The 288,358-nt window shown below is 39.2% G+C and overlaps 5 protein-coding genes across 9 annotated transcripts; 4 read left to right on the plus strand and 1 right to left on the minus strand.

Moving 5' to 3' along the window:
- The first annotated feature begins 65,703 nt into the window (after positions 1–65,703).
- Positions 65,704–67,077, plus strand: SMIM15 (small integral membrane protein 15). The gene is made up of 2 exons (XM_066569353.1): positions 65,704–65,856; positions 66,562–67,077. The coding sequence occupies exon 2, from the start codon at positions 66,589–66,591 to the stop codon at positions 66,811–66,813; it is 225 nt and encodes a 74-aa protein (XP_066425450.1). The 5' UTR covers positions 65,704–65,856; positions 66,562–66,588; the 3' UTR covers positions 66,814–67,077.
- A 2,004-nt stretch (positions 67,078–69,081) lies between these two features.
- Positions 69,082–127,214, minus strand: NDUFAF2 (NADH:ubiquinone oxidoreductase complex assembly factor 2). The gene is made up of 4 exons (XM_066569352.1): positions 126,985–127,214; positions 91,840–91,929; positions 82,779–82,819; positions 69,082–69,434 (listed from the first exon to the last, which is right to left on the minus strand). The coding sequence occupies exons 1-4, from the start codon at positions 127,109–127,111 to the stop codon at positions 69,177–69,179; spliced, it is 516 nt and encodes a 171-aa protein (XP_066425449.1). The 5' UTR covers positions 127,112–127,214; the 3' UTR covers positions 69,082–69,176.
- A 144-nt stretch (positions 127,215–127,358) lies between these two features.
- ERCC8 (ERCC excision repair 8, CSA ubiquitin ligase complex subunit) lies at positions 127,359–172,400 on the plus strand. Of its 3 annotated transcripts, XR_010785329.1 has the most exons (14): positions 127,359–127,459; positions 129,347–129,442; positions 129,589–129,690; positions 138,241–138,364; positions 139,928–140,009; positions 140,667–140,735; positions 143,159–143,225; positions 144,501–144,604; positions 145,639–145,763; positions 148,202–148,399; positions 154,782–154,868; positions 156,549–156,716; positions 158,265–158,345; positions 171,328–172,400. XR_010785329.1 is itself a non-coding variant. In XM_066569635.1 (13 exons), the coding sequence occupies exons 2-13, from the start codon at positions 128,973–128,975 to the stop codon at positions 156,615–156,617; spliced, it is 1,146 nt and encodes a 381-aa protein (XP_066425732.1). In that variant the 5' UTR covers positions 127,410–127,459; positions 128,930–128,972; the 3' UTR covers positions 156,618–156,909. The 3 variants fall into 3 exon arrangements, 2 of the variants coding, with proteins under 2 accessions (XP_066425731.1, XP_066425732.1); XM_066569635.1 differs by lacking the exons at positions 158,265–158,345; positions 171,328–172,400 and adding an exon at positions 128,930–128,995 and having other exon boundaries at positions 127,410–127,459; positions 156,549–156,909; XM_066569634.1 differs by lacking the exons at positions 158,265–158,345; positions 171,328–172,400 and having other exon boundaries at positions 156,549–156,909.
- Positions 172,401–178,814: 6,414 nt separating this feature from the next.
- ELOVL7 (ELOVL fatty acid elongase 7) lies at positions 178,815–210,658 on the plus strand. 2 transcript variants are annotated; one of them, XM_066569095.1, is made up of 8 exons: positions 178,815–178,848; positions 198,303–198,391; positions 200,339–200,529; positions 202,755–202,835; positions 203,337–203,393; positions 205,072–205,177; positions 208,120–208,256; positions 209,526–210,658. In XM_066569095.1, exons 2-8 carry the CDS (start codon positions 198,328–198,330, stop codon positions 209,727–209,729), a joined length of 840 nt encoding a protein of 279 aa, XP_066425192.1. In that variant the 5' UTR covers positions 178,815–178,848; positions 198,303–198,327; the 3' UTR covers positions 209,730–210,658. The 2 variants fall into 2 exon arrangements, with proteins under 2 accessions (XP_066425192.1, XP_066425191.1); XM_066569094.1 differs by having other exon boundaries at positions 178,836–178,955.
- A 3,059-nt stretch (positions 210,659–213,717) lies between these two features.
- On the plus strand, positions 213,718–230,668 carry DEPDC1B (DEP domain containing 1B). Of its 2 annotated transcripts, XM_066569408.1 has the most exons (11): positions 213,718–213,765; positions 214,208–214,473; positions 218,316–218,451; positions 220,527–220,654; positions 223,376–223,506; positions 224,543–224,590; positions 225,038–225,178; positions 227,341–227,507; positions 229,006–229,182; positions 229,860–230,045; positions 230,361–230,668. In XM_066569408.1, exons 1-11 carry the CDS (start codon positions 213,718–213,720, stop codon positions 230,520–230,522), a joined length of 1,590 nt encoding a protein of 529 aa, XP_066425505.1. In that variant the 3' UTR covers positions 230,523–230,668. The 2 variants fall into 2 exon arrangements, with proteins under 2 accessions (XP_066425505.1, XP_066425506.1); XM_066569409.1 differs by lacking the exon at positions 229,860–230,045.
- The last annotated feature ends 57,690 nt before the right edge of the window (positions 230,669–288,358 follow it).

Below are 288,358 nucleotides of genomic sequence, written 5' to 3' on the forward strand. Positions count from 1 at the left end.
ACTGACACAGGAGGTTTCAAAGTACAACATTATAAGATTATAACTTAGTATCTCACACCTCCATGCTGAATTTTGCCTTCTCCTACTAGAGTCTTACATCTCAGATGCTATTCTTTGTGTTGCAACAAGGTCACAAGGAGAAGCTTTGCAACGCAGCACAGCATTTGCTGGTCTATTCACAACTGCATTTGACCATCATATCTTCCTTTTTCATGGGTATCAAAAGAAAAAATGTTTTATCTATGGTTTGGGGGAAAGGAGGGAAAGCCTCTTCTATCCTCCTTTCTCCAGTTCTACTTTCTGCCTTTAGATTGAAGGAGGTTTGTTTTTTGATAGAGCCCTAGTTTGTTTAACTTGAGATGAGATTTTCCTGGGATATACACCAGACCTATATCAAAATGCTGTGATAACAGGTGTTTGTAGTAGAAGCCTAACTGTTCTTCCAGGCTGAAAGTATTCCTGGCTGAGGTACTCTTGAAGTCTGTTTCTACTCCATAGATAAAATCTTGTTCCTGCTACAAAATGGTGAGTCTAATCTGCACTTTAAATTACAATTAAATCCACAAGTTGTCAAGCATTCTCCAGACTATCACGCCTTTCTTTTAACATATGGAGTGACTGACACAATCGGATCAAATGCTTTTCCAGACTTTTTTGCTATATCCATTAGGCAGCATTTCTCATTTAATATCCCTGTAGTGAGTCTGTATCTCCAGTGATAATTTAGATTCTCATCTGATGTAAATTATGATAGTTCCAGTAGACTTCAGTGGATTTGATGATTTATGCCATCTGAGGTTCTGCATCTGAAAACTTCATAACAAAAAGCAGCTGCTACTGCTGCTTTTTAACTGATTTGAAAAATTATAAGTAACTGTCTGTGTCTAGCTATCTTAATACATGTTACTCAACTGCCAGCACACCCCTACATACAGGAGATTTAAAGTGCTTTACCTTGCATCTGAGTAAGTGGGATTCTGTCCATTATGTTGACAAGAACAAAAGTTGGACAGAGACTGCCATAGTCTTTGACAGCAGCTTTTTCAGGAAGACCCAAAAGCCCCTACTCTATCAGCAAAGCATGTGAATTTGGCTCTGCTAGAAGCTAAACATGCCTTTAGCGATGACCATGAACTTTACATGTATTACATATATGCAGTTTTTAGACAGCTGAGCTTTTCACTTCAATAGTTTTAGTTTTGGTTTCTATGTTCATCTTCAAGCCATATGAATATTACTAAAAGTTTAGTCTCAGTTTGAACTTATGAAGAATATGAGATTGCATGGGTGTAAACTATTTCCATCAAGATTATGATAAGACTTTGTAGTGTTTCACAGAAAACATGGTCTGGGACCTATTCAGAGGAATAGATCTCTGAATTTGAATAGAATAGAATTGGAATAGATCTCTGCTTTGTTCAACTTTAAGGAAGAAGGTATGCCATCCAGAGGGACCTGGACAAGCTTGGAAAGTGAGCCCATGTGAATATCATGAGGTCCAACAAGGCCAAGTGCAAGGTGCTGCACCTGGGATGGGGCAATCCCCAATATCAACAGTGTGCGGGGGGATAACGGGATTGAGAGCAGCCCTGCCGCTGGCAAGAACTTAGCGGGTGCCATGGTTGAGAGGCTGGACATGACCCAGCCATGGCACTCACAGCCCAGAGAGCCACACGTGTCCTGGGCTGCATCCAGAGCAGTGTGGGCAGCAGGGGAGGGAGGGGATTCTGGCCCTCTGCTGTGCTCTGGTTGAGATTCCAGCTGGAGTGCTGCATCCAGCTCTGGAGTCCCTAGCACCAAATTCTTCTGGACAAAATATCCAGCCCACTGCTGGACAAACACATCATGCAACAGGTGAACAGCTGGCTCATGGCTTAAGCACAAAGGGTTACAGTTAATGGGGTGACATCAGACTGGGGACCTGGTGGGGTTCCACAGGGCTCCATCCTCAGCCCTGAGCTCTTCAACAGTCTCATAATGACTTGGGTGACTCGAAGGGATGACATAATGACTTGCAGAATTGTAAGGATGCTACGCAAGTTTGCAGATGTTACAAAACTGGGAGGAGCTGTTGACTCCCTCAAGGGCTGGAAGGCCCTGCAGAGAGACCTTGACAAATCAGAGGGCTGGGCAGTCACCAACCATATGAAGTTCAAGAGTAAGGGAAGGTGCCACGTTATGCACCTGGGATGCGACACCACTGAATGTACAGACAGACTGGGAATGAGAGGCTGGAGAGCAGTGCCATGGAAAGGAGCCCTGGGCAAGCTGATGTCAAGCTGAACATGAGCCAGCAGTGCCCTGGCAGCCAGGAGGGCCACCCGTGTCCTGTGGGGCATCAGGGACAGCATCACCAGCCAGGCAAGGGAGGGGATTGTCCTGCTCTGCTCTGCATTGGGGCAGCTTCACCTCCAGTGCTGGGGGCACTTCTGGGTGCTCCAGTGTAAGATACTAAACTATTAGAGTCCAAAGGAGAGTTACAAAGATGGTGAAGGGCACTGAGGGGAAGCCATATGTGGAGCAGCTGAGGTCACTTGGTCTGTTCAGCCTGGAGGAGACTGTGGGGATACACCATTGCAGCTACAACTTCCTCCTGAGGGGAAGAGGAGGGGCAGGCACTGATCTCTTCTCTATTGTAACCATTGACAGGACTGAGGGAATGGCCTGAAGTTGTGTCAGGGGAGGTTTAGGTTGGATTTTAAGAAAATGTTCATCCAGAGGGTGGATGGAAGGCTCCCCAGGGAAGTGGTCACAGCAGCCTGATGGAGTTCAAGAAGTATTTGAACAGCGCTTTCAAACACATGATGCAACTTTTGGGTTGGTGCTGTGCAGGGCCAGGAGTTGAACTTGATGATCTTTGTGAGTCCCTTCCAACTTAGTTTAGCCTGTCGTTTTGTGACCTGTTGGATTGGGGCTAGAGGAGAGCCACAAAGAGGATCTGAAGGATGGAGCACCTCTCTTATGAGGAGGGGCTGAGAAAGTTGATGTTGCTCAGCATGGAGGAGAAAAGGCTCCAGAAAGACCTTACAGCACTTTCTGGTGCCTAAAGGGGGCTACAGGAGTGCCAGAGAGATTCTTTTTACAAAGGTAGATAGTGATAGGGCAATGGGGAATGGGTTTAAGCTACAAATAGAAAGGTTTTGTTGTGATTTAATGCCAGCCAGCAACTATGGCCCACCAGTGAGACTGGGGAGAGAATAATGAAGGTAAAATCTGGAAAACTTGTGGGTTGAGGTTCAGACCATTTAACAGGGAAAGTAAAAGCCACATATACAAGCAAAGCAAAACAAAACAAAATAAGCAATGAATTCACTGCTTCCCATGGGCAGGCGGGTGTTCAGCCATCTCCAGGGGCGCACAGCCCTATTACACACAGCAGTGACTTGGGAAGACAAACTCCATGACTCCAAATGTCCCCCCCTTCCTCCTTCTTCCTCTCATTTTATATACTGAGCATGATGCCACATTGTCTGGAATATCTGCTTCGTCATCTGACAAGGGCTCACCTGTCCTGGCTGTGTCTCCTCCCAACCTCCCAGGCACCCCCAGCCCCCTCACCAGTGTGGCAGTACAAGAAGCAGAAAAGGCCTTGGCTCTGTGTAAGCCCTGCTCAGCAATAACAAAAACATCTCTATATTATGAACTCTGTGTTCAGCACAATTCCAAAACACAGCCTCATACCAGTCAGTGTGAAGAAAATTAACCCTACCCCAGATAAAACTGCACAGATTTGTATTAAATGTTACAAAGAGAGTCTTCACAGTAAGGGTGGTGAGGCATTGAAAGAAGTTGCCTCACCACCCTTACTGTGGTGACCAGCAAGGATACCCACACAGCAAGGATAAACACCATAGTGGCTGAGGAGAAAGTACCTGGGCTCCAGGGGAATCTTCAGAGATGGGGATGGGAGTCAGCCTCTCCCAGAAAGCTAGTTTTGCAGATTGTTGTCCTGTTATAAATGCCTCGTTACTGGAAGTGTTCAGGGCTGGGTTGGATGGGACTTAGAGCAACCTGATCTAGTGGGCCACATCCCTGCCCACAGCAAGGGGGTTGGAACTATAAGATCTTTAATGTCCCTTACAATGCAATCCACTCTATCACTCTGTGATTCTATTCCATAATGAGACACTGTAAATAAAGTTTGAAGAAAAGGTGTCCTTTTATTTACCATTTTTTAACTGTCCACACAGAACAAATCACCATTTTTATATGCCTAGAGTATGTCATGCAGTGTTGCCTATAAAGAACTCTTTGTGCCATAAAGTATCAAATTTCCCCCCTTACTTTTAAATTTATATGCAGTATTGGTTTTTTTTCTTTTAGTAGCAATAAACACCATCTCTACTGTAAATCAGATTTGGTTCTGGCTCAGGCATACTCCCTGTCTGATACTCCGTGGGGTACTTTTACTGAACAACAGAAGTTTCTGTCCCTGCTCTAAACTCATCCTTAACAGATCAGCAAGAAAAGAAAATAAAACTTATTCCAGCTTATTCCTCAGAAATCACTTTTCTGCTTCTCTTTTTGTCTCTTTTTATTCTCTTTTTGTTTTTACATTCATCTAGACTTTTAAAGTATCTTTTCTTGTTAAGCATGAGGTAGAAGCATTGATAAATAACAAAATGCTGTCATTAAGATTTTTTTTCCTGCTATCCAAAGGTCATCTTTTATGTCTATAGGGCTGGTTGTTTTGTATTTGCTCTGCATCATCCCCTTTGTTTAATACACTACCACATACTTTATTCTAGCCAGTACTAAAACCCAAACCCTCTAAGAATGGTGGTGATGCTGAGTGGAGGTGAGAAGAAGCATTTTTTCTTTTTCCTCTGTTCTCAAATTTTCCTAGAAATGTGTAAACAAGAATGAGTAGGAAGAGTGAAGGAAATCAAAGGTGCTTGAAACCACAGACTGGGACAGATATTAGGGAAATATGTGTCAAGTTCTACTGCAGTCATGGGACTTGTTAAGGGGATCCTGGGGTGGTTGTTTTGGAGAAGAGCTGCAGCTGCATCACCCAGCAGAACCAAATATATGTGAAAGGAACACATTCTCCCTTCAGAAGGCTTTTGGAGGTACAAACAGAAACATGATGAAATTACCCAGCTGAGCCAAGGTGAAAAAAACACCATGAAGTTCATCCAAAGTGTCTCTATTTTGATGGCAAAACTTAAGTCAGGATGTCACCAAACTTCTCCTGTCCTTTCCTTTCTTGCCCTCCCCATATCCTTACTGTCACTGCTATTGTCACCCAAACTGTCCACGTTTGGTCACTCTGTCATACTACAGAGAGATGAGGTCCTCTGCCCTTCCTGAATTGCAGCTGTTTTCCAGCTCTGCCATCTTGTTCCCATGTGGTGGCCAAGTGTATAAAGTAATCACCGAGGGTGAGAGAAAGCACAACAAAGAAAAATAAATGTGTTGAGATCATCGTTTCAGTGCCCCTGCAGGAAGCCTGAGGTGTGGTTGAACTAGTCTGGTACTGTTCTGCCCTTTGGCATTCTTTTATGTGTACTCAGGGGAAATAATCCACAGTATAGTACTTTCTTACATTTAGAGCATACAGATAATTTGTGAGCATAATATATATTTTGTTTATGCAGCACATGTTTGAATACAGTTTTACCTGCTTATGAGAAATGACTATTTCACACGTGCTTCAAAATATTCTACTTTTTACAATGCTACTATGGATAGATAAATAATGTATGTTGTGTGTTGAACACAAATATGGCAACACTTTGTGTTGTTTTACACGATGACAAATTGATTTGAATTTCTTTGCAGCTAACCGAAGCACCATATCCAAAGCCTTATATAAAGTACGGATTTTCAGTTTGGCATTTGCTAAAAAAAATAGACCACATCTATTGCCAGAGGTGAGTTTGGATGACAAAATATGGAAAGAGGTGAAGAACCTGAAACTACTCCTCAAAGGACAAAGGATACCCCAGCCATGAAGTAATCAGTTGGCTCCAGAACCCACACAGCAAGGACAAACACCGTAGTGGCTGAGGAGAAAGTACCTGGACTCCAGGCGAATCTTCAGAGATGGGGATGGGAGTCAGCCTCTCCCAGAAAGCTAGTTTTGCAGACTGTTGTCCTGTTTTTTATGTAATTAATTCCTTCTTGTTTTGCTAGTCTCATCAACAGTCTTTTGAAAAGTTAACCCAAAACATTTCCTTAAGCTGAACTGATAGAACTTCCCTTTCAGCTGTGAGAGAGACTGTTCTTGTTCAAGGCCTTATTCAGGCCAGTAATGGAAACGCAAAAACTTGGAAGGGGTTCCAGGCCCAAGACCAGGATGCCAGGGAGGGTCTTTGGTTAACTACAGCCTACATGGAAAGGACAGATCCCATGTCCATTTTACTACCTTTCTTCTCCTTTTCAGATTAGTTTCATATCATGTGTTTCTTCATGTCATCTGATTTATTAGATCTTGTTATTCTACCTAGAAAAATAATTTTCTGTAAGAAAACAATTTGCCTCTAGGAAAATTGTTATGCTTGTATAGCAGTAACACAGGGTGTACTGCATTCAGGGTGCATGGTACATCTACCCCTGTCTAGAATCAAACCCAGCGCAGACAAGTGCTGACAATCTCCTCTAAGTGAAATGCATTCATCAGATGTACCAGCTTTGGTACACAGTGGAACTTTGGAAGTTTATACACAATGAGAACATCCACAGCTTCCTTTATATATGGGTGTGAATGCATTCATCATTCCTAAAGTTTAACCTTCGTAGAAATCCTGCTAATACAACAGAGCTTTTTGCTCCCATTCATCTTGTGGAAGTGAACTCCAACTGTGAACACCCTGCTTTTATGTGGAAGCCATTTCCCTTGATGAGTTTTCTCATATCTCTTTGATATTATCTTGATTTCACAATGAGTCTTCTCCTTCTTGTATTCTGAAATAATAAATGAAATCCATCAGTTACTTCTTTATGTTTTCTGCACCGTACACAAATTTATATCATCTCTCAGGTCTGTCTCCCTCCAAATGTTGAATTGTTGTGTCTTCATACCCAGGCTTTTTTTGTTAGGGTTTTGGTTTTGGTTTTGGTTTTGTTTGGTTTTTTTTGGGTAGCTATTGGATTTTAAAATTTTTTTCTTTCTTAATCTTAAATGAGGACATTCCTTGACAGAAAAAAAAGCATGAAAAGCCTCCACATAATATCTGATCAGTATGTACTGGTAGCCCTTATCTAAATAGCTTTTTTCTAAAGATCCATCTCTAACTTCAAGAATTAAATGTTACAGAAATCAAACTGAATTTACCCATACACCTTTTAAAAAGCAATTTTAAAGTAGTTGTAGTATTCCTTGCTAACATATAGAAATGCATGTACATCCATCTGAATTGGTATAATAACTGATTTTGAAATAGTAATAATAACAACAGCACATTTAAAAAACATTTCATAAACATTTAAAAGAGGTAACAGTGTTTCATTTGAATTTAAGTGTCTTGTTTTAAATAAGTAGTTATGGAGCGAAATCAGTTGGCTTAACAACAAAGGGCAGTATGCTGATGAATTATGTATGTTATCTTCATTTTCTGCATGCTTATAATTGACAGGTATCTCGGCACCTTCTACTTACTTACTGTAATTATATGCCACATATCAAACACTGACTTGTGTGTAATGGTCCTCCCCACACACACATACACACAAAATGGTTTTATGTTTTATTTAAAGCTTACAGCATTTTTAAATTTTCAATTTCACTCACTCTGTTTTGCAAGCTGCTTTGTCACTCAGCCCATGTCAACAAATTTAAATTAATAAGATTTCTTCAGTTTGGCAGAGTCACTCATTCAAGCGATGGCTCCATCCTTTTGTTTGTTTTGTTTTTTATATAAATTGGCTAGGCTAAGCCAGTACTGAAGAAAATTTACCTGCTGTTTGGACATGTGTAGTAAAACAGGTTTTTCAGCCTTTCACATAAAGTTTGTGCCTTTACTAACAGATATATTTTCATCCTTATGTAATAAGTTTAGGTAGTATTAGGTTAAAAAAACTAGTGTCTTAACAGAGCTGATTAAATGGCTAGTTCCTTAGTGCTAGTTTGCATTTAATTTAGACTAACTCCACCATAACAAGGGTACATTAATTGAGTAGCTCTACAACTGGGCTCATTAGATGCAATGCTTACTGATTAAATTTAACCACTACTCAGTATCTTAGCACATGATTCAGAATTGCTTTTCATTCAGTGTTTTGTTTCTTGGAAGGAAATTAATTTTGCTGATAATTATTTTAATAAAAATGTGATAATAAAGTAAATCTCCAATTAAAATGAAGTATTAGTTACCTTAATGGTCTTTTTACTTATATTGCCTAAATGTCCAAATTAATATTTTAATCTAAAAACCTACATGAAGTAAATCATATGCCTGGTATTTGTAAAAAAGCACTACTAGTATTTATTGAGGAAGAGTTCCTTGCTATCCTTGCATCCTCAACAATATTCACTACAAGAGAATGCAGGCCTCAAACAAAGACCCAGAAATTACAGAAAGTAATTGTGCAGAAAGAAAATTAGATTATATAATTTGTTCCTTTTAATTCCAACTTGATTTGTCAGCTTATTTAGAAACCTAAGTTTATATCCTTTCCCTATATCATTGATTAAGTTGGTTTAAGGCTCATACCTTAGTGAAATAAGTGATCTGATATACTGTTTCTCACTGAATTAGAATAAACTGTTAAATATCTTTATAAAGCCCCTTTCATCAGCTGCCAGTGATGGCAAAGGAATGGAATGTACTAACACCAGCAAGTAACACCCGTGCTCTGTACTGAACTGAAATAGAAAATTTCAAAAAAGAAAAAATGCTCAACCAATTTTTTTCTCTAGGACATGTTTTTGGCAGAAGTATCTGTATGTAACACCTCTCTGGCTTGAGAGTGCTAAACATCTGACTGCAAATAAACCAGGTAAAAAGCAGACTGCAGGGCTTTCACCAGTCATTGTAAAATGCTTATATTAACAACTGTTACTGAGTATACATAAATCCAGTTTTCAAAACTGAGCATTCAACTGAAGTAACTACAAAATTCATGGGAGATGCAGAAGACACTCTGTGTTGAGCTGAGTACTAACTTCTCTATTTCTCTCTATTTCTATCTCTCTGTTGAGCACCTATAGCTTATTGTATAGCAAAAAAATATGCTTGAACTTTTTGAACATCCCTTCTGACAGAAAGTTATGAGTAGCTGCAACCATGATTTAAATAGAAATCATCATGCTCCCTCTTTTACTTTTATCTTGTATTACCACCAGTGCACCTAAACTTCTGAAGAAACTTCTTGTTTTCTAGCTGATGCTTATCCAGTTTAGGCTGAAGGAGTACAGATGTCTCCAAAAGCCTGTCAGGTTCTGTGCAGAGGCTTTCCAGATGATCTCAGTTGTATCTGCACCACAGGAGTGTCTTGGGAAAGCAAGCAGACTGTGGGGTTGTGCTCTAGAAGCAGTGTTCCAGGGATGTACAGTAGCCATTCTTCAGAAAGAAAATGGCTAATCAAAGACATTTTCATAAACTGGCTTATTCTGCCTGCTGAAATGAAAGTTAGCACAGGGTGGGATTACTTTGAACAAAAATTAATGTGAATATCTTTCATTCTGTACCCCTATCTTTCATTCTGTACCCCAAACAAATTTTCAAACCAAATCTGTGATCTCTTTTCATCTTTTAAAGGTCTCCTCACCTACCAATCTCCTTAGCATATTCTAATTTGTTTAGGGCTAAATAATATACCACATTCTTCACAAGAGTGGTATGTATTTAGCAAGTAAACTTGTAAAGTTAACAGGATTACTCCTTCAGTTAAGGTTAAGACCTTGGTACAGACCTTTTTTAATCTGTGAACATTCCCATTATAAGTGCTTACATAAGGTCTTACTATGGTAGAGCAGCAGTTATGATGTTATCTAATCTTTAGTGGTAATGAGCAGCATTACTTCCTGTTGGGGCACTTACAGACTCTTGCTCCACAACTTTCATAGATCCATTAGTGTTGGAAAAGACTTCCAAGATAATTAAGCCCAACCTTCGACCAAACACCACCCTTTCAAGTAAACCATAGGACTAAGTGGCATGTCAAGTCATTTCGTGAACACTGCTGAGTGTGGCGACCACCACTTCTCCAGGCAGCTCATGCCAGTCCTTGACAGCCCCTTCCATGGAGAAATGTTTCCTGATGTTTAAGCTAAATGTTCCCCGATGCAGCTTGAGACTCTGTGTTCTTGTCCTGTCAGTGGTTACCTCAGAGAAGAGCCCAACCCCACCTGGCCACAGTCTCCTTTCAGGCAGCTGTATAGAGTGATAAGCCTGAGGCTCCTTTTCTCCAGGATAAACACCCCCAGCTCCCTCAGCTGCTCCTCACAGCACTTGTGCCCCAGACCCTGCCCCAGCTCCATTGCCCTTCTCTGGACTCTCTCCAGCCCCTCAGTGCCTTTCCTGCAGTGAGGGCCCAGAGCTGGACCCAGCACTGGAGGTGTGGCCTCAGCAGGGCCCAGCACAGGGGGACAATCCCTGCCCTGGCCCTGCTGGCCACAGCATTGCTGATCCAGGCCAGGATGCCATTGGCCTTCTTGGCCACCTGGGCACAGCCTGGCTCATGGGCAGCTTTCCAGCCACACTGTCCCAGCATTATAATGTGTTCAGAAGTGAAAGCATTACACACCCTCTTCCCACAGGCCATCATGGGTATGGAAAGGTGAATTCCCAAGCACCTAGTGGAGGAAGATGTGCCTAAAGTAAGCTTTCCCACTCAGATGAGCTGCAGGTGAAGAGAAGGACTGCCTGCTCCACAGACCCATGCATGGAGCTCCCATGCTGACCTCTCAGCTGCAAGGAGCTTCTGACAAAGCTTGCAGCTATATGATTTTGTGAGAAGGCCTTCAAAGGGTGAATTGAAAACACACTGCTCTGTACTTTCCCCTAGAGAATAAGCACATAATTTCTGCTTACTTTGGCACTTAGATCTACCAACAAAAAACTCCTACTGTGGCAAAATAGGCTGTCATTCTCATAGCAGGCTGACTTGATTAATATAGTTGCAAAGCTTGTTTTGCAATTCAAACCTTGTCAAACCAAATCCAAAATTATTTTCCTGGATAAATCCAATTAAATATAAATACTGAATCAGAACACATTTTCTGTAATTATGAAGCAATTCTGTGAAAAGACTATTAAAGCAGGCTAAATTGCCTCTCTTACCCTGCCAGCCCTTCCTGCTTTCCCAGGAGCACCTTTCTGAAGCAGTGCTGTGTTTGGCAGGGAGGCAGGGGATCAGCCTGCATCTGCAGAGCTTCCCATTTTGGGCTGGTTTGCAGGCAGCTGTGCTCCACTCAGCCCTAGTACTGCTCCAAACGGAGAGAGGATTCCTGACAAGACAGTGTCTAATGGAAATGGACACCTCTCCTATCCTCTTTTTTCATTTGAAGTCCTCTCCTAGTTGAATATGCTTCTGTCAGATTAGTCAAGGCATCAGCAAACTTCACTCTGTATTTGCACAAAGGCAGCAATATTTTAAATTATGATAGTCATTTGTCATATGCTTCTATTAAGATTTTTAAAAATTCTATAAAAATTTCCATGGGCAAGTGTCAGAAGTTTTCTCTTCCTGTAAAGCTGGCAGACATGTCATCAGCACTACTAATTCTGAGAAATCTGAAGAAATAATGCCAATTTTTAAAAAACTGGTTTTTTTTTCATTAGCTGGCCACCTTGATGTCTGTAGTAGCTTTGTGTTTGTAGGATCTGATTTCTGAGTGGCAGCTTAAATGTCTCAAGAATTCATAGCAGTCCCCTCAGTTTTGTGCTACTATTTTCCCCAATTAAAATCATGGGGCATCAGGCCAGGATGAGGGTTTCATAAAAACCAACTGCTATGAAAAATCCTTCTGAAGAAACACGTTGTGTACCGGAGTGAGTACGTGCTCAGTACAGCAGGTAGAAGCATTTTTGAGGAAAAGTTTTTTCCATCGAAATGCCAGTTGGTTAAACTGAATATTTTCCAGGAATGGCATGGTTTTGACAACAGCAACAAGAACACAGATGTGAAGAACCTGGGTCAGGGCAATTTTGTGGGATGAGAGGAAGGGTAGTACCCACACCAGTCAGATTCCTTGGGAACAAAAGGGGTTTTCCCACTACCCTAGACAGTGACTCTGTCCTCACTTTTCTGCTGGAGATACTCCCCTTTGGAGAAATAGTCCCAAGTTGTCTGTGCTGGGCTGCAGGAGAGAGGCTGTGGCTGCCTGGCTGTGCTGGGCTGGGCTTGCAGGCAGGTGCTGGGGCCAATGCCCCGTGGGGCAGCTGATCCAGTTTCCCCATTCCTGGAAACACCTAGTGTTTCTGAAGTGCAGACCTAATTATTGAAGGATCATCTCTATGCTCTTTCCTGCTTTTATTGGAAAGTGCAATTTTGTGCTTAAATGTGAAATAAACTATCTGGTGAATATAGAAATAAAAGACATTGTGAATGTTTTCATAGACAAAATTCTTGTTTTCTAGCCAGACTCCAACACGACAAAAAACTGACAGGCTGTTGTCATGACTGAAGGCCTTCTGGAATTCTCAAAGTTGGAATTGGATCCCCACAGCATTTTTAGTGATGTATGTCATTTTAACCAAACAAAGAGAAAAAGAAAGAAGTTCTATCTCCAGAATGTTTCTACCCATGCCAATAAGCATCTTTGTACTGATGATGCTTAAACTAGGAATTTATATATACTTCAAAGATGCACTTAAAGGATTTACATGTTACAACTTCCAGAGCAATATGGACTGTACTTGTCCAGAGCTGTTTCTACAGTACATTTTTTCAACACACAATTACTCCATACTTGCCTCAAGATAATTTGTGGAAAATTTTATAAGAACTGCTTTTTTACAAGGTGGTATTAGACTCAAACCAAAAATTTATTATATAAATATACACTATCTCTATGCCAGTTTTGTATCCTACTGCTTCTATGCCATGCACAAGTTTCACAGTTCTGCTTCTTCAGTTGTCCCTCTCATTCATAAAACAGTAATCTTTAGACCCAGGAATTACATAAAAGTGTGGAAAGTAATGTTAAAATGCCTGTGACTTTCACATGAAAAATAGAGAAATAATTTTTTAAAACTATGAGAAGAAGATCATTAAAAGCATCAAATCAATTAGTGTATTTCCTTACTTTTGCACTACACAGTATCCCAGTTCTCTGGGGATACAGTGGAGGAACCTACTGTATCCCCAGAGGACACAGTAGGTTCTTGATGGACACATTTCAGGTTTGTTGTTATTTTTAATGGTAGAAAGGGTGAAAGGATGATGAGGTGAATCTAATAGTTATAATGATGAAAAAAATACTGCTGTTCTGGCAAGAATAATAATGATGTACTTATCAGTGAGAACGTGCAAGTGAAACTGGTCTGCTCTTACTATTCCAGTCAGACAGAGAAAGATGGGACAGAGCCGTGCATTTAGGAGCAGCAGCACAGCAAGTTCAACAACATTTTAGTATCGCTTTTAGAATACAGAAAACACAAAGCACAGTGTTAGTATTTAGAGTCTGCTCTAAATACTTAGCTGGAAGAAAGCCCAGCACTAGTCAAGGGCCCAAGTATAAATAGGCTAAACATAGTTTAGAGGGAAAAGTGTCAACTGCAACATAACCTGTCCCTGTTCCTGCAGTAGGGTGGGCACTGAGGAGAAACAAGCATGCAGGGGGAGAAAAGCATGAACAGGAATGCCCAGGGCAGTGTCACTTTGCACAAGCCATCCAGAGAAGGCAAAGACAGTCTGGATCCCACAGCCCAGCTGCCTGAGATAGAAATAATAGATCATATCCTAAATGTAGAACATCTGCAGGACAGGATAGGAGATGGCACTTTACTTTTTATTTTATGCAGCCAGTGACATTCAATTCTGATTTTGACCCACAGGTTCTGTTATAGCACAAAACACCACAGTGACATGGACAGGAGTTTGGCTTGTCTGGGGGCTGCAGGATGTAGCTGGTGTTCAAGCCTGACATTCTTACCTTTGCTATGGTCTCTAGGTATGAAAATATCTGCAAACTGGTTCAAAATAATCATCTTTATGCAATGTAAGTATGTTTCTTCTCATTTTGGTCAGAGGTTTTTAGAACAACACTTCTCCCAGAAAAAGATGGAATAATATATAATGTAAAACTAGTGCTGTAAAGGAAAAAAGTGTTTCTTTAGTAGTTAAAAATAACAACAACCACAACAACAATCCCATAATTTAAATTCTTCACAATTTCAGTACCCCCTGCTTTTACTAAGCAGGAGCATTTATTTGCTTTTACTAAGCAGGAGCATTTATTTGGATCAGGTATGTTTGGTTTACATGTCATAAGGACCATCTTTTAACAATATTGAAATTTAATTAGAGAAGCTAATATGCTGTGTTTCGAGTATATAAGAATTGTTTACTTATATCTGCATCACTGACATTATAAGACCCAGTCTAAATACTCCTTTAATAAATGTTTAAACATGGGTGTTCTGGCCTGATCACTTTAATATAGACAGACTCAGTTTTAGTGCATCATCTTACCAACATTTCAGCAGCAAGTTTTGGCCTAAATCATCAAATAATTTCCATTGTGAATCATCAATCAGTTTCATAATACTTAATGCATGAAAAATCTTCTTAAAGCTACAGATATAGATAGATATAGATATAGATATTTTTAGAGAGAGAGAGAGAGAGAGAGAAAATTCTTGATTTGGGATGTATATGGTAAGTCCTGAGAAAAGATCCAACAGACAATAGATAGAATTATTCTACTAAGGTTTGGGTCTTGCCACCTCCTTTTTCTCCTGACAGGAACAAAGAAGAGGAATCAGAATGATTCCCCTTTTCTTCTTTGCTCAGCTCAATTTGTTGGCAAGGAAACTGGAATTTTATAAATAAAATAAAGTAAAATAAATAAAGAAGATCATTGAGATGATTGTGCATAAAAACCTAGTTGAACTGATGCACAAGGTGGTAATGTTGGAAAAACTTTCAGTATCCTTGCTACCACCTATTGTCATTAAATAGGTTTCTTATTTAATAGGCAGATGGTAGCTGGTTTGTGCTAGAATCCAAGCCCATTTTATTCATTGGAATATTCTCACAATATTCTTTGGACTATTGAAATTATGTGGATATCAAGCCATGTAGATTATTCAATTCCTTACAGTGTTAGAATGTCTCAGTGTCTTTTGTCTTTCTTGCCTAGATAAATGCATTTTAAAAGCAGTTACTTGCTTCTTCTTTCAAATTTGAAGATCACTGGCATCCACAAACCTATGCAATCACTAAATTAAAAAACAAGATTGATCTGTTTTGTGTAGATAAGAAACAAGTGCATAATCCATTGGCCAAATGGAAGTATTTTAATACCACATACCTCACTGCATCACTTGGTGCTACCCTTCCGTAGTCCTGCTTTGCCAAATCCTTTTTGGGGATTCCACAGACCATCAATTTCTCCTAAAGATCAATAAGGCAAGCAGTTCATTGTGGAGAGACAGAAAACACCTCTCTGTGGTGGCAAACCACGGGACCGAGTTCACCAGCTTGGCTGGTCAGCCAGGGTGTGAAGGGTATCCGGCCACATCCCAGAAAACACTGTAATCAGTAGGGGACAACTAGATAGGGCATCCTTCTGTATTTTGCAGGGAATTCAAACGCTATTGTTGTATTTTTTAGGCTTCTGCAATCTGCATAATATGCAATTAGACTAAGCAGTTATCTTTTTTTCTTAATGACATGTTTGTCTGCATAAATAAATATCAGGTGCCATACATGTTTCGTCACTGATTTATATTTGTACAGTAATTGCCTAAGCTGATGTGCTGATTGCCTAATGCTTACTGTGCCTGAGTAAGCAGAAGGGGAATGGAAAGAGGATTCCTCACCAGGATTGTTGAGTTACAGTTTTCTTTTTGAGGATTAATGATTTATATTACCTGCATAATCCATTTTTATCCCTGTGTTTGCCTTAGAATGAATCTTGCTGACCCAAGAGCTCAACACTACACCATTTGGTGCAATCCATCTGCTGAGGTACCAACATCACTGCCTACATGGAAGCCACATCACTGGCTATGTGGAAGTCAAGAAGTAGCTGACTACCTCTATGACTGGAAGGACCAGCTCCTTCTGTTTTCATGCTCTGCATTCATCTCAATCTGTGCAAGGTGAATTCACAGCTTTCACCTCCCAGCACTTCATACAGGGAGCACAGCAGTAAAGAAACCACTGTGATTGCAATTTTTCAAGCAGAGTTTGGAAGGTGTCCTACATCAAGATCACATGGTCTTCTGATCACCTGTTATAGGGCAAAGAACAGAAGACTAGAGAAGAGAGATTGGAGCTAGGCAGAATTCTTCAATTATTTCACTGCCACTTGGTCATTGCTGAGTTTTGTAGTGGTAACAACAGGTGACAGGTGAATGTGTGTAACAATCCCAGAGGAAAACTACAGTCAGTGTGACATCTCTAAAAATACTTCCCACTAATTTTAACCCCAAAATTCATGCCACTCTAAGCCATCTTGTCCAACTCAAACTTAGTGCTGCCAATAATGGCAGCAATGCTCAAATCACATAAAAGAGGCCTTAAATGATGATTTAATATTTCCTCTTACAATGTTATCAAAATTATTTACAGCTACGTTTTACATATTTGAGTGCACTGTTTTACATATCTTTAGAGCTGCATCAATGAAGACATAAAGTTCTACATCTCCAAATGCCTCTGAGATGCTAAAAAAAAAAAATCACAAATAGTGGACTTATTATGTTCTCTTGTCACTAGTTCGCTCTCATTCCAGCCAGAATTAATTTCTGTTACTCTTGACACTGTTCTGTTAGGAGGCTTAAAGTGTGCCTGCTACTACACTGTGCAAGGATAGATGAAAAGGAGACTATGGGGAGGAAAAATAGCTCTGTAATGAAAATAAACCCAGCCTTTGATGCAGACAGAGCTAGGATTGGCAGATTTACACACAGTCACGCTGCAGAAAGCATTTTATGCATCTGGGCTCACAGTGAGACTTTTTGCACAAACAGCATCAAAGAATTCACAACTCTGCCTGAAGTTTTTCTCAGTTTTCACTTTTTTTGTTGCATTCAGCAATGAAACTTAAATGTGGACATTCGTGGTCCACAGGAGCTATGAGGTTGTCACAAGAACCAGGAAGTAACTAGGGCAGGTAGACAGGTGAGGGAAGCTGGAGAGATGTGGGAGGTAGTGGATCATTTCCAGAAGGAGCAATGAGAAAAACTCCAGCAGGGAAACCATAGCAAAGGAGATGGATGGGAAGTAATGACATGGAGAAGGAGGAGTAACATCAGGAAGGCAGATGTAGAAACCATTTGGTCTCAAATGTGCTCTGACACCTTCGCTAAGATAAGCAGAATGTTTAGGTGGCTGACAATGCCCAGGAACACCCAAGGTTTTCTCACCATATGGTACATACAGGCCTAATAAAAGCTTAGGGCAGTTTGTTATTAGCTTGCCTGTGCAAAACATACAAGACACACACCAAGAAATTAATACTGAACCCTGAATTTGTAGAATTTTATGACTTTTCATATTTGGTCTCTTCATTCCAATATTACTTTTCAATATTACTATTCATGTACTATATGTTCAAACACAAGGAAAGTTAAGCAAAACCACTACAACTTATTGAAAACTCATAATCTCAGGTTGTTATCAGAGTGCCATACTAGATATTTTACTTGTTCATAAAACTAGAAATGTGTTTACAATGCATTCAAACTTGATTAGATATGGTATTTCTTTTAAAGAACAAAGCCCAGATTGATGTGCTTAAATGAAAATACAAAATGTGATCTGTTTTTAATTTTTTTTGGTCATATCCTCTCGAATTTGTTTCAACTGGCATAGTTAGCAATCATCAATAGGCAGTGTGCTCTGTGGTAGCTTATTTTCCTTAAGCAAAACCAAAACCTAGGAGGGTTTTCTACAAAAGCAATTTTGGGGAATGAGGCTGCTCTTCCATTCCATGGTCTCCTGCACTCCCCCTGCTTTCCTGCTGGGAATATTTTTCCAAATAGTCAGTCCCTCTCTATTCAGTGTGTCATTTGTTATCCCATGTATCTCCATGAATAATGGGCAATGGAGTGTTATGTTCCTAGGGTGCAAAGTGACTCCTCTTCCTTTATTAGTTGCAGATGCAAGCAAGGAAACACAGTCTTCCATATCAAACCCTATACTTTCATTAGAGCCATTCCCACAAAACCTCCTCCCAGTCTCAGGCAAGAAGGTCAACTGTGAACCAGAAAACATCAGAACAAAGTCTACACATGAGAGAAATTCAGTTTCCCAATCCAGCCAGCTCAGCACAACTGTCTTTAGGAGGCATATCCACAAGCTCCGACCACCCTCCTTAGCAATCCTGAACAGATCCCATTCTTGGAAGCCACTTTCTGCGTATCTCCTCAGGTAAGAGGGTAAATATATCTCCTTTTCATGAGTTTAGCAGAAAAACTCTCTGATTAGCCACTAAAGCAAGACCAGGTAGCCAGGAACAGTCTTCTTCAGTTTTCTTCTGTAACTGGCTAGTTACAGATATAACTCTGTGCAGAGTGAATACCTCATGCATGGTGATAAAACTTCTACCCAGCCACCATCCTGATGGATCCCTCCAGCTGCTGCACCATGCAACCTAAAGCTGTAGTTAACACCAACAACCAAAGAAGGGAAAACCAGTCCTGACAGCTCATTAAATTATGTGGAGAAAAAAAAAATTATAGGCAAATAAAGTTTAATCAGGCGCATAATTGCCTCTGATACCTAAACTACAGCTCCAAAAAAAGTAATATATTAAGGTTAATGAAACAAGAAAGAAAAAACACAGAGATTGTATGGCCTCACCTTTAGGAACCTCTGACACCTTCAGCCATAGTCTCTTACCTACAGGAAGTCTTGTCACAGTCCCTATTGAGCTCCTCTCTGTGAGTAGTCACAGGACTGATGTACTGGATCCGCCTTTTGGATTATATTTGCTTTCAAGTCAGCTCAGTTGATTGCTCAACACAGTGCCTAAGCCTTCATTGTCTTCATGGACCTCACTAAGGAGCAGGTACACTCTCTGGGAATTATGCAGTCAATAACATGGACGTTCCAGCTCCTGGCTTGATTGTCTGGGAACTACATGATGGGTAGAGCACTTACAGCCCTCGCAAAAGAACTTTCTATCAAGTAGTCAGCAGAAAAACACAAACAAACAAAACAAAACCACAAACAAACAAAACAACAAACCCTAAGAGAGCTCAGAGCTCAGACCTGAACAAAAAATTGGGGCATTTTGTGATCCTCAGTGCCACTGAGCAGTCCTGCTTCCTCTGTATTGGTGCTCACTCTTCCAGGATGTGCTGAAGAACTTCTTCCCCTTTACTGGATGTTGCCATTCTCCTTCCATTTTTAAAATTGCTTACCTATACTTGTTAGTAGCTTTCAGCTGTCAGGCAAGACAGCTTCACTGGTTATTACTGTCATGGGAATATCTCAATTTCTCGGTCTGTTTTACTGACATTAAGTGGACAATTCAGGTTGCACCAAAAATTACTGGGAGTTTGTAGATGGAATGAATGCACACTGCAGGGTTCCCTGGCTCCCCAACAGCCCTGGCTCTCTTTGCAGCCCTGTGTTGCCTTGCCCAATATGTAACAAAGAAAAACTGCTTGAAGAACAATTATTTGGCAGCCAGTGTGTATCCTTTGTATCAATCAAGTTTGAGAAACATGAAGCTACGTCCACATAATTAGGGAAACATCACACATTCAGTCTTATTCTGGTCCTACATTTCATGTTTGCCTATTTTATCTCTTAAATACAATTATAACTACACTGGCATATTTGTTTTGTTTTCTCAAACCTGTTTTTCTTGTTATAATAGCATGTAATATATCAGCTTTTCATTGCAATAAAGAAAAAAAAAACAAATAGTAACACTGCAAGTAAGTAAGACTCTGCACACATTCCAAGGCTGTGATAACATCACAAGTCATGAGAGCTTTGCTTTTTGAGTGTACCTTCTTGCCAGAATAGCTGGGTGTGAATGCTTTTGGGGTAACAATTAGTTTTGTAGGGGTTTTCGGGCACAACTTTTGATTCCCTTGACTGTGTTTTTAAGATCGGAAGGATGCTTCCTAGTGCTAAATGCTGCATCTAAATGTAACTAATTACATCAGGGACAACCAGTGCTAGTGTTGGTAGGGAGAACAGTTATGAGAATGATCATTTCCAGGAACACCCCAGCATGTGCCTTTTGGCAGTCTGATGGTGTTTAAAATGACTTATTTTAGAAACTTTCTTTCCAAGGTTCCTCATTAGGTGACTTGAAGTGATTGTGCTTCCTTTGATTTAAGATCTACTGTTTGATTTCCAGAACAATTTGGGGCAAGGAAATTTGATCCAATCATGATGACCTCCAAGCTGCAGCTCTCATGACTTGTAGTACTGATGGATCTCCTAAATAACTGTATGTTCCTATCTCATTCTAAAATCTCTTGAATACCTGATAGATCATGAGCTATATTTCAGTGGTTTTATCTCTGCTGAAGGCCTTCAGGATAGCACCTCCATCGTAATTTCAAGGTCTAGCACTTTTTTGTCTAAACTGATGAGGCCTCATTTCAAGCACCACTTCAGTGTTTTTGTCTCCCTTCCTTCTTGGCTTTTCCATGCCAGGTATTTATGTCTTCTTTTCCTGCTGGCTATTGCATGCCAGCTAACTTATTGCTGTGGCACAGAATGTACCCCATGTGTCAGAAGCATTTTTTACAGAGTCTAAGCTGAATGTTGAATGAAGCCATGCTTTATGTGGAGGAGTTTTAATTATTCTTCCGTCTGTGGAAGTGGAAACTAAGGCCAGGATGAGGAGGACTTGGTTATCAGGAAGATAGCTGCAGGGAATCAGAATATATCATTACCTAAGGGAGTGGTATCCTCAGTCTTCATCTACTTTAATTCTCTCACCAGACACATCAAATGACAGTGCTGTAGGGCTTAAAAAAATTGGGGCGAAGCTGGGGCAGTGAATGGCTTATAATGACAGCCTGTCTAAATGTCTGAGTGGCAGACAAGTGGAGAGAAAAAGTTTGCAGTACAGGCTAGCTAAGATGGAGTGATAACATGTTTGGATTTTATATGCTTTCTTTCTCTAGCTAGGTTTGACAACTGGCTAAGCTGGCTATCTCTACGTGAGCTTCAGAATGCTGTCTGTTAAATTATTTGCTAAGAAAATTTAAATTTGGCAATCGTCATGGTTGTCCAGAACTAATCGTTACTTCATTGAACACAAGAACTAAGGACTTGAATGACTCTTGCTTATTGGCAGAAGTGAGAGGCAGTCACAGTCGGATTTCTTTCCACACCTCCTAAAAGGGACCCAAGTTAGGAGTCCAGTGCAGGTGGAATTAGTGCAAAGAAGGAGCTCTCCAGGAGGGAATGTAGCTGCAGTTCTGCCAGCTCTCTCTTTCCCATGAAAAAAACACACTTTTCCATTTCTGTATCACTGTTCACACATGAAAATCTATTTCCTATTCCCTAGGCAAATCTGGCTTGTGCTTCCCTAGCTCATCTAGCTCTTGTGGTACTGGTGGTACCTACACTTGACACTTGGTACATGTACTTGGCACAAGAGCCACAGGTAACCTGGGAATCCCTGCTGGTCCCACCAGCAGATGCTGGGCTCACCCAGCACAGCTAGGAGCCCTGGCACATCCCATGAATTCTCATGGGAGATGAGGTGTCTCACTAGCCCAGAACTTCTCTTCCCTGCCCAAACTTGATGGTTCCAATAACCTGACAAGTGAGGGACAGTATAATACTACCACACCACTTCAGAACAGGAGACCTAACAAGCTTTTCCATTTCCTGTGAAAGAGAAAAGATGGAAAAATGAGGAGTGCCCACATGGAAAGGTGGGGTTGCTTTTACTCAGCTGTGTTCAGCTGTGTGTGTTTAAAAGTTGGGCTTCTAGATGGGGTAGTCACAAGCCTCCACTAATAGACACAGGAGAGTAATAGGCACTTCCTGAGACACATTCATGCCATCTGAGACAAATATCCTAATGAGGCCAGCCCTGGCAGGTGATTCATCCCATCTAGCAATTTCTCCATAAACTAGACAGGGAGACTAAACCTTCAGGTAGCAAAAATTAAGTCAGATGATCTCAATATAGATAAAAATAAACATGGTAATACCATCCCCCAAGTGCTCTTCTAATGTTGATTATTTTTTCTTTTTAATGTTTACTGTTATCTGGAGCCAAACATTCATTTAGTAGTGAAATGGGTCAAACCAGCTACTATAGATTTCTCTCTCGATTAGCAGCAGTTCTGGTTACCACATAAGACAACTAATGCACCATTTCCATCCTGTGCCATGATAGCCTTTTAATCAAAGTCTATTCCAGATATCATAGCCCATGACATCCCAGGAGAAGACATAATGATTTTTCTCTTCCACTACCTGCTGTTTAAGCAGACAAGTAAGAATTGCTCAGACATTAATGTGGCTAGCCACATAAAAATATAGACTATGTAGTATTATAAATATGCAGTATGTAGTATATAGACTCTTTGAACTTACATACCACTCCAGATTTCCAAATTACTTACCTGTGATGGTGGTCAGCAAGTGTTGTCTTGCCAAGACACTGTTGGTGAAAAACTCACTACCAACAGTCTGAATTTCTGCTCTCCTGGTTACACATCAGCTGACACCGCATCTATTTCCTGAACAGATGCAAGAACACACACATAGCAAGATCTGCATTTCTTTCCTGGTCTAGGACCACAGTGAAATAATGTCATGCAAGACAAAAAAGGAAAACTAAGAACAAAATGACATATTCTCCTCTAAATGACCTACAGTCCTAATATTAAAAAAAAAAATATGATAAGCAGGCACAGAAGAGTATGGGAATAATGTCAGTAACACAAGTTATCTCTCAGTTGGGGTCCAGCAGCCTGGCTAATTCAGGCCTTTGAAAACATCATGGAAGAAAATAACTTGATGGAGACAAGCTGACATTCTACAGAGACTTGTAGACTTTTAGTGGGCTCCAGAGAACCAAGACAACATGGCAACCCAAGCCTGAGGTTCTCTACTCCTTCACAGAATAGATAATGCTCAGTAGAGTGATTAGAAAATGGCATCTTTTGTCCAGAGTAAACATGTCAATTCTCAGCAAAGGATGCAATTTAAAACATATCCTTATCCCCTTGGCAGCAGTATTGCTCAGCTTGGCAGCTCCTCACTCGGCTGCCTTCCACAAATCCCACTCCAAGATGCCAAATTTCCAGCATACCCATGGATCAGATTTGGGTGTTAGAAATACCACTAGGTGTCTACAACTGAGGAACTATGACTTTCAGCAGTATAATGTCCAAGTGTCTTTGGCTACAGACCAAAGATTCTGAAAGGCCTCATAGAAAGAGAAACAGGCTGTTCACGCATGTTTTAGCTAGCAATACCATATCTCTTCCTAGGCTGTCAGTTTCCAATATGCAGTGCACTTTTTGTTCAGTACAGCTCTTCCTAATGAAATAAAAAAGACTCCACTTTTAGAACAATATCCATAGGGCATGTGCTACATTAAGATTAAGAGCCAAAGGCACACAGAATTCAAACAAGCCAATCTGCTGGATGCAATGGATCCTGGAGAGTTCCCTGATCAGGAGTTCACTGCCAAACAGGGAGGCTTAGCTTTGTAGGGGAAAGGCACAGGAATTATCCTGGCTGTTTTTCATTGTCCCATACTTGCATGTTCAGAAGAAACTTTAGCTCATTACCCCTCCTCACTAGCCCCACCTGTTCAGCTCCTGTGCTCCATGGCCTCCTCCATGGTGGATCAGACTGGAGGAGTGGGAGAAAGATGCCAGTGGCTCATGAAGGGTTCATTTTCTTTTTTTACAGACTTTTACAGACTGCAGGGGCTTATTTGCTTCATATCTTGCTTAGTATTAAATCTTTGCAGTAAACAGAGAGCATGGGAATATTTGTTAGAAGCAAACAAAAAGGCCATAAACATCTCTTTCATATTTAAACAAATATTTGTACATCTACTCATTTCCTTTGCTCTGTCTTTAGGTGTGTATTTCCTAGCAGTAACATTAATCTGCGCTGGATTGATTTATTTATTTACATGCTAAGATTTACATTTCACGGGGGCCCATGTTGCTCATCTTTTCCAAGGCAAAAGCCAGGAAAACATGAGGTTGTGCTGAAAATACAACTTGTAAATCATCCAAATAGTTTGGTATAAGCTTTAGTGACCTGTGAGTGGCTGCTGGCACTGACTTTGTCTGATGGGGATTTCATCCTTCTGTCTCAACCTATCACCCCATAAAGGGGGTGCTTCATCTGCCTTGGCCTCCACAACAGCATGACCCAGGGCCACCATCCAAGAGCAGAATCTGAGGCTTCTTAACCTCAACTTCTGAGAGAAATCTACATTGCTAGTCCCTTCTGCCTTTTGTCTTTGCAGTGAAATGAAACACATACTCTAATAATTTTAAGAACACATTCTTATAGCATTCATATTTTTCACTCCACATTGCAGTGCCAAAATGTTCAGAACCAGCCCAGATGTTAAAAAATTATGTTAAAGACTTAGAAAAGCAAAATTGCCTGAAGCCATTGACCAAAGAGCTGATAGACCAAAGTCTGCAAGATGAAAACATCCTCAGGGCACATGTACTAACTTATTAAAGAATCAACAAATTCTGCTCTATGCCATTGTTCTTTGGTGTGCACAGAATAAACCTCCCAGACTGATACACATCATACACAGAGGCCCATTTCTGGCTTAGGGATCTAGGGACCAAATTGCCTTTTGTTTGGTCCTAGACCTGAAAACAAAATATTCCAATTAGAAATATTACTCATTTTCTGAGCAATAGTAAAACTGATCTGCACTCTAAATATGGCATTCAGCTGTGTCCTACTTCTTCTGAAGTGCAGCCACTCAGTCTTGTGCTGCTGTGTGCTCCTTTCTCATTTGTGCTGCACTAGAGTTTTCTGGGCTGCACTGCCAGCCAGGGCAGAGGACTGACATGGCTTAAATCCCTCTTGCTGCCATTCCTGTCAGAGCACACAGATCTGGGGCTAAGCTTCCTCACTTTCTGGAGGGTTTCAATGAAAGGACAATTCATTCACTGGCTGGCAGTCCTCAGCCCTGGGTTTGGTCATCCATTTGGGCCAGATTCTTCCTTTGGGCATGGTCTAACATCCTCCCACAATGTGTTCAGCGGCAATCCTGACCACTGAGGTAAGAGCACAATTTAGATGTTAAAGATGACACAAATCCTGATGCAAAGTCTTTCCTTTGTTCTTTGTTATCTCCAAAAGAATTTCAGTCTCCCTTGCAGCTGTTATTTTTCTCCAGTAAAAACAACACTTTTGTGGTCTTTACAAAGAAATAATAATTGTCGAAAGCCTCTGCTAAAAATAGCCCTGTGGCACATTTAAAGTGCCATTTCTCTTGCATTACTACTTTTAGGCATTATGCTCAACTCCATAGGATGCCTTTTTATGTGTTGTCTTAAGTAGTTGCATTTCCTGTTGCAGGGATGAAAGTAACACACACATTTTTTAAAAATACTCTCAAGCTGCCAGTGGACAAAACTATTTCTATTGAATCAGTATCTGCAGAGAAAGGCACCATTTGAAAATAGTGAAGATCCTGATATTTAACCCTTCATTACAGCAGTGGAACTGCAGCCATGTACAAAACCAAATTCATTGCCTACGATTGTGACTACAAAAAAAACCCTAAACAAATTAGCAAACAAACAGTAAACCCTCCCTCGTGGGTTACTTGCATGCTCTTACATTTAAATGGGCAACTAACTATATAAGAATTCTTGGATTAGTATTTTCCAGATACAGCATCTCTTATGTCTTTATTCCATAGAAATATTTAATTAATACTTAATTTAAAATATTATGCATAAATGAAAGTCTGTTGATATGCTCTGCTCTTCCAAGAGGGAAAATGGGAAGGGGAAAATGGGTCAAGAAGTCAGGGAAATGTTAAGTTTAAGCTGAGTTACTACCAGTTTCTGAAGATTTCACACACACACACACATATTTAGACTCACAATAATGCAGTTTGTCTTGTTCTAGGGTATCACTGTGTACACACAAACACACACAAACACAAAACCATTTAGACTCATGATAATGTAGAATATCTTGTTCCAGGGCATCATCACTTTGTATGCACACTCACACACATATTAGGCTCATGATAATGCAGCACATCTTGTTCTAGGCCATCACCAATATGTATTATCTGTGTCTTGTTGAAAGAACAGTTCTGTTGCTGATGATCTGTGCTGGCAATGAAGGGAGCTGGGAGATCAGTAATCTCATGTAATCCTAGAAACTCTCTGCAGGCTGTGCAGGACTCTCAGCTCCTTGCTGCTCACTCCTTGAGAGCATCACTGCAGCTGGTTCTGCACAGGAGCACACACTGTGGGCCAGGACAGCTAAGTAACAGGAGCAGAGGGAAAAAAGTCATACAGAAAAAAAGGAAGGCAAATGGACATTCTCACAGCATCTGCTGTTGGCTTGTATATCCATGAACAGCATGGGAAAAACTAGTCCAGTCACTGAATATATGCCTGAAATTGATAAGGAGTATCAGAAAACTTTTTTTTTTGTTCATAATTGTATGTCTCAGATTTTGAAGAAGTAGAGATTTTATATTCCACTCCATCTTTTCTGCATATAAAGTAATTCTGTAGAATACAGATGATCAGTTCTTAAATTTCAAAAGGGCTCTGGCACTACTAAAAAGCTTTTCTTCAAGTGCAAGTCAGGTTTCTTGTCCATCTTAATTGAAGGGACCAGAACTGCTAAGTGCATCCTGTATTTCAGGCAGTGAGGTTTTACTCAAGATGAGTAGAAAGGGTATTGGACAATGGAGATCATGGCAGTCCTTTGTTTTAGTAGTCAACCATTTGCCCTTTCTTGAAGATGTCCTTTTCATTCAAAGATGTTTCAGGGAAAGGAAAGATACTGACTTAATTTTTGATGATCAGGATGGCTACATGGGGGTTTTTTTCTATCTTGGAACTAGATTAAGCTTGTTTTACATAAATAGAGAACATGACATATTTCACTACAAAAGGACAGACAAAAACAGAAACACTTTTGCAAAAGTACTTCATAGACATAATAGAAAAACAAAGCTGTAATTGTCATAGGGAGTGGAAAGACAGAGATCAAATATCTTGACATTTTTTTAAAAAAGCACTTTATGTACACTTTTCGATTTCTAGATTTTAAATCTTCCCTGCCTCCTCTTTTTCTGCCACCTAGACTGTAACCAGTTCAAGACAAGAAAAACATGTATTATGACTCAGGATGAACCCCATTCCTACAAATCAACAATTAATCAAAAAGGAACCATTGAAGGAAGAGCATTCCTTAGCAAGATTTGTCTCTAGTAGGAACAGTACACTTCTTTTCAGGAGACCTTTTTTGCAGGGAAAGATAAGGCTTGAGAGCAAGGTTGGCATCTGGCACTAAATCTTCAGTGCAGAAGACAGGAGGATCTGTTCCTCAGAGCTCCATGGTGTGCAGTCTGGCTGAGCAGTACTTGCTGTGCAGATCAGGAAAGGATGGCAACAGCAGAGGCTGTATACTAATAACCCAAGTTTCAGCTGAGACTCTGCTATAACACAGGCAGAAATCCCTTCATCTCCCCCAGCTCTATAAAAACTAGGCATCCCATCCAAGTTAGTCATCTTGATTCTTTCCCTCTTGTCAACAGTGAGAAACAGACTCAGAGAGTTACTCTGAAAAGTAATTTATCCTTCTTCTCATAGGTACACGCCTTAGGATAACATCATTCATTCTGAAAGAAATCATGAACTGAGACAGGTTACAATGTTAACACCTTGCCTCTTTCAGAGATTTTAGCAGCTTCCAATTAAAAATGGCAGCACTGTCACAATGGTGGAAGAATCTGCGAAAATGCTGAAGGAAAACAACTTTTTTCTGCTGCTGAACCTACTTCAGGATGCTGCAGGTCATGGAATATAACAGACTCATAGACAATGTAATAATAATAGAATCACAGACTCACAGAACAAGGTGAGTTGGAAGGGATACATAAGGATCATCAAGTCCAGCTCCTGGCCTTGCACAGAACCAACCCAAAAATTATATTATGTGCTCAAGAGTATTATCCAAACACTTCTCAACTCTGGTCAGCTTGGTTTCCAACCCAAACCTTCCCTGACACAGCTTCAGACCTTTTCCTCAGGTCCCGTCACTGGTCACAAGAGTGAACACATCAGTGTCTGTCCCTCTGCTTTACCTCATGAGGAAGTTGTAGCTGCAGTGAGGTCTCTCCTGTTTCCTCTTCTCCAGCCTGAACAAACTGAGGGATCTCAGCCACTCCTCACATGGCTTCCCCTCCAGATCCTTTGCCATCTCCATGGCCCTCCTTTGGATGCTATCTAATAGCTTCACATCCTTGCAATACTGTGGGACCCAAAACTGCACACAATATTCAAGGAGAGGCTGCCCCAGTGCAGAGCAGAGCAGGACAATCCCCTCTCTTGCCTGGCTGGTGATGCTGTCCCTGATGCCCCATGGGACACAACTGGCCATCCTGGCTGCCAGGGCACTGCTGGCTCATGATAGTGCAAATGCCAGAATTTTTCAAAGCCTGATCAATATCCACGTTCCCTCTGTGAGTAGCAGAAGGGGAGCAGTGCTGGCAAGTAGGAACAACGAGCCATTTCTGCCATGCAGCATGAAAGGGTGGGATGACACTTCTCCAGCTAGTTCCATAAATTAACATTGTCCATTAACAGAGTGGACAACAATACAACAGACACAGCAGATTTCCCAAAGAATTAATTATAGTGGATTACTGTGGCGTGGACTGCACTGCCACATAGATCCTTTTGTTAGGTTTAAGCTGCACACCCCTATATGAGAGGTGTGATCAAATGTTTAATTGTTTTAAATATTCAGCTAAGAATGAAATTGCATACAGATGTAAATATTCCTTCCTTTTCCAAAAAATCATCTAACTCTTAACAGAAGGGACATATTGCCTCATCTGATCTCAGTATGTAGAAGTTGCATTGTAAGGGAATTTTGAGTGAGGTCTTTGTTGCATACACCAGACATATTTTCCTCTTAGATGTGTCTATTAACCTAGGTTTGCTCCACTCTTGAATGATTTCAAGTCAGTGAAATCATTCCAGCTTTTTACTGATGCAGAGCAGTCCAATGTGTGCTGGCTGCAACATTAGCCTTCAGATTGCCTGTTCAAGCAAGTCTCACACCATTAAGCAGGTTTTTTTGTACAGAACAAACTGCACCACAGCGAGAGTGGAGATGGCTATGCAGTTAAAGCTCCAGCACCAGATTAAGGCCTCTCCATACTGTTGTTTAGGAGAATTAAGGGATAAACAGCTATACAAAGCCTGTGGCTTGGATTACTTGGACTGGGAGACTCAGGAGCCCAAGGGTGGGCTTTATTGTCCCTTTTCTTACAAAGTGTGTGGGCAAGGAGGGAGCAATTCCCTGTGAGAACAGAGATCCATCTGCAATGTAACTGCTCACAAAACTCAGAGTTGCCCTGATTGAAGTGCACAGCTAGTGTCCAGACTACAAAACCCTCTCCAGAGAGTGGAATTCTGTTCTGCTGTGTAACCTACACCTGCAATATAGATGCAAAGCAAGCAGTTGAGTGCAATTGTGTATTTACATAAGGATATATATATATGGGTATGGTTCATTTTTAAATTACCATTGATATAATCACAATAAGAAGGAAAAGCTGGCATCTGGTGACCCCATAATTTCAGCAATGCTACAATCAGAACAAGAGAGGTCATTGGAGAGCTTCAAAGAATCTTTCCCATTCCAGAATCAGACCTCTTGCTGATATCTTAATTCCTCACCCAAATAATAATGCCCAAGCTCTATTAGTTAATCAATAAGACATGATACATGGTATGGTTATCATCAGCTAATCATATCCTGGAGCATTTTGAGGCATGAGCCTTATGCCTCCAATCCGATTGGGTGAGATTATCTTTTGATAACCACGCCCTTGGGGAATGGCTCATTTGTATTATGAGAAAATTCTATGGTTGGGGAAAATGTGCATTCCTGATTAGAGAAATGAAAATGGTACCTTAGAATTAGCAGCTATTTCTCTCAAGCTGAAAAAAACCAGATTTACTTTTGGAATGCTTCAGGGGAATTGCTCACTATCCATGCTATTTCAAGGCAAAAATAACTTTGAAGCAGGTGACATGTTTGGGTGTCACTTTTAGCCTACCATTTATATATAACATATATATATACACACTTCAAAGAAGCACGTGAAAATATAGTCAATTATAGACAGGTTTGCTGTAAGGCTGCAAAGCAAAGAAAGGCATCACCTTGTTTTCTTCAACGACAACAACAACAAACCAAACACCAAGAAAACCCCAAGAAAAAATAAAAAACAACCTAGGTGACTAGGTATTGTTTCTGATGTCATATATGCTACACATCTAATTGCTGTTTGTATACATTAGAAGGCTATCTACTTATTATGTGTCTACTATTATTTTTTGTCTACTGTTTACTAATGTGAAATTGTAATGTTGGAAAAAGTTTCATTTAAAGTAAAGAAAAGAGCACATTGCACTAAAACAGAAAATAACCTTTTTCAAATACAATGGTTAGAACTAGCAATTGCCCTTGGCTGTGTACATTGAAAATGTACTCATACACTCTGTTTTTATAAACAAATTCAGTGTGGACACTGACATATTTTGGAATTGTTTTCTATGAGTGTTTGTAAGAAACATTAATTAAAAAGGTCTAAAATTTGCTTTTAAACATGATTGCAAAATGCAATTTTTAGGTATTTATGAACATATAGCAATATGAAACATCTGTGCACTTAGTCAATTCATGGTCAGTATTCATGAGAGAATTCAATGATTTTGCTCAGTAAGGGTAAAAATTATAATAAAAGCTTAAATAATAATAAATTCAGGACTTCATACTTGAGCTAGTAGTTTTTAATGTTGGAGCTAGTCTCTGTGTTCCCTTCCACCCTGCTTCAACAGAGTGGGAAAGGAAGCCATAAAGACATGAAATGTTTAGCCCCAGCTCGTCCAAGATGTCCATTACAGAATAAAAAGCAGAATTATTGCCTAAATTTAGAGTAAATCTCTACAGTATGACCTAATATAGTCCTGAAGGGGCTCAGTCACTAACCTGAGCCCATGTCAGGGGGTGCAGTGACTGGGGCTGTATCTGGCTAGTGACCAGCCACCAGTGGTGTTCCTCAGGGTGCAGCTCAGCTCTGTTCCACATGTTTATCAGTGATCTGGATGAAGGACTGGAATGGCTGATGACTCCAAACGGGACGATGGTTGGCACTCTGGAGGGACCAGAGGCCTTGCAGAGGGATTGAGCTAGCTTAGAACATTGGGCAATCCTCAGTGGCATGACATCTAATGTCAGCAAGCCAGCAGGAAAGGAGTGGTTGTTGGGCAGCCCTGCAGGAAGGGCTCTGAGGGCGCTGCCTGACAGCGGCTCAGGGCGAGCCCACAGCGTGCCCTGGCAGCTCGGAGGGCAAACGGCATCCCGGGAGCCTGGAGGGTGGCACTGCCAGCCCAGGAGAGGGGACAGAGCCCGGAGGGCAAACGGCATCCCGGGAGCCTGGAGGGTGGCACTGCCAGCCCAGGAGAGGGGACAGAGCCCACAGGGTGCCCTGGCAGCCCGGAGGACAAACGGCATCCCGGGAGCCTGGAGGGTGGCACTGCCAGCCCAGGAGAGGGGACAGAGCCCACAGGGTGCCCTGGCAGCCCAGAGGGCAAACGGCATCCCGGGAGCCTGGAGGGTGGCACTGCCAGCCCCAGGAGAGGGGACAGAGCCCGGAGGGCAAACGGCATCCCGGGAGCCTCGAGTGTGACACTGCCAGCCCCAGGAGAAGGGATTGTCCCTGTGTTCAGGGCTGTGCAGCCTCACCTGAGTGCTCAGTGAAGTTCTGTGCCCCACAGTTTGAGAAGGTTGTGAAGGTCCCTTGAGTGCATCCAGAGGAGGGCAACAAAGCTGGTGAGAGGCTGGAAGGCATGTCCTGTGAGGAACTGCTGAGGACTCTGGGCTTCTCTACTTTGTAGAGAAGGAGCTGAGGGGTCCCCTGACTCCTCTGCAGTTTCTTTAGGAGGGGAAGTGAAGAGGCAAATGTTGCCCCTCCCTGGGATCCAGATATAGGACACATGGGATTGGTCCCATGGAGACATTCTTTCCATTGCATCCAAGAACTGTAATGTCTAACAAATTATGTATTATACTATCAATTAATAATAAACTGTCCATTGCATGTGAGGAGAGAACTGCAATACCTGGCAAGTTAATTATGACACAGAGGAGGTACAACAGGGGTTCCTCTCATCCTGAAGGAAGGCCAATATGCACATTGTCACACCATGTGAGTTCAGGCAGGAATATGGGTGACCCTGCTAAGATTCTTCCCACAGCTTTGTAGCTGATACGAGGGATCTGCTAGGGATCATGGTGCACAACTGCCCACAGACTGCTCACGGCCCAGCCTCCTGAGACTGCTTTGACTTCTCCACCTCAACATCCACACATTGGACTGCTCTGAAGCAGAAAATTGTTTAGACTTAGCCCACAGTGGCTCTGTCCTGGCAATATTCCAGAATTCCTGATATCCTGGCCAGTGGTGTTGTAAAGAGACAAAGCTGTAATGTAGCCAGACCCTGAGCCATGTATTGTCCAATTAGCTAAATAAATTTAAATTTTAAAGAGCAAATGTAGCAAGCAGATCTTTGACAAGAATGCTAACGTTGCACTAGTCATTTGTTAGTCCTGGGTCTATTGTTCTTCTTATATTCTTACAAAGAAAATCTAACTGTTAGAGTATTTATTTTTAATTCCTTGTTGATAATAATACCAGAAAAATTGAAATTAACTTGTGTTTGTTTGTCACATTGAGTATGCAGACATGGGATTTTTCACTGAAATAACGGAATGTACCTTAAAATTATTTATATCTATTATATATATTACACATGGAGTAAATGTCAACATGAGTGTTAAAGGCTAACATTTCTATGTAGACTCCACAAATATCTAAAACCACAAGGGATATGGGAAGAATTAAGAAAAATATAATCTTATAATTTTGTCCTTAAGTCTCTCTCTGAATTACATAGTATCAGCTTGTATGGGACGTTTCATACTTCTTACATGACAATTTCAGTCATACCTGACCCTCTTAAGTATAAATAATTTTTTTCACTAACAGCCACTCGCAAAGTGAAAGCAGATCCATGTCCCATGCTCAGTTAGGGTCAGCTGCAGCAGCTTGCCCAGAACCATGTCCAGCTGGATTTTGAGTATCTCCACAAATGGAAACTTCACAACATTTCTGAGAAACCTATTTCAGTGTTTGATGTAAAAAATGTTTTCTTGTGTTCAGATATATTTTCATGTGATTCAGTTTGTGCCCACTCTCTCTTGTGCCCTCACCGAGCACCCAAGAATAATCTCCTTCTTAATTCTCCCCCATCAGGTATTTAGGCACATTGTTGAGATATACCCTGATCCCCTCTGTTCACAGGGACATACTGAGCTAAGAAGAACATCCAGGATCAACCTCAGTAGAAAAGTAGTGCATGATCTATAACTGCTGCCTGCAAAACCATTTGATTAGAAAAGTCAATTTCTCCCTAGCAATTCCCCGAAATTAAAGAAATACAGCTTTCTTTAGGACTGCACTCTTCTACCAGCACTGTCCCAGATTTTTTGATTTAGAGGTGAAAGACTAGACAATTTCACTTTGAGTATGTAGTTTTCAAAATGTGTTTCTCAATTTTAAAAGCATTTTTGAAGTACAGGGGTCTGCCATAAACTGTATGTGAAGTTGAGAAGATTGGCTTGTCTCAAATCCAGCAGCCATTCTATACACCTGGTCAAGATGTGGCATGGGCTTCTGACACAGAAATACAAGTGTGTTAGCAACTGGAGCAGGCAAGCACTCTTTCATTTCATGGGCAAAGGCTGGGTAGAGGGGAGAATTTGTCAGCTGGTTTTCTATTGACAGACAAAACTGGTATTAAAGAGAAGATTCTGATCCAAGTGGATTTAAATGTCCAAAGGGATTTAAAAATATAAAATCACTAAGACTGAAATGGGACTAGAGAATAATTGTGACAGCTAAAAACTAAGGAAGTCAAAGCAAAATAGTCAGTACTGCTGTTTGACATCTGTGTCCCACACACTCCATAGCACACTGGCTGGACACATCTTGTTGGCTACTGAAAACATAAAGCATCTTAGAAATTTTCTCTTGAAGAGGCATTCTTTTGTGGTCTTTTTTGTGTGTTGTTTGGGATTTCTGTTTGTTTGTTCGTGTGATTGTTTAATTTTGTTTTGGATTTTTTGTTAAATAGTTTCCATGCAGGAGGGAAAAATTCATAAGAGTTAGATTCTCCAAAATAAGTAACTGGACTGGAATGCAGGGTGGTGGATAGTCTTATCCCCCAGAGAGGAGATCATGAGCAATGATATTTTCTTACCTTCCTACATTTTAATGAAGATTTTTTTGGTTTTGTTTAAATATCTCCCTTTTTCAGTGTTCACAAGATTTGTAAACACTTATCACAAAGTAACTACTAAGCCTTTTGGGTTCAGCTCTTGAATGAGAGAAGACCAGGCTGAAAACTTTGCTCACAATTCTTTCCAGTAGCCCTCCCCAGTGCATGAACCCCCAAGCTGCTGCAGTAAATGGCAAAGCTACACTGACTTGAATTGCCTGGATTTTGCTCAGTCACTCTTAAACACTGCGTGGCAGACATCCAATATCTTACTCTACAAGCACACTCTTTACAACTTGTTAACAACTTAATGTTTTTGTTCTCAGAGGAGCATATCATTAATCATTTCCCCAAGACCAGTAAAATCCCACATTATAATAATTCATTTTAAACCTGTAAAATACAGAATGCCTTTGTCCTAGTGAAATGGACACACAGCTAGTAACCCAAGAAATGCAAGGGAAAAAACGTGGTGGTTCTCCCTCTCTTGGCCCTCCTTGATCATTAATGTGTTTGCCATCTCCAGGACTGGTGTAATTATTTAGGAATCCAAAACAGCACCTGTTATTCTTCACTCTTTAATAGTGTGGTGTGTATTTTCCCCAAAATTAAAAATAAAACACCAAACCAGTAAAAAATTAGGAGATAACTATAACTCAGAATAAGGATGAGCTTCCAGTCCAGCCATGATCAGCAAAGATTTCATCTGCATTTCCAGCTGAATCTGCAGGGTTTAATCAGGCATTTTCACAGAAAGGAACTATTTCTTTGGCAGTAGGATTCAAGGCCCTGCACAGCTGTGAATACACTAACTGTGGCCCACAAAATGGTGAACAGAATGAAACCCCTCATCACTTACGGTTGACAGGAAGGATCTGAATTCACTGTCTGCAGATAGAAGAGCACTAAATTTTACTTCACTTTAAAAAACTGTTGTCCTATAAAGTATAATTTACTCAACTATGTTCATACTTTGAAGCCTCATTTAAAACCCAATCGGTTTCCCCAATGCTATTTTTAGATCACCAAACAAAGACTTCTTAGCATATTAGTAAAAGTATGGCACTCTAGTATGTGAAATGTCACTCCAAAAACCTCCCACCTGAGGCTGGTTATTCATGTACTTCACTTGACAATGAATTGAATATTTTTAATGAAATCATATGTCATACTTTGCAACTGAAAATTTGCTGGAAAGGCAAATACTTCCTTCTAAAAACTTCTTTCCTCTCCACTTTAAATTGTGAACTGTTGAAAGGCTAGGGATAAATTGTGTTCTGTTTGGGTGATACCCAGTTTCTCCTCATTCGACTAGCTCAGTGGACAGCCTGATGTCACATCAGTAGGTCTCAGTGGACCTACTGATGTTTTTATTTTTCCTCGATCTCCTTGGGCACCAAAACCAGAAACAGTAAATGTCTTGAAAGAAAGAATTAATTTGAGACTCATATAATGCATTAAATCCCTATCTTAGCCAAAGAGGCTGTTGAAGTAAGTGGGGAAATTTAAGCACTGAGACCTACATACACAAGATTTGATGAAGGAGAGTTTTGAGCAGAAAAGTTTGATCCAGAGAACACCCTTGATTCTGCTCTCATCTTTTCTGCCTGCTATCTCTTGCAGCCTTAGTTAGATGAATGTGAGCAAACAAAATGAGATACAGGCATGACTGAGGTGTTTTAAGTCCCTCTCTGTGATGACACCCTTCATTCACATAGTGTTAATTTTATAAGTTAGTCTCACAGCCTCTGGGCTCTAGAATCCCATAAGCACTACCTAAATCCCATCAGATCAGCCTACAGTGTCACCATGAGACCTAGAAATTCATGGAATGACACATAAGCCCTGCTCAGTAAATGTTCTCCAGGCACACCTAACTAGAGATGACAGAATGAGATCCTTCACTGAATGCAATTGCATTTGTTATCCTTTTCAGACTGCTCTGTTAATCCTTTTCTGATGCTGCTCCTAGTGGCACAGTGTTGTGGTTTGTTCTATGTTTGTTCAGTTTTCCCCCGTTGTTGTGTTAATGGTTCTGCCCGGAAGTTCCAGTACATGTCCGTCTCTGTACCCCTCCCACGTTGTCATGGTTCCCCCAATGTATCTTGTTTGTTCCCCTCCCCTGGACGCCTGCCTGTCACCCGGCACCCCTGCCTCTTTTTCCAGAAGCTTCTGGCTGGGGTGTTGGGTGATTGGTTCAGGGGCCAGGGCCCCACCCGCAACTGTCTCCCGTTGGTTGTATGCAGCTGTCAGTCTTCAATGTATCTTTTGTACCCCTCTTCTGATTTGTTGTTCCCAACCCCGCCTATTCCATATAAAACCTGAGGCTTTTCCCTGCCTCAGGGCTCAGACTTCAGCTCCCTGACCCATTACCACCCCTTCCAATAAAACCTCCTTTCCCCAAGAAGCTCTGAGTCGCCCGTTCTTCAGTGCCCTGCAGCCTTGGAGTTTCTACCCGCGGCCACTTGCCCTGAAGCATAACATCGCTTGAGCACAGGGCCTGGGTTTAGCGCCTGGGCAGTGCTCAACTGGCTGGAGGTTGGCTGGACACTGCTCCCCTAGCCTGGGCACTCTTTATCATCCGGCCACTGCTCCAGTTCTGGCGCCCAACGTGAGGCCCCTCTCTGGATAGCTCCTGACAGGTGTTGAGGGTCAGTAGAGCTTGGAAGACCATTGGTGCGCGGACCCCACGGGCAGGATTATAAAATCCCCTTGGATGCGGAACTACCCCGAGGTTGAGCAGACCTCACTCCTGAGGCAGCGCTCCCCGGGGACCCCGGACGGCAGCTCCAGCACCCGGAGTCGTCCCTGCTGCAGGACCTTCTCCGCCCAGGTTTTCCGTTTGTCACCCCCCGGACTGGTGAGTGTTCCGTCGCTCTGCCTGTCGCCTCTCTCTTCCCCCGGTGTTCCGTCACCTTCCCTTTAGTATCCAGACAGGGGCTGGTGGGTGGCACCCTTTTCGCCTTTTCGTTTTCCTTAGCTGGTGTGGAGAGGGCTTAGCTGCGGCTGCTGATTTATAACATCTCACAGAGCTATGGGTGCTAAGTTCTCAGCAGCCCAGAAAGGGCTCTATTTCCAAGTTGCAGGTGTCCTTGTTGGGGGGGGTGTTTCGTTTAATAAAAAAGAAGTTAAAAAATTAATTAAATGGATCTCCTCTGAGTTCCCCGAGGTCTCCCCTGCCTTGATCAAAGATCCTGCCTTTTGGTGGAGAGTCTCTAAGAGACTCTCGGAGTTGGTTAGGTCAGGGGATGCCTCGCTCTCCCAATTGGCATTTTAGCAACTCAAGTTAAAAACATTTTGAGAGCAAAAGGGGACTCAGAGAGACCAAGAGTTACGTTTAGTTGCCTCCCCGGTTCAAGTTCGGCTCCCTCTACCCCTAACCCTCCTCCCCGTCACCCTAAAAGCAAGTCTGGGATTCTGAAAGGTGCAGCTCGCCCTTCCAGCCAGGCGCAGGGGATCCAGTCGTCCCCTGGCCCCCTTCGGAATCCCCCGTCCCCCTGCCCTAGGAGTCCTGGCCAGACTCCTAGGGGCTCCTCACCTTCTCCTGCTTCCCCGGTTCCCGTCCCGAAGTCCCCAGTTTCTAAACCCCCTTGTTCGCAGTTCCCGGTTTCTAGATCCCCAAGTTCTTGCTCCCCAGTTGCTAAATCCCCAGTTTATCCCCGGTTGCCTCTAATGACTCAAAATGGCTCCCAGGGAGCCCAAGATGGAGGCGACCGCGTGGCTGAGTTGGCGGGAAAACCCCCTCCTTCTTCCCAGAACCCCTTCCTACAGAACCCCAACCCTTTCCTGCCACTCAGTCACACCCAATGTCCCGCCCTTTCATCCTGCCCCTTTTCCAGTCCCTCCTCCTTCCCAGACCCCTCCTCAGTACCTCCCACTTCTCCTCCCACTTACCCACCCATTTCTCCTCCCCCGTTTCCCACCGTAGCTCCTCCCCTGGTCCCTCCCAGACCACCTCCCATGGCTCCACCCCCTGTTGCTCCACCCTCTATCGATCATCGAGCCCTACCTTTTGACTCCGCCTCCTGGGAGGGTCCTTCAACATCGGACCTCCCTGCCCAGGTTCCCAGTCACGCCCCTGCCTCCCTCTCTTCCGGTTCCCACGCTCTTCCTTCCGGTTCCCACGGTCCGGGGTCCGGGGGGGGGTCGAGAACCGGGGACCGGGGTCTGCTGCCATACCATCCGCAGCCCCGGTCGTTTACCACCCTGAGGGGGATGGTGGGGTGCGTCGACAGTGGGTCCTCCTCAACCACTCCCAGATTAAAGAGCCGGTCAAGGCACAAAAAGAATACGGTCGGGACAGCGAGTATTTCCAGGGAGTGTTGCAGGCGACACTCTCTGAGGCCGATGTCACCCCCTATGACATCCGGCGCCTCTTCAAGTGCCTGCTCAATCCCAGCGAGCGGGCCTTGTGGGAGGCAGCCTGGAAGAGGGGAGTGACAGAGGCTCTCCCAGGCCTGTGGGGTCAGCCCCATACTGGGGTAGACCTCATGGGAAATGTCCTGGTTGTCGACCAGCTCTTGGGGACCGGGATCTGGGCAGATGGGTACTCGCAGGCGAGTACCATACCCCGGGAGGCACTCCAGGAGTCGGCCCGAGCGGCAGAAAAGGCCTTCCTGGCGCTGCCGGGGGCGGCCCCTCTTCTCCCTTTTGCTAGGATCTTCCAGGGTGCAGAGGAACCATTCCTCGATTTCATGGAAAAGCTGAGGAAAGCGGTCGAGCAGCAAGTGGAGGACGAAGTGGCCCGGGAGCACATAATCAAGGAGGTGGCGGCGTCCAATTGTAACAGCGTATGCCGAGACGCCATCCTCAGCCTCCCAGTGCACCCGCCCCCCTTGCTGCACGACCTGATCGAGGTCTGCGTCCGGAAGGTCCGAGCCATACCATCTAGGGAGGGAGAGAAGAGGAAAACACCACCGCCCCCAGTCAGCGCCGCCACGGAGCCAACGGAAGATGCCTTCGTCGGAGCCGCCGGACGTTCACCCACTCCTGGATCTTCCACCGCCAACGCACCATGCCATCTCTGTGGCAAACTCGAGCACTGGATGCCCGATTGCCCGCTGAGGCGGGAGTTTTATGAATTCAAGAGGTGGCAGGGACAAAAGGGGGCAGTCCCGCAAAAAAACTAACAGTGCAGCGCAGTTCCCTCCTGCGCAAGGACAAAAATAAGGCGGGACAAATAACATCTCGCAGGGAGGGGAGGAATCAGGGACCGCCGTCCGTCGATTGTGACACTTTAAAACCGAATTTGACTTCTACCTGTGTTCCTAAGCCAACGCCGACTCTAACCACCTTTTCTGCCTTTGGACCCTTCAGGTTGCAGCTGACGGAGCCTCTCCACCTTAAGGACTCCAATTTTCGACTCGTGTCAGTGGACCCGGAGTGCCCAGGTAACTACGTCGTTGTCGGGGACACAAAACACACACCACACGAGGTGAACGTAATCCCGGGTCTCCTACCATCGGACCCGGGACAGTTCGCCGTGGGGCTGCACTGTGTCCAACCCCCCATTTTCCTGCCCAAAGGACAGGTGATCGCGCAAGCAATCCCTGTCCCTGAGATGACTTGGGCCATTGGGCGCCCACCAGCGGAGATCGCCAATCCAACGGTCGCGTGGGCCCAAGTCCTGGGGCGGGAAAGACCCCATCTTAATTGCTACATCTCTAAGGGGGGAGAGGGCAAGCCTCTTCAGGGCTTATTGGACACCGGGGCAGATGTGACGATCATTCCCTCCTGGGAATGGCCGTCACATTGGGAATTGCAAAACGCGCCAGGGCACGTTCGTGGTGTAGGAGGCTTGCAATTGGCCAGACAATCAAAGAGCGTTGTACAAATTACGGGGCCGGATGGGCAATTGGCTTCAGTGCGCCCATTCATTTTGGACTATGCGGAACCCCTGTGGGGGAGAGACCTCTTGGCCCAATGGGGAGCCCGAATTGACCTCCCAGTGGCTCCTCAGGTTTTTTGGGCAGCGGCCACTGATGAGCGCCCTACCTGGAAACTGAATTGGAAATCAGATAAACCAGTACAGGTAGTGCAGTGGCCGCTCAACAAACAAAAATTGGCAGCGCTCAACGAGCTCGTTAAGGAGTAGCTACTCAAGGGCAACCTGGTGGAGACCACGTCTCCGTGGAACTCCCCAGTGTTTGTCATCAAAAAGCCCAACAAAGACAAGTGGCGGCTCCTTCACGACCTCCGCCAAATTAATAATATCATCGAAGATATGGGGCCTCTCCAGCCAGGGATGCCGTCCCCTACAATGCTCCCCAAAAATTGGAATTTGGCAGTCATTGATATAAAGGATTGTTTTTTCCAAATTCCTCTGCACCCGGACGATGCTCCGCGTTTCGCCTTCACGGTTCCCTCCATCAACCGTGAAGCCCCAAGTAAGCGCTACCATTGGCGGGTCCTTCCACAGGGCATGAAGAACAGCCCAGTGATCTGTCAATGGTATGTCGCTTCCTTGCTGTCCCCGATACGTGCAGCCACCAAAGACACAATTATATATCACTATATGGATGACATCTTGGTGTGTGCTCCGACTAGCGACCTACTTACCCATGCGCTTGACCTGACAATCGATGTATTGATTGGTGCAGGGTTCGAGCTTCAGCACGAAAAGATTCAACGGATGCCACCCTGGAAGTACCTGGGTCTTGAAATAACAAAGCGGACCGTTGTTCCGCAGAAATTGGCTATTAAAACCAACATCAAAAACCTGGCGGATGTCCACCAACTGTGTGGGTCCTTGAACTGGGTAAGGCCTTGGCTAGGCATTCCAACTGAAGATCTAGCCCCCCTTTTCAATTTATTGAAAGGGGGAGAGGAGCTTAGTTCTCCAAGGTCCCTTACCCCAGAGGCCCAGGCAGCGCTAGAGAAAATCCAAAATTCTATCTTGGCTAGGCAGGCCCACAGATGCCATCCGGGTCTGCCATTTAAATTCGTCATTCTGGGTAAACTGCCACACCTCCATGGGGTGATTTTTCAATGGGACCTGACCATCAAAGGCAAGGACCGGGGCTCAGGGGATCCCCTCTTAATCATAGAGTGGGTATTCCTCAGCCATCACAGGTCCAAGAGGATGACGCAGCCCGCCGAGCTGGTGGCAGAACTGATCCGAAAAGCCAGATCGCGGATCAGAGAGCTGGCAGGTGTGGACTTTGAGTGCATACACATTCCATTAAAATTTGATTCGGGCCATCTAAAAAGAAAAATGCTTGATCACCTCCTTGAGACCAACGAAATGCTCCAATTCGCTTTGGACAGCTACACCGGCCAAATTGCAGTTGATCGGCCGGCCCATAAATTGTTCAACCAGGAATTCACATTATCTATCAAGACGGTTCAAAGTAGGACCCCGTTGAAGGCTTTGACAGTTTTCACAGACGCGTCTGGAGCATCCCCCAAATCAGTCATGACTTGGAAGGATCCTCGGACTCAGCGGTGGGAGGCCGATATCACTGAGGTAGAAGGATCACCTCAGATTCCTGAGTTAGACGCAGTCATCAGAGCCTTTGAGAGGTTCTCTGAACCGTTCAATCTGGTCACAGATTCGGCTTATGTAGCAGGCGTAGTGTCCAGAGCTGAGAATGCCATCTTACAGGAGGTATCAAACATTCCTTTGTTTAATTTGCTCTCAAAGCTCGTGCATTTAGTCTCCCACCGAGAGCAACCATACTATGTGATGCACATCAGGTCTCACACCAATTTGCCTGGGTTTATTGCGGAGGGCAACAGGCGCGCTGACGCCCTTGCCGCTCCAGTTCAAGCTGCCCCTCTCCCTGATCTGTTCAGTCAGGCAAAGATCAGCCACCAGCGATTCCATCAAAACGCCCCTGGCCTTGTTCGTCAGTTTCATCTAACCCGCGAACAGGCCAAGGCGATCGTGGCTACATGTCCCCATTGCCAGTCCCACCAGCTCCCGTCTATACCCTTGGGAGCTAACCCCCGAGGTCTATCTAGTTGCGAGGTGTGGCAGATGGATGTCACCCACATTCCATCTTTTGGCCGGCTTCAGTTTGTTCATGTTTCTGTGGACACTTTCTCTGGCGCAGTCTATGCCTCTGCCCACACAGGGGAAAGGGCAGCGGATTGTGAGAAGCATCTGATTCAAGCGTTCGCTGTCCTGGGCATCCCCAAGGTTCTCAAAACAGACAATGGCCCAGCATACAAGTCCAGGGAGCTGCGAAGCTTCCTGCAGCAATGGGGAATAGAACATAAGACGGGCATCCCCTATTCCCCAACAGGCCAAGCCATGGTGGAAAGGACCCACCAGAGCCTCAAAAGAGTTTTAGAACAGCAATGAGTGGCCGTGAAGGTGGAGTCCCCCCATATCCGTCTCGCGAGGGCGCTTTATACTATCAACTTTTTAAATTGTTCTTATGAGAACCTGAACCCGCCCATAGTGCGACACTTCGGGCGACACGAGCAGCTGCAGCTCAGGGCCAGGCCTCCTGTCCTCATTAAGGATCCGGAGACCTGGAAAACAGAAGGGCCTTTCGATCTCATGACTTGGGGAAGGGGATACGCTTGTGTGTCCACCCCCTCAGGTCCGAGGTGGATCCCAGCCAAATGGGTCAAGCCCTTCCGCCCTGGGAAGACTCCAGGGGCAGAAAACGTGGGGCAGGTCACCGAGGCGTGTTGGCGGCGGCAGCGGAAACCCTAGGGGATGGAGCCACCCTTAACCTGAATCCCTCCCTGCCTTGGGCAGAACCAAGTTTAAGCTTTTTCTTACGTTTCTCCTTCTTGTTCGTTTTAGTTACTTTCATATCGGCATGGACCTGGCCCGCCATTTCATTACCCTGACAGCCATCCTCGTGGGGTCAATCATACCATCAGCAGACCCTTGGATCATCCCCCAGCCGAAGGCCAACGTGTGGCGAACCCTCGCAAACGCCCTCGGCCAAGAACACATATCCTCAACCTGGCATCAGCAGAGGACCCCATGTCGACCTGCCTCGTGGGGATCCCTCTCCTTCCCTTTCAGATTCCCTACCCTATTGGCCCTCCCCTTATTGCCCTAGCTACTAAACCCATCCCTTCTTCAGCTGACCCCAGGTTTGTGTGGAGAGATGCCATCAAGAACTTGGCTCCCCTGAACACCGAACCGTCCCAACTTGAGTTGCTCGGCTCCGCCAACGCCTCCTTTTGTTTTCAGTTCGTTTACTCCCCCTCCCCCGGGGACAAGCGTTTCGAACATATGAGGCAGTTCAAAGACGAATACACCGCCGGCTTGTGGTGCGACTCTGTCTTCCATATCTACAGCCCATCCACCTACGCCGGACAGCCGCTGTCTCTGCCCCGGGGGATCTTTTTCATTTGCGGGGACCGAGCGTAGGCAGGCATCCCCTCTCGCCTGGTCGGAGGCCCTTGTACCATTGGGCGGCTGACGCTGCTTACACCCAACAACATGCAAATTCAGGACTGGAAGATAAAGAGAGCGCAATCTAATTCGACCCGCATTAAAAGAGATCTCAAAGATCTCGACCCAGATTGTGACTCCGAAATTATTCATTGGTCTAAACCTAAAAGTGTGGCTGTCACCCTGTTTTTGCCATGGGTGTCAATTGCCAAGTCTCTAGGTGAATTGGCCCACCTGGAGTGTTGGGTTGCGAAGCAAGCAAACTTGACATCAGCTACGCTGTCGGACCTCCTAGCAGACGAGGAAACTACGAGGAAGGCGACCCTCCAAAATAGAGCAGCAATTGATTTCTTGCTGCTCTTGCATAACCATCATTGTGAGGAATTTGAGGGCCTCTGCTGCATGAACTTAACATCACGGGCCGAGGACGCGAGGGTGTCCATCGCCAAGATGAGAGGCCTTGTGCATGATATTAAGCACCAAACATCAGACTGGCTGGGGGACTTGTTCCAAAGATGGGGACTGTCGGGCTGGGCGGGCTCCATCTTGAAAACTGTTTTCACTATCCTTTTAGTCTTGTTTGTCGTTCTAATTGCCTGCTCTATTGTCTGGGGGCTGGTAAAGAAGCTTATTGCCCGAACCATCAGTGCTCCTGAAGTCCACCACATGGAAGTCCGAGAAAAGATGAGCGAAGACTGGGACTCCGCTTCCTCGGAGCATTCCGGCTCTGAGGACTTCTGCCCAGACCCCTGTGACGTAGAGCAGGCCCAGACCTCAGTTTAGTTGCCGTTCTTTTTCTTTTTAAACAAAAAAGGGGGAGATGTTGTGGTTTGTTCTATGTTTGTTCCGTTTTCCCCCCCGTTGTTGTGTTAATGGTTCTGCCCGGAAGTTCCAGTACATGTCCGTCTCTGTACCCCTCCCATGTTGTCATGGTTCCCCCAATGTATCTTGTTTGTTCCCCTCCCCTGGACGCCTGCCTGTCACCCGGCACCCCTGCCTCTTTTTCCAGAAGCTTCTGGCTGGGGTGTTGGGTGATTGGTTCAGGGGCCAGGGCCCCACCCGCAACTGTTTCCCGTTGGTTGTATGCAGCTGTCAGTCTTCAATGTATCTTTTGTACCCCTCTTCTGATTTGTTGTTCCCAACCCCGCCTATTCCCTATAAAACCTGAGGCTTTTCCCTGCCTCAGGGCTCAGACTTCAGCTCCCCGACCCATTACCACCCCTTCCAATAAAACCTCCTTTCCCCAAGAAGCTCTGAGTCGCCCGTTCTTCAGCGCCCTGCAGCCTTGGAGTTTCTACCCGCGGCCACTTGCCCTGAAGCATAACATCGCTTGAGCACAGGGCCTGGGTTTAGCGCCTGGGCAGTGCTCGACTGGCTGGAGGTTGGCTGGACACTGCTCCCCTAGCCTGGGCACTCTTTATCATCCGGCCACTGCTCCAGCACAGGTAACTCATGTACCCAGTCCCAGGACTAGAGCACTTATCTGAAATGAGAAAACCAAGTTCAGATAGTTATTAGCTACAGTGAGTCCACAAACCTACCTTCACAGAAGGCAGTATAAATGCCTGGGACACAGGTTAGGAAGCAAAAAAGCAAGTTATACTGGACAGCAGGGTAGCAAGTAAAGGGCATGATTTTGCAGTGGGTCACAGGTCTTCTCCCAGGAAAAATGTCAGAATTTACCTTGTGCTTCAGCTCCCACCACAAACTCCAAACACATTCGGAGAGGAAGGAGTGAAACAATCATACACACCGTGTTAATTTGAAGGCCTACAGTACTCACAATGTTCTCACTATGCTTCTTCATAAATATTATGCCTTTATCACCAAAGCATCCTAAATGCCTTCTGTATCAGAGAATTTCTAGCTAGCTGGCTAGCTTACTCCTCCTTTCAGTTTCTGGGATATGTGTCACATTCACAAACACAGGTCTGCCAGAAGATATACAAAAGCAATACACAGGGAATCTATAATGTTGTAAAGAGGGGTAAGAGTTAAAGGAGAGCCATGGCAGCAGTAAAAATGAGGGCTGCAGATGCTTTTGTTGTTATAGGAAAGTATATAGATGTTGTGCCAGGTCTAAAGATATTTGCCCTGATTTAGCAACACAGAACAGAAATTAAAAAACAGAGAGAGCATCTTTGGTAAGGAGCACAAGATGAGAGCTTCATGGAAGGATGACATTGTAGAGATGGATTTAATTGTAATAAAGAATACACTGGACATACCAAGGAAGAAACACAGGTAAGAAATATGGAAGTTACATTTTCCCCCCATATGTGTTCACCTGAGTGTAGCTGCTGCTAGCCAGAGTCAAGGGCAAACTGTCCTGGAAGACTGCAGGTACTGTGATGCCTTCAGTTTTAGCTTTCATGTTTCCCAGATTCTCTACTGCTTTAGTGTGTAACTCTGAACTTCATATAAAGTGTTACCAAGTTCTCTTCACAGTTTAGTTAGACAAAACAACCCTTTTAGCTGAGAACCATTGCAGCTTCAAGCCCAAAAAGTACAAACAGCAAATTGAGGAGAGCAATCTGGGAGGATGGGACTTCATAACCTGAAGCTGTAATTGGACAATTAACCCCAATATGTGAATGGACCAAAACTTATAAAAGTGTGAAAACTCATGACCATTGTCCATCTTGGGTCCATCTGGGGTCCAGCTTGGGAAGAGCCCTGGCCAGGCTCTTGTGCTGCCCAAGGTGTACCCTCAAAAGGCCTTTCAATAAATACCTACTCTATTCCTTTAACTCTGTCTAGCCTCTGTTCCAGGCAGCCTCTCTAGGCATCAACTGGGGAACATACAAAGGATAAAAGCTGGGAGACTTACAATAAGAAAATTATTGTGGTTTAATTAAACTCTTCTGAAGGCCATATTTTTAACCATTACGCTATTAATGTGTAGCAGGTGCAAATAGTTTTAGGAGCAAAATGAGTCACAAAGTATGTGGGAGATGGCCGGGTCTGGCATGAGCATTACTGCACAGGGAACATGGCTGAGAGGCAGGAGGCAGCAGATCTATTTCAGACTGTGCCACTGGCTTGTTTCTGAGTGAATCACAAAGATTCAAATACTCAAGAGCAGCTTCTAATTCCAGATGCTTTGCTTTAGACACGGAGTCTCTTTTCAAAAGCTCTGGACACCTGCAGTTCTCCCTATAATCAGATGGGATATTCTCTGGATGAAGTCATAAATATCTCAAGCCAAGTTCTGAACAGCTCAGAATGAGATTTCATGTTATGGCAAAAATGGTTGGCCAGTAGACTGCTGGATAAGAGCTGGCCTGCTCCCACCTCATACTCCCATGAGCTGCTTTTGCTTTTCTTGGGATAGGTCTGACAGCAGAGAGCCAGGGGCTAAACTGGCAGAAATACTCCCTTGTGGGGGTTTACATATCTTCTAGATCAGCTCCTTGAGTCATCCTCCTATGTGGCCTCACAAGCATTAGAGGGGTGCAGAAGATTCCCTCTGAGAAAGTCATGTTTTAAGGCTACTTTGAACATATATGTCTTATCCTCACCATTCATTTATTTCAATCTCACCTTTTGTAAAATTGAGATGAATACAGGTTATTTTAAGGCCACACTAATGGGAGTAAGAATGAGGAAGTACAAAGACTAAGAGCAACTCCATATGAATACAAATCGTAGGTACATTGTTCTTATTCTCATGTTTCTTCACAACTGTATCTGCTGAATTCCTTTCAGAGAATCACTTAAGTTCGAAAGGACTCCAAGATCACCAAGTCATTCTCACCTCTCTCCTTTTTAATGCTCTTAAACATATATATTTGTTTAGAATCAAATCTAGTTGAAATATGCTGGCTGTACAGTAGCTTCAATCAGCCTGTATGCTGAAACTGATCCTATCTCTTTTAGTTTAACTTAATCTGTGCTGCTGTTTCTTGTACCCTGAAACTCTTCAATCAGTGCCTCTTATCAGAGCTGACAGGAGGTGCTGGTTCCAATTCTGGGAGGAGTGGGCTTGCAGCAGGATCACCACTGGTCTGCCAATGCCTCTCCATAAGTCTGTCTTTGAGAGGCATTACTACTTCAAATACCCAATTAGTGAAATCTTGGCTCTGCTGATGAAGGCAGTGGGATCTTTGCCACTTGCATGTAGTGAAGCCAAGATTTCATCCACTCTATATGCAGTTGCAGTGCACTGAGGCTCAGGACTTTAGGCTCACCCATAAAAGGTTATTCTCTGCTTCTTAGACAACTCAGGATTTTTTTGCAGTTATGGACCACCAATTATTTCATTATGACAGCCCCCTCAGAAACAGATATGTCAGCATAGCCATGAGAAAAGGAAGGTAGATAATGAACATGAAATCATACTGAGAGATAACAGGTGTTGAAAGGTATGAAGGGGGGTTTTCCCACAAATTTCAGACTAAAAGAGTACCTGAAAAAAAGTACAGGAAGCACCAAGCCACATTTGTCAGCAACTAATAAAAAAATCCACATGAACTTAGCTTTTACTTTCCACATAAGCAGGTAGTTCCATTACGCAGCTCAGTGGTAACAGCAGTAGCAGTAACCAGTTCAGTCATACTCATTTTGATTCCTGTTGCAGCTATTTTATAAACTGACTTATTGACTGAAACTCAAAATATGACCAATAATTAAAAGTCAGTGATATGTGATTAAATTCTCATAACATCCAGTAACTTGTTAGTATGGAAAAAATACAGTGCCTACTCCAAAACATAGATCATTATCCACAAAATTATGCTTTATGATAATAGTACAATCACATTAGGGTTTCCTTAGGACCATCTAGCTGAAATCACAGCAATTATTTGTGTACTGAGTACAGTACATTCAGTAAGACCTTCACTGCAAATGGCCTGCAAGTAGCCTGCATCAGTAACACACATCGAGAATTAGTACTTACCAAAAAAAACAACAAAAAAACCCCAAACAAACAAACAAACAAACAAACAAAACCCACCAAAAAAGCTGAGAAATTAAATTGATAAGGTACTAGAACTGTGGGAACAAAAGAAGCAGTTTCCTATAGGCACAGAAACAGGGTAGCTTGAGCTGTGAAACATTATCCTACAAACAGAACTCTACACAGTACTCTAGAAAGCAAACAAGGGGGGGTAGAAAAAACTCTAAAAGGCTGTTTTCTTTTGTGCTTATTGTTGAATTCACAATTATATTTTTGTGCATGGAAAACACAATTTAAAAAGTATAACAGTCTCAGTGGGATTTTTTTATACTTCTTGTTCAGTATGACTTAAAAATAAAAGCCATAGAAAAAGGGTACAATACAGCATTTCTCTTAAAAACAACACTTCAGTGATGAAATAAAAACTACTTTCAACCTGTTGGACACACACAGTCTGTAGAAATTGGCATCATCCCTTTGGCTAAATTTCAAACAACTAATTTTGTAATTCCTTAGCCATTTACTCAACACTTGGAAATGTCATTCTGTGGACAAAGCAGATAATGCTCCATGTTAACTGCACTAAGCAAACAGCCATTCAAAGCAAATATTGACAGAACCTCACGTAATGCAGGAGAGAATGTCCATTTCCATTGCTTTATTTTCTTGAAAATTATGAAGTATTACACTTGTGAACACAGGAAGACATCTATATCCATGAATATACCCAAGCTTAAACCAGATTAGGTCCCAAAAAGGAGGTCCATATTGCCAGTTCATCCAGGCAGTAATTAATAGAAGTCCTTCCACTCACTTCTATGTGCACTGAATCATGCAGTTAGTCACCACTGCAGGAGTTTAAGTCAACCTATAGATGGGTAGTTTCTTCTTATAAATATATAGGCCCATAGTTTAGTCACTATTGTGAAGTCCTTTTACAAATTTTTCCTTATGCTCAACAGAGCAGAAATAGAGAATAGAAAATAGACAGAAAATAGAGATTCATCTTTCTAAAGGAAACATTTTGCATGTCCAAAAATATCTAAATTAGAAAAGTTTCTGAATGCATAAAGAAAGAGGTTACTCCTAAAGGCTTGTCATATACTTATTTCCGAGCTTTCTACTTCCATGTTGGGAAAGAGGACTGCAGTCAAGTTTCATGGATACAACACTAGATTTATTCTGGTAGAGAAAAATAGAAGGAAAGTCAATTAATTTCTTTTTTATTTTCTTATGAATAGTAAAGTACATTGGACAACAGAACAAAAATTGATCATGGTTTACAAACAAAGGTGAGAGCTGTCCATGAAATCCAAGGGTATCTTTTCCCAGGCAACATCCACTGCATTTTAAGTATTATCATACAAATACAAAATAAAGTGAAACAGAAAATAATTCCTTCTAAAGCCAAAAGAAAATATGTGCTTTTGATATGCAAGCATTTTATACACTAGGAACAAGAATAACTTACAGCAACATCTCCCTGGGCTACCTCAAGGATATTCTGAGGCAAGCTGCTGACTTCCAATAAGAAGAGGGCTTAGGCACCTACAGGAATACTTAAAAAGCGTAACATTATTTAGAGAAATACTTTCTTCATGTGTGCTGTAGCAGCTCCCATGGCCAGGTTCTGGACCTATGTGCTCCCATGGCATTGGACAAGAGGCTGAGTGAGAAGGTACAGGCTACAAGATTCCAGAGAGATTCTCAAAAACATTGTCAGTTTACACACAAAGGTACTTTTGGATGGTACAGTGCTTACAGCCTGCATAAAGTTTCACAAAAACCACACACACTTTCTGTGAAATAAACACGTGGACAGTGAGAGCAGGCCTGGGTGAGATGACCCCACGCACCCCAGTTTGCAGCACAGGGTCAGGCAGTGCTTTTGGGCTCTTCTGTGGCTCTCAGCAGCACCCACACCCTGCCCTGAGGAGGGAGGCTGTGAGAGGCCTGAGAACTGGTGTGGGACTTGGAAAGGTATCACACTGACAGGGAGAGAATAGTAAGATAAGGAAATGGACAGGCATCCTGATGTTCCTGTAGCTGGTGAAGTTCTATCCATGTGCATTTCTTTGTGGGTATGTATGAAAAAAATCCCACCTCCACATCATATGATTCCAAGGAGATTCTGTTGCCAGGGTGCTGCAGCATTTTTTCCCTACTTTTATTGTTATTTGACCAGACTACTCTCCCTTATGTGATGTGCAATAACTCATATTTATAGAGAGATTTATATGCACAATATTGGCATTAATAAAACTGGTTTTATTATAAGTGAAGTTTTATTTTTTTTTGTATATGATAGATTTTTCTTTCCTTATTGGTATTTTTTCCCTATGGACAAACAAGTTAACCGTGTATGCATGTTAAAAATTGATTCCCTAATTTCTGCCATATGATTTCAATACAAACACTTTTAATTTCCAGATGCAATGAAAAGAAATTCATGTGTATTTATAGAGGCTCTCCTGCATGTTTCTTTCTGGTTTACAAATATCTTTTAAAGCACTGTGGTCAATACCAAGTTGTTTATGCTAAAACAAACAGAGATAAGCACAGTATCATGCTGGAAAGGCAGGTAATGTGGTTTGACATTACTGTGAAACAAATTTAACAGCCAGCTGCTGCCAACACTGGCAATTCCTCCTCCCCTACTTACACTTCACGCCCTGGCACGTGGAAAAGTGTGTTGGAAAAACCTCGCTTGTGGGGGTGTGCCTTTTTCTATTATGGGTTTAAAGCACTTTGTTCTTTCCTGTTGTAAGTGAAAGTAGTTTGTTCTGGTTGCCCCCCACGCATGTTGGTTTGCCCCAGAGATATAACCCACAATTCTCCTGTCCACCGACCTAAAGATCGACCTCTTATTCCAGATCCTTCCCTGCCACTCAGGGAAACCCTGCCTTCCTCCCTGTCCATCACAGAAACCCCACCTTTATGTCTAGATACTTCTGTGTCCATCCTGTATCCCTCGAATTCCCATTGGTGTGCTTAGTCTACTCTCCTCCCCTGTTGTCCCCCATTGGTTGTGACGATGTGTACCCCATCGTGCTCCTCCCCAGCTTTCCTGCCATTGGGCAAAGTTTGTACCCTCCCCTTGCTCCCTCCCTCGTACTTAAACTGCTGTAAGCCTACATTTGCTGTTACTTGCTCCTCGATCTTTTCAAGGATTGAAGGGTGTTGGGAAGCCACACAAGTGCTTCCTCTCTCGTTCTGGATTTCTGTGCTCGGGATTCCGGCAGCAGCCGCACAGAGCAGCTTTGCTGCCTTTGGGAGTGAAGCAGCCCTGTTCCCCCGCCACCCACACCAGCCCGAGGGGAGAGGAGGGGGTGGCCAGTCCTGGCACTAATTCCTCCTTGGCACAGGCCGGGGGATGAGGCTGGCTGCACGCTTCTCCGAGCGGCGGCTGTGTCACTCGCTGGCTCCAGGAAGGAGAAGCAGCGGCGTGTGCGTGGGGAAATGCCAGCGCGTAGGTCCTGCCCTTCACCTGGGGCAGCATTTGTCAACAGAGCAGCAAAATGGGCTAGAAGGCTAGCCCATCGTAAAAGATGAGCTGATTTAAACGTTTGTCAGAGAGCTGAAAAGCCATGGCAGTTGCAAATTTCTTAGCGTCCAACACAAAACTGAGCTTTGCTGCCTTTAATTCACTTTGGAAGCAGAAAATGTAAAGTACCAACATGGATGTCTGCAAACAGACTGATTCTATAAAGCTTATCTGACTTTATTTTATACTAACAGTCACTATTAGATGACTTCCAAGTATCCAGCTATTTCGTTGGTAAATATCTGGTGGCAATCTAACCTAGAAAAGGAGATCTTTTAGCTTACACCAAGGATTTTACAGTAAAAATACTTATGATTCTTGGTTAGTAGTTAGATAGGGTCTTTCATATGGAGAATACACAGCTAATAAAAACATAAAAAGTAAAATTCCATATACTTCTTTAAAATTTATTTAAATAAAAACTGTCCCAAAATATACTTATCTCAATTCCTGCTTTAGGCAAAGTGTATTTGCCCTGAACTAATGTAATTGTTTCAGAAAAAGTCTCTGAAAAAAATGGAAATTCCAGGTTCTGATTATAACTCTTAGGAAAGGCTGCACGGTGTAAGAAATTCGACATTTCATTCAAGTCCACAAAGAAGACTGTGTCTGCCACAGTCTCTGCACACATCTTCAGTGTTGGACCAAAGTACAGGTCAAATACTTGGCCCTTTCCAGTGCGTCACGTGTTCTAGGAAGAATAAATCTCAGTCAAATAATAGGAAAAATCATGGTCTCTGTCAAATGGACACTTCATATTCTCACTTCTATTTCATTTAGAATTTTCTTCTTTCAAATATCTAAACAATGAAAGATGTATTTAATAAGCAGAAAACATTTTATTATATATACATTCTCTGTGAAGATGTAGTTCTGTTTGAGAAGTTTTCTTATCTTCAGAATTAGAAATGCTAAGCAATACTGAGAAAAAGGAATTACATATCCCTTATTTCCTTCTTTATATTCTTGCATGTTATCACTAGATATGTGTTACATAGATGTGGCCCAAAAGCCAAGCCCCAAGGTCTGACAGTTCCCAAACTACTTGGGAGTTCAGGAATAAGAGAGTATAAGAGAGTACTCCTCAAGTGAGTCCCTAAGCTCTGGGATCTGATTTCCTCTAGATTTAGGACCATTTCAGGCATGCTACACAATTCCTTTTGTCTTGATGTTCGAAGAGGATGAGGCCTGAGAGATGGAGGGGCTGGAAATACTGAAGAACAGCGTAGGTGGGGTTTCGTAACACTGGTCCCCAGAGTGCTTTTGTTTTTTGTGGGAGAATGTGCAAATAGTAGCACCAAGAACAGTAAATTCTGATGAACTGAATTCTGAATTATGCATTGAAGCCTCAAAAGCTTTCACCAGGATAGATGCTGACAGGTGCTTAGAGCTGTGGGGCACTGTACATCTTTGACTTGTTCCACAGTGAAGACAGAATGAAGAAACTATGCAGTATAATTGAACCAAATATACCAAATAAATACACTTGCTAAATAATACAGAAATATGCAAGATACAGCTAGAGGCATGCTGCTGCTCTGGCTGGTTTCTGTCAGCTTCTCTGAACTATTAGCACTACAAACACTAAACTGCGTAACTAAAAGGTCCATGAGTGATTTAGAGAGACACTAGTATATCCTTGTACGCTACAAAATGAAATTGGCGCTGCAGAAGTAAAATCAATAAATAAAAATGAATGTAGACTGTAAAAAGAAAGCAGCTCACTATGCTGTCCTTTTTTTTTTTAATGAGAAAAAGTTACATGCAATATTTGAGGGAATTGTGGTCAATTAGAATAACATTCTCAAATATCACAAATCATAACTGAGAAAAATTCAGACAATAATGTTAATGTAATACTGAAGTGGTCTGGAAGCTGAAGTGGTCTGAGCTGTATCTAGGTTCAGCAGCCTGTGAGGTAATTTAGTGCTTTGTATTTATATTCTAAATATTAACCAAACAAGTAATAAAAAATTATACACAGTTTCTCCTCCAAACCAAAATCAAAACAATAAAAACCTTTAACATAAATGCAGTAATACTAGCTACAAAGACAGATGTAGCCATATTTTGGCTCCTTTACATAATGCAAACAAAATACCAGGGTATTAAAGAAGATATAAATGCAGATAGGACTAATTCTTTCTTCAATAAGCGTTGGTCTAACTGAGAATTGTGCTTGTAGAATTAAATTTCCTCTTATTTTACTACTTTTTACATAGACAATAAATTAATTCCCTTTGGTGTTTGCATAGGATAATTCCAATTCCAATTCCAATTCTTTAAAATAGCAGTGGTAGACATTAGTATTAACTGGTTTTTTATATTGCATCATCATAGAATACATATCCCCAAATACAGTATGATAGAATACTCTTCTGTTTATATATATGTTTATATATATATATGTATACTATATATGAACATATATATATTTATATATTTGCCTGGTTTATTACAGACAACAGTGCAGTTCAGTTTTGTCTGTGGTATGCTACATCTTGGTATCTGAAGTTTTGGGATTATGCAATTCAATAGCCTATTAGGGTGTAAAAGTGCAAAATGACAGAAGGGATATCTCTGAAAATAAGTTTGACATTTCCTGCCTTGAATGTTACTAAAATTAGAGGTTTAATAACACACCAGCACATACCATTTTATAGCATTGTAGACATCCCCAGCTAGAAAAGAAGTGGGGCCATGGGAGAACTCCTGACTAAGATAGAGTCAAAGAAGTTTCTGTATAGAACACCAATTATATGAGAACTGCAGCCAAGATCAAAGTGCAACCTGCCTACAAGAAAACATCTCAGAGACGGTGAATGAAGTGATGCACTCTAATGCAGGAGGTAAATGTCAAAACGTCATGTGCTTTTGCATACTTACTGACCACAGTACCGAACTGGCCAACTTTTCAAAAAACAAAATGACAGATAATAAAAAAACTAGTTTCAAGTGAACACCCAACTTATACCATTTCATGAAATCACTGCCTTGTTACATTTGCACTTACTATGTTGCTTTCAATATATCTTTTTTTTTAACAGATTTTTTTTCAATAGACTTTTGCACAGCCTATAGCTGATTGAAAGTCATAGTCTTTTAAAAGTTGTTTCCAGTGAACATATTGGAATCAGGACTGAAGATTTCTGAAAAAAATCAGAATTGATTGTGTGTGATTTATCAGCACCTCTTAGGAAGGATTGCTGATTTCTCTCCAAAGAGCCAATATAAAGTAACTTCTTCAACCCCACATTCTGCCGCATGACAGCAAAATGGTGATATTTAACTTAGAAAATTTTTTTCTACCTGTGATTTATAGGACTATTAATATAGGCATTTCCTATTAGGAATCAACAAACCCACCACTGTGGCACCCCAATCCTCAGTTCCAAGCTGTTTTATGCTTTTCTGGCACCACCACAATGTTAAAGAAAGAAAATATTATCTGAGAACATATCCTCACTGGTCAGCCACTGCCAGCATTAAGGAATTTTACCTGAATGCCTGATACAGGGCATTGGGACACAACTTTCTTACACTTTTTGAGTAAAGCACTGTGCAAGGAAGAAGTCCTCCTAAATGTTTGACCTGTCTTGATTATGTGCGTCTGTTCTAATTTATTGCCTTCCTGAGGCACAGGCATTTTGTAAAGCACTTGCCCAACATGAAATTCAGCAATCATCTCTAAGCAATTCAGACAGCCCTCTCCTCTGCCTTCAACTTCTTTTTTTCTGCAGGTTCTCCAGTGGTGTAAAATGAAGATGCAGCTCCCAAAAAAGCCCAACAATTCAATACCTGCCTCTCCTAGACTGATGGGAAAAAATTATTTTATGAGTATATATTTTGCATCATGCTCCTCAATGTCGTCTTTGTGAGTTTGACTCTCATTCCAGTCAAGTCAGTAGGAGATACAACACTAACATGGGCCGGGCAGAATTAGACGAGGAGCCATGAATATCCTCCATGTGACCAAGGAGTCTGAGATCTCTGCTTGGAGCAGTTTGTGGGAACCACCAGAATTCACATATCTTTCTATTCTCTGTTCCAAAACAGAGAAAGAAAAATTTCCCATAGAAATGTTTTGGCAATTAAATAGACACAACAAGCATGGAGAAGTTAAAACTTCAGGACTAAGTATAAATATTCTTGATTGATTAAAAATATTTCAAGAATGAAAACAAGGGGCCATGCCCCTCCCTGCCTGGAAAAGGACTATGACTAATGTGAAAAATGCTTTTAAATCAGAGCAGGAAAAATTGTGCCTTCTGGTTTTTTGAATTTTTCCTTGATATTTTTGATGAAGTGAAAGTTCTCCTTGGAGAAAACACATTGCCTCCTATAACACATGCCTGATGGCAGCAGGGAAGAAAAGGCTTCCCTTTCAGAAGCAAACTGGAGGAAAAAGCATAAAATTTAAGGACAGAAATGAAGCAAAACTTGGAATGCAAAAGGAGTCCTAATCATGCAGGTGTTTCTTTGTTAATCAGTTTACTGGCAAGTCTCAGAATCAAGGACATTGTGTCCTTGATATTAGGCTGAGGGAGTCTTGAAATGTGAGAGCAGGTAATTCAGTATCCACATGACATAAAAGGCTGGGCTGAATCATAGCCCTCAAACACATTATGAAACACTTCCATAAAAAAAGGATGTCATAGCCCTTGGCTTTCTCCAGCAAACATTATATAATGTGTAAAATAACAGAACAAACAACCTGGAGAGGCGTGACACAGAGCATGAACACCTACCTCATCATTCAAGGTAGATGAAAGATAACATTGTTGGGAAATAAAGTGAATCAGACTCACAAAAGAGTCCTGGGGTTCATTACACAACATAATATTGAATAAGACTGTTTCAAAAGCAATAGTGATAAAATTATGGTTTTAATTGCAAATAAAAACTATGTATAGGAGACAAAATTTTTCTTCAGGTGCCACCATCAACAGGCATTGTTGCCACTAGGAGCAGTAGCTTCAATTTAACAGAATATTCACTAAACATGTAACAGATGAAGTCCCCTGTGGCCACCTAATCTATATGCTGTTTGATTCTGGCTACGGGCAGATCATTTCACCTTACCATGGCCAAAACCACAGCTGTGGATCCTAATTTCTCTCTCTAGGCATCAAAAGAAGGCAACAGAAATTATAATAGATCTCTATTGGATCTTGGAATATTGAGATTTATTAGGGCCCCAAATGCATCTCTTCTCCAGGAACCGTGGTCAAGCACTCTTCAAAGTTTTGTACACTTTAATATATGAAGAACACCAAACCATTAGAGTATGTCCAGAAAACTGGCCATGATGGTGAAAGATCCTGAAGACAAAACTTTGGAGCAGCAACTAAGCTCACTTGGCTTCTTTGGCTTGGAGAAGACAATGGTGAGGTGTGAGCTCCTGGCAGATTCCAACTTCCTCTAAGAGAGCAGAAGAGGGGGGAGTCCTGACCTCCTCTCTCTGGTCCCAGTGACAGGACCCAAGGAATTGGTACCAAGCTGCATTAAAGAAAGGTTCAGATGGGACACCAGGAAATGGTTTTTCACTGAGAGGGTGGCCAGTCACTTGAACAGATCTCCTCAGGGAAATGATCACAACACAAAGCCTACCAGAGTTCAAGGAGCACATGGATGCTGCTTTTAGTCATCATTAGGTTTAGTTTTAAGCAGTCCTGTGAGGAGCAGAGAGTTTTGCTTGATGATCCTGCAAGCTTCCTTCCAACTGGGAAACTCTGTGTTTCTCTGATTCTATGATTTAGCTGCCAAAGGCTCAAGCTCACCTCTGGCTTCATGCAGCTCTGTGAGCTTGAGTCAGAGGTGTGCCTAGAAAGGGTGGTTTGGGAAAAAGCTGTAGGTGGTGGGGTTCTGTCCACTTTTGCTGTACAGCAGCTTCTAAGCTCAGGCTCTTGCCCTCAGTCTCCATTTGTGCTTGGTCTTCCACCTTCCAGCCTCTTGGTTCTGATCCTGACCTGATCACTTCATATTCTGTCTTGGTCTTGGACTGTCTCGTTCCTACAGGCTTGCCTGGTGGTCTGGTCTGTGAGCAGAGCCTTGATGCCATCATCAGGCCTGCTCTGCTCTTCGTGCTCAGGCACGGTGGGGCTGCCCCCTTGGCAGTGCCTGCCCGCCTCACCCCGGCTCACCTGCTCTCAGAGTGGCCTGTCCTCACTGCTTCCTGCTCACTGAGGCTGGGATCCTTTGCAGGGTACAGAATCAGTCCCAGAGCTCTTGAAAACCACGAGTCCAGCAAGGAACACTTCTACCTTTAAAAGCATAGCTGACCTCTTACACAGAATTTCTGTTACCAAGAGAGTCAGATGAGCATTTGAATCTACTTCTCTTCTATATCTTAGAATGGAGAAACAATTGAGGGAAAAGCACCTGATTTTGTTCAGTTCTGTTCAGTTTTGTTTCAGTGAAACATCCTGACAGCAGCTTTTAGCTGTCTGAGCTTTGTAAACTACTCTGTTGAGCTAGTTCTAAACAAATCAGATATAAGCTACTGTATTTGGCAACAATCTAAGTTGTACACATTTAGTTGGTTGTTTTTTCTTAGTGATGTTATTTTAAAAGTATACTCTATATGTTTGAAACTTAGGAGTGGACCTGGCATTGACAAGGACAGACAAGCTGACACCTACTCAAAATGATAAGTGTGTCATGAACAATTCAATTTCAAGAACATACATTTTTATATATGCAAAACTGACCACCGTTACGATGAAGGTAAATTTACATCCATGAGATTTCTCAGCTGTGAAGGCTCTTGTAAGAACGTTATTCCCTATAATCTGAGGAAGAAATAAATGAGTACAAATTCCATAGTGGAATTATGTAGTAAGTATTATATGTAGTAGAATTACTTTTCTGCTTTTCTTTTGAGCATGCAGTACAATTTAAACATGTGGTCCTGAGGTTTGAGGTACTTGAGACAGCAAAATCAGCATGAAGACTGGCTGATGTTTAGATATTCTAATTGTGGTGATGCTTCTTTAGGTTTAATAATTCTTGTTTGCTAAGAATGAGCTGAAAAGCTTTTAGCTTTAGATATTTTAATTCTAGCATGAAAGCTAAGTAAAGGAACATATTAGAATTTTCTTTTTGTTTTGCTAAAGACTCCTTTGCTAACAAGCAGAAGGCAAGAGGGATGTACACATAATGCTACAGACTGTTAAAGCATTCCATTTCATAGAGCCAAGAATTCACACAAGGTACAGACTCCCAGTGCCACTGACAACAGCTTCTTGCCATCTAAGATAGAGCAGGAAGCAGCCAGCAATGCTGGCTGCCTTTCAGATCTGTGATTCATGCATACACTACTCTTCCAAAGTAAATTAATTTTGAAATGGGCCCTCATTATCAATACTGAAGATTTATACAGTGTCTTTCAGCAGCAGAGAGATCACAATACTTTATAAAAAGTTCAAACTTTATAAACACACATAAGCCAAAAAAAAAAAAAAAAAAAAAATTCTGCCATGTTCAGATGGAAAATGACAGCTGTAAAACATACAGGAAAAAAAAATTACCATAAGGTCTGTTTGCCCAAAAAGGAATAAGGAATTAGAATTAGGGTGCCTTACTATTACAGAAGTCCTGACTAATTTATAGTATGTCCTATGATAGAGTCTCCAAATTCACTTTTACACTGGAATACCTGGTGCCCTGAAAAAAGGAAATCAAAACCACTGGAGGTGTGAAAAGGAATTTTGTTGAGGAAAATGTATTATTTGAAGTTGAATTTAGCAAAGCCACAAGAAGAGCTGTGAGATGTACTCTATGTAATGAACGCCTCTAAGTACTGAAACAACAAACAGTACAATTATTATTATTACTGAAGTATCAGGAACTCATTCTTACGAAATACACAGATCATGATGATTCAAGAAAAGAGGTTGTTGCAGACACTACCCTGGGACATTTTTTCAACCCTAGTTAGGGACAGTGTGTCCTGCAGAAAGCAGCTGTAACACTCAGTGAATCAATATTGTTACTTCTTACTGCTCTTGGAAAGAAACGATGAAAAGAGTAACTGTGTTCGGCTTTCCCATGATGAAATGTGGTGGTTACACGGAAGTGTGGCCTCTTGTTCTCTGGTTCTCAGAACCTCCTTCTCTAGTTCTCAGAACATACAAAGGACTTATGTACACTCCAGGTGTTTTACCTCAGAGTGCACATCAGTCAAGTTAAAACAGGATGTCATTTAAGACTTAAATGTCAATTTCTCTTCTCAATTTTGTCTTGTCTGCTGAAGAAGCCACAAAAATTAACTCAGTTGTACACAGTTTTGAGATGTCTAGCTGCACACTAGAAATACCAACATCTATAAACAGGAATAGGGTAAAACACAAATATAAGAAGTTTTAGAAGTGAAACCCTACTCCCTGAGCTTGAAAAAATTGTATTTAAAACCCTTACTTGCACATAGCTTTGTAACAGACATAAGTTGCTTGTTAAATTCACGCTTCTACAAAATCAAGGAAAACCTGAATCCTAGAAGTTCAACTAATAGTCATGCTAACACTGCTTCTTTTATTCTAGAGCCTCAAAGTATTTTAAGAAGGTGAATAAATATTAGCACCTACTATACGTGGAGTTGATTCACTGGAAGATACACTGTTTGGTTTGTGTTTCTTGCACTTCAGTTTGGCATTTCACTGAGGTGTTTAATCCTTAGTCCTTAGGGCCCTCCATTGTCTGTGAGCATAAGCAGGCAGCTTCAGAGAATGACTTGCATTGTGGAGGGCCTGAATTACTGTTCAGACCTACCAATCTTTCTCCAGTGCTTTTCAACTTTGTTGAAATGGAGATGAGACTTTTGTGGAAATGGCTAAAATTTTCCAAATCAGCCCAGGCCTAATGTCACAGCTGCTGTATTTTCCTGTATTCCCATTTCTTATCCTCCCTGCTAGACTAAACTACTTCTGGGAAAAGATCCGAGGATTTATAAAGTTGTATCGATAATGATTTTTTCCCTCTTCTTCCCTTTAATATAAACCACAATTCAAGAAATCAGTTAATACCTGCATCAGTCATGACCATAACAGAACACAGAAATGATCCAGGAGATGAAAAGATCCCTACCATTTGAACAGCTCCTTTTTCTATCTTGGATAATTCTTTTTCCTTTTTGAACTACAGTAATACCTACAACAGGAACAACTGAAGGCTAAAGTAAGGCATGATACACTTGAGTTCTTCAGTTATATTTTTCATTACAACAGTAGTAAAAACAATGCCATTACATAAATAAGCCCACCTAGAGCACAGAAGCATTTGATCATTCTTCAATCAAATATTAGAGAAATGTACTTCTATGTTCTGTTACCCTCTTAAGATAAAAAAGCATGCAGCATATTAATCTTTGGGTCATGCATTGTCCCAACATGTCCTGTCCTTGAATATACATAGAACAATTTATAAGGGTTGTTTGAAGTTAATTTAGTACAGCAGCAGTATTAATCATGATTTTCACCATTTTCATCTTGGATACTCAGACCTAACTGTTGGGAATGATAGCCAAACTACAAATATTTGGGGTTGATCATGCAATTTACAGAATAAAGATAGACTGCAAATCCACTTCAACATGAAACACCAAAGTTCTTAAAGATTTACAGCAGAAAAAGAAACCTTAATCCCCAGTGCTGCTAAGGAGTTTTGTTGGCTTAAGTACAATTGTAAAAACCAGAATGTTTATTGGCTGGCACATACTGTGAATATCATACATGGTCAAAAAACTGCCAATAAAGCTTTCACAGCTTCGCTATTCAACAGGCTGGAGGAAAAAATAAACAGTCTTTTTACTTTACAAAACTCCTTAAAAACCCTACCATCATGCAGTGGTGCAAGAATTCCAATTAGCTCTTCTAGAAACAGATATTCAGCAAGTGGACTAAGCCATGCCCAGCACATTAGTAAGTACACATAAGGATTACTGGAGAATTCATGCTCTATGTAGGAAAAAAGCTAGCTTTAAGGAACTAGTTTATCCTCAGACTGTACAAATGAAAGAAGAGTACAAATGAGAGAAGGGTAGCTAGAGGTTACATTGAGGGAAATTTTTAGCAGCTTCCTTATACAGAAAGATTCTGGACTACTGATACATGTCAACACATCTGACTGAAATGAATACATTTACTCAAAGCTTGTACTTGAAGCTTGTACATGAAGTATATGGGTACTTCACCACATATAACTAAATACTTCACAGACCCTTCAGTCACTGCTGGTGTGAAAAAGGCTTTGCTTTCATGTAAGTAACTCTCCCATTTTCTATGCCTGTATTGCATTCCCAGCATTGTATCTTATTTTATTATTTCTGGATTTTTGGAGTGCTGTTTCCGTTTCCCTGCCCACTCCCTCATTGTGATCTTTGATCAGTGGATCCTTCCCCGAGAGATACAAAATTAATGACTGTCTTAAAATACACACAGGCACATACATAACTATAAATAACAGAACAAGGTCCTGTAAAGGAATTCTAGATTAGATGTAAAAGAAAGTGCAGATTTGCAAAGTAGCAATTCAGTGGCAAAACTATGGTTAACATGAAACATGCTTAATGTGGTCTTCTGAAGTTCCCTAATGGTGTACTAAGGGTTGTGAAGTTTTGTGCCAGTTGTACTTAATTCTGAAATTTCTGTTCTCTCTTTGACTACCTAAGGTACAACAGCTGATGAATTCAGAAAACCAAAAGAAGTATCCTGATTTACCACGGCCTCATGGTTGAATTGTTCTGAATTTGGTAAAGTGCAAGGCACAAATGAAGCCTCCTCATCTGATAGTATTCCCATAGTACCTCCTCATTCCTATTAAAGATGCACTGCAGCTTTCAGTCAAGGTGGTAGTCTGGGCTGGTTTTCACAGATCTTAAAAGAAGCAAAATTATTATGTACAAGACTTCTACTACTTTGCCAATATAACCAGTGAATAGCTTCACAAACTGTTAGGAGGAGAAGGACAGCAGGAAAAGTAATTAAGTAAGATCTGTTTTCTAGGAAAAGTGAGTTAAGAATACCTGCCTTTTTTTTCTTCCCTGACACAATAAATCAGGTACTTCTCCTTTTTAAAGCAATAAGGCACAGAAAATATTGAAAGGCAGACAGATCAGGCAATTTTTATTATGCAAAAGACTGGAACGAGAAATTAATTTTGCAGTGGTTATATTAAAAAGCTTGTATATAGCTGCTGACTAAGTCAGTGCTTATTTTGGAAGATGTATCTAAATTTGACATTCAGACATCAGAAATGTAACTGTGTCCCCTCTAGCCAAATACGCAGTTTTACCAGAAATAGGATATACTTACGTAATACCCACCTACTTTTAACTTAGCTATACAGCCTGCAAAACCTTCTTCTCATGATACCATTAGATACAACATCTCAGAAACAGAAACGAAGATCCAATAAATTTATATTGTTCTATTCTGCCAAGATTTACAAACTACAGACCAAACAGGGACCCATAATTTCTCTAGGAGTTTTAATGCTCGCATAAATGGCTGAGTAACCCAAGTACAGAGATACATGTACAGATAGCTCCGAAAGATCTTGGTGTCCTTGGGGGTCCTGGACTGAAAGTTAGCAAACATTATTTCAATTTGCAAAAAGGGCATGAGGGAAGATCCAGAAAGACCTGTTGGTACAATCTCATTACCTGGGAAAAATATGGAGAAGATCACACTGGCTGCAGTTGAAAGGCACTTGAAGAATAATGCAATCATCAGGCAGAGTCAACAAAGTTTCACAGAAGGAAAGTCCTGTTTGACAAGGTTACTGGCCTAGTGGTTGAAGGGAAGGACATGGATGCAGTTTTCCTAGATTTAGGAAGGATTAAGAATTCTTAAGTTTGGATTAAGCCCTTCTGATGCTGTCCCTGACAGCATGGGTTCATGATGTACTGGGTGAAGCCCTGGCTGAAGTGCAGAGCTCAGCAGGGTGCAGTCACTGGGGCTGTATCTGGCAGGTAACCAGCTACCAGCAGTGTTCCTCAGGTGCAGTTCTTAACAACGTGCTGCTGCTTTTGGTGAGCCCTGAAGCTGCCAGGCAGTCGTACCAGATAATAGTTATACCTTTCAAAAGAACTATCCTATCCTATCCTATCCTATCCTATCCTATCCTATCCTATCCTATCCTATCCTATCCTGTCCTGTCCTGTCCTGTCCTGTCCTGTCCTGTCCTGTCCTGTCCTGTCCTGTCGTCCTGTCCTGTCCTGTCCTGTCCTGTCCTGCCCTGTCCCATCCCATCCCGTCCTCAAAAGATACTATAAGAGGCTGAACACAACAGACATGTTTTTAATAAAAACACACAAATAATGCAATTTTCCGCATAGCAGAAAATTGCATTTGACATACTGAAACTGAAGCAATCTAGATTATTAGTCAGGTGTCTTGTCAATAACTCTTTAGCAAAACATTTTTATTTGGCTGTTTTCTTCCCTTGAAATAATATAAATCTTCAAGTAAAGAAAAGATGTATGGAAGCAGATTGCTGTGGTGGCATTTGCTGGTATTGTACAGATAACTGATCCTGAATTGCTCGATATAATTAGAGATTTTGCAAGATCCTCTCATGTATTAACCTAATATCCTAACCTACACTTTTCCTTGCACTGGAAATATAACCAAGCTGTTATTCACATGGGCATGTCTGTGCAAGGGGAGAAGGCTTGGTGCAACATACAAAGGCAAAACGTGATTATTTTTTTAAATTTATTTTTCAGTATGAACATATGGAAGGCTCAGAATACACGGCGATCAGCTGATTATTCTGGCTGAGGTCAGTCCAGGGGGGAGCAGCGCAATAGCCAGCGGCTCCTGCACGGCCATGTGGCCCGAGCAGGGCCACGCTGCGCCCACCCGAGCGGTTCAGCAGTCCCAAAAGGCCCGGGACACACAGCTGGCATCGTGCCGAGGCACCGGCCCGGCACCCGCGGGCTGCTCCCGATCGCTCCCCGCGCCGAGCGGCCCCAGCACGGGCGAGCGCACGGAGACACCCCGGGGCTCCCAGCTCCGGTGCGAGCCGCGTTCCCGCTTCCAGAGGCCATCCCACCACGCGAACGGCCCATCCGGGTACCTCGGGAACTCCTTGTCCCGGCTCACAGCTTTCGCTGCCGTTCCAGGCGCGGTCCCCGGCGGGCGGGGCCGCTCCAGCCCCGCGGCGGGCGGGCTCTGCTGGGGCGGGGCGGGCGCCTCCTTCCTGTTTCCGCTCGGGATCCCGGAGCGCGGCAGGGCCGCGGTACCGCGGGGCAGCGGCGGGCGGCCCCGGCAGCGCGGCTTGGGCGGGCGGCGGGATATCGCCGTCCCCTCACGGCGCCGTGTGTTCTGTCCGCAGGGAGCTCGGCTCGCCCTTCGCCGCTCGGCAGGCCCGGAGGTGCCCGGGGCCGCAGGTGAGGCGGTGCCGGCCGCGGCGGGGCGGGAGGCTCGCACAGAGGCGGTCGGGGCCGGGGCCGGGGCCGGCAGCGCTGCGGGGGTTTTGGGTGCCCCACGGCCGCCAGTTCAGTACCCAAAGCACTGCCGGGGCTCCCCCGCCTCCCTGGTGAAACCTGCAGAGAGAAACCAACCGGGATGGCTTTCCTTCACTTCCAGGAAGGAAGGTTCACAAACCGCACTTTCTCCATTTAGCAATACATTCTTAGTAGCGTTTGCAGCTCTGTTGGATTAAATACTAATTATTCTATAAACGCTGAACTTTAACATAGGGTCAGTGCTTGTATTACACTTTCACATAGTATGCGCTGCTTTAACTTCTAGCAAAAATGATCTTGCCCTTTAATAGCGAACAAGGACAAGTTATGGTACTTAGTATCGTAGAATCGGTAGGGTTGGAGGGGACCTCTGGGATCATCCAGTCCAACCCACTGTGAAGGCAGGGTCACCTAGAGCCGGTGACACAGGAACCTGTCGACCTCAGCTTTGCGTATCTCCAGAAGGAGACCCCATGACTTCCCTGGGTTGCCTATTTCCGTGATCAGCCACCCTCAATGTAAAGTTGTTCTTTCCCATGTGAAGGTGGAACTTCTTGTGTCTTGTTCTTTTGTATGTGTGCTTTTATTTTGCTGAGTACTAAGATTTTTTTTTTTTATATTCTACAGGGTTTCCTCAGTAGGAGAACAGAAAAGATGTTTGATATTAAGGCTTGGGCTGAGTACATTGTGGAGTGGGCTGCCAAGGACCCCTACGGCTTTCTCACCACCGTGATCTTGGCTCTGACGCCGCTGTTTGTCATCAGCGCGGCGCTGTCATGGAAGCTTGCAAAAATGATTGAGGCCCGGGAACGAGAGGTGAAGAAGAAACAGAAACGCCAGGAGAACATTGCAAAGGCCAAACGAACAAAGAAGGATTAAATGGGCAAAAATGGCCTTCCTTGTGCAAATAATCCACTTTTAAAATGAAATACTTGTACATTTTGTGTTGCAACTGTCCTTTGATACTTGATCCTGTTATTTCTTGAAGTATGAAATTTAATACTTCCAGTGTAATTTTTTCCTGCTGATTTGTGTTAAAATTTGCCCAAGTGACACTTGTTAGAGTAATTAAATTTACTACTTGTATTCTAGTGCAGGTTGCTTTTCTAAATTTGCATGTTAAATTAAAAAAATAACCTCTTGGATGGCTTTGGAGGTAGATTTTTTTTTCCTCTTAGCTGAGCTATGACTTAACAAGTGTCTTAAAATTATCAAGTGTAGGGGAAAATTGAATAATAAACTGGATTACAGAAATGCAATTTTTGGCATACCTTGAGCAGGGCTGTAGAGACAAGCTACCTGTAGCATTAGATAGCAGACATGACTGATTTCATTTAAGGTCACTGCATAGTTGCTGCTGCAGTGTCTTTGATGGTGCTGCTTGTCTGCAGAAATAATCTACCTTAGCTTTTCCTTTTTCCTGAACTACAAGCCATCAACAGACTTTAACTTCAGCCCAAGTTCTAGGAAACTGATTGCTTGTTCTTAGTAGCTTCATTTCTCTTAAGGCACTCATGTTCTATAAAATACAGTACTGTTGTTTGATCTTCCCTAACAATCATCTGAATGCTCCACCTGTAACTAATTTGGTTTTGCCTTCATGAATTCTTTTTGCCTCAAAGAATAGCCATAAGTTGGGTGAGACCAAAGACCCAGGTGGCCTAGTGTTCTGCTATAGCAGATGGCTGCGCAAGGGTGTTGCACGAGCTGGTGACAGTAACCACCTGGCTACCTTTCATCTAAGACTTGAGTTTAGGTAGGATTTTTGTTCTCATGGCCCTTGAAAAACTCTGCTGCCTTACAGGTTGCAAGATGCTGACATAGTCAAAAAAGTCAGATTTGTGTTGTAAATACATCAAAATGATTTAACCTTATTTCCAATTAATCTCTTCTTAATCGACTTGATTAATTTTTCAAAGCCTAATTTTTTAATAATAGTCTGTGGTGGCCTCTACATAGTCTAGTTCAGAAGAGCTTGTAGCAGTCATTAAGATTTTGCATTTTGCATCAGCACAGAGTTGTGCATTCTAGCAGCTACTCTTTGATCAGTTTTAAAAATAAAACCTTAAAATAATACCATTGTTCAAATGAAGAGACCTATAGAGCTGGCTGACACCAAGGGGGATCAGAAGTGGGGAGTCTAACTGAAATTACTTCTAAGTAAATTTGAAGTTGATCCCCTTTCAATTTTTTTGGTGAAAGCAAGCATTATTAAAATATGACATTTGGGCATTTTTTAAGTATGTGAGATTAAGTCTCCATGTTTTGTATGAAGTGTTGTCAAATATGTATGTGTTCTACCTTTGATACCTACATAGCTTGAAACACAGGGAGGAAAACTGATGAGGGATACACTCCATAAATAAATTTGATACTTTTTGAAAAAAAAATTCTGTGGTCTTCATTTTTATTTTAAGTTCTCAAACATCATCTCTAAGTAAATAATCTGCACATTTTATGTATCTAAACTATGGCCAAAATGATCTCATCATCTAGGGAAGTCCATGGATAGACAAGGAATAAAAACTAATTTTTTTTTGAATATTTATGACAGTCCCTTGTCTCAGACCTAGTGTTATTTTCCAGCAGCTTTATCAATTACTTCTAGCTTCTATTATAGCAGTTATATTTATTTTAACTGGTTTTACCCTGCACAAATTGCTGTCTGCAAATCAAACATTCAAATATGTTGACTGTTTTAAAATCAAACATTCAAATATGCTGATTGTTTTAAGTTACAAGAAAGTCTCTATGATGAGTACAGTGCATAATCAGTGTAGTGTCATAGTGATTCCTATTAATGAAATCAACTTTTCCGTCTGCTTGCCAGCAGAAAGCATGCTGGCACTGCCAAGGGATTTATTCTGAAGAGATGTCTTGGCCAAGGCTTGGGAAGATGCAAGTGTACAGACAACAATTCTTACATCAAGAACAGTTTTAAAACTAAATTAGTCTTCAAGGAAAAAAGCAATTTAGACTTAAAGAAAATTTAGATAGTCTTTTAAGAATGAATTCAAGAGTAACTGATGAGCAGCAACTGTCAAAACCAAACTTAGTAACACACTGTTTTTCACAAAACCTAAACACCTCAACAATACTTTGTCATGATCAAGCCTATTTGAATAGTTCTGCAAAAGGAACTCAAACTGGTTTTATACTACTTTATTGTACTCTTGTATATAACAGCTGTGTATGTCGTCTGTTAAAATATTAATCCATTAACAGTACCTGTCCATTAAAGCTTATTTATTTTGACTGCTACCACTGCCTGGTGGCATCCAGGCACCTGGCTGGAAGGTATTTGCAGTGCTTGTGGGGTCTTGTGAGGGCTCCTTCTTTCCATAGTAAGGGGCAGATGCGTGGCCTTTAACCTGAGTATGACTTGGTTCAGCAACAAGTCCTTCCTCATACTCCTTGGCCTGAAGCAGCTTATCCTTTTCAGATACATCCTTGACTTTCTGCTTCATTTCTTCTCTATAACTTTCATTCCTAAGAATCTCCTGAAAACACATTAGAAAGACAATTAGGTCAAAAGCAAATGCAATATACAGTGTTTCAATAAAGCATTTTAAACAGTCGTTTATTTTCTTAATTTTATAACCCACATTTGCAAGTATTAAAGTAAAATAAAATGTGTCAAAATTGTTGGTTTTCCACAACTGCAAATTCAACCCTAACTGTATTGTGTCCACTTCACCATTCTATTGGAGCAAAAAGAAGAAGTTAAGAAATTAAATACATCAACAAATGTGAAAGCACATTAAAACTAATTGCATTTTTTTCTATGTAGGAGTTGATACTTACAGATACTTGTCATTTGCATCTGTTCCTGTAATTTACTATGCCTGTGGTGTTAGGTTCCTGTGCCTCAGGGCATAGTTTTGGGAGAAACAGATGTGCAACCATTGGGGTCTTGCTTCTGCAAGACTACAAAAGAAATAACTAAAATCACAAAATCACGGATTGGTCAGGTTGGAAGATAGCGCAGTGGGTCATTTGGTCCAAGTTCATTCAACCTCCATGCTCCAGCAGGGTCATCCCAGAGCACATGGCACAGGATTGTATCCAGGTGCTGCTTGATTATTTCCAGTGAGGGAGACTCCTCAACCCCTCTAGTTAATCTGTTCCAGTGCTCAGTCAACCCCACAGTAACATATTCATATAAAGGTGGAACTTCCTGGGCATAGGTGTCTGCTCATTGCCTCTTGTTCTATTGCTTGGCACCGCTGAGCAGAGCCTGAATCCATCCTCCTGACACCCTCCCATCAGACACTGATAGACATTGATCATGTCCTCTCTCAGTCCTCTCTCCTCAGCTTTTCTGGGTAGGAGGTGTGCTCCAGTCCCCCAGTCAACTTCATTGCCCTCTGCTAGATCTGCTCCAGCAGTTCCATGTCTCTGCTGTCCTGAGGAGCCCAGAACTGGACACAGCACTCAGGTGGGGCCTCATCAGGGCTGAGTACAGGGGCAGGATCACCCCCCTCCACCTGCTGGCAATGCTCTTCCCAATGTCTCCCAGGATACCATTGGCCTTCTTGGCCACCAGGACACACTCTGGCTCATGGAAGCTTCTTGTCCATTGGGACCCCCAGGTCCTTCTCCACAGAGCTGCTCCCCAGCAGAGCAGCGCCAGCCTGTGCTGGTGCCTGGGGTTGTTCCTCCCCAGGTGCAGGACCCTGCACTTGCCCTTGCTGAATTTCAAAAGGTTCCTCTCTGCCCATCTCTCCAAGCTGTCAAGGTCCTCTGAAGGGCTGCACGGCCCTCTGGGGCATCAGCCATTGCTCCCAGCTCTGCATCCTCAGCAAACTTGCTCAGGAGGCATCTGTCCCTTCAGCCGAGTCACTGGTGAGTAACTTAGACAGTCCTGGGCCTGTACTGAACCCTGGGGAACAGCAGCAGTGACTGCATCCAGCCAGAGCCTGGGCCAGTGACTGCATCCAGCCAGGCCAGAGCCTGGGCCAGTGACTGCATCTGGCCAGAGCCTGGGCCAGTGATTACAACCCTCTGGGTTTGGCCATTCAGCCAGTTCTCAATCCACCTCACTGTCCACTCATCCAGTCCACAACTCTTGAGTTTTCCTACAAGGATGCTGTGAGAGACAGTATCAAGAGGTTCCACTGCTCTCCCTTCCACCATCCAGGTAGTTGTTTCATCATAAAAGTCAATCAGGTTGGTCAAGCATGATTTATCTGCAGTGAATCCATGGTGACTGACTATTCCTGATCACCTTCCAGCCATCCATGTGGATAGAGATGGCCTCCAGAATTAAGAAAAGGGCTGAATTCTTTTCTCTATACCAGTACACTCCTCTGTGAACAAGAGACCATTATATTATTTTAGGAATTTAGGTGCTAAAATACATGGGGTACTGCCAAGAGTGTAAATAGCAACTATGAACACCTAAGAATGCTTAAAAGAAAGTAATGAAAGAAAACTTTATGTAGGGGGTTGACCATGGCTGAATGCCAGATGCCCACCAGAGCTTGTCACTTCCCTCCTCAGCTGGATGCGGGGAGAAAATATAGTGAAGAGTTCACAAGTTAAGGACTATAAGATATCATGCCCCGAATGCCATCACAAGCATAACAGACTCAATCCTCTTGCAGGATGATGATAAATAAAATTAAATCTTAAAATCACCTCCCCCCTACCCTTCCCTCCTTTCCAGCTTTGTCTCCTCCCCGTAGCAAGTGCAGGGAGACAGGGAATGGGAGTTAGGGTCAGCTGGGACCTCCATGGCTGCAGGGCCACAGCTGCCTCACCATGGTCTGCACCAGGGGCTGCAGGGGGACCTCAGCTCTGGTGCCTGGAGCACCTCCTGTCCCTCCTTCTCCCCTGACCTGGGTGTCTGCAGGGCTGTTCCTCTCACATATTCTCAGCCTGCACAAAAACTCTACAAAAATGTTTTAAGTCTCATAAATATGTAATCAGAGAGGCATTACCACCATTTCTGACAGGCCCAGCCTTGACCAGAGGCATGTCCATCCTGCAACTGGCTGGGACTGTCTCTTCCAGACATGGAGGAAACTTCTGGCAGCTTCTCACAGAAGCCATCCCTGCAGCTGCCCTGCTACCAAAACCTGGCCTATACACCTTATCTTAGAGGTACCATGGAAAGCAACCCCTTTTCTTAGTTCTTAGTTGCTTCTGTATTTAAATTCACAAATACAGAGAGCAGAGGCAGAACCCTTTGCATACAAATAGAAATTGAATGGAAATACACAAGTAATACACAAATGACACAAACTGAGGAGGGATGAAAAATTTGACATGCTCAAATAGAAATATTGCCAAGCATTACAAGATCAAATTTTTAACAGTCAGTATAGCAAAACTTCTTTGTGGCATCTCTCAATTCTATTCTTGTTTACTACATGCCTATGTAAATCCACCACAACCTTACTGATTTCCACAGGATTACTCCTATGGTGCTTTTGATATACCCCTACTAAGAAACAAGTAAAGCAAACACCTTTGTGATAACTGAAGGCTCCATCATTGTCTCTGGTAAAATCATGGGAAGTGATTTATTAAAATACAAGCACAACCTACTTATTATGAACAGCTATTAATTTAAAATCTCTTCAAATGATTACTTCAACATAAAGTTATCCTAATCAGGTAAGAGCAGCTGTAACTAAACACCAAATGCTCCAAGTCCATTTTAAATGTTGATATATAATTGTTCTCTGGTTTTCAGACTCAAATAAGGCTCTTTTAATCAGCTTTCTGTGGACAAAGTATAATTGTGATAGAGTAAAATGAAAAACTGGATCTCAAAAAAACCCTTAAGAAATGATTCTTATTACCAATTGCAAAAAAACCCCAAACTGAAGTGACTTATTCAGAATTTTCTATACAATTTACTAGGATAAATTTTTTCTACTACAAAATGTACATATCCATTTTTGGCATTAAACTCATGCCACTAACACATACAATGAAATCACTGGGTTCCTGTGCTCAAGGTAAAGAAAATATGAATTAAAAATATTGGGTCAATTGGCACGTTAGAAAAACTGGGTCAAATACATTCTCACTTTGAGATTCCACTGCTAACCAATCCTTTACTGTCTGATTTGCTATAAAAAGTAACTGAGAGCTAAAAGTTAGTTTATTTGTGGTTTTTTTCTTTGTTTTTTTGTTTAAGTTACATTGTCAAGTTCAGAATACTTATATTCTGTCCTTCAAGATGAATCACAGTATTTTATAAGATGGCTATCTTTACTAAAAACTGCCCCCCAGTAAGTTTTCTGCTAATATAAGTACACAAACACATAATGTGCTCTGACCATTAAGCAAAGTACAAAATCTTTCTATCCAACCCAGAGAACACATAATCTATCAGATAGCTGCAGTTTTTAAAGGATTAGCTTGTTCTTCCAACACGCTCTTTTTGTACAAATAAATTATATAAGCTCTTTGAACCAGCAATTCTCAGGAAATACATGGCATCTCAAGACTACCAGAAATGTCCTTCACCAGTTTTACTAAAAGAAAATTCTAAGAACTGGGACTATGCTGCAAAACAAAAAACAAAAAATGCCTTAAGATATCAAGCCGCATTTTAAAGCAGTTGAACTCCCTACGTGCAGATGTTCACTTTGAAATGTATCAGCTCCCAGCATACAGAACAGGATACATATGATATGCCAAGAGCTACGTTCAACTACATGTTCTGCAGCTTATTTTTAGGTGGAAAGTAAAACAAGACATTTTATCACTGCAGGTTGTCCAGCTTTGGTGATTATTTTAAGTTGTATGAAATTTTTAACACTTCTAACGTTTGGAGCTGCATGTCTTTTCTCCTTAGGTGGACAGAGTTTAAGAAAGTGCTGTCTAAGGTTTCCTTGAAGAACATTATTATTAAGGAAATACCAAAGTGGCCCTTTGTGGAGTTTGAGGCAGCTGTTTTTCATCCACAAAACTGCTGACTTCTGCATAATCTGACATCTTAGTATTGGTAACAGCTGCATGATCAAAGAATGAAAGATAGCATGCTCCTAGGAGCAACACAAGCTCAAGACATGTTGCTGTCTTCCAAGGGTGTTTCTGCAAAATGCATTGGGCTGTATTTCCTGCCACCAGCATGAAATTTTCACTTCTGTTGCAAACTATATTTTTTGAAGCTCTGACATAACTCCAGCAACTGAGTTGTATCACAAAGTATCCTCTGTGGTGTGGAAACTGTATTCACCTCCACTCCATACAAGGAGAAAAATCTAGACAAAGAATTTTGGATGCATACCTTACTGTACTGGAAGAGCTGCTTTGTAGGGTAAATATTTGCCATGCAGTGTTTTTTTGCTCTTAAAGACTCCCATATTGTCACTTCTTTCCCCTTCCTGAATAAACAAGTAGCTTTACAGAATGAATAAAATGAGTTGCTCTTGGAAGGAAGATGTCATGAATACAAAAGAGGGTTCTCTAGACACACTCACTCTTTCAAGTGAAGTCTGCCTCAGTAGTGACCAGTCTTTGCTGAACACTTCTTGCTATTCTTCTCCACAGGTAGATGGTGGTACTGAACCCTTTCTGTCCTGCAGCACCTGCTGAACCCCAAACCCTGAGGAACCAGTTCTCCCCCCTCTCTGTGTGTCCCTCAGCCCTTAAGCTAGTCATAGTCACATCAGCACCTGCCTCCCACAAAGCATATTCCAACTCCTGGGCACAAAGTCTGAACAGAGCTCTAAGGATGCAGGTAAATGCAGATAGGCAGTACCAATGTACAATCTCTAAGGGCCAGGGTTTAAGGGGTATTTTAACAGCTTGGCACTTCCCAGAAGTTTTTTTAAACACCTAACCCTTTAATTACAAGGGTTTTATTTATTATTAATTTTGAGAAAAATGTTACTTCTTTATTCAGATGCGTTTGTATTTTAATTATATTAGAAATAAATAGTTTCTTTATGTTGTCTTAGAAACTATTTCTACTTCCCAAGTTACCATAAGTTGAAATACTCCTGATTTCTCTTGATTTGCATCTTGTTGGCTAGTTACTATTTGATGCCAGAACTGAGAAACAGCTGGACAGATTTTCTAAACTGTAGACAGTATTCATAGAATACTCACATTTTGTACCTAGTTTGAATATTTTATGTTTAATCATGAATTAACTTGAACTCAGAACTCTGCCTGTTAAAAATTCATACCTGTAGGTTGACAAAAATTTAAAAAATAACAAATGAGATGAAAAAATTGTTTTGGCAGAGTATTAAAGAAATTGATGTAAGACAATTTAACATGTCAGAATTTTTCTCCTTTATCAAATTAACTGAAACTCAGGCAAAATCCTAGAAGTTAAGCTGAATCACTATTTTTTAGAATATCACCAAACAATTAAGCTAAACTACATTTTCCAGTTTGACAAGTTAAGTGGCAAGATGAGATAATTGGCTATTACATCATATTTCAAGAGTACGAGGCAGAGAGACGACCTCATCTTTGGGAAGCACTGAATGTTCTGATCCAGGGCAGGTCTTGATATCTCAGCAACTGAACATGAGCCCAGCAGTACCAGCTTGGGAATGAGAAATAATGTGGTAAATGAAAAGCTGTCACTACATGGCAAAAACAGAGGAGCAGTTTGAAATAGAAAAGCTTATCTGGATTAGCCAAAATAGTTATTTAAATCAAACAGTGACTCAACTGACTGCTAATTTTGTAAAGAACATATACTAAATATCCTTGATCCGTCAACAAACAACATTATTCAAATCAATTTAAGATTTGTTTTATGCAGGTTCAGTTTTTGAGCAAATCTCTGATCAGTTACAATATTTAGTTTTACATGCAGAGCTAATACCACATTTACTACCATGCTAAGTCAGTTAAATATTAATCATAACTAGAGAATCTCTGGCATGAGCTGACAGTTTGTAGGGCACCACAGTGTAACACACTTGTGTTTGGCAAGAACATGTGGCAAGAGGTAAAAGGAAGAGACACTGGACTGTAAAGCATATCACCAACACATGGAGACAGTAGGGGTTTGTGCCTGAATTATTTTTACAGTTCTGCAAAAGTATTTGTCCAGAACTACACATATATTCAAGGTTACAGACGAGAGTTTGTAGGAGCAGCAAAAAACGCAAATTAGCCTAGCACCACTGCATTCTGCCCTGAATAAAGGACAACACATAGCTCTGATCTCCACAGAGCAAACAAGGAACTGTAGCTGTGACTCAGTCACAGTTTGGTCCTTGCTTTCCCTAGTCTACAAATGATGTAATTTGTACCAGCCCTTTTCCTGGTACGCTTCCCTTTGCCCTGCACCCCCACTCAGCTGTGCTGTCAGTGAATCAGGACACAGAGCCAGTGCTCCATGCACTCCTTCCCACATGGACAGGAGCAGAAAAGCAGCAGCAGCTCTTTCCTCTGCCGCATTGGAATCCACAGCATGGGCAATCTAGAAGCAATGGGACAAACTGGTGCCCCAATACTCCTCTGTGGAGGTTGGGCAAGCAGTTATATTTCAAACTTGAAGAGAAAGTAAAAATGAACAAGAGGTAAAAATCCAAAAGATGAAGGCTTCTGCAAATGCTCAATTTTTTTAAATTGACTTCTAAGACTATTCCCTTCTATTTAAGGTCTTCGTAGCTCAGTTCTTTGTATTGTCAAATTTTATTGCCTGTGGGAACTCAGCACGTCACTCCGGATGTCCAGAGTTACCGAGAGAACCCTTGGGGGGCTCGGAAATCCTGGGATGTTGCCAGGAGCGTCTGGTGACTTGACTTCGATCCCTCTAGGGATGTGCCACCTGTTTGAGGACATGAGAGTCACTTGGGAGTGAATGGTGCAGGAATGATGTATTTACAGGGCGAAATATAGATTTTAGGGTTTTGGTACAGGGGGGTTATGGAGACAAGATGGAGGGATCAGGGTGTGTCTTGTCCTTCTTCTTTCTTCTTCTTGTCATCCATTTTCTGTGGTGATGTTGGCACTTGGGGATTGGTCCATGGTGAAGGTGCACTGCTAATAAGGGTGAAACGTATTGAGAAATAAAGGTAAATATGATATACGTAGGTTTTAGTATAAAAAGACACGACCGCCCCGTGGGTGGTGAGAGTGCCCTTGGCTGCCTTGCAGGTCAGACCTCTGCTGGGCAGAAAGAAAATTCTGTAGATAAGAAATAATAAACAATCTGAAGATTGAAAAACTGAGGAGTCCAGACTCGTCCTTTGAAGCGCGGGCAGCCCTAGAACCACCCTATGCGTGTCTGGGCAGAGACAGACAGCTGACCGGACAATTGCCCTTTTACACCAAATAATAATCCTCTCTGGAATCATGCATAATTTACTATGCAAAACACTATTTAGTGCAACCTAAGTTACTGAATATGGCCCAAATCCTGGTTGTGATTCTGGACAACAATGGTGGGAAGTATTTTGCTCGGAGACATGTTTATCCCTGGCTTTTAAAATATTTTTTCCTTGAACCTGTTAATCATACTACAGCTTTTGGTGGCTTCAGAAGTAAATTACTCATGTGCTAAGCCCTAATCTCTATGTAAGAATGTACAATCTCCATATCAGTGTTCTCATTTTACAACTTCTCAACTGAAGCATCTGAAAGCAGACAGAGGTAAAACTATACCATGCAATCCCAACAGTGTCAAACAAAGCATTTGTCTAAACTGCATTCCATTCTCCTTAAAGAAATGTAAATTCTGTGTGAACTACTCTACATGAATGAACCTGCTTTTGATCTTACCATCTCTCAAATAAGTAATACTTAATATCAAACAAATGGGAAGAGTGGATATATTGTGGGAACTAAATAGAATTTAATTTCAATATAATTATTTGGGTGTTGAGAGGAAGAAACCTTATGCTTATTACAACTCACTGGAGTATGTTTTTTCTGCGCTTGACAAGGAGTTTGCCAAAATGGGTAATTATGGATACCCTAGAAATAGTTTGAAAGAATACAGTCATCATCACATTAGGTTTTTGTAGCATTTCACCTTCTATCCAACTGTGCAATTCAGAACTCACTGCATTTTATTACTGTGTAACGAGTACATACTGCATGAGAAAAGCTGCCGTTTATTGTGGTTTTCAATTTCAACCTATTTTCAGGATCTTGATGCTAATTGAAGGAACATGCAATTCTACTTTACTTCCCATTAAATACTAATGTAACACACACATACAGAGCAACAGAGAGGTTTCAGTTCAAACTGAGATTTGTGGCTGTGCAGCCCTGTGTGTGCTACAGAGGAAGCAGCTTCTATATCAACAGGGAAGTGTTATCTAGTACAAAGACTTGTGTACACAAAGATGTGTTACTATGGGTTCACACCTACCACTTTCAGGATACCATGCTGATGGGTTCAGAGATAAACCACATTTCCCTCCAGACCACTTTCTCTTGGCATTGCCATAATAGCAAGTTTCCTCATTAGTTTTCTTACACTGCAATGAAGTCTGTAACTTTATTTCTGTCTCCATTCTAGAGACATGGCCTTAAATAATGCCAGATTTCTCAGATATTCTTGAACTTCAGGACATTGTCAGAAGTAGTGTGTAACTAGAAGATCTGTTATGGGAGAAAATAAAGGTTAGATTTCTAAATATATATCTAAATATATCTTGTGTAATAGATGGCAGAATTCTTTAAAAGCCTCTGATGCCCTCTGAAATAAGAAAAAAAATCAAATAGAAGTTAGGCACAGAAAGGTCTGAAGAGACGTTTCCTCCTTGTCTTCATGAGCATCTTTTCATGCCTTTCCAAACAAGATGTGAAAAATCCAAAATATAAAGATGCCAGGTTTAAATTTCTGTAGCTGGAAGGAAAAGTGGGGGGTAGGGGAATATGCAAGACAGCACATTTACATTTAATTTGGAAATTTTTGGATGAGCTATACAGAAGGTGGACTATGGCTCAAAGAGTGGAAGGGAATAGCCTCTTAAAGAAATAATTTCTATGGATGGAACATCCTTTCTATAAAACAACTGCTATATTTCAAAACTACTTTTGTTAATAAATTCTAACAACATTAAAGCTGACCAGGTGAACTAATACACATGTAAAGTGATAAATTATTAAATCTGCTTCCACAAAATAGCATTTGATTAAAATTATTTTAATATTAGTAGCCTTTAAAACATTCTCATTAATTTAAAACTTTAAGGTCCTTAGACAGTGACATATCTCCTATTTGCCAAAACACTTACTACATACATCTAGTTTCCTATAAACATAATAAAGAAATGTATTAGTCAACTTAGTTATTAATAAATATTAATTATTTAATGATAAATAATTATAATTAAATTATATTTTAACCAGTTTAACTTAGTTAAACTAGTTAAAATATAATATAGAGCTGCACAGGAATCAAGGTAATAATTTTCCTCAGCCAACCATATATGATCATACTCAATACACATATAAAAGGACAGATGACAGGATGCTACAGTACTGCAAAAATATTTGTATTCAAGCTCAGATTCTCACTGTTATTAAGGAGTATATATACACATACTGTACACATGCTCAAACAGGACAAAGGTGTGATCCAGAATTCTATATCAAGACAGATTCCCTGATTACCATAGGAACAGAGTATGTTTAGGCAGAACATCACAAACAATATGATCTGCCATAATTCATCAAGTTATCACCCTTATCATAACTAAGCTGAGACTTGGCATATTTCAAGCTGTAAAAAAATCAAAAGGCAACCAACTGTTAACCAGTATCCCAGAAAATTATTTTAAAACCCAAGGCTTCCAGCATTAACGTTCCTTATGTAAGTGGCCAGGTTAGAAATAATGAAGGTGATGAGCAGCATTCATGAATTATGTCTAGCCAGACACAGAGGCCAAGTAACTTCCTTCAAAAATGGGGAAAAAGGGCTGGGCACAAAGGAGGAAAGAAACCATTAGGGATTTGGTATATTTGACACTGCACAAGATGACTTGGAGTATTCGTCCATAAAAAAAAACAAAACAACACAAACCAGGAGAGAGAAACTAAAGAGAGAGGTAAAGCAACTTCTTCTGAGCAAAAGTGAAAACTTTATAATGGAAACAAACAAACAAACAAACAAAAAAAATCAGGTGTTTGTGGAAAAAAGAACAGCTTAATTACAAAACATTATCAAGTCTCAAGAAAATCACCAGCAGACTTAGCTTGATGTCATGACCCAATTATTCTGACCACTGTCGGGGAGGAACAACTCACATATGTTCTCACTTAAATGACTAGCATGTCCTGATGATTATGAATGACATTTTGTTAGCCTACAGTATTTACCAAACCACTGGTTCCCAACATGGGGTCATCAGTGTGATCAGTAAGATCCAACTGGTTTGTGAAGCTGTAACTCTGCAATATTTTCAATTAAAAATTCATCATGAAACCTAGTAACCTGAGTAGTTGAGCACCCTCTATCATCAATAGCCAAGAGCTAATAAAAGATAAGACAAATAAAAGAACCCCCATATATATGATTCAAAAGGGGGATGATAGGCTAACAGAAGTGGAACAGAAATTGTAATAAGTTTAACATATGTCATTTGATATTAGAAAGAAAAAAAATGAAGGGCAAAGGACAGGAAAGAGAGCAAAACCATTCAAAAAAGTATTTTTACAGACTGCAAAGGTAGGAACATAGGCACAGCTCCAGAAACTTACGCTTTAGGATCTTTAGGGCTGTTACAATAAGATGATGACAGCAAAATGTCATTAAAGCAAAAACATAAAATTTGTGGGCTTTACATCCTTTTTCAGAAATAGTCTGGTCTCATGAGAAATACACAAAAGAACAAAGATTTGTTATACAGGATTTCAACATGGAATATGCCACAAATATTCCCTTGCTTCATAGCTGTCAAACAGCAGTTTATCATATCACCTTTACTGTCAAAAGGGGAATATAATGTGGAATAGCAGCCAGTAAGGTTTATGTAGCTAAAACACTAAATCAAATCAGCCCTACAAATAGGGACCAAACAATATGCTATGTGTACTTCTTTCACTATTATAATTATATTAAGATGTAAGGATTTGTGCCACTTTCAAATTAGGAGAAAAGTAGTTCATATCTAGCACCCCAAACTATACTCCATAATAGAGAAAAAATTAGGCTTTACTATCACATATTAAAAGTATGACTGGACCACTCTTTTCAAAATATTAGGAAGAATTTTTAACATATGTATATTTGAACTACTTTTTCTTACACAGGAAAAAAAAAATGTTTAGAGATTACTTGAAAAGTTAACTATTTTAAAATTCCTAGTTTATAATTTCTGCTCTGTGATACGGTCAATGCACAGCCCTGCAGGTGAAGTACCTAGCTGCTAAATTATTTCTCAGATCTATTACCCCATGAAACTAAAAATATAAGAAGTCCTGTAACTCTGAACGCACCATTAGTCACAGCCATCTTTCATTCTCCATATATTGCTTTTTTTGGAAGGTAAAATATTTAGAACACTATTGTTCCACAATTCTCTCACCTGTGGAGACTTCTTGCTCCCTATTTCAAAAATGAACCAACATCTCTAGCACCAGAAGGAGTTTTATTGCACCAAGTCCAGACCCAAGGCTGCCTGTCTTGGAGAAGATTTACCTCAGAGCAACTATCAGAGCAGCCTGGCTCACAGAAATGATAGAACAAAAGATACACAACACTTCCCATCTTCAAACATCACATAAGTGGTAATTTCAACAATAAAAGTTGTTTGCATACAGTTGGTATAAGCCAGAAGTAATTAAAATTAGGTCTGTCCAAACTTAGATGGAGCAACTGTTGTAGTATCAGTTCCATGGCTCTATATAAGTAACTAGATTGGGGAGGAAAGGGAAAAAAAATTAAAATTGAAAAAAAAACCAAAACACATTTACTACTTCCCTGAATAGGTTTAAGGAGAAATTTAACTTAAACTTCTTTCATTCATGGATGTATTATAGTCCTTACTGTCTCTATAGCCTCAGCAGCAAGTGTGAAAGAGGGGCAGAGAGAATTAGTTGAAAAGCTGTATGTTGTGTAGGAGCTTGTTTCAATGACAAGCTTCCCCAGGTCATCTTAACTCACAGGCAGTCAGGACAACTTTTCACAGGCCAGGATGTTCCAGAAGATCTAAGTGACCAAATGGCTGGATATGCCAACATATCTTCAGGGATCTGAACTTGACACAGTTACTCCTGATGCAAGTCAAGTATCTGCCTCCTTGGGTGTAATTTTGAATCTTCTGCAGCAAACTGTGTCTCCTCTCTCATTATTAGCTGGTGCTTAACAACTAATAACAGAAATGCTGGGCAAGTCATATACCTGTGAGCATGCATCTGCATACACAGATCAGCAGTCAAACTTGTTTCTGAACTCCTTACAAACTCATCAGCATAAAAGACACTAGGGGACATTTCTCTGCTTTCTGTTATGGAAAAAGACAGCCCCTTGTAGCATTAACACTGTAAAATGCTAGTGGAATTGGTTTTCCTGTTTTGATGACTCCACTGCCAGCTGGGATTGAAACCCACATTTTAGTATCAACTACCATGAAAAACACCTTACATTAATTAAAAACCCATAGCAGTAATTTAAGAATTTTTTTAATTGAAGAGACTCTTTAATGGTTATGATCATCTTAAAGAGCCTATGTATATCATCTTAAAAGGATTCATACAGAGAATGACTCAAGAATAATGGAGTTTACTTTACCTTTTGCTAAGTGTTAGATATCTAGTCAGTGTGCATTTTCATCAATTAGGCAAGGAACATACTAAATTCTCCCCCGTAAGTGGCAGATTACTGCACAGATGAGTCCACTATAAATCAATTCTGGTAGTTTCATTTCACCAATTGAAAATTGAAAGACATTTCATCTCACCTCAATTGTGGGTGGATCTTCTCTCTTTTTTCTTATCCATGCTGAAAAAAACAATAAAAATCAAATGGATTACTTTAAAGATCATAAACAGTATTAAAACTCAAAATTATTATTAATTTGTAACAGAAAGCAAGTATTTATGAAAAAATTACAATAGAATTCACCACAACCTGGCAAACCTGTAATTTCCCAAAATGTAGGCACAAGATGTTATTTCCTGTTTCAATGCTTGGTCTTCAGAGAAGGGAGAGGTGGGGGATGGTGTCACCGCTATGTGGAGACATTGGGCACAGTTTACATACCACCTTGGCTGTCAAAACAGGGCTTAAAAAGCAGGGCTTATGGCACAGGCTTATTGTTGAGCTTGCAATACAGAGTTGAGGTACACCCTAAGAAAATGACAATCTGATTGATGGAAAGAACAGCCTTAGACCACTTTGGTGAAAAAGGATTCCTGTACATGCTTCAGATATTCTTTAAGCTGAAAAATTTTTATGTTACTACCAGGTAGAATTCCTTTACAGGAGTGAAAGGTATAGCCCCAGACCTGACTGAGGGACTGCAGAGCCTGGACTGAACACATCATGTGGCTCTGTGGGATTGCTCACTGCCAGGAAGGGCGGGTACTGTGACTGGGGGAAAAATCCACTGGAAAAGACAGGAGAGGAATTGAGGAATGAAAGCAGTGGTGATGAAAGCTGTCCTGTGGCTCAGGTTTTCTGAATGAGATCCATGGATATTTGCCTACACCCATCACTATCACTGCTGTTAGCTGGGACTGTCAGGAGGCAACAATCCAGACACCAAATCACAGACGCTGACAGGTCTCACTTTGTCAATGAATTAAGAGAGAGAGCTCCAACTATTACAGACATTATTTAGAGGAATGACCTGACACCACTTTTTAGAAATACCACTACTGTAGCATTTTTTCATGGCTTTTTAATCTACACATTTGTCTTTTCTGCACATATTTTTCAAATTAATTAGTAGCAGAATGCAAGTAGCCAGTAATGAACAGAATTACAAACATAAGGAAAGCCACTTCCAAGTGCTGAGATGCAGAAAAATGTTATTTCATATGTTTGTTTAGGTAATTAAGATTTTTGTTACTATGCTTAAAATTAGAGCAAAAATAACATTTTGCTATAACACACTCAAGTTCCTGGCCTCACCTGTTACCATCTATAAAATACAGAAATGTTTTAAGAAGTAAATATTCCATATTTTAATTTTCTAATACCATCTGTGCTGTATTTTGAAGGGAACCAGGGAATGATTTAGACAAGCCTAAGACACTAAAACCTGCACAGTCATAACATCATCTCATTTCTGAAAATGCAATTACATAGAAGGTGAAACACTAACACCAGCAGCAGTATGCAACTGGTTTTAGGGAGAATAGGTTCCAATTAACATAAGAACAAAGGGAGATGAAATGGTAGAACAGCTTGGAATTTATCCAGGATGGCAAGGCCAACAGCCTTGGTTAATGGTAAAGTTTAATGGTAAAACACCTGCAATACTTTTGTTCTTGTCTATCAGATACCACTTCCTGAAGATATGTACTTTTAAATGTCTTTCTCAGACTACTTTTCTTAAAAGCAGTCCCTGTCATCTCTTCTCAGCATTCCTAACAAAAAATAGATCCAAATCTATTGTCATTGTGGAGAAGTGACAGAGCTATGAAGAGTTAGCATCACATTTCCTGCAAGTTTTATGTCAGTGGAAAGAAAAACAGCCCAATAATGTAATTCAAAATACAACTAAGTGACTGTCTATTAAAACTACAGAACTATAGAACTTTTTGCATGTACCTGTAGTAGCACTTACAAACATTTAAATTCTACTAGGATTTCAAACAAAATCTGGTAAGATGAAAGACTAAACTGAGACTGTCACTTCTCAGCTGGCAGCCTTGCATACATTCTGTAACAAAACCAACTATATGCTATTGAAGAAAATCTTATCACATAAGCATTTCCTCCTGAAGGAAGTTACCTTTGTCCATACTCAGCAACAGCTTCAGATTACTGAAATACTTGGCAACATCATTCAGAAAAAAGTAAAAAGCAGTAGAGATTTCAGATACAGCAAAGTGTGTATACTAGACACTAATCAATAAAAGATACAGCTGGAGAAAGGCAAAAATACTAGTTCAAAATGTCTCATAAAAAGTAAAGCATAAACCATCAAAACTTAACAGATTACTTTCAATGAAATATCATCTTCTACCTTGCCATGCCTTGCTTCTGACCTGTGGAAGGATAGTACCACTGTTTTCAATCCCACAGCTCTCAATATGTAACAATTGCTTTACTTTATTTGAAATTGCCAGTATTTTCTTAAAACACCAGCTGCATTTTAATTTCAGATCATTATAATAACTGATCACTAAATAAAAAATTTGAAATAAAAATTAAGCTGCAGCCAAAAAGTACTGCTGAAATATAAACAGTACAATAGATTTTCTTTCAAGACCACTTGTGACTTTTAGCAGTTTTTTGACTAATGATTTTCAGATGAATGGAATACTTCTAGCAAATGATTTCATAATTTAATTGTCTACCTCATTTTAAAAGCTGCAAACAAAACAGTGAAGGGTAACACAACCACATATGTCCTGTGAACAAAGTCCGTGAAATAAGGACCACTCTACAATACATTATCATTCATTAACTGAACTCAGTACCAACACTCAAAAGCAAAGAAGCAAACATTAATTTAGGAAGAGTTTTCGTATCAGACATTCCATAATACAACTGCATCTATTTAAATACATAAATAATGCACACAGTTTTAACACTGTGCTCTTTTTCTTTCCAGTTATAACAACACTTGAATACTTGGCTTTATTTGAGCTATTAACCTTTCTGTTCTCTAATAAATGTCAGGGGTACTAATCTTTTTCAGCTTAACGGTACATAAAACTTGTTGGCACAAATATTGATACTATTTTCTGAATTACTACAAGTAAATTAATTTTAATATCTCTCGTGAACTGCACAAGAAAGTCATTATCAAATGAAAGATTTCTTCACTGCCATGTAGCTGAGGGAGGAATATAGTATGAAAACTTACTAAAATCTTTGTAAATCCATAAGATGAAGTTAGTTAGACTTAACATTATCATACTCCTCTGTGCAAATCCACTTCTCAAATATTCTTCATAAAGCTCAAGAAGAAATATGAGCTTAAAAGCAAAGAAAACATCATCTGATTTCAGTATATTTTAGCACAATGCAGTTTAGCATACACTAGTTTTATCAGTCTTTCAAAAGAAACACATTTTATTAATAATTCACCTGACCACTTAATCTTTGGGGCTAAGAATGGGAGGACACTTAATTCTCACCAGTTTTTATGTAATTGTCTTTGAGACAGGAGAATTTTTAAAAGCCTTTCAAATCCTTGACTTTTAAGTTATCAATAAAATTTTGAGCACCCAACACACGGTTCAAAAAAAGCACCAACACCTCATAACTCAGGTGTAAGAGAAATTCATGGTAGCAAAGGGAGAATGAAGGTGTACAAAAATATAACCAATTTCCTACTGAGTTAGCACTATGTTTAACAAAATTCAAGTAAATAATATGTTGAAGTTTATATATTTTGCATTCTCTTTATATATCTGCATATATCCAGATACAAAATACATATATCTGTGTATACAGTTGAGTAAAGAAAAAGTTCTTGTACTTTTCTTTATGATCTGCATTAAACCTCAGTGAATACACTTTTAAATTACTCAACAGCTTTATACTATAGTCAAATATTTGTTCATGGAAACAAGGTAGGTAGGTAGGTGCTATATTACATTATATTTGAACAACATATGCACACATATATATACTTAATTAAAAGTTGAGAGTTATAGCTGGGAAAAAGTTTTTCATTACATTCCCATTCCCCAAGCTAACAAAACAAAATGCCTTCGCCATTGTCAGCCAAGATATTTTAAACCTGGCAGAGAAGATAACATGTATGTGCTGAGTGCAACCAAAACATCCCCCCTGCATACCAAAGCTTTGGCAAAATGAATCATTGCCCCCATTTAAAACTGCTGCTTCTAATTTTATTTGGATGTACTCATGTTAATTCCACCTTTGTCTAAAAGGAATTTTGCAAGTAAGCTGGACATTTCCTACCTTGAGACATTCGCATTCTTTCACCAGCACTCATTTGCATTCTTATTAGTATGCATGAAATTTTCATTGAACTTTAAGTCTCCTACTCGCAGATAACACACTGCAATGGCCATAAAAGTGAACATGCAAATTAAGACTCCCATTAATCACTAAATGTTACCAAGAAAAAGAAAAGAGAGATTAGGAGTAGATGGCAATAAAATGCTGTATGAAGCACACCTTCTTCTGAATCTCTGTGGTATGTAAAATTTCAGATGTCCCCTCATGAGCACTACTGACATGTCTTGAGGAGGTAAATTACACATACTTAAGTAGGTGAACATTCAGAACTAAAATACAGAAATGTTATCTGTTGTGTGCATCCATACTGCCTAAGGAAAAGTAGGCACTCATACTCTTAAGTAAAATATAAGAGGCTTCACTGAAACAAAACCAGGCAATATTTGTATTATTATTGTATACAAATATTTGTATATGGATTGCATTCTAAATTTAAAACTACAGCACAAGAGGAAATACACTTTTGGATTTTTAAAATTAAAATTCAAGGTGTACAAAGAGCTATCACTGAGGATAACACAAGGGATTCTGTTTTAGCTTTACAGAAGCCTTAATGGACACTACAGAACTTTTAATATTCAGAGGTCTGAGAATGTAGATAATTCAATCCTCCAGAGCACTGAAAACTAACATCTTTCGGATAAAATTTCCAGATGAGTCCTTCAGGAGTAAACCCTTGGCCTTGTATTCACTAAACTCCCAGGATCAGTACACAAACAACCTCTCCAGAGTCAAAGAAACAGCTTGCACAGGTTGAGTCTGTGATCTAGATGATGCTTTATAGCTTTCTACTTGGTCTCCTTTACTTTATTACACATTTAAAACTTGATAAACACAGTACCAGAATCAGTTCCTTATGTTACCAGTCCAAGTTGAATGTCTTAGGTACAGAATGAAATTTAACTTGTCCCCTCTTCCAATTTCTCTACAGCCTGTTCCCACTCCTTACACTAGCCTTTGTCCCTGGTTTCGTGTAAGTTCTCCTCAGACAAGTGATGCCTGTGAGTATTTCCAGGGACGGTACTTTCATTAATTTTTGTCATAAGAGGTTTCTTTTTCTAGTCATACAGTCAGCCATACAGTTGTGCAGGGTAACAAAGAAAGGGAAAGGGTGCTGGGATGACTGCTTTTAAATGAGGTGGCCATTTAGAACTGTCTACAAATAAAAAACCCTGAGTCCTGGCAGAACAAAGACAGTACAGGTAAAAGCAGCTCTCTACAGGTCCTAAGAAAAGGAGATTAAGGCAGCAGACTCTTCAGCACAGTCCTAAAAGTGAAAAGCCTGAGAGGAATAGGAAGGAAAGCCAGCCAAAACTTAAGCAGAGGCCATGGATGTCAAAGTACATACACAGGGTTTGGAGAGGAGGCACCTGGAGATGTAAGCATGTGCCCAGCAGAGTCCAAGAGCAAAGAGAAAACAAAATAGGAAATATTAAATAAGATTCTAACCTTATATTTATCTTTTACTGTTCAGAGGAAACAACAAGTATTTTAGAACTCCTTCAGCAAAGTCTCAGGCTATTTGCTGGAATGATCAGCATCCATAATAGCACGAATTATAATGTGAACACCCACAGAAAGAATGTACTGGGATATTTTCAAGCATCTGGACAGAAGAACACACAGTGAAAGTTCAGCACAGGTCCTGTGGGCCTGGGAAACTTCTTGACCAATGTTAAAGAAGAAAAAATTGGGACAGAAATGTAATGAGCATTTCAGCAAAGTGTCTAAAAATCTTGAATTAAACTTTTCTTACTAGATAACTGGCTTCTATAGTTGTATTTGAACTACTACTACACTTTCCATTCCTTCTCATTTTCAACTAATTCATAATTTCTTTTTTACAGCAGGCAAAAAAGAAATAGTGATAAATGGAAATTCAGAGCATCCTAAATCCCTTACACCCCACAATATGTAGCCAAGACATAATAGGTCTTTCAACAGCTTCTTTACCCACAGCAGAAGTACCAGTTTTGGCTTGTTAAATTTCTACATCCATAAAACCGTTTGCAAAAGTTAGACTAGCATTGGACAAAAAAAGTACAGGCTAGCCTTTTTTCTAGAATTCCCATCTTTATCTCTCAGAAGCATACACTACACACCCTTATGGTTAATAAACACACTGGGGAAAAAAACATGCATGTATCTCTTCTTTCTAGAGAAATTCAGTAGTGTTGTGGTTGAGGAATGGGACTCCCCAGTTTACTCCCCCACAAAAGTTCCCCAAACCACACTGCCAACTGCTTGCTCCCTCTCCCCTCCTCTTCCACCCTTCCCCACTGAGGGTGGCCAGGGAGGAGGATGGGAGGCACAAAAGGGAAAGATCATGGGGTGAGATAACAATTTACTGGAAGCAGCAGTGAGATAAGAAAACAAACATAAATTAATACTCATAATAAAAGCATACAAAAGAGAGGGTAATTTACATGCAAAATGCTCACCAAGGATGATCTCAGATGACCACAGCCATGTTTTTTCCCAATCAGAAACCACACCTTTTTTCTCAGAAGCCAGAGTCCCCTTCCCCTACTCCCAGCAATGACCTAAAGTAGTATTGTATAACATCTGGATTCTGGCCACAACCTGTTAGCCACACCCTCTCCTGGTGATTGCAAAAATTAACTCCATCCTTGACCAAAATCAGGACAAGTACTTAAGAGGAAAAGACTATTACTCAATCTGCAAACTGCAAATTTTCCTTTCCTCTGTGAATTCCTTGCTGACAGTGTATTTGTATTTGCTGACAGTATCACAAAGAGAAAACCCCACAGTTACGAAGATGAGGAAGTTAAGCAATAAAATCGTAAACATAGCTCATAACAACAGGACTGGCCAGGTAATAGCTTCTTCTCTAAAACAAATCTGAACAGGATGCCTTGATTTGAAAAGTGTGTCTCAGGTCTGCCAGCTGCAGCTTTTTAGACAAGGCCCATATACCCTTGAGGGCACATGGTATTTGACTTTAAGGTCTTGTCACATACAACATCCCAAAAATCTGCAATTTTCAAGACACCACACTGTCAAATCCCATGGATTTGTGCTAAATTTCTGAAGAGAGATATAGCAGAGGATTTTTAGTGCTACACTGATCCCAATAGCATGAAGCAATGGGTTTGTATAGCAATTTGTTTGAACACTGTAGTCTAACCCCATTTGGGAAAGGATGATTAGCCCACACCCGTCTGAGACAGTCTGACTGTCCGCGTTGTGTTCTTGAATTCCAGACAAGTGCAGACAGAGACTACCAAATTGTTCTGGATGAGAATTCCTTCACAGGAGAGCAGAGTTACCTGAAGCTTCATATATGCTCCTTGGTGTCTGTGGGGCAGTGTTTTTGCATGACAGTCACAGAGAACTAAGATGAGCTCTAACTGATAGCTAGAGAACTTCTGGATGAGGAAAACGACCTTCAGAAAGCTGGATGAATAGCATTCATCCATTCAAGCACCAGATGATTTAGTTAGGACAAGCCTATCAGGTTGCTGCTCTCCTTCAGCAGATGGCTCTCTTGGACTGACAAAGAAGCAGAAACAGCTAGAGCAAGACTTGCCAACCCCCTCTGGGTACTGCAGCAGTAGAAGACAGAAACTGTTGATACCATGGTTTCACCATAGCTGGCAAACACTGCCAATAGTGTTGAAACACTTTCAGAAGCTTTCTGCTCTTAATACTAGCCTCAGTTGATCACAACAAAAATCCTAGGAATTAGTGCAGTGACAATGATAAAAAACAAGGTAAGAATGTTTTCTATTTCTCTCCTGACTCCATTAAGGAATATAATGGGCCTGAAGTTTTCTTTTTGTTCAGTATCATCTCCCTCAAAGAAGAGCATCAAGCACAAAAGAAAGAGAATGAGGTAAAGCAAGTATAATAAGACATTTCCCAAATGTTGTAGACTCAATTCATTTGCAGCTCATCGACAAATTAAACCACAGTAATATCTGTGTATAAGAACAGTTTTTCTTCCACCAATACTTTTAACCTCTTACTAACTCATGCAAACTTCCAGCAAGTAGAATAGTCCATGACAAGGAATTCCAGAGCTAAATTACATACTGCTTAAAATCTGTTTGCTTTAAACCTAACAATTTCAGGGAGATGTCTAGGTATTTTACTCTCCCAAAAGCATGTTGAGTAATGGGTAGCCTCTACATAGTATTTCAGGGATTCCTTGCTTATACTGCAGAGTCCTAGATTTTAAGTCACATTTAACCCCACACTTGGCTCAAGCACCTAACAACTTCAAAGACCAACATATACTCCTCTTGTTTTTCTCTAAGAGCTGATCAGCTAATCCTAAGGAAATGTGCTAACTTCCTTGAAATGTTCATTACATCCCAAATTTTCAGACAAGAATTTAATCAGTAGCACTTGGACAAGACGGTTACTTATTAACAGGTTCTCCAACTCTCTACTAGACTGCGCAAGGGAGAGTATAGGAAACCAAATACACCATAAAAAAAGCAGCCCCATCACTGGTGACACCAATATGTACATCAACTGACTTACATATTAACACTGCAGTGAAGGAATAATAAGGAAGTTTTGTTTAATGCACTTCATGCTGGTTATTCAATCAGATCCTCCACAGGCATAAATATTTTCACATTTAATAGCAGTAAGTCATCTCCACATAGGCTTTACTTTCATTAAGTACTGACTTCTCAAACAAAATTTATCCTATTTTTAAAGAGGCTACTTTAAGAATTTATATTGTTATGCAATTAAATAAAAGCCTGCCTTTCCAAAAATTAAAAAAACAAATGACTTGTTCACATATCAGGCTTTCCATTAAAAATACAGAGCCTATATTCAATGGCAAAATTTTCTTGAAATAAAACCAAAATATTTACCTTCCCATTCTGCTGGAAAGTCACCGATTTGATACTGATATGCTTCACGATTTACTGCTTCTACAAATCTTCTTTCCGGTATAATCTGCCCTAAAGCAGAAAAAAAAGAATGAAAAATACATACATTTCTATTAAATATTTTCTATATAATCTTATAGTTATATATAAATATATTATATAAAATATTTAAATATACTTACATATTTTTATACAATAGGTATTTTGTATTATATATTTCTATATAAATTTATAATTGCTGATCACCTTATCATCTTGAAAGAATGTATTTATTCATGTGAGTGCAATGACATACAGGATGAAAATGAAAGATTAAAATACTGAGAAAATTATTACCATCTAGATGTCAATTTGAAATATTATATTTCAGTAACTTCAAGAAAAGCTTCCATGTTCTATTTTGAAGTTACTTGTATTATTGATTATGAAAAACAGGACTCAAAGATCACTGGTTAGGTTTGCAAAGCTATCAGGCCACATCATCTCCAACCACTGGCATCTGCCTTGTGCTTGTGAGACTTTTCACAACTGCCTATAAACTAAATATTTTCTTTGTTAAAAACCAAAAACCAGAAGGTGGGAATCCAACAGGGAACACTCCGTACATTGAAAGGGGAGACAGTGTGGGGAACCTAAGTCTACATCCCACATTCTGATTCTATTACTGCCAAAGAAGAATTAAAAACTTTGAACTGTAAGGTGATTGAACAGTCAGCAGATTGACTGTCAGATATTATGCTACTTTATGGAGAAAGAGTATTTTAAATTACTTTTTAAATTAGCAGGTACTGGAAATATATGCAAGGTTCCCATCCCTCATAGGGGAAAAACCCAACAGTACTCCCCTAGGCTCTTTCTACCAGCTTCTTCTCCTCCTGGGGTGCTGATATGCCGAAATTTGACATTTTGAGGAAATATTAAGTATATCTGCATGAAGTATTTTATTTCATAATGAAGTGATTAATGCAGTTCATTCCTTCAGTATGCTTTCAACAAGTATTTCAACTGAAGTTATTTTAAAACTGATACCAGTTGGGACTTAGAACCATTAGTAGCTAAACTTCACACTATTATTCATAATTAAGTATTTAATAGAATAAAATAAGAACTTTTATATAATGTGAAATTCCTTTTTCAAGATTTTTCTTTAGCTTTATATTTTTTTTAAGCAATGCAACATTTTTATTTTTTCAAGATATGCAATCAGGCAAAGAATATTGTGTAGAATGCCTTCATCTTCAAAATTAGATATTTTTAATCAATGTTGGAAGTTATACAATTGATACTTATTTGTTTTATAAGTATACAATTCCTATAAGTTTATGAAATTATAGTTCATACCTAGCTGTAACACAATTTTTTTTCAACAACGCCATGGATAATTTAATTTCTTACACTGTTCATCTACAACAGTGATGAACTGTTGTTCATCAACAAAAAAACAAAAACAAAAACTACAGAATTACTTTCTTCCCATGCAGAAGATTTCCAGAAAAGCTGAAGAGGTATCTAATTAGGGCTGATCCTATACAAGTCTCAGAAAAAACACTCTTCTCCAATCTTGTAAAGTTACTAGACTTTACTGTAAGAACAGCACCTTTACAAAAACTGTTCTTAATTTGAGTATTACACTATCTGAATAAAGCACCATTAGAAAGAGTAGTGAAGAACTGTTTTTTTCTAACTGCCACCACAACTTGTGACTGATATTCTTAAACAAAATATTCCAGTTCTTATTCTGCTGCAAGCTTTCATAAAACTCACATAAAAACTCATCCTCCAGATCCCACAGTCAAATCACGCTGTAGAGCCAAACTCAGAAATTATTTCCCAAATGTGTTGAGTACTGCTGGTGGCTTTTAAGCCTCTCTGCATTTCTGATGCACACACATGACACTAATTAACTTCAACAGTCTGATTTGCCTTATCCCCTAGGATTTTTTTGGCAGACCACCACTGACAAATAATTTACATAGGCTTTTGTAGGCAAGATCACACTGAGGCCTCTTTAGATGTAATTAAAACATTTTACAGTTTATGAAAGTGTTTTTCATACTAAAGATTGACTTTATTGAATGTTCTGCTTCCTATTAATTCATCCCTGTATTGTCAAACAAATACTTGGGTCTTTGCTACACCAATGCAAGAAACTTCACTTGTAAGAGCATACATATGAAACAATTAAAAATAGCACTATCAGAACAGTTTTAACTTTAAAATTAACCTCATTTTCATGTGACCACCGGACGTTAGAAACACTGAAGAACCATAAATGCATCAAGTTGGGATTATATACATAACACAATATATCCAATTGCATCTTAAAAAAATAGCAGGTCACTTCAGAAAGAATTTAGCAGATATACAGAACAGTAACAGAATATCAGATACAACATCATTTTACACTGAACGCCAAAGTAGCCAAGATTTGCAGGAGTTTTCAAGCCTGCAAAAGGGCCAAGAAGACTACGTAATTGACAGATGTTTCAGCAAGTGATACAGTATTTACATATGTTACACTTATATATTTTCTCACTTCTCATATTTTCTCAAAACCTTTCAGTCCCAATCTATTGAAAAACCAAGCTTCATGACTGAAGTGAATTTTTATAAAAGTCCCAAAACAAAAGTGTTTAGCAGAAGTTTGTGGCCTGCTGGCATAAGAAGGGGATAGTCAAATCCAGCAAAGGAAATACTCAGTGAAACATAAAGGGGTAGCCAATGTATAATGAAGCAGTTTCTAAATTTCTACAGCCTTCTCTATACATTAAGGAGACCAGAAACCAGGTTATATTTTCACAAAAAATCCCATGGTTAACAGCAGATAAGCACAGATGTTTTAAAATTAATATTTTAATTTTTCAGTAACTTCTAAGGAAGAGTCTTTCTATGGCAAAATATCCCAGTTAATCCACGACAGTCATTAAATATTATATATGTGTATTTACATTTAGAAAAAGCCTTGAAGAAAATTGAAGAACCTTTCAAATGAAAATAATGAATCCCAAAATTGTGGTGTTCTATGAACAAATTATTACTATTCTGACATCAATTTTGGGGGAAAAAATGTATACACACTAAAGATCTTCAGGAGCTCTAGCTTGATTTTCGCTGTTTACAAAAGCATTATTTGAAAAAGATTTCCTGTTAACCCTCAAACAAGTCTGTACAATGTGTACAGCTAAACAAACTATGGCACACATATTGAGTGAGAGCAGAAATGGAACCAGGAACAGGGAACTGGATGTTTCTGGCACCTGAACTGAGCTACCTGAACAAGAGCCCCTGCCAGATATAAAATATTGGCATGTTTTGCAGTCTGCAAATTGAAATAGGATCTCCCTCTCACACACTACTATGTGATAGTAACAATTCACATTCAAAATGAATGAACATCAGATGTTCATGAGAACTCAGAACCAGGACTCTTTTGGCTTGCTGATTTCAACATCTGCATGCTAAGAGTCCATGGAAGAAACACTCCACTAAGATGTTGGTTTTTTTTTAATGCACGGACTGAACTTGCAGCATTTGTGAGTTTAAGGCAAATGATTTTGCACAGCATCACTCTAAACTTCATGAAACATGCATTTCTAAAGCATATCTCTTTACTGAAGTGCTCTGTGATTTGAAGAGATTAAATTGTACTTCATTCACTAACAGCCTATTATTGTCAGCAGCCCAACATAAACTCCACTTACTCAAAACAAAGGTTTCTAAATTTTTTTCAGCAGTATCTTACAACACTCAAGTAACAGGTCACCCATTTATTTTCTGTTTGGTGACCACCAAATAAAATGTAGTTTTTGCTAAATGTGAAGTAGTACTTAAATTACCAAAGCACCTGAACTATGAGCAGTTCTTAATACCAAGCAAAGGAAGAACTACTTCTCTGAAAGTAACAAATGCATCTATAGGCTGCAGGAGCAGCTCATCAGTATGAGAACAGGATCAAGAGTTTTCATCTCCACTGAAGAATGGAAAAAAGTTTGTTATAAAAGACAACCCTTTTAAAGGTGAGTATTAGTTTGTGAAAGCCACTATCTTTTCTTTGCATAGATTTTTAGCTGAGTCTGTTCACTGATGACTGTGTTTATGTTACTTCGTAATCATATTTCTAGTGTTTCTGCAATAATTATCTTTACTTTAGGAGAGATATAAATATTTTAAAATAATATCTTTTTCCCAAAGAATTATGGGGTTTTCCAAATTTAGACTGCTGTGAGGTTAATTAACTTTTGCTTAGTGACAAATTAATAACTTCCAACAGTTCATTATATTCATTCATACAATAAATACAGTATCCTGAAATACAAAAAAATGAAGTATTTGAATTTAACATCTATCACTTACAGATGTAGTTACATTTTCCTCAATAAATAACACACTTGAAACAATCTAAAATGCTTTATGCTTTATAAAATCATAACAGAAATACATTTGAACTTTTAAAAGCCAGCAAGGCCACAGATGTTCAATGGTTCCGATTTCCATTAACCTGAAATGAACCAGATCAGCGAATTCCAGTTTTACAGCAATGCAGGATCAAGCAACTCAGCAAGTCCACAAGAGCTGTAAACACCAGGCACTCACAGTCAAGAATTGTGTTTCAATTTCGCTACTTATATTTACATTTTAACAGCAATACATTTGGCTTTCCAGAGTTGCCTGCAAGTACCAATTTCTTCCCAAAATAAGACACATTTCCTCAGACTTCTGAAAATTTGAAGCCAGGGAAATTTGGGAGCATGTACTGTCAAAGAAAAAGGCTGACATACACTACAAAAATCACACTCCCTTTTCACTTCCCAAGAGGATTGCCAGCTGACAAAGTCAGTAACTTCCTCTGGGATCAGTGCCCATGGAGTTCATGTATGTTCACACAAATCTTGTGTTTTGAAAACCTGCTGTATCTTACACCGTGGCATTTAAAATAAGTAATATTTGTTCGAGAAACAATTTCCTTCAAGGGACAGAAAAATCGTTCTGCTAAATATCCACTGCCATTGTAGCCCCTGGGCTCTCTTAATCTGGGTGCAGGATGCAGCACCACCAGAGCTGCTCCCTGCTCACTGGAAAGCCTTGTCTTCCTCACCTGTGAAGCCCATGTCTTTAAAAAGAAGCACTGTGTTGTAAATGAGACTACAATAAGCCTACTAGAATTACACAACATTACATTCTTTTGGGAACACAAGTGCAAATGATACTAATACAAATGACAGTTCCTTGGAAAGCTGATGGGAAGCTCAGTGCTCTGTCACAGAGAAGCTTTCTTCCAACCGTTCATTTGGTTTCTTTTGGTCCATCAGATTCAAGAAATGCTTTTCTACCAATTACTGTCAAAATGTGAATAAATCCAAGAATGAGGTGGTTAATTTATTCTATAAATGTATGGAAAATGGCTTAAAATGGGAACTTAGCATGTATAAAGGGAATTTAGCAGGTAGATAGAAAGTGCACAATAACTTGTACTTGTATAAATAAAAACATAAGGCGGGGAGATAAAAAGGCAGTGATACAGGGGAGAGAAACGGGTAAATGACAGCAAGAGTATGAATTGTAAATAAAATTAAAAGGAACTCACAGCTGTGAAGAACATCCATTCTGCAATATGACCCAACACAGCAGTGTTACGGACTGGTTTGGATGATTCATTACATTTCCATTAGAAATGAATTTTCAATGAATCTTTTGCAAAAACTCATTTACCATCTCCAGAATACTTTTTTACTTTTTCCAGAATAAATAGAATTATTACAACTAGCTGCACATACATTCTCAGGGTACTAATGTACTTTTGGGGGTCAGTATATTCTAATGAATTTTACAAAAGGATTACAGGTGTGAGATATGCAAAGAAAATTCAGTCTTATACAAGGTCTGAACACAATTACAGCTAATATTGTACTGCACTTGAAGGATTAAAGAATATTGGTACTTCTATTTTACTGTGTTTGCTTTTCATTGTGGAGGTTAGGGAAGAATACACCTGTTTCAGCCACAGATGTTCAATGGTTCCGATTTCCATTCCGATTTCCATTCCAATTTCCAGTCAACCCAACAGTGAAACTTCTGAAGAAAAATTAGCTAATGTCCTTGAGATGTATTACCCACTTCATGTATATGCATATCCTACATTTAAAGAGCCTTAAACGTTATTCTTTTTTCTACAAAATGGCATTTTTAATTTACATAGAAATAAAAAATGTTTAGTTTATTTGGTTAGGGTTCTAAATTAAACAAGTATTTCAAAGGTTTTAAAACTTTTTAAAACAATGTTAAACAGCACATACTAGTAAGCAATATTTTAGTTGATTAATAGCAATGTAAAATCATTTACCATTCAACAGGTTGTTGTTTTGGGGTTTTTTTATTACCCTCTAGCTTTACATTGTTAGGTTATTTTAAAAGCTCTCTTCAAAAGTTTGTTTCTTTGAGCTGGCCTTTGTGCACGCACCCATTAGTTAAGGTACTTTCCTGCAACACTGATCTGGAAGAAAAAAACCACATAGTTTAGCTGATTTTGGTGAGCTCAGAGTGGTGTAGGTGGTGAAGAAATAAAAAAAGCCTTCACATACTCAGGAATTGCAGCAATACCTGATCTGCTTTCAAACCTAATCTGAGCAGAAAAAAAAACTTAAAGTGCAACAGCTGAGAACAAGGACTAACCATAAGTTGAAGCTTTTTACATCTGAGTCAACCCATTATTTTATTTTATTCTTCTACTCAACTCTCAGACTTTGTGTGGTCTCTTCTCAAGTTAGAATGAGCAAATGCATACACAAAAAGCAACACAGATTTGAGAGTTCTAATTCCACAGTCCCAGCTTAACTAAATTGTAGACTAAACAGAAAAAACTGTGGTTTATGTGCTTTTACAGAGTGTAAGTAGGTACCTAATCATCAAGTACTTCAATACCTATTTGAGCACTCATTGATTTAAGAGTATTGCACCAGGGGCAACTATCGTAATAGCTGTCTATAAGTTGTGAAAGCCTGATGCCAGAGAAAGAAAAAAATGACCACTTTTGGATGGTGACCTTTAGAATTGTATAGCTTGTAATAACTGTAATACAAATGTTTGACTCGCAGAGTTTACAGCCACCAATACCACAAACTGTGATACTTATAAACTCTATAACCAAATTTCATTTCTTTATACATTAAAGACTAGAAGATACCGAGTAGTACTACCTACTACTGGAAGTAAAATTAAAAACAGTTACTCTATTATGCTTTATCAATTTAATCTCTAAAATGCAAACTCTTAGAAATAAAGATACTTACAGAGATTTTCATTATTGCAAAGTTGCCAAATTAACCTAATTAGCATTCTAACTCATTTTTTGGTGTGAGCAGCTAAGATATGTGATCCCTATGTGTTTGTATTAAGATGTCACACAAGCACTTGAATTCTTAAGTATCAAAAACACATGACTTGCATCTCACCATACTAAACTCTGCATTGTCCAGCTGTGGAGAATTCCCTTTTTATATTCTGCAACAACTGAGTGCCTCCTTTGCAGTTAAGGAAGACCTTGTTGATCTTCCTTAATTGCAAAGGATGGCACCAATGCAGACTACAAACTATGAGGAAAAGGCTTCTGGACACAGCTTGGTGTGTGTAGCTGCATTGACAGCTACAGGCAGAAATCTCTAACATCAAGATTTTAGTAATCAACTCAACACTGAACTTCTCCACAGTCTCAAGATGCACAGATATTCAGAAACAAAGTTGTCAATGGATTGACAACAATGATCGTTTTACTGCTTTACTGCTTCTATTAAAAAAGAAGATACTTCAGAAATATTTGACCTTTTCCTTCTTCTGCCCTCTTTATTCCATAAAAAACAGAAAGGGATAGAAATATACAAAATACTGTAAGCAAAGAAGCTAACGTTTGTTATATTCTATCATAGTATTTGTCTCAATAGCATTTCTTACTAATTGTTTTGATAACATGAATTTGGTTTTTGTAACTGGATTTTTTTTTGTAAATGATGAACATAATGAGACTTGTTACTCAGACAAATAAACCCAAATCCTACACATTCTCTCCTATCTGTGTATGTGTATGAATGAGAGGGAACATGCCACAGATAAAATGAGATTTTTCACCCCTAAAAAGATAATCTATTTTAGTATATTTCAATACTGTTCATTTTCTATCCTGGGAATTTATTATACAATCAAATCACATGTGTGATAAATCTTCTGCAATTATCAGTAAGAGTCTTTCAGTTTAAGGACACTTCTGATTTATATGCATTTTACATACTGTACAGATGACTGCATGTATATTTAAAGATCAAAATTCAAATATCTTTAGTTCAAATCAGTTAAACTGAAAAATCTTTCCTGGCTCCCTGTATTTCTCTTTAATGGTGGTCAGTATAGGACCTTATTACAAGCAATTTGTTACTATAGGACTGAGGAAAAAATGCTAGCCTCACAAGTTTTGTCATTTTCCCCTCACTTCCCCTGCAGGCTGCTATTGTTGATGGCCTTTATGGAAATATGAATTCAATCAGCAGCTGCAAATTTCATGAGACGTCCATCTTCATGCTGAATTTCTAACTGAGTGTCAAAACAATCTGTGGATTTCTCCCTGATGAAACACACTTTGAATTGTAAATTTCTGCAATTTTCCCATGTTAGAATTTGAGCTGCACTAAAATAGAGCCAGCCCAGATATAGTGCCTGCCAGATTGAGACAAGTAATTTTCCCCTTCATTATCTCAACTCTGACATTGAAAGGGTTAAAAATAACCCATAAAAATTTATCTGTTTCTTTTTTATTTTACATAAAAAATTAATTCCATTTTTCTTTTTAGAAGAAAAATAGAAAGGCCTTCAAAACACTCCAAATATTCTCAAATCAGTTCTTTGAACCTGCTATGCATTTTACAGTATTTTGAAGAGATAAACCGCCAGCAAGTAGCTGCAATAGAACCTAAAGAATTTCCTGTGGTGCCAAAATAGTTCATAGAGATAGTTTGTTTCTTCTAAGTCCCAGTTTACATTAAATGTTGATGGAAAACAGAAAATAGATGCATAAATTACAAAAATCAAAACTTTAGCGGAGTTTTGTACTGTTTACTGTATTCTGAACACAATAAAACAAAATAGTTTCTCATTCAATTACTGTTTCTTGTAGTAGCTTAGGAGGCACATGTAGCTTCCCAAGTATATTATAGCAGTTCAAATATTTTGCTTTAGATAAAGATTTGTTTCTCTCTTCTGTAGGCATTGACATGAAATCTATAAAACAGTACCGCTTAACCAATTTGCAAGCAAACTAATTAGTCTGTTTATTATATAGAAAGGAATTAAGAAATATTCACAGAGAGAAATTCACTATTAATGATGATTCATCTATTCATGTAGTTGAGAACTAACTGACTTTCTGTTTATTTTCTTCTCTCTGGGATAAATATTGTGGTGGGATGGGTGAAGGGTTTACTGAACTGCACTTCACCATCACTGAAAAGAATGACACTGTATTGGATGTTTCTGTACAAATACACATTCTAAAACACAAGACTGTCTTTCAGTATAGAGAAAATTCAAATGGGTATCTTCTTCTGTATATACCAAACTTTCAGTTCACTATCAGAATGAGGAAAAAACCTAAAAGTGAGCTACAGAGTAATTCCATTGCAAAAGACTTTCAATGTACTACAGTTTTATCACTTTATCATTTCTACTTCTTTTATCACAACATCATTTCTTCAGCTGAGTCATTCCTCATTCCCTGCCCCCTCCTTCAGCTACCTGCCCTGCATTCTGGTTTATGTGAACTGGAACGACAAGAGAGTTGATCACAATTCGAAACCCTCAAAACTGATCTACACACTTTCCCTGACTGGTTTCTTAAACTTGAGTATAATTCACTGATTTAAAAACCAATAAGTATGCAAGAGCCCTAGTCTAAGTTAAAAATAAGGTTAGTCTCCAAAAAATACCCAAGGAAAGAATGCTGGTATGCAGCTGGAGAAGGACTTGCACTAGTTAGGTGAAATCTTATGCTCTGGCAAACAGGTAGGTCAGAGGGACATGCTGCTCAGAGGAAAATTACTGGGCTTCCTACGCTTACTAAACTGACCCTCATAAACCTGCTATTCTTAGAATGTTTCCTACTCAGCATGACAAAAACACCCCTCAACTTTGCTGAAAATGTTATTTTGACAGAACTCTGATTTGGTTTCATTGAGTTAAAACATCCAGATCAAGTAATCTTGATACTTTCACATTTAGCTGTTGTACACTTATTAGCTTTAACAGCAAAACAAGGACACACACCAATCTCTCCTCTAATACAAGTAATTTTATATAGCGATGCAGGTGTTCTGTCCCACATGGTTTCCAGTCACAAGTTTTAGCTATAAATTCTGCTTGGGTAGGTAGCAAGAGTGGCAATTACCGAATGCACTATAATAGCTTTCATTAAAACAGATCCTTGAATATTATTTCGTTATTTTTATCTGTGGAGCCTACCAGAATCAAAGGTAGGCATAACAAGACAATCTAGTTCTATTTCTCAAAATACTGAGAGTACTACTTATAAGAGTTTGTAATAATTTCAAAGCACAGGAACAAAGAATCCTTCCTAACTGTATTAATCATTGCATAATAGCTGGCCTCCTTACGATTTAATTTTATTTTGTATTATTTCAAAACCTCACAATTTCTCAAAAACAATTACTTCTATTTTATCTGTATCTTTCAAGTTCTATGCCATGATGCCTTATAAAGTGCAGGGTGTTGAAGTGCTTCCAAAGGAAGCTGATTAAACTTCCACTGAATCCATGAAAGTGCAGAATTTTCCAATTTATGTGTGCAGTCAGGTTTGCTAACCTCTAGGCATCCTACCAAAACTGAAAACACCAAAGTAATTCAAAACTTAGGGAAGTAAATGAGAACTGAAAACAGTTTTAATAAGCCACACAAAACTACATAAAAGAAGACATGCATTAGTACAAACCCAACTGTGATCCTTTAAAAACTAGTATATATTTCCCCAATGCCATCTTCTGCACTGCAGAGCCACTGAAGAACTGTGATTCCCTTTTCCTTTCAATATAACCTAGGATGACACTAAACTTGTACTTTGGCAAGGTATCAGAAGTACCACAAATAAAAAAAAATTGTAACTTTTATGGTATTAAGATACATCACCTGCAGATTGCATTACTTTCCTTCCACATTAAAAGCTTTGCTCTTAATTTAATACCACCTCCTGCACACACATGCATAGAAGTTCACGAAGATTTCCTTTTTCTCACCTTCTTCCTAAGACTACTAGAAAAGTTTGTAAATGGCAAGACTGCTTAAAAAGATTGGGAGCACTACCACCTTATGAAGCTGATTTTTAAAATACAGCATAATCATTGCTAATACTGGAAGGAAGCAAAAGTGAAGGGAGTAATAATAAAAAAACATTCCTTTACTTTCTCCATTACTTTCTCATCCAAAATATTCTGTTGCAAGGCAACCCCTATGTAATCTAATCATTCCATTCAAAAAACCTTCAAAAATATCTTGTTGGAAATTGCTGTGAAGTTTAACCAAGTCTTATAAACCAAACAATAAATAGTTTCCAAAGTAGGCACATGCAGTGGTTAAAACTGCATTATTTGGAGGACAGCCAGTTGATTCACCATAGGCATAAAATACACACCCTTTCTGAGAACATGAACTCTCATATGTTCTACGTGGCCTTCACAGTTTATGGCACTTTGACAAGGAAGCAGGGTTGTGACACACGGAGAATACTGCAACAGTGGCCAGCTGTTCAGTGCCATAACCTTGTACTGAAATTCTCTCAGAAAAAGCCTGTGGAAAAGCATTTGGACATCAGCAAGAAGAGAAAAAAGAAGTATTACAGTTGTTACCATTGAGAGAGAAGGAAACACAATCACAGTACTTCCATCAGCTGATGAATTCCTAGGGAAAAATTGTGATATTAACCCAGTAAAGTCCCAGAGAAATTAAAAAGTGAATGGAAATGTCATCTTATCCCTCAGCAAAACCTGATTAATTTCTAGAATTCTATAAGCATTGCTTAGATAATGGCATCTATAATAACACTGCATCATCCCTAATATACACAATGTTTATCTTTTAAAAGAAAAAATGGCTAATATCCAGCCTCCCCCCAAAAAATTCTCAGTATAATAGAAATCTGTATGCAGGTTTCCAGAAATGCTTGTGTTCCAGACCTTTGAACCATTATCAAAACTGTAAGAATAATCATGTTGCTCAGTGATCTCCAGTATCACTATTTATGATGCCTCAAAAGCCTCATCTGGAGTGATGCCATGCTAATTAATGCGTAATCAAGCAAACATTATCCTTTTTCTGTTATTCTATACATTAAGTCTAATTTTCAAATGTTTTCCATCAATGAGATGATCAACAAAAAGAATTTTGAATCATCAGAAGATCCTAAAGAGGCTGTGCACACAGTAAGACTTCTCTAAAGCTTGATGTAAAAGAAAAAATATAATCACTAAACAATTTCTAGGTATCTGCCATCAAATCCTAGCCTTCTATGTTCATTAATATTTACAACTGCATTCCTAGTCCCCACTAAAATCAGCACAAGTTTTTATATTTTTCTTTCACTTATACAAAGATTTGCTCAAACTGCTTTGTTATTTGCCTATTTTCTCTTGACAAAGGGAAAATCCCAACTAACCAACTACCATCAAAAAACTGTTTCACAGTTGTTTCCTATGACATTGCATCTCCTCTATGAAAACTTCCCTCCCACAAAGGCATAAGTCTTACAGAACTTAGCAGTCAACAATGCAGAGAGAGACGCTAAAGTCTCTCTAAGTTTAATTCCTCTTGTAACGTGCATCACAAATAGCAGGTTCATAGTACTGTCCTACAGAGAAAGTATCAAAAGGAGAGCACTGAAAAGGAAAACAGAAGTGTGGACTTCTTTGTATGGATTCTCCCATCCAGGGCTTTCTACACCTTTGGAATAAAAAGGAGGCAAGCATAGGAGATCCACCTTTTTTTTCTGAAGGCAAACAGTGGAAGTCCTGTCTATGATACAGGGTATTATCCACCAGACTAATCCAACATCATATCCTATACATCCATCAGGTAAGTTGTCTTCTAACAATTTTTTTCACCATTTTATTTTCTTTAGCACCTATGAAGAATCTATTAGTTACACTATCTAAACACTTATTATACAAAGAAACTACCAATCAATTTCCTTTTAGTCCACTATTTTGTTGTTTTTCAGATGCAGACATGTTAGGTCTTTATTATACTTTAAAAAATATTCTAATGAATAATAGTTCTGTTGTCCACGTTAAATATATTTTGCATTCTGTCGTCCATTTGACGACAAGCTGCAGGTTCTTTTTCTCTACATAGAATTAAGTACCGTGTTTCAGTCCTCATTCATCTTCAGCAATTTTTTACTCATCACATTTACACAGATCTTCAGATGCATCCAATAGCATCTTTTCTTTTGAGCCAGCTCTGTCACTTTTTATACCTTTTGGCCAACTTCCTTATGCTGTATGCTTTCCTAATTAGGAATTTCATAATTCTTTTAGTCAGCTCAATCTTCCTTCTAGTCTTCTCTTTTCTCTCAAGTTTAGATGATCTAATTGAAATAATTTCATTTAGTCCAACTAGATAAAATGGGTAGACATATATACTTACAGATCCAAATCCAGAGTCAATGCATTCTTGAACTTCATTGCACAGAAGTAGCTCAGTAGTTTACAGAAACACCTTAGAATCTCTGCATCTGTGCCTGTTCACTTAAAAATGCATCAGAACCCCATTATCCCAATGTCAGTCCAAGAGTTTGCCATCTTATTCATGCAGACTATCCACTCTTGCCTAGAAATTACCTCCTATAAACTGTTTCAATTTCACAACCAGTTATGAGGTCTTCTATTACATATGATTTTATATGTAATAGAATGATGAAAACATCATTATTTTAAAACACTAAATAGATGATGAAAACATCATTATTTTAAAACACTAACACTTTAAAGTATTAAATAGTGATGATGTTACCTCCTGTGTGAACATCACAGTAACATAAAAGTTTCAGTCTGCCAATAACTCTTAAAAAATAAATCTGAATGCCTTTTGAAAAGACTCAAAATAAGCAATACTGAGTAAATTACAAACTGCCATCTAAGAACACAAAAATTTCCAAATTCACAGAAATATTACCTTCATCATCTGCAAGGTCTTTCAGCATGACAGAAGGCAAACTACAGAACACGCCTTGGGAAACAACCCTGAGAAAAAGAGGCATGTGCAGATATGCTGGAGATATGCCAGCTACAGACGAGCTAGGTAGTCAAAAGGGGTAAAATGTTATTGCTACCTGTGAATTGTAACTAAAATTATGCACAGTGGTTGCTATACTTTTCACAGCTTGAGGGTGTGAGGGGGTGTGGAGAGCTTTGTATACAGTTGGCTAGCTGAGAAAGGTCACGTCGACATAATACCATTGGTTAAGTTAGAAGGAGACAAGTCTAGGATTCAGCAGTCAGTGTCCAACCACTGACAAGGGCATTGCACCCTTGGTGCAACAACTGGATAGAGGAGAGGATCTTTTGCCAAAAATATGAGGATAGTTTCAGCAGAATAACCACAAGAATGTAGAAGTAGTAACAAAATAACCATAAGAATATAGAAGTAGGCGTGGTTGGCCGATAAGTAATTAACCAATAATGAGCTCAGCTTTGCAATATGTATAAGCTTCATTAACACCAATATAAATATGTGTGAACTATCAATAAAGTTTGAGACTTGCTGATCACTCATATTGAGTGCCGCATTTCTTCCGCCAATTTCCCACAAGGGGGAGGTAGGTGAAAAAGAGAGAATGAATATTAGTGAATACTGTGTACATATCATAATTTGTGTGGCCCCTGTAGGGCCATAGAACTGACAGAAAAAAACCTCGCAATTTGAGATAGGTCAGTTTTAAATATAAAATCACTTCTTTCTGAATTAAAACCGTACCAAGAGTTACCTTAGTATAAATAAAACTTTAAAAGCCCAAAAAATGGATTATGCTGTCAGTTTTAGAAATTATAATGTGCTTCAGAGATTAAACATTCTCCACAATTGAACAGACAGAATTTCTTATTGTTTGTTAACTGGACCAGTACTTAAAATATAGTTCAAATTAAACTGAAAGACACTGCCTTCTAAGAAGAGGTGCATAATCCCAAAAATACTGAGTGCTGCAGAGATTGAGCTGACATCATATCACATTATACGTTTATGCAATACTTAAACTAAATGTTAAAAACTAATAAACAGTGGTTTAATTTGAGGGAAAACACCCATATGTCATATTGGTAGTTGTCATCAGTAAACGGTATCTTGTGTCTCTGTTTAGGAGGAGTCTGTAAGATTTAGCAATTTTGTATCTGGTAGTTATTTGATGTTATTTCTTGACTGTTGCTGCTCTGCTTGTTAGTAACTTTTTCATCTGTATGTATTCATATTCTTTCCTTATTGGTGGAATTGGTTGAACCAATTGGATTGGAAAGGGAGGGATTGGTTGAACCTATAAATGGAGGCAACATATTCTGGAGGGTTCACCTTTAGTGTCAAACCAAGACAGTAGAGGAAAAAAAAAGAACAAAACACTGCAGCATGATACTCCTCTAACTCTCAAATGCTGATACATTTCTGCTCACTTTCCCCTCTGAACTGTTTTACTTCCAAAATCAGTTATAAATGGACCGAATCACAAATATCAATCACCATGCAACATTATTAAAGCTCCCACTGAGTGCTTTTAAAACTTTTCAGTCCTTTTAATTCCATTTGTTTTTTAACTATATTCATTATGAAGAAAATTTCTGATTTGATCCAATCCTTTTCCACCTCTCACCTTATTGCCAATGCTTACTTACTTGGCCTTTCATGACATTTCCTCTATAAAGTCTGTCAACAATACTGCTTTCAAAAAAAAAAAACAAACAAACAAACCAAAAAAAACAGCACCACACCCTTTCTCATTATAGCTGCATTTTCTCTCTATGCTACTTAATTGGCTTCCTGCTTTTTCTGTTTCATCACCAAGATGAGCTAGAAAAGCCCCACTGTACTACTGCATTTACAGCAATTGTTCTAACAGTTACTCTCAGAAATACATAACTAATAATTATCCTGCAGTACTTACAGGGCAAGTGAAATGCCTCATGGCACTGCCTTCCTTCATCCCTGCTTGCCTTCCTGTGTTTCACCTCTGGAGACACTGCAATCTTTGCAACACAAACACCCTTCAGACAAGTATTTGTTGTACAGATACCACAACATAAATCCAATCACTTTTACTATTTCTTTCTGATTCAAATTACTGTTAAGCACCCTCCACAGTTCTGCAGAAATTCCTATCAATGTTCACCCATCTTATACACAGAAACAAATTCTTCTCTACTAAGAGTTTAGTCCTGCCTCCTTCTGTCTCCTCTCTCTCACTGGCTTCTCCAAATACATGTATAACTTTCCTGTAAAAAATTGCATTTCTAAACCAGGTCTTATTATCCTCCCTTTCCACATATTCATGATGAATGCCATCATTCTCCTCCTTCCTTTCTGGTACTCAGGATTTCTCTCTAATGTATAGGTTCTTTCTGCATAGGGTATTTTCCGTGTGATCTTCCTGATTTTCCAGGATGCTAAATCTGCCATTCAGACAACAACTACAACAAGATAACTTTCCCATGTCAAGGCATATGCATCCCACTCTACTCACGAATTTGTAACACTGCTGCAAAGATTGGTTATCTAGTCAGGAACTGTGGGAACTCAGTTGTGTCTTTAGACCCTCTACAAGGTTTCTATTTTTCACTTCGACTACAGAGTACTTTGTTTTCAAACTCCTTTGCAAGGAGGAGTCTCCTTTGTACCTTTCTCCTCTTTCTATTGCCTGAGACATGCAGACTTCAATAACACATGGGTCTGTATCAATCAAGCAAAATTTATTTTCTGTTTCTATCCACTAAATGGAAGAACTCCATGAATATACACAAAGTAATTTCAAAGTTTTCTTTTACCTTCTATTTGACGTGAAGTATAAAATTTCTGCCATGAGTGGGTTGTAGTTTTGCTGAGAAGGATAGCTATTACTATCCATATTTACCTACAGTATCTCTTAGGGATCAACTTTAAATACCTTGAATAAAGGCTATCCTTCCATCTCAATGACCAAGCAGGTACTAGAGATGCAAGACATTGCTGTGGCTCACATGCAAAATAAAAATCTGAAAATAAATTTAAACAACACAGATGGGAAAAACAGTGCTGCAATATTAAGGAAGATAAAAGAAAAGCAGATATGGCTCTTGTTCTTTTCTCAGCAGCACAGAAAATTTTGAAGTAGTTCTACAGCAGATCTTTTCCTACTATAAGATCAAAAATTTGAAATAACTGTATATAAACAAATACATTTCACCAGCAGCAACTGAACTTCATTATTCTTCCAATTTATTTCTTTTTATTCTAGTTCCAGAAGAAGGTGCTTCTTTTCAAGGCTTTTGGATTTTTTTTTCTGTTTGGTAGAATATGGAAGATAGAAAACAGGCACCTACAGGTAATGAATTTGCAATAAGGAGGAAGTTAAATATTTGAGATTTTCTAACTTACTTTTTTGTTTGATTTTTTTTTAAAACACCTGAAGGGAGAAAAAGATAGTAAGGGAGGCTGACAGAAAAATGACAATGAATCATCACTGCTATTGCATTACATTGAGCAATGTCAGTGTATGAGTCAAGATGCCTATAATCCACTTAGTAGCCTTGTGCTGGTTTTGGCTGGAGTAAAGGCAATTTTCTTCACAGTGACTGGCATGGGGCTGTGTTTCAGATCTGTGCTGAATACAGGGTCGATAATACAGAGATGTTTTTGTTATTGCTGAGCAGAGCTCACACAGAGCCAAGGCCTTTTCTGCTTCTTGTACTGCCGTTGTGGTGAGGGGACTGGGGATGCCTGGGAGGTTGGGAGGAGACACAGCCAGGACAGGTGACCCCAGCTGAGCAAAGGGATATTCCAGACAAGGTGACATCACACTCATTATAGAAAGCAGGGGCAAAAAGGAGTAAGGGGGGGGGGGGGGCATTTGGAGTGACAGCACTTATCTTCCTCAGTACCCATTACACTGCTATCCTGAGATGGCTGATTTTCTTCTATATATGGCTTTCACTTTCCCTATTGAACAGTCTTTATCCCACCCCTCAAGTTTTCCAGCTTTTACCCTTTCAACTCTTACCGCAATCCTGCTTGTGAGGGAGGAAGCAAGCGCTGCATGGGACGTGGTGCCTAGCTGGGGTTAAACCACAAGCATCTATAAATTCACACTTGATAACATGCAGAACACATGATCTAGCATCAGTGACTTTATCATTAAGTAGTGCCTATTTTATCTAATATATCTATTACACCTGAAGAGCCAAAAAAGCTAGATGCTGAAGTCAGACCTGATCTCAGGACATGTTTGCCAACAGAAGAAAAAGAACCAAAACCAATTCTACAGAACAGCAGGTAAAATTTATTTCCTTCCCTCACCCATCTATAAAGAAGACCAACATTTGCACTTTCCACATTTGAACAGGACACAGCACCACACCGAGTCTGTCTTTGGTTTCCACTGTGCTACTATAACAGATTATCAATTTCTTCTCTTCTAGCTCATGCGGTTTATTTCCACTTAATTGCCCATTTACATTTAGGTAGTTGTAGTACTCCCTCATGTTATGCCACACCTTGGTACTAGAGAATGATTTCCTTCATGTGCTCTACATCAGGATAATACAGCTATAGGGATTCAAGAACACTTGAGAAGGAACACAGTCCCTTCCAGCTAAAAAGAGGGACAGAGTCTGCAAGATGATGTATTTTAATCCCCAGTTCCTTTGTTTTGATTAACAGAAGTAATGTAACTTTGTACTGGCATGTCCATTACAACCCATTTTAAAGAGTACTAGCCATTCTGTAAACATGCACCACAAACCAGATTACTGTATGCATTCAGTTTGCATGCTAAGTATATGGATGTTGGTAAACAGTCTGGAACTAAGTTTATATCTAAACTTCTTGCTGTTTTAGACCTTTGAGGACAATTCAAAAGAACTTTTTCAAGATGCAGAAGTCTTTGGAAACATTTCAAAGCACAAAAAGCATTCAACATAACAGTTTTTCCAGCACAACAGATTCATAAATTTTAGCAAGGAATGGCTAATACACAAATGCTTGAAAGCCAGTTTCCATCTTCACCCATCACCTCATTCCTTCTTCTTATCCAAAAGAATGGCAAGGTGGGAAACTAAAGAAAGTGCACCTCTACTTTCCTACTTCTTCATGGTAAAGTCCAGGAACAATAGCAGTAAGATTTTCATAGCAGTAGCACCTCTCCCCCCCATCCCCCATGAAAACTTATACCATCTTTTAGATTGGACAGCCAGCAGAACAGAATCTGAGAGATCTCCATTTTCCCTTGGGTAGAACAAGATGAGTGTTTGCCCCTACTCTGTCACTCCCCCAGAACCACACTGGTTGTGATAAGGTGACTGACTCCCTCTCATGGCCAACTAAACAATACTTATACCCGAATCAATCCAGTGGTAAAATTCAACACAGTCTTTTTTGGGTTGTGAGATAGTAAATCATACTAAGACCTGATGTCTTATGTACTTCAATAACTTACAAATGTATTTCTACAAGATAGTTTGATGACTACCCTTCATGCTAAAGGTACAAGTTCAGAGATACAGTCATAATTTGTAAAAAACAGATAGTAAGAGACAGTGCCAAGCTGTCACTCAGGAGGCAGGTTAGGATGTGTAACTAGCTGAAGCCCTCTTTCCTTTTTAGACACAACTCTAAATGGCTGCAAGGTGCTTGGGTGCCACAAACCTATTTCTTTACTTCAACAGTCTGCTCACCAGCTGCTTCAATATTATTTAACCAAATCTAATATACAACAACTAACTTGTGACTTATAGAACAAGCATATTTTTTGCTGGTTTTCTGGTACATTGAAACTGTTTTGGTAGGCAGGTATACTTAAGCATTCAAGGCCTCTAACTCTTGATTTGGATCAGCCAACTTTCTTTTACTGAGGGGAAGATGTGAACAACGAAAGGACATGGAAGAATCAGGCTTATGGACTGTACTGAACTGTCTTGTTGCACAGAAGCAAGAGTGCAGCAGAAATCAGTTAACTGATTAATTACTCCAGAAACCAATTAATTACACCTCTTTGAGAATACCTATAGTCTGTTTCAGAGGATAGAGTTAGTCACATTTGGAAATAGTTGAAATAGTCTAAAATCTAACCTGTTAAAATAGTCTAAAATCTAACATGCCCTGCAGGAGACTGTGCCTTCCTAACTCCTCCCTGCTCTCAGAGGAAAGTCCTGGTGTGGAATGGACAAGGATCTCCTCAGAAGCATTACCTTACTATTGTACAGGATCTGCTCAGACCACACAAACCTTTTAGTAGACATTCCATTGGCAAAAAGTTTCTATAAAGCTTGTTAAAATACTCAATTTCATTTCTTCTCTTACAACAGGGTAAAATGGCTTCTTCCAAAACTGAAAAACAGTTTAATATACCTGCCAAAACCTTCTGATCATAGCAACAAATCACAGTAACCTTCCTATTTCAGCAAAAGTTACCTTCTTTCTCATACAAGAGATTTGTTTTAATCTAAGACAAAACAAAAATCAAAATCTCATTAGTAATCCAATAGAAACACTATGGAGCAAGCCGCATAAGGAGGCATGTGTTCCCCTGGCAGTCTTCTAGGTTCCTCCACCCAGAATCACCAGTCTCCCACCCCACTTTAGCTCAAAGGTTCCACCCTCTTTCTTTGTCCCATCTTCTTAACTCAGGGAAACACAAGCTCAACTTTTTCAACTGAATTAAACTAGCTCAGCAACAGTTCTCATTACTGCTACTTTCAGCTTGAAGAAAAGAAGATAAAGGATGAATGAGATCGCTCCCTTTCATCAATGACAAACTCATGTTAATCAACAGAGTCAACCTCATTTCACCTTCAGGTTCACAACAGACTCTGGCTCCAGTTCTTTGGACTTTTTCCCACGCTATTACATATCTGGGTCAGACACAAATCCAGAGCAGCCCATTTTCCAGCTCTGGCTCAGAAATTGCTTACACAGCATGTTTTTTTCAATCCAAGATGATGAAAATGTCACAAAACCAGATGATTTCATAAACTACCTGTCATCTCCCACTTAATCATTTCAAGAACAACCTGGCAAGTTTTGGTACATTATGCTGAACCAATGTCAATGCTTATGGATATTGATTCTTGGTTCTTAAATCAGGGATAGACTAAGCAAAATTTCTCCCTGAAATTAGAAAATATCCAGATAGAAATATCAAGTGCATTTTAGTAGCATACAAAAATGTCTCCTTTTTGATCTGAAGAAACTCTTACAGAGTTACAGTTATTACACTGAGTAGTAAAAGAAAAATCCCAAACAGATAATAATCACAATTTATTTCTAAAACTACACTTTTGATTATTTTATAATCATTACATAGGTTTAATTTAGATTTTTGTTTTGTATAAGACAACAGTGGCAAAGTTCTATTGCTATTACGAATGGGAACTAAGGAAAACAATATCAGTATTTGCAAATCTCCACAGATAGGTAAAATGTAGCCTTTGACTCTTTAGAATTACTAGAATCAGCTGGATTAGTAGTTCAACTAGCATTTCAAACTAGAGGAACCACAGAAAGTAGCCAACTGGGATTGATCTCATTTCTGGATTCATTTTAGCTCTTTACACAGCTTGTGCCATGAACCAGACAAAGTAACTCCTCTTGCTGAAAAAAAAAAATCAGCACACTAGGTTAGACAGTCAACAGACCTAGCACAAGGCTGCACAAACACTTGTAATGAATATTACAAAGCAGACATGAGCAGCCAGAGGGAGGAACAGGACCACTGTTTTTTGTCAAAAATACTAGACTCTACTAACTCTCAGATAGAGATTTACTTTATCAAACAAATAAATACGGATAGTAATTTTACTATAGCCAAGTAGTTTTGCAGAAAATTGAAGTTTAATTAGTAAATTAGATGTTTAATTTTTTGGGCAATTTTAGAGTTCGGTGTTTCTATCATTTTGCCTAGACCAAGTATTTACAGCTTAAACACCAGAACACACTATGCATTAAATGAGCCATTTAAATACAGAACTCTCTCAATACATATTTTGCAAAAATGGCAAAAAGTGGCATTCTGGAAGATAAAAGACATTCTGTCATTGACTTCCAAAGAATAAGTTTTGTCTCATTTCTTATGGAAAACTATTCAAAGTCTGCATTTTAAAAACCTTATGTAGTAAAAGATAAAACATAAAGATGATTGTGACCATAATCAAGCCATGATATATTAACAAACATTTCCTAACTGACTAAAAATAGGAAACGATACATGATAACTGCTTATGAAAGTTGTGTCACTATATCTGAAACATTCATAATTCCACAATTAGAGGTTGTTGGCACCATACCAAACTTTTTTTTACATTTCTGGAGGACCAGTCCATCTCAAGCTTTAGTTGTTTCAATACTGTGATGACTACACTAACCAGCCCTGTAGCTAACATACAGGGAAAAGCCACCACCTCTTAAAGTACAAGACTATAAGGTTAAGGTCTGATGGCTAATCATCAACTCTAGCAGTTTTCAGGCATATTTAAACAGGTTTTTCTTTTCCTTTGCAGTCTCCTGGTACTCTTGCTCTTCCTGAACCTTTCACAATTTTCACACAGCAATGAAGCTCTAGTGCATGAAGGAGGCTTATCTGTTTTTTAGTTTCTTTCAGCACAAAATGAAGGCTTGTTGAAAGGAGAACAAGGAAAGCTGCTAGATACAAAAAAGTCAACTTAACACTGAACTTGCTGTGCCTGGTTGGCCTTGGGCTTGTCTGAAAAAGTAGCAGCCAGCACCACTTGGAGTGAGAGTGCAGGACCACCTTTTAGAATTGCCTAAGGTTTTGGAGGTGTTATGTCCTCCCCACCCCACATAACTGCTACTGTCAGTAACTGTTCTTCTTTAGAAATTAAATTATTCCTGATGTCTGGTCATGGGAGCAAGTGTTCTTTTAGTACCCTGTTAGCTGGATGCATCTGCTCCAGATAACAGCCACCAGTCTGGAAAACACAGATCTTGACATTCTGAGTGCCTGGGAACTTTATTTCCGTATTCCTCAATTTCTAATCAGTAGGTCTGTTTTACAGGAGAAAGAGCAGAAGCAGCCAGCAGCCTCCTTCGAGTATCAATTTATTGTACTGAAGACGCTGAATTAAAAGACACAACTTCTAATTCCTCTCTTATGCACTGTACATTCTGAGAAAGAGTATCAATATTCAGCTGATTTAAGTTTAAATATGCAGCAATAAATTTACTTACCAAACTCCATGACCAACCTTTATACAAATCAGATATGAACTATACGCCGGGATTAATTCTCCCCTGATTCAGGCAGAACCTTCACCTTGACTGCTATCAGTCTTTGGGGAGCACATTATAATCCAGAGAGCAAAACATGATATTTATTTACCTGAATTTCTTCATTACATTGTGTATCTTTCTATTACAACTGCTAAGTTGGGGTACTCTTGGCCATAATGAGTCACTGGCAAATAAATTAAAAAAAAAAAAATAGGATTTGTGTGGCCAGGTTCTGTTAGTGGAGGGGATGCTTCTTCCCTGAGAAGCTGTGAGAAGCTCCCCCACGTCTGACAGAGGCAAGGCCAGACAGCTCCAGCACAGACCCATCACTGGACAAGGCCAAGCCCATCAGCAGCCCTAGTGGCACCTCTGGTATAACACACTTCACAGAATTCACAGAATGACTAGGTTGGAAGAGACCTTCAAGATCATCAAGTCCAACCCATGCTCTGACACCTCAGCCCATCAGCAGCCCTAGTGGCACCTCTGGTATAACACACTTCACAGAATTCACAGAATGACTAGGTTGGAAGAGACCTTCAAGATCATCAAGTCCAACCCATGCTCTGCCACATCCAATCTTTTTTTAAACACATCCAGGGATGGTGACTCCACCACCTCCCCAGGCAGACCATTCCAGTATTTTATCACCCTTTCCATGAAAAACTTTTTCCTAACATCCAACCTATATTTCCCTTGGTGCAGCTTGAGACTGTGTCCTCTGGTTCTGTCAGTTGCTGCCTGGTGAAAGAGACCAACCCCCACCTGACTACAGCCACCTTTCAGGGAGTTGCAGAGAGTGATAAGGTCACCCCTGAGTCTCCTTTTCTCCAGGCTAAACACCCTCAGCTCCCTCAGTCGTTCCTCACAGGGTTTGTGTTCCAAGCCCCTCACCAGCCTTGTTGCCTCCTCTGGACCTGCTCAGGTGTCTCAAGGTCCTTCCCAAACTGAGGGGCCAGAACTGGACACAGCACTCAGGGTGCTGCCTCACCAGTGCCAAGTATAGGGAAGGGTGACCTCCCTGCTCCTGCTGGCCACACTGTTCCTGACACAGGCCAGGATGCCACTGGCCTGTATGGCCACCAGGGCACACTGCTGGCTCATGTTCAGCCGGCTGTTGAGCAGTACCCCCAGGTCCCTTTCTGCCTGGGCACTGTCCAGCCACACCATCCCCAGCCTGTAACGTTACTGGGGGTTATTGTGGCCAAAATGCAGGACTGGGCATTTGGACTTGTTAAACCTCATCCTGTTGGACTCTGCCCATCCATTCAATCATTCCAGGTCTCTCTGCAGAGCCCTCCCACCTTCCAACAGATCGACACACGATCCCAGCTCAATGTCATCTGCAAATTCACTAAAGAAAGCCTCAATCCCCTCATCCATGTCATCAATAAAGATATTGAAGAGGACTGGCCCCAGCACAGACCCCTGAGGGACACCCCAGTGAGCAGCCCCCAGCTGGATGCAGCACCATTCACCACCACCCTCTGGGCCTGGCCCTCCAGCCAGTTCCTAACCCAGCACAGAGTGCTCCTGTCCAAGCCGTGGGCTGCAGCTTTTCCAGGAGTGTGCTGTGGGAGACAGTGCCAAGGCCTTGCTGAAGTCCAGGTACACAACATCCACAGCCTTTCCTGCATCCACCAGGCAGTCACCTGGTCATAAAAGGAGTTCAGGTTGGTCAAACACGACCTGCCCCCCTAAACCTGTGCTGGCTGGGTCTGACACTATGGCCATCCTGTGAGTGCTGTGTGCTGACACTCAGTATAAACTGCTCCATAACCTTACCTGGTACAGAGAACAGGCTAACTGGCCTATAATTGCCAGGATCCTCCTTCCCACCCTTTTTATGAATGGCAGGCACACTGGCCAGCTTCCAGTCCTCTGGAACCTCACCAGTGAGCCAGGAGTGCTGGTAAATGATGGAGAGCAGCTTTGCAAGCTCATCTGCCAGCCCCCTCATCACTTGGGATGGATTCCATCTGGGCCCATGGATTTATGAACATCCAAGGGGCTCAGCAGTTCTCTGACTGCCTCCTCCTGGATAACAGGGGGACCATTCTGCTCCCTGATACCATCGATAAAATAGTTACTGCACAGATGAAATTGCAACCAGAGAAGAATGAGAATATGTGAGAGGTAAAACTCTGCAGACACCAAAGTAAAGCAAAGAACAAGGATAAGAAGGTGTTCTAGGTGTGAAAACAGATTTCCCTATAGCCCAAACTTATTCAGATATGAGTCTTTTGAGGGTCTTCTTGTGGTCAATTAGGAACATCCCATTCCTCAAAATTCACTTTTATGATCCCAGATCTTCTGATGAATCTTCTTTCCTTGAGAGTATCTCAAATATGTGGTCAGGTCATGATGCACTTCTCTTATCATTCTTTACTCCAGCACTCTATCTGTTCTCAAAACTAAGACATCAACTAGTACATATTTATCACTAGTATAAATTAACATTGAAGCATTAGGTGTCACAAGACTTATTAGTCACAACAGGGAGTTAGCACAAGGCCACACTGACCTCTGGTATTTGTACTAAGCACTGTGTGGTACAAAACTAAGCACTAATGACAGGTCATTCACTACTGTGTGAGAGTTAAAAAAATTTTCCAGCATCTTTCCCCACTGCTGCACAGATTTCTACTTGAAGAAATATCACTTGTTCAGTAACATCTGTAGTGGATGTTTTGTTCAGTGGACCTCCTGCTACATATTGCTATGTATCTTTCCATTCCATCTTTCTATTTGTAGCTGGCTGCACTAACTTTTCTTCATCCTGGAGTTTGATATCCCTCTAACAGACAGAAAATATCAATCAGTACATGTGCTTAATCATTCCAAAGCTAGTGACATTTTCAATTCCTACAGCACTGACCAATGCCTGCAGAAGTCTGCCAGAATCCACCCTTTCTTCGACCTCTTCTAAAAATTTCATACTGACTGCAATTCCTGCTGATGGTGTCTCCAGTTCATCCAGTGTAAAGAGGCTAGTCAAATCACTCCTTCACTTCAAGAAGGATGAAATAACATCGTTTTTTTGTACACAGATTGCTATAAACAAGAGACATTTAGAATTTAAGATCTCGCCTCCTTATCTCATCACTTCCACTCCCTCAATCTGTCACATTCATTTCTCAATGTTCTTCCCTTCTGAACAACCCCTGTGCCCAGAGCCCGAGTAGGAAACTGACTCTACCTTTTCCTCAAAACAAAGCAGTTCTTGTATCGGCAAACCTGATATTAAAGCCACAGGTGACAGAAACTTTGTTATTTTAAAGATTTATAAAGAGCACAATAAAATTATTGCACAAAGCAGAAGTCAGACCTAATTCTTTACCACATTTTCTATTCTTCAGGAGAACCTTAAAAGGTTACAGTGGCCCATAGGGTAGCATGCCAACATTACTCTGCTATTTTTAATCTCATGTTTTCTCAACTGCAATATTTCATTAAGCTCTTTGTCATCTTATCTTTTTTAAAATTACACCACTGGTGGGTAGCCCCAGCACTTTCATTTAAATGCTTAATTTTGTTAGCACTCTTATTTAACAGTAACAAACAATTCCTAAAAAAAGATACACCAAATTAGGTACCAGCAAAAATGGACACCACAAATTTTCACATCCAAATCACAAGTAACAAAGCATGTATACAGTATTTAAAACCTTGTTTACCCAAATTCATGTAAATAATGTGCTGAAATTAATTATACACACACATAATAGGAAAAAAGTTCCCTGTACCTGCTACTGACTACTTGCACTCTCTTCTGTAAAATCTGTTCTTTCATTTCTCAATGTGATTTCAAACCCTAAAACTTTAAACATAGGTGATTTGTTCTTTTTATGCATATTAATGATGGATTGTTTTCCTCCTTTAGAACCAGAAAAGTAAGTTGAATTCTCCTTGTATTTCAGAATAATGAAACTAAAAGGCATGGAATTTAGTCACAAAGCAGGCATGATGATTTACCAACGGTCCCGATTGATCTAATGATCCTGTTTGCAGCACACTCAGCCCTATTACTCTCAGCTCTACAGGTGTTGGTTGTTCAATCACCATAATTAATATACTGTTAAGATTTTTCTACCTATTGAAAACATCTATATTTCTAGCACTACACCATCTTTTTCTCTCTATACACCATAGAAGAGAGTTACTAATACATGAAAATTTTTAATTTTTTTTTAACTATCTGATTTTTTGGCAACTGAAGAAACCTAAAAAAAGATACCCTCTCAAGTACCTCTTCATACACCTCTACTGAAAGAATCAAAACAGCTTTTCAAGCTAAATACACAATAATTAACTTACAAGTGTACAGCATATGAATCTTAATACCAGCATGCAGAATGCAAAAAAATCAGCATCTCAGTTTAATACCAATAAACATGCTGAAGATCAAACCTGGCTGTAGCAATAGCCAGATAATATGCAAGTTAATACCTGTCCACATGACTACTTATTGCTATTCCTGGTTTTTCAAGTCAGAGAGATTAATACCATGCCCCTTGCCAGTTTGCTTCTGGCAACTAAAAGAAAAACATACGGAACAGATTATCATGAGTGCTCTCATGTGGCACATCCAGGAAAACGAGGAGATCAGGTCCAGCTAGCATGAGTTTAGGAAAGGCAGGTCTTGCTTGACAAGCCTGATCTCCTTTTATGACCAGGTGAGCTGCTTAGTGGATGAGAGAAAGGCTGTGGATGTCACCTACTCAGACTTCAGTAAAGCCTTCAACATGGTGTCTCATGGCAATCTTCTGAAAATGCTGGCACTGTTGCTTGGGCAGATGCACTTATCTCCCTAAAAACTCTCTGGATAGCTGAGCCCAGGGAGTGGTGGTGAATGGAGTTCAGCCCAGGGAACGGTGGTGAATCCAGCTGGTGGCTGGTCACCAGCAGAGTTCCCCAGGGCTCTGTATTGGGGCCAGCCCTGTTCAATTTCCTTACTGATGATCTCAATTGAGGGGATTGAATACGCTGTCAGTGACTTAGCAGATGACACCAAGTTGGTGGGAGCATTTTCTCTTCGAGGGATCTGGACAGGCTGGATCATGGGCTGAGGCCAATGGTGTGAGGTTCAACAAGGCCCAGTGCTGGGTCCTGCCCTGGGGTCACAACAACCCCAGGCAGCTCCACAGGCTGGGGCAGAGTGGCTGGAAAGGACCTGGGGGTGCTGGTGACAGCAGCTGAACATGAGCCAGGCTGTGCCCAGGTGGCCAAGAAGGCCAATGGCATCCTGGCCTGGATCAGCAATGCTGTGGCCAGCAGGGCCAGGGCAGGGATTGTCCCCCTGTGCTGGGCACTGCTGAGGCCACACCTCCAGTGCTGGGTCCAGCTCTGGGCCCTCACTGCAGGAAAGGCACTGAGGGGCTGGAGAGAGTGCAGAGAAGGGCAATGGAGCTGGGGCAGGGTCTGGGGCACAAGAGCTGTGAGGAGCAGCTGAGGGAGCTGGGCGTGTTTATCCTGGAGAAAAGGAGGCTCAGGGGTGACCTTATCGCTCCATGACTGCCTGGCAGAAGGGTATAGCCAGTGTAATGACACCACTAGAGGAAACAGCCCCAAGCTGCACCAGGGGAGGTTCAGGATGGATGACAGGAAGAATTTCTCCATGGAAAGGGCTGTTAAACATTGGAATGGCCTGTCCAGGGAAAGAGGTCATGTCACCATCGCTGAAACTTTACACAAAACCACTGGACACGGCAGTTACTGCCGTGGTTTAGTTGACATGGTGGTGTTTGGTCATAGGTTATAAAAGTCTTTTACTGTACCTCTTTAAAAGTTTTAAAAGTCTTTTTCATACCTTTATGATTCTATATCACCACAAAGAAAGATGGGTTTTTCAAATATTAATGCTTTTATAATCTGCAATGAGCTCTCCAAAGTGTAATTCCTTTGCTACATAATGAATCACCCAGATTGAAAAACTGTTTTGTCATTCCAGAATTACTGCCCTAGAAACTAGCAGTCAGCAGTGCAAGTTTTACTTCTTTACAAACATACATACACGCAATTATTTTAGAACTCTGTTTCTGCATTCTAAAATCTCTCCATAAAGGAATACCCAAGACAGCTGTCAGTACTTGCTGCTCTGTTTTTGAAGCAATGTTGCCACCACCTGGACAAACCTCTAACTAACAGGCATTGCTGTGGTGAGAGTCTGTACATGGAAAGAAAAAACAAACAAACAAACTCTCACTTTCTCCATAGAATTATTTCCATAACCAAGATAATTAAATAGTCTAAAATTTGTTTTTCTATTTATGAATGAATATTCAAATTCTGTGTTTCATTAGTATTTTACATTAGACATGTAAAACTAAAATTTATTAGGTTTCCACCAACATTTGAAAAGCTAACTTGAGAAACTACTTTTAACGTTCAGTAATATGATGTATAATTATCTGCAGTTCTCAATAATCAGCTTACAAATGCTTCATACAATCACAACCAGTTTCTGTCTCTTCCTCAGACTTCATTCCTGTTAGCGAGGAAACTAACATTCAGACTCAGAAGAAAACCATAGCTTTTATCTCTGAAGATATGCTTTGGAGATTTGTTGCTTCTTCCAGTCTCTGCCATTCATCATAAAGCATTACAGGAAAGTTTCAGTCTAGCCTTCAATAAAAAGCTGTATTTTATAAAAGATTCTGAAAGAAAGTAGAAAGTCTACTCTAAACTCCTGATGCACAGGAAGGTGACAGGCCACTACCTAAAACAGAAAACAAGGAGCAACTAAAACTATCGTGGAGGATTCCTTTAGTCTCAACAGAACCTTAAGTCTTTCTAACTTTCATTAAAAATGTACATACTTCTACTGAAGACTGGATTCAATCAGATATAGGACAATTTATACATATATATAATGCAACTGAATCCTTAGTGCTTTTCCTTATATAGGCTCTTAATTATTTACACATTTTTGGTTTGTTGAGAATTTACTGCACAAGATACAGGCTTATGCAAATGTGAGTGGGCATTTCACATGAAGAAAATTTTCCCACAGAAGTCAGCACTTGTATTCAATTATTAGCAACAAAATTTACCACTGAAACTTGGTAATGCCCACACGTATTTCTCAATGGTACTTGATAAGACTACTGAGAAACTTTAGCTCATAGCATCAGAAGCTTAGGCCACATATGGCCCCTAATTCAGAGCTTGTGCAACATATAAAAACCTATGGAAAACAGAATGCTTCTTGTTTTTTCAAGCAATTCTGGTATGCTGATAGTCCAAATCAAAACAAACTTGAGTCTGCTGCTCCCACGAAGAGAACTTTTAACACTCCTACATCATCTATGAAATAAGCTGACTTCTTGATGATAACCCACTGTTCTTATAAAAATTTGCATATGGTGATACTTTACAGTGCTCATTTTAACTCTTAATAATTACAACACATGAGTGCAAATGAAGATATTGAAAATATGCAAATATAACCTGCTCAGCCTTTTGATGAAAAAAATCATATACCAGATCTTGAGTATTTAGGGCCCCTTATCTTCCTGCATTTTTAAACTAAAATGGTTATTAAGAGTCTTTATAAATTATTTTCAATGGAAAATAGAATCAGCTATTTCCAGCAAGACATATTTGGTTGTAATAAATGCATAAATTGTATGAGGAATTTGTTTTTCAATTAAAAATATATGAACACTCTAAGTCCCACTCCATATTCTACTGCAAGAACAATTAATCATGTACCAAAGCTATGGCAATGGCCTGGCAGTATGTTATAAAAGAAAAACAAATTACTTATACTGATAAGTCTAGTCTGTTTAGTGAAGTACCTGTCCAAGATACTGAAATGAGTCATTGATCACTACTACTCAGTCATCTACTCCCATCTTTTATTATAACAAACTGAAGAGTCATCTCAGAGTTAATGAGTTATGCTGGATGTTCCTCTCATGACAAGCTTGGTATAGTTGGATTTTATCACTGTCATCACTTTAGGATCATCTTGTAAAAACCCACCACTTAAAGAACGTCATTAAATACAGAACCATCTTTACATTCACATAAGCCCATCTTACTATGTTGTTGAAGGTGTGACCTGGCTTTCAAGACGATAGGTTCTTCCCCATTTGAAAAAAAAAGTTCTTGATAAACAGTAAACAGTGTACCTTGTCTCAAGTTTCATGCTTTCAGGAAATTAACTACTCTAATTTTGAATTCTCCAATATTCCTGTTGGCAGTAAGGTTACTTTTTTAGGATCTTTTCCCTCTATATTGGCACTCAAATTTTTCTTAACTCTTTTTCTATTTCTAGCCATTATTTTCTTTACTGAATCTAATGACTTCTTACTCTTACAGTCTAGGGACTTTGAACATCCACTTTCTCTCTTTCAAGAGAAATAAGACAACCAGACTGAAACAGCATTACTTTACATCATTCTTCCCCTCTACTTCTGAAGGCCAATCCTTTCTATATTCACCCCAGAGAAATACAATACTCTTGCAAATTCATATATTTTTGCTATTACTCATTAAAACATTTTTAACGAAGGCAAAACACATGTTAAATCAGTACTTGCACATCATTGACACTTCTTTAATCTCCACAATTATTTCCTTCATCCCAACAAAACCTATTCAAGTTGCTGGCTCATCTAAGAACCTAATTACTCAGAGACAGGCAAAATCAGGAACTTGAGGTAACTTTCCTATGATGGCAGAGGTAAAGGTGGTCTCAGGGTAAAGTTGCTACACCTTGAGTTTGACCTAGACATCCAAGACCTTAGGATATTGGTGAGACTACATCTACTGTAGGAATTTTTGTTAATCCTGTGCTGCCTTTATTTACCACATGCTGACTTGGATTTCAAAGTAGTTTTTTGAGTGCATAACTTGCTTTTTTTAAAAAAGACCCTCATTTGTAAAACATTTCAAAAAATAACAGCATATTAGGTGCTGTGGCAATGTGAAAGCCATACTTGCAGCATATACCTAAAAATTTTGTACCCCTTTGACATCTCCGAAGTCTATATTGCAGATATTCAGTCCTGGAAAACAGACTAAATTTAAGAAGCAAACTCTCTTAATCACAGATGATGGAGGTATAAGGAAACACAACATCAACCACTTAGGAAACTCACCATCAGCTACTTGTATACATTGACCTGCTCCTACTGTCCCCTACTACAGACAAGGACTCAGGTTCCAAAAGTGTTTTGGACCCTGAACTCAATGTAGAAGAGCACAATTCACAACAGACAGAAAGAAAACATTAATTCTTTGCATCACACTGTCTACTATTTCTGTTCCAAAACCCTGCCAAAGACCAGGGCAGGCCAAAAGAAAGGTGTCAGATGGCTTTTGATCAAAGCAGGAGGTGGCACAGACACTACCTACACTATTTACTCTCACCTCCAGCTTAAGGTGGGATGTTGGTCTGAAACAAAGCCCAGCCTGTCCTGATAGACCTACCCAGTCTAAGTGAAGAGAGAGAAAGCAAGACCTGCCTGTTTTGCAAACTCTGCAATATATTGGATCAAAATCCAGTACAGTATAAAGTGATCAAGCAGATCAGGCCTGGCACTGTGATAGACCTACTCAGTCCTCCCTAAATCCATAGGGCAGAGAGCAAAGCACACTGCAGACACACTGCAGTGACCTTGCAGTGAAACCTGCACATAACAGCTCACTGGTCTCATCTACAACTCGTTTTCTTTCTAGTGTTGTTCCTATCCTGCACTGGTCTCTATATGGTTAGGACACTGGGTGAGCTATGAATTATATATGCATTCATATATATGAATTATATAATGTACTACAAATAATGCTGCCCAACACTTGAAAAGAGAGCATTGCTTTTTCAGCACTTTTTAATTCCTAGTTTCTTTTAAAAAGAAACAATCACAAATTTTTGGTGTATATTTTAATTCTACTTTCTATAGACCTTCCTCAGTCTCTATTACCTTTGCAATCCATATCCCTAAACTCCTTCACAAAGTTATTAAAGCCCACAAATACCAGGTGTGACCCTGTTTGTAGAGCACAGGATGCTGCTCAAAAATGTTGTGAGAGGCAGTTGGTTACCACTACCCACGGCAGTGGTTGCAATCATCCGTAATCACTTCACTAGTGTCAGAATGATTTTTCTCCTCAGCCACAAGCCTGAGGGAGAACTGGCATACTCTCCTGATGTGGAATAGATGAAACCTCTTATCTTTTCTATACTGCCAGCACAAGGATGGCCATTCACAGAAGTAAAGGCATAAATTACAGTGGAAATGAGTCACCAGTGTGAGGGGAAATACAATCTCCTACACCCAAGTAACCCCAAACAACAAAGGTCAGGGAGCACTATATCTTAAAACAATAATGAACATTCACAAGGCAGTCCATTTTGTAGGGAAAGTGGATGACAGTCTGTCATTTCAACTGGAAATGGAGGAAGAAAATGGGTATCCAAATTAAGAGGTCACAGAAATGAAATTTGTAGTAGCACAATACTTTGTTACATGCTGTGCTACAGAAAAAGCAACATTTGAACACTTTCATTAAAAACAAAAATCACATCAATTTCTTCTTTGTTAGCAGAAGGCATGCTTATTTCTTTCAGAATTCTGTCATTCTACTGATGCTGAATGCTTAAGATTTTTTAGAACAAGCTAAAGCAAGTGACAAATATACAGAACGAGTGACAAATATACAGAAAAAAATCAGAATTTTCACAAGTAGTATTTTCACAAAATCACAGCAGTATTACTTCCCATACAAACTCTCCTATTCTCTATTTACATACAGAATAAGGGCATCCAAACTCCTGGAACACGGGCAGAAACCTAGAAAAGTATTTTCTACAGGAGTGGGATAAATGTACATGTAAGAATTAATTTCACAGAATTACATAACCAGTTAGGTTGGAAAAGATATCTGAGATCACCATGCACAACTTAAGACCAAACACCACCATGTCAACTAAACCATAGTACTAAGTGCCATGTCCAGTGGTTTTGTGAAGAATTTCAGGGATGGTGACACCACCTCTTCCCTGGACAGGCCGTCTCAATATTTAACAGCCCTTTCCATGGAGAAATTCTTCCTGTTGGCCATCATGAACCTGCCCTGGTGCAATTTGAGGGAATTTCTTCTGGTTATGTCACGGGTTGCCTAAGACAGGCCGATTCCTGGCTACACCCTTCTGTCAGGCAGTGGTAGAGAGCGATAAGGTCTCCCCTGAGCCTTCTTTTCTCCAGGATAAACACGCCCAGCTCCCTCAGCTGCTCCTCACAGGAGGAGGTTGTGCTCCAGACCCCGCCCCTGCTCTACTGCCCACCTCTGGACTCTAGCTTTTAAAAGCTTATGCAGAAGCGCTCCGAATTACCAAGAAGAGCAAATAATTGCTGCCTACCTACCTAGTACAGGCTGCGCTCTGAAACCCTCCAGTGGCTTTACGGTTTTTCTGGCATTAGAGCACCAGAAACCCGCACGTGTTTCCCGAAGCGCGGCACTTTCCTTCTCGCTACTGTTCAGCCGCTATAATTTTTTATCAGCCGCCGTCCAGCCGCCCCGCCGGCTGCGGACAGCGGCGGGTGAGTGAGGGGCCGCTCAGGGGCGCAGCGCACGGCTCCCCGCGGGCCCGCCAGCCATCGCCGCCCCGGTGCGTACCTGCGCGGCTCTCGTACTTGGGCACCCGGTAGTACTTGTTGCCAAACTGGTCGGTGCCCACCAGCTCCTTGGCAGGCCCCACGAGCCGCAGCCGCAGAGCGCGGAGAGCCTGCCAGGCGCGGCTCATGCCGGGATCCCGACGGGAAGGCCGCGGCGGCACCACCGCCCACGGACACCGGGACACGGGAACACGGAGGGCGCGCTGCGTCCCTCCCCCGCGGCCTCGCGCCCGCCGCTGCGCAGCGGCGCCCCGCCCCGCACGGCCAATCCCGCCTATGGGCGCCGGGCGCGCCAGCAACGCCGCTGGCCATTGGCGCGGGCCAGCCCGTGCGAGCCAATCCCGGCCGCGCCCGCCACAAGATGGCGGCGCGGCGCAGAGCGGGTCGTGCGCTCCCGCCATGTTGGGGCTCATGGCTGCTCGCCAGGCCGGGCTGGACGACCCCGCGCGGCTGCGCCGGGCCGAGCGCACCCGGAGGTAGTGGGGCCGGGGCGGGTGTCCCTGTGCGGGGAGGCCCCGGAGCGGCAGCTCCTGGCTCCGCCCTGTCGCGGAGCCTCGCTTGGCCCGGCCCGCAGTGGGGCGGCCCAGGGCGGGGTGAGGGGCTGCGCTGCCGCAGCCCCCGTGTGCGCGGCGGCCGGGGCGGGGGAGCTGCCGCCGTGGGTTGGCAGGCCTGGTGTTTGTGTACGGTGTGCTCAGCCCTGGGCGGAGTGTGCACAGCGCAGTAAGCTGTGCCTCGCTCCCCGCACCGCGGAGTTACCGTTCCTCCAGGGGCTTGAACTGCGTGCGGCTGTGCACCGCTTGGAACAAACACGTGTTTGTGCCCTCCTCTGCTCGTCCTTCCTTTTCCCAAACCCGGCCTTTTGGCAGATTGAAGAAGAATCAGGTGCAGGGGGTTTCTTAGCAGTTTTTGGGGGAAGTGGTGGCAGCATACACGGATTTGTTAATATTCCTGCTAGAGGTTATTATGTGATATTTTTTCAATACCAGAGAATCTACTTTGCAGATGTATTTCAAGATAAATCAAATAAAGCCTATCTTAGTTCAGTTCCACAACTTCTGCATTTATGGTGGCAATTTATGGATTTATGACGCTGTATCATTGTAAAAAAAGTATTTAAAATTGAAATTAATTTTGGTAGCTCAGGAAGCTTGTTTCTGGGTGCATTTTGACAACACAGTCATGTCCCTCTGTGCCCTCAGCCCTCATGTAGCATTCAGTGCAAAGAACAGTAACCCACTGGACGAACTTAACCTTTCTTGGACAATTGTCTGTGTAGCATTTCCCTTCCTGAACTTAAATGGATTTTATTTATAGCTGCATTTTGAAGTCATATATTTCAACACATTTCCACAGGGGGATTTCTAGCTTCCTGAAATTCCATCTGGAACTCAGAGGTTTTAAATTTGGTGTCTTGTGTATGTCAGAATTCTTATTCTAGGTGAATTCTTGCATAACTATGTTTCACATAGTTTAAGAGAGCTTAAATGATTTGCTGCTTTTATAGCATGTCTACAGACATGATGATGGGGGCCTGCCTGTAGCAGCCTAAGGTTCTCACATCAGGATTTTTTGCCCCTTGAGCTGAAGCTGAGTAGGGGCACTCTGCCTCCCAGCTTTTCACTTACTTACCTAGTTATGTTTTTGTTGTGGTGGTGTTGAGCTTTGTACTAAATGGTGCTGTAGGAGGCTCTGATTGTGTTGCAAGGTTAAATTTTCTATCAGGTAGTATGACTTAATGAAGCAGAATATCTCTTTTTTGACTATGCAATATTAACATATTCAAAAATACAAGCTAAGAATTGCAGGTCAGAAAATATTGTCATGGAAGCTTCATCATTGGGGGTTGCCTAGTTTTTATTTAGTATTTCAGAAAATGTTGCATACAGACTTCATTTCATTAAAGGAAATACTCTAAACTTGGTAAACTAAATTACTTTGTCCACTAGGTGTCCATAGTTTCAAGCAGGATGAAGCCTGAAAGGATGCTACATGATGAAGCTTCAAAGTAGCCAGTATGCGTGGTGATTACAAGCTTCTTAATGTTTCTTTGTGTTAGTGTTTTCAAATTACATTCCAGGTTTTGTTTAATATGTTGACCCAAAATGCAGTTTTCCCTTTTTTTTGAGCCCGTTTTATGTACTTATTTCTCTCTTACCTTCCAAACAACAAAGTATTTTTTTCTGCCGACTTCACAAGACTTATTTCTATCTCTGTATTGTGTAGTTTTGCAAAAATTGGCAAGAATAAATTAAATGCATTGAAGGAGCATGAAATTAGGTTTCAGCTGTTCACAGCTACATAATAATATTTTTTTCCTAATAACATGTTTTTCGTCTCTCTTTCTTCCTTTTTGTTGTGGGTAGGGTTTTAAGTTTGGAATTAAATAAAGATAGAGATGTGGAAAGAATACACGGAAGCGGTATCAACACCCTTGATATTGAGCCTGTTGAGGGAAGATAGTAAGTATATACTTTGGTTGGTAGAAATATCCAGAAGTAATTCACTGTGGGTACTATGGATTTGTTGTCTTGTTGAACACGTTCATTATATTGAGCATATTGCAATTATAAGTGTTTTAACTTCTGTGCTTCATTAACACTTTCAGCATGTTATCTGGTGGATCAGATGGCGTTATTGTACTTTATGACCTTGAAAACTTGAGCAGGAAGCCAAGTTACACGTGTAAGGCGCTTTTTTCAGTTGGAAGGTAAGTACTCTGAAAGTCTTTTAAAAGTACAAGTAGTTCTTGTGTGGCTAGAATTAAACTTGCAAATTAATGGCTTTTTTATTTTTAGGATAAAAAGACTGTAGAAAATACTGCTAGAAATCTTTGAAGGCTAGTAGCAGGAGCTAATTGTTTTATTCTTGATTTGTCTACTCTAATAGTTCCAATATATATACAGTGACTCTGGTATTGTTTGAGCAAATCTATAGCAATTTCAGAAGTTAAAATGAAGGATATCGGTTGTACTCACATGGAAACTAAAGTTAGACAGTCTTACATTGCTGTAGAGACCACAAAAAGAAGGCAGACCTGGACCTGGGTATTCTAACCTCATATTTTAACTCTAGAAAAAGAAGACAGGGAAAAAAAAGAAGCCCAGACCTTCCTCTAACTCATAATTTCTGACCTGTGAGTTTTCTTAATGTTTCATTCTGAAATTTGACGCCTCTCAACCAGCAACTGAGAAAGAAGTTTTGGTACTGCTGTAGAAATACTCCCTGTATTCCTCAAATATATATAATACATATATTTGAGTAAATGCACTTTTAAGCAGGATTATTATGCAATTATTTCAATTATTTGCATAATCCTTTTCATCTGTTTGGAGAAAAATCTAACACCTATTTGCAGTTCTTTGTTTTATTCCCCCTCTCTCTCTTTCCTGCTTTACTAGTTCATCAGGTGTTCAGCAGGTACAGAAGTGATTTGTACAAAATTTCTTAAGAACATGTTCGAATGGAGACAGGTGTGCTACTGAAAAAATGGGATGTATTTTTCCAAAGAACAGGGTACTACCATGCTGTGTGCAATCTTTATACAGAGCCTAAGCCTTTATTGATTTGTCAGGCTGTCCCTGCAGGCAGTACAAATTTTTCCATTACAGACATTAAGTCTTCTAGCAAAAGCTGTTTTTTCCTTTATTTGGATAAAGGCTTGTCTAGTAGGTTAGAGCTTCACCTAAGACTCACAGTAAGAGATATTCTATTTCATAATAGATTGGTAGCTGCATTTTCCCCTTATTTTTTCCCAGTCTACAAATTATTTGAGGTCTAAGAGTCAGAGGCTTCATGAGTCAGCTATACAAGAACAGAACAGATTTGTAACAATAAAAGGCCTGAACAATATCTTGAATCATAGGAAAGAAAAAGGCTAACAGAACATAGCTAATAGAACAAGTCCTGATCGCTGGGCTTCTTGCACAAAATTATTTTAAATTGTGGTTAAGGACATACATTAAGACTGTACATCTCTGAATTTCAAAACTGAGATGAAGTCTGAAACAGATGCAGCAAATTAAAGAAATTCATGCTAAGAAGGCACAATGTAAAAGCTATCAAATCTGTGTTAAAATCAGGCTATCATTAACTTCAGTTAGGTCAGTAGAAATAATCCATCCTTGAAGATTCTGTTTAGGAGTATGGTTAGTTGGTTATCTGTTTCTTGAGTAGGTGTTAATTTGCATAGCTGGGTCTTTTATTTCTTACCACTCAAGGCATGAATTTTGTTAGTAGAATTCGATTTTGTGTGGCACTGCTCTAAATAACAGGCTTATGATTATTATTCTTAAATAATCTTAGTAGATTTCTTTCCTCAATTATTTATTTGTGGTATTCATTAAGCTTCCTAGTATGTTTTAAATACTTGCTAACTAATTAGCTACTGTTTATATATATCTTCAGATACTTTGAATATTTTTCAGAGTTCTGACTTAATATATGAATTTATACTGCAGAAGCACCTTCCTCTGACTGTCTAGCTCCTATCTTTGAGGGATATAGTGCTGATGTCGTGTGAAAGTTTCCCTGTTGTCCAAGATTGCAGGGCAGAACACAGGTCTGGTCTCAAAGTTGCTTAAAGAATATCCTGCTAAAGGCCCTTTAAAGCTGTTTCTTAATACCTGAACTGGGCTTCCTGAAGATCCAGTAGTATAGAACAGCAAAAGAGGTAATTCCTGGTGGTAGGCTGTGATTTACCCTGTGTTTCAAGTCTGGAATATAGGGCTACTATTGCAAATACAAAAATAAAACTTTTCCTGGGAGTCAGCACAAAGAGCTTTACCTGGTTTCATATGATTCATGCTGACCTGGGACAAAAACTGGCATTTGAGTGTAAACAAACAATACCGTTTCTAGATAATATGCAGATAATGCTTATCTTTAAGGCAGTCTCTACTACTCAAAACATGTCTAGGAAGAATGAATGACAGTGACCTATTGTCCATAGAATTATTTCTATTTGTCTTTGGCAGAAAAGGCTGGGATATTTTGAGTAATGGATGAAATTACTTCATATGGAATGAACTGGGAATAATGTACATTCTGAGACGTGAAACTAGGCTGAATGGCATGTAGCCATTACTAAGCTTAGCTAGTTCAAAAGTGGTTCCTGCAGAGCTACTCAAGGGTTTGTTAGTTCATTCCTCAGCATTGTGGATTATGGGAGAATTGATTGTTCTTGTGCAGAGTTGATTACAGTCCAATGTTGTACACTTATAGTTACTGTACCCAGATAATTAGTTCCATTGGTTTAAATTTTCCTGCACAGGGCATGGAAATGCCTCTCCAGAAGTAAGCTCACTCTGAGTCATGCTTGATTTCCTGGCTCTGCAGGTACTGAAGATTTTTTGCTTGCCATGGTTTAACTCCAGCCAGCAACCAAGTTCTGCATAGGTGCTTGCTCACTCCCCTACCAGTGGGATCAAGGAGAGAATCGGAAGGGTAAAATCTAGAAAACTCCTGTGTTGAGATAGTTTTATAGAGCAAGCAAAAGCTGAAACACAAGCAGACCAAAGAATTAATTCACTTCTTCAGCCATCTCCAGGAAAGCAGAGCCCCATCACACATAATGGTTACTCAGGAAGACAAACGCCATTATTCCAAATGTGTCTCCTCATCTTTCCTTGTTGCCCCCAGCTTTATATACTGAGCTTGATGTCACATGGTCTGGAATATCCCTTTGGTCAGCTGGGGTCACCTGTCCTGGCTCCTCCCAGGCACTCCCAGTCCCCTCACCAGCATGTCAGTATGAAAAGCAGAAAAGGCCTTGGCTCTCTGTAAGCCCTGCTCAGCAATAACAAAAGCATCCCTATGTACTAACTCTGTTCAGCACAAATCCAAAACGTATCCCATGCTAGGCACTGTGAAAAAAATTGATTCTACTCCAGCCAAAACCAGCACACCTCCCTGAAGAATAGAGGCATAAAATTTGTTGACTCTTAGCACTGTGCCAGAGTGACAAGCCATTCTAGGGTATGCGTCAGAGGTGGAGGAGCAATGCAGAAGTCATTAAACTAAGCTCAAAAGTTGCTCAATATCTCTTGCTTAGTATTGTCAGTGCTGGCTTCCGGCTAACTCTCCTTAAAGGTGTCTTTTTTGCTTTGTAGCAACCCAAGTGAGCAGGAAGTTTTATTAGCTCAGATGAAATCAGAACTATAAAATGTTGTGTGAAAAGGGAAGATTTCCTCAACCCCTAGTGTTGGATTAGTCTGTCACTGCCCTGGAAAAGCTGAGACCTTTGTGTCCAACCAGCCCCTCAGCACCCTCTTATAGGGACCCTTCACTGAATAGTCCTGCTGGATCAGAGGGTGGTTCAACTGACTTGTTCAGGGACACACCCCAACAGCATAAGAGAGACCCCCTTAGCGGGGTTTCCCACTTTATCCAAGTACATTACCCACTGCCAGTGTGTGCTAGTGTTCATGAAGGACTCACTCTAACTATGGAATAACATTATTTATTAATGAGAGAAAATTGTGACAGGTTAAGGTTTGAGGCCTGCCAGTGATAGTTTCTGACTGTGAACACACGTTCAGACCAATATACAGACAAGATTTAATCCCTAATAAAACGCATATTGAGTAGGGTTCTTACTAACAGGCATTCCTCTGGGGACGAAGACAGATTCTCTTGTTGGCTGATCCCAAAAGTTACAATGGAATCTTCCCTAACTTCACAATTTTTGACTTACTTTTGTACTGTTTCATTATGTTTATTTGGAGCTTGAGGTATTGTACCTTTGTGACTAAATGGTGTAAAATTCTCTCCCTTTGCTCTTAAAGCTACAGTCAATAAAATGCAGAGCACATGCTCAGTGAGGGGTGCTCTTACCCTGGAGGTGGGTAATTTGAGGTTAGCTCAGTTGATTAGATCATGGTGCTAGTAATGCCAGGGTTGTGGTTTTGGTTCCTGTATGGGCCATTCACTTAAGAGTTGGACTTGATCATCCTTGTGTCTGCCAGCTGAGAATATTCTGTGATTCTGAACTTTAGGTTGGGGGTCTGTATTAGTATTACAGTTAGATTATAATGAACCAATTTCATCCAAGGAGAGCTATTTCACCACAGTTGCTGGTTCAAACGAAAGACATCTACTCTCTCCCTCGGGGAACAGGTGATATGTGGTTTATCAGATACAAAGTACCCCTCCCTGCAGGGATTTCAATGGTGCCTGGCCCTGGTGTCTTGGCTCCACCCCCCATTTCATCCCCCTTAGCAGGTGATTGAGGTTGCAGGCTGTTTGTATGGGGAATCATTGTGGAATAGCTTTCAGTCATGCTCACCACATTCCATCCAGAAGAAGCAACTGCACTTTACCCTATAATTCCTGTATCATTATAACTTCTGTTAGGATGTGAATATAGCTTCTCAGTTTCCTCCCATTTTACCCCCAGCCGTCTTTCCACATAATCCACCCATGACTAGTCACTCAAACTTCACAATATCCAAATAGAATTTGAGAATATTTCACACTTTTATACAGTGCAGATCATCTAATACATTTCTAGTGTGTGGTTATCTGGTATTACTGAGGGTAGCCAACAGGCTAATTGTTTAATAAATATCCAAATCTTAACATACAGTATGATTATAACAACAAAAAGCAAAAGAGTTACTATCAACAACATGACAACAGGGTGAAGCACTGGTGAGAATTCTGGTAGCTTTTAGTGACCATCCAAAAAGGGTGTCCCACCACTTAATTCACATACTCCATCATGTGATTTGTTTCTTCCACATCATGATGGACAGTAAACAAAGTCTGTTGTCCATTTTTTTGCATTTGTTTTCAACAAGCAGCTCAGGTCTTCATGCTATAATTTCTTTAGCAGCCTGAGGTTCATACCAATGGGAGTAGGCTGCAATCTTGAATCAGAGTATAATTAGGTTCTAATATTTTAACAGGATACAATAGGAGCTGAATAACTTTAATTACATACTTAAATTACATGTTGGCAAAGTTATAGCACAAATATGAGAGTGATTACTTGTATCTACAGTAATGTTGTCCAGAAATACAAAATCACAAGAGGGTGTCATAGAAAGCCCGTCCTTTACCAATATACACGGTTTCCAAGTTTTCATTAGGATGAATCTCAAAATGAGAAATATTTTGCTCAGTGTCACAACAAATGACTTAGGTTTTGATATTGTTACGTTCACAAATGTATCCTTGTTGCCCTCATTCAATGTTGGCATCAGTAGTCTTCCATTTATTTCTGTCTTTTCAGACCCATGCTCTATATTCCAGAGGATGAGTATAGTTCTGTTGTGGTTTAATCCTAATGCAATGACTGGGTATATATCATATAGTGAAGCATTGTCTATTGTTAACACAAAAGGTGTGGCTGTGCTGCTGATGGAATCATAGGTAAAATTGACTAAGTACCAGCAGAGCTGGAATTCCTTTGAAATTCAGTTGTATTATCCCAAATTACCTCTCAAATTTCAATGAGTAATGGTTTCTTTGTCTTCCCTTGTGATTGTAGCTGTCATCAGTGCATCCATAGTTGAGCTTGCATAGAAGTAAGTGCTAAAGAAACATTGGTTTGGACTATGCTAAGTGCATCTGTGATCATTGATGGTCTTTTTCATTAACATCCTCCCACTGAAGTAATATATCCATTTGAAACCATTGATTAGTTCTGAAAGCCAAAAGGGAAGATCATAGAGGATGCTTCAGCTTATTTAAGTCACTATTTATTGTGACTAGTTTTGTTCCTTAATAAGTCAGAGTCTTGCTCTTTAGAGCTCCCCATCCTGTTCCCAGGATACCAGTCACATCCTTCCTGGTTTGCCTAGAGGAAGTGAGGTTTGTTTATGCAGCCATGCTGTCCATCATGTAAAAGAGGCTTTCAGGAGAGTGAGTGAGCTGATTGGATTGTGGAAACTTTATTCTGCATCAACAGTTCAACTTATTTGAGAGACTGTGTTGAGTTAAATAACATTTACTGTTGACCTGTATTCTTGACTGAGGAGGAACCAATGTTTTAAGTGTGAGGAGACAGTTCGATAAACAGCTGAGGCTGAGTTAAAAATGGCACTTCAGCACTTTTGAGTTGAAGGCCCTCTTTCAGTCGAGAGTTTGGGTCTGTTCAAAGACAAATCACAAGTTGGATGGGATATTTTAAAGGTATGCCAACACTCATGTTTAGAAGAGCAAGTATATGTATGGTTTTCTCCCTTCAGCATAATCCACTTTGACATACAGCTTACAACAGTGTGTAAGACTGTTGTCATGCATTTAGTTATTTTGAATTCAGCATATTGAGATGTCAGCAGCCTATTGAGAAGTTAATCCCCTTCTGAGGTGAAAGGTGTTGATTTTCCTTTGTGATGATCCACTCCTACCTTTAAAAGGTAGTGTTATGCAGTGCTGCTGTAGACAAATTTAGGCCAGGCATAGGTACGCTGAGAAGTGCATACACTTCTATATGTGGCAGTATTGAAGATCTGCATCTCTGTTTGCATAATGATACCCCTGCAATACTTACTGCTTGTGGAGGCCATGACATTTGATAGAACAATGCAAAGATAAGAGCTGACATAATGAAATATCATGGAGCCTTTTCTAGCTGCAGTTTTGCCAGAAGTACTGCATTTAGCTGGGATGGATTTAATTTCCTTTGTCATAGTTTGTATAGTAGTATGCTTCAGACTTGTAACCAGTCTTGATAGCACACTGATGTTTTAGGGAGTGCTGACCAGTGCTTGGTAGTGTCAAGGCTATCACCATTCCTCACTGCCCCCATAGAGGGTGGACGGTAGGCTATGAGGAAACAGCTGGAAGACTTGACCTACATTGACCAGAGACATACTGATATTCCATACCGTAAAATGCCATGTGCAGCCATCTAAGCCTATGGTAAGGGGTTACTTTTGCATCACTTCACTGGTTGGGTGTTATAGTAGCTTCTTCGAGCCAGGTCTCATAAGCTCTTGGAGGTCTATAACACACCCAAGATAGCTTAGCTACCCTTGGAGGCCTAGAAATCAGCAGGATGGCTTCTGTTGCAGTGTTGGAAACAAAAAGGTTTAATAAAAGGCAAAATAACAAATAGAGAAAAACCGAGGCAGGTGCAAGAGGTTCTTGCTCTTGGTAAAACACCTCACAATAATGATTAGCTTCTTTGTTCACTTCTTTTTTTAGTAAATTGCCCAGGTGGGACTTTTTGGCTTCTGTCCAATTAGCTATCCTTAAGTTTGAGATGAAGTCACCTAGGCCTATTAGGTAGCTTTTTCATCTAATCCAGGAGAGAAATTTCTAGGCATCTTTCCTTTTTGAGGGAACAAAAGATAGTTTTGTCACTCCATCAACAGGGGGCACATTCCTTCAGTGGGGGGTTTGTTTTGTTTGTTTGTTTGTTTTTTCCCCGGGTTCACAGGGTTTGTTTTGATTTGTTCCCTTTCACTTACTAAAATGTCTTTTTCTCAATCCACAACTTTTCACACCTTCACCATTTGTATGCCCTCCCTCATCCCACTGCAGAGGGTAGAGTAAGCAAACAGCTAGTTTTGGGGCCCTGAAGCTGGATCCATGTGCATCCAGCTCAGATGAGTCATCTACCAGGTATTTGAATGACATACATTATTCAGAGCCTGGTCAGTTGAGTCTGTATCTTGGAGCTGTCAAGATTGGCTCTGCTGTCTGTTCTTTCTGCCACAGTTAATTATTAATTGTATTGCAGTCTCTAAATATCCATAGTTCACTTGAAAGTTTCCTATTGTTCTTTCTCTTTGATTTCTGAATGCAAATATAAATGACTCTCAGTAATTTAGCTGACTGCTCTCTGGTGACTTTGTCAGACAGGAATTACCAATAACTTTGTAGCTGTAATTATTCGTTAATACTAATGAATTTTTTGAATTGTATGTGTGATTGTATTTTTCAGTGGCTCCATTTCTAAGAAGCATAAATGGTTGGTAGTGTTAAGCCATCACATTTAACATAAGATTTGTAAACATTGCAACTTAAATACTTCAAAAGACAGTTTTTATGCTTTATGAGTGTCTTGAGATATGCTACAGTTACCATATTTTGAAAAGGTAATGATCTGTAGTTTCTTGAAATGAAGACTCTTCAAAGTAATGAATATTAGTTGAACGAAAATCAAGCCAACAAAAATACAGTTCTTCTTGAAAACCCCAGGACAAATTAAGAAAAATGTTTATGTTTTCAACTTGTCATCAAATGCCAAGACAACCACAAGATGATTATCAAAGCTCTTAACCAGATGGAATATTTTCCTTGATTTTAGGAGTCATCCTGATGTACATAAATTCAGTGTGGAGACAGTCCAGTGGTATCCTCATGACACTGGCATGTTTACATCGAGCTCATTTGATAAAACCTTGAAAATATGGGATACAAACACTTTACAAGTAAGAGAGTTTCTACAGATTGCAACGTTCTTTGTGTACATTACTTATTGTGTATCTGAAGTTCTCACAGAGGTGAACAGGACTATGCATCCTGAAGATGAAAACCAGCTACCTGTTAGAACTGTGGGTGCAGCAGCAGGGTGGTGTGGTCCTGACATTTGTGTACACCTTGTTGTGTACCTGCCCCTTTCTGAAGACCTGAATGTCTAAACTGTAGGAGAGCCTGGAACCCTTGGAACAGTTCCTTTCTGCTTTTGCAGTGAACAGGAATACAGCTAGTTGAATTTTTGCTGGGTAAACCTGTCCAGCAATGTCTAGTCTCCTGTTCATTCTTGGGGATTGTTGAGTCTAATGGCAGTGGCTACTTATTTTTAATAACCAGCATCTAATAACCAGTACTTTTGAAGGACTCGTGGTCTTGGCATACAGGATGCGGGTCCAGAATTCTGCTGTTGTAAGCACTGTAAACACCATTTCTAAAAATCAGTAGATAATGAGAGAAACCATTAAAACCATGCTAACCAATGTAACTGACATTAATAAGGTAAACAGATTATTTAGAAATTTATGTTGCTTTGATTCAGTAGTCCTGGCATCTTGTGTTGAACTATGAATTCATGGCTGTGGTTTGTCCTGTTCCCTATGAACATTTACATTGATTCATAGGATTTGGAATTGACATTGATACTATTTGACTGCTTTTTCACACATGGCAAAATATTTTTTTGAAAAGAGGTCTGTCATTCTAGGGACATAATAGGGAAAAAAATTAGCTTGTTTGGTTTGGTTTTCTTTCTTTTTCTTTTTTTTTTTTTTAAGATATAAAGCTATGTTTGCCGTTGCTAAAGGTAAAAAATTAAGTTTCCAGATAGTTAGATAGTTTTGTGACCATCTCTTGAAAGACACAGTGTACACATAAAAGTTATTGAATGACCTGTTCTGCCACTAAATGGTGGTTTTGAAAGTACAGACAACTCAGTTTTAAGAGATTTTTCATACACAGTATTTTAGAATGAGACACAAAAAGCAGTTTACCTGGAAGAAATTGTACTTATTAAAGTAAATATTAAAGTTTATTAAAGTAAATATGTTCCATTGGTTTTAAAGAGTCATGAGGCAGATAATATTTTTATATGGAACTATTTTAATTTTTTGGGAGTTGAAAATAGTGTGTGGTATTTGTGAATGAAAAGGGTCTTTAAACTTAGTCTGAAGTGCCTTCTTCCTGTTGACTCTATATCCATATTATAACCTTTTTGTTTACTTACTAGCTTTATTAATTTTTAGTAACTGTAATAATTTCTATTCATGCTTCTCATTTGACAGTTTTCATGGTCTGTCTTTTGGGTCATCTCTGAGCTCTGGTGCTGTCCTGCTGTTGGAAACAGGCTTACTCTGTGATCTTTGTGTTATCTGGCTTCTAACCAGGAGAGTTATCATTACTTTGTAAATAGTAATATTTGTATTAGTCTTACTTTTAGCTGTTACTTGAAAAATAATGGTGAGCATCTACATTCTGCTAATATATTTGCTTTGTAATTAATTTAATATTTTTATTATCAGCCTGCAGATATATTTCATTTTGAGGGAACAGTCTATAGCCATCATATGTCTCCAATTGCTACAAAGCACTGTTTAATAGCAGGTATGTATCTGTTTTTAAGAAACAGATATATATAGAGATAGATAAGGTTTATAATAATAAGCAAGTAATATTTCAGTTGGGTTTTTTCCCCTACTCTGTCTTATTTTTACATAAATCAAGTCTTGATAAGATGTAAATTTACTAGTACAATAAAATACTGTCCATTAGTTGGATGATGTCAATGAGAGTATCATATTTGTTCTTCTGAAATAATGCATCAATCAGTTCTCCTTACTGATAAAATTCATAGCTGTAATTAGATTCGTTCATTAGATAAGTTATCTTTTAAAGGTTATTAGATCCAAATATAGTAAATTTTGTAAATAGATCTGTTTATTGCTTACATGTATACAATTTAACTATGTTTAGCAAAAAAATATTTGAGGAGATATTTTTAAGTTTCCCAAGTATGATCCTGTTTACTTCCAGTTTCTAAATTTTGTTTGTTACATGGTAAATTTGTTTGGACTAAAATTGTAAATCTATTATTAGAAGCATTAAGCATAAAGCATCATATTAATAGAACATTGCTCTGAATGAGCAGTTATGCAGCTCGCATTTTTCTTCTTTTTGTTTTTTGTCATTGCTAAGATTTTTTGTTGTTGTTCTTTCAGATGCTGGGAGGTTTTTTAGCTGTCTTTGTTTCTCTTGTTACAGTTGGTACCAAAAGCCCCAAAGTACAGCTCTGTGACTTGAAGTCTGGATCCAGTTCTCACATTCTGCAGGGTACTTTTTAGTCTGAAACATAAATGTTAAACAATAACTACTTTGAGTAAAAACAAGTCCTGTAAAGAAACACTGTATACAATGTATTCTTTGTCAGTAACATGACTAATTTATTTGTAGCCGGTTGTGAAAGTTACACAGTGGCAAGAGGTTCTTCTGGGTGTTTTTCTAGAGCTACTGAATTGCAGAATACACACATTAATCAATGAGCAGTTATTACTTATGTTAGGACATTTTCATGGTCTAATCAATACTGATTACTATTTATGGTTAAATGTAGTCATTGATTTGGGGGTTATGGGGTCAACAAGTTGTGTTTTACATGGTCTTTAAAAAAGAAAACCAAGTAAAACAAGAGAAGCTCCCCACCATCCCCCAGAAAAGAAACAAAAAGAAAATTTCATTGCTTTTAAGAAAGTGTCCCATGGAGATGTTTAAATGGGTTTGTTTAGAAGTTTCTCATTTCTGTAGAACAACCTTTCTGTAGAAGGATATTACCAAATCATTTCTCTTTTCCTAGTTCAGTTAAATGTAAGGTTTTATTGTTCCATAATTCATTACTTTTGTCACTCAGTGAGAATTTGCCTTTGGTGGCCCTTTTCTAATGTGTACTTTCTGGAGTGTCAGTATATATGCACATGCTCACGAGAAGGCAATCATGAAGCAAATCTTCATGCTTCAGCTGTAGAGAAACATTAACTCAGACACAGCAATGTGCAAATGCAGCTTTATTTCTTCACTGGTCAGCTAAGTCTCAAAGGAGCCTAGGTGATTTTTTTGTGATGCAGAGCTTAAGCTGTTAAACTTCTATGAACAAGCATCTCATGTTCTGTTCCTAGAACCAAGAGCTCCAGACAGGGCAGTGACCAAAACAGTTCTCTAAAGATTCTGTTAGGTTTTGTTAGGGCTTCTTAATTTTTACACAAGAGTTAATGCTTTCCAGGAACAAGCTCCGTTGTGTCTTTGTACACAGCCTGTAATAGCCTGTTACCTCAAGTGCAATATTGGAGGAATAAGTGAAAGGAGAATATGTTATTAATTAGAGATAATCTTCCTTACAGAACTGAAGCAATCTTGACCATACGTACAGATATTTTCACATAGGCTAACTCTAGCAGCTGAAATGGAGGTATATGCATGGCTGTAGTTTAATTAATGGATCCCAATAAATCTGTCTGCTCTGAGCCTTCTAAGTGTATCCTGTAATGCCTGTATCTTGGAGGTTTTTCTTATTCTGGTTATTACAGTGATTTGATTAATTCAGGTAATGGGAAAGCACCTACTAGAAGATGCACCAGGAACAAGGTGGTTCACACCACCTCTAAACTGCGTTAGCAAAAATGCATTTTATGATTTAGTTTATTTTTCAGTAATATGTTTCTGTTATGGTGTGAAGCATGATTGCAGTCTTTCCATTTAGGACATCTTATCCTTCCCATTTTCTGTACGTATTTAACATAACTTGCCAAGTTTTAAAGTGTGGGTGTGTGCATGTGTGTGTATAAAAAAACAAAACCAAAAAACATGTACATTCATATATATATATACAAAAAGATCTTTCAGATCGTTGAGTCCAGCATTGCCAAATCCACCACTGAATTACATGTCTAAGTGGCACATCTATACATCTTTTGCATATCTCCAAGGGTAACGACTCAACCACTGCCCTGGGCAACCTGTTCCTGCCAGAATTTTATTTGTAAAGTATGGGAATTTTTCCTAACAGCCAGTCAAAACCTCCATTGTGCAACTTGAGGCCACTTCCTCTCCTGTTGTATGTTACCTGGGAGACTTACCCCCCACCTGGCTACAGCTTTTTTCAGGTGGTTTTTGAGAGCAGTAAGGTCCCCTCAAATCTCCTTTTCTCCAGACTGAAAACCCTCAGCTCCCTCAGCTTTCCTTGCAGGACCTGTGTTCAACACCCTTCACTAGCTTCATTGATACTTTAATAGTTAAGGGAAAAAAATACCACAAATTCAGGACAAAATTCTTAGAGGATAAAACGAGTAAAGTTTTAATTGTAAGTATGTACGATAGGTATAGTTTAAATTTAACATTATTAAAGGATTTGAAGAAAAATAAATGGAAAGTTCCTTCCATGTATGAAAATACCAGTGCTGTACAAAAAGCTGTGACTGAGTTGTAATGTGTTTTGCATCGGTATAGCCATCTTTATTATTGAAAATTATACTCATGTAATACTATGTGTATCACTTTCTGCTCACTACAATCCCATTCAGGGAAGAAGAAGAGACAGAAATAACTTCTGTCCCAAAATAATATAGTTTCAAAAATTTAAATTGATGTTACAGTTTGAATTATTATTCTGGCTTGGTGAATCCTATACAACTAAATATTTGCTTTTACTTTCAGTTATTTACACAAAATGGTGTGTATAATAAACTTTTTCATGTCATTCTTAGGTCACAGACAAGAAGTATTGGCAGTAGCTTGGTCCCCACGTCATGAATATGTTTTGGCAACAGGAAGGTAAGGATGTTGCTGAACTGTTACATGTGCTGGAATATTGGTCAGTAAAAATTTTATACATTCTTTAGGCATACTTACTTCAATTCAAATGCACTTCTGGAGTTAATTTTCTTCATTTACTTTTACCTGTTCACAATTTTATAGCTTTTCCCTAGAAAAACAAAACCTGAAGAGCTGTCAACAAGCCATGCTTATTTTATAGCAAGTTTGTACAGAGTTTTGAAATACTAACTGTAACTACTGGTATAGGAAAATAGTAGAATATTAAGGATATACTCACTTCTTACTGTTTATTAGTGTGTACATTGCTAATCCATGTTGTAATAAAGTAAAACATGATTAGCTCAAATTACCATTCTGGTAATCACACTTAACTTATGTCAAAAAGAATAACTTGGGTAGCTTAGCTGATGTAACTTTCCAAGTGACTGTAATTCAGTGAATATGGATTGTATGTTGATATTCCTGGGCTTTTTTTGTTTTCTGTCCAGATGTTTTTAATGTAAAAAATCCTCTTGGCTATTCTATAACTTTCACATGTTAGCTTTTGATTATTGTGTGACATTTTTCTTCTCACTTTTTAGATGCCGTGGTTTTATTTTCTTTTGCAGAGAGGAACAGCTATTTCATAAGTTTAGTGGAATGGCAGTTTTATCAGTTCAGTGAAGTTACCAGATTCGCAAACTTTTGATTTCTGAACTCAGGCTTCTGAAAGGCTTATCAAAGTTGGAAAATGTTTTAACAGTGTGTTGTTTAGGGATTGCTTTGTTTGTGTTTGTTTGTTTGTGGGGTTTTTGTTGTTTTTGTCTTGTTGTAGCAGATGAAAAATTGTTTGCTTGTAGACAGCTTTTGTACCAGTCATACAATAGATCTGTGATAACAAAACCCCACATTCTCAGACCACTATTACAGACCATGCTGGAGTCTGTAGTTACAGTTTAGGCAACAGATGATTTAGCAAGTTTATTCTCAGGCTATGTGTGTATGCAAGGGTGTTACGTTGTAATCAAAGAGGTGAGTGTATTGTGTTACAGATCATGATTCACTCTTAGGTCCTGATAGTATACCAGCTGAAGTTATTAACACATGAAAATGAAAGTCTGAAGTCTGCCTTAAAATTTTTTAATGGAATTCTGTTGACTTGAGTGTGCCCACATGGTGAGTGGTTCGGAACAGTTGCTGGACCAAGGTGAATGCCAGGTGTGTTGACCAAAGACAGTTCCTGAACTGTAGTGCATTCAGTTTCCCTAATTTTAGCAAATCTGTTTTTCTTAGTGCTGATGGTAGAGTAAAATTATGGGATGTGAGGAGAGCTTCTGGATGTCTGAGTACACTTGATCAGTACAATGGAGAAAAGTCCAAAGCATCTTCTGAAGCAGGTAATACAAAATATAACTGGTGGTAATTCATATGTAACTAAAGTAATTCTTATATTTCATTAATGTTTTGAATACTAAGACCAGCAATAGGAGTAGTGATAATCCAGTTGTTACTTAGTACACAACAGAGGCCATTCAGCTTTGTTCAGTTACTACTTTTATAGAGTCAGTTTTTGTTGTTTGGGACCTTGTTTAGAGAGATTGCCTAAATGATAGCAGTGTATCTATTCTTAATGGCTTTCCTTTAAAATGGAAAATTCTGTTATCTTTTTTGTGAGTGGAAGAATTCATTTATGCTGTGGATTAGCCTTTATGTAAATACAAAATTGATTGAAGTTGAAAAAATTATTGAGAGGAAAACTTTCTAAAGAAAGCTAGTACTTGGTCAAAAAAGAAGAAATACTGTTTAATGAAAACCAAAATTTGATGTATCTCCAAAGATAACTAGTGCCATTTCATACATTCCTTTGAAAAATATGTTGACTTTTTCGATCACAACATCTTTCTTTTCAACTTTATATTTGTCAGACAGGTTCAAGATGATTTTTTAGTTTTCAAATATCAATTGTATAGGCTATATTGAATATTGAAATGTATATGAACGAAACCAAGAGCAGGTAATAATTATTTTCTAATAAAATCTTTAAAAAGCAGTTGTATTTCTACCTAGAAGGTATGTCTAAATTAAGTACTGCAGTATAGTACAGAGAGACCTTACCCTGACTGCTTCAGAGCTGGCCAAAAGCTACAGCATGTTGTTGAGGGTGTTGTCCAAATGCCTCTGGAATGCTGACGGGTTGGGGCCATCAACAACTGGATGATAGATTGGACAGAACTGGCTCTTGCACTGCACCCCGAAGAGCACTGCTGGTGGCTGTAAGTGGGCCAGATGCTTTTATAAACAAAAAATTAAATTATTTTTAACTTAATGTTACCATTCAAACAGCACTGCCACTGCTCCACATTGAAGTAAAAATATATGCAAAGTAGTAACTTTTGTCTAGAGACCTGAGACAGCTCTTTTTCCCTGGCAGCAAACACTGCTCACAATGGGAGAGTTAATGGTTTATGCTATACAAATGATGGACTTCACCTGCTAACTGTTGGTACAGATGATCGGATGCGACTCTGGAATAGCTCCACTGGAGAAAACACCTTAGTAAGTTTTCAAGGCACTTCAGATGCATTTTTACTTTCATTTAATTTTAAGAGATTTATAATTTTTGCACTTGGCAGTAGAACTTGGATTTCACTTTCATAAAGGATGTAGCTGCTTAATTTCATCACTAGATCATTTGGTGAACATTGTTTTCTTTCAGACTTCTTTTCTTCTACTCATTGTAAAGAAAAAGAGTATGAAGAACCCTAATCTACTTAAAGATTTAATATGGTAACTCTAAGTTCATGAATTTGAGAGTATAGCTATAAATATTTCATACAGTAATAAAAACTTGAATAAACAGTGACTGTTGGTAGAAAGTTTCGGGGTTTTTTAAACTATTAGTTGCCAATGTACTGTCCATAGAGCAGTTGGCCATACCTGAGAGTTTCACTGGCTGCCTGGCTTTCTTGCAAATCTGTTTTTGTGGAATCTCTCCTGTGAAGTTGCATGACAGTATTAAAAATATCTATTCATCCATTCTTCCAGATTTGTGTTGGAATGACACAGCAGCAGGAATGAGGGGTGGGAATTGTGCTAAACCTCTACTGATATTGCAGTCTTTTCAATGGCTTTTGGATTTTTTTGTGGTGAAGGTTCTTGTTTTATTTTTCTGTTCAGTAAAGAAAATAGTTTTCTTTGTTAATTTTGAAAGATGAACAAACTAGGTAAGTCACTGTCCATGGAATTTTAGTCAGCTGTAATTATGGTCTGTCATTGCTATCAGGAAAGAAATAAATTTTGCTATACCTCAGAAATCTTTTAATTGTGCTGCTTAGTTTCTGAAAAGAGCAAAAATAATTCTGTATAGATATTTAAATAAAAAGATTTCTCTCCATCCTACCCATATTTGCCAGCTTGTTCTCAGCACCTCATACACAAACATCTTCCCATCTTCAAATCACCACCACCAAAGTAGATAATGCAGTTTGTTCACTCTCCTCTTACCAGCTGGATCACTGGATTTTGGTTTTTCTGTGCCTGTTAGTTCATTTACTTGTTTCATAGGCTATTTTACAGTTTTCTAATCTGGTGTGGAATAGCTTGACCCTGCTTTGCATTTTAAAGTTCAGAGTTATATTGTCCAGAGTACTGTATTTTCACACACTGCCCAGAGGTATTGTTTAAAATAATTTTAAGACATCAGCAAAGAAATGAATGCATGTACAAGTATTACAAGTTTACACCATAGTCCTTTTATTTCCCTGACTAGCCCACCCTTTTGACCTAAATCTTTCTTTTCTATATCTTTCAAAAGGCATAGAAAAAAGGCATACATATGATTTTCTTTTAGCAATGTCACTGTTGTGTAAAATATTAGCAAAGCTCTCTGTGTTAATCTTAAATCTCCCTACCTAAAACTGAAGGCCTAGAGTTAAGAAGGAAAACAATTCCAATTGTGAAATCTTTTGACTATAAGCTAAGAAATTTGTGAAGTTCACAGTGTAAATATTCTAACACAATGCATTTTCTTCATGAAAAAATAGTTCAAATTGTAATGCTTTGTTTTAATTAACTTGTTTCGAGGAAGGCTATACTGTTTCCATGAATATATTTCTCTGTCACTTCATAAATATACTTCTGATGTCTGATAGAACCTAATTAGACTGATATAGCCAACTGGAATATTTCCAAACATGTTTGGAAACCTCACTTTCAATCTTTTATGAGATTTTTATCTGTATAAAACTTCTCAACAGCTTGAAACTATGAAACTGTAGTTTGAGACATTAGTACAGGTGTTAATAAGGTGCTTTTATACTATTTTAATTTGCAAGGCTTCCCTTACACCTCACCATTAAGCTCTTAGAAATTTTTCCTATCAAAGCTACCCTGGGAGAAAACAGTCCAGTACTTTTTTGTTGAACTTGTAAATAATTTCATTGTCTCATACCTTTTGTTACTAATACCTTTTGTTACTAATTGTTGCTCTTACTGTTTGGTTTTTTAATGCTATTTCTAGTAAATTGTTCTTATCTCAATCCATGATCTCTGCCTATTGTGTTTTGAACCCAAGGCAGGAGAGCGAGTGTACTGAATTGAAAATACCATTCCTAAACCACAACAGGTGGTAATTCCTAAACCATGTCTAATTTCAGTGAGGGTTTAGGCGCTTGATGCAGATCTGGCATGCAACAGCCTGTTGAAATCCTATTCCTTAGTGTGGAATTGCTAGTTTTTAGGCCTTTCTTTTCGTTCCTTCTTTTCGTTCCTTCTTTTCGTTCCAAATTGATATTAAGAAGAGTAAACTTTATTGAACATAAAAATAATTATCTTGATAGACATCTGTACTTTGAAATATCACAAGATTTATTAACATAACCCAAAATTAATTTTATTGAGTATTAAACATGAAGTAAAATTGACCTTTTAATATAATTTCCTGGGGTTTTACTTAATAGCTGACTATGTAATCTATGTGATCTTTCATTTTGCAGGTAAACTATGGGAAAGTCTGTAATGAAAGTAGGAAAGGACTCAAATTTACCATCTCTTGTGGCTGTAATCCAGAGTTTGCCTTTGTTCCATATGGAAGTACTATTGCTGTTTATACAGTTTTCACAGGAGAAATGATAACTATGCTTAGAGGGCACTATAGTACTGTCAACTGCTGTGTATTTCAACCTCATTTTCAGGTAAGTGAAATACAAGCAGTATTCCAGACAGGCAGGAATATTTATGCAGATTGACATACCATTTGCACTATAAAAGCATTCACTTTTCAGGGATATGCTTTAATCAAGGATCATAAGAGGGAGTGGCTTACATGTAATCCAGGAAAAGTTTAGTCAAGCTTTTGGGATGACATTTTCTGGATTAGGTTCCTTCCACTGCTTGTTTTGTCTCACATATGTAACTTCTCAATATACCTTTAGTATTTTTTTTGCCTGTGTAATCATTAATAAAGCACATGTGTGAAGACTTTTGTTTTCTGTAAAATGGAAGAGGTGTTATCTTTCTCAGAGATTAATCACAATAATCACATTAAGAAAGACTGTGAAGTGCATTAGTGCATTCTCAGTGAGTATTGAGAAGGCTCTCAAATACTTTGCTAAGGGGATCTTGCTCAAGTGCCTGTAGTTACACTTTGGATAAAGTGCTGACAACATTGTGAGATTCTTAAATTTATCAGAGAATATTTCAGCTGAGAAATACCATAGCATTATAGGGACTCATGGTACTGACAGATTTTTTTTTTCTTCTCTGCCTTTTTTTCCTTTTCCTATCCCACTCTGGTGTATTTTTCTCTTGTAATAAAATACTTAAGGATAACAAAAGTTAATTTGTTATGAGATACTTTAGAACAGATTGTTCATATGGCATGTATTGTGCCAAGAGCAGAATGTATGATAGTATGGATTTTCAGGCCATTACATAGTTGACCCCTGTATTAAGGATCATACTTCACGTCCCAGCTCTGCCTTCTTTTCCTGCTCTTTCTGAGTATCAGGCAGAAATACTTGAGGCAGAATGGGTGTGTAGATACCATTTTATGACCTCTCATCATAGAAGTGACTCTGGTAGCTTCTGCTATGTGTCCAGTAGCTTTGATTGAATCACTGAGACTGTATTACTGAGACAGACTTCACTGAAAATTACGGACACATTATGAACATGAGTAGACCTCAAGCTAATAAACCTTGCTAGATCTGGAAGGCAGTCCTGGTATTAATAGTCAGTGAGATACATTGACTGCAATATTCACATTGTGGCTAAAGCACATCTTTTCCAGAATGTTCTTGAAAAGCTTTTTGTCTTATCAAGAATAGTTTCCCAACAAAACTTCTAGTGTGTTTATATAAAGCTATCTTTGGTGCTCTTTTTGATAAACTGAGGAGGTGAGGCTAATTAGGTCTCTCTCTGTAAAACATGTTTTACTTGTTTTACTTGTGGTGTCTCTACCTTAGCATTTGAGATCCATGGTAAAGGATCACTTATGTATGCATATGCACACAAGAACTACATCAGTCACTGTATCTAGAAGTTTATGATGTCAACAACTTCATTTGCTTATCTGATGTGACTCCTGATTCTCTTTCAGAAGCACCCCTTTCCAGAGTTCAGTTCTGTACTGTAGAAGTATGACTGGGTTTTCTTTTTTTGTAAATGCTGTGCTTTCAGTTGTATTAAATAGTTAGTCTGAGAAACAACATTGCTATATGTCGTGATTTGGCACTGGCTTAATACCAGGCATCCACAAGAGTTGTTTGCTTACCCTCTCCTGCTACAGTTTGGCAGAGGAGAGAGAAAAAAAGAATTAACTAAGAGCTCATGAATTGAGGTAAGGATTGGGAGAAAAACATTCTAAGGGCAAAACAGGTTCAAATTTAAAGGTATAAAGTAAATTTATTATTATCAAAGTCATAGGAGGATAATGAGAAGTAAAATAAGCCTTTAAAACACCTTTTTCCCCCCTCACCCCCTCCTTTCTTCCCAGCGACAGTGCAGGGAGGCAGGGCATGGGGATTTGGTCAGTTCATCACTGGAGATCACCTTCTGTTCACTCAGGAAGAGGAGGCTTTCCTCTGCCATGCTGTGGGATCCCTCCCATGGGCAAACAGTCTTCCCAAAAACTGGTGTGGTGTGGGTCACTCACCCACAGGGTGCAGTCCTCTAAGGATAGGCTGCTCTACTTTGGAAGCAAGGGCTCTCTGTCTCTGGAAGCAGAGGCCCTTTTTTTCTGGACAGGTCTTCCACTAGATCACAGCTTTCTCTGCATCCACCCACTCCAGCATGAGCATTTTTCCCATGGTGGATCTCTGCATCCCCTGTGGACTTCAAGCATTACAGGGGAACAGCCTGTTTCACCATGGTCCTCACTTGCAGAGGAATCTTGGCTCCAGTGCCTGGAGCACCTCCTCCCCCTCCTTCTCCACTGACCTTGGTGTCACCATGTTCTTTTCCCTCACATGTTCTCACCTCCTCCTCTTCTCTATCTAGACGAAAAACTGCTGCTCATAAGTACCATTGCAAACAAGTTGCACAAATTCAGATTCCTGCAGGATCCCACAGTGCTGAGAAGTTGATCTCATCTAGGTTCCATGCTGGGGAGTCGTTCACCATGTTTGTGCCATCAGCCTCGTGGCGGCCAGCACCACGTGAGCAGTGGTGGCTGCCGCAGGCGGCGCCGGCGCTGTTTGACGCCTCACCTCCTGCGGGGTGCTGGAAGGGGAAGCTGCTGCTGCCCCTGCCCTCTCTGCCCGCAGCACGGCTGGCCAGGGGCAGGGGCCAGGCAAGGGGAAGCCATGGGCTGCACCAAGATGGTGGCATCCATGGTGCCTCACTACCCCAGGGAAAAAAAGGTGCGCTGTTTTCATTTTCTCCTTAAATGTCATCACAGAGGCATTACCAGCCTCTCTAATTGGGCCCACAGCGTATCCATCTTCAGAGCCATCAGAGACTGGCTCTGTTGGACATGGTTGAAGCTCCTAGCTGCTTCTCACAGAAGCTACTCCTGTGGCCCTCCCCTGCTACCAATAAACCAGGCCATGCCAAATCCACACATCCTAATCAGGATGTCAACACCAAAGGTAGTGCTACTGTTATTTTCAGTGTTCACACATGTACTTCCAAGTATCTTATCCTATCTTGACACAACTAAGTGCATTCATCAGTCTTCATGTAATTCCGATAGAAATTACAATTTTGCCAGTAAAATTTCTTTCCTGAGAATGTAATATTGTTTGTAAAATTTATAGTCACCTCTTCTATTTTACTCTCTCAAGTATTATTAAATCAACATGCTGCGAAGTTATTCCCAACTGTACATTTGTATTTTGTTACTAGTTTTAAGTAAAATCACTTTTGCTTAACAAAACATGCTCTATTGCAAATTCTCTTGAGTGATATTTATATCTATATTTTAACTCTACAATAACTTAATCATTCAATAATCTTTTCCATTGTCATGTTTAGGATTAAAAATGTCAGTTCATTCTTGTCTATATTATTCTGCCTTTTTTTTTCTTTCTGCATGGCATATCAGCTCACTTTCAGCTTTGGAATTTTTAAATACATATCAAAACATAATTAAGCAAGCTGCAAGTTTTCCTTGATGGTTCTTCTGTATACATAGCTTACATCTGTGATGTATACAGTGGTGAAATGTGTAGCAGTGGCTTTGTAACTTTCTTGTTACTTGTTAGCACTTAATTGGACTTTATTATTCTGTGTTCATGAGAAACAAGATCTACATCTTTTCTGTAGTTCTGGCCATTTCCATGTAGTATTCTCTGTGGTTGTTAAGTGTTCTTCATATTAACAGTCTTACAAACTTTTCCTGCTGTCTTTAACCCTGGTGACTGATTTGTGTCCGACCCATCCCTAAATCTGGTCCTTGGGTTTTTCTCACTATTTTTTACTGTGTTCAGAATTCCTTATTAGTATTGATTGCTGTCAGTCCCTCATGTCCTTCTTGTTCATTAACTCTATTTTAATTGCTATCTTTGTTTCACCTCATAACTAGAATAGGCTCTAAGAAGAAACTTAAACTTTGCACCAATTATGTATTTGAATTTATATATGAATATGTATTTGAGATGAGAAGTGTCTCATATTTGCTTGGAACCATATAATCAAACTGATCACTGATAACCAAGCAGCTAGCTATTTGAAATTCAACTATACTACTCTTTATCTGTTCTTATCCAAATTAATTAGCATGTTTGTGTGAAATACCTTTTATGTTTGAGGTGCAGTACAGAGCTGTCTCCAGAGAGTGGTATGAGCTTTAGTTAATGTGTGTATATATGCCTTTTCTGATCCTAGGAACAGAGCCATAAAATCCACTATATTATTGTTTGCCTGTACTGTTCTTACGTAAATATCTCTATAAAGTTAATAAGATGTTAGACTGCTTGAGTAATAAGAACTGCAGAATTTAGCCCTTTAATAAGAAGCATTAATTTAATAGGAGGTCAGTAATTTCAAGGGTGGTGTGGAAGAGAAAATCTTCATTGTGCAATATCTTAGATGATGTTTACAGTTGGATCTAACATACTAGATACCAGTGTGCCTGCTTAGAATGATTTAAATAAACAAACAAGACCTATGTTTCCCTTTCAGAAAAAGAAATCGCATAAATCATCATGTATGAATAACATGTCATAAAATAGTAGGTGTGCAACAGGAAGGAATTTTTATTTAAATCATACTGCTGCTCATACTGCTCAAGAGTGCTAGTGACATCTGCAAAGGTATTTGGCAAATCCAGTAGTAGGCTATTACATAAAAGTTAACTGGAAGTTAAATTAGGTTTCATTTGCAGTCTTTCCATATATTGTACTATAAACATGCATAGAGCATGTTTGTAGTGCAATATATGTGTCTGTCTTGTATTATGACATAATTCTACATAGAGGTCACTAGCTCTTCTTTTGACTGACTTATGGTGTGAGTCACCAGTTCAGGTAGTAATAATTAATTTTAAGTATTGCTTAATGCAGTGGATATTAGCTGAAGATCTTGCCATACCAGGATCAGAAAGTGAGACAAGTGGTAAGAAGGATTAAAATGGAAAAATGCAGATGTCACCGTGACATTGCTCATAAGGAGATATTTTGGCATAGAAAGATCTTTTGAAGTTCTTAGTGATATTCTAGATTCTATCAAAGGCAGAAGGCTCAAGTAGAGTACTGCTGACAGAATAAAGTAGAGTTTGACCTATACTTCGGTGTACCATATCTTCTTTTAAGCAAGGTAAGTAGGATGGTTATGTCTCTTAAAATTGCAAACTCTTATCTTGAATGTTCTTTATGCATGAACAACTTCATGCATAGTACCAGCTTTTGAAAAGTATGGCAACATAATTCATGCAGTTCTAATTATATATAAATTATATAGGAGGCTTCCTGCAAAGACAGACCTGTGATAATATATTGAGCTTACATTGAATCAACATACTCATAAAGTGCACATATGCAGAGAGTTGCTAGTTTAAGTGTAAAAACCACCATACGTAAAGTAAGGCTTTCGTTCTTCATACTGTGAGCGTGAATACTACAAAAAAACCCATATGTCTCACTCAGGAAGTTTAAATACGTGACAATACTCAAGTGTTGTCAGACATAACATAAAATAAGCAGGAATATAATTCAGTATTGAAGGCATATGAGAATATCTTCATACCTGTTAATTTAAGCATGTCGGAAAATGCAAGTGTTATAGGTGCAAAACTTACTGCAAAGATGGTGTTAGTATTTCTCACCAGCAAAATTTTCTCATCTTAGAGTGACAGAGGAGTCTGTATTTCCTTTAGTACGTAACTGCAGAACTGTTCTTTAGTAAGAACAGTAAGAAAATTAAGATATATTTGACCTAGGGCTATTTGATATAAGGACTGTTTGTTGCCATGTGTTGCAGGGCGTCTTGTGCAATGGGATCTCAGTCCTTAGTCATTACTGTAACAACTTATAAAAATTATTTATATTAAAATTAATAAATTAGTCTTTCTGATCCATGCCCTCCCAACAGGGTACAAGCCTCATACTCTACTTTTTTCTTTTCCTTCCCTAGGCATACTGAAACTATATTTGCTTAATACTTCTTTGTTCCATACATATTCTCTTTTCTGATGTCTTACTAGATTCTTGATTCTTCTGAGTTTATTCCTGGGTTTTAATTATAAGAAAATATTTATCTTTTTTTTTGTTTGTGTGGTTTTTTCAGGTTTTTTACTAGTCTATAAACAATCTCTTAAGGTGCCTAACTGTTAAAATAGGTGTCTTTTTGGAAGATTAGAGAGAGGGAAGAAGAAAAATGTATTTAAGCAACACAGTTCATTTCAATGTGGTTTTGCTGTTTTGGTGAGCAATCTGGGAAAAAATATAAAAACATATTAATTTTGTTTTGGCATATTATTTAAAATACTACTTATCCAGATTTATAATATAAATTAGAAATTTACTATTTGCCTTTATTTTTAAATAATATTCACTACCTTTTTTTCTGCCCAGTATGGTATCTATGTCACTATTCACTAAATTTGTGTGAAAGTAACTTTCACTTGTTTTTTTACAGGAACTTTATAGTGGTAGCAAAGACTGCAATATCCTTGCATGGGTACCAGCTCCACGAGAGCCAGTTCCTGATGATACTTCTGAAAAGGTAGTGAATTTTTGAGTTTGAACTGTACTTTTTTGTGGCTGTTGTACTTGGGCAGGTTGTGTGGAAAGTCAATATGAAGTATGTGATTCACTACCAATATTTTTAAAAATTTCTAACTAAGAGGAGAATCACCTATTATTTCTGTGCAATCTTTTGATTCTTGTAGGGCTTTGAGAAACCATTTTCTCTTGTAGTCTAGCCAAATCTTTTGGAGGCTGCTACCTTCCTACTTAGTTAAGAGTAGTTCATGTCATTTGACTATGGGTCTTTCAAATTCTTCTTCTTTCATTTCCAAACTGCTTTCTGCAGTTTGTCCTGTTTTGGAATTGTAGAGGTGCTAGATTGTATTTTAAATTGTTAAGAATATACTGTGTATTAATTAGTAAGATTAGGGATACCACACTTCATACACAAATATTTTTGATGTGAATATCAAAGGCCTGGGACAAGACATTCAGGGTGATTGCAGGGAAGATCATATGTAAGACTATTTTCCAGTAGAGTACTTTCTCTCTCTCAGACAAGAAATATTTCAGTGAACAGCCTGAGTGCCAAAAAGTCTATATTTTAAGGAACTGAAACCATTCACAGGATCAGAGTCTGGCAAACTCTACTGATGTTGAAAAATTAGGGTGTATTAATGTTTTGGCCCATAGCATGTGAAAATTCCAGTTTTTAAAATTTCAGTATCATTCCAGTTTAGATGGAGAAATTATAAGAAACATAAAATTGTTGTAACATTTGCTTTTTGTAAGTTTTTGTATTTCAAAGCTATCCTTCACTTAAGCAGAGAAGAAAAATACAGTTCCAAAGGTCTGATACCCTAAACCCAAATTGTGTGGACCTGAAATTAACATTTTTGCTGTGATAATTTTGATGTGAAGAAATTGGATTTTTCTTAGTCTGAAAAACAAACACCCACAGCAACAACATTATTTACTTAGCTGATTAGAACTGCTCCTTTAAATTTGACACAGTGACAGTATGTAATATATGCCATTGTTTTGAAATCTGTTAAGCTACAGCTGCTGTTTGCAAATGCTGTAGATGAGCCCTGTAGATGAGATTTCTCTGTATGAAGCTGTTTTGCTGCCCACAGGCCATTAATTCATGTTTCATCTCAGGTGCTAGAATAGGCATTTGAGTGCTTTTATGACCAGAATCTGAACCCAGAATAGAAGTAAACAAGAAAAATAATTTACCCTAAGTCACTGTGATTCACTGCACTGCATAGCTACAAACCCTTTAGTTGGACCCTAGTGGGGTTGAGGTGAGAAATATTTCTTGGATGTGGATAGTGGCCAGGGCTGCCTCTATCTATGAAACTGCAATGTTAAGTTATGATGGGCTGAGGATATTGTGATCTAAATTAAAGCAGTGGCACACAATAAACACCCTTACAACATTTGTTACATTTTGTACCAAATATTTGTAATACTTCCAGTCAGTCCTCCAGATATTTTATGCTGAAATTGAAATTAAATACAGTACTATTTCTTTTCATAATTTATCATGTCTCAAATCAGCAGAATTTCTAAAAAGGTAGTTTAAAATAATCCAGTACTGATGAGAGAATAGTTTGTCTACATGTAGTCATTTAAAAAGTGCATTTAGCTTTGCCCTTATTTGATTGTAGTATTTTTAATTAAGCAAAACACTGAGAATTTTTATTTTCCCTAGTCTCTGCCTCAACAACATGTAAATCCAGCATATGAAGATGCATGGAGCAGCAGCGATGATGAAGGCTGAATTTAAATTATGAGCTGATATAAAATTGGCATTCAGGCACTGCATTCACAGGCTTTTACAGAATTGGACATTGTTGGATTTCTCACAACTGGATTTTAGGTACAGTTCTGTTAAAGCAAGGTCTTTCAGAAATAAGTTTCCACTGTTCTCTGTGTTTCTTTGTCACTGTAAAGTTAAATCCAAAGGATTTTTTCATACTTGCTGACTTTTGTACTTGTACATTGGTATTCTTTATTCAGTGTTGAACAGCTGATAAAGAAAAAATAAAAGCCCTTGGGACCAGTCAAAATTACATTGCTTCTGTTATCTTTAGTACATGAGGAGAAAATACATTCATTTCCAAGACACATGATACAGAGGATTTTCCATGAAAGAGGGGTAGCTCAGAAATACTTCCAACTTACTTTTATCAGTGTCTTGAAGGAGCAGATTGTATCCATTTTCAAGTGCTTATGTGCTGTGGGAGTCAACAGATGTTTGTGCCTGTTGTTCTTGCATTTTCAGTTTTGCATATTTTTCCATAAATGCGGTACTCTCTTCAGAAAGAGGTATAGCAGGAATCCTCTATTCAAGTATTTATATGGTGACCCTATTATCTAATATCTGACTCTGCCCCAGAAAGCTTAGAATAGAAACTAGTTTAGAGTTTTTGTTGCTCCTGTTAGTAGTTTTTAAGATCGGCCTTCTATGTATGAATCACACATCTTTAGCAAACATGAAGGATTCCTGGACAGAAGCAGGGTTGAGGTACAGTACAAGGCAGTGAATAGGTCACATTTCAAGTTAAAAATATTGAATGTAATCCTTCCAAACTGTTTTTATCTAAAACATTTTGTGGTCCTAATGCCTGCTCTGTTTTGAAAGGGAGGAGTTTTGTGGGGTTATTGTCTCATCTCAGTCGCTAGTTTGTGCTTCAGACATAATGGAGTGTCTGTCACTACAGAGACTAAAGAACGTTTTCAGATTATTTTTGCTGGTGATGCTTTAAGCATCAGTAAAAACAGGTCCAGTATAAAAGCAACAGCAGGACAAGGTTTGTTGGCAAGGTTCACTCTTAAGGGTACACTGAGGAAAAGCAAATGAAAACCTGGACTCAATCAGTCCAGTCTGAAATAAACCAAAAACTATACCACATAACTTATAACTGAAGTTAAATGATTTAGCAAAAGATTCATATAGGATTTACTATACCACAACAGTAACTTACTTACCGACCTAACTTACAAATCTAAAGTACTTAGAGAATCTAGGGGAGCAGAATTTCTTGTGCACTTGGTACAGAATATGCACACTTGCATGCACACAGGCACACAGAGCCTGTACAAGGTGAAAAATTCCCCTCAAAGTAGTGAAATACCCACTTCAGATGCCTTTGTGAAGGGTGGAGCCTCAAGGAGTCAGGGGATCTTCCAAATACAGCAAACTTGGGAGTTCTCTGGCTCTGAGAGGCCCCACTCACAGGGGCTTTGCTGATCACAGCTGCTGCTCCAGAGAGCTCAAAGGGTCCCACTTTGCAGCACTGTTTGTAGGGCTGCAAGAGAGGGGCTTTGGTCATAGCAATGTTCCATCCTGGCCACACTTTGGGTTGGAAACTTTCTTTGAAAGTGAGAGAAGAAAATACATTGTCACACTTGGGTTCTTATTCAGGCAAAAAAGTGTCCAAGGCTGATCCTTAAAACACCGGAGCTCGTTGGACATCACAAATTCCTGGGGACAGTGTTTTTACTGGTAAGTCAAGAGAGGCTCAGTCTGGTTGCTGTTCCTAAGGAGCATTTCTCAGATTACATTGGGAGAGAGATTTGATGCACTATTGTGGAATAAACTTTTAGACATCCATTTTTGCCTAAGTTGCACCATGAAGGATTCAGCTCAAGAAGAGGTGGGCTGTGAATTATTTGTCCAAGTATCTTCTTAGCCAGATGCCTTTGGGTTTAGTGTCTCAAACAGTTGAAAATAGAAATTAGTTGCCTTGGGGGCTTCTTGCACCTACTGGCAACTAATATCTTCTTCATAGGAGTCCTTCCAAATCCTCTTCTGATATCAGTTGTTGCTGGTATTATTCTCCTTCTTGACTATTGTCTTCTGCTGGAGGAGAGGTGTTTCTGTCAAGGGAAATGAGAAACACTTGACTCTCCTGTGGCCAAGAATCCAGACAGATTCTACAACCCAGCACCTGCAAGCCTTCTATATAATGGCAGTTGCTGACATGCAGTGTTTAGTTTCCAAGTTTTAAAACCTCTTGGTACTAGCCAGCATCTCAAACACCAATTTCTGTGAAAGTTCTACTTTGAAGAATGACATTTTTACTATTATTTTCTTTACTAGTTCTTTCTGTAGTTGTGTTTTTTATTTAAGCTTTTTTTTAGAAAAAAATTGTATTTTATATCTTCTGCATTCCTATGGCAGCTGTACTTAATTACTGAGTGTTGGTGTCTTCAGAATGAAAAATTTTAAAGAGCAGTAAAGGTATACTGTGTATGATTTTTCACTGCCAAGAACTAGGTATTAAACCAACAGTATCAGTTGCAACTGCCATATCTTTCTTGTGTGTAAGTTAAATGTTAAAATTAAATCTGAGTTTTCCCCTTTGTTTATGCCTTTCTGCTTATATGCTTATGTCATGTATTTTAATAGTATCAAAATTCTTTCAGAACCCAAAGTGGAACAAGTAGAGTGGTATAGACTTAATCACACTTTCCATCCTTACCCATCGGTCAGGTAAAAATGAGACATCTAAAAATCCAGTCAGGTGTCAAAATGGGTGCTCTGTTCATACTGAAATAACATTATTCACTTGAGAGTCAACTAGCTCATAGCTAGATTCTTGCTGTTAAGAACAGTAAAAGTTAAGAGTTTAAGGAGAGAGCTTAGGCTGCAATGAACTGCATCTTATCTCACTAGTGGTACTGGGATTTAGTCATACATATCAGAGAACATAGCGAATCTAATCTTAGATTCTAGAGAATTTAATCTCTTCAGGCTGTTCTGGGAATTGAATATTGCTTAGAAGACTTTCTTTGTCTGCCAAGGCAGAGATTTTTATTTGAACTTGATACAGTAAGTGTCAAAAGATAGAGAAGAATTTATTTGTTCTTACAAAAGATCAAAGAGTTTTCTTTTCCTTCTAGCTGAAGGAAACAATGAAGCTGGAGTCAGACTGAGCTAGTCCAACTGAAGAAATACAAAGAGCCTAAGACAAGTCTCCTTCAGCTTAAGTGGAAGTGAGTTCTGTGAAGGCAGTAAGATAGAACTCTGATAATTTATGCCTAGGTTATGATGCTCAAGTACCTGATATTAAGACCTCCAAGAAAAACCTTGTTCTTTTTTTGTTCCTGTACACAGATCTGGAAGAAAGCATTAGCACATGAGAATTTCTATATAACTATCTCTCCAGTAGAGGGAATAACCAGTTAACACCATATTCTTACCTCCCTTTGCCCTTTTTTCTGTGCCTGGTGTACTAGCTCTTGCACACAGACTGACAAATCTTGAAACTTAGAGATTTGTTTGCCACCTTTTTTGCATTCATTGGGTTTCTTGTCAGGCCAGACTTCTCACAAGACACCTGTTTTTTTTTTTTTTTAATTAAGAATGATTTCCTCTGTCAGCTTAGGATCCAAAATTTAAGAACCCCATCATAGTAAACCTGAAAAAAAATCTCAGACTTGCCAACATCAATAAGATTGATTGTTATGTTTTTCTTCCCTTTTTTTAATATTTGTATTATAGTTCTTATCCTACCTTGAATGTATGCATGCATGTATATCTATGCACAGAAGATATAAAAGTACTTGAAATACCACTGCTTTGGCACCACTGGAAGATAGTTCTTGGTTTTGGTCCTACCTCATTTTTACATGGAGGCAAGGGTCTGTTTCACATAGTTGAGAATTGTAGGCTCTTTAGTGCACATGGGCCTGGCATCTGCCATAGTGAATGGGTAAACTTACTGCTGGCTTAGTACACACCAAGTTTGCAATACCTAGTCACATTATGGGCGTATCAGTTAAACAACAACATCTGTATAAATAGAGGTTTTTTTAGCATGGTTAAAGTAGTCCTTAAAGAGCTTGAGTATTGGCTGTTAAGTGCTATGGTTATGCAGCTATTCTCACACTTAGCCACCAAGATGTGTGCTGAGGTTTTATGTCTTGAAAGCAGTATATTAGTTTCAGTGGTCAGCAGTTAGTGGTTATAATACCCAACTAAACAAAAGTATGTAAAACATATCAATAAAGTTCTTTTGTGTGGTTAAGACTGAGTTATGAAATGGACATGTCTTCTTCCATCCTCCACCATTTTTGGTTTGTTTTAGTCTATTTTATAAAAATAATGGGAATGGAGGATAAAAAGGGATGACTGAGTGGCCAGGAATTCAGGCAGGTGCATAACTACCCCCACATCTTCATCCCTTCTAATCATGTCTGTGTGTGTAGTCAGCCTTACCCACCAGCCCACAGGCTCTGCCCAGATGACAACTAACCAATGTCATCCGACATGCCGGCAACCCTTAACCACGCCCAGTCCTGCCAAATTCCACTGAGCCCAAAAGACTGAAAAAAAAATATTTGGGGCTATTAAGGAGCATTTTATTTACACATGAAAGAATATTTTAATTGCATAGGCATACAGCATTGTTCCTAATTTTCATTTTATTACCATTTGCCTTCCAACTGAGTTAGAAAAAAACCAATGTATTTTTAGTGACATGTTTCAGCTTTGTGCTAAGGAGTCTTTCAGACACTCACTAAGATCTGTACACTGGGAACATTGCAAATCCACCCTTTTCTTACAGCTGTGAGGCAGAGATACATCTGCAGTCCTAAACAAGTTTTGTAATAAATTTCCTCATGCCAAAATTGAGATTATAATCAGCAGTTTAAATTGGTCCAACCAGTTATTTTTACAGCCATATGTAATCTAAAGTAACATGTTTAAGCAAGAACTGGGTAATGTATTCAGCAACAAAAATGATATGTGTATGCCTTTGTTTAATACAAAATGGGTTAATGTGGGAGGGAGAAAAGAGGGGATTATTAAAAGATTTTTTTGCTGTTCACATTTGGAAAATACTGAGTGTTGTCCCTTTCTATTGTTTCTAATTGCAAGGCATTTGTTGAATAGACTACTTTACATTAACTAAAGGTCTTAGCTCCCAACATAATTATTAAAACTTTCTAAGAAAATTTTGAATCATATTTTTAGAAAAGTTATCTCAAAATACATATCATTATAAGTTAAGAAATATTATTTTGCTGGATATCAGTGACAAGAATTAACTTAAATTGGGTAGACAGCCAGTTCCATTTGTATATAGAATTTAAAGCTGATTCTTAATCTTCTGTGTTAGTAGTCCAGGATGGCCTCTAAAAGAAATATAGTTATTAATGCCTGCCTGCAGTATTTTAATTTTATCCACACAAATATATCTTGGTCTGTGTGATGGATCTTTAACACGTCATTGCCATTTTAAGAAAGGGGGCAACTCCTGTGAAGAAAACAGAGCGACAAGAGAAAAAAAGATAATCCTTTTGTTGGGTTTAGGGCACATCTGTTCTCCAGGCAGCAGCGTGACACAGAGCTGTGGAGTTCAGCAGATGTGAGCAGCCCCACCATGCGCTGATCCACCTGCCTGGGGGCGCTGCATTGGTTCACCTGGACGGATGGGGCTTTGTTGATAGGCTTCTTTCCTATTTTCTGTAGGTACACTGTGTCAAAGGACACAATGAATGTGGCTGTTTGGGGAGCCCGTGTTTGCTGTGATAAAAGATATACCAGAGAGTAGGTGTATGTTAAGAATATCAAGTTCTCATGTTTTGTGGCAGTTAGAAGGGAGTGTCTTGTGTTGCTCAACAGTTAATTACTGTTGCTATCACCTCCCACACTGTTCTGTAACACCACAGGAAATCAGCTGAGGATTATTCTCATGCTAGCAAAGATTAAAAAAAAAGTGTTTGGGGACTTTATAAAATAATAGATTTTCCCCATCAGTAGTTCTTCCAGGTGGAATATATGGCCCAGAGAATATGTTTTTGTACCTGAATTATGCAGTATGGCCTCTGAGAGTTGAAGTTAAGCTAAGTATTCAAACAGTCGGATGTTCAGTGGTTTTGAACTGTCACTACTGCAACAGGAGCCTTAGACTGAGTGGTTCTCCTACACATCTGTGGGAAATGATCACATTTGGCATGTGTTTGGAATGTATTGCATGTTCTCAGGTTAGTGCACAAATTGTTTCCCAAGAAAAAAAGCAGTCCAGTTTTAGAGTTGCATGGAACTTCGACATCTGAATACTATTCATCATTATTTATAAAGTAAGTTTCCAGAACACTTAATTGTTTTGCAGACAGCTAATATACCTGAGGGCCTAAATGAATGTTTGAAATAGCTGCTTCATCCTGTTCTGCCACTCTGGTTAACTATTGAAGTTTAGGTTGACTAATGAAGTATATCAAAGTAATTTAAATAACACTCTACAATGAGCTGCTGTATTAAATGTAGATACCTGTGATGATTACTGAACCTTGTAGTATAAGAATTATACTGCTGCTTAGCAGAATTCCCCTGTGTTGGACTGTAGGTTTCACTACTTAAGGAGGCTTGCTTTGTGTGGCCTAAACATGTAAAAGATCTTACTGGTACATCTCATATCAGTAAGAAGGTTAATCATATAATCTGGTGGCCTTGAAAACTGTGCTAGCAAAGTTTTTTTCGTGCCAGAAAGAGGAAAAATTATGCAAGCCAAAAGGTAGTAGCTCAAGCACTAAGTGTGACAGGTACAAGAAAAATAAGAGTGTCATGGCTTAATCTCAGAGAGTGACTAAGCACCACACCACTGGTTGCTCACTAGCCCCAATCCCAGAAGGATGGAGGGGGGCAGATAATGGAAGGGTAAAAGTAAGAAAACTCCTGGGTTGAGATTAGAATTGTCTAATAATTGAAATAAAATATAACTACAATTGTAGTTATAAATTGTAATTAAAAGGAAAAAGAAAAAACAACATACATCAAAAAAAACCCCACAACAACAAAAGAACAACCAAACAAAGAAAAAACCAAACCACAAAGAGATAGAAATAAAATTCAAGAAAGACGATTGAAGCTAATAAAAACAATTGCTAACACCTGACCAGTGCCCCTCCCCACTCTTCACTTTCCCTCAGCTTTATATGCTGAACATGATGCCATATGGTATGGAATATCCCTTTGGTCAGTTGTGGGCAGCTGTCCTAGTTGTGTCCCCTCCCAGCTACTTTTGTGCCCCCAGCCTCCTTGCTGGTGGGACACAACAGAGTGTGAGCACTGCTCAGCAACAGCTAAAACATCCCTGTGTTACCAACACTGCAGAGCAAATCCAAAACATAGCTCCATGACAGATACTGTGGGGAAAATTAACTCTACCCCAGACAAAATGAGCACATACATACAAGGAACAAAGGAGCCACTCTAGTTTACAGATGAAAAGGTAGAACCCTACTTGTGCCACAAGATACACAGGGCTTGCAAATTCAACAATCCTCCATGGTACAGTGGTGCATCACCAGGGCTAATGCTCACTTCTGTGTTGCACTGATCTTCCAGACCTGAAGGTGAAAGTCCTGCTTCATGTGGACCAGTCATGGGAGCTGTAAAAGCAATGCTTTTCACATTGCTCCATCTTGCCTCTATCTCCGTTGCTTTATCAAGGGTAAATTAAATACAGGTCCTTCATGGTCCCTAGCTCCTGTCTCCTCTCTCCCCAGCAGGCTGCTAAGAATCTTTTCTATTAATTTGCCTCTCCTTTCTCTACTGCATACAGCCATGCCCACACAGCTCTCCAAGCCAGGACATAATCCTCGCCTCTCTGTACACCAAAGTCCTCAGTCCTTTATACATCCATTGTAATTCATCAAGCTCGTCTTAAATTTGGTAGTTCTGTTTGCTTTTGGAGTATTACCCAGCCTCTCTGGGCAGTCCTTAGGCGTGTCCTCTCCTTTCTTCTCAATTTCCGTTTGGTTACCTGCTTAGGTGCATACAGAGGTTTGGTAATTCAAATAGTGTTTTGAGCAGAAGAACATGAGAACTTTGGTCTGAAAGACCTTTGACTCTGTCAGAGTAGAAATGTACCACAGAGTAAGGAAAATGGGAGGGAGATTTCATTAGCTTTTTTATAACTTGGTATTAACATATACATGCAGTTTCTAGAATCACACTGGCTGCTTGTCAACTCACTTGGACCTGGTACAATATTTTTCTATGAGCTAGCAGCTCATTGGTTTTTACACTTGGAGCATTTATTCATTAAAGTCAGTCAAAAATGTCTTGAAAACTTGGCATTTTAATTTTTTTTTTTCATTTTATAATTGATCTGTGTTCATTATTCTCCTCTGTCACCTGCAGCTTCTTAAAGTCTTGCAGTCATATACAAAAGTGATTACATAAATCAAGGTCTAGTTTGTCTGAAGAGACATAGTTAAATAAAAGTACAGCTGAGCTATTACAGAAATCTTTCTAAATAATCATCACTACTACCAACTGCTATATTAAAGTATTTCTCAGTTTTATAATAATTTTTGCAGTGTAAACCAACTGTCAGCTTTGTTATTCATGCTCATTTGTAGATGATCATTCTTTTTTTACCCAAATTAATATTACTGCCTTTCACATCAGGATTTGTTAAATGCAAATCAAATTTGTCAAATTTAAATCTAGTTTCACTAGTTCAAACTGAATTAATTTCTCTTAAAATGTTCTCATTGCCTTGTCTCTTGTCACTATATCAAAGACAAAAGATTTGATGGTACTGAGCTGCAAGGCCTGCTCCATGCAGAAGTGAGATTTTACTTTATAAGATGATTCTGCATTATGCTTTCAGCAGCATCCCATTATTGTAGTGTCCCAGGCTAGTGTTAACCCAGAAAATGGACAACTGACCATAGCTGGCAAACATTAGACCTTGCTTCTTTTGCATGATCATATCACCCACTCATCTTCGTTTCTGGTATCCTAAAGCTTTAACCCCTTCAGTTGTCATACCACTGAATACTATTAGCAGAGGTACATTAAACATATGAATGATTTCATAAAGAATGTAAACCTTAATCGAACACTAACAGAAAAGCAGAAAAGCATTTTATTGCACCCAGAGATTATAAATATTATAAATTGTATTATAAATTATTATAAATTGTTATGGGATAATTAGCCAAGAAATAAAGGGGCTATCTAAGTAGCATTGCTTTACAGTGCCTTGACAGAGACACCTAGCTTTGGTAAAAGCTATTGGCAAAAATGTCTTGAGGAAAGTAAGAGTTCTTCCACACCTCATAAAATCTGAGCTCATGCTACACAAACCAGAGAAGATTTCCTTGATTAGACTCTGCAGAAATCTGCCAGTAAGTAGTTACTCTATATTACTCCAAATCCACCAAATGTTATTCCAGACAGAGCTGTCACCTATTCAAGAAGACAAAGGTATTACCAGAGATGACAAAATCAGGAACAGCCAGCCCTGTTTACCTCTCTGCCATCTCTGTCTGCCTGCAGTTTTTGAATCACAGTGTTTACGGTTTTTGAACCTCTCAGGGCTGTTAAAGACAGTACAGTTGGGTACAGGGATGTCCTTGGCAACTGGGTGATAGAGTTCAAAATTATTAAAATTTATTTTGCATCACCTCTCCTCAAGTGGCAAGAAAGTGACCTCTGCTGCAAAATTGGATTGCTTCTTTGCTCTTCATGAATGAAAACCCTCTTATGTCTTGTTAGATTCTTTAAAATAAAATGCAGTATAATGAAAGGAATTTGTAGGGAGACTCTTCCACTACATCTTCTCTGGTTGCTTCTTCCTTTTTTTTCTGTTTTATCTATTTCCGTTTTTATATTACTTAGACTGTTCTCCTCCCCACCTTTCTTTGTAGCCTGTTTGAAAAAATAAGGTTTTTCTTAGAAACTCTGATCTAAAAACCTTTTAACTGTTAAAGATTAACCAGTAAAGCATCTGTGAAAAAGCACGCACTTCCCTGACGTTTGACTCCATCCTGCCACGTTGAGAAACTCCGCTATTGTAATGCTTCAATAGCTTGTTCACACTTACCAGATTGACATGAAAGCAGGCTAATGTCACGCCACATAACATCGGGAGCCTCAAAACTCCCTAACCGTTAAGGGGTTTAGGACCTGTCTTTCAGTGGCACAATCAATTGATGATTTTGATTGCAATTAAGTCTTCTACTGAGTTTTCCGAGAGTGGTTTGTGCTCTTTCAGAGTGGAACAGAGTTGCATGAGTGCCTGTGCACAGAGGGAGAGGGATGAATACAGCAAATCAGTCCTAGGTAGAGGACACAAAAAGGGCTTTTTAGTAGCTGGTATTTGGTTGACCCTGCTGGATGTCAGGTGCCCACCAAAACTGCTCTGGCACTACTCTCCACAACTGAACAAGAGAGAGAAAATAAAAGGCTCATCAGTTGAGATAGGGATGGGGAAGGGATCACTCACAGGACACAAAACAGAGCAAACTTGGGGATATAATTGAATGTATTACTAAAAACATCAGAGCTGTATAATGAGAAAATTAAAAACACCTTCCCCTACTCCTTCCTTCTTCCCAGCTCTGTCTCTTTCCCCATAATAATGCAGGGAGACAGGGAGTGGGGGTTATAGTCAGTTCATCACACATTGTTCCTGTCATTGCTCAGGGAAAAGAGGCTTTCCCCTGCTCCACCATGGGGTGTCCTCCATGGGAGACAGTTCTCCAGCACAACTTCTTCCCACAGGCTACAGTTCTTCACCAACTGCTTCAGTGTGGATCCCTTTCCATAGGGTGCAGTCCTGCAAGAAAAGCCTGCTGCAGTGTGGGTCCCCCACAAGATCACAAGTCCTACCAGGAAACCTGTTCCAGCATGGGCTCCTCTCTCCATGGGTGGGCAGGTCCCTGCCAGCACCTGCTCCAGCCCAGGCCTCCCACAGGGTCACAGCTTTGTCTCAGGTATCTGCCTGCTCTGGCCTGGGTCTCCTCCAGAGACTGCAGGTGGATCTCTGCATCCCCTGGGACCTCTATGGCTGCAGGGGCACAGCTGTCCACCATGGTTGGCACCTAGGGGAACCTCAGCTCTGGCACCTGGAGCACCTCCTGCACTGACCTTGCTGTCTCTGGAGCTGTTCCTCTCCCCTATTCTCACTCTGCTCTTCTCTGCATGTATTAACATCTGTGCAACAACTTCCTGTTCCTTTTTGGTTTGGCCGTGGCCAGCAGTGGATCCATCTTGGAGCCAGCTGGGATTGAATCTGTCTGACATGTGGGAAGCTTCCTGCAGCTTCTCATAGAAGCCACTCCCGCTACCAGAACCTGGATTCACAAACCCTATACAATGATGTACTGTACAGCTGGAAAAGCAAAGCTTTAGAATTATTATTTTAAATCACATGGTATTACTTCAGAAAAGAAAAGTCAATGCCCTGGCATTGATAGGTGTTTTCCAAAAGGTATCCACACATGTTGAATTTGGGGGCCAAATGTGGTTCAAATTTTCAAAACTTTACTACTTTTTCTGAATTTACAGGATTAACAGATATTTTGACCTTTCCTGTATACAAGTTGGTGAAAAGAAGTTTCCAATGTAATTGAGAAGTTTCCACTTGGCATTTTGCATAGTCCTCTTTTAGTGATATTAAAATATTTATTTATATCTCATAATAAAGTCATGGTAGAAACCATTTCACAATTTAGATTGAATTAGACTAGACTGCTAAATTTCTGGGGTTTTTTAGGAATTTCAGTAAAATTTTAAGTTGCTATTTGATTTTTGCCTTAAAAATAGAAGTAATTACTTTTGTTATATTCTAATTTGTGATCTGGAAGCTTCTGAATCCCCTAGCAGAGACATAGACCAGATATCCAAGAACAAGAAGTAATCCAACTGATAATCAAAAAGAGAGTGGGAGAAAGGGAATGTTGTTTTTTTCTCATTTATGTATTTTTAATTTTTGTTGTTGTCATTGTTGTGGTTGTTGTAACATTAACTTCTATATTTATGTAGGGTAACTTCCTTAAGTATTCTCTGCAATTTGCAGAATCTTAGACCAGAGGATTAGGGAGCATGTCCTGACAAAGGCCATTAATTCCTGTATGGCTTAATATATCAAAGTATTGCCACCAAAAAAAAAAAAAACAGAAGTGCTTGGGTATAACTTCTTCTCCTCATCTTCAGTATCTGACAGAGAGACAAGCTGCCTTAAGAATGAAAAGAGTGACTAGAAAGTAACAGTAAGTAGCAGTCCTTTTATTTTGGTTACAATTACATTATATCTACCAAGAAGCATTTCTGCTGCTTTCAAGAACATGAAATGTCTCTGAAAATCTTGACCTAAGTTTTGAATTTCCATTTTGTTCTCTTACTGCATCTCTCAATAGAAAAGGTGAGCACAACAAATATAATAAATATAATACCTCAATTGCAGTAACTCTCTCTATGAAACAATAGTTGTCAGGAAGGGAAACAATTAAAGAGGAGGCTTCAAAATATTCTTTAGAAATACTTGAGAAGCCATGTCAGAATCACAGAAATTACAAGTAGTGTCATGTATTAGTTTTCTGCTTTAGTTTAAGAGAAATTTTTAACTTCTAGAAGCACTGAATTTTTCCTATGCTCTGTCTAGAAATCATTGGGTTTGAGTTTGTAGGTGTCACATGCACAGAGAAAACAGTACCTCAGGTGCAGAACTGGTCTATGGATGCAGGATTTGCAAACTGCCCTGAAGATTTAGCCCCCAAAATGTCTCCATATGGAAAACATCAGACTATGTGTTATTCCATAACAGTCCATAGAACTGATGCAGAGGTAACAATCAAGGAAGTGCAGCTTTTTTGGAAATATAGAGATTTTAAAATAAGATTCAATTGCAAACAGTTGCATTATGCTCATCCAATCTCTGTTTGAATGTTCTTACAGCCCGTTGCTTTGCCTGTGGCTACTCTAGAGTGGGTGTAAAGGCATGTCAAAGTGGGTGGAGGTATGAAAACAAGCACCCTTAAAAGGATTTCACCAGAAGAAATTCTTTGTTGTGAGGCTGCTGAGGTACTGGAACAGGTTGCCCAGAGAAGTTCTGGATGCCCCATCCCTGGTAGTGTCAAGATCATGTTGGATGGAGCTCTGAGAAACCTGGTCTAGTGGGAGGAGTCCTGCACATGACAGGGGGGTTGGAGCTAGATGAGCTTTATGGTCTCTCCAAACCCAAACCACTCTATGATTTTTTTTCTCAGCTCCCACCCTCACCTAAAAGTGAAGTAATTCTCTGCCATTTGATATGAAGCCATATTCCCACTTTCACATTTTACTTTATATCTATTTAACCATAGTAAAGAAGGAGTAGGAGGTGAGAAATAAATACAGCACTACTATGAAGCACACTGTAAGACATAATGGTGCCTTGTGCAGGTGCTTAACATGTTCCCAGATGCAGCTGTGAAAAATGCCAGAAGTCTGCCTGGGAAAAGGTTCTCAGCATCAATACAGGCCTGAGATATATGCCCTGATGCATTTTAAGTCTCTTGCTGACAAGTAGAATTGCTCAGCTAGAATAGAGAGATAGTGGTCTTTTTTTTTTTTGGGAGAAACCATTTGGTTTCTGAGACTGTATGTTTCACTAGGTTGTTTGGTGGGTTTTCTTTTTCCAATACTGGATTTAGGCTCCAGATTCTCCAAGGCAGAATGTCTTTTTCTAGGCAGGTATCTATTGATATATTTAAGCCTAGAGCCTCACTGTTTGATAACTCTGCTTCCCTCATTTAAACAGATTAAGTAGCATTTTTATAATTGTAAAATTCATTGTTCTGAAATGTTCCAAGTGCCATTTATGGCAAGTAGAATGGAATAAAGGAACTTCAAGTACTTGGTAAAAAAAACAGACTACTTAGGCCATCTCTGCAAGCATGTCACATCTCTGCCTGCTAGTAGTGTCTGCTTAAAAGATATTCTTGTAGCTGTCTGGAAGATCAAGGATAATAATGGCAATGTAAATGAATCTGTGTTGTCCTGCAAAGGCGTATGCAGGGTTTTTTGCTTGAGCCGATAATAAAGTTAGGCCAGTAAAATCCCCAAAGTGGATTGATGCACAGGCAAATAACAGCTTGGGCAACTTTTGATAACCTCATGGGACCTGCTCCTCTCCAGTCACGTCTCCTCCTGACATAGTGCTTATTAAGTACAGCTCAGCTTTGTCAGGCTAGTCTGACTGAAGAGAGTTTACTCAGTCCTTGAGGAAAGCTTTAGTTCTTTGCTCTGGGTTTGTTGTTGCTGTGGTTACAGACACTTGAGCTGGGAAGTGTAAAAGGAGCTCAGATATGTTTATGTGAACTCTTATGACATGCATAGGTAAATGTATGTCCTTTAGAAGGAGAACATTAATCACAATAGGAAGGCAGATGTGGATGTGCTGGCTGCATCGTGCTGGATCAGTTTTTTCCTGTGAAAATATCAGATTTGATTGTAAAGGTTAAAGAAAAGAGGGATGCAACAAGAAATGCAGGAATAAAAGTTTCTGTAACACTGCCTTCTACCCCACGGAGGAAAAGATAGTGAGGTGTATGCATGGCTGCGTTAGCTAGTCAGGAGTGTGTAGACAGGATCAGTATATTTTGTTTAGAGGAGGCTAGAGGTAGTTTTATGTAAGTGAATGTTGAGTACATCTTAGCTATTTGAGCATGTGGTTTTATTTTCCCTTTGTTTTGTTGAGGTCTTAAAACTCTCTGCTACCCTTTGGAGAATGTTCAAAAGGCTCTAAAGAGAGAAGATGCAAGAAAGGACATTCTTGATGCCTATTTCCATGGCATGACCTTGTTGCCAAGGAAAAGGAAGGAGAAGGAGGAGAAGGAGAAGACCATGGGCAGAACAGAGCATGAAAGAGCTTTTCTTTGGGTAACAACAGTGTGAAGTGAAATCTTTGTCATCTCCTCCATCCAGAGTTTTGTTCTACTCATTTTCTATATTTGCTTCAGCTTATTACTTGAAGGGATTGAAGACTAACTTGTCCTAGCAAAAAAAATCTCTCTAAGATGCTTCAGGTAAGCCCTTATAAGATCTTACCAGGCAGTTTATCTAACTGTTCTGATCAGTGTCTTCCTCAGTCCAAAGAGAAACATGAATGCCTTTCCCACTGAGGGAAAGTGCTCTCTCACTCTCCAGATTAAAACAGATCTATGACTCCTCCAGCATTTTCTTCATGACTGCCACTGCTATGTTGCAGCACACCTGCCATCTGAACATGCACTGGAAGATAGTGAGTTTTTGTGACTTTTTGAGTGTTTGTGACTCTTAATAAGTTGTGTATGTAACTGCAGGCTTGCACAGTGCATACTTTCATGAAAGAAAGCCATTGGGTGTCCACATTTCTGCATCATAAGAAAAGATATCCATTATGCCTTTTGCAACACTTCTAGAAAAACAAATACATGAGTGGAGAATTTTTTTTTTTGTTTGTTTCGTTTTGTTGGGGCTTGTTTGTTGGTTTTACTTTGTTGTTTATTCTTTCTGCCTAATTTCAAAAGCCTAATTTAAAATGCCTGATCTGTGGTAGTCATACACATATGGAACACCACAGAAGTGTCATCAACTATGAAAAAAACCAAAGATTTCTATTTGATTGATGAGTAATTAGCTTATGCAACTTCTTTTTCAGGAATCGTCTGACAGGCATGTTGCCAATGAAGATGCTCAGTTTCAATACCAACCTGTTTGTGTGTGGAACCCAGCTATGACAAGACAGTACAAACTATATGTTACACAATTAAAAATTTGTTGAAATTCCCAGTCTATTCTTCTTAGCATTTTCTCCAAAAATTAAACTAAATTAGCATGTTCTTACACTTGATAAACTAGTCACTTCTAAATTTATTGGAACAATAATTTAGAAAGAGGCAGGGCTTATTTTAATCCATTTGAAAAATATCTTGCCTATGGCTCTTTTTCTGAGTGTCTTGAACAGCATGTCTGTCTCACAACTATTTTCCCATGGTTTTTCCTTTCCTTGAGTATTAGTAGCTATATCTTCAGTTTCAAAGTAACTTCTTAATCTCTGGCCTGTTTACCAAGCATAGGCGACAAAATTGTCATGGGGAGAATGGGAACAAAGAAAACCTGATTTGTCTAAAATCAGATGGGGAGTCCTACCAGGCATAAGTGTACCATATTCCCAGAATTGTGTTGAGTACCTCTTTCCCTTGATTATCCATTTATTTACTTTTATTTTCCTGCTTTTCTTCCCAATCCCATCTGCAGAATGCTTTTATAAAAATAAATAAATGAAAATCCATTAAAGGATTAGGTTTCCACGATGTATTGTTAGGTGCATGTAATGTGATCAAGAATCAATTTTAGAAAGTAACTTCTTGGTATGATTTTACATTCCTTTTGCATTCCTTGAGTAATGTTGTATCTGTCAAGGCAGAATGGACCATGGATTTGTTCTAATTAATCATAAAGCTGCCTTTTCTAGTCTTTCATTTTTCTTCATATCTCAGAGACTGGCAGAGAAAGGGAAGAAAAACTGCTTCACTGTTAGGAAGGTTATGCAATTTAGTGGCTTTTATGGGAGTCCTTGTGGACACTGGCATAAGAAATATGAGAAGGGACAGGAGAAAAAAGTAGATGGTTGGCTTTTGAACAGGGAGAGGTGAGCTTTCAATGGCTTCCTCCAAAGTTTTTTAGATTTCTCTTTCTCAATGTGACACTCAGTTGCCTTACAAGTTATGTCCTGAGCCTTGTTGGTCTGAGTGTGAAACAAGCAAAATAACTCAAGGGTTTTGATTTGATGGTTAGTTCTCATTCCTTCACCCAGGTGTACCATCTTTGTAATGTATTCTCACAACAAAATGTCTGCAATCTGGCAAAATTAGTAGAAGCTTTTGCATGGACACTGAACATAGCAGAGAGAGAGCTCTTTGTCAGCATCCCTGTCCCTCCAATTCAAGGAACACGGCAGCCCATGAACTCCTAGAGTGTGATGATTCGCTAATGAAGAAATAGGAAAATTATATGAAAGAGAGCTGTTTATACATCTGTGTCACCACATGCTGCTGGGATAAAGAGTCTGTCTCTTTCAGGTTCAAAGTGCAAACCAGCAGGTACTCAAGCCTACACCGAAGGTCTTATTTTTCTTACCCTTGCAGATGTTGTGCAGCACATGGCATGTGGAGGTGTCACAGACAGCTACATCTTCATTAGCACCAAAGAGTTTCCACAGGCTATATTGGTTTATCTTTGTTTGCCTCATTAACTTACTTGTTTCTAAAAGCCCAAAACAAACTTTTAATCAGGTAAAATCCTTGTTGATTGTTCTGATTCGGAAATGGTGTAACATGTACTAGTAGCTTATTGTTATTGATCTTCTTACTGCTCTAAGCCCTTCTGGTGGATTGCACCACAGCATGCACCTGTCAGCTTGGCCAACTATAGCCTAACCAGCACTGTGCAGGTGTTCTGCAAAGTTAACATTCACTTCTTTGTTGACCTTTGGTTTTGGTGTGTTTTTTTTTTTCTTAATGATACATGTTAGAATCCTTTTGTAGTCATGGGGTTCCTAGTCTCTAAAAGGGGCTTATGTTTCTAGACATGTTTATGCACCCAGTTCAAGGATAAGGCCGTGATTAATTACAGCATGCTGTTCTTGCACAGGAACAGCAAACAGGTCCCATAGCCCTCCAGCATCCTATAAAGATTGACACTTCCTTTAGCTTTGTCTGTGTGAGTTCCTACAGGATAAAACTTTTGCTCCCATCAGTGTTAGTAATGCATACAGGTAAAAATTTGACTTACGAAAGATTTAAAACAATTGGTAGATAGCATCTGAATTAGAATTCTCAGCTGTGCAAAGCTGAAAGATGTAGGCTCCAGAACAGCCACTGTCTGGCTCTTTTTTCCAGACACAGTTTTCAGACATGGGGCAGACTAAAATGAAAAATCTGCTGATGCAAGGTTATGATTTTTGGGAACAGGCTGGCCAGGTGTACCTTGGTTTTCTCATTATGTTCAGTCAAGCTTCTTTGGCTGACTGCAATGCACTTTTTGTGGGTGATTTAATTTTCCTTCCTGGTATAGATTGAGTTGCAATCAGCCTGCATTCAAGCAATACACTCTGAGGAGGTGAGTCACTACCAGTATTCATTTAAGAAGCCCAGTGTGTATATAATAAAGTGCATTATATAATATGTGTTTGCATGCATTCTAAGTTTATTTGTATATACGGTATATTCTACATGTGTTGTGTTCACGAAGAAAGTTTAAAATATACACATGTAATAGAATATATATATTACATATGTATATTATAGATGTATAACACCATGACACTGCTTCTATTAAACATCCCCTTTAATGACATTTTTCATACAATTAAGATTATTTCTTATACTTTTGCAACAGTCATTATTCACCCTACTTTTGTGGCACCTTCTTCCTTCACTCCTGCCTAGCATCAATCTCAGAGGCAAAACAGCTTTCTATGGACATAATGGTTTTAATATTGTTACTTGAGATAGGTGGGTTTACATGGAAAATTCTCTATCTGAATAGCTTTGTCATATTTGCAAGAGTTCATCAAATTCACTATTGTTCAAATGTCTAAACTGGAACCCAACATGTAGGTCAATACGTAGCTATTGAAACAGGCAGACGCGACAGTAGCGGAGTACACTGCGTTGTGTTTGTGGTGCCAAGAAGCCATGCAAACCCAGCAGTGACTATTCACTTCTGTACAGTCACCTGCAATGACTGTGTCCCCAGACGGAGGGGGAAACCTCCCTGCAAAACTCAGTTCATTCAGAGAGATATGAGCAGGACTGAGTCATCTTCTCACCGTGTCCCACAGAAAAGTTGATGATACATGTCTGAGGAAGAATTCCTTTGTGGTGTGGAAACTGCTCCTGGAAAGTCCGTACCAGCATTACACAAGGGGCCATTCATGGTGTTCTGGAGGAGACCTGGGCAGAAAAATTATCAGAAAGCCTCAGCTAAATGAAAGGCACTATTCTGGCTCAGAGGATTAGGAGAAGAAGCAATATTTTCTGCAACAAGCAGTAAGAAATGTCTAAAAATAACTCCAACTGGAAAATGAGAAGGGGCACAGAGCGCCCTTTTTTTGCCAATCCAGCTGCTCAACACCGGCTGTGATGGCTGTGGGAGACTGGCCACATGCAACAGAACCTGCCTCGGACAGGTTTGGCAGTTGTGACTCAGAGTGCCAGTACAAGTGCACAGGCAAACCAGGTGCTCTCCAGAAAAGCAAAGCTTGCAAACAAAATCTGGGTTACCCTGTCATCTCTCTTCAAGATTGGTGTGCAGATATCTGTTGGTGTTCTTGGGATGACTACTTTGGACTGTGTCAGTAAAAGCAGCTAACACTGTTGCTGGAGTAGGGAGTGGCTCCTGTGGTTCTCCTGCTGATCAGCTGTTCAAGGCTTCAAATACACCCCTAGCGAGTGCTTGTCTCTAAAAGACTCTTAAAGCATATAAGCTACTTGGATTCTAGTAAGATAAAAAAAATAAGGTAAAGCACTGGCTATCACTATTCATGGCAAGCACAGTTCTTCATTCATCATACACTAGTAGTTGTGTCTTTAGCATCTTGTAAAGTCCATTGGGCTGTCTCCGGAACCTGTGTTTATCTCCTGTCCTATTCTTGGATGGGGCATGTAGTGAACTTAACAGATTACTTAAATTTACAGTAAATATCATGTGCAGCTCTCACATGCTAAGAACTGAGAAAACCTGTCTGCGACTAGCTCCTCTTTTACAATGTAAATGTCTCTATCTCTCGGTTTTCTTTGTGTGTGTAGGGCACAGCTGTCTCCTTCATGCTGCCTTTTTCCTGATGCATGTTAATGATTTACCTGCCCTGAACAGGTCAACCATTATTTCTGTCCTCTCCCAACACTCACAAACTTGCTTGATGGTTCAAATTACCTTTGCTCCTGAAGTGCATGGAAAGCAAGGACTCTTACTGTCTTTATGGGCTCCAAAGAAAGAAAAGTTGTTGATGCTAACAGTGTTGGCATCAAATATGTTAGAGCTGTTAGTTTGCATCTGGTTGTTATTTTTTTGCTTGCTTTTCTTTTTTGCATGAATGACAACAGCTGTGTATTTTTGAAGCCTACGGGTAACCTACTTTTTATCGCTATGCACCCCAGTGTCACATTTTTTCTTAGCCAAGGCAGCCCTATCAGGCATGGCAAAACAGATTTTGCAACACAGGAGGAGTATTAGTTGCTGGCTAAGCCACATCCCTCTGGACAAAGTCAAGACTTACCCTTGAGGCTTCCAAGAACTCTGTCTGAGCAGGGATGTGGTGGTTCCTAACGTTTGTTTTTTGTTTTTCTTGCCCAATATTTTAGACAAAAAAAATGGGTTTGAACCAAGAAATAAAAAATGGTTCTAACTGCTGAATGCTGAAGGGAAAAGGGGATGATTTAATTTTGTTATGTGATTGTTCCCCTCCTAGGTGAGACATACAGTATTGCTTAATGGTTTATCATATTTTGACATATCCCTTTTGGCCAAACCCAATGATCTTATTAAGACGCTCTTTCAAAAGCCCAGGGATTTCATAATCTCTCATAATCCTAACAATTCCAATAGAAGCATGAAGCAAATCTGAAAGGACAAGATTGTCTTCCTACTCCCCACCCTAATCAATCACTCAGTGTTATGGAGCTTCTGCAGGATCTCTGTAACAAACTGTTTTCCATATCCTGCCATCTATTTGTCAGCTTCTCATAATGTTTCCACACTTTTAACAAGCTTTCTGTGCTGGTTCTGCCTCTTGTTATCACAAACTTCAGGTTTGAGCTTTGACCTTCTTGTTGTCCTCCAACTCAAAAACTCTTTATGCATCTTTGCATTGACATTGACCATGCATTCATTTCACAGCATTAGCTCACAGACCCTTCATCTTCTGCATTTCTGTACATCTCAAATGAGTTTGCCTCTTTTCTTCAAGTTGCCTTCATATCCTCTCCCTACTCATTGTTTTTGCAGTCCTTTGACTCAAGCATTCATCTCCATGCCAACCATCTCAAAAAGCTGTAATTTCTAGCCTTTTGTGGACTAAAATGATAGACCAACTAAAATGGAGCACCTGTTTACACACTAGAAATTCCCGGTTACCTTTCTTTGTGCCCCATACTTGTCTAGATGGGAGTCACTGGGGACAGTTACTGTCATGCTGAACACTCTCTAAGAGAGGAGTACTGCATTTTTTGGGGTGGGAGTGTTCCCAAAAGCAGTGAGCCAAAGCTGGCTGCTTGTGTTTTGTTTTTTAAAAAGGAATTTTTACACTTTCCTGGTGTTGCCTTGGGTGACACTTAGCTGCCACGGATCCCAAAGCAACACCAAGAAGCCACATTGCAGTTTTCACTCCTCCATGCTAGTGAGATTGAGATCTAAGGGCATTTGGAGAACCCCTTAACACCACACCAGTGGGTACCACAACAGTTAAAAAACCAGTTGTCACAGGACCACCAAACAGTTTAGCTTGGAAGGGTCCTTGAAGAGCACCTATTTCCAGCCACCTTGCTGTGGGGAAGGACAGCATTCCCTAGACAAGGTTGTTCAGAAGCCCTCTCCAGGCTGGCGTTGAACACTGCCAGGAATGGGACATCCACAACTTCTCTAGGCAAGGTGTGCCAGTGCCTAAACACCCTCACAATGGCGGACTTATTCCTAATATCCAATCTAAAGTTACCCTCTTTCAGTTTAAAGCCATTCCCCCTTGTCATATCACTACATGCCCGTGTTAAAAGTCCCTCCCCATCTTTCCTATAGCCCCGCTGAGGCTGTAAAAGGGACTATAAGATCTCCCTGAAGACTTCTGTTCAGGCTGAACAGCCCCAATTCCCTCTGCTTTTGCTAACAGGGGAAGTGCTCCAACTCTCGGATCGCACTTGCGGCCTTCTCTGGTCTCGCTCACGAAGGCTCTCAGCCCTGAGCGCCGGTCGAGTGAGACGCGCGGGGCGGTGCGGGGCGGAGCGGTGCGGGGCGGAGCGGAGCGGGGCGGAGCGGAGCGGGGCGGAGCGGAGCGGGGCGGAGCGGAGCGGGGCGGAGCGGAGCGGGGCGGAGCGGAGCGGGGCGGAGCGGAGCGGGGCAGTGCAGGGGCGGCCCGGGGGCGGTGCCGGGGCGGGGCGGGCGGTGCGGGCCGCCCCCTCCGCGCCCTCCCGCGGGCCGCGCGGTGCCGCCGCGCAGTTGCCGCCCGGCGGTGCGGGGACAGGTGGGGCGCGCTGCTGCCGCGTGAGTGGGTCCGGCGGGAGCGGGAAACCGGAGCGCGGGGTAGCGCGGCGATCTTGGGAGCAGGAGCCTTCGGCGTTCTTCCGCAGGGTCTGTCCCGCGCTGGGGCGTGCAGGGCTGGGCTGGGCGGGACGGGACGGGACGGGACGGGTCTGGCGCTGCCTCCTGCCTACCTTCCTTACAAACTCCCTGGTTGCTCCCGCGTACCTCTTCTCTCTTCCGCAACCCCTGGCTGTTCCGCGCTGAGCTTTTTTTGCTCCGCAACTTCGTCCTCTGGGTGCACCTGCATCCCTGGTCCCTCTCCCTGTCCGCACCCTCCTGTGCCATACTGCCAGACTCTCAGGCAGTGCCCTGTGGTGCTTCCTCCTCCAACCCCACTGAGTGTACTTCATCCTGCGGTGCATGGCCTCCAAGCTTTCTCACTGTGCCCTATACCGCACCGCGTCTGTGCTCCTAAACCCTTTCACCCGGTCTGGCACTAAGCAGTACTTGTTCCTCTAAACCCTCTGGCTGTGCCCCACACCTCCCGGTGCCTGTCTCTCAAGGACCTGTGGCTATGCCTCCCATAAACAGAGCTCTTCTTCCTGTCATGAAGAACAAGTTACATCGTGGCATGTGCATGGCCCCACTGCATCAGGGACCTTATTGTTGAAGAATGCTTTTTTCTTCCCACACCTTTTGATCCCATAGAGTGATCTCAGGCAGCAAGAAACGGAGGTTTTTCTCTTCAAGGGTGAAGGCTGGAGACAGTCAGGGGAGAGGTGTGGCCCATGTGCTTAAGATGGTGATATTAAAATGTAGGGCTGGAGGGGTGATGTCTAGCCAGGGGTTGTCTGGCAAGCTGGAAGGGTGGCTGACTGGCTTGCTGCCTTCCTCGTCTTTGGAGACAGGTCATCTTTGCTGCCATGTGGGGCAGGTCTGTCCTTAAGGACTGGCCACATAGGCAGTGGGGCCAGGAGCCAAGGAGGCAGGTCAGTGCCAGCTGGGGGGGGTTGATGAGGCTGCATTGGAGCTGCCTCTTAGACTTACTTGTCCTTTGCAACTGTAGCTGTCATGTATATTGTTATAGAATTGTAAGTTTGTGGATACTTAATTTGTAAATACGTTTTGAATTGAAACTTTGGTTGGGTCTTGGGTGTTGCTTCACCAAGACAGAATAGTGTGATGCTTGAAAAGTCATAGTGAGGCAGCAAACCAGCTCTTACTGATTTTTTTTTTTTTTCTTGCATAGGAAATCAAGGTATGTCAATTAAAGTTGTTCAGACAAACAAGAAAACTTACAGGCATGTATGGATACTCTCTTACCTCATTGTAATTCAGTTCTTCCCAGACCCATGTGTAGGTCTGTAGTGAGCACTACTACCATGTGGGAGAAGTTTCAACAAGTATTTCTGGTTGTTGGGAGCAGCCTGGGAACATGCTGCCTGATTTATTCTGCTGCTCAACACTTGGGGTGCTGCCTGGAATGCACTCAGGCTGCCTTGGAGCTGCCTCAGGTAGAGGTGGAATCATGGTGTATTGACATGGCATTAGGCAGTGTGGATGTACCCTGAAAACACTTCCCTGAAGAGTGGGAGCACTTGTACTCACAGGTTTACCTGAAGAAAATGTACAAAGACCTAGAATTTGAAAACCTAGAGAAACATAGGCTTAAAGTGAGGCGCTGGAAGAGTTTGCCCAGTGAGGCACTGGAAGAGAAGCTGTGGACGCCCCATCCCTGAAAGGCCCAGGCTGGATGAAGCTCTGAACAACATGGTCTAGTGAAAGGTGTCCCTGGCCATGGCAGGAATTTGGAACTAGGTGATCTTTTCAACCCAGGCCATTCTATGATTCTTTGAAATTCTTGCTAGGCAACACCTCTGTTGATAATACAGAATAATGCAACTTTATGGTATTTCAATATAATGTGATCTTTCTACTTAGAACTTATTGGTAGAGCAAGACAGGTTCTGGTACAGGAAGCAATATTCATGGAATATGTTGGGAAAGATGCCACAGCATTAGTCAAGTAATACGAGCCAAATAGGATTTAACTCATTATGAAACTTAGGAAATACCATGAAATGCCTATCAACTAGTGGCATATCAGTAAAAGAACTAGTCAGGGGCATTTTTGTATCTTGACATGACTTGATGGCATTTGCCAAGTGTGCACCCCGTCCTCTCTTTGCCTTTCCTGGATTTGTTTCTCTCTGCTGCAATAAACTGGCAAACTCCCCCCCCCCCCCCACCCCCTTGCCCTTCCACTGTGGACTTCTGCTCTTCCTCTTGAAGCTGCTTCTGCACAGTGTGTCTGTTTCCTCTGGTCTGCCCGTATCTGGTTGCCTAACACACAAATTTCTGGAGGTGTGGGCAGCTGCAGAGTGAGGCAGAGGCACCAGCAGTGCATGGGATGGGCATGGGAGGCATGTGTGGGGTGAGGGAAGTGGGAGAATGTCACCTCTGTGCCATGTTCAAGGACAGGAGATGGAAGGGAGCCAAGATCCCTTTATGGATCTTCATTAGCTGCTTGTGAAATTGTGTTTGTTGTACTGTGAATCTAGCTTGGCAGACTTCATGTGGCATCTCTCCCTGCCTGATGACTGCCTCAGCATGGCTGTCAGAGGCTGCTGCCCCATAATTTTCCTGGTGAAGGCTGGTGTGCTGAAATAAGATGGTGTAGATATCAGTTATGGGTTTAGACCAACTGTGTTGTTCTGCCTGGAGTGGCTCAAGGACAACTTGTAAAATAGGGATAGTAGAGCTATAGTAGATAGTAGATAGTATATAGGCAAATATGAATAGATAGGGTGTTGACATCTTCAGTGGCACGGCATATTTTATACAAATAATGTCATAGCCCAACACTCATATTCTCTTCAGGCTAATGGATGTCTGAAACTTTAAGCTGCTTCTCAAAGCCTGGGCAGCTGGAAAGGAAGAAATACTTGTTCCCCTCACTCTTCCTCTGTCCCTTACTGCAGCTCTTCACTATTCTTGTTTTCTTTCATGAAGTCACAGCATGTGACACACAGGCAGTGTTTTTATCAGTTTCTTGTTTCCTAAGTATGTATTAAATTCAAGAAATGGCAGGCTTAGGTGTGTTTTTGTCTACTGCAGTATATGGATTGTTAATTTCAAATAGCAGTTTTGGTAGGCCTGACTACTTAAAGGAAAGTTGGTCTTTGCTTGAAAGCTGCTCTGAAAGCTGAGTGGTTACTCTGCATTGTTCCACAGTGCTAGGGAGCAAGTCCCATGTGTTTGCCCTGGGACCTCACCCACTACTGAGGCTCACTGCTGCATGTAAAAGGCAAATGCAGCCTAAAGGGTGGAAACAAAACCTTTTACTCCTCAAAAAGATGAGATTATTAGAACAAAAGAATTAGCAAATGTAGTAGTTAATTTTGTAAACCGATTGTACTTTTTTTAAAAAGCTCAGTTTAAAGGGTACCTCTAAAGCTAGAGGGAAATGCAGTAATTTAAGTGCCTGTTGTCACATTTCCAATTTTCCAAAAGTTTGACAAAGTTGCCAGTGATGTAGCAATTAAGATTTTTTTTCTATGTATATGACATTTAGTTGAAATCCAAAACATAAAAAGTTAAAAATATGAGTTTACACTGATGAGAGACACTAGAATAACTCAGGTGTTTCTTATCGTTACTTGTCTTTGGTTTCAGTGTTTAATACTGACCATTGACATGCAAATATTGAATAATTAGTTGGTTTTCATTTTGTTTTTTGGTAATTGTTTTCTATTTTTAATGAATTCACAAAGTAAAATGCTTTCAATGTGTCTGTCAAGATGTTTTTTTTTTCTTCTGCATGTTTTTTGTTTTTACATTCTGTCTGCTTATGCTGGCTATACAAAGCAATTTATCACTGAAGATGTTGATTAGAAAACACCTATAAGTAGTTCATGAATGGAGTAATGTGAGATGAATAAACAGTTTAGAGAACCACAGATTTAAGTGTCTTTAAGTGTTATCTTGGTTCTTGATGAGAGTCTGAGGAATTGAATTTCAGTAGCATTTAATTTCAAAATCCTGAGGTAGCACACAAATCTCTTAAAAACTACTTGTGAAGCTTATCCAGCCCAAAGCAGACTCTGGCTTCCCCCTGCAGAGAGGCACAGATGTCACAAGGAAGACAAATATGGGTGTCAGTAAACTCTATGAATCACCTTATTTCCTAGGAGCAATGGTATTCAGATTGCCCCTTTACACTGTGCCGGGGTAAAAGCAGCAAACACATGAACCCTTGTCTCCACTCTGCTCATGATACCTACTTAGGCTGATGCTGCAGTTTCACCAACATTTCTCTTATTCCACGTGCTTTTCTTTGCATGTGCTTCTTGTGTCACTTTTCTTTTGGGCTGGAGTATTTCTTGGTGAAAGCTGGTACCAAGAAGCACTGAGGAAACAGTCTGGGTTAAAAAAAACCCTTTCTTTTTCTGTGAGGCTTGCTCTCCTGCGCTGGGTCTGTTTCCCAATCTGTTTTATTATGCAGCCAGAAAAATGGTTGTTCCAGCAGAAGTCAAGGGTGAACTAGGAGCAGGTATGAGTAATGGGGAGAGAGGTTGATTAAAATTACATTGCTACTATTAAAAGTGCTCTTATAATTGCAAACTTACCCTGTAAACAACCAGACTTGCTCTGCTTGAGCAGGCTGTGCTCAAGAGAAGCTGCTTGTAGCAGCTTTATGAATTCCTACATGCTGCCTGCCGGTGTTTAATTGTATTGTGAAATTCTTTGTAGTTTGGATTATGTTTTATATTGATATGGGCCTTGCACATTGGGCTCTGTGCCTGGAACCTCTATTCAAAGACTTTTTTTTTTTTTTAAAGCAATGCCTCACTGAATGCATGTGAATGTGAGCATAAGTTTCTCTAGTGCACTGCAAAACCCTGTGCAAAGAAATAGGATGTACTGTGCAAAAAGCTGCTAAGTTTCAACAGGCATCTCATGGGCTGGAATTCAAGAGAATGCTCCTATCCCAGTGATGGCATTCAGGGTTTATGGCTATGCCTGAGATAAAAATATAGCTTACTCTATTCCTTTTATTCTTTGTTTTCTAACAAAAGAAGGGGAGGACTCTTGCTGGACTCTGACTCACAAAGATCAGTTTGTTGATTTGGAAATAATTTGCATTGTATCATCAGTACTGAAATGACTTAAAGCCAAGTCACAAAAACCTGATTCAGTGGTTCTCTGTATGCTTTTAGAGTATGGGAATGGTTTACATTGGTACTGTGTTCTTTCTTTCAGGAAAGTTGAGGCATTATGAATAGATGGAGATGGGCATTTGAAAATATCTGTAGTCAGTTCAGAGAAGTAGTAGCTGGCAAGGTTTCCTTTTATACAGGTGAAAATTACTTGGATTCAAGTATATTCCAAGAGAACAGTGTGTTTTACAGTATTTGCATTCTTAACATCCACAATTATCCCTTTTGTATTTGTTTAAATGTACAGTTGGAAAAATCTAGATTAAATACATTCTTTATCATTTTGTAGTCAGAGTTCTAGCTTGTTAGTTCAGTGTTGAAGAAAAAAAATCACTTTTTAGTCTTTAACTCTACAGAAGGGGTGTGACAAGCTTAATTAAATTATTGTCACTACTATTATTATTACTTTGGAAGTGCCCCTGTCCCCCTTTGTCTCTTGTGAATGAGAATTGTAGAATATACAGTTGATCAAAGCCAAGAGGATAATGAAGTAAACTCAAATGTTCACTGTCAACTTTGAAATGAAACCTTTCATAAAATTACCTGTAAGGTGCACTTCTCAAAAGCCTTGTTACAATCACTGTCATTATTTCTGCTGTGCTGACAATATTGTTTCTGTAGCACCTGTTGTTCTGTAACAAGTCAGGTTGTTAGGGAATTTGCTTAAGTTTGTTTTTACATGAAAAAGGAAAAAAAAATTAAGACAAGACTGTAAATAACCTCATGCCATAGCTTTAGATGTTTAAGAAGTTCACTCAGTTTAACTTCTAACTAGGAGCATGGCAGATTTTGGAAAGAGAAGAGGGAATGTAAAATACAGGTGCCATTGGAATATTCTGTGCCTCTCTTCAGCTAGTCCTTTAATAACTACTTGAAATCTTAAGGGGTAAGTATTCTCCATCTGAATTTCAGATCATCCTGAAACAGCTTTTTGTAAACTGAAATGATCCACTTAATCAGTTAGTGAAACTTATCAGAAAGTTGTGGAGAAATTGTTCCTGAACATGGACCATGTTGAGTTCTGGTTTGCTCTGGAATTTTTCTCAGTTTTGAAATGAGGTTGCTATTTTATTTTGAAACTGAACATCTCATGTACCCCATTTGAACTACATTTAAAAGTACGGAATGGAAAATTGCCTCTGGAGGTGTAGAAATTGTGCAATCTGGTGTTCTTGCTTTTATCCTGTAGAGAGTTTACGCATATTGTTGTAAAATGTGATATTTCATCAGTTGCTTTCATCCAAGGTGCTGAAGCATCACACTTGATTGAATCTAGAAAGACTTCTGTGATAAGTGAGGGAGTCACTTTTACAGAACATGAAATTGTATGACCTTGGCTCATTCTTTGAGATGACTTCAGTGGGAAGAGATCCAGTCTTCCTTTCCAGTCAGTGGGATGGCATCACACTTTTTGGATATGGTCAGCTGGATGAACCTGCACCTGAATAATGTATATATAAGACAAAGAATATGTGCAAAAGCAAATTGTTTGGCCTAAGTGTGAGCAATAGAGTCATTGTGAAGTGAGGCAGAAGAAGAGTAGAAGCAAACCAGGTTTGCTTTCATGATGAGGGCTATGGTGTTGCTTTAGGTTCAGAAAGGGGGGTGTGGCCCGCTAGTTTTGCGTATTAACTGGAGTATTGAACCAGCACACAACACTTTGGCTTTGTTTACAGCTTTGCTGTGTTAATTGGTAGAAGACATGCCCCTTTTTCTCTGGGGGCTGAGAACTTCATACAGAGTGAACCAAACCCACTGATGGACCTCTCCTGCAAGGCATTGAAACCTGTATGTCAAAAATACGATTTTTGATAACTTAAATGCATAGCTAGACATAAGTCTAATTTTTTGTATTGGAGACAGTCCAATTTTATTCTGTTATCCTGCTGTAGCATGCTGAGTAGACTGTTAGACACTTGTCTGTTTCTAGTACACTGGTGTTTTAAAGGAACATTAGTATTAGGCTGAGTACTCTGCTGCTTGCCAAGCTTCTTTATTGGAAGTATTATTGTCTCCTGTGTTATTCTGATGTTGCATTTCCATTGCCTAATGCACTTTGTTGATAGGATTTCTTTTTTTTTTTTTTTTAAGCTATTTATATTTGGCAATCTTTCAGGATCGAAAAGAGGACAAAAAAAGTGCAGTTGCCTTGCCCAGAGATAGCTGGTTCATCCCTCCATGCTGTCTGGATGAACTGTTGTATTTTAAACTGCCGAGATGTCTTGTGATCCTAGGTGGTCTCCAAGTGATTGGAAAGATGGTTAAAAGTACATTCTATTGTGGTAGTGGAAAATATTGATAGAAGATGGAAAAATCCTTACATACCTGTGATCAAATTTGTGCATGGATGTATTGTTTGATTCTGCTTCTCTGTGAAGTTACTGTTTGATGTTCCAGCTCTGAGTTACAAACTCATGGTCTGCACAGTGCTGCTTTTTGTGCCGTTCTTGAGCTTCCAGGAAGTGCAAAATAATGAAGACTTTTAGAAATCACTATTAGCAAGGGAACTAAGGTCTAGATAACTAGATCTGGAGCAGAAGTATGCCTTCATCACTGTGTATTGTCATTAATGTATCTTTGCCCACAATATCAACCTCTATTTTGCATTTTGTTCTGTAAACTCTTGCATATTGATTTCTTGGAATTTGAATGAAAAATCTATATATTTTAAAGCTGAATTTTCATAACAAGATCTGGTTTTAAAAAATCTTTGCAGATCAAACCAGTTAATGTTTTTAGGTAATGGATGATTTTGCTTTCATGTGAGCTGTTGAGGTTAGGCTGTCTTCTGAATACTGTCCATGCAACATTGTGTTGCCCACGCAGCCTTTTTCTTTAGTTCCTACAGGCCTTTGCCTGCTCTAGGTCACTGTGTCTGGATGTTTCCTCACTCCAATGCTTACAGGCAAACATGAATATTCCTATTCCATACTGTTTCTTGAGTTCTGACCTCCAAGTCGGTCACAAGAACCCTTTGAAAGTCCAGCACTTCCATAGTCCTTAGAAGGTTATCTGCATAGCAAGTGGAAAAGAGTATTTTGGAACTGCTGCTAGTGCTGTCTGAAAGCAAAGGTGCTCCCATTCTTGTGTTCACCCCATGTGCCCAAGCTGCCAAACTGGATCTGCCTCCGACAGGTGAGTCATCTCAAAAGCAAAAGTTACTGGGGAAAGTTATCAGGCAAGTAGTGTAAGCAACATGCAGGATGACTGGAGTGGTACCCAAAAACTTACTCAAATTTTGAATAGAATCAAGTAGGAGTTTATAATGTACTAATTTCCATGCATTCATCTCTGGATTCAACATATAATCACAATGCAAGTGGCTTTGACTTCAGGATGAGCCTATGGGGTAATTTCCTCCAGTTATACTTAAACTTCAGATGCCTATTTGCTGTCTATTTCCATTCTCCACCCCATTGTGATTCCTCCATTGAGTAAGAGGTATAATAGAAACATCTGGCTTTTCCATTTCAGAAAATTGTATTTCACTTTTTCCCTTCCATAGTAACTTTGGTCATGTGTAAGTGTAAGCTAATTACCTATTTATTTATTTTTTTTTTAAAGTGGAGGTCTTCTTTGGGATGTAGAAATAAAAAATTGAGTGCCATCAGAAATTTACTTTATTGCTCTATTTAGTTGTTCTGACTGAGAGGCCTGTGTCTCCAAACAGTGGTATAATGTGCCTTCATGGGTTGCCTGATACTAATACTCTTGAGTGTGCTTCATACTGATTAACCAAACCTTTCATCATGCTGAAGAATGTTAATTTAAACAACAACAACCTAAGTCCTGTATACCTCCCTGCATAACCTCAGTGATTTGAAACTTCCAGCTGCAGCTGTATAAATTACCAGCTCTGGACTGGGAGGATTTAGGATGTGGCAGTGTAGTTGCTTCCTGGAGTGCTCCAAAAAATACATGTGCCAAGACTGGACATGGGAGTGGCAGCTTTTTAATGATACTGTCAGCATGCTTTCTTGGGTAGGAGGAGTGTTCTGAGACTTTAGTTTAAAAAGCACTTAGGACATTTCCTTTAAAATGGCTTTTGTCACCCCAAAGTTCTGCCACCACCTGTCACTGTGCCCGTGTCACACCTCCTCGAGCTGACGTTGCGCTGTACGGGTCACTGCCAAAGGTGCCAGCACAGCTGGTTCCCGCTCTCTTGGAAGAGCTTCCCAGGCAGGGTGCAGTTGCTGATGTTTACAATGCTCAGCAGCATGTCCACTATGGTGCATGGAAGCTTAAAAAGAGGGGGGAGGGAAGGGAGGGTGTCAGTTCTAGGTCAGCTGCCTTTAAAATTTATGCCTGCCTACTGCAATGCAAGCAAAATAGGAGCAGAAGGAATGCATTATTTTGCTGCCTAGGATATCGGCCCAGGACCCAGAGGGTGGGTAGGTTGAGCAAGTGCAAGCCAGTGGGAAACAATGGTAAAGCAAATTAGCTCATGTCAGCATGGGAGAGTGGTGTGGGAGCAGTTCAACTACTGTAAATTGCTGCGTTAGAGGGTGTACAAAATAGTATGTTGCAACTCTGCACGGGTGTTATCAGTGTTACTACTTACTAATATTCTGAACGCAGCAAGGGTAGAGCTGGTGCAATAAAAATTCCATAAAATGGCATTGATTTTGCAATGTTGTTTTGCCATGGCAACTACAGTGACAAGAGCTGAGTGTATGCTATACACAAGATGTAACTGTGGAAAAACACCTCTTCTTTAATAATTACGAATATTTTTCACTTTACTTGCTTACCTCTTCTTTCTTAAGGTGAATACTGTGTTCTTAAGGTAATTATTTACTTTTCTTTTTCCATATCCTCTTTCTATGAAACTCTTTTCTGATGTATTTTTGTGTTACAAAGACAGCTCAATCTACCTGTCTTTGTCTACTGCAAGTGAAAATTATGGTCTAATTTTTTTTCCTCTAGTGCTGAATACCAGCTGGTATATTACCATTGATTACTTGGTTATGACATGTCTTTGGAAATAAAAAAGCTTGTCTGCTTTTTTTCCATTGGCATTGGCTAGGTTAGCAAGTTACTACCTATGTAATGAGTCCTGTTCCCTTTATTTTTAAGGAGTCTTCTCTGGAAGCTGAAGTCTAGCTCTGCTTTTCTGTTTCTGTTTAGCTTCCATGGAGTGACCCCCACTGTGACTATTTAATGACAATTTATGCTGTTGTTCTACTAAGAGGTGGGTAAACACAAACCAAGTCCTTGGTAGCAAACTGCTTCTATTGTGATTAATTCAATGTATGAGAGCTTTATATTCAGTTAATTCTTATGCATTAGCTCTTAACTGTAAATTAGGGTAGATGATATGGTGGAGTGACTCAGTGACTCAGCTTGCTGCTAAGAGAAGGGGACAGTCTCAGACATTTGACGTCTTTGATCCCTTTCATTCAAAGTATTTAGTTGGCACTTGCACTCCCTCTCTCTTTTTAGAGCTTACCTATAAGCTGAGTATTAAAAATGTGCTTCCAAGGCAGCTTAAAAAACCCAGTCTGTGTTATCTTTTGCAGTGCATGTAAATAGCAGTCCTTACCCCTCTAGTTCAGTACAGAGCTCTATATTCTGTTTTGCTTGGTTACTAATGATGTGTATGCACTTTAGAAACACCACAGCTGTAAATAATTCTTACATATCCTTATCAGAACTGTCTCTGCTATAGCTGTTTGTAGAGGAAAAACAAACAGAATGGGTAAGAGCTCTGTATGTTACGGAGATGTTGGCTTGTAGATGAACGAGCAGGGAGCACGGGGGTATGAGTTAGCATGATTGCACAGCACAGCTGAAAATACTAGATTGTGTTACTGCTTTCTAGCCTTTAGTTCATGTTTTGTGAAAGTCTGCTTAAAATGACCTAAAACTTAGTTGATCTGGTCTTTCAAGTAAATCTGAAATGGTGCTTTCCTAGTTGTACAATAAGGTAAGGAGGAAGCAGGCGAGTCTAAATCCTTTGGGAAAGGACGATATTAACCTGGGTTGGATATGGCCCAGTTACTAAATCAATGCATTACCAAAGGCCTTTGATAAGTGTAATGATATACCACTATCTAATGGAAGTGAGGTTGCATTAGCAACCTTATTTTGACTTCTAAGTGAAAGTTGTCATGCTGCGTGTGCCTCAGGAGTCACTGTGTATGCAGGTCTAGGTGACATTGTGAGCTGGTGTCACTGAGCTAGAACCAAACTCAAAGGAGCCGAGGGTAAGTAATGCACTGGGGCACCAAGGAGAAGAGCTGCTGCTCTAAGCTCTATGAGGAGCCACTCACTGCAGTAGAGTAGGGAGGTGAGACTGGTTGGCTGAAGGATGGCTTACATTTAAATGCTCAATAAAGAGCTTTTGTTAAAGGAAGGGGAGCACTGAAAACAAGTTGAAATCTTAGGAACTTTACGCCTGCTAATGTTGTTTGTTTTCTCTGAAACATTGAAAGCATGGGGAGAGAAAGTTGGTGAAGATACAGTGATGTCGATGGTGCTCAAGTCCTAAGTGAAACTGAGAACTTTTTCAGGGATGTGCCCAGTGTTATACTTGATTTAACCTGATAAGTAGATTCAGACTCACAAAGAAACTTCCTTCCAGGCTATGGTTGCAAGAACTATTTAGACTTGATAAGTCTTTCTATTGATGTAGAAGATTAGTCCCTAGGATCATTTCACATGCATCCCTGCAACCTCAGGTGATATGTTTAAGATATTTAAGATACTGGTGATGACAGATCTTTTCCTGCCTTACTGTAGCACAATGTAATTTTTGTGGTTTCACATCTCATCTTGTAGAGTGTCCTGGTGGACAGTGGGATGACTTTCTGAGGTGGAGCATGTGAAATGCTTGACTAGCTATCAAGCCCAGGACTGTCAATGAGTAGGTGGGACTGGATGATGATGTGGCCTCCCTACATGACTTCATTATCAGCTTAAAGGGATCCATGACAGGGCTGTTATTCCCACTTTTCTCCCTTTCTATGGCATTTCAGTTTGTGAGTTTTAATGTTTCCTTTGCACAAGCCAGTTCAGCCTTTCAAGTTTGAGTTGACTGAGAAATAATAACGTTTTTTCATTCTCAAAGCCTAAGCTTTAATTTAGATTGGTGAACTGCTGTGGCTTATCTTGCAGCTGCCTGGAGCAGCCCCACTGGCAGTGGTGCTGTGGGACTGGACAGAACAGGGGGCCTTCCTCATTCAAACACTGGTGATTGGTTCAGGATGTGTGATCCAGGAGAGTGCCCGTGTAATTCTGGCTGGGAGCTGGGTACAAAGCAGGGCTGTACTCCTGAAATTGTTCCCATAAGAAGGGGATTTTCCGTATCTGTTGTTACTGTTCAGCTTTGCCATGAAATTTTCAGTATCTGTTCCTTTAACTATTTATCGAGAGGTGTGGAAGCAAGTCCAAACTGGTCATTATTTTACACAGCGGCAGAGTGGGAAATGCATTGGACAGACAAAAAACCAGTGAGAAGCGTAGTTGAAATGAAAGATGTTTTCACTAGTTGTGCTACTTAAAGTACTTTAGTCACATAGGTGAATAACAGATTTGATGCTAGTTTAAAAAGTAAAGGATTAAATAATGAGGTGCTATGTAAAAAGATCAGTAAGAGTGACTATACAAGATAAACATTAGATATCTTATTGAATAGTTCCAATGAGGAATTTTAGAAAATATTCTAATAAAACTTCTTAAGCCTCAGTAATCTGTTTTTAGGATGTTCACTGTCTTCTAGCAGGGACAGTGTTTATAAGCAATATTATCAAAGAGGAAAAAGCCATATAATTTTAAGCAAGATGTAGCAAAATGCATGTGAGATGAATCTCTCACAAACTGGGCTGGATGGTTGAGAGAAGGCATAAAAATGGAGAAGGTGACAGAAACTTTTCTCAGCAAAATCCATAACAACAGGTGACACCCAGCTGAAGTTTAAAACTTTGTTGCAGAACATGGGTGAGTAATCGGTGTAATAAAATAGGCAGTTTGTAGTTGCTTGCCATGTGACATAAGGGAGTAGTGTAGTTAAAACAACTGCAATTATGTAACACACAGCCTTGGGAAATAGGAAGGGCAGAGCTGGTATTTCCCAGGTAAATCTTAAGATACCATCTGCGAAACGTCCTAATTTAATTACCTTCTGAACTTCAAGAGCAGAATTAACAACAGTATACAAAGTGATTCTGAAACATGAAAGTTTCATAATTGTGCCTGAATATGTAAGCCAGTATTACTGCCATTTCTTAAGCTATAATTTTGAAATCAGACCTGCATGTGTCAATGTTGCTGTAGGCTCTCCCCCTCTTCCACTGGGGTCTGCAGGGTGGATGATCCTCCAGTCATCACTGGGCGAGGTGTGATACTCCAGAAGCTTTGTTTTTGAGACCCACCCTGGATGTAAATTAGACCACTGAATTCTGCCCTGGGTTGTCATAATCTCCAGACATTTTCTAAAGGATCATTGTAAAAGTATCTTGTCTGTCTTTTTAGAAATAAGTTTTTTTCTCTAATGTTTATTTTTAATGTTGTTTTAAGTTGATGTGAATTGAAAATTGTTTTTTGGAGTGACAGAGCTTATATTAGATTGTTTCATTCTGAGGGGTTTTTTGTTTGGTTTTTTTTGTGCATTTTTTTGTGAAGTTCTTTTATGTGCATATTTTGTTTAGTACCCATTAACATAAAAAAATTTTGTAAAATTACTATTTAAAAGCAAATCTTGATATCTGTTTTATTATTTAAAAGCTATGTAGGGGGAATAAATGAGCATAAAGAATGGTAAATATCTTTCATGTGGGTTAACCAAAGGAGTGTGAGAAACTTCTTGTTCTCATTTAAAAATTAGGAATATTTCAGGCATACCAGTAATTCCCATTACAAAAATCACTAATAGTTTTGTGAGCTAAGTGAACTTGAGCGCTTCCAACAACTTGTTTCCTTACCACTTCTCATCAGACATTCTCATATGGTTTGCTGTAGCATTTGTGGCATTTCTGTTGGTGTAAACAATCTTATCTGCCCTTGTCTCTCCAGTAAAGGTAATGGTCCAACCTGGAACTGGTTCTGCCAAGCTGTATGCCTTAGCTGAGCTGCAGTTAGCGGGCTCTTCCAGCTGTCTGCTGAGCTGCAGGCAAACAGAGCACAGTAGATTACTTTGCTCTTTAATACAAAACTTTTTCTCCTTTCCCTCACTTATATCTCCTTTTCTTACAATGGTGGAGGCACGTTTGTTCTAAGATATCTTCAGAAATTATGCTGCTACACTGACTTGAACTTAGGTACACAGTATTATTTCCATTGACAAAAACAAAAGTAATGCTTATTTCTTTTGAAGAGCTGAATATCTTGCATATGTTTTTTTAGGTGGTTTTGAAAGTTGTTTTCCAACTTTCATGTGCTTTGCATGTGTTTGAGAGGACTGTCTCTGTTATTTAGAAATTTTCAAGCTGGCCAGACTCGTTATATGACTGTATTTTTGAGTTTATGTAAATTGTTTGCAATATATTGTTTAAAATGACCCAATTTTGAAAATGAGTCTGCTTGTGTTACCTAATTTTGAGACAGTTTGCTACCAACTGGTAGCAAATCGATTGTGCATTTTAATGGCATTTTTAAATTTTGATATGAGCAGAAAAGGGAGGATTGGAAATAAAAATGCTGATGTACTGACGCTGTAAGTACATTAGCAGGTAGATAAACCACATGTATGTTTTCCTGACTCAACTAGGGCTATACAAATGCATAACGGGCAGATGAGTTTATAGTATGAAGAACTAAGCTCTGCATTTAACAAATGGCCTTCTCTGGCCCCAACTCTTTGACCCCTTAGGTGAACTCTTTCCAGTCTCTTAGAAGATAATTTCTGTAGCCTACTGCCAAACATTTTGGAAGATTGCATTATCGTCAAAGCATTATCAGTTTACTGCCTAACAACACAGTTGTACTATTAAAAACCAGTCTTTTAGAAATGGTTTGGTTTCTTTGGTGAATTACAAGCTAGTTGTTTATCTTGTGTGTAGGTATGTGATTTCCTTTTTTTTCCACTCTTCCATTAAAAAAAGCAGGCCTTGATCATATCATTTTCCAGTGTTTATGAATATGTGTGAAGTAAGTGTAACAAGGTAAGACAAAATATTTTTCATGCTGCCATTAACTCTCCTTTTGTAGGTGGTAAACAAAAAATTATCCTGAGAACCTAACATTCTGTTCACAGAATTGGATTTATGAAGGAAAACTGTGTAGCTAGGTAAGAAAATAGGTAGAATTGTAAAGCAAATTGAAAGTGTAATAGTAATGTCATATATAAAAGTTGGTTTTAAATAAACCTTTTAACTGTAGGAAAGTTCTGAACAGCACTGTCTTTCTTGCAGACATTATTTCTTAAAGTAATTGGAGTTAACTTACTGTATTTTGCTTACCTTTAGATTCAGATTCAGATCAGTCACTATTGAGTGGTTAGGCTTGGGCTGCTTTCTGTGTAAATCCTTCTCTGTTTACTGAACTTACCCTTTTCTGAGTTACTGAACTCCAGCGTTACTGAACTCCAGAAACTTTCAGAAAAAGTTTGCTAACTGTAGTGGAGTTGTTTCTTGCTTGACTATGAAAGAAAAGAAATCTTGAAGGCTGAGAACCTCTGCTGTCTAAACTTTTGAGGACTTTTAAAGGAAGAGGAGCTGTGAGTGCTGGGATCAGGAGAGTTGGGACAAATCCCTCGCCATCAGTATGGCAAGGGCCAGTTCACTATTTTCATCATCTGCCTTTCTACTGGAGCTAGAAGAGATCTATTGGAAATAGTCAGATTCCAGATAAAAGTCTTGCATTTGGCGTCAATGCCTAGCAGGCATAAGAGCTGCATTTAAACGTTGACAGCACATTTGTCTGACTTCTGATATAAAAACTAAAGTGGGGGAGTCAAGTGGGTAAATGTAAAGAATTGTCTGTTTGTTCAAGTGGTAAATGTAAAGAATTTTCTGTTTGTGAGTTTGCAGTTGTTGAATGACAACTGTAAGAGAGTGTCATGATCAACACCCCAAGGCCATTGTAGTGGGTTGACCCTGTCTGGGTGCCACATGCCCACCAAAGCCTCTCTCTCACTCCCCTTCACAGCTGGACAGGGGAGAAAAAATACAACAGAGGGTTCATGGGTTAAGATAAGGGTTGGGAAAGATCACTCACCAAATAACATCACAGGCAGAACAGACTTGAATTAAAGGTAATAATTGAATTTATTACTAACTAAATCAGAGCATGACAATGAGAAGTAAAATGAGACCTAAAAACACCTTCCCCCCACCCCCGGCTCCTTCCCACCTCTGCCTCCTCCCCCCATGAGTGGTGCAGGGAGGTGGCACGTGGGGCTTGTGGTCAGTTCATCACATATCCCTGCCGCTGCTCAGGGAGAGGAGTCCTTCCCCTGCTCCAGCATGGAGTCTCCCCAGTGGGAGAACTTCTCCAGTGTGAGTGCATCCCATGGGCAACAGTTCTCCATGAACTGCTGCAATGTCAGTCACTCTTCCATGGGTGCAGTCCTTCAGCCACAGCCTACTAGTGTGGCCTTCTCTCTCCATGGGTTCACAGCCTCCTCTCAGGCATCCACCTGCTCCAGCATGGGTCTCCTCCAGAGGCTGCAGGTGGATCTCTGCATTCCAGGGCCCTCCAGGGGCTGCAGGGCCACAGCTGCTCCCCATGTCTGCACCAGGGGCTGCAGGGGAACCTCAGCTCTGGCCCCTGGAGCACCTCCTGCCTTTCCTTCTGCGCTGACTTGGGTGTCTGTGGGGCTGTTCCTCTCACATGTTCTCACTCTGCTCTTCTCTGGTGGCAATTACAACTGCACAAACATCGGGTGGTTTTTTTTTTTCCTTCTTACATCTGTTACCACAGAGGCATTGCCACAATTTCTAATTTCTAATTGGCCCAGCCTTAGCCAGTGGCACATACATCTTTGAAACCACCAGAGACTGTCTCTGTTGGACACTGAGGAAGCTTCTCAGGCTCTCACAGAAGCCACCCTGTAGCCCCCCACCACCAAAGCCTGGCTATGCAAACCAAATACTATATGGGCAATTGTTTTAGTGCCAGAATCTACACTGAATTTTCTGGATTTTTAAGAGCATGTCTTGAAGCAGATTTCTTGTTTAACTTTAGTCTTGGTCAGCATATTGAGCTAGCCAGTCTGAGTTCCAGTAATGCAAGGGTGAGAAAACTGGGTGGCAGTGAAATCAGGATGCTACTTTTCTTACCAAAGAACCAGTTAAACATAATATGATTATTTGTACTCAGTGAATATATTTGTTGAAAAATTGAGCCACGCTCTGCGCAAGATTTCTGTGGGCTTTGGCAGAATTCTATTATAACCTCTGCATGAAGTACAGTTCAGTTTGCCATGCCTTTTCTCTTGACATACTGTTCTCATGTGTCTGAACTGAAAGAATACTGGATTAAAAGGAGAATTTATTGTAATCAGTCTAGCAATTTAATACAATACTTATTTATAAAGTAAACATTTTTAATGGTTCCTCCCCAGCACCAGTTATGGCTGAATTGCTTGGCTGTCACAGTTGAGCACTCTGAAGTACCTGGTGTTCAAGACAGGGCTGGATTTATGTGTGTTTGATATCATCCACAGTTGGCTTATGGAGCAAGGTGACAATAATATTTATAATTTGCCTCTAACCATAAAATGCTTTCTCTCATGTGATTGCTAGTGTCAAATGCAAGAGTGCTCCTTATGCTTACATTAATAAAGAAAGAGGATGCCCCCTACTTCTTGTTTTGTCAGCACCTTAATAAGCATAGAGTGCTGAAGCAAATACTGTAATATGAATACAGGATGCATGAAAATGCTCAGCGTGAAGGCAGTGACATTGAATTGCGAAATGCTGATGCTGGAGGATGATATTTCTAGAAAATGTGAACTTAAAAGAGACTTGCAGAGGGAATATTTTCCAAACCTGAAATTGGTGATGGTTTCAGATATTCAGAGACACAGGACGGAAGTGCAACCAGGAAAACAAGTGGGCACCAAAATGAGAATGGAGATGAAATAGATCAGTTGAACTCTAATGGAGGCAGGCTTGTCTGTGTTGCATCTTGCAATGAAGGGTGAGTGTAGTGGCTAAAAATTCCTGTGAAATGGCAGTGAACAGGATGTACTTGCAGAAGTGGAAATAAGGGTGAAATTGTTTTTCTGGACTGTTAAGGTGAAGATAAATGAGAAGATGATAGTGGAGAGATCTGAGGAGAGCAATGCATTACCAACATGAGGGAAGAACTGGCTCTCTCAACCTGCAGCTGGCTTAGCTGGAGGAGATGCAGAAGGGCTGCTAGAGGAAGTGAGCTGGTTATCAAGGTGTGCTGCAGCCTGAAATAATAAATAAATACTACTAATAAAGGTGAATACAGTGTGAAGATTGTGCAGAGATATTGAGAGAATTCATATGGTAAAGTGAGACACTAAGTGGGGTATGAGAAAAGCATCATCAAATGTGCTGGGATTTTTAAAACTTATTTTCTAAGGGAAATGAGGCAAGGGAAGGGCTGATGAGTGCTTGATTGTGGAGCAAAAATCAGTATTCATATAGGAATACTTCTCTGAAAAGTTTTACATAAGTAGGAGGTACTGCATGCAAAATGGATGTGCTGGATAATTTTTGGGTTAATGGTGCTGCCGTTGGTACTATGACATTCCATGATTCTGGTGTGGAAACAGTTGATTCATCAGAGTGGGATTTGCATACTAATTATAACATGGCTAATTATTGTATTTAAAAGGAGTATGCTGACTTATTGGTACCTTTTCTCCTTCCCACATACCTTAGAAATACTTATTATTTAGAATTTTTTTCCAATAATAAATATTGCAAAGCTGAACTTCCTCATATATCAGCAGCTTGGACTTTAAGTGGAGATGGTGATAAAAAATAATTTAAGCATCTATTGTTTATTCATATTTACCTCTTAACTGTAATGGTTAACCACAGCACAGTTTCTTGAGATAACACTTTATGGCACGGAAGCACCTGGTTTGTATGTAGAGATTGCAAAATCATATTGTTGTGCATAACAGCTATAAATTAGACCCAAGGATAGTGGGATGTGGCCAGCTAATGCTTCCTGATCTGTATTTCACATATGGTGCTCTGTTAGTCTTTTCTCTTTTTTTTACCACTCTGCTTCCTGAAAATCTTTCCCAAAAAACTTTATTAATCTTTCTTTATTGATAAAAATCCGTATTTCTGTTTTGGCTTGTTTTCTGCAGGCAGCATCATAAAAATCAAGTGAAAATGGCCTTTAGCAATCTGACATCAAAGGCTATACTACTGTATGATGAATGGATTAAAGATGCCGGTGAGTCATTTAAATCTAAAACTTACTAACTCCCAGTAATTTTGAATAGCAATGTGTAGCTATGCTAGGTGCGCTGTTTATCAACTTAGAAGTAGCTTCGTCATCCTTTGAATATCTGTAAGACTTGCCAGGTAACCTATTAACACGGCAGTCTAGTTTCTGCATTTTAAAATAGGAAGTAAACAAAACTCAGGTAGTTTATGGAATTAAAGTCAGAGTAAATAAAGTGCAGATAGTGATTCTCCTGTCAGTGTCTCTGGTTGCCTGAATATATAGTTTGAGTTTTTCCCATGGTGCTGAATGTATAGTTTCGACTTTCTATCATTACCAAACAATTGCATTTTATCAGTTAATTAATGCACATTGCATCTTGCATTTTACTTTTGCAAAATGAAAAAAAAAACCAAAAAACCAAGCCCTGATAAGTTTCAGTATTTTGAAATTAATCCTCAGGGTAATTAACTCTGTCACAGTGGTAATTTGAAAAAGGATGTTTGTCTTGTTGCAGTTAGTAAGGGATATTAATCACAGTTTGATTTTATGTTGCCACTCTCTTATTCTGTTTGCTTACCAAAAGCTGATAGAGAAGACCTCAATTTTGGGGTTAAGACCCATCACTCTCAGTGTTTCTCACTGTAGTAGACAGATAGTGACAGGGATTAGCTAATTCCTGAAAAAAAAATTGGGAAGTGGTTAAGGTTAGATATATATGACTACTGATTTATCTTTTCTAGCATAGCTGAGCACCACTTTTCTTGTTTTGTAAAAGCACAGCCTGCAAGTGAGCAGGGAGTTTAATTAGTATGACTCATGGGATGAAGTGGATTGGGAGGGAGCGAGCATTTCTGCTGCAGTGTCCATGACTCCAGAACCTGAGTTGTCTCCATGCCCAACAGTGCTTGTATTTGGCATTCTGTATCATAGTGTTAGTGGTGGAACATGGTTTTCTCAGGATCAAGCTGGGAAGAACAGCGGGAAAGGTTTGGTAGGAGCAGGGCAAGGGTGGATACAACAAAAACAGTCAGCTGCGAAGAGATGGTGGTTCTCCTGCAGCACGCACAAGCAGATTCCTCGTGCTGGGGGTCACAGTCCTCCTTGATCTGTGGGCAGCAGCACTGGCACATCACAAGCTGTGAGCAGCATTGTAATGTGCTCTCCTCCTCAATCTGTTTTTACTTCCAGTGGCTGTTAACCACATCAGAAGGTCTCATGGGTGAAAGGTTGCTTGAATGCTGTGGGTTAAAAATCCGCTGACTTGAAACATTTGGCTATGAATTAAACACTTGACAAAAATAACACTAGTATAATTTTACCCTTAAAATACTGCAGCAAACCATGAAAGCAACAGAAAGCAATCAGTTAAGTCTGGGATCATTCTGAGCCAAATCTTCTAAAAGTCAGTGTAAAGAAAATCAAAGAAAATTACATGAGGTTTGTGTAAGTTCACCTGCTTATGGAGAAATGTGGCAGTCTTTGGTGATCTGGGACTCTGTGATGAACCACAGTAGGGTGCAGTGAAATCATGGTGATGCTCAGATGAAATACCTGCCAGCCTCATCTGCAGGGAGAGGGAGTTGGGTGTGCTTAGGAGGAGGTGCCTCTGCAATACAGCTCTCTGGCATAACTGTGGAATAACTTGCAACATTTGCTTGTTGTATTATAACTCTCTTGTCATATGAAAGTGTGGGCTTTGTTGTGCTGTAAAGACAGAAAGTCATGTCACTCATGAGTCTGTGGCTCCTTTTCATTATATGTGAAGAAAGAAGCGCAGAGTCCTACATGGGTTAAATCATGTTATCCAGTCAGTATGGATTTGAGGTGAATGGACTCTGAAATGTGATCAGTAACAGAAAAACCTAGACCATCAGGAATTAAGTACTTTTCTGTAGCTGTTTTAGTAGGTACTGTAGACACCTGATTTTTTTTTTCTCCCTCTTCCCCCTCTAGATCCAAGACTGGAAGGCTGGCCACTCATGTCTTCACCTTTTCCAACAACTTTTATCATTGGAACCTACGTTTATTTTGTCACTTCCTTGGGACCCAAACTCATGGAAAATAAAAAACCTTTTGAACTTAGGCAGATCATGACATTTTATAATTTTAGTGTGGTAGCCCTCTCTTTATATATGACTTATGAAGTAAGTACTATGTTTGTAATGTATTTATATATTTCATGTCTTTAACTTCTAATAAATTTGTTAATATAATTCCTACACTGCAATTCTCAAAAAAATGTTATTGTCATGGCAGTAATTATCATCCTCCAAGCTGTATGCTAAACTTGTAATTCTTGGAAAAAGAGAATAAGTCATACCCAGAAAGAGAGAACATGAAACATTTTGTGTTATTATATATAATTTTAAAAGTTTAAAGTTTTCTTCATTTAAATTCTTTGTACTGCACGAGGAAAAGCAGACAATATGCTTTTCTTGGTATTTTGTAATTGTTTCTGTCCTCCTAGGTGATAATGTGACAACCTGCCCTAAAGGGAAGGAACAACAACTGATATTTCAAACACTGTATAGAGTATGTCTACTGTGAAATAATCTTCAGTTAGATCTGCCTTTTAAATGACAGAAATCAATGACAGAGGTTAACAAAATCTAATTCAAGGCATTTTTGTCCTTTAAATGAACAAACAAAACCCCTCTGAACAAAAAACCTCTAACCTCTGCCCCCTGCTTTCCCCTCCCAAGCCCAAATTATTAGTATCTTTAACGCTGCTCTTCCCCACAACCCCAAAACCGCAAATTCTCTTTTTTTTTTTCAAAAGCAATGCTGAGATTTTGCTGCTGTTGGGCTTTATTTGTTTGTTGGGCTTTGGTGTGGTTTTTTGAAGTGTAGCTATTTGCTGATGGTATTGTGTGAATGACAACCTTACACGTTCGCTTGGTGAAGCACCATTGTGCTGGTACTGACCCTGTGTGTGACCCCCAGGCCATATGGCTATTTCAGGCTTGGCAAACTAGTAATAAAACCTGTCAGATTATTTTGCCAAATTGGCAGGATATATTCCTATTAGCTTAATTTGCATGAATCTTATCATGAGTTACAGTGAACTACCTGACATTTCTTCCAAGCTCTCTAAAGGCACTGCAGCAGCAGCTGTTTTGTGTCATGACTTCATGGAAAGTGATGGGCAAGATGAACACTTTTGCTATTTAGACAATTTTTTGAAAAAATTGCTGAATTTTCTTTTGGAATTTGGTTCCAAGTTTGGTTTTGGTTATAAACCTCAGAAACAAACAAAAAAAATACCAAAAAACCTGCAAAGAAACAATAAAAGAAAAAAATTAAACTTCTTTTAGTGTCTGACACTGGCACAGTATTTAATAAGTCTGCTGTCAAGATTTCCATGTTACAATTTCATCAAAGAGTACATGGACAGGGTGTAACCAATTAAATGTCTGCTATTGTCTGGTGGTCAGCAAGAAGCTAATTCTTCCCCTTTTTGGAACCAAGTCATTTGGTGGGTGTTCTAGTGCTGGTGTTCTAAAGAAACCTGTTTTTTTTTTAAGCAATCAGTTCTTCCTCAATCAGGAAGTTAAACGGGCTAAAGCCTGCTTCAGTTAGGAGTAAGAAGCTCTTACCATGCATGAGTGGATGATGACAATGGGAAGCATCATGAAAGTATAAAATACAGTACAGATGTCATAGTGGCTGGCAGTAGAATAAGCCAACTATAATACTAATATCGTTGCTCTTGTCCAAACTTTAATATATTCCAAGGGAAAAGATTTTATTATATTTGGCACATATAGTCCTTTGGTCGTGTGCTCTCAGTTGTAGCTTCTGGTCACTCATATAAGTGGAAAACTAATTGGACCGTGAAGTTTAACTAAGCAGAATTTTAGAGACTATGGTATTAAATATACATCATGCATATTGATTTGTTCCTTGTCTTTAATGATAATTAGCAATGGCTCTCTGTTGTGCTGGTTTTGTTAGAGTACTAAGATGCTGTATTGTATTCCTTTTTGTATTAAGATAGTTAGCTGTGATAGCAATTTTAAAAATAATTATATTTGGTTTTGTGGTCTTGCTTACACAGTAAATTGTTTTTTCACACTGGTTTTGAGATGCATCTCTTTCTTCTCTTCAGTTACTAAAGCTGAAATAATGGGTGTAGGAAGAAAATTCTTGTCTATGGGTGTGGTCCTGGAATTAGAAATTCATTAATCTGCAACAGCAAAGGATTTTTGTGGTAGCTATCCCACACACAGGTAGATGATTGACAAAGTTGCTGATTTAAGGTGTTTTTAATATTGTTTTTCCCCTCCTGCTTAGTGATTGCAAAAGTAATCCAAAATTAATGAATTTTTCAAAAGATGTAAAGTTAATCTTTGCCCCTTTTTTCCTCCAGTTTCTTATGTCAGGCTGGGCCACAGGATACTCATTCCGGTGTGATATTGTTGACTACTCGAGGTCACCAACAGCTCTAAGAGTAAGTTGCCAAAGACAAAGGTGAACTGTTATCATAGAACAATAGAATTGTTTGGGGTGGAAGCGACCTTGGAGATCTTCTAGTTCCAATGCCCCTGATATGAGCAAGGACAACTTCCACTAGACCAAGTTGTTCAAAGTAGTGTGTTATACATTTACTTTAGTTTTAGAAATGCTTTTTGAGCAGCCTGCTTTTGCAATGCACTCTTGCAGAGTGGAATGCACTAAATGGAAATACCCTCTTGCATAATGTAGAGCATGTGAGTTAACTGGAGGGATGGTTAGTTGATTGGTTGGATAAAGAAAGAGGCAAGGAATTAATTGGTTTGTTTTTGTTGGTTTCAAAATTCCTTTAAGTTTAAAGAAAAAATAGTCAACCTATACATTTAAATATTTCTGTCAAACTTGGAACATCACTTGGCCAATACTTTCCTTTATATAGATACTCATCTGTCCCGCTATGACTTTTATGGTTTGACAATTTGATTTTTTATTCTTGCAGATGGTGCGAACTTGTTGGCTTTACTTCTTTTCCAAGTTCATTGAATTATTAGACACTGTAAGTATTTGTAGCCTAATAAAAGAAGTGGTTCTGTTTTCTTTTCACAGGAGAAGAACTGGTACTGTTCAGAGCTTAGGATATAAGTTGCTTTTTATTTAATCCTCCAATCTTCAATTATTAGAATACCATCACAATGTTTACCCCTCTTGTCTCTTTGTATCTCACTGTCTTTTTAGCACTGTTCTTCCTTCATTATCAGGAAAAATGTTAATGAGGGAACAACAGTATTTAGGAAGTCTGGATAATTTGTCTAACAGCTGAATACACTAATCTGTTATGCTTGTCTCAACACTACAGATAAAAACCAGTTGATGACGCTGAATATTTTTTTCACATCATCTTCAGATTTTATCTTCCCCATTCATATCATCAGCAGCTCTGAATGCAGGACAAAATTGCCATACCTACTTGCTCTAAATTCCTGAGATTGTCTTGAGTGTTGGGATTATAGAGATGTTTGATGTCAGGCCGGCACTCTAACCTGTTTCAAGCAAAGTCTGAGCAGCAATGCATTGAAGCAGAATGCAGACCTCGCTCAGCACAAGCAGCCATTTTCCCAAGACTGGCACCAGATAGGACTGACTGTGGTATTTTCAAAACAGCTTCTGAGTGTTGGAAGTAGCTGCAGTTTTTGCTCTGTTGTTTGAGATGCAGTAGTGATGGTTCAGGAGCTGACTCATGAGCAGTGAGGATGTTCTACATCCTCTGAGCAAAGCTGGCCGTCTGACTTTTCATCTGCAAACGTTCATGATTCAACACTGGGAGATCTTACTGACTAAACCAAATGGAATGGTAATGGAAGTGTCAGGAATGCTAAAACTGGAAAATCCTGACATGTATATTCCTCTATTTGCCTTTATTCCCCACAGGTTATATTGCTCCTTTTTAATTAGTCACAAGCCTAATTTAAAAAAAAATTGTTTTGTTTGAATACACACAACTAGGCACTTGTTTCTCATCAGCTTTTTTGTTTTATTGCAAAGGTGAATTCTTAGCTGTATTTAAATCAGCTGATTTCAAATGTTTTCTCTGGCACATGAGACTTCTTCTGTGTTTGTTTGCTTGCCATCTGATACTACCCTTTCCATGACCTGATTTCTTACATTTTTTTTGCTGTCTTCCCTTAACATTTCCCTTGATGCCTGCCCTTTAAAATGGAGCCTTTCAATATCATTTAAGAATACCTACATATATTTTGTACAATTTTAATGTTTTCCAATGGTAGCTAAGTCAGAGTTCATAATAAAGTGCTATTTCTCTAACAGAGTTTTTTCTACTGTTAGTCCTTCAGGTAATTTTCTCAAATGGCCTTTCATTAATGGTTCAGGGGCTTAAAATCTGATGCTTGCAGAGACTTCTCAGTCCAGGCAAGTCCATCTTACATGGTTTATTGCACATGTAGGTGATGTCTCTACCTTTGACATTTGGTTTCAAAGCTTGCCTTGGCTTTTGACATTTCACAGGTGGATTTTACTTATCGGTTTTAAGTTTTTTTGGAAACTAGTTTGCATAGCCAGACAGTTGCTCAGTTTTCCTTCTTCTCCCAACACTATAACTGTGAAGAACTTTTAAATTTACAGTAGTGAGCAACCAGCAGTGATGTGTATATCTTTCTTTAAATATGTTGGACTTGATTATCTTCTGTAACATTCTGATAATTAAAAATCTGTTTCAGATATTTTTTGTGCTCCGTAAGAAAAACAACCAAGTTACATTCCTGCATGTCTTTCATCATTCCATCATGCCATGGACCTGGTGGTTTGGAGTCAAATTTGCTGCAGGTATGGAGAGAGAGTGGAGTTTAGGTTGAACGTATCTTCTGGTAGTGAAAGTTACCTATGGTAGACAAAAAAAAAAAAAAAAAAAAGAGAATTACACAACTTGGAAACACCAGTGTTTTTAAATTTAGACTTCTGCAGTATTTTTTGGAACAAGTGAGATCACCATAATTATTTAAATGGGTGGGGATTACTCGTTTTTTCTATTTGACAGCATTTTGTTCAGTGTTGATTTCTCATGGGGAGAAGAGGTGCAGAGAAGAGAGTTGGGTACAAGCAAAAAACATTAGATGAAAAAGAGAAGTCATTGAAAAATCATAAGTGCTAGGGGAGATACGTGAAGTAAATAACTCTGTTGAAACTGCTTCAATGTCAGAACCCCTTCAACCCCTACAATGTTAGAATGGAGTTGGAGGGGAGGACTATGTTCATTTTTTTTCCTGTTTGAGAAATTACTTGGTCTTTGTTGCACTTTCTTTTACTGGCTTTAGGTGCATGTGTGGGATTTATATACACCTGATACTTCAGCTTTCATAAAACTACAGAAATATTTTCTGGACCTTCTTTATTAAAGAAACATATTTGAATTGTTTTGAATTTAAATTCTTTGACCACTATCAGCTTACCTTCATTTTTTCCTTTCCTGCTCAGTGTGTCTTTGCATGCATTTTTCTGTGCCACATTACCAGTGTGCACCACTAATAAATACAACTTGCCATGAGAATACTCTGAAAAGCACAGAGTGGAGAAATGCACAGGCATTTATGAATCCATTTCTGGGACAGCTTAGGGTTTTTCAGGATATTCTACTGAGAAATAGTGGGGTTTCATACATGTTTACCTAGAAATATGTTTTGTGGTTTTTTCTTTTTTTGTCCCAGAAAATTTGTCATGAATTGATTAAGCAGTTATTCCATTGTTTTTCAGTCTGATCTGTTAGTGTCTATTTTATGTCTGTTTTTTTTTTCTGGAGTGGTCCAGAAAGCACTCTAGAAAATTTGTACATCTTTTGAACTTTTCCAGTGTGCAGCTTTTCCTTGTGTATAAATGGATATACCTCTGTTGTATTTGTTGAGTTTCTGTTATTAGGAAAGTGCTGAATTGATTACGTATTTCTCAAATCTTACTGAGTGACTGGTATTAAGTTAATAATAAAACTGTGAATGGTTGTCTCAGCATACACCCCAGTGTGTTTATAGGTCTGCAGAGGGAAACCTGCAGCAAATAACAGTTCCTCCTCTTCAACCTTGAAAATTTTCCACTTATAGGTGATTAACTTTCTCCTTTTTATCTGGACGTTGGATCAGTATACCAGCTACAGGCTTCTGATTTTGCATCAGATTCAAATTTCCCATGTGATAATTTGACAAATACTTTCAGCAAAGTGTGTAAGAATTGTTTTGTCCCCTGCTAGTAATAGTCTCTCATATTTATGCAGAGCTATGTGTATTCCAAAAACTCAGTTGCTTATCTTTACATTTATCTTTCCAAATACTCTTGTTTGATAAGTTGAATTTTTTTCCCAAGAATTTCAGTCCTGCTGATGTTTCCTTTGTATTCAGTTTCATCAGTGCTTGTCCTTCTAAACAGCAGCATCTGTAAAGTTTTCAACCTGTTTGTAAAATACCAACAGTTATGGATGGAGTTGCTATTTTTTCTCTGATCTGATATAAATAGAGAATTATAAAATGATGCTTAGTGTTATTTTTTGGAGCATAATTTTGTACTGTTGTGTAGGTTCCTTTTTTCTCTCCTTTAGCTATTTATTTTTTCTTCTGCATATTCGCTGCACAAGCCAAAAAAAGTATGTATATTTGAACTGTAAAAACATTCAAATTATTTTTAAAAATACAAATAGCTATGTTTCAAAGAAAGTTTGCAATCACAGCTGGAGGAGTTATGCCTTCTCAAGCTGGAAGATTAGTGTGAGCTACTAAAAACACAAAATATGTTTTATTTTTAATTAGAATGATTCTAAATGGGAAAATGGCACTCCTTTTCTCCTTTTTTCTCCTTTTTTCTCCTTTTTTCTCCTTTTTTCTCCTTTTTTCTCCTTTTTTCTCCTTTTTTCTCCTTTTTTCTCCTTTTTTCTCTTTTTCTTCTCCTTTTTTCTCCTTTTCTTCTCCTTTTCTTCTCCTTTTCTCCTTTTCTTTTTGATGATCATTGTTTTCATGTCCATGTTTCTTTTAAAAATACTTTGCTGTCTGCTGCTTCTTGGATCATTTTTACTTCTAATTTCTTGCATTCATTAAAATAAAGCTACTTTGAGCAGGATCATGTAGCTCCATGGTTAATCCAATGAAAAAGGAAGTATTTCCCTACTTGTTCTTTGAAATGCTCATGTGTTAATGGTTTGTCATAAATTTATCCTGGAATGGGCCCTACTTAAGTTTCCCTTTGACTGTAAGTATGTTTTGAGATTGACAATGGATCTGTGAGACACTTGTCCATGATTATTAAAACTTACTGTCTGAAACTGTATATCATTCCCTGTGAATCTACAAATCTGTATTGAGAAGAGACTTATTACTTATCCTCTACAACTTTTTGAAGTTCATCATGATGTCTAGAAAGTAGGCAAAAAATAGGAGGAATGCTGTTTTGAATGTATCTCTATCAAATATAGGTTTTAATAAAAAAATGAAACCAAAGAACAAAAAATTCCACTAAACTGTTTTTACATGTAATTAGATCATCTGGGTTTTACTGCTGTTTTGGGAATGCTTAGATAAACTTTTTCTGAGACAAAAAACTACTGTGATCCATCAGAGCTGGTATCAATGCAATTCAGGTAAAATATCTTGCATGTTAGTCAAAGTCTAGGTTTGGTGGTACATGTTTTTCATACCCTGGCTCAAGACAATCTGCTAGGACTTCAGTGGCTTTTTAAATACCTCCTGTATTACCTACTATAATACCTACTACTATGTCTTGTTTTTCTACAGGTGGTTTAGGAACATTTCATGCTTTGCTGAACTGTATTGTGCATGTTGTCATGTACACTTATTATGGAATCTGTTCTTTGGGACCAGCCTATCATAAATATTTGTGGTGGAAAAAGTACATGACAACTATACAACTTGTGAGTAACTGTCTTTGACATAAGCACCTCTCAAAAACCTAATTGCAGCTAACACAGATTAAAAGCAATAAATTTGTCCTTTCAGTTATGCCCGTGTGTGGAGCTTACAGTTGGTATAAGATTTACTAATGTTTTAATTGAGGATAACAAAAGGTTTGAGCTCTCCACAGTAATATACTTATATCTGCCAACTTCAGCATTCACTGTAATCACAGATTTGGACAAATAAGCTTTTCAGTTTGCAGTACTTGGTAAATATATTTACAAGACTCATTGCTTGTATAAAAATTATTAAAATATAAATTTACACCAAGAAAATACAATTAATGTACAGAATACACATGTAAGTAGTAACTACATGTAACAAAGAAAGGGTAAAAGTATGTATTTACAACTTGATGTTCTTCCATAGAAAATGTTTGTGTTTAGAAAATTTACTTCTCTTTAATGGTCTCTCCAGAGCATTAGAATATACCCACTCTTGCAGTGTGGGTATATTAAGTGTTTTATCTGCTTTAGGTCACTTTCAAAAGGTTGCTCTTTTGAGTGCTTTTTCATGCCCACCTCATTTAATAGGTGAATTTTCAATGTTCAGTTTCTGGCTAAACAATTGGCTTAGAATGAGCAAAGATGCTGATGAAGGAGGTAAAGGAGCACCCTGTCTGCTTGCACCAGGGCTGGTTTTGGTAGAATAGTTCATGTAACCATGTGCAACTCCAAACAATGTAGCCTGAATATTTATAACTTGGTCTTTTTGACCTAGAGGCACCAGCAGTGAACTTTTAACTTGGAGTTCATGCGGAGTGTATTTTTGTCACATACTAGTGTGCAGGGAAGGTGGGAATAATTGTTCCTTAACCCTGTAATGGTTACTTTCTTTTCTTTTTTTTTTCCTGGCTAATTTTTCTAAAGGAGCCTCCCATTTGTCACTGGACAAACACTGTCTGTCTCCTCCTTTTTTATCTGAACTGGCCAGGGTAGAATCCTAATCTATTTCAATGAGTTTCTTAGTTTGTCCCAGACTGTCTCTTCCTTTTTTCTGTAAACCTGTTTTTCAGTGGAATAATATTGTGGGGAGATGGTCTACAAAGGTGCATCTGTGTCATATTAGGAACTTGTATTGTTGTCCCTGTTGCTCCTTGCTTTCCACCCACTTCACCCCTACTATCTGTTTTTCAACAAACAAGCTATGCTGAAATTTTTTAAACTTCTATAGTAAGATTGTAATTTATTTTAAAAGAACTTATTTTCTTCACCTTTTTCCTCCAGGTCCAGTTTATTATGATTACAGTCCATATAGGACAAATCTACATCATGGATGATTGTCCGTACCAGTATCCAATTTTCATGTTTATTATCTGGCTTTATGGCTCCATGTTTTTGGTCTTGTTTCTCCACTTCTGGTACCATGCTTACACGAAGGGACAAAGACTGCCAAAAATGGCAAGAAATGGCATCAGCAAAGATCAGTGAAACAAATTCTTGTCTCTAAAACCAAAGAAGTCTATATGTCAATGGGGAAACTTGCACTACTTGACAATCAAGACATTTAGGTGCGCACACTACATGGTGTATATTTTGTATGTTTTCTTCCAAAACAGAATTTGTATTTTTACCATAAGTTATTTGGGATTCAGAACATGGGAGTGGGGAAGAACTGCGGATCTCTGATTAAAAAAGAAAGAGATCTCTATCTAGAAAATGCACAAAAATAAAGATAATTGGAAAAACTAAAATGTGTATGACAAGTACTGAGTACTTTGAACACACTTTGAGGGGGATAAAAAATACTTCACTTTTAATGTTGTAAGTTGCTAAGACTGTCAGCTGCATTTTATTATAAGAATGATTCTTCAGTAAGTACTGTTTATAGAATCTAAGGCATATTAATATAGTTAATACATAAACATTGTTACATCTGTTTATAAACTGTATTACTTTAAAGGAAGGATTGTATGTTAATCTGTTAAAAATAGCGTTTCATTTGAAGATCACAGATTTTTGGATATACTGTCTTTTACCAGGAGAACTGAATTCATTTCATGTTCTACTCAGTTGAACATTATCATAAATGTTGGAAAGCTACTAATATGGGGATTATCTGAATTGTCTTGTAGCATAGTGATCAAAACATCTTGCTGATTTGTTCACTGTAGTAGCCAAATATTCTTATTATTCAGTGTGTCTATGGATATACCTTAAATTGCTAGCCTGTGCTGCTTGTGAAGTAGGGCTAAGTGGATTATGGAATCTTTTAATTCAATAGCCAAAATCTTAGTAGTCAAATGAAATGTAAAAAAAAGTTGATTTAATGATTTAAGCTGAAATGTTGCCTACCATGATTGTACTGTGCTGTACTTTCTTCCATTTCCATTATCTATTGAAATACATGTCTAGAAAGAGTTTGTGTCATCTTGTTTTTTTTTATTATTATGTCTTGTTTTTATCAGCTAAAGGTTAGTTACTCCAGTTACCTTGTCTGGAACCAGGGAAAAAAAATATGTGACATTCTCTGAGCTTCTGAAAGTGGGGCAGGCAGTGGTGACTGGGCATGGCTCCATTCTGTGTAGAATTACCCAGTATGTTGTTTCCAAGGTTAGATTGTTAGGGTCACATTTGTGTAGAAATCACAAGAACTTGCTATTTGCAAGTTGCGTTTGTACTGCATGAGTTTATTAAGGAATTGGTGCATGCAACAGACCTGGAAATGAGGAATTAAATGTGTTTAGATTAATGTTACCATTAAAGGTACTGTTTTCTACAACACTAGAAAAAAAGTAACTTGCAATATTTGCTTTTTACTTGATCTGATCTGTGGGATTTTCAAATACTCAAGACTTTGAGGCAGATTTTAATAGCCTCCCTGTTGCACAATTCCAAGAACATAAGCTTTGTTACCTGAACACTTTCATTTTACTGACATTTACAGTGCATTGTAAACGCTAAAGGAATGTAAATTTTAGGTTGGACATGAGTTGCAAATATTTTCTTTTGAGATTACATCAAGTTTTTTTAAGCAAATAAAAAATAATTTCTATTTATCTATTCACTATTTAATCCCTGTAGCTGTCAGCTCTCATGGCAGCTTGAAAGTAGATCTCAAAGTATTGGGATGACTTGAGGTTTAAATTGCAGCCCCTGAATTTTAGATGCTTGATGTTCAAACCATCAGCGTTCAGTTCCCAGCAGTTCATGTGGAGAGGTGCTCTATCACATGGTCCCAAACAGCTGCGATGCTGATCAGGCACCGCACCTCTCTTTAGTGAGAAATGCAGTCCACCCCTGATTCAAGTCTCAAGTCAGACAGCTCTGGGCTGTATGTATGTCCCTGGCCTCCAGTGTTAGGGGGGCTTTCCTTAAGGACAGAGGCCTATTGCTGTTTTTTTTCAAATAGCTGGAATTTTTTTTTTTTTTCTTGTTTGGTTTTTTTTTAATGCATATATATAAAAAATATTTATTACATAAGTAATGATGAAGAAAGTGGGGCATTACTGTTGGAGGAAGTGGGACAATTTGGTTCTTTTAGGCCTTCTAGAGCCTGTGCATTCAAATGTGTTTGGGAAATGCAGGCCTTATGAGGGAAAGGCTGTAATAGCTAGTCTGTGGTGAAAACTGGATAATAGTACCCTCTGCTTCTTGTGCAAGGAAGCAGGCGTTACTCTGTAGTCTTGCAGATGATTTCTGTGCTGGTAGGGAAAGTCCTAGTTATGGTCTCTGATTTTGCAATCATACCTCCTTCCCTGCTCATAAATATGGACGGAGAAATGCATCCTGCAGCTGGCTGTGCAGGGACAGGTACTTGTTTGTTGGTCTGGGAGCTAGATCTGCAACTGATTTTTCAAACTCACTTGGGCTTAAATAGGAGCTGAGACTATGCACAGTGAAAACTAAGGAGCGCTGCATGCGGACAGGTGCTGAGCAGAAAGGAGCCAGGAAAACTTCCAATTCCATCAGTTGTACACTAGCCAAAGGCTTCCAGAGTCAGTTGTTTGAGATTAAGAACTAATAAGCAGGGGCAGAAACTAGAGATGCTAATCATTCTGTGGGCTGTCAGCAAGTGCCGTGTCAGATTGCCACTGCATAATATCTTGCACAGTGGTTTAGTCTTCCGGGAATTATAAAGCATTTGGAGAGAGAGAATGCAGTGTTTCACAGTGAGTTGTATGGATGCAGCCTAAGAGGATGCCAATGACATCAGCTCAAAACAAATCCTGTCCTCCTACACACAACGTGAGAATCACACAATCTTTATCTGAACCTAAAAACTGTGCATCTCATATATTTAAGTGTATACTTTCGAGTGAGGCTGGAAAGAGGAGTCCAACAGTCAGCTAAGTCATCCATGTTATGGTGAATGTTTACTGACAGTGAGGGGAATAAGGCAATAATTTTGTTTTCCTTAGACCTGGTGGGAAAGCAACACTGGTTGCTTTCAGTCACTTCTCCCCTTTGAGTCCTAAAAATTGGCAGAGATAGCTCATCTGTAATAGCTACCACAGGCGTTTCAGTTACATCCCTGCCCGTGCAGGACAGGTGACTTGGTATCAAAATCTCTGACCTTAAAATGGAGGTTTCCTATTTACTTTCCAAGTAACCCTTTTTAAAAAATACTCACAAAGAGCTAATATACAACAACTCAATGAGTTCTGTGGCACCAGCATCAACCCCTGTCATCTAATATCAAATATCAAATGTAATTGCAAGTAATTATCATCCCACATCCTGCCTGAATTCAAAACAAAATTCTTCAACAAAAAAAACGGATTGGAAACAATTTTAAAATATTGAAAATTGAGTGTTTGGAGGGGTTTTTTTTAGGTTGATTTTTTTTTTTTTTGGTTTTGTTTGTTTAATTAATGCCAATGCTGTGTTCTCTTTATCCAGGGCAGCAATTCACTGGCCAATGTTTTCCTGACATGGTTTAACTTGTTGCCACACACAAAATCGCCAAATGGGCCAGGTTGGAGGGGACTACAGCAGGCTACCTGGTCCAGCCTATCTACGCGAGTAGGGCCACCCTAGAGTACAGGACTGGCACAGGACTGAGTCCAGATGTTCCTGGAATCTCTCCACGAGGGAGGATCCAGAACGTCTCCGGGACATCTGTTCCAGTGCACAGTACCCGCACAGCAAAGAAGCTCCTCCTCATGTTCATGGGGAACTTCCAGTGCATCAATTTTCTGCCCGTTGTCTCTTGTCCTGCTGCCGGGCAACCCCGCACAGAGCTCGGCACCGCGCGGCCCCGCGGCACCTTCGCCCGCTGAGGCGCTCGGACGGGGCCGCCCCCCGCGGCCCGGGACGGGGCCCCACAGCGCCCCCTCGCGCTCGGCTCCCACCCCGCCCCGCCCCGCCAATCAAGCACGGCGCGGGCTCGTCACGTGCTGCGCCCACCACCCAATGGGCGAAGGCGGCGGCGCCCGGCCGGATTCAAACGCGGCGCGGAGCCGGCGCGGCCGCGCCTATGGAGCCGCGGCTGGTGGGGCCCGGGCCGTACCGCGCCACCCGCCTGGTGAGTGCCCCCGCCGCCATCCCCGACACCGCCGCCTTCCCGTGCCGCTGTCCCCCGCGGCCACTCGCCCTCCGGCCTCCTGGTGCCGGCCGGTGCTCCCAGGCCGCGTCTCTGCGGGGCGGGGGCACCCGGGGCTGGCGCGGGGCAGAGGCCGGCCGGGCGGAGCGGCAGGTTGAGCCTTTTGTCCCGGTAAAACCTAAGGGAGGCTAGAGCTGTATCCCTAGGTCCGCTGGTAGTATGGGGCTCTAAATATTTCAGCTTCCTAAACCTGGTGTTTCTTCTCGGGTCGCCACAGTTTAAATCCTGGGCTTAGGTTTCGGTGGTGTTGTGAACGCAGACGGTGACAAAAGGGTGTAGCTCTGCTTACAGAGCCGGCTGCGTTCTGGCCGCCGGAAAACTTGGGAGGAGAGCTCCCGTAACGACTGGCTTTGTTCTTTCCCAGTGGAACGAGATAATCGAGCTCTTCCGTGCTGGGATGCCCTTACGGAAGCATCGCTGTCGTTTCAAGAGCTACGAGCGATGCTTCAAAGCCTCGGAGGCAGTGGAATGTTTGCATGAGCTGCTTGGCTCTAACCAAAACTTTGGCCCAGAAGTGACTCGCGATCAAACGGTGAAGCTGCTTAAAAAATTCCTGAAAAATCATGTAATCGAAGATATTAAAGGAAGGTGGGGCAAAGAGGACTTTGAAGACGATGGCCGTTTATATAGGTAAGCCTGTATAGGGTGATAAAAAAACCCTGGTTTTTTGGAAACAGGGTATAATAACTCTTGCTCGTGTCTTACAAGTATTTTTGTAGAATGCCTCTGAAAAGTGTTGACACGTTTTCCCCTTTTCCTTTTAAAGACTTTAATTTTCTTAGTAATAGGTAGCTGCCGTGACTTAATGTTTGGTTTCAGTTTTCTTGTCTGTTCTGAAATGTTTTTGAAGGTCACTTCTATTCAGTTGCATTCTTTGAATATCAACAAAAGCTTTTGCAGCTTTCACGTGGTATTGAGTTCTCATTGCTGATGGCAGACATCAGGTTTGTTGGTGCTGGAAGAGTACATATTAGGACAGACAGGTGGAAGTGAGAATGCCATTGGTCACCCAGCTCCAGTTGTCTTCCTTCACCCCAACCCCCTGACTATTTTGGTTGCTGTCTCCACTTCTGAGAGAAGAGAAAAGCCTTCTGAATCGAAGATATTTATAACATTTTTTATGGTCCTTGGTTTGTAGATGGACAAAGGACAAAGATTAAATTGCTTATCCTCAAGGTTGGCTCCTTACTTATGCCTGTTGAGCATCTCAGCTGGTGGCTTGTTAACAGATGAGAAGAAATTTCAGTGTCATAAAAGCTTAGCATTACTGGACTGGATTCTTTGGCCTCTTGTGACCTCAGTTAAGGTTTGAGTGGACAGAAGTTGCAGGGTTTGAATTTGTACCATCTTCTAGTGTCCTGTTTGGTGCAGAAGTATTATAAAGATGACCATTACTTCAAGTCTAGATTTGTAACTTTTATCATGGTGACCCTTCTTTTGAGGACGTGGGAGTTCTCATCATGCAAAACATTAGGGAAAATAGGCTAGCAATAAGTTTATGCTTCTACTTATTATAGCTATTATTACATACTCAAATTTTACATATTCATTTTAAAGTAATGATTTCTTAATATTTTTTGGGGGAAATATATAGAACTGAGTTCCCACTTGATGTATATTGAGTCATTTTTTCATTTTGCTCTATTGATCTTTTTATTTCTGGCATTAATTCTTGTCAAAAGATTTAATATGGGGTTTGACAACTGCTGGTGTTATTCTATATTTCTTTCGTTTGGTTTTGCTGTATTTGTGTGGCTGTGGGGTTTTTGTTTATTTTGTATTAGCATGAGTATATATTCAAATTATTTTTTCTTTTATTTATTTGTATTTTCAGTCATGACTACTGAGCTGCAGGCTGGGGAAGTTGGCTAGGTGAAATATTTCTGTTCTTCTAATTTTCTGCGTGCTCTGCCTACTGATCTGCTATTGGACAACAGAAATCTTGTTATATATTTTGTTGTGATGTTCTTTCTCCCCTTCCCACTGAAAAAATAACTAAGTAATTGAACTTTTTTCAGTTAAAAATGCATACCTTGCATGCATCTTGAACTGGAGCCAGCTTTTTTCCTCACTGGGCTTGGTGCAATAATAAGCTACATACATTACTCGCCGCTTTAAGTATCAAGACATGCTTCTCTCCTATTTAAGTAGCTAAACACAGGTTTTCCAGCCTATTTTAGTCCTGTATTCAATGTCCTGGCAGCTCCCTCTGGTGGGCTCTCCTAATGCTACATGTAAAATACGGGGTGTTTTCTCCTCACAGAGGAGGAGATGGAGGTAGTGGTACGAGTCAATTCTACTGACAGTGCTAACTTTGGAAAAGTTACATGCTTCATACCTTCTGTATAAAATTGTGTTAACATGCTGTAATGGCACTCTGCGGTACACAGTTGTGTCACTCATTTACTTCACATGTTAAGTGTAGCTGTCTGCTCTTGTTCATCCACAGAGTATGCAAAAGAAATATTGCCAAAAGTTGGATTGCGTGAGAATATTTGGCAAGTATTAAACATGAAGATGAGATCTAATGTGACTTCTAAAAATAGCAAAGTCTTATCAGTGTGTCCTGACTTACTGGCTCAGCTGAGTCTACAATAATGAATGAGAAGTTACAGTTTTGGAAGCTGTTGGGCTTTATACTTTTTTTTTTGGAATCTAAGCCATTCTATCAAAAGCAAAGGGGTTAGCACTCTTGCAATGATAGCAATCTTTTGGGAATTCAGCAGTCATATTATTATATCTTGGACATCACTGTTAGTTGACCTTGTTCTGGACACAAAGAGGTATCTCTAGTTCCTCTTTTTATAAACTCCCCAAACTAGTGTTGCTGGCTATAACCAATTCTGATTTTGATGTGTCAGCCTTGGAGTGTTTCTCAGTCCTTTGCTTTGAGTGACATTAATCCTTCTCCATCTAGATCTTGCTGTAATACTACCTGAGAAAGGGGAATGCATCTCCTTTTTCTGACTGTAAGAACTTCTTTTACTGATTGGCTGCAAATCAGGGCAGCAAACGACACAAAGCTAAAAATTGTGAAGAACTGGAGAAGAAACAGGAAACTACTGAGGATAGTGTAAGGCAAAGGAAAAAGGCTTGCAGATTGTGATATATTTCCTAAGAAATAATGAATATCTGAAAAATGGTTGAGAACATTCAACAGCTGAACATCTGCCATGTAGTCTGGCTTACCATTAAAAAACAGTAAATCTTGCAGGATGAGAGTCAGGTGTGTGCTGCTGATTCTGGGGGTTTGTCTGATGAAGGTGATATCTCTCTGTTGCAGATGTGCTGTTGAAGGGCACTGTGGAATATGCTCAGTGTGTATGGTCAAAACAATCAATGTGTTTAACCATGCAGTGTAACAGTACTGGACTAACCAAACTGCAGAACAAATCTAAATGAAAAACTTATTAAATGTTTGAAGCACCTTTAGAGGACGGGGTGACATTTTGGAGAAACTTGAGAGTTTCTCAAGAATTTTTTCTGGGAGGATATATATGTATGCTCTCCAGCAGTGTGCAAGCTTTTGTTGCAAAGTCACGGATGTATCTGTCTTTTACGTTCTGTTTTAAAAAAGTTAATGAGGCTTAAGCAGTTGCTTAAAGCATGAGGGATCTCAGCATCTAAAACCTGGCCGTGCAAGTCGACAGGATTGGATCTGGGCCAGTCTGAAGAGGTGTTTCCATTGAACTGATTTGTCTTTCTGATATGCTGTCATTAGTTCCTTTGTACATGCTCTGAGCTGAACTTAGCAATAATTTGGTGCTGATCAAGCTGGATAGTTTGTTTTCCTTCTTTTCTACAAGGGCTGGTTTAGGGGCTTATTTCTGCTAATGTCTTCAAGGCACTTCTTGAAATGCCTTAAGAAGTCAAATAGTTACCTGCAAAACCATCTGGAAAAAAGAACTGCAGGATATGATCCAGAAAAGAACTGCAGGATAAGATCTTCGCACAGAAAGCATGTAAACACAGAAGAACCTGGTAATGTGGGCAAAACTTTGTGTGGACACTTGCATGCACTCTAACTAAATCTGAGTGTTAGTCATGTGACTTAGCTATGTAGCTTTGCTTTAGGAAATGCATGCTAACAAAGCACTTGACATGGGGGAAAACATCCCCACGGCTTTTTCAGCAGAATCAACATCTCCTAGTGAAGACCTATGTCATTGTCCATGCAAAGACAGCTAGTGCTGTAAGAGACGCACTGGGTAGCAGACATTCACCCAAGGCTCAGCTATGTCGTGGGAGGTACAAAGGACCTGAACTGTTCTGGAGCAGCAGCTGGAGGGCAAACAAGACACTCCACGATGTTTTACATATCATGCAACACCAGTCTACAGCAAACTAAGTTGGGCTGTGAATGTCCAAAGCATTTGTTGTATTTTTGCATGTGAATGCTGACTACAGTTTTGCATTGGTAAATAGGAATTAGATTGGCATTTAGAGACTTTAAAAATGTTCTCTAATTGTAGATTTCCTCCTTCCTCGCCACTGAAGTCATATCCAAAGAAACCTTCATGTGGAAAGGAAGTAATTAAATTTCCAGACTGGAATGAACCAAGGGCTGGCCCTTCTCAAGAACCCATCCCAGTGAAATCCGTCACAATGGTAAGGCACCCAGTTTTATTTCCCCAAACAAAAGCACATTTGGAAAGCAAAACTGAGCTGATGACCTCTATGCTGTGTCACAAAATACTTGCTAATAAAATTAAATGCTAAATACTTTTATTCTAAACTTTTGTGAAGGCAAATTTTTCTTAAAATTTGCTGGAGAAGTAATATTTTAGTGTTCTTTGTGCTACACATTGCAATGTCCTGAGGAACCTGAGTTCCACATGGGTGTATTTTCCCATATTTCATTCCAGTTTGCGGAAATTCCGATAGGGCATTTATTATATTACCAGACAAAATAGTCACACTGTAACTCTTATTTGGACACTTCAGATACCAGAATATATGCAGTTATTACAACCTTCCTAGCTGCTGGAAGTACTGGTATTGACTCAATTTCCTTTTTTATAAGGAATATGTTTTCGCTAAGGAGAAGTGGTCCTGATTTTTCAGTTATCCTTTGTAAGCTCGGGAAGTCATCTGGCCTCATACTTATGTGGATTGATCCAGCCTTTATAAAGTTATTGAAAAAACTTGGTTTTATTAGTAAACAAAAATTGTATCAACTCTATTCACCTTGACATAGTAAAAGACTAGGCTTCTGGAGTTGTGAATATTCTGAGGTCTTCCTTCAGTGTATCTTATATGTGCATTCTCATAATTTGTGAACTCACAAATTATTTGTGATTTCTTTGATGATTTTTGCCTTTTTATTACTGCCCTTCAGAGCAGGAGTCTGGCCTTAGATTTTTTGATAAACCACAGTCTATTTGGAAAAGTAGCTCCTACCATTTTGCTGAACATCTAAATGTTCTGAATGAATGGTTATTCCATACTTACAATCCAACTGTGTGCAAATCAAGTGTACTCTTCACGTACAGCAAGCTTCTGAAGAGGAAAGGCATGGTCCTTAGTGCTTCAATAGTAGATAGAAGAAAAGATGGTGCCAAAGACAGGAAATGAGAATGATAAGATGGAGTATTTTAGTTACTGAGCAAGTATCTGTTGAAGATGTAATATATTACAGTCTCCAACTGTGCCCTGAATTTCCATCCAAGCATCCTGGCCTGATAAGAATTAGCAAAAGTCTGCATCTGATTGGATGCAACAGCATAGAGTTTGGCATAGCTCAAAATCTCTTCTGTTGGCAGTTTGGATTAATACAGTGGACTGTAAGTGAGGCAAAGCTATAAGCTTCTTTCTGCTGCCTCTTTTATAATTAGGTCTAGCTTCCACTGGAATACTGAAGTAGACAGCTGAAAATGGTGGTACCGTGAATTGCTTCAGCATCAATCTGAGCACTTAGTGGCTGTGTGTAGATTGATGAGCATGGTTGTGTGTCATGAAATACTGATGTGAAAGACCAGACCCTTAATTTCAGAGGGTGCTATTTGCTTCCAACTAGCTCTAGTCTAGTCTGCCATGGAATGACAGACAATTAGTGCTTGGAGTATTTAAGTGCATTCCTGGAATGCATTTTGTGGTTTGGTTATAAGGAATACTTTTAATGTGCTTTAGCGCTGGTCTGTAGTGTAAATCAGTTCTCAGTTTTACTTTACACTTCTATAATGGTGGACTAGATCGGATGGGTGCCTTCAGATGTAGTGATTTGCTTTTATTTTCTTTATGTATAGAGCCTGTTATTAAACTTACTGTTATTTTAGTGTATGCTGAACAAGGATTTTTTTCCTAATTCGTTGGTATCATAATTCTCCAGTAACTTTTCCATAAACAGATGTTTAATCTTAAAATGGCAGATGAACTGATTTTAATCATGAATAGGACTTGAACATAGGATTAAAGGCCATTGACTCCTGAACTCCAATGGTTATTCTGACACATATAATTTTTCAGCTCTTCTCAATTCCATAACTCTTCTCAAGTTGTGGAATTGAGAAGAGATCTGTAAGATTGAGAAAATGTTTCATTTCTCTTAGACACAAATACTTACTTTGCATCCTGAGGACTTCACTGGAATTTAAGAACACTTGCAATTCTGTACTATAAATGTTTTATACTGTTTAACACTTGAAAAGCCACCAGTTAATGAGGAGGGTTTTTTCTGATTTCAGAACTCTGAGATGTGGTACAAGCGACACAGCATAGCTATTGGGGAAGTACCGGCATGCAAACTTGTGTTCCGCAGAGAACTAACACAAAACAATATAGAAGAGATATGGAAATCCATGACTTTATCACGGCGAGTATACTTATGAGTCATTTGCTCTTATAGTAAAACTGTGTAGTAGGTAATAGTCTTGTCTATCTTCTCTGGTAACACTTGTAATTTCACCCACTCACTTTTCATCATTGCCTTCAAAGCCATAGTGTCTAGACTAACTCTACCACTTGTTATTTGGCTAACAAATTCAGCAAATAAAGTCTGAAAAAAAACTTTACTGTCCTTAGTACCTTTTGACTTCTGCACGTTGTGTTATACGATTCTTTGTTGTGTGGGCTTTGTCTTGTTTAATCACTTTTTTTCTCTGTCTCTTTTTCTTGTTGCTAGGAAATAAAAGCACTTATGTAGAAGTGCTATGGAACCTTTCAATGGCAAGTACAATACTTTGTATGAGATATAAATGGCATAGCTAATTGAGTGCTGAAGCTTTGAGATTCAGCTTAGAGATTCATTTACTAAATTCAAATGGAATCTCCTATGCAAAGTTAAAGCTATTGCTTTGGACTGTTTCTGCAGAGGAAGAAATAGTATACACTAGCTGATATTACAGCATGGTTGAGGTCTTACTAAGGATGACTTTAGTGTAAACCTAGCACATTTATTTGTACGTAATGCGTTCGGTGCTGAGGTGAGCAGTTTTGGTGACAGCATGATGGGCAGCAGAGGGCATGTGTATTCTGGGTTTCTTGAACCAAGGAAACTTCAGGAGAGTGGAGAGACACCCTGGTAGCCTAGAGCTCACACGGCAGCAGCTGATAGGACCTGGACAAATGAGACCAGGGGCAGTGGTGGCCAAGCCCTCCTTCACATAAAGGTCCCTATAGAGCTCTAGCAACCGAAATGGTGGGCAAACAGGGTTGGCACAGCAGATTGTGTGGAAGGATGCTGAAACCCTGACAGCTTGATCAGGGAGCAGTAGCATTCACGTGACAGAAAGTCCTGGACTCATTAAGTTTGATGATTGACACTGGAACTCCCACAGCTCTGGGCTGGAAGAGTATGACTGTGGGAATAGGGAGACTCACAACTGACCCTGAATTTGTTTGAAACTTTCTGCTTGAGCTGGATATGCTTAAAGATATGAAGCCCAATGGGATTCATTCCAGGGTGCTGAAAGAGCTGGATGATATTATTGCAGGATCTTTCTCCTTATTTTTTCATTTATCTTGGGATTCTGGACAGGCACCTGTTATCTGGAAGCTGGCAACTATTTTCGCAACTTTAAGAAAGCAAAGAACAAAGACCCTGTTGATTACAGGCCTGTCAGTATCACTTCAGTGCCTATAAAATGATGGAAAATTATCTGGGAGTTAATAATAAAATATTTGAGAGACACACAGTCATTTGTTATAGCCAGCATAGTTTCAGAAGGGAAAAATACTGTGTAACCAATTAAATTTTCTTTTATGACAAGGTCACCCATCTAGTTGACCAAGGGAAGCCAGTTGATGTGGTTTATTTGCATTTAAGCAAAGCTTTTGGTATTGTCTCTCACAGTATCCTTCTAGATAAACTGTGCAGCATGCAGCTTGGTGAGCCCCATAATATTGTTGGGTGAGCAGCTGGCTCTTGGGTCAAGCACAAAGGATTGTGGTAAATGTGGTTATCTCTGGAGGGCAGTTATCAGTGGGGCTCTGCAGGGCTCCATTCTAGGGCCGGTGCTCTTTCATGTTTTTGTAAATGATATGGATGGGGGAATTGAATGTACATTAAGTTTGTCCATGATACTAGGTTAGAAGGAACTTTGGACTCCTTCAAGGGTGGACAGGGCCTGCAGTGAGATCTGGATAGAGTAAAGGGCTGTACAGTCACCAAAAGCTTTGAGAAATCTGAGGGGTGCCCTCAGTGCAGCCTACAGTTTCTGGAGAGGAGAGTGGGGGGAGATGTGGAAGATCTCTGGTGACCAGTGATAGGACACAAGGAGATGGAATCAAGCAGCTGGGGAGGTTCGGACTCCACATTAGGAAAAGATTCTTCACTCAGAGAGTGACTGGGCACTGGCACTGCCTCCCTGAGGAAGTGGGCACAGCACCAAGCCCTACAGAGTTCAAGGAGCATGTTGGCTGTGCTTTCAGTTACATGGTATAGTTTTAGGTATTAAAATTACTAGACCTTTTCTAGGTACTGAAACAAAACTTTTTTAGGGCTATGAAGATTGTCAAGGGTCTAGAAGGGAACACATGAGGAGTGGTTGAGATCTTCTGGCTTCTTAACTTGGAGAAGAGGAGGCTGAGAGGACACTGCAGTGCAATCTGTGATGGGAAGTGGAGGAGAATACACTGGTCTCTTCTCTGTGGTGGCCGGTGGCAGGACTGAGGGAATGGCCTGAAGCTGTCAGGGGAGGTTTAGATTAGATATTAGGAAAAGAGTCCTCATCCAGGGGGTGGTTGGGCACTGGAACAAGCTCCCCAGGGAAGTGGTCCCAGCCTGACAGAGTTCAAGAGGTGTTTGGACAGTGCTCTCAGGCATGTAGTATAATTTTTGTGGTTGTGCTGTGAAGAGCCAGGAGCTGATCTTTGTGGATCCATTCCAGTTTAGGATATTCTATAAATCTAGGCAGCTTTGTGAGAAGCAGGAGTTGTGCTGAATGGTCCTTATGGCTGTCATCCAACTGGAGATACTCTCTATGAAATTAAAGTCTCTTTTTTTTCTGAATTGTATCCTAATTGTATCCTAATACTTCATGTTTGCCTTTTCCAGATTAGATGGTGTATGACCTATGTTTATGTATTTTTGCAGATTACAAAAGGTGTTGGGTTTGGATTCTCTGGATGAAGTGTTAGACACAAAACTTGTGAATTCAAAACATATAGTTCAAAATGTATATAATGTCAATAAGCAAGGCATTGTCACTTTAGAGGACAAATCAAGTGAGTATTTTAGAAATTTTCTTTTTTTTTTTTTTTGATATTGCTATCTACTTTGTAAAAACTCTAGTTTTTATAATGCTATTGTTTTTAAAATGCTGTTGTTCTCCTCTGGTATCCCAATCGTAAGAGTCAGTGTTTATTCTATATTTAATCTCGTAAACAGATTCTGGCTTTAGTAGGGTTGAAAAATGAATGTAAGACAGCAGCAACTTTTTACCATTTATGAATATAGGGATATTAATCACTTCAAGGTAACTTTCTTGACCCTACCCTTTTAATTACCTGAATTGGAGTGTTTGCATGAAGAAAAAATGTATTAAAAATACATTGAGAGATCCAAAATGTACATTGAGAGAGTTTTCAGTATTAAAGATTGTGAGAGAGCCAAGACGTGCATTGAGAGAGTTTTGAGTTTTGAAGATAGCGCCATGTTTAAAATTGTTTTGCACATCAGAGAAAAAATAAAGCATCTTTACTCCTCTGATCTATCACAGTATTATTGCCACCAATATTTTCATAAGATTTGTAGAGAAATTTAAATATGACATTAAAACCTGGTTTGGTTTTGAATAAAACTGCCTTCAGAGCACATGTGTGCTCATTTCAAAGGCAGTTGGACCATCTCAAAATATTAACTTTCTCTTAGCAGAAATGGCAAAACTGAATATGAGCGCTTTTAATCATCTTGGGTACAAAGTAAACACTTCATTGTATAGCATTGGGGAAGGCTGTATCTAGAACTGGTTTAGTCTGATTTTTTTTTTTTAGGGTAGTTTAAAGATTTGTGATATGACCTGTTTTGCTGATTGAGCTGCAAGGGCAGAATGCATAACTGTATGATAGTAGTGCAGGTACTGAAGTATAGATGTAATTCAAGCTAGATCCTACATTAAGGTATAGCCTGCCTTTGGAGTCACTTGATTTACTACACAGGAGGAGTGTTAAATTGTTTTCAGCTTTGCTTTTGTCTAACAGTTGAATATTTTTCTTGTTTTTTCTTTTTTGCCATTTTAATTTCTGTTTCTTCCCTTTGCAGAGGAACTACCTCATTGGATATTATCTGCAATGAAATGTCTAGTAAATTGTAAGTAAATTCAAAAAGGGAAAAAGATCCCACAAACAACCCACCCCCCAAAAAATAAATTGAACTGACTGTGTCTACACCACTTTATTAAATCCTGTATACAATAATTTTCTAAAAGGAAGTTGGAGAAGACTTGTCAGTGTGTATTCTCCTTCCAGTGTAGCTTATTTAAATTAATTATATAAAGGTTTAACTAGTCTATTAATGTTTTTCCTGTACTTTGTATCTTCACTAGACCTATTGGGAATACATCAGTAAGTAGTAGATGAATAAAATTTCACTTATTTTGAAGAATCGATCTTTTTTAAAATTTTTTTTTCTCCTCTAATGATCCATTTTAATGGGCTGGATTAGAAAACACTGATTTGCTCAGTGGCTGAAAATCAATATTCTCTCTCTCTCTTTTGCTCCTTTTTGGCTTTTTTTTTTTTTTTTTGTTCTTTGTAGGGCCCAGCTGTTCAGATCTGAAGCAGCCTACGTACTCAGGCTTTGAAAGAGATGTCTTCAAAACAATAGTGGACTACTTTAGCCAGATGAAAGAACCTCTTCTCACATTTAATTTTTTTGATATTTTTGTTAGTGTGTTAGGTAAGTAGTTTGGAATCTAATGAAAAAAATATTCTTTAGAGTTAATTTTCTGGAGTTATTTTACCTAAAATAATATCACAGATGAATTATTTAGGGCCTTTCCTTTCCATTCTACATAGAGAACAGTTTAAATTTATTTCATATCACACAGTAGTTTTATTTTTGTGTCTTTTTAATCACATTGGTTCAAAAGTCTTTCATTGCTTGTCTTTATAACATTAAAGGCCTCTGTTCATTGCTCAGCATGGATGGATTTTATTAAATTTTTCTTTTTTTACAAGTGCTTAAATGTCTTAAAAACTCTCATAAGCTTTTAGAAATTGCTTGACTGAAGTCTAGATTAGAAAGGATTAGGGCTTTAAGCACAGTTTTTAACCCTGGAAATATGATATTTAAAGGGAATTGAAATACTATGTTGCTTTAATTTAGAAATGGCATTAACTAATGTAGTGTTTAAAAGAAGCAATGTTTTAGTTATTAACTAGAACTTTCCAGAGTTCACACTATATTAAAATTGACAACTCTGATCCTACAGATGGCTTACTGAAAGACAGTAAATAGTAAGACAGTCAATATTTGATTATATTTTATGTAATCAAATTTCAGAAAGAACAACTGAATTGAAAAGTAAACCCGCTTTGTAGCATGTTAGTTTTTTGAGCTTCTTTCTGTGTAAACAACACTGTTTTTATTAAACTATTGAGATGAGAAAGGAATCTAGAATGACACTTCTGTTTCTGGAATTTAGTATATATACTTTGTGAGTTGTCAATCTTGCTTCATATGGAATATAAATCAATTTTCTGACTTCTTTTTTTTAGTCAGCTCTTGTTTATGTCTTTAAAACTTATTCTTCTGCTTTCATACTCTGTTTCTGTTTTGCTTTTCCATGTTTTTCACATCTTTCAGGTTTTACTACTATCATTTCACACCATTTTGTAAATGTAAAATTAGAAGAAAGATTTCATGCCAGTATGTATGTGGAAGCAATGAAAATTGTGCCATGTTTCAAGAAGTCAAACATTAATTTTGTGATCTCTTTAAAAAAAGTGAAGTGCTGATATGGAATCATTCCTTACTCTTCTAAGCATATGCATCAATATGCATGCCAAATCTTCCTTTGAAGTTAGAAAAAGCTTTACAATGAAAATTAGCTTCAGTGTTTTACCCATCTCCTTGGAATGTCTTACCTAGTCCACACTTCTTTTCCAATAAGAAACAGTTTCCATGTTTTACATCATGGAGTTTACCAGAATGGTGGATGAGGAGATAGCAGTGGATACTGTTTATGTTGAGAGCAGTAAGGCTTTCAACGCTTGTGTTCCATTTCATCCTTCTAGGCATCCTGAGGAAGTACAGCCTGGATAGGTGGGTAGTGAGGTGAACTCAGAAATCGGTTCAGTTGCTGGGCTCAGAGGGTTGTGATCCGTGGCACAAAGTCTGGCTGGATGTCAGTCGGTGAGAAGGACCCCAGGGCTGGTAGTGTGGCCAGTAATGATTATCACTTTGTTAATGACCGGGAGGTGGCACATTCTGTCCTAAACTTGGGCACAATGCCCTAAACAAGCATGCAAATAACTAAAATGGGGAAGAGTATCTTATGCAGCAGTGTTGTAGTACCATGCAGGGTAACCTCGACTGGCTGCAGAAATGGGTAAACAGGAATTTTATAAAGTTTAGAAAAGGAGAAATGTCAATTCCTTTCCTGAGGAGGAATAAGCAGAGTTAGGCACAGATTTAATATCTATAGGTGTGAGGCACATGTATAAGCACATTTTCTTTCCCTGTGATTGTTGTCACAGACTTAACATTTTATGTAACATGGTTGCTATATCTGTGCATACCATTCAGTTGCGTTTAGTGCTGAGGTAATAAAAGAGCAAAGGATGAAAAAAATGCTGTATTTTTTAGTGTATTCTAATATTTAGAATTATTGGTTATGGCTATCAACGTCTTCCAGTGCATCAGAAGAAAATCTTCTAAAAACTTAAGTCCTAGTAGTCCAAATCTAGTGATATCTTTCTAGTCTCATTGGGGAGTGGAGTTCTAAGGCAATCTTGAGTGAGTAAGAAGGGAATTTTGGGAGTTAGATTTAGAAATGTTATGGAAATACATATATAACTGAGAAATGTTTCCCAACCTTCTGGTCTCATATAAACCAGGACTGCTGCAAAAACCCAGCAAGGCTGTAGAAGCTCTTCAGATATCTTGCCTCCTACTGCCACCAGAAAATAGGAAAAGACTACAGCTTTTGGTGAGAATGATGGCAAGAATTAGTCTAAACCAGGATTTGCCACGTCTTTCTGAATCAGTGAGGACCAGAACTTTGGTATGTATAAGTGTAAGGTAAAAGGTCTGGACAGACTTTTGGTCTACAGGTTAAGGATTCTTACTGGAGAGTATGAACAAAATACAATTTGCTTGTTTGAGGAACTAATTTGTCTGTCCCAGCTATTTGGAAAGCTAATCTGGATTTGAATAAAGTGGGATTTCATGGCAATTTGTGAGCACACAAAGAAATTGCTCAGAATTTAGAGGTTTCCTTACCTTTCCAAGTTAAATCACCACTGATTTCACTATTGAGTAGGAAAAAAGCACAAACAAACAAGAAACTCCCAAAAACAAACAATCAAAATCAACCAATTAAGAAAAGCAGATGAGGTGTCTCTGGTGTTCTTTATAACTTCAGACAGTGTGAATGAAAAAGACTGCCTGTTTCAATCATAGCTAGAAATATGGAGCTGAATGTTCTGATTGACCTGTTTTCAGCCATTCAAAAAAATTAAAATCCCAACTGTTTATTTCAGTAGTTGTTTTTTTTTTCACCACACACAGAAGTGTCTTAAAGTAAGCTCCAGTTTTTGCTAATTCTTCTGTAGCAGCTTATGTAGTGATATCACTATGCTGATGTGTGCAACAACACCTTATTACAAAGTCATTAGGCATAACTTAACTATTCTGACGAGCTAACAACATATATTTATTTTGTTTAATTTAAAAGTCTTTGAAAATTAAGTGCAATGGAAAACTAAGCTGCAGAGCTATTCTGTAAAAATCCCATAACAGCATGTACAAATCTAAATGCGCTCCGCAGCAATTAAGTTTTTAGTGAACTCTGAATAATATTTGATTAAAATAATTAATTTTTTTACTGCCAAGGTTATAATTTAATTAACTATAAGTGGTCTTTCATTAAAATTATTGTTGTAATTGAAATGTTGATTTTAGAAGTGAATCCTTATAGTCTGAGTGTTTTGTATGAAGTGTTAATTCAGCAATGTAAGGTATGGTACATGAGAAAAATCTTTATTACCTTCTGTGATTTTAATGTTACAAGTGACTGGTGCACAAACAGAAACTCTTGTAACTGAGTGCTTGAGCACAATACTACCTGAAGTTAACTGGACCTGAAATTTTATTTGATGATTTCCGAATAGTGGTTTCAAGTTTTCCCTCTGGTGCCTAATTTCTATTAAATTTCTGTGTTATTTTAAAAAAAAATCTCTAAATACATATACCCTCTTTAAATAGCCATGTGAAGTGGATATTTGACAAAGTCTTGAGAATAAAATGAAATTCATTCATTCTATATCTAAAGTCAGGAGTGGATTATCTGTATGAGACAGGAGCAATCTTCAGTGCACTCACATAATGTCACTGTACATAATACATTTAAAAAAAATATTGATATGTTTGAAGTACAGTAAGTATTGTGATGTTAAAATATTTGTTCTAAAAGTTCACTTTTTAAACGTAGCCTGATTCTCTACTCCTCTCTCCCAAACAGAAAAATATATTATAATTATGTGTGTGTTTTTTTCCCTCAGATGGTTCAGGCGTTTTCCCGTTGTATTCTCTGCTCAAAGGATGAAATTGACTTGGATGAACTTCTTGCTGCTAAACTAGTATCTTTTCTCATGGATAATTATCAAGAGATCTTAAGTGTTCCTTCTGCTTTAAAGTCTTCCATAGAGGATCATGTTGTACATCTCCAGAGAGTCCAAGTAAGTATCTAGTGAAAAAACCTCTTTTGTCTCTCTATTTCTAGATTGAACTTATCCTTTGTTCTCTTAAGATTGACAGTTCTTACAAGGTTTTGTTCTGTTTCTGTTAGCTTTTGAGGTCTAATTAATTTTGACTACTGATATTAAACCATAACTATGTGTTTAAATGAAACGAAACAAATATTGAATTTGTTTAGAGACAAGAACTCTCAAATATGTTTTCCTGTTTGTCAGCACTATCTTCCCATGGAATGAGCAAACTGTGTTTGTGGTAGTGAAGAAAACAGAATTATTATAAAGCGTTTTCATTCTTGTTCTTTTTTTTTTTTCCCTTTAGAACCATCCTTACTTGCTCAGTTTTTTCATTTGTTTCCTGATACCATAATTTCTTTTTGTTCAAAGATGATTTTTAGTTCTTTTGTCTATTTTCTACTGGAAAAGTAACTTTAAACTTAAATCAAGAGCTGAACAGGCTTCCTATGTGTCATGTATTTTGACTTACTGGAACTCACTCAATTAGGGCTCGAGATAAAAATTACAGTTCAAGGTCTCTAGTCAGTATTTCCTCTACTTAATGTCTTGGAGTGGTCAATTGATTAAGCCAATTTATGCAAGTGTTTTGCAGAAAACTTAGCTATTCTTTTTGGTTTTTTTTTTTTTTTTTACTGTATCTTCAGATAAAATATGCTGGGACTGATAGTGATGCAACACTTCCTCCTCCATCATTTTGTCACCAAATCACTACAGGTGAATTTGAATACCAAAGGGCAGCTGGCTCTCAAGAACCACTGGCAGCTTTGTTGGAAGAAATTGTAATGAATAAAGAAATATCTGTGAAGGATAAAAAGAAGAAGCTCAAGCAAGTAAATAAAATTTTCTCCTCAGTTTCTAATTTCAATTTGAAAATATTTATCAAGTCTTAGACATGCATTCTTCTAGAGAAATACTGAAATTGAAAACAGTGGCTACACATGGGGATTTCCAGATTTATAATACTTTAGAACAAGTATGCTGTGATCAATCAACCCAAATCAGAAATACTGCCTAATTTTCTATATAGCAGTGTAGAAAGTCCCTTAGAGATATAATTTCCCTGTTCCAGAAATGCAAGCTTCACTTTAATAGTTTATTGTATGTGTTTGAACAAATTCTTAATTTGAATTAATGTACTTTTCTAGTTTCAGAAATCTTACCCTGAAGTGTACAGAGTACGATTTCCTAGCCCTGAAACAGAAGCGATGCTATTTCCTGAAAAAACTAAACAGAAACCACCAATACTGATGTGGGCCTTAAAAAAGCCTTTTCAACCGTTTCACAGAACCAGAAGCTTTCGGATGTAAATGGTTTGAAATATATCAGCAAAGGAACAGAGACACAGTGTATTGTCAGTGGATCTCATGCAAAAGGAGTCTGAGCAGCATGTGGTTACTCAAAAAAACTACTGGGGATACTGCTAAGATCATAGAAAATGTTGAAAGAAGAGGAGAGCATTGAGGTTGTAGTAATGTGAACCACTATCAGTATTTTTGTAAAGCATTATTTTTTTAAATGTGTGTTACTTCAAAACAAGAAAAAAAACCAGAAAAAAAACTAAACAAACCCACCGCACACTCAAGGGGATTATTCTATATATGGGTGATAATGTACACTTGCTGTGGTTTGTTTTGACTATCATTTTAAGGCCCAAATGTATTTGAACGTAATGTATTCTTTGTAACTAGTCAACAGCTTTTTTCCCTCCCTGAAAAGAGTGTCTTGCATAAACTAGGCTGTATTAGTGCACATATAGTGTGAGGAATTAACTTACTGTACATGCTTGAGTAAGTATGAAACACTGGATTTTGCTTTGCTTTTTGTGAGAGATTAATATTAAGAGTTAATGATGCAATCAATTGGCTGTTTGCACCCCTCAGCCACAGGGGAAGGGGAGTGTTTTTGGCTATGTGGTTATGAAACTTTTTGGTCTGCCCAGGTGCAGAAGGCATGAGCACCCATTACCAGAGGATGACCCTGACAGACCCACCTTTGTGTAGTAGCAAGCTGGGGTTTGAGACAGATAAGGGAAAACACCTCCAAGAAGCATAACCTGCAATGTTGCTGGGATCCTGGTTTTTATCATGCCAATTTCCTCCCTTACACAACTGGCTCAGGCAGAAGATTCTCTCCCATCCTGAGAGATACAGGAACATTCACACTTAGGCCTGAGGGTATTTTTCCCTTCTGTTAAGGCAGAACTGGCTCAACTAAGCTGGCATGATAGATGTGGGTCGTGTCTGCCTCCAGACTTATTTCTTGGGCCTTCCACCAGAGGACTGCAAATGATCCACAGTGTTGCAAGAGACATTGTAAAACTCCTCCCTGAGGAGAAGTACCTGGGCATTCCCACCTGAACCTATGGAACCCATTGGACTTTGGGTTTCAGGGATTTCCCCTGGCCTTGATGGATTGAAATTGAAACTGTTGCTTTAACCACTGGACATCTAAATTGCAACAATAAGGTTTCATAGGGTGGTGATACCTTTCCTCTTCGCTATCTGTTCTTATCCTTTCTTTTTATTTTCCTTGTATATTTTCTCAGGTGTAATCATTTTACTTTTATATTGCTCTATTTCTATAGATAATAACCAAATCTGTTACATACTTCCTTTCCGTTTTAACCAAATTATTCCAAAATAAATCTGTTATCTGTCTGTCTGTCTATCTATCCATCTATCTACTCTTTTTATTTATAAAAACCCCAGCATTCATTCAGTGTTGCATCACTCTAGTCTGCCCTGAGGGATCTATTAACAACAACCTCAGTTAACCTGCCTCAGGGGCAGGTTGTAATGTTGCTGACCGTAACATGGCAGATTTATTTTTGAAAAATAGTTCTCAATTTCCTGATTCATATGGTGCATTACAGGTTGAGTGTACTTCCTTTGAAATTCCATTAACTTTATGTAATGCTGACCTATTCTGATAGGCAATGCAGCCTTTTCCTCCTATTTTCTTACTGCAAATTGTACAAAGCTGGGTGCTTGACAATAGAATATACTTTATCAGAAAATTTTAAAGCCTTGAGGTTACCCTAAAAATGGAATTCAAATATTGAAGTGGCATTGTAGCGTACATGCATTTATTGATTTGATTAATTTTGCATTATGAAATCTAGTGTGCCTATATTGCATTATGAAATCTAGATTGTGCATATTATATAGTTGATTCTGAGACCACTTTTTTATCTATTAAAGTATTGCTCTTTTCCTGTATATACCTAGAGTCATGATTTCATGCTATTCATTAGAGATTTGAAAAACAGCATTTCATAGCATATTGAATGTCAGGGTAGTCTATGCTGGAGAGAAGACATCTGACATCTCAACAAATTTCTGAAATTTTAGTAGAAAATGTAATGCAATATTGACAGCATTTGTACCTTGCTAACTTCCTGACCAGTCAATAAGTTTCATTATGTACATTACAAGGTGGTTACTTCTTGGGTTATAGATTGGATTATTTCCTGGGCAATGTGATATTGAACAGTACATGTTTTCATGATGTGTTCTCACAGAGATACTTGGACTTCATATCAATAATCTTAAGCAAATTTGATACAGAAAGATACACTTTTTTATTAAGAAAATATAAAAATTACTTTTAAAAATGGTCTGAGGCCATTTCTAACCTTTTGTGCTAGGTCCTCAAGACTGAGAAAATCTTAGATATGTCATAGTATTCAGTGTATGTTTGTGTTCTGTCAAACTGACTGCAATCAGACTACTCACATATATTTTGTTACTTCAGTAATCCATGGAGTATAATAATGAGCAAGGCTGCTTGGAAGCAAGTCTTGCATAAAAGTGGAAGCCCATCCTAAGGGATCTCTGCCATCACTTCCTAAATTGCAGAGGAGAAGTTGAAGCCAATCTATCTGCCCTTTGAAATAATCTTACTGCCTGCCAATAAGCCTTCTGCTGTCCTGTTGAAATTTTCCCTATTATCCCTTTTAAAAAATATGTAGCCTTCCTGAGACTATTTTAAATAGCAATTAAAGTTTACTAATTAGTTTTCATGATGAGAAGCTGAAGATAAGACTTATGTTTTTATGAATTATCATTCTTTTGTTTCAGAGATCTATGACTGTGGTAAAAAAAACCCCAAAAAGTCCATTTCCTCACAATTTCCAAGGCTGTGAAAAATACAAAATATCTTTGAAAAACTTGAAGGAACTGTAGGGAGAGAATTTTATTTGAGATCATAATCTCACAGACTGAATTTTAACTGTGCTACTGTCTTGGGAGACATTTTAGAAAAGCTTTCAAGAACAGAAGTTATGTGAGTATGGCTCCTTATTACAGCTGAACCTAGTACAAATATGCAAGATGAATAGGGTAGGAACACAAAAGTAAGGTTAGCTAGGTAAATTTGCCTATTCTTTTTCAGAGTGCAGGTTAGAAAAAGTAAGCTTGAAACCTAATTCAGGGAAGACTCTAAGCTTGGTAAAATATCTCAGAAAAAAAGACATTCTCTAACTCTAAACTGTAGGCAATAGAAACTTTACTTTTGATATTAACTTTCTCAGGAATTTAGTATTTACTTCTGTGTTAAAGCCCTGTGATGTCTTGGTATTGCCAAGACTGAACACCATGGCCTCCCCTGGGTTTATTTCCCTTGAACCATGAGGCCCACAAGCCAAACTTTGTTTTGCTTCTCCTAGTGACTGTTCTGAAGCCCCTTACTAAATGGTGCTGACATTTTTTTAAAGCAGATCAGGAGGAAGACTCAATAAAGGCAGATGTTGCTTTTTTGGTCTGTTTAAACCTATGTTTGTCATCTAAGTGGAGCATCTGGTGTAGTCTTGTACATAAGTAGGAGCTAATTCTTCTTAAATTTGGATAATAATTAACTTTGTAGTACTACAAGTACTTTGTAGTACTTGTAGTACTAGTGTAATGCCACTAGTTGTCAAGGTTGTATTAGACTTTTTGAGCAAGATCCTTCAGCAGAAACATCGCATGGGAGGGGTTTTTTGTGTCTTGCTTTGTTTTGGTTTTTTTTTTTTGTTTTGTTTTGTTGTTTGGTTTTTGTGGGGTTTTTTTGATTGGTTGGTTGGTTTGGTTTTGGTTTGGTTTTTTTGCTGTGTTCTTTGCCTCCTGCAGAGCAATTTTTTTTTCCCTCACCCTCTACTCCACCTTGAGCATAACATCTCTCCTGAGCTACTGGGTATTAATGACATATCTGTGACAGTTTTGCTGCGCCACTTCCTCAAAGAGGAAATAATGCTATTTATCTTTCTTTCTTGAGAGGGGGGCCCAGTCTTGGCTTGACATTGCTCTTTCTCCTTACACAAACACAGCTTGTTGCAGCTCCTAAATTAACAATCAGCCATCTGCAAAACCCTTTAGTCTAGTCCTGTGCTTTTGATTGAGTAATAGCTGCAATTCTTATTTGCTAATATGTAAGGATTATTTAATTGCCCATATTTTATGAGAGGTCTCTTTAACTCCTCATTGATGTGCCAGGATTGTGGTATCAGCTGTTTACATTCATGACTACAGAGAATGATTGATGACTAATGTTATTTTCTGAAATTATTTTCAGATGTTACTTCACTTCATATAAGAGGAAGCTTAGGCAAAACCTATGTGATCCTTCCTTCATATTCTACTAAATGGAAAAAGGAACTAAAGTGAAGTAGATAGTATGTTAATATACCACACTTTATAATTTATTGTGGTGATATATCATAGCCTTTTCTGTCCGCTTTTATGTGAAGATGTTATACATTGGAAGAGAATTTTTCTCTTTCGCAGAGACTGTGCTAACTCAAATAACTGGCTTTATTTCTTGATCACAATTTTTGTGGTTTCCTATTGCCTGAGAGCCTAGGATTCTAGCTCTAGAAAACCTCATGTCTTAGATTTAAAATCCATAAACTCACAGATACAACCCTGTAGATATTTCACTACTTTGGAACTTTTGATGTACTTTATAATAGCTGCCATGCAGTAACACTACTATTTTCATGAATTCATTAGTCTTGAAGCAGAAGTGGGAGGAGAGAAGCTTTTCAGAAAAAGAAAGTTTTTTAAATGGTTTTTACTGCAAATCTATTTCCAAAGAATTGCAAATCTGTTTTAGAAGGTGAGTGTTGCATTCTACTGACTAAAAAGAATTGTCTGATTTACTAAATATAATTGTATAAAATTATGTGACATAACTTCCTTTTCATGAGTTTTTGTTTGTGTATTTACCTCATGTTTAATATTACCAAGCTAATTAAATAACAAAGAGAAGATTTAGTATGTGTTTAAAAAGAAGGAAGCTGGTACATGTTTGTGAAGTCCTTTCTAAAAGTAATCAAAAGAGGCAGGATATTTAAACAGTGTTGATTCCAGACAGTAATTTTCGATTTCTTTCATTGAAAAGGCTTTTTTCAAACTTTTCATATCTAAAGATGAAAAAAATCTCTTGATTGTCCTGACAAAGTTAGAAAAATAGCAGAACAGTGTCAAATGCACCATTTTCAAGACAGTAATTGAGAATGAGCCTAATAGCCAATAGTAAATGATTCTGATGGCAAAATGGAGAAAAAATTATTCAGAATTTTTCTGGGAAAACATAAAGCGCAATAGTAGAACTAAAGTCTATTAAATATGTTGTTTTAATTGTTTCTAGAGAACATACTCTTGCATGACAGACTTGCTTTCCTTAGCAATAGAGCTTACACATTTCTTTTATAATGTTTGTTGGGTTTTGCTGAAAATTTAATGAAGGTGGGTTATTTATATGGAAGATTTAGGTAAATTAACAATAGACATAGCTCTTGTCTGTTTTTTTACAAATTCCTTGGAAGAACTGATAGAGCCAAGGATATGGCCAAATATTGTGGATACAATAAGCTCATTATAGCATTTCATAGCATTTGATAAAATTATTCCTGGATAATGTCAGTAAGTTTAATGATTAAGAACTGCCTAATTGTACAGATAAGGGATAATATTGGAGAGATGCCCTATGGGTTTTGCATTAAATCAATATATTTTCCTATCAGCTGGTTTTCTTTGAGGATGTGAAAATAAAAATCTGTTAGCATTGTTATCTAATCCTATCAGTGTTTTCAGACTGTTCAGTAACAAGAGAGGCATTAATATGGAACAGTGCCAGTTGAAAATAAATTCTAACATGGTCACTTCTTACTTAAATGTCTGACAAAAAGACAAGTAGAAAGAAAGAAAAGAAAAGGAAGGAAAGACTATGTTCTGGAAAATCACAGATCTATAAAAAGTTTCTTTTACAGTCAACAAGGCTTCCTGACATAATGCTGAGGCAAAGGGGCTAATGTGGTTTTTGACAGTCTAAATTGGAGATTGTTATATAAAATCAGATGACTCATCTCATGGGACCTCTACTCTCAGTACTGTCTGACATTAGAGAATTGCATTTTTTGCAGCTTTTATAAAACTAGATTATGCAAGGTATTTGGAACTATTTCCTTCAACTGAGAATTCGCATTACATCAGTCTTTCCCATTTATCAGAAAAAAAACCCCAGAATCACAGATCATTTCTTGAACTCTGAACTTTGTTCAGGAATTCAGTTGATTATCTTGTGGGGTACATTATAATAAAGCAGTATGTGATAAGCAGCAGATTTGAGTTGAGAAGGGAGTATAATACTCTTTGGGTAGAAGATGGAGCTGGATGTGTTTTGGGATTTTTTTATGTTCAGGCTACTGAATGATGAATATGATGAGTATAACTCTTCCTTGTGTCTTCAGAAGAGATTTTTGATAGATATTTACTGAAACCCAAGTCACTGAGCTCAAGGCATAGTGAGAAAAGGGTAAGTATAATGACTCATCATCTGTAGAAGACTGGACAAAATCTCATGGCTCTTCAGTCTGCATGCTATGGATTTTCATATGTGAGTCACACATCTATTTAAGTTCATTAGCTTCAGTCAGTGTCTTGATATCTAGTGGGTGATGTGAAACAGTTTATTGTTTCATTTTTCTCTTGATTTTTGAGGCACATAAAGAAAACAACTACTTTTTCTTCTTCAGTCAGATCCCAGTGTTTATGGCAAATAAGGGGTCACATTTTGAGTTGCCATGGCACAACTAATTCTGAGGATAATGGAAGTCATCTCTGCTCTGCCTAGTAGTCTGGTCAAGGAGGGCAAGGTATGTCTCTGGTGTGCTGCAGTTGTGTTGCCTGGGGTTGAGGCAGAGAGTAAGATACACAGAAGCATGATCTGGTGGCTGGTATGAATTATAGTAACATAGATGCTAATTTAAGGCTGTCTAAGGCTGTGTACTGCTGCTTCTTTTTGAGAGATTTTACTCTTTATAACTGTGATTTGAAATCACTTCAAGGTTTTCTGAAACTTCAGTGGTGACTGAGAGAGAAGCTTCTGGGAATCATTCATGGGCTTTCCTGCTGAATAGAGGAAGAACTGACCTTGATACTTCTAGGCAGACTCCAAAGGTGAATAAAAGCCACAATGTAATGTATTTATAGCTTTTATGCTTTACCCCCCTTTTTTTTTTTACCTGAGTGCTTATTCATGTGAGGATCTGGCCTTGTGAATGACTAAGACTTGTGTGATTTCAAGGATATTTACCGTGCTAATTTTTAAACTTAATTTCATAAAAAGCAGTAGTTCTGAGTCCTTTAGCTGTTTTTATATTCAAATACTGGTGAACAAATAAATAGTGGGATCCTTAGTTTCTTGTTTATTGTAAAGTCTTGCAGCATATTAATTTCCTGTAAGAGATTGTGAAGAATCACATCCTTTTTATGTTGAGATCTATGAAAATTATTTTGGGACACTAAAAATTCCTGCTTTTTCTCATGCTCAATGAATTTTTAATACTTGTGTGCCACTTCAGATGCTTGATAATTTATGACCCAGCAGAGGTCAGCCTTGTGGCATTTTTCAAAACAAATGCTCAAAGAAATTAAGTAGAGCCAAAGTTCTTATTGTAATAAGTCTTTGGAATTTTATTTCATAAAATAAATTCCTGCAAATTAGAGTTGATGTGATATTCCTGTGTTGTAGCTAGATGTATGACTTAAAAATCTCAAAGAAACTTTTATTTATGTAATAGGGATAGTAATAGCTTTATAAAATTGTTACAAATACTTTAAAATGTTTGCCTTTTTGGTATTCTGAAATACCTACAAAGACAGTATTTTTTCTTTTGTGATGCTTAAAAAATTGAAATTTAAGGAATTGAGGGAAAACTGTTCAAACCCTACTTCAGCTCAAAAGCACTAATGATTTGTTTACATTGTAAAATGCTATTCCCATTTTGTATCTCAGTGATGGCTTCTTTAATACTAATAAGGGTCTAATTTTTTATAAACTTGATGACTTGGATCATAATCCTCCTCAAGAACAGTGGCTGTCCTGTCTTAAATTGGATTACTGGTTTGCAAGTTCTGCTTTAATAGGCAGTCTCAGAAGTGCCTGATTTAATTGCTCTCTGGTCTGCTTGAGCATAATCTCTGTACCTTGAACTAACACCAAAGTAGTTTTATCCAGGTAAACAGTAGAACTGAACATGCAATAACACCATTGTCAAGGCTGCAGCTGAGTTTTCTGCAATAGAAGATGATAAAATGACTTGAGAATGACACTGGGAACTTGGAAAACATGTTGTTGCCTTTTGTATAGCCAGTTCACTTTCTGAACTGCTCAAAGATGTTTTACTCCTTTATTGTTAGTACATTTTTTGTGCACTCTGAAGCTGGTTTCCAGACGTTAAAAACCCTGTGATAAGAACAGAATATTTCAAGGCTTTGCAGTGGCTGATAGCATATCCTGTGTCTGTTGCAGCAGCTAGTTGGCATATGAAAATCAGTCTCAGGAATAAACACTCTGCTTTTTAATGCTTGCTTTTCTTTAAGAACCTCTTCCACTCTGCTCTGGGTTTTTTTTTTTTTGTGCGTGGGTTTTTTTTGTTGTTGTTGTTTTTGTTGGGTGTTTTTTTTTTGTTTGTTTTGGTTTTGGGTTTTTTTTTGTTTTTTTGCCATCAGGGAGTCAAGGTCAGCTTGGAGCAAAGTAGCTACTATGTTTATCTTCTGCAAAAGCTTGTTACAAATCACTGAAAAACGGTCAGAGAATTATCTTACAAAAATCTTCTCCAATTAGAGAGAAAATAATAATTTTAAAACAAAAGACTTTATTAATTTGCTGTGACCAGAATACTGGAATACATTCTTTTTGAATGTTTTTTTTGCTGGAGATTAGAAAACCACACTATTAACACAAAGAATCCTATTTAAGGTTAATCAGCAACAGTGATGTTGTTCTTGTGCCTGTCCACTCTATTGAAATGAAAATAGTGTTGAATGCTTTGGGCAGTCTGTATACTTAACTGTCTGTGCTTTTGTAGTTAAGCCCTAGCCTTAATGGGTGTGCAAAAGAAAGGATATTGGGAAATAATTTTGTATTAATAACTATCATTTTATGTGCTTCCTAGCTCTTGGCTCTAGTAGCTTAACATGTCGTGTTTTGTCCACAGCACAATGACTGTTGTCCAGTACTTCTGTTGTTATATAACCCTCAGGTTTGTGAGAAACTCTTTAATTTAATATGCCTTCCTCTAGCAAAAAGAAGCAGAAGTAGGTACAGGAACAGGTGCTCTGAACTGACTTAGCTTGGGTCCAGGCGAACTAAAATTAACACAATTGAACTTAGACTGTCTAAGCAGAAAAGCACTGAGATATTTGTACCGTGCTGCCCTCCACACCTTTGCAGAACACAATGCAGAAATGCCTGGTATGTTTTGGAGTGAGAGGCCTGCTTCTCAAGGTGCCACACCAGTGTATAAGCCTCAGCTAGCAACCTTTCAAATCTGCATCGAGAAAGGCTGTGAAAACTTATCCCATACATACACTTACTTCAAACCAGAAATTTGTGTGAATGGAAATACACAGCTATCTTTAGTTTCTTCTGGGATGCTGTCAACCAAGATCTTCCTAAATCTTCAAAAGATCTTAATGCTTTTACCCAGTATGTGTTTCTGAATTTCCACACATAGAATTAAACAGAGCAAACATAAATCCATTTCTGTTCTTAGCAACAGAGGATGGTAGATTGTGAGGCAGATAAACAAAATGGCTATTTTTCTGGCAAAATCCAGTTCCTTTTTTCCTTCTTTGGGGCAAGAAGAGGGTGTGGTTGGTTGACCCTGCCTGGCTGGCACATGCCCACCACACCTGCTCTCTCTCTCTCTGTCTACTCTACTGGGCAGGGCAGAGAACATATAACAAAAGGCTCATGGATCAAGATAAATCTGGGGACAGATAACTCACAAATTACTGCCATGGGCAAACGAGCCTTGACTCCAGAAAATTTATTTGATTTATTACCTATCAAATCAAAGTAGGATAATGAGAAAAATAAAACCCAAATCTTGAAACACCTTGCCCCCATCCCTCCCTTTTTTTCAGACTCAGCTTTACTCCTAAATTTTCTGCCCGCCCTTTCCCAGTGGTGCAATGGAATGGGCAATGGGAGCTGCACTCAGTTATCTCTGGCACTCCTTCCTCTTCTCACTCTTCCCCTGCTCCATCATGGGGTTCCACCCATGGGAAATAGTACTCCACGAACTTCTCCATTGTGGGTTTCTCCTATGGTGATACAGTACTCCACAAACTGCTCTAGTGTGTGTCTCTCCCACAGAGTCTAGTTCTGCAGGAACTGCCTGCTTCAGCGTGGCTCCTCCACAAGTTCTGCCAGCAGGCCTGCTGCAGAGTGGGCTCCTCTCCCTGTGGGGCCACAGGTCCTGCCAAGAGCCTACTCCCATATGGGTTTTCTCATTTACACCCTCCTGCAGGCATCCACCTGCTCTGGAGTGGGGTCCTGCAGGAGCTGCAGGTTCATATTGAGTGGTGTTTTTTCTGTAGCCAGCTAATTTGTGATGATGTGCAGCTGCTTACTGTGGTACTACTCACTTTCTTACAGTGCTCTCACTTTCTTAGGAAAGAAAAAGGAGGGAGTCAAGGTTTGAGACAGGCATCCTGTTTTACTGCCTGATTTCCCAAACTATTCTGCATATTTGCTTTTGTTTGATTATACTCATAATATTTGCAAAATATTAACTGATCTAAAATATTGAATTATTTATTTTGATTACCGGTATGCTTATTTTACAGTTATTTAAGAGCATAAATAAAAATTTTTGTGAGGTTTTATCTGCTTTCATGTCAGGAAATTGAACCAAAGGAAAAGAAGACTTTTAATGAATTTCAAAGTCAAATGTGTAAGGAAAGACCAAAATACACTTGGTTTATAACATCAGAAAAAGGTTTCTTTCTATAAAGCTTTATTTATTTTCACAGATAGAAGACACATACACAAATGTGAATCACCCACTTTTGTGAACTTCAAGAAGAGCTTTGGATTATTTTCTTGAGCATGGTCCAAGGTGTATACTTTTGGTGGGGAGGGTTTTTCAACATATGTAACTATCTTTGCTTGGAGAACAAATTCTTTTTGTTTGTAACCACAAACTTCTGTCACTGCAGGCTTTAAGAAATTGGAAAGTGCCTAATCATAGCATTGCAGAGTTTAATTGCATAGTATTCACATTTTTTTCCTGATGCTAATATATCAAACACTTAGACTTGCTCTGTTATCAGAATAAGGACCAGACTCTCTGTATGACCTCTATAATTCCATCTCCTGACTTGTTTTTCATGAATCAAGTTCTCTAAGTAGGATTCCGTGATTGCATTTGATTGCCTACGAGAGTAGCAAGACTATTCGTCTATGTACGTAGAGTGTTAGCTTGAAACATTGCACAAAACCATAGGACAACAGCTGGAGAAAGGTCTAGAAAGTGAGTCCTGTGAGAAGGAGCTGAGGGAGCTGGGGTATTTATCCTGGAGAAAAGGAAGCTCAGGGGAGCCTTATGGCTCTCTGTAGCTGCCTGAAAGGGGGTTGTGGTCAGGTGAAGGTCAGGCTCTTTTCCCAGGCAAAAACTGCCAGAATGGGGGGGGCACAGCCTCAAGCTGTGCTAGGAGGTGTTTAGATTGGACAGAAGGAAGAATTTCTTACTTGGAAGGGTGGTCAAGTGTTGGAATAAGCTGCCCAGGGAGGTGATGGAGTCACCATCCCTGAACATGTTCAAGAAATAACTGGACATGGCACTTAGTGTTGTGTTCTAGCTGACAATGTAGTGTCTAGACAAAGGTTGTGCTCAATAGTTTTGGAGATCTTTTCCATCCTTAATTATTCTGTGGTTATGCTAGTTTGGAAGAATAGGTGAAATAGTTGAGGTTAATGCAAGGAGGGGATGGGGGGAAAACAGGTGCATGTAGAAAGGTGAGGCATAAAAGTAGATATTGTTTGGACCAAATAAGTGGAGTAATATTGGAAGGAGCTGAGCCTTTTCTCACTGTCAAGATGTCTGTTACAGTTATGTGGGAATTCTCTGGCACTGTTAGTATGGTTTCATTCAGCATTATACATGAACGTATGAAGAACAGAAATTAAAATAATACACACGAGGGTTATCAAAAAGACTCAGTAATGAGACTAGCTGAGTTTGATATTCTCTTAATGAATATTAAATTAAGAGAAAACCTGCAAAGCAGAGATGTTTACCTGTGGGTAGCTAGGGATTTATCAGGGAAGAGGAAAGCCCATTATCTTTTACTTCTTTTCATAGGTCTCTTTGAAGGCCAGAAGTTGGCTGAGTGACTTTCGCCTGGGAACATGCTTCTGTCTTTGCCAAAATGAAATATAAAACTGTGGGAGGGAAAAGGTGTCCAAGAGTTCTTTGTGAAGACCTGCTGAAAGGCTAACATGTGCTCTGAAGGCACCTTTCATGCAACTTTTTAAAGGACTGTTAATTTGTGATACACAATAATAGAACCATGTGGTGTTCTGTTACCAGAAAAACCCTTGCAAATTTACTTGAGAGAAGTAAAAAAACTACTAAGCATTTTCAGGAACAAAGCTGAAGCTATAAATGATTCTGTGTTACCTGTTGGGATTAAAGGCATTTCTCCACTGTTTCCACCTTTCTAGTAACACATGCATTTCCATATCTAAAGAACAGGGAAGTTGCAAAAATATGCCACCAAGAGTGCTTTTAGTCTTGTGTTTGCCTTTCTATATATTGCAGAAAATATTGTCTGTAAGGATGCTTGCTTTGCAGTACTATGGTGCAATATGAATTGTTTGACTGCTGTGGGTTTCAAGAAAGAGATTGATGGGTAGTCTGCATCTGCAATACCTCCATGAGCAGAGATACCTTTCTATTTTGGATTCCATTTTAGAAATCTTTGTAGCAGGACTGCTATTTCTTCAGATTGCCTTAAAAGCTTAACAGGTGCTAATTGATATGTTGTTTTTGTGAAAGCTTTTTTGAGAAATACAAACTGGTGGGTTAAATTAGGAGCTTTTTTACCACTTATTTTTCATAGTCACCTATCAGCATCTGTGGGGAATATTTTGCTGTTACTCTGCAGCTGCCTCAAAAATGTATGGAGAATAGGTGTGCTATCATCTAAGTAATACATAGCAGGTTTTGTATTCCTGGAGCCTTGACCAGGGCAATATCTTTGCTCATGAGGTCTAAGGATTTTGACATTCATAATTGCAACTGATGGATGCAAATTATTGTAAAAAAACCAAAAATCGGTCCAGGTTCTAACTGCCATTCTCTTGCAGGGAATGTGTGAGAATGATGTTTTATTACAGGTAGAAGTTCAAACTATATGAAAATAACAGGAATTTTTGTTTCATTTTTTATAAAGAAGGATCTCTAGGACGATTTGTATATGAATAACAAACTGCAAAGGATTTGTTCATATGTTTTATTTCTTCAGAATATGCTCTATTATTACTCATGCAATCTATTCATGTAGCTCATGCAATCTTTAGTATTGTGGATTTTATTTTCCTTTTTATGCACCCTATTCCACCTTCTCTTTTTCTCTCATACCTCAAAGATGCTTTTTCAATGAGCCTATGTCATTGCCAGCACTTTGGGAGGGTCTTAGAAAGATCCTGATATTTTGTGCAATTCTAGTCTTCTCAATGCTGCTGAATTCAGTCTTATGTTTGGAATTCTATTCTGTTTCATCTACTTTTTTCAGGGGAGCTTTGAAGATACTGTGCCTCTTTTGGAGGGTCACTGAATCTTCGAGGGATTGGTAGTGGCATTATAATCCTGGGAAAACAATCATTTTGCTGCAGGCTGTCCTGATTTTACAGGAATTTCTGAGGCATTGCCCTAGATGGTAAAGAAGCAAAATGTTGGGTTTGTTGTTTTTTTTTTTTTTTTTTTTTAATCTTACACACACACACTACTAGTAGTGCTTGAAATGTCTCACATTAATTTCCCTTTGGATTTTTACTGAAACATGGGGTTCCTTTGCTTGGAGCAGTTGCCTGTGAGTCTCAGTGATTGGCACCATGCAATTGCCTTTGCAGGGCTGCCAGCCCTCCAGTATGTGCCACGCCTTTGAAGAGCGCAAGAACATATTTCAGAGTTCTGTTTCCAACTGCATTTCTTTCAGTTAATAGGTAAGCTTTTATCCAGAGCTGCACACCAGTGAGATTCTTCAGGCTAATGTCCAAGCATCAAAACTTACATCGGCTACAGCTGTTCAGCATTAACCCCAGTGTGCTACATCTCTCTCCTTGCAGCGAGTCTTTTGCTCCCCTTCCACCCCATGGATTCTTTGTCTCCCCATCTTAAAAACCCAAACTGACTTTGCTTTTCTGACTACAGCCTCTTGAATTATTTCACTCTTCCTCTTTCTTATGAATACTTCTGTTTTTACTGACTGTATTTCTTTATAACTGTTTCCTAATTGCTGCCTTGGTTCTTACTCCTTTCTTGGCAAGCACATTTAGGAATCCTAACAAACTGTCCTGGGTAAGGGCTGTCATGTTTACCCAGTTACAAATTCTTTGACTTTAATCTGGGTAGCTTGTCCTAAAGATTGAAGTGTGTGTTCTCTGAGCTGAAGTTTCAAAAAAAAAAAGCTTCTTGCCTTTACTATCTAAAAGTTGAGAATTTTCATCTAGTATGCCTAAATGTCATTATTTCCTTCTAGATTTGTCCTTTTAATTTATTGTACAGTTTGTAATGATGCTCCTAACAAAAGATTTGCATAACATTCAGAGTATTTCAAGAGACAACTGCATGATTATGAAGAGAGAAATTGTGGTAACAGGATCTCATTGTCTAAGAGATGAAGCATAGCAAACTAAATCAATTAGAAATCCAACTCAGACAAATCTGGATTAGAGTTTAGGAGCCAATTATTTTTCAGAGTAGTGGAAAAAGTTAACTACTGAAAATACTTACAAAGGTGTTGAATCTTAAACAACACCTTAAACAAAGGATCTTTAAATCAGTATGAAGTAGTACTTGAAAAGTTTATAAAGTTTTTGTCTTTTTTCCAAAAGCTCAATTTTTCCTGTTCTGAGTCAGCCAGCCATTATTCCTAATTAAAACAATAATTGTTTTACCTACATTAGGTGTTGCCTTCTATACTGGACTACCTAGGTCCCTTACATTAATGAAACAGCCTTTCTGCTTTCCTATTGCATGGCTCATTAGTAAGATTCAGTTTCAAATGTCTCTCACATTGGATAAATCCCTCAGCAAATAGATATTAATAGATATTAAGATATTGACAAATACATTCACTAAAATCCTTTAAGAGTTTGTCTCTAAAGTTTGTTAGATAATTTTCATAGAACAATTTCTTTATTTATAAATAAAATTAAGTATGAATAAGTATCTCTTTATTTAGACCCCCTACAATATTAATCATGTGGATGTTATTGATCTAAAACCCCTACCTCAAATGCATGTTTTCACTGGCAAGACAAGTTCCAGCTGTTAAGTTCTATTGAGGTAAAGGGAGTAGACACAAAAAAATGGTACTTTATCCAGTCCATTTTTAGCCTGGGAGAATGAGAACTCCTTTGTGCTGATGTTTGCTGACATTAAGGTGAGATGAATGAAACTCAGTAGATGGAAAGCTGTGGTTCAGCCATTGATGAAGTCTACTTTTTAATGGCTGTGATTTCACACTGTGGGTTGGTTTTTTTGTTTGCTTGACCTCAGGGTTTTTTTAATTTATTTTAATTTATTTTAATTTGTGGGGGTTTTTTGTTCTGTTGGTTTCTTTTTTTTTTTTTTTTTTGGTCGGGGGAGGGGTTGGTTGGTTTTTGCTTGTTTGTTTGTTGGGATTTTTTTTGTCTTCAGTAGCTCCTGAACTTCATCATATGTATTATAGGAACAGGAATTATGCAAGAATGTGTCTAACGTCAAATCTATACATATTGAAAAGTGCCTGATAGTCAAGTAAATATGCTCTAAAGGTCAGCTGGCTAGAATACACTGTCTAACATTTTTGTTTCCAAGGAACTTGAACAATATTTTTTAAAGAGGAAAAGATACTGTGCTCTTCCATTGTGACACCTAAAAAGGTTATAGTATAAATTACATATAAATATCTAGACACATTTCAACACTGATGATTTTGTCTCATTTTTTTTAAGAACAAGTAATACCAGTGAAAAAAACTTATACTCTGTACCAGAAATGAAAGATGTTTCTAAAGGAACTTGGAATCCTATTAATTACATTGTGGTTTATCTGTAAAAAAATCTCCTCCTCCCTGGTGTATTTCTTGAAGAGCCATTTTCTTGAATATGAAAAATGGAGAGTTATTAAACCTTTTACATTGGACATAAAATAACTTTATTTATATTTATACATCCTTAAATATGTTTGGATTGGGGAACAAGAAGCTGGAAAGATGAGCTGTGAAATGGGACCTGGGGGCTGAACATGAGCCAGCAGTGCCCTGGCAGCCAGGAGGGCCAAGCGTGTCCTGGGGGCATCAGGGACAGCATCACCAGCCAGGCAAGGGAGGGGGATTCTCCTGCTCTGCTCTGCACTGGGGCACCCTCCTCCAGTGCTGGGGGCACTTCTGGGTATCACAGTATAAGAAAGTCATTAAATCATTAGGGAGCACCCAAAGAAGGACAGGCACTGATCTCTTCTCTGGTAAGCAGTTGTGAAGTTGTGGATGGCCTGAAGTTGTGTCAGGGGAGTTTTAGGCTGGATAAGTTTCTTCCCCCAGAGGGTGGTTGGGCACTGGAACAGGCTCCCCAGGAAAGTGGCCACAGCAACAAGCCTAACACAGTTCATGGAGTGTTTGAACAATGTTCCCAGGCCTATGATGTGACTCTTGGGGAGTCCTGTGCAGTGTCAGGATTTGGACTTGATGATTCTCTGTGTCCCTTCCAAATCCCAAAAAGTCCCTAACAGCTTCTGCGATTCTAAGCACTTAACTTTGAACATGTAATAACAAACCACAGACCAACTTTTTGAGTTTGTTGCCTTTTTAGTATGTGTCCTCTGGTTCTGGGGTGTCTTTTTTGGGGGAAATATTTTCTGTTATCCAAAGGGAGCTTATACAATGGTTTTCCTAAATCATTTTTTATATATAGAGTTCTCAGCACCTCTAAACTCTGTGGTAGCCCTCTCCTACTTCCCATTTATGATCTATCTTCTTGATTACTGAGTGGTCAGAACTGAAGAGATGAGAAAATAAAGTGGCACTGTTCTTACTCTGTTCTTTCCCAAAAGCAATTTAATGTTATTTCTGACACTTGGCAGCTTGCACATTTTGTGCCAATTGTTTCATTATGTTGTCACATTGCTAGATTTTTAGATTACACAGATGTGACCACAAACTGGTTTTGACTTATGACTGGCTGAGCCTATGGAATGCAGTTGGGGCAACATACTGCTCTCCATTTGAATAAGGTGATTTGCTTACTTTCATTGCTGGCTGAATATGCAAAGAGATTCTTGTGGATGCTTTGCAAGCCCTTATTTGTGGGCAATCTGATCTCCAGTGAACCATCAACCACTTTGAACTCTAATAACAAATTCATCATTGTTATCAATTTGTATACTTTTCTCAAATTATCTTAAAACCTAATCTGGTTCAACAGTATTTACCAGAGTTCCTCTGTAAATATAGCTTTCTTAGAAACACAGGACAGTGAATTAAATTTCTCTTTTTAATATCTGTGTATTTCAAAAGTTGCCATATTATTATTTTTTTCTTTTTACGTTGGCTCAGAGGATGGACAATAGCTGCCTAAGACTACCCACTTGTCATTTCTTGCCTTGTCAGACAATCTGTGTGAACCTGTTTAAAAATCAAGGTCATACAGTTTTTCTGTGTGATATCTATAGCTTTCTTTTCTACATTTCCACATCTTTCTTTCTTTCTTATCTGATTTTTTGTGTGGTTGGTTTTTTTGTTTGTTTGTTAGTTTTAGACTCTCAACCCTTCCTCCTGACCCTGGGTATTGTAGCTGAGGTGCTTAAGGCACAGCCTAAGGATAATTGAGCAACATTCTGTATACTGTATAAATTTATTCTTAAGGAGTCTATAGCAACAGTCTTCTGTTTTCCCTTGCTACTATAAAAAAACAGGCCACAGAAAGATGGTTGAAATTTTCAGTGATTACAGAAATTGGTCCTTTGTAGTACAAGATAGTTGACAATCATGGATTAGTATGAAAATTTCTCCTCATATTGACTAGAAATTACAGTATCTTATATTATTTCTGTGTCTGTGTGTATGTAGTAACATGTTTCCTCTGTTAGGAGGAAAGACAAAGATCCACTCAAGACTATATGGCTTCTGCTCATCTTAGGTGCATAATCTTCAGAATAAGTTGTTTTCTGTTGCTTTATACAGTTCTCCAGTGTAGTGGTTGACCCTGGTTGGATGCCAGGTTCCCCTCAAAGCCTCTCTGTCACACCCCTCCTCAACTGTGCGAGGGAGAGGAAATATAACTAAAGTTTAATGGATTGAGATAATATCAGGGAGAAATAACTCAGCAATTACGCTCACAGACAAAAACGACTGGACTCAAGGAAATCAATTTAGTTTATTACCAAAGTAGTGTAATGAGAAACAACAACAAACTTTAAAATACCTTCACCCCCAACCCTCCCTTCTTCCTGGATTTTCTTCACTCCAGAATTCTCTACCTTCTTCCTCACAGTGATGCACCAGGAATGGGCAATAGGAATTATGGTCAGGAGCTCTGCAGCTCCTTCATCCTCACACTCTCCCCCCATTTCCCATGTGCATCCCTCGTGTGGGATTGCAGCTCTTCATGAACAGTTCCAGCATGTGTTCCTCCAGCTAGGTGCAGTCCATCGTTAACAGATTGCTCCAGAGTGGTTTCCCTGCAGAGTCACAAGTCCTGACAGCAAACCTGCTGCAGCATGGGCTCCTCTCTCCACAGGGTCACAGGTGCTGCTGGGAGCCTGTTCCAGAAGGGGCTTTCCATGGAGTCACTGCCTCCTTTGAGCATCCACCTGCTCTGATTTGAAGCCCTCCATGGGCTGCAGGTTGGATCTCAGCTCCACCATGAATCTCCATGGGTTGTGGGGGAATCCTCGCTCTTGCACCTGGAGCACATCTTTCCCCTCCTTCTCCACTGAGCTTTATGTCTGCAGGGCTCTTTCTCCTTCATATCTTTCTCTCCTCTCCTAGCTGCTGTTGTGCAGGTTTTTTTTTTCCCTTCTTAATTATGTTATCCCAGTGGTGCTACTACCATTGCTCATGAACTGAGCCTTGCCCAGCAGCAGTTCTGTCTTGGAGCTAGTGGGCAGTGGATTTCTGGGACACAGGGGAAGTTTCTGGCATCTTATGGAAACCACCCCTGTAGGCCTTCACTACTACAACCTGTCCCTGAAGAGCAGTACATCCAGAAACTTTAGGTCTCCTAAAACACACGTTAAATCTTTGGCTTGTTTGCACCTTTAAACATGGTTTAATTTGTAATCTGTTGTTCTTCCCTGTTCACTGACTAAATATCTGTATGTGAATGACACTGCAGGACACTGATGAACTGCTTTTAAATACTGGGCACTTGATTTGGCCCTGAAATATATTTTAGCCTGGAAGACAACTGATTTTAGTTTGCTAACAAAAATTTATCAGTTACATTATTCTCAAATCTTTAGGTAAGTTGTGTGTTGAGAGGAATTGTCTCAGAATGGAAAATCTAAAAAAAGTTCAGAATATTATTGGTATTGTGATAATTTATGAAAATTGAAATGTCTTTCTATTCTCCATCTCCAAGTGACCACTGTAGGGAACATGAAATTGGAATATACACTTTGTGTTCTAGGATGTTTGATCTTTGCTTCAGACATCTGGCAGAACATAATGAGCAAGAATATCATGGGAATTTTTCTTAAGTACTTTTATCGCATGAAGCTAAAAGATGTACAAAAGGAAATGATTGCTATTCCAAATATGTCATAATTTTTTTAAGCAAGAGAAATTATTTACATATATTTACCAAGGAGAGAGAACTTGCAATGGAGAGATACCATCTTAAACAGGTCAGTCAGATATATAGTCTTAAAAGCCAATGAACTATTTTAAGTGGCAGCTGATTCTTAAAAAACAGCAGAATTTTTAAATTAATGTGTATGAATTTATTTTCTTTAATCAAGTTGAATGCCTTGTGTTAGTTATGTGAAATTTGAAAGGGTTTTCATCACATCCCTCAACTTGTTTGGTCTTCATCTTCAAGTAACAGTTTGAACTAGTAATTTTTTGAACTCATCCAACTCTATAAAGATCAGACTGGTGCCTGCACTTTCAGCATCTACTGTCAAATAGCTTACCGCTATGTGAAACAAGGTTAAAGGTTTAGTACCAGACTTAAACAATGGTCTCCCTTACTGCTAAAGCTTCAAATTTCATTTAGGGGCTGATTACACAGATGCCCTGAAGACTAATTTCTCCCACTCAACCTGTGTTCAAATGCAAAGGTCAAGTTTTCATTGTATGTGACAATAAAACAAAACTAGTCATTAGTCTGTCTCCCAAGTGGGATGAACACATTTCAGTTCCAACAGCAACTGAAGAATCTCAGAGAATTCAACAGTTTCGCAAGGCTTTAGCTAGTACACTCTCTCTAAAAATGAACAACACTGAATCCAGGAACTTAATAACCTTTGACGAATTTAATAACGTCTAAAAAAAAGTTTATCACAAGCATGGTTGAGAAACTGATAGCACAAGGAAGACAACTATTAAGATTGCTGCCTTGCCTGCCAAAGCAACTTACACTAGCGGGGAAAAATAATAAAAGTGCTGAAAAAGATCTACCAAAAAGATCTACCAAAAGGATCAGACTCAGCAACATTAACAGTAGTATTACTGTTTATTACATTAACAGTGATGTAGCTGGTAAATTACTTATTCCAACCTTAAAAAGAGAAATACATGGAATTTCTGGAAGTGACCTTCAGTTAGAAATAAAGGTCCCTCTATCTGTGATTCAAATTGCTGGTCCTTTAGTGTAAATCAAAAATTCTGACAGATACAGTGTGGCAATAGGCTTTTCTGTTATTTTACTGTTATAGAAGAAGGTATGTCCTGGTTTTGGCTGTCCCACTCTGATATAAGCAGGAAGAGAATGAGGATGGATGAGAACCTTTTTCAGTTCTAAAAAGTGTACAAGTAGATGGAAATTGTTTGATGGATAGGATATTTTTTCCTTCAGTATAAGATATATAGCAATTTACTGTGAAAATAATATTGTTATGCCAATATAGAAGTTGGTAGTGTAGCCATATAGAGAATATTGGGATGGTTTCCACATGAGAAATTACTAAAGAGATCAGCAATCATCAGGAGAATAGATGGTGGAGGAGTAGAATTGATGTCTACAATAAAATGTGAGAGAGTAAGAATAAGGAACAATTATTTGTTACATCTTCAAATAGAAAAACTGAGAATCATCAACTGACTAATAGGCTCTAGTTAAACTGTGGCCTTCTTTATAGTTCTGGTAAGTGCTTAACGCTTATGTGGATTTAAAGTGTGACAATAAAATAATGTAAGAAAATAATTAACTGGGAGTTATTATAATCCGTGCTGATTTTTCTCAGTGCAGTGTTGATCCACCACTTTCTGAAGTGCTCAAATGCATTCTAGAGAAATGTTTTTCACCTGTTCACTATCTTATTGGCATTTTCTACTTGTCCAGGTGAGAGAGGATCCCAAATTCTTTGAAACTTAAGTTTGACATGTGTGGCCATTCTTACCACATAGCTGTCCACTGCTGTGGAAACCAATGAAATTTCAGTCTAATGTAATTTCAAAGCTTTTACCTTCTGCAGAATATAACAGACCTGACTGTTCCAGCTGGAAGGAACCTACAACTCTAGTGTGGTGTCCACTAGGACTTAATGTTGTTCCCAGTCCTGTTCAATGCCTTTACTGATGATCTGGATGGTGAAAGGATTGAGTAAATTAGTAACTTCAAAGACAGCACCAAGTATGGCAGGAATGTCAATCTGCTGAAGAGTAGAGCTGTCGATCTGCAAGTGGGGGTTGGGGAAGCAAGATAGATAGGGCAAGATGTAGGGATAGATAGGGCAAGTGTGAGGTTCCGCAAGACCAAGTGATAAGTCCAATACTTTGGCCACAACAATGCCAGGCAGCACTACAACCAGGGGGAAGAGTGGCAGGAAAGCTGCCCAGCAGAAAATGACTTGGAAGTCCTTGCTGACAGTGGCTGAACATGGCCCGGGGTGTGCCTAAGGGGCCAAGAAGGCCAGTGGCATCCTGGCTTGGATCAGCAATAGTGTGGCAAGCGGGACTAGGGAAGAAATTTTCCTGCTGTACTTGACACTGGTCAAGCCACACTTTGAGCCCTTTTTTGGGCCCCTCAGTGCAGGAAGAGCAATGAGATACTGGAGTGAGTCCAGAGAAGGCAAAAGAGCTGTGGAAGGGTCTGGACAGAGTCCTGTGAGGACTGACTGAGGGAGCTGGGGGCGTTTATCCTGGAGAGAAGGAGGCTCAGGGGAGACCTTATCAATCTCTACAGCTGCCTGAAAGGAGGGGTGGGGCCAGGTGGGGTCAGTCTCTTCTTCCAGGCCACCAGTGACAGAAAGAGAGGACATAGCCTTAAGCTGCGCCAGGGGATATTCAGGTTGGAAATTCAGGAAGAATTTCTTCACACTGGAGTGGTGGAGTCACTGTCCCTTGAGGGGTTAAAGGAAAGACTGGATGTGGCACTCAGTGCCATGGCCTAGTTGACAATGTGGTGGTGTTCAGTGGGACTTGATGATTCCAGAGGTCTTTTTCAACAGAAATAATTCTGTCATTTTGTGAACAATCATCCAGTCCCACTGTCTGACCAGCTCAGGGTTGATAAAAAGCTGCAGCATATTTTTAAGGGCTTTATCTAAATGCCTCTTAAACACTGACAGGCTGAGAGCATCAAGTAACTCTCCAAGAAGCCTATTCCAGGATTTGAACAATCTCCTGCTGATGAAATGCTTGCCAATGTACAGTCTAAACCTGTCCTGGCTCAACTTTGAGGCATTCTCAGAGAATCACAGAATTGGTAAGATTCAAAGGGAACACTGGAGATCAACTAGTACACTCTCTCTTCTCAAGCAGGATCCCCTAGGGCACGTTACCCAGGAGTGTATTCAGATGTTTTTGAATACCTCCAAAGAGAGAGACTCCACAGCCTTTCTGGACACCAGGGAGAAGAGATCCGTGCCTGTGTCTCAGGTTCCTCTTCTCAGGGAGGGTAGACAGCAATGAGGTCATCCCTCAATCTGCTTGATCCTAAACTAGACAAGCCAGACGTCCTCAGCTTCTCCTTGTAAGACATTCTTTCCAGCCCTCTCACCAGTCTTCTTGCTTTCCTCTGGATGCATTTGAGTACTTTAATGTCCTTAAGTTGTGGGGCCCAGAATCACACACAGCACTCAAGGTGATGATATTTACAAACTTATTGAAACTTATGAAGACAGAAAGACATTGCCTCTTTTTGGGATAAGGTTAGGACACAGAATGTTCAAGTGTTCTCTCTGAAGTTTTCAACTCTATATGAGTTGAAAACTTCTAGAAAAGGCTGTGTATGATCTATGTCTAGACAGGGAATACACTGTGATGACTTTAAAGAAGGATGAATTGGGCAGAATGTGCTCTAAACCATAACTCAGCTTGCAGGCTATTGCTTTTTATGAGCAGAGCAGGAGAGAAGAAAGGTTGAAAGGAAGAGCCAGCATTGTTTTATCTGTCACAGACTTATAAAATTTGATTGTGGTTTAAAGATGACACTGGTAGTTCTTAAAAACTATTTCATGCTCTTCAGACAACTATTTTCAATTAGTGTTTTGCAACCAATGGTGTGACCTGCTCCGCTTACAACTTGATTGCCTAATATTTTCCCACCAGAGAGAAAACTCTTAAATCTCTTACATCCTTGTTCACAACAATTGTTTGAGAAAAAGAATACCAGGACTGAGAAAACTGTTTTGTTTAGGGCTTTTTTTCTCTACTCACTCAAATCTTATCCAGAACCAGCTGAGCTATCTAAAGTATTTAATTGCCAGGGTTTTTTTGAGAAGAAAGAAAAAGGCAATGTGCTAAAATAACTGCACATGTGAACTCAGTGAGATGGGTTCATACTGCTGCTGCCAGAGTGACAGCTGCTGCTTCACTGAGAATATCTGAGACTGCCAGAGGGGGTGAAAAGAAAGACTGGGACAATAGTCCAGCCCCTTACAAATTTGTCAGTACCATTGAACTTGTGGGGCTCCCAAAAAAGGTAAAGTGCAAACTATTTTTTATTCCACTCCTCCTTTGACTTGTAACTTTATTTTCTTACTGACAGCCTTGAACTTCTCCCTTCTCTCTCACAGTGACTTAGTGGGGGTTTCAGAAAGTATTTCTTTTTTTCTCTGCTGCTAATATGACTCTGCATGCATCGCCTGACTCATACCACCTCTGGGAATTGCACTAAGCAGAAAACATGCTGGTTTAATCTTCCCTACTCTTTTGTACCTGGTTCTATTTGTAGGAGATCAACATACAACAAGTAGTCCAATATTTCTATTTTACCCAACTGGAAGCAAGGAAAGAAAAGCCCAATATTCCCAGCTTAAGACAGGGGGGACAGATAATGGCAGGGTTCATTCTGCAGTATTCAGTCTCACTCCTTGAGTGCCAGTGCTTGGCCTCAGTAATTCATCCATGCCAACAGGCTGCCAAGTTCCTGGTCTTGTCAGTAATATCTTGAAATGGTGACTGTGCTTCTGTGCTTACTCTGCTGTGTAGACCAGCAACTGTCAGAGCTCCCTAACCATGATGGAAGTTTTAGAGTGGCAGATGTAGTACACAGTGGTTTTTTCTGAGCACAAACTTGGGAAGTTATATACAAATCACTTTCCTCCTGTCAAGAAAAGCCTCCTCTGAAAATCCTGTACAAAGTACTACTGTTTCTGAAATCCACTCTCAGAGTTGGAAAGGACAGGTTTTACAGTTTTATAGCTAATTTCTAACACTGCTGCAATCCCTTTCCAAAGGACTCCAAATTTCCTTTCTTCTGGGATTTGAATGCATCAATTTTGTGTGTAACTGTACAGCTGTCATTTTAAAACTTTCTAGTGCCTAGATTGGTTGTCAATGCAAAGAATTTCTAGTACAATCAGATTTCTCTGGGAGTAAAAAAGTAGAAGCTTTGTAGGGCTTCCCCAGCTGGATATTTACAAGGTTTGTCAGCAGGGGGGCAAACAGATTGGGTCTGCTATGTTCTAAACTTCAGTTAGCTGCTTTCAGAGTTTATCTGGCATACGTCTGAGCATAAGGTTTATAATTCTTTTAAAAACATGCTCTCTTAGTATCTTGGAGACCTAGTTTCTTCATTCTTGACCAGATGTTACAAGTTACTATGGAGAAAATTAGTCATCCGGATTATGGAGTTTCTCTTCCATCTCTTTATCTTTATTTCTTACCTTTGCGAGAGAAAGAATATGTCTAAGTGAAAACATTTTTTTTTTAATACATATCTGTCTTCCATGAGCCTGTCCCTTGAATCAAGCTTCCTGTGGATCTGTAAGAGTCTGTTTTTCTGTAGCTAATGAGACTTCTAATGTTGTCCCCATACCTTCTTCTCTTTCTGGAATAGTTTTATTACTTTACTTCCTTCATGTACCAGCCTTTGTAGGTGAGCTTATTTCCCTTGCCTCCAGCCTTTCATTAGTCTAAATGTGACTGCTTTCCAGCAGACAAATGAGATTTAACAGTCTTTCATCATTGCTACTCTGGGATATAGTTAATACAACTTTGAAAGCATAAAGCTGGACCTACACATGCAGGATGTTCAGTCCTACAGAAGCAGTTTATACAACCTCATGGCCTCCTAGGTAGTTTTTAAGCTATAACTTGCTGCAGTACGTAGGGATGGAGATGGGTGTCCTGTGGCTTAAACTCTGGAATAAGAGTCAGAAGATGGAATTCAATTCCAGAGTCAGTGATCATGGGAAAAGTTGCTTAATATTGTGTTTCCCTCAACATATGTTAAACTGAGAGGAATTCTACTCTCCGATAATTTTTAATAGATGTAGTATAACGTGTGTGATTTTCCATTCTCTGTATGTGAAATGAATTTTATATCTAGGATTTATTAAAAGAAAAAGGATGTTTATAATAAAACCTATTTGCTTTCTTTTTCATTCTTTTCTATCTGTTCTTTTCTATTTCTTGGAGATGGTAGACATGTCTTCCACTAAGTATCCTATATAGCTCACTTTCAAATCTGGGCCACTGGGCTGAATTAGTCAGTCTGACTTAGTGCAACTGTTTTATTAACAAAATCAGTAATAACTTGTTGGTTGAGCTACTGAAATAAGAATATTTACTAAATACCAAGTTGGTTTAGAATTTCTTTGGAGTCTTAAAGTATCTCCATTCTGAGCAAAATACAAGGACGTGTGTATAATACAATGTATTTTATGCAGGCTTAAGGAGTGCTAGTAATACAGCCAAAACTGTACAACTCTGTTCTCCCTCTATGGAGAACTCAGAATTGCTTATATTGTTTGCATATTGAATTTGCCAGTTAACTGGGCATCTAGTAGTAGCTTTGGCACTAGCTGAGCTTTTTCATGTGAACCAGTAGGACAGATGAATACCTGGTTTCTTAAATGAATTTATGTATATTTTAATTAACTATTTATTAATTAATTTATTTATTTCCCAAAAACTTTACTATGTGTGCAGTGTTTCTTCAGCTTGCTTTTTGTAGACACATAATGTAACCTGAACTAAAGGTTGTTCTTGTTTATTGTAAGCAGGAGTTTCACATTCTTTTGTATACTGTCTTACTAAATCTTTATAGGGTTACATGCTGGATGAAGTCCTTCTGCTTCTGACGTAGGATGTGTATTCATGGATCATATGTTCCATTCCTTGCATATTTTCCATGTTTCTTTGTGTGTAGTTCAAATGATTTCCTTCACAAAACTGCCATAAAGAGTACAAAATTATTTTATGATCTGGTGTTTGTTGGCATTGCTGCTGTATCAAATAAAACCAGCATCTGGAGACATGAACAACTTGTTTATTAAACTACTGTATGCTTGCTTATACATCATTCAGAACACAATGTTTGTTCCCAAATAGTATCAGAGCAACCTTATCCTTCATGTAATATTCACTAGCAGATTATATCTGCTGTTTAATCAGATGAATAAAGTCACAATTTCTCTTGTAGCCTGTCTGTAGATCTCTACTTCCATTGTTCATATCTGCAATTACTAATATGCCCTAGCATGTAGAGTTCTGCTGCTGTTTTTAGAGCAGGGTGTGATAGCAATATGCCTATCTGTCCATGTATTTTATGTATGCATTGCAAGGGGTGATTTTGTAACTTATATAGTTAGCTCACAGAGATAAGCTGGTAACACTTACTTCTTTATGAACTTTATGGATTGCAGGTAACCCTAGGAGAGCCAAGACCAAACGCACTTTGCGAGAGGAAGTGCATCTGCAGATGTTTAAGCTTGCAAATACCTTGTCATCAATAAGACACTTTTGGAACTGCAGGAATAAAGGCATGTGAAACCTAAGGGACGAGCAGCAAAATTCACAGTGGAGTTGAAAGTGGGTTGAGAAAATTTATATATATGGAAATGTAATTTTTATGGTTTACCAGCAGCTGGCAACTAAGCTTGGTCACTCATCCCCCACTAAGATGGGGGAGAAAATCAAAAGAGCAAAGGTGAGAAAACTTGTGGGTTTACACAAAGGCAGTGTAACAGGGAAAGCCACTTTCCAAGGGCAGACAGGCATGCAGCCATCTCCAGAAGAGTGGGGCTCCATCATGTTTAACAGTCATTTGGGAAAACAAACACCATCACCCCAATCATCCTTCCCCTTCCTCCTACTGTCCCCAGCTTTATATGCTGAGCATGATGCTATATGGAATGGGATATCCTGTGGGTCAGTGGAGGTCAGCCTTCTCAGTTTTGTCTGTCCTGTAACTCCTTGTGCCCCCCAGCCTCTTGGCTGGTGAGGTGGTGAGTAGCAGAAACATTTTTGATGCTGCGTGGGCCCTGCTCAGCAATAGCTGATACATCTCTGTGTTATCAAGACTATTTCCAGCAAAAATTACACATATAAACACATGCTAGGCTATTATGGAGAAAATTAAACCCAGTCAAAACCAACATGTTAATTTAATTGTGCATTCTTCTTTTGGAGAACCTAATTGCAACTGATGAAAGTAGCCCTTTTTTCACGGGTCCCAAGTTAGCTAGGAGAGATGAGGAATGAAGTGCCTCCTGTTAGCATTTTTCCGTAAAGACTGCTGTAGCTATCAAGCTGTCTCACTCATACCTAACCTGTACCTGCCTTTTCTAGCCAGATCAGTCTACTATGCCCAGACACTTTAATATATGAAAATGGGATTCCCCTTCAGTTTGCCAGAAAGATTAACCTCCAGGCAAATAAGTGCTGAAGTTCCTGCTTGGTGTTTTCCCTTTAAGCTGTATGGTACAGCATTTAAAAAAGTTTTCATCTAACAAAATAATTTCAAATATTGGCAAAGAAAAATCATTTGTGGATGAACCATTTAAAGAAACTGTTGCTGGCAGACAAATGCATGACTTTTAAGGGTGCTGACTTTATTAGTTGATGTGAAGTTGATATCAGTGCGGCAGACTGAGAAACACAATAAATCAGGGAGTTCTGAAAGACAGCCAAGTACAGAAAGAATGAATTACATGCAGAAAACTCCTATTATGGAGATGAATAATTTAACAAGATAGAAAAAGAGGATATGTTATCTTAAGTACTGAAGGATTAACTGTATTACTTTACCTCAGACAATCCTGTTATTCAGTGAAGACTTTTCTCAAGTGCAGATATTATTTCAGTTAAGTTATTTGATTTTAAATTGAACTACAGTAAACTGGCAATGTGATACAGTCCACAGTTATATAGGAAATAAGGGAATGGTACCAATTTCTTGTGGTCCTCAGTGGATTTTGTTTTCAAAACACTGAATGTGGGTGTCAGGTTACATGTAAAATCCTATGTCGGTGGAAATGGTAGGAGTTAAAACTCTTTGTGATCTTGAGAAGCAAAATGAGAGACTGCAACTCTTCGAGGATATATCTGAGAGTTGTGGTAGGTTTCTTTGTTGAAAGACTTAGAGCTAACACATTTGCATTTTATTTGGGAAAGTTATTAAATGAAGCAAAAGGTAGAAAAAGGTTGTTTTTGACATGGATGTGGGGGAGGTATTCCCCCTCCTAACCAAAGCCTTTCATGAAGTCAGTGTCTGGTGGGATAGAAGGGACAATTCTGAAGCCTGTTTGGGGGAAAGACAGACGGCTACTTGAATTAATCTGAGGAAAAGCACTTGAGCATGTGTGTATATATATTCACTTGCTTCTTTCATTAGCAGATGCTTTTCTTTGGAGGAGGTTATTTTTCAGTCATCATGGAAAAAAACCAGTTGGTAGTTGCTTTATTTTCCTTACATTTGGAAAGCAGAGAGCTGAAATTGAAAATTATAGGGTTTTTGTTTTCAGATCAGAGACATGGCTTGCAAAGGTAATTAACTCAAGTTCCAAATCTGTGAAACCATTTTGTCTGTCAAATAGCATATGGGCTGGTGGCAAGGTGAATATAGAATGTTGAATATGAATAAAAAACTGAAGATTTTGTATGTATCCCATAGGTGTGACTAGAATATTTTCAAATTGATAGGTTAAATTTTATAATATTATCCCTTAAAAAAATTTATTTTTATGCAATTAATTCACCTTTGCCCTTTGGTTTACAAATGCTGTTCTTTGGAGGTGGCTGCTCTTTAGTACTGGTGGAATTGTAGAATCTTGGAATGAAGTTATTCCTTTCACATATTGCTCAAGAATCTGTGGAACATTGAGAATTTTTCCTAATTAATAGAAACAGCACAACTGAATAGCACTTTCAGTGTCTGTTACAAATCATTCACATTCAGCATGCTGGTTTTTTTTCTTTTTGCATTATAAGTGTTCATCAAGACATATTTAAAAGGATGCAATGCTGAAAAAGCCATGACTACTACAGTAGACTGTAAACCTGTGGAGGAGCCTGCCTTTGCCTACGTTTGCAAAAAGACATGATTCATGAGATTAAAGGCTTTTGTCTCCCTAATTCAAGTTATGGTGCCTAGCAGGACAAAGTAGTTCAAGTAGTCATCTGTAGCTACTAGCTGTCTTCTGGGAAAGAATCTAAAGCCACAAAATATCTGTAGTATCTGTTGAATATGTTATCACGACAGCAAATACAACAGTCTGTTTTATGGAATGCATTTTGCCCAGGAGATTTCAGAAATTATTATTGTATGGATTGGAAGAGGAAGAAGAAAAGGAAAGGAATATGAATAATGACTCTATCTAAAAAGGATTTAAGAATGGACAAACCAAACCTATATGATTTCCATTCTTGTCAAATTCATGCTAAGTCACCCCAGGTTATCCATGTTTTCATTCAGTATCACTAGGATTTCTGTATTAACATGCCAACAGCTCATTTCAAAAACTGTAGCTTTTTATGTATTAAGGATAATATCTTATCTCTTTTGTAGTAGAAGTTTTATCAACACAGAGAATTCAGTGGACATATTTATAGAAAAATAATTCAGTAAGTTTCAAATTTTTATCTTGATGGATTTATCTGTGTTTTTCATTAGATGAAAGTATACATTTTATTTTACACTACTTTATGAAATAAACTATAATAATAAATATTTCAATGTTTATTTAATATTAAATATCTAATATTAATTTAAAAAATAAATTACTTTCTCTTAATCTAAAGCACTTCATTAAAGTTATTTACCAGAAAAAAACTAAAGTAATGTTAGTTTCAAACTGGTCAAACCCAGATTTTGAAACCATGGAATGTCCCAGGAAGAACAACTTTGGCTCCATATGCTGTAATATGCAATTTCTGGTCTGTTCACATTGTTTAAAATGTTTTTTTATTGCTTATTAATTGAAGACACATTCTATTGTGCCTCTTTCTTGTAAATGATGGTCTTTTAAATCTTAAATCCTAGGATCATGCAGATGGCTTTGCAGGAAGGATGGCTTGTTAATACATTGAAGCCACCTGCCATCTGCAAAAAGAATAATCTTACTCTAATCAGATTTTATGGAAGGATGTTTCACATATAGATGTAGCATTAAATTAACAGCAGCACAACAGTGAAACAATTGCATAAGAAACATAAATCCAGTTTTATAGCTTTTGGTCAGTATTGTGAAAAATAATCACTTCTAAGGAAGATGATGGTCCTCTGAAATGTTTTAGCAGATGCTACAAATGTTTGACTACAGTACTGGCCATCTAACTGCAATGGAAGATTTTCATGTTGACTGGAATTTATTCTGTTCTTTTAACAAACAAAACTCTGATTTTTCCTTTTTTTCCCCCCTCTCCTTTTTACATGCTTCCCTCTCTCTACACAAAAAGCAATCCTAGATAAGCAGATTAATATGTGGGATAGCTCCTCTTCATTGTTCTGTGCAGCACTTCCAGCTTTTCCTAGCCAGTTGGACTTGTTAGGAGAAGCTGAGCGATTGGTTGTTTCCTGGGCTCAGTTTCATAAATTAAAGCCCAGCATGCATGAGCATGATTCCTACGGTTGCAGTAATCCAGAGGCCTGTCAGCTCCTGACTTTATGCATGTTTATTTCTACTTGTTCTATAATATTGCACTGGAATTTCCTGTCTTAGATAGTTTGGTATTGCATCGCCAGGACTCTGTGAGTAATTTTGACTTTTTCTACTCTGTTAATTACATACCGTAAACAAGAATGCTTGTGTTTAGGAAGTAGTTCACTGGCAGCTAGCATTTGAGAATCTGTGCTGTTTAAGATCAGGTAAGCAAACTTTGTAGCTCTTGTCTTGTTAGGTTTAAAACATGATGTTACATGTGGTCAGTGCCTTTGATGTTCACGCACATCTGAAATAGGCTGTTTTGTCCCATAGCTTTTATTCTTCTACAATAAAATGTAGAGGTGTTGCATTACACCTCATTTGTGCCTAATTAATGCATGTGGCATGTCTCACATTTTCAAGTATACTGTGTACTAACAATTGTGGTAGAACTAATGAAGAAATGCACACGATTCTGAGCTTGTAATATAATAGAGAATCCCCAGTCTTTCATAGTCCCCCCTTTTCCTCTAAATAAGAACAGACATCAGTAAGAGGCAGGATAGTGTTAACAACTAGTTTGTTAAACAACTGCAAGGTTTAACACCCTCCCCTGTCCCCCTCCTCCCCCCCCCCCCCCCCCCGCCTCCTTCTTTTAAGTGCTGTGATGTTTTCCTTAATTTGTAGAGATTTTTATTTTGTGGCAAGCAAAATGACAGCATGTTGGAGTTCAGACTTTTAAAAGCAAATTTTACCCACAGTGAACTAGAAACCTGTGGGAAATGCTGTACAGGACCTGTGGTTTAATCAGATGGAGTTATCACAGTGAATCCCTTGTTGGTTTCCTGAGATTATGAAGTGTTACCTCTGCACAACTCAGGTTTAAAACAATAGAGCAACAGATTGAAGTCAGAAATTAGAAAGCTACTAAGGTAACACTCTACACTTCTCTCATAAATGCTATAAGATCATTCATTGCTATAAACACGTCTACACAAAGAACTTTCCAGATTGCTTTTTTTTCCACTGGAAATGTAACTTTGCTGTGTGGTGTAATAAAGCTAGTGTTTGCTGGTAAATAGCTTGGGTTATACGGAGAAGCACAGACCTTCTGCTAGCAATATATAAGCCTATGCTCTTATTAGTTTTCATTTTTGACTTAGCTTTTTAGAGAGAATTGTGTGACTAAATAATTTTATACAGTAAATATTCTTCAGACAGCTGCCTTGTTTTTTCTAATATATATTATTGCTCCTGGGTATATAAAATACCCTTGTAAAACTTCTCTAGATATCTTTTTTTGCTAGCAAAGAAATTATTTTTCTACCCTGAAATAGAAAAACAGAAATGTAATTTTAGCAACATTGCTGCTCGCATGTCTTGCATTGTAATGCTCAGATGCTTGCAAGATTAAAGTGGCCATCACAAACTGAAAGTGAACACTACGTTGATTCTGCCTCAAATATTTTTGTTAGATGTGGATCAGCAAAGTGAATAGTTTAGCTCCTCTAAATGGCTTTATAAAGTTTAACAAGGAGTTTGCTTGCACAGATAATGGTCATAAAAAGCAAGTAGATATGCTACTCCATTTGGTAATATTAAACCTAGTGAAATCAGTTTGACTGAAATAATATGCATTAAATAAGATCATGAACTACATTATAAATTAATAATTCTTATGATATTTATGAAATAAGAATCCAAAGTTTTCTTAGACATGTAACCTGGTCTCAGCAGAGTTCCTCTGACGTATGTGAAGCACAAGGAATTAAGTTGGTGAGACATTAAACTTGGAGAATGTGGTATTGTAGTCTGAACTGCCATGTGACTTGTATGTCTCATCTGAATGGAAGTTATTTCTGCCAGGATAATTTTTTTCATATAGTCAGGCTATTTAGCTCTGAACATTGCTACTTTATGTCTGTGCTCAATAAAAAAGAGGGACTGTGGAAAAAAACTTGCAAGTTTAATTCAGTTTCCTATGATGCTGTGTTTGCTGTGATTCTAAGGTGAGCAATGTGCTGTAGCTGAGCACGTGGACTGCAAACAATTCTGTTACCATGTTTCCAGCTGAAACTGCATTGAGACAGAATTCTATATGTGCTATTTGGAACCTAACATATCACAAGCAGTGTCTTCAGGCTGGATCAAAGTCCTATTGTGCTGGATGCTGTTCAAACAAGTAGTGAAAGGAAGTCCTTGCCCTTATGAGATTATAAACTAAACAGGGTGGTAGGCATAGGATGGGTATGTGCACAACTTAAACATAACCTTGAGCAAGTCAGAGCAAGTCAGCAGCTAAAGAAGGAATGAAATTCTGGAATATATTTGCAATATCGTGTTGTATTATTCATATCTGTAGCAAAGGCCTGAGGCAGTGAAGGTCCACATTAGGACACATGTTTGATCCAAGAAAAAGTATAGGTGCATTGTGCCAGAGCTAATTAGACCAGCATTAGCTTGCACTGAACACTTCACTGCTTCTTGTCTAGAGGCTCCCATAATTCATAGCTCAGGGCCTCTGATGGTACTTAAAAGAAACTTTTTGTCTTCTCTTAAGTGAAATGATTCTTGCAATATTTTGCATCTCTTTTAGGAGGGCTAGATATCTAGAATTTTAGAACTCTTTGGAAAAGTTTTCTCAAGTGTTTAGAAGAGAGTCTCAGATTTTCAGCCTTGTTTAAAACATGCCAGAGGCTCTTCTTTATAAATCCAAGGGAGTTTAACTTCAAAAGGAAGACACAGAACTTATAGCTTTTACATAGAACCTAGCTTGTGTCCTTCTGTCTTTTTTGTTTGTATTGGTGTTTAGCTGAAGCAAGTAAAATTCATGTGTGTTAGTCTCCTTAAATTTAAGGTTGATATCAAGAAATGCTTTACATAACTTGAAAGAACTTATAAAAATGAACTCCCCCTTAACCTTGAAGATCTGGTGTTTTCAGTGAGTGCAGGTGTCCATGTCAGCAACAGTTAGCCCATATTCAATAATTCATGGCAGCCTTGGGAATTAAGCACTGGTCAAAGTTAGTAGAGGATCAGACAGGGTCTTCTGTTGCTATTGCTATGGCTATGTAATTTTGTTTGAAAATATTAAGTGACTTCGTGTGTGGCACTGCTTGTCTTTGAAACAAATATTTCTGCATACCTCAATTTAACAGATATAAAATACTTTTTGTTTAAAGAAGAATGTATTTATGTGACTGTATTGTCATGGTTCTATGTTGTAACCTGTCATACAAAACCTCATAGAAATTTTGTATTTACAAGAAACAATAAAGAATTTTGCTTAGCCAAATGTATACTGAACCTTTTCTTCTCTCATTTACAGTAGTCTCTTAGGATTTCTAAATTAACTATGCACTCTATAAAGATTATTCCAGAGCTTGAAAAATAAATAAATAGGCTAAGATTAAAAAATATATTTTTTTCTTTTTTGCTGGAAAATGTTTTGCCCTCTTCCTGGATGATCATTAACCATTTGAATGGTCATGGAAACAAGCAAGAAAGTGTAATCATGGAGGTACAATAATTCCTTGTATCCTCTTAAAACAGTGTAAACCTACATCTTTGATGTCTGTATGTCCTGATAGGTCATCCAGCAGATTGACAAGTGTGAGGAAGGCAGAGAGAGAGAGGAAAGAAGGAGAATTAGACAGAAATACGAGCGAGTTCCTATCACATATGGAAGAAACTAAAGGGAATAACAGGGAATATTGAAATGAAAATTAGCTGTTCCAACCAGTACCTTAAAAGTATCTTTAAAATGTCAGTTTATAGTATTAAAGTATGTGATGCAATGTGAGGGGAAAAGAAAAAGTCTCTAAGTCATATTAACAAACCAGCTCTTGGCTTCCTTCTGTATTTTTGTCTTTGTAGTCACTTTCTGTATGATAGTTATGCAGAGAACTTGCTGATAATAAAATATACCTCAAAGATGAATGTGTGGATGTTCATAGTAGGTGAGAATTTACACTTGTATAGATATGGAAAAGCCTTATTATTTGCAGGTATTTGCATTCTCAGGATCAAGGACAGAATTGCTTTGGGGTTTTTTTGTGTCAAGATTTGAGTTTTGTTTTTTTTTTTTGCGTCAAGATTTGAGTTGTGCATCCGAAAAAGTAATTCTCTGTTCCAGTGTCCCCGCTTGCTCTTCTTGAATGAAAGTGTTGTTACCCAAAGTAGAATACAGATGTATTTACATTTTCAGGCAGTAACACAAACATTCTGCCCAAGTAGCATAGCTCCTGGCTTGTGTGCAGAGAACGTGCTGTTCACTCAGGGCTCGCTGGAACTTGCTGTTCTCTGTATGAGAAATGATGGTGTCTTTTACATTAAATAATTTGCTAGCAAGTTTTACCTGTCATGATGATTTGGAAAGCCAGCAAAGCTCAACCTTGCTGTAGCCTGGAATCTGAATTTCAGCCTGTAGACAGTCTGTTAGCTTTCTTGATGCATCATATTCTAATCTCATTTATATCTCCAGTTCTGACAAAGCAGACCAAAATATTTTTGAATATTCATGGTCATAGGCTCTTGAGTAAGAACTGTAAGTCTGTATTTTGTAGTTTGCCAAAATAAAAAATGAAATTATTTTAGTTTAGTAATGGATTTGAAAAGCTAAAGAGAGAAAAGCAGCTTTTTGTGTATTAGACATATTATATGTACAAAATTAACTGTGTATAAAATTTTTATTGAAGTGTAGAAAACAAAAATTGTATTTGATGTGTGTTTGGATGTGGTCTGAGGATAAGATAGGAACTGAAGTGGAAGAAGGTGGAAGGTGGTTTTATGGCCTGTGACAGAAAAGGATATAGATGGAATAAAGGAACTCTACTGTATAAATGGAGCTGACAAAGCTTGAAAGCTGTTTTATACTCCATTTCACTGGTAAACCAGAATTTTTAGAACATAAGGGATGTGCGTGCTGTGAAGTGTGATTAATCAAATCTATGTTTGTCTGCGGTTGTAGTTATCCTGAGCAGTTCCTCCCAAATCTTTTCTGGTTAGTTAAGAAAAATTGCATTTGACGGTAGTACATAAATGTCTGACACAGTAGGGGAAAGCAATTCACAGCTGATCTTGCTATGAAGAATTTCAATATGTGACTCAATCAGTATTTTCGATAACGATATTTCCCTTAAGGTACCACATTTTGCAAATGCAATTAAAAATAAAAGTGTTTTGTTAATTTTATCTTAGAAATTTGAACACATGGGCCCTTTTTAAAACTTAAATGTCCTAATATATTTTTTTCTACACTATTTAAAGTACTACATATAATAATTCATGAAGATTAACGCCCAAGCCAGAGTTAGTGTGTGGCTGTACATATATAACAATTTACATGCACAATTAAAAATTGAATTTTTTGATGCTGATTTTGCTTGCTGTTTTTAATCCTTGAATATAAAATTTCATTCAATCTGAATTAAAAAAAATTAAAATTTTCATTAAAATGAATATGTAATAGTTAAGATGTTCAAGGGAGTCTGTCTATTCCTTTTATTATCTAGGGATCTTCTCCCTAAATTCTTTGAGTACTGGGCATTGATATCAAAGTTTGTAGTTTCATTAATTTATAGGCAAGGAGTCCGCACTGATTCCTATTTTTCTGTCTCTTCTTTCTGGTTTCATGAGAAAATTGATATAGAAAAGAAGGTATGAGAATGAATTTTCTACTTTCTTCACACTCAGTACATGCATACATTGATATAAAATTAGTGTGGTGACTAGATATTTATGAGCACAAACCAGCACTTACACAAAGAAAATCTATACAATGAAAATTACACTTGAAAAACCTCTTAAAAATTAACACAAGGGCTGAGGTTTTTAATATTTGCACTTTTCAGAATCTGAATACTGTATGCAGCTTCTGGACTCAGCTCATGTGGAGGTTTGAACATCTGTGGCTCATCCATGCAAACAGATGGTGAGATCTGTGATGTCCCAGGCACTTGTGGTGAAACGTGGTGTCTGACAGAAATGTATTTGTACATTCACCTATTTCTGACCATTAAAATGACTGGCCTTGCTCCAGCCTTTTTGTATATGAGATTTCTAGAAGTGTGTAGCCCTTGATCTTCAGGAACATACTGTTATTTGCCTCTGTTATCTCCATATGGATGCTTCCTATCAAGATATTTAATTACGAAGAGAGGGGAAGTTGTTAATCACTAACCTTTTATATAATAGATTCCCAGTCAGTGGATATAGCACAGCATTTGTGTATACAGTAAATAAAACAATTAGCTGAGACGTGAAAACACCAGTTATCAATATGCTTTGAATGTAATTAAAATTAAAAGTTATAGGAACATATACCTAATGCCCTGTTAATTGATATTGTGGGGTACTTTTATTTAAACATAAATCTCTCCTTTGAAAAAGCGTCTGTCGCTCTGAATAATCTCTTCAAGTTTATTTTGAATGAAGACAGTTGCTTCCAATGACAAAAAAAAATCTGAAAACAAATTGTAGTCATTACAGTAATTTCCTGAAGTCTTCTCACAGAAATAACTCTAAGGCCCTTTATTCAATATTCAAATTGTATTGCTTTTCTGTGTGCATAGCTGTGGGAATTCTAATGTTTAGGATAACCCATAGGAAGAGAGAGTCATAATACTGCTGTTCGCAAAAAATGCAATACAGAATGATCAGCAGTCTAGTGATTTTTCTGTGCATGAGAAATAATGAAAGGTGACTTTTAAAATATAGGGAAAATGTTGCACTAAAAAAGAGTTACTGCAATGGGATGAATATAGTCTCCTATGTCCAGGTTGCAGTGCAATAGGAAAATTCAGCAAGAGTAGAAAGAGAAAAAAGAGTCTCCTCTAGGCTGTTTAGCAACATTCATTGGCATACATGGTAGGGTAGGAAAAGAATAGGGTAAAAGGTAGAAAATAACCAGGAAATGTCTACTTTTGCAATATGTTAGAGTGAGAAATTTGAAAGTGATGTTTATGAATAAAAGACCTGACTTTTCTTACATTATCTTCTTTCTGAATGTGCTGTTTCAACAAAGGAAGAATTGCTTATTTCCTCTAGCTTCAGCTACTGATTCTTAATTCTGCCTCTTAGTGAGTCTTATTGCAGCTAAGAGCAAAATATCACCTTCAAACTCTGCTATTAAATGTGATAAAATCATTCTAAGTACTTCCCAGTCCTAGCTAGGATTCTAAGCTTTTTAATATAATCCCTGGGTTTAGATACTCTTGATCTATCTAAACTATGTTGAGCATTATTTTAAATAGTCATGTCTTCATTGAGGATGCTCTTCAAACTTAGAAGGTTTTCATGACTCATTGAAGTTTCCACTTTCAGAGATATGAAGCAATATAGCATGTCAGTTGTATTAGTGTTAGGATGGCCTGTTTTGGGAAAAAAAACGTACTTATGCTCTCTGGAATTTGCTCTTTCATGGTCATGGTTTGCTGCAAGTGGACCACTTGGAGTTATAACGGTACTTTGCTGATAGAAAGTGAAGTCTGTTTTGCTCTTGTGACTTTTTTTTTTTCTTTTTAAAGCTGAGATCTGTTTGCAGAACTGCAAGGTTAGAATCCTTAATAATTCAGGTATGAATTTCCCTATGAGCTTAGAACCATGTACTCACCCATGTTATGCAGCTCTGTGTCTTGTGGTCCTAAACCAGTTCAGACTTCATTTCTTTATTTAACTCTCTCTCCACTCCCCATATTTCCCTCCCTCATGAAAAGTATCTAAAATTATTTTGAAAATTATGCTTCTGTTCAGAAAATTTCTTGCATGTGAAATATGAGTAATATGAAATCTGACACATCCAGTACGCTCTGGAGTCTGGTCATGAGGGTACTTAAAGGTCAAACAACAGCCAGTAAGAGCTGGCGGAGACAGACACAGTGAATACTTGTCTGTTCTTCCTGCTGGGAACAGGTCCCACCGTGTCCTACCTTCCAGACCATGCTAGCTGGCAGCGCTAGTACAGTGCCAGGAAACATGTTTGTAGGTCCTGTAGTGGATCATATGCCCAGGATTCAAACTTGTGCCCCAGCCAAACTTTGCTTGGCTTTTGGGAGTTCAGGTCTGTCCGGTGTGTTTACTTATAAAGCTGCTGTGTTGCCTTTTGTCTAGGTAACTTCTCAGCCTGCTTCCTACACCAGCTGACCAGCTTCCTGGTCAGCTGCTCTTTGCTTGCTTGGAAAGGCAGGTGTTCCCCAGCCAACAGCCTTCTAGTTGTCCAAAGAAGGGCATGTCCATGAAGAAAATCCCACAGGTAAGAGGAAATGCTCTCTCCAGAGCAGGGGCTGCGCATGCAGGATGCACACTGCCAGGGTAACCCGCTTCATGCTTTGTACAAAATTTGTATGTGAGTGCTTTGGGCGCAGTCTGCAGCTGACCTGAGAGTCCCCAGAGGTGTGGCTCCAGAACAACCTCCTCTCTGCTTCACTTGCTGTGAGTTTGCTCTAGGAGTTTTGTGTAAAAAGACTTAAGAAAACTGTGAGTTAAACACTGAATTGAGACTTTGCGTGGGAAGCTGTATATGAGCTCACACGTTGTTTATGCTTACAACATATAGAGATAGCAAAAAAGGAAACAGCACAAAATATTTTAAGGTTTAAACAAGTAGTTAAGCTAATGGTTTTCAGTAGGATTGTCTGCTTGGAATTAGGTACTAATACAGTTCCTTGCTGTTTTGGGTTAGTAATGCATTTCAGATTCTCACAGTGAAAAGTTTGAAGAATGCATCTTTTGCCTGCTTTTGTACCTTGCAGTATATTTATATTAAAGCCTGCAAGTTTTTGTCTGTTCACCATAGGGATAAGCCATGACAACTTAATGTCCATGAATTTTTTCTGCACTTTGTATTTTCTTAGTCTGTTATTAATTTGATTTACATCATTATATGTCTAACTATTCAATATTGCATATGCACTTAATTTGGATAAAGTTGTTTTCTCATGTGGGGAAAAATATTATCATTCTGCTTCAGGGGATTGTTTGACATATGCAATAATAAAAATTTAAAAATTTGGATTGGTGATTCCTTAGAAGATCTGAAATTATGTTGTTTGAGAGTTATACCATGAATAGACAGACTCTAAAAATATAAATATATACACACAAACATTCAACACACAGACAAATCACTGGGTGAGAAAAATCTGAGCCCAAATCTGAACCATACTATTGAAGAACCAAACCTTACAGGTACCAATTTATGCGCCAATTTTTGCTGACATACACTGAAAATGTTTCAAAGTAAGCTGTACTGTGATGATCAGATATTCACTAGTGACTGAATTTAAGGACAAGCGATTTGGAAGGCATACTATGACAGAATGACAATTTATAGTAATTTATAGGTTTTCTTATTATTATTTTTTCCCTAGTTGCTACTTAAACTCATTTTCTCATCATTCAGATTTCTAAGTCATCCACTGTCAAACAGTAATTTTGGAATTCAATTATACTTTTACTAATAAAATTCAATGAAACAGCTTATACAAAACCATATAAATTATCAAATTGCAAATAGTCTATTTTAAAAGTAGCATAAAGCTAAAATAATTTGTAATATTAATCCAATCATTAAATTAACTTGATAATTCTAAATGTTTAAATGAAGCCAGTTACATGACAAGATTTTACACGGAACTGGATGTGAAGAAGTATAAACCAGTGTCAGATTGTGACGTGTTGTGCAGGCAGCCCATGCTAATTTAAATTTAAATCTCTGAAAGCAAAATGCAGGTAAAACATGAGACTGTAGCAAAATTTTAGGACTCCTACTGTAAGTTACTCCTGTGTAGATGATTCATGAAGGGAAAAGAAGGGAAAAAAAGCAGATATGATCAGCAGTTTCATCTGCATTTGCTGCCTTGGGAGAGTGTCTATGGGTTTATTTTCAGGTTTTCTTCTGTATTATTGTTCAGCCTGGAGAAGTCTCTTGGGAGAACCTTTTATTATTTAGGAATATTTGCAGAGGTAGTTAAAAGCACATTCTTATGTGCTTCACTATGGAAATTTTCTTATTGCTTTTTCCATATTAACTGAACTCTTTGGCTAAGCTGTATCCCAAAGATTTAGTTTGAAGTACACATCTGTTAAGAGAAACTTCACTCCAAACAAGTGAAGCTTCGCAAAATTTACCAGCAACTGAAAATATGTTTGTATAAGGAGAAGAGTAAAGGAATTTTTATCTAAGAAGTGTAGCCAGAGGGTGCTTATCAGTCCTTATCACACAAGCCTTCTGTGGTTGTACCCATAAGGGTGACAAGGCAGCAGTCTCTTCAGAGAGCAGTGGGGAAGGGGAGCCCCTGGTGCAGCCCAGAGTCACAGTAGAGTTGAGGCAGATGGCAGCAGCTTCACAGTGAGGAACTGCTGCAGCAGTGGCTGTGTCAGTATTTGCTGCCTTGCTGCCTTCTGTGCTGGGAAGTGCTTCACATAGTCACCCCCGAACCAGGACACGCATGTGTTTGCTGTTGTCTGACAAAGCATATCTGTGTACCAGCATTAGCCGGGCTTGAGATGCAGCTGACCATCTGGATCCTGAATTTCTAAAGGATTCTTTACAAATCAGGCTTAGCATTCCCCTCTGCTCCATATTCATCTGGTTTTAATTCTGTTTCTTGGTAAATATGTTGCTGATACATACTGGGCAGACCCTGTATAGCAGGAAGTTTTCACCTTCATGTTTTAAAGAGCAAATAATAATTTTGAATCTAAATATTTGCAGATTTTTAAGAGATTTTTTAGACAAACTTCAGTAAAAATGTGGTTGTGATTTGAGAAGAATTTTTAAAATCTTTGCACAAGATTTTCAGAGGAAATTAATGTTTTAAATTGAATTCTTGGGTTTAATTCCTCACAACCACTCTTTTATATGTAAATGATTATATTATTGATATGATGTAAGTACCACTATTATGATACTTGTATTAGTTTTGTTTAAAAGCCACTGGGAAAAATACAAAATAATATTTTCTTTTTCCTGGTTAAATATTGGGTGAATGATGAAAGGAAACTGTATAGACAGTTTGGCCAAATGAAGACAGATTTATGAAGACAGTTCCCTAGATCCAACTTCTCCTTTCCAAAGAAAAGTCAGGAATGAATCTTCCTGTTGAAATAAATGCCAAAGCTACTGAAAGATAGATAAAATGCATAGAATTCCTTTAGCTCCTTAAGAGAATTTATGTATTGTTGAGCAACTGACTAATGCTTATAACAATTTAAGTTGCATGTGCAACCTAAAATCATACATTCTTTTTATCATAGTTTGCGCCTAACAATCTCCTGTTTGCTTTTAATTGCAATAGAGAGAATCACAGAGTCGTCATGGCTGTATGGTTTATCTGGAGATCATTTAGTCCAATCCCTTTGGTTATATAGACTGGGTTGGCCAGATACATGTCCAGTCCCTTAACATTTCTGAGTACTTTAATTTCTTTTGCTTTCTTAGTTTTTTTTTAATCAAGATATTTTTCCAAATTAAGTTCAGCACACAGAAGTGCCTGTCAGTCTGCGTAGAACAGACTTTCTTTGGTGGAAAAATAACTTTTGGAATATTTTTCTCTAAAAAATATGTCCTTCTTTCACAACAGGAACACAAAAAGCTCTCAAGCTATGGAAACAGAAAAGTTTGAAAAGTCTTTTAAAAGAATATTTGGAATGAAAGAATTGCCTTGAGGCTCACCCAGTTATCACAAACAGAGAAATATGTCTACAAAATAATCAAGGTGATCTACAACAAATAACAGCGAATCTTGACCAAGGAAGCAAAAACTGGGGAAAACAGGAAAGAAAAAGAACATGTATCCAAGTTTGTCCCCAAACAGTTTGTAGATGAAAGGTTACTTTCATTAAGGCATGTACTTGTGGAAGGAGCAGAGTTGTTATTTGTTGACAAAAAGATAAAAGGCCTTCAGGTCTTCATATGTTTTTCTATAGTAAAAATACACATTGACAAATTGAGAAGAATGGAGCAGTAAATACTTGGATATTTACCTATGGTGGAGTGTAAGCGCTGCCTGTCCTAGTTTGTTCTTTACTTGTGTTCTTCTTCCTTTACTGAATGTTTGTGTATTGCAGAGATGTTGGCATTTCTAACTTTCAGGTTAATCTCAATGTGCCCTTTGTCTAACTCTTTGTCAATGCAATGGAATGGGGATTTAGAGGTAGAAACGTATGGGATAAATCTCTTGTACAGTAACAGGTAATGTAAATAGAGTATTTTTTATGTGTTTACCTTAAAAGTTACAGGCACTTGGAATTTGGTATAGTGTAAAATAGAAAATCAAATGAAAGACTGAGCATCATGATCTTTTTAGATGCCTTTGTCATTAAAAGAACTCAATAGTTGGGAGGAAATCAATGTCCTTCAAGGATGCCTCATATCATCAGGTAGTCTCTTCTAAAGTTTATGGGTTAATCCATAATATTTGGCACTGTCTGTGCTTCAGCTGAATTTTTCCAGAAAGTTTTTCAGGATTTTTTTCTTTTGTTAGGCCACTTCTCTCACTGCCAAAATGTCTCATAGAGCTTGCTATACTGCTATCATAATAATGGGTAGGATTGTCTGTGTGCTTTGATGTATTTGGACTGATGCTCCCCTCAGCAGAATAGTATTCATAATCTCTCTGGGCCATCTCTGCTGGTGAACAGCAACTCTTATAGTGTGCCTGCTGCCCCTTGCTGGTACTGGCTGTGGCAGCAGAGCTGCTCTGCCCCTGAGCCTCTTCAGCACTCCCACCTTGTCCTGCCAAAAGATGCAAAGTGCCCGCCTGAACTTTCCTGGCATCAGAGGCAAAAATTCAAAGTCCATGAGGGCAGTGGGAGATGGGATGTAAGGGCCTCCCAATGTTGTCCCTAAAGGTTGAAAAGTCATCAGCCAGCCCCAAAGGCCGTCTCCACTGCCTTTATCATTCCACTCCCCTGGAGAGTCAGCATGACTCAGGATAGCACAGGGTACCTGCATGAGGGGTTAGGGAAAGCGGAACAGGCCAGAGGTGCCACTGATGCCCACAGTTTTGGGACAGCCACTGTGAGGAACCACAGCCCTACCGAGCCAATGTTCTCCTCAAATGCAGCACTCTTAGTGTAGGACCACAGGAACACATCATTGCTTTGTGTGTGCCCACGGGGCTCTGGACTAAAAACCACAGTAAGAGCAGAGAGGACAGTGCCATGGCAGAAAATTTCCAGAGATGTCACAGGGTTCAGGTGAGGACAGCAGATACTACAAAGCTGGAAAGAACCTGCTTCAGAGGATCTTGTGGCCTGGTGGGGATGGTTTACCTCAGGTCAGATGCCTTGGTGAGAGGCCAGTGACTGTGAACACAAGGGCCTGGCAGTGGGATCATGCATATGGGGAATCCTGCTGACTTCCTTGGTGCAAAGAAGAGCCTTGACTCAGTTTCTCTGAGGACTGTCACGGCAGAGGAACTCACCTATGATGTCCACTGGGAAAGCCCCACAGAACACAGAGAATGATTGAGTCTGGAAAGGTTCTGTGGAGGTCACCTTGTGCACCACCTGCTCAGGCAGGGCCCCCTAGACCCAATTTCCCAGGACCATGAACAGAGCCTTTCCACGTGTGTGCAAGGAAGGAAACTCCACAGATTCTCTGGGCAACTTGTGCCTAACATTCAGAGGCAGCCATCTGTATTTCAGTTCTTATCCCTTGCCCCTTCTCTTGTCACTGGGTAACACTGGCTGACCAGTCCCTCAGCTGTTCCTCCTATGTGGGTAGTCCATTCCCTGGAGCTCAACCAGTCCATCTTATTGACTCATGAGGGGAGTCTCTCGAGTATTTCTTTCCATTTTTTTGTCAAATGTTTTCAAATTGTCGTTTCAAAGATGTTTGAAGTTTTTTAAAGTGTCAAATAACAGCAAAGGAAATCAAATTTAGTCCCCATGACCTAATAAGATACTTGATAGGACTGGAGTAATGAAGTAAATTTGTTGAACGATGTGACTAGGATAACACTATTAACAAGCAGTAATGTTTCAGGCTGTGATTATAATTTGAATAATTAGTTCTTCCTCTTCTTTCATAACTCTTTCCAGCCCTCCCCTTTAAATATTCAGGAAAGTATGTTTCTTTGACCTGTGCCAGCAGTAGGCCTCAAACTATATTTATTAAGTTCTTTGAAGGGTCACAACCTCCAGGATGCAATAAAGAGCTGTGTAATATTGTGCTGCAGTGCAACTCTTACAGCTTCCTGTGAGTTCTCTCGAATTGTGAAACTGTCTTAGCTGGTATTTATTTAGCAACAAAAGCACCTGTGGAAATGAAACCAGGATATAGCAGAGCTGAGAATTATGGAAATGTTTGCCTTTGGATGACAGATTCCATCAAGGCAGAAATTAATTTTCAGTTTATATATGGAGTGTTTTTGTGAACTGATTCTCAGTATTATATTTTTTTTTAAATATATGAATGTATCTTAAATATTTTTTGTTATAGGCAACAGTGTTAGTCCTGGCTGTATTCTACTGGAGGTTTTTGCCATTTTATTTTTGTCAGTTTCAATAAAGAATGTGAGTCAGAATTTTCTCCTTCTCTCCAGGGTCCAGATAAGGCTTCATCTCCCTGATGCTTTGGGTAAAACAGATATGCCAGAGAGAAAGAAGAAGAGTATATTCTCCTTTTTCTATTAGTGGGATATTTCTGAAAAATGAAGGAATTGTTGGCTTGGGAGAAATCTGTTAGAGAAGAATGTTCCTGTTTTTTCAGATTCCTTGGTGCTAATAAGTACAACAAAAGTAACACTATTTGTAAGAAAATTTTATAACATTTAAATGAGCTAAACTTAAGGCTCAGAGGGGATGGTGAATACCCCTTTTGAGAGTTTGTCCTCAAAATTGTCAGATACAGGTTTTGCTGCTGGACAAATAGAGGGTTCCAAGCCTCACAGGCCCTGATAAATGTATTGGCTGGGGTTGAGTGGAGTCATCTGCTAAAGCCATGCACTGTACTACTCTGGGAATTCTAGACATCTATTCATCTATGCATGATCACCCCACTTATGAAGTAGCTTCCGAAGTCACTTAAGTGCTCTCAGGATCAATTGTTTTTTTTCCACTACTGCCTTCTACTATAATGCACTGAGAAGGAAAAACACTCAAATATGTTTTTTGATAGAATCATTCTTATTTTCCCCTTCTTTACAAGAACTGCCTACATATTTAGACTTACACTTGGATAATATATTCTTAGAAACATCATGTCTGAAATACTTCCTTGGTAAATTTTCTATTTTCATCCTGCAACCTGGCCTTGAAGACAGCTCCTGTATGACAGCCTGAAGAGAGGGGTGAAAACTAGACAAAGTGTGCCAGTGGATGAAGAGATGAGGCTACAATATGGAAAATGAAACAAATATATTTCAGCTGGAAATGTGGATTTCAAGGTGATTCTTCTGTTGACTGAGAACTGAATGAGGGTTTTGGGCTTCTGTAAAATGCAGTGAAGGTGACAGTAAGTCACTTGATGAGTAATAGGCTCTTTCTGAGAAGAGAGTGAGTAGTGTGAGTACACACACATACAGGACTGTATGTTTAATATATAGCATAAACATGCTACAGATACGTGTGCGCGGCTTCTTCTGATGCTGTCCTTAAAAGCTGTGTCCAAGTAATAGCTAAAAGTGAGAAATCAAGGTAGTGCTGCAGAGAGATCCATGAGGATGTGTTGGAAATGGTCCAAATAAATTTTGCAAAAGCAATGTAAAATTAATAGTAGAAAATATCCAGAACAGTACATTTGAACTGAGTGAGAGTATTTAAGAAGATGAAAAATACAGTGGAAAAAATCAGGGATTTTTAACTTGTGAGCAGTAGCTGATTACATAGAGAGAACTTTCAGGAAACAAAGTATCAGTAACAAACTGAGTATGCCTTTCCAAGATGCAAAAAGGACCCTGCAAATGCAATTCAGACGTCAAGCAGCATGCATAATTGTAATGAAGCTGAGCGCAATAACGCCTTTAAATATGCCTCTAAAATAAAAAAGACCTTTTTTTTCTTTTTTTTCTTTTTTTTCCTTTTTTGACTTTCAGTATGAGAAAATTAAAGGAAGCAGGGAATGAAAACAAAAATTGTCTCAAATTAGTTGCAAGGTAGAAATCAAATATGACTCATAAGCTAGTAAAAATGACTCAGTTGTCAGTTTCAACACTTTCAAAGAAAGGGTGATATTTGCACTAAAGCATAGCTGTGGATTTTGTTGACCAAAAATGAGAATAAGGAGGTTTGAGTGGTGGGAGCTTGTGATTTGCAAAGTCTGTGTTCCCTGACTTTGCATTTCTTAGTTTAGCTACGATTCATCCAGGAAATTTTATTATGAGTGGGCATGCCTGCCAGGATGGTGCCATTTAGGGTTAAACAAGAGAGCCTGGTGTATAAAGCTGCTCAAGTACACTAATGTTTCATGCTGATTTATTTTCCTAATGGGGCAAGTTTTCTAAACTTGGCTTTAGCTAAGTACTGAAGGATAATTTCACATGTCTAAACATGGGGACCCACACAAGAAAATTTTAGACCAACTTTTATACACTTCAAGGTATCTGAAGATTAAAACTACAAAGGGAATTTATGCTCCTGTTTCCTTTGAAAAGCTTATTAGTTGTGTATTTACACAAGTAAGTGCCTGGATAAATTTTAAATGTGTTTTTATTATGACAGTCATTATGCACGTTGGGAAAAGACATGCAAGAAGCTAAATAGGAAAAGTGTCCTTAAATTGAAGATATTTCTCTTCTTGACAGTTCAAAGTTTTTGTTATGCATCTTTCACAGGAAAATCCCTGAAATGTATTAATAATTCATCTTCAAGTGTGTCTGGCTTAGCTAGCATTACTCACTGACTTTTTAATGTATCAGACATGAATAAGAATAGTTCAAGTAAACTTGGCATTCTGCAGAGAAAATTTGGTAATATTTATTTACTTTCATGTGCTACCCTTCACACAAAATGGAGTGCAAATAACAATAACAAAATGATTTACAGCAGGAGGCTGGCAAAATTGTACCTAATCTTCTGTATTTCCTCAAAGGAACTTAAAATTGGCATTTTTCAGAGAATATGCTCAAGCTCTTTATGGCCAAGTATGACAAATCTCACAAATTTGTAGAACATATCTTCCAGCCAATAAAGCATAATCTTATATTTCAGTAGAAAATCAAACCACTATTTAGAGTAAAAATTTAATTAAAGAAATATTGTGTCTTTCTGAATGGAAGAGCTCTACAATAAATGACACAATAAACAAAAATAAGATTGCTCACTTATAAGGTTTCCTTACTTTAAGGTAGTTTTGTGATTTGAAAGCAATTAATCCTCATTAGGTGTCCTGTCCCTACCCATATTTTATTAGTCTTAAATTAACCAAATTGAGGTACATCATAGTTAAATTATTTGCCTGAGTTAAGAAAAAACCTTTCATTTACATAATAATAGATTATATATTTCAAGCCTTTTGAAACTGTCTAGTGGAAGTATTTGGGTCCCTCTGTATATTTGTATGGGCATTTGAGACCAGTACTTGGGAAAATAAGCAAGAACACCTTATGGCATTAGAGCTCAGACTGATTTCTCCCCTTTCCTCTGTACCAAGAGTAAAGGTCCTCAATTTGTCACAGGTATAGTAGGGCATGAAACTGGGGTTGCACCCAAAAGACTCCCTACTTTTCTATGGGAGACACATGGTTAAGGTGGGGTAAAGGTGATTGCCCATTGAAATTCAATGGTAGAGATAAATTTCTGACAAAAACTTGATGCTTACAGGGGGGACCATGGTGTTTAAATGAAAGAAGTAAGAACAAATACAACCGTTTGGTGCAATGTAAAGGTGAAGAAAAGAAGAAATCTGTGTTTCTAATCTTAGATACTAAGAAGTTTATTCTCTCATGTCATTATTTCTTGTGTCAGTAGAGTCCTTTATTCACTGTAAAATGGGACAGAAACAGATTTTAGATGTTTTGTCAGTCTGATTTTATCTGATGTTTATTGACTTTTTCTACTTTTCCTAAGAGTAGCTTGGATCCTTATGATTTAAGACTTGTCATAATTAGGAATTTTGTACTTTCCTGCCTGGAAAGTCCAGTGCAGACTGTATATGGCATTTTCAGGCATCTGATAAGAATCAAGGGAGATGCAGGGCAGAGGACTACTTTATTTAGAAGTGTATGTGAAAGGAAATGCCCTATGAAAGTTGTTTAGTTGGAACAGGATTTGCAAAAGTAAACATGTTAGTTCATTTCAAAAAAGTACAAGCCTTGATAATAAACGTGAGTACATAAAAATCTTGAAGTATCATTTTAAATTAAGGTCTCTCACACTGCCCATTTAAGAGCTTGAATAAACTCCTTTTTTTTTTTAAATTTAAACAGTTTGTTCTCAGAAGTTAATGTTTAGTAGTAACTCTTAAAAGTATCACTGTGAACATATTTGTTATTGGTATAACCCCGCCCAATTCTGGCGGACAAAAGATTCTGTTTTAATTTGGATGATATATGTGAAATGGCATTCCCTAGATGTATAGGAGTGCAATAATGAAAGTTCCTGCTTTAATTTGGTTGTGGTTTTGAGGAGTTTCTGGCTTTTAGATCCAGAGTTCTGTTAACCTGGAATGGCCTAGTGCAGAGTTCTGCAGTCAAAGCTGCAGATATTGAATTTGGTTTTCTGAAGGGATGGGAAAAAAGGCTTTTTGCTGTCCTTCTCAATGGCAGAGTTGCAGTTTCGTTTTATAACAGTCTCTTTCTGAGCTTTTTGCTCCACCAGTTTTTGGGTAAATTTTGCCTGGATCTGTATTGTTTGACCCCTTTGCATGAGCTGATATTAGCTCTTGTCCCATTAGTCAGAGTTCAGCAGAGATGCAGACCATTTCTCAGAACATCATTGTCTGTCTCTCAGAAAGGTTATGAGTTTCTTGAAGCTGGTCATGACATTCTTCCATCCACCCCCTCAGGGTCTACAGGGTAGTAAGGAGCTGTGAAGTTTGACAAACTAGATAAATATATGTCTTAAAGCAAAGCAGCTGTTCAACTTCCTCCTTCCCCCTCACTGTGCAGTCCTGGGAGTGCAGCATTCCCATCACTATATTCCCACACTTCAGTGGTCAGTATCACCCTGACTTGCAGGACCTCTCTTCTAAGGATTGGTTTTTACTGTTTATTCCTTTTCTGGGTAAAAATGTCAGCTGATGCCTTACTTCAGAACAGACAAGAAGGGCAGCTTCCTTTCTTTTCTGTGATGTGAGCAGACCCATGATGGACATGGAAAGCAAGCTGTAGCTCTCCAGAGTTTAATCACATGCTTAATGTATTTCATTACAGGAATGTGTTCCATGTGTTCCACCCTAGCAGGAGGGGAGCTGGCCCCTTTGAGAGCCTCTGAAACACTGGAGCACATTGACATGTGTAAGCCTGTGCAGCAGCTACCTGTGGTCAAAGCTGCTGGCACAGCCTCTATCTTAGGACAACTTTAACATTGAGCATCTTTTACTGCCTTGTGGTGTTCAGATGCCCATCACTCTTCCAGTCTGATGTAGGAAGAAAAGTGATCATCTAGCTGCCTAGGAGTTGAAAAAGCATTCAGAAACAAAGGCCATGCAATCAAACCAGAAGTGTTTACGAGAGTCCATAAGCTATAAGTACTGTGATACTGCAATCTGCATGGCTGCAACTATTAAACATCACTCAAACCTTCCAGAGATTTTTCCCATCTCTCCCACTGCATTAGCATTCTTTTTATTCTTTTGAGAACAGATGAAAGGAAGTAGCAAGGTGTCTTTGTAAAGCAAATGCCCTTTTCTTCAGAAAGTACGGAGCAAATAGGCAGTAGTTTGTGTAGGTATAGAAGTCCAGTATGGCTCTGTTTTGTGCTGCTGGAATCAGTGCAGTTATTATTAAGGCTGTTTGGAGTATTGCCTTGGAACAATGTACATGAGCTCAGTTTGGTTACAGGATGTAACCAATAAAAGGAATCATTTCCTGGCCATTTCTGGTCACAGTTACCTCTGAATGTTCAAGTGGTCCTGGGGATTTGGCTCCATGGGCTTTTTTGCTAGTTCTCTTTTTTCCAGCAAGGTGTTTCCTAGTGGCTTTTGTCCTTATTGCTTTGGCAATAAGGACAAAAGCCACTAGGTACCCTGCTTTTAGGGTACCAGCTTCCTTTTGGCTTTGCTGAGAATTATCCTGCTTACCAAAAATCACATGCATCTATACCTTCCTGATTTTCTTACAGTTTTCACCATTAAAAGACATTTGTTTTTAGCTAGATACTTTACTTTACATTTTGGGATTTTCTATTCCTTTGACCCGCCTCTCTTCTTCCTACCAGCAAAATAGGGAAGAATGGATTTCACCAAGATATAACTTACATTTCAGGCCAAGGCTCTTTATGCACTAAAAGTCTTTCTCTCTCTATCACTAAATTTCCTTATTTGGAGTAGGTATGCATAGGCTAGCATCCTTGTCTCTTAAATTCCAGGAATGTTTCTGGCAAAACAAAGTCTTGAATACCTAGAAATTACTGTGAACTGCTACATTAAATCACACTTTTTTATAGACTCAGTTCACATATTCCCAATGTTTTTTGAATGTTTTGCTACTGAAGAAGTTAAATTCAAGTTAACCATTATTTTCCAGAAACCTTAAATATTGCAGACTTGAGGTCCTGTAAGATAAATGTAAACTAAAGTAAAGCAATAGTCTTATACATGGGTAAGCAAATGGTACGGCATCTTGCTTCAGTAATTCATGTGAATCATAGTTGTTTCATGAATTCTGAGCCAGAGTTACTTTACTGTCTGCAGTCTGACCTGTGGCCACCCCTGTGTGGCAAGGAATGCAAGTGAATAGCACCTACTTAGGATCCTTCCTCTAATATATGCCATGGCTTAATAAAGCAGCATTAAATGTCTATTTCTTTATTCATCCTCTGGAAAGCAAAGGGAGATCCTTAATGCTTGGAGTACTGGTATTGGGTATAATATTTGCAGCTTCCCTCATCAGTGTATTTTGGCAAAATAAAGACTTAAACTATGTGGGATCTTGGTTTTTATCTGCAAATCCACAGTTAGAAAAAGGTCATGTCTGTCACCAAATCTAATGAAAACAATATGTTTCAGTGTTCTCAGTGAAACAAACCCTAGAAACTCCTTTCAGGTGGCATGAGATGTTTTGTTTCTGTTTTAATGATAATTCTATGTTCTCTAAAACTATACCAATATGAGTTCTGTTGAATGGCAGATAAAAATGTTCCTTTTCTAAAAAGGTCAAAGCAATTCTTCAGCTCTATCAAAGTGTATTTTGATATAGCTGAAGATATATAGCTCTGAAAATATTTTCTGAAGCAAACTTACTTTGAAATGAATAAATTTCCACATAGTCAGTTTTCCTTGATGAAATACTGCCTCGAAAATTTTTGACTAGTTTAGTTGGTACCTAAAGAAATGCCTCAGTAATAGCTCATGCTTTTTAGACCTCTGGATGGAAGTTGTTTTCATCTGTAACTATATTCTCCTCAGGTCTACACTCCTGGTTGTTTCAGTGATGAGAATAAAAATGTATTTTTTCCTTCAGGTTCATTTTTTGATATGGTTGTGTGATGTGCTGCCAACAGTTTCACCCAGTCTGGACTAAGATTTACAAGGACCCAAGTGGGGTGTCCTCTGTGCAAAGCAACCAAGAATCTGTGTCAGACAAGCACAACCACAGGCCACACAGATAACCAAGAAATTTTCTGTACAGCAGCAAACACAGCCAGAAGTTTAGAAACTAGTTTGGCAGCAGTCTTAGAGCATTTTGATGTAGAGCAGGAGAAAGTCAAGAATGGCTGTTTAGCCTGTTTCCAATGCAGGAAAAGGTTTAGCTGCATGCTCAAAAGAAAAGGGTGGAGTTCATTTGTAATTGGTAAGAGAATTTTGTAAGGAAATTTGCCATCTTCAGCTGAAGATATAAAGTGCATTCTAAACAAGGAAGGAAACTGAGGCATGAGAGTATCCGGTTTGGAAAAGTATGGTAATTCTTGATATTGAAGTCTCTGGGTGGAAGTATGCAACAGGAAATGCAGGCAAAAAAATCAACACTGAATAATGGAACATATGGAACATATGGAACTAAGAGTAGATCTACTACGATACAAGATTCTGAAAGAAAAAGAAAACCTTTAGACACGATGTTTTGTTTTGATGTAGTTGTCACATTTAAAAATTCCAGGACAAAATTAGCAATATTTCTTTCCAGAAGAAAATTATGCAAAATGACCATAATATTGCTAAGTGGACTGCCAGGCCTACTGGTCTCTCACTCCTTATTTCCAAGTGATTGACTCTAATTCTTTTGATCAACTGAAGTATATCTAGCAGATGATTCAATTTGCCATAGTGTAATGTTAGAAGCAATAACAGTCTCTATAAATATTTTTTATATTTAATTGAAATTGGAAATGATGGACATGGCTCTTTAGAATTTTAAATGGTAGTTTAAATTGGTAGTTTTAAAATGTAGCTGCAGATGTAACCTTAAATATCTGGTTTGAAATTGCTTCATTATAGAACTGTAAGCAATATGTAGGGAAACGGCAGATGAAATTAATGCGTATGAACAATCACCCACACGCGTACTGATTCCCTACTTTAATTTCACTTTTCCTGTGTGCTGATGAGGTAGTTACTTTGTTTTGATCTTTGAAAGCTCATTAAGAACACTCATTAAGCCTCAGAATACTCAGTGAAGTATAGCTTCTGCTGTTACATGCAGGGTACAGTTCAATAACCTTTTCAGATTATAACAATTTGGAGGTAATCAGGAGTAGTACCCCAGAGACTGAGTTACTGAAACATGATATAGACAAAAACAAACATAGAGATGTCAGGCTGATGTGTTGTCTAGGCTGGCACCACTATCATATTTTAAGATGCTCAAAGTTAAACTTTGTCACAAATAGATTGGAAACCAAATGAAATGTACTGACACTTCAGCAGTACTTGTGCAAATTGGTTATTTTAGTATCATTCTCCTTCCTGCTCTTTCTTTCTTGTTAACTTGAATTCCTTTACACAATTGTTCTTCATTAAGGTCTAAATTTTATCTGTGTTGTTGTCTGTCCCCTCCTGCTCTCCAGGGAGGAAATCTTTTAGGTCCTTTACTAAAGGGCTTTTACTTTTCTCTGCCCAAACTTCTTGAATTATTAGTAATGTGTGCCACATCACTGCTGCCAGCATCCTCTGATTCTTCCTATGCGGCTGGGGATCTGTTGCTTTTGAACTGAAACTGGATAAAATATTGCATTTAAATGTATGACAGCTCATAGAGCACTTAGAAAACAACAAGAGTAGGAGTGCACAAGCAAGCTTCAGTTTTGCTGAGGGATGAAGCTCATACAAAATTCTGTAGGGTTAATTTCCTTCTTTGTGTGTTAAGGAAAATCATGCTTATCCTTAAATGAGGAATGCAAAACTTTATATAATTATTAGCTGAGAATTATCAACTGCAACTTTTCTTGCACATAATAGACCCTTTCATTTTAGTTCAGTCTTATTTCTCAGTCTATTACTATCAGTTGCTCATGAAGCATCAGTCCCTTTTCCCCATGATGCTCTGCTGTGGGCAATTTTCTTCATTTCATAGGTTTCATGCTCTTTGGCTCATTCTGCAGTTAAGATGGTTCCTGTCTCTGCCATCCTTTCTCCTCCCTGCTCCCTCCCTTCTCCAAATGTGCTCAACAGCTGTTTGCTTTCTCTGTTGCACATTTGATTCTCTGACTCATGTATCAATAAAAGAACCAGCAACAGATGAATGGGAGCAAAGCTGAGATGTCTCTCAAAATGATTGCTTTAAAAAGTCTGCTTGCTTCATTACACCTATGTCACCTGGAGGGTGTGACAAGTCCTGGTAAACTTGTGAAGGTTTAGGCAGTCCAGTGACTCGAGGAGGAAGTCAGGAAGCAAAGGCATTGGGACTTTCTGTCTGCTGTAGCCTAGGGAGACTCAGAGGCAGTCTGTTCAGTTCGGTCCTTGGGCTGGGCAAGGCAGAAAGAACTGCCCTCCTCTGTTAGCAATCCTGTGTTGTCAGAACAGGGAATTGAGTGAAATGGAGGCTTAAAAAGGGACATGGCTGAATCTTAGTGTCAGCTGAGCACATGGTTTACTGAGTCTGCTAGTTAAACTATGAGGAGTCTCCCTTTTTGGCAGTATTGAACTAAAACAGAAGCTGTGGTTTTATCTCTGATTTAGCCTTTCAAAACAGCTCTTTTGTTAATCTGGAACAGGTATATCTCATAGATTTGCTGCTGGCACTCCATTTCATCTTTGAGCCAGCAGCAATCAGAGCCCAAGGGCAAATGAGTCACCTAAGGAAGAAGGAGCTGTGGCAGAGCTGGGTTTGAGCAGGAAGAGATCATCACAGGACATCTCTGTCTTATGTAGATAGACTTTCCTTAACCTTAACCAGAAGACCTGCCAGACCAGTGGCATGATGCTACAAGAATTATCTTAAATATTATTAGGCTCTACCCAAGGGCAGTGAATAAAAGGGTCCTGTACAGTTGTGAATCGATGAATTAGAAAAAAAAAATGTTTTGATATCTTTACAAGCATAATGTTTTTATTTTACCCTGCTAATTACTTTTCCAATTTGGAATAATAAGTAATTAATTTAAAAATAATTATATTCAACCTCAACTATAATAGAATTAACTTTTGTTAATTGTCAAATGAAATAAAATTTTGGTAGTCAGCATGGCTTTTTGAGGGGAATGAGAGATCATCAAAGTAAATAAATTAGGAGCACAATTGGAAAAAAGGAAGGCTTTTCAGCACACAGATAATTTCAATATTCAACATGTTTATTATTTGAGGATATTCTGTTTCAGATTCAGAATAATCTAAGTCTTTAATAGCAAATCAATTCCATATTAAACCAGGCTTTCCCGGATGTTTGAGTTATTGTGACTCCACTTATTAGATTGCATCTTTACATGACCTCTACCTTGAGATGACCGTTCTTTAATTTAGCATGCCAGTGTCAGAAAGGATTATGCTGTACCACAGAAGGCCATTTAGAAGAGAAGTCTGATTCACCCCAGATGGGATTCTCTAGAGAAATAAAGTATAACTTCAGCAGGCAATTCAGATGCTGGAATTTTGTTGAAGTATCAGTAGTGGCAAAGGTCAAAGGCCCATTTTTCCCTGTATCACAGGACCATAAAATATTTTGGGTTGGAAGGGACCTAGCTAGCTCCAAAATCCCTGCCATGGGCTAGGAACCTTTCATGAGACCAGGTTACTTAGAGACCCTCACTTAGAGCCCCATTCAGCCCAGTCTTGCGCACCTCCAAGGAGAGGGAGTCCCCTGACTTTCCGGACAGGCTGTTCCAGTACCTCAACACACTTATAGCTAAGAATTTCTTCCTGATATGCAATCTAATTCATCCTACCCTCCTTCAGCTTCTCCTGTGTCCTATCCCTACATGTCATTTTCTAGCCTTTTTGTAAGCCCTGTTTAAATACTGGAAGGTGCTATAAGGGTGTCCCTGACCTTCTCTTCCCCAGTCTGAACAACCCCAGATTTCTCAGTCTCACAGAGGGAATGTGCTCCAGCCCTATGATCACCTTAGTTGCTCTCCTCTTCATTCATTCTTGCAGGTCCATGTCTTTCTTGTGTGGGGGATCCAGAGTTGGACGCTGGGTGGGGTCTCGCCAGAGCTCTATGTGTAGAAGATCTCATCAGCTTGATCTTTCTGTTCAGGCAGCCTCAGAGACTTATTATAGAACCACTTGTCCCTGCTCTCCCTTTAATCCTGACCCGTAAACTCTCATTCAGCTCATCATCTATCCCTAGCTGGAGTTCCATGCACTCTGTTATTGTAGAGGGCATCACCACCTTCTCATCTCCCCTGCCTGTCCCTCCTAAAGAGCTTGTATCTTTCCATTCTGACACTCCATGAGTTTTTGTGATGCCAATAAGATCAGAACCCTGCAGGCAAGTGCAAGTCTCGAGTTCCACCTGGGGAATCCCAAGCTGAGTGCATTATGACTCTGTCTGGAGTGTCTGGAATTCCTTGGTGCTGTGCTTCATGTTCTCCTCTGGACCTGTGTAACCCCTACGGACTCTAAGCATCTCTTGCTGTCTCTGGCTCACTGGTATG

Source organism: Molothrus aeneus, chromosome Z (genome assembly GCF_037042795.1).
Source record: "Molothrus aeneus isolate 106 chromosome Z, BPBGC_Maene_1.0, whole genome shotgun sequence".
NCBI classification, from domain to species: domain Eukaryota; kingdom Metazoa; phylum Chordata; class Aves; order Passeriformes; family Icteridae; genus Molothrus; species Molothrus aeneus.

Excerpts from the sequence above, each read along its gene's own strand:
- SMIM15 (XM_066569353.1), top strand. The coding sequence starts at position 66,589 with ATGTTTGATATTAAGGCTTGGGCTGAGTACATTGTGGAGTGGGCTGCC.
- NDUFAF2 (XM_066569352.1), bottom strand. The coding sequence starts at position 127,111 with ATGAGCCGCGCCTGGCAGGCTCTCCGCGCTCTGCGGCTGCGGCTCGTG. Across the intron at positions 82,820-91,839 it reads CTTTCCAGCAGAATGGGAAG|CATGGATAAGAAAAAAGAGA; the intron begins GTAAATATTTTG and ends TGTTTTTTTCAG. Across the intron at positions 69,435-82,778 it reads AAGATCCACCCACAATTGAG|GAGATTCTTAGGAATGAAAG; the intron begins GTGAGATGAAAT and ends ATGTGTTTTCAG.
- ERCC8 (XM_066569634.1), top strand. The coding sequence starts at position 127,383 with ATGTTGGGGCTCATGGCTGCTCGCCAGGCCGGGCTGGACGACCCCGCG. Across the intron at positions 129,443-129,588 it reads GAGCCTGTTGAGGGAAGATA|CATGTTATCTGGTGGATCAG; the intron begins GTAAGTATATAC and ends TAACACTTTCAG. Across the intron at positions 145,764-148,201 it reads CCACTGGAGAAAACACCTTA|GTAAACTATGGGAAAGTCTG; the intron begins GTAAGTTTTCAA and ends TTCATTTTGCAG.
- ELOVL7 (XM_066569095.1), top strand. The coding sequence starts at position 198,328 with ATGGCCTTTAGCAATCTGACATCAAAGGCTATACTACTGTATGATGAA. Across the intron at positions 203,394-205,071 it reads TCATTGAATTATTAGACACT|ATATTTTTTGTGCTCCGTAA; the intron begins GTAAGTATTTGT and ends AATCTGTTTCAG. Across the intron at positions 205,178-208,119 it reads TGGAGTCAAATTTGCTGCAG|GTGGTTTAGGAACATTTCAT; the intron begins GTATGGAGAGAG and ends GTTTTTCTACAG.
- DEPDC1B (XM_066569408.1), top strand. The coding sequence starts at position 213,718 with ATGGAGCCGCGGCTGGTGGGGCCCGGGCCGTACCGCGCCACCCGCCTG. Across the intron at positions 213,766-214,207 it reads CGTACCGCGCCACCCGCCTG|TGGAACGAGATAATCGAGCT; the intron begins GTGAGTGCCCCC and ends GTTCTTTCCCAG. Across the intron at positions 224,591-225,037 it reads AATGAAATGTCTAGTAAATT|GGCCCAGCTGTTCAGATCTG; the intron begins GTAAGTAAATTC and ends TGTTCTTTGTAG.